We start from the raw sequence: 207,500 nt of genomic DNA, 5'->3' as shown, positions 1-207,500 counted from the left end.
GACAGAGAGAGAGAGGGAGGGAGGGAGGGAGAAATGGCATAAGGGAGGGTGGGGGAGAGAGAGAGAGAAAAAAATGATGAAGATAGCGACAGACCAAAAGACATGAAAGACAAATATTGAAACCCTTTTCTCCCAACAACAGGATTAATTCGCCTCGTCCAGACGGGCATCCACAATCCATCACTGGCTGCTTTGCTTTTGTTATCGACAACGACAGAATCAATCGATCCCACCCTCTCCTCGCTCACTTGCCCGCTCGCTCCCTCTTTCCCTCCCTCTCATTTTGGTCCCAACATGAGGGACGAGGCCTGGCGGGCGGATGGCCGGACACACACACACATATGTGTGTGTGTGTGACCTCACAGGGCTTAACGAGCTAATTATCAGCTGGAGGTGGACAGACGACCTGTCTTTGATGGCTCAATTATGGGTTGCTGGGCTGGACAGCGATTTGACATTTTAATGATGGAGGTGTTTAGCATGGAGACTCTCCAGGAGGCTGTGTCTTTCCTGGGGGTGGGGATGGGGAGTTAGAAGGGTGGGTGCGTGGGTGGGTGGGTGCGATGGGTGTGGAGTATGGAAGGAGGGGAGAAGTGGAGGGGAGGGGTGTGTGTTCGGGTGGAGACAGGGATCAATGGGGATAACAGTCCCTCCATCCGATTAGAGGCTAGATCAATGGGGTCCGTATCAGGACACCAATGCCGTGACTATACACACAAAACACAGCCAGCCACACACACACACACACACACACACACACACACACACAGTGCATGACACGGGCCTTCTCCCCAGAGATCAGTACATGTCACCACACCCAGTGCATACTGATATCACATTAGCAGGTTAATCCTACAGAAACTCATTTACCTTCACATTCAGCCTTCTATCATCAAACACACAATAATATTCAACAGATTAACAGAAAAACACACACAGGCCAGAACGCACAGCATACAAAAAATGTTATACACGCACGCACGCACGCAATTTTATGAAAACAAACACACATGTTGTCTCCTAATGAGCTTCTTCTCAGCAGAGGAGCCCAACCAGCATTTAGGGGCTTTGGGCTTTGCACTAGTGGCACACTAGGGTAACATCAGAGAGACAAACCTCTGCCTCTATCGCTGCACTTCATCCAGGATTTATAAAAATCAATGCCATTTCTTTAGTGGTCACAACGGAACTGTAAATGCGCTCGGAATCAATGCGGAGTAAGGCGAGTGAAGTCCCCAAAGCTGGTGTCCCAAATCTCCCTCTCTGACGATCTCTCTCTCTCACACACACAAAAATGCACAAACATGCAGATATGTTAGTACTTCGGGACACACACACACACACACACACACACACACACAAACACACAAACACACAAACACACACACCAAATGTATTCTTGCCCAATGTAAACAAACAAACATAAATAGATACAGTTACTGAAGTTTCCAGCAATTAATAACACACACTATTGATCAAACTCTTCCCTCTCAGTTTTTCATTTATAAATACAAAGCAATAATAAATGTTTTGCACATGTGTGGGATATTGATTATGGAAATCTGTCTGTGTGGTTTGCACAATATGTCGAAAAGGTAAAGGCAAGAGCCTGGTGAAAAAGGCAAACAATGTAGGAGACAGACAGACAGACAGACAGGTAGAAAGACAGAAAGTCAAGCAGAAAGAAAGAAAGAAAGAACCTGTGGAAGGTGTGCTCCCATGACAGTCTGTGCTCTTTAATGGTCAGAGATGGATGGTAATAAGAGGGATCTGGCTAAAGACTGGAGAGCAGCGAGAAACCCCAACCTTTGCCGAGCTGATATCGCTCCATCGCCCTCTCTCTTCCTCTCTCTCTCTCTCTCTCTCTCTCTCATTACCGTGGTTGGGGTGTGTTAGCGGATCATGTGGCCTGTGAGCCCGCTCTCTCCTCTCGCTCCTTTCTTTAATGAAAGGGTTCCAAATGTCAATGTAATTCCTGACTACCTTGAAAAGTTCAAAAAGACGACACTTCAGCCTCTTCTCCAGCTCACCCTCACACTTTTTTTTAAACGCAGGAGGGACAAGAGGAGCTGACCTTGAGGAAGAGCACGAGCACATGTTGGAGGGGGGGGGGGGGTGCTGAGGGAGAGGGGGAAAAAACGAAATGATACAAAACTCACTAATTCACATTCTGCACCGTTGTGTTGTGACTAAATGTGTAATCCACGACTCTCCGATACACACAAAGATAACATTTCGAACAACAAATACATTTTTTTTTTTTTCTTTGGTTCATCTATTCCGCTGAACTCCAAATTCAAGCAAAAAAAAACTCCTGCAGGTGATCGGCCATGGATGAACCTCAATCTCATTAAAACGCTTTGATCATCTCTGAAAATAGCACCTGACAGGATAGCAAACGCTATCGCACCCATAGATCGCCACCGAGATCCGATTAGGAGACTATTCCAGTAGAAAAACAAACAGAAATAGGGAAAAAAGAATATCAAGGCAAACTATTTAGACACCCAAACTGTCTCGTTGTGCATAGCTGAGAGAGATATGTGTTCCCAAAAGAACAAGGGTGGGTCATTGGTCATTATCTGTCAAGTAAGATAGAATCCAGAAAAATGGCTGCTGCATAGTCTCCGATTTGGCTCAAGGGTTTCCTACATAATGCTAAGGTCCCAAAACCTGTGAAATATTTTTGTTCAATTCCAATGTTTTCATATTTTCTTTGCCCTTGGATTTTTACACTCTATCTTGGGATCCATGTTTGGACATTAATATCATAAAAGCATTATTCATGCCTACCCAAACTTTGTAGGATGAAAGACAAACATATTCTCAGTATGACAGGACCATTATAAATATCTACTGAATGCTCGTTGATTTCATATAAGGCCCTAGGTTTGGAACAATATGCAAAAATGAGCAATGCTGAGGGTATTATAATTTCATTTTCTATACCCACATGGTATTATTTTGTCTTGAAATACAATATTTTGTTAATGGTGTGCCAATATTTGAAGCATCCACAATGGCCATAAATTGAGCTACTTCCACACAGATTTTCAAGTTCCTACGAACTACCTCACATATGATTTTAGTCTTTTAAAAATAAGCAAAATATGCAACCTTCCATTGTTTTATCCTTAATAACTCCATCCGGGGCAGCCGTGGCCTACTGGTTAGCGCTTCGGACTTGTAACCGGAGGGTTGCCTGTTCAAGCCCCGACCAGTAGGAACGGGCCCAGTGCCCTTTAGCAAGACACCTAACCCCTCACTGCTCCCCGAGCGCCGCTGTAGCAGGCAGCTCACTGTGATTCACCTCACTGTGTGCTGAGCGTGTTTCACTAATTCACGGATTGGGATAAATGCAGAGACCAAATTTCCCTCACAGGATCAAAAGAGTATATATACTATACTATACTTCTATCCATGCCCGTTATATGCTTAGAACTCAAATGTTCAAATATAAATAAACAAATATATTCACTCAAATATAAACATTAACAAAATGTTGCATTTAAAGAAAGAATAACTACTGATATCAAATGCAAAAATATCAGAAATGTTTATAATTCCCTCAATGTCACTCTTTTTACACATTTTTCCAACTTTAGGGCCTTGTACAAAATCAGTGAGTATGCCATGCACACTTTTAATGGTTCAGTCATACTGAGAATAAGTTTGTCTTCCATCCAAAGTCTAGGCTGTCTATGAACAATGCTGTTCAAGATGGCCAACCCTTCCTTCCCAGACAATGTGTTTGTCAAACAGAATATCAAGGGCTGAAAAAATATGAAGACGCAGAATTTGAACATACATGATATATTATAGACAATGATTGAACAAAATCTGAGACAGTGCAGCAACAGACTTATCTAATTTGGCATGAAATGACCCTGCTTTAAGCTGTGCACTGTCAGGATGTTATCAGGTAAAACTACTGCTTGAAGTTGTTCAAGTTGTTAAACTGCTTAGTCGCAGGTAACAACACTTGGAGGGCCTGCCTACTTAGAGTGTGTCTGCCCTCCTGTGGTCAAGATTGGAATAATAAGGAGCACAGAAAGAAGAAAATCGGTATTTCTCATGACAAAAAATGCCATGAGTCCTTTCAACTTCAATCTAACTTTTTTCTTTTAGCTCAGTGCATTAAGAGAGTTCTGTCACACAATGTTCAAATGCATTGTTTATCGGTCATGTTCCTCTAAGATCCCCTTTCTATTATCATGTCCTTTCAGCTCTCTCGAAAATATCTCTTGATAAGAAAAGATGTGTTTTCACCATGGAGGCCCATTTCTCCACCATATCAGCACAACATAAAAGCAACATCCAGTGTACAAACTAAATTACTTTATATATTATCAAAATTCAACTACAAGTTAGTACTGTGACTGTATAATGTCAATTAACTGCTTCAAAACACATAAATTACTTACTTGTTAGCTTGTTGTGACTTAGCACCAACTGAGTGATGTTGGACAGAGTAACTGGAAGACAAAATGCAAGCCAAATCAGGTGTGCAGGACAGGTATGAGTCCACATTCATAGACACTCATGTATTTACAACAATAACACTGACATTCCTTTCTCAGATAACATTCTGACATCTCAACATGAGCTGCACAAGTAGACTAGATCAAAACCATGTCCTAAACTGGTGATATACATTTTTCGGTAACACTTTACTTGACAGTATCGACATACTGTAACAGTGACATGACACTGTCATGACACATGAACCCTAACCCTAACTCTAACCCTAACCCTAAACCTAACCCTAACTTGTTATGACAAAAACCGAATGACACTTAATGACAGAAGCATTACGTCTTTATAATTATATTATTCATGACAGTGTCATGTCACTCTTATGTCGATACTGTCAAGTAAAGTGTAACCCATTTTTCAAGTATTCTCTTGATTTTAGAACCATCACAAAGTCACAAGTACACCAATTACATAGGCCTATTGAGCTTTTATACAGAAGTCACCACTGCTATTTGAAGGACCTCCTCATACACTTGTCTTTATATTACACGTCATGGGTTATGACATAAGACTGTCTAGTGTATTCTGACATGGAAAATGTTAGTCAATGGTAACTTTATGAATAAAGAAAAAAGTAACCTAAAGCAATGGAGTGAGTCACTTGCTCATTCCTTAGCCTTGGCTACTTGATTGAGTTACTAACTTCTTCCTTGGATTTACATTTCACAAGTGGTTACGGTGTTGGGTGTTCATGCAGTTTAATGTTCTAGGGCCTACACTAGTTCAGTTGTAGTTTGAAAATAGATTTAGATGTCGATTTGTGTATTCACTTACACAGTCCTGGGACGTCCAACATGTTTGATATTCCCCTGTCACACATATCCACCTCGGGCAGATTTTTTTCCCGACTCTCCTCCACGATCTTCTTCAAAGATTTGGACATTTTCTTGAATGAAGCAAACAAAACAACATGTAGTGCAACTGCGAGGAAACGCGTTAAGACATGCAACAGCTGTGTAAATATAATGCTATCCATAGTATACAATGTAACATGGTGGGGAAGTTAGCTTGGTGGCTATTTGGGAGAGGATATTTGGATGGACATGAGTGTAGTTCGAAACGAAACCCGTAGCTAATATTTACCTTGTCGATTGGAATGGATACAACAACACCTTGGGTTACAAAAAGGAAAAAGGAAAGGTCCCCCAAAACTATTTTCTCTATTTCCTAGACGGTCCTTTCGGCGAGACTCACACCCAACCGGAAGTTGATATGAGTGCATTAAAATTCTCCACATTCCATAAAAGGGCACTTCCTACATCCACAGAGCAAGAAGGCTCAGCATCCAATCATCTTGGCTAAATCCATGTCGTAACGCGCGTGGCGGGGTTAGTGTGATGGCCGTATCCAATCAGAAGGCGCGTTGTGCCATGCGAGCGCGTTGTTGTACTTCACTCGGCCAATGACAAGATTAAAAAGTTGTCACAGAAATATGCTCGGCGGTGAAACAATGTGGACAGGTTTATGTTTTATGTTTTTTATGTTAGACTTGGAAGTGGACACACTTAATTGTATGGGCGGTTGAAGCATGGCTTTATTGTGGCTGGAAAGTGTTATTGTGCAATGGTTCAAAGACGGATTTTTGTGGATTTTAGTATCTTGTCAACATGTAGTTCATAACATAGCCTACTCCTTCATAATCCCATTGCTTTGCCAAAGTAAAATATGTTACAAGAATATTCGGACATGAAATAGCCTATAGATTGACAGTTTCATAGCTTATTACACACAGAAAAAGAGTAAAGTCTTGTGTGAAAGTGAATTTCCCTACAGAAACAGGTGACATTAACTGTCAGGGAGATGAAATCATTCCCTCATTTTATAACAGATTTTGACAGAATCCTTGATAGTGCAGCCCTAAACAAAAGTCAGAAATAAATCCTCTGGACAAAAATGGAAAGAGCTCAGCTCACCATCAAATAACTGCATAGGTGTACCCCAGCAGTCGTTTAATCCCCCATCTGGTTAGCCTACAGGTACTCACCTTCCGTGGAAGACACATTCTTTGGCCTGAGTCCTGCCGTCTCCAAATCCAACCAAGGCAACCTGAGCCTCTTCCTCCTACTCCTCCTCTCCCTTGTCGTGCATAAAACTCGAGCGCGTAGTAGAGAGGCAAATCAACACGGCTCTCCCAGCAGAGTGAGGTCCCTCTGGGCTGGGTTGGGCTAGGCTGGGCTGTCTTGGTGCTGGATCCCTAGATTGTGTTTCCCTCCCACTCTCTGTCTTCTGCCTATTTTACAAAGTTGTTTCTCTCTCTCTCTCTCTCTCTCTCTCTCTCTCTCTCTCTCTCTCTCTCTCTCTGTCTCTCTATCTCTCTTCCTCTCACTCACCTATTCATGCTCTAAATAACACTTGCCCTGTCTCCCCACCCCCTCTCCCTCTCCTCTCTCTCTGTCTCTCTCTCTCTCTTTCTTTCTTTTCCCTTTGTACCCCTTGTTTATGATTCACTTGCGTTCTCTCACTCATGCAAGCACGATAGACAAACATGCTAACCATCCCTTTGTTCTTACAGGAGGGTCAGTTATTACTGTAAGAGCCCTGAAAAACAGAGGGTCCTATTTTTAGGAGTGATTATATTTGGTGAGCGGCAACAGATGCTCCCAGAACAGGTGAACTTTGCTTCAGTGAATTCAGGTCTGTGTTTTGTTTGCACTGTAAAATCGTTAACTAAGGCAAGACCCATTGCAGCTAATAAAGTTAAAGATGGAGCTCTATTTCATAGAGCACCTGTGTTTGTGTGCATCTGTGTCTTTGAATGAGTGTGTGTGTGTGTATGTGTGTGTGTATGCATGTGAGTAGTGTGTGCCTGCATGCTTTAAGCCTGCAGAGGATCGGAGGGTATTTGTGGGGATCACTGTGTAGTGACACTGACCGTGTCCCAAACTGTAAACGGTGTTCACTGGGATGCCACAAGCATTCATCCGTGCATGGTGTCTCCTCTGTTCTGATTTATGGGCTAGTTTCAGAGCTTGTGCCAGAAGAAGCCCACCATGAATAGATTCAACTGCTGCACATTGTGGGAAAAAAGTATTATCCTTATTGGTTATTTGGTAGTGGATTTCTCTCTCACGCACTCTTTAAAGTGTGTGAGTTTATGGGGTGTGGTTAGAACCATTGGCAATGTCACCCAGGAAATACAACACAATTTATCTTCTGTGTAAAAAAAGGGACAATAATTCTTCCACACCATGCTTGGAATGCACCTCACATTCCAAGTCTGAAATGCTTGTTAGTATGACAGTGAATGCCATGCCAAGCTTCTGTGCCACCACTGCGCCTCATGTCTCATCCAATGACAGTGGTCCAACTACATTGAAAAACATTTAAGAAATACCCAGAACCTAGCTTGTTTGTTTTGCTCTATTCCCAAGGTCATTAACCCGGCTTCTCCAGCAGACTGTTACAACAAGGGGGCTTCTCACGCCCTCTGACCCTGCTCAGTTAAAAGATAACACAACACCACTTTCTTCAGCTGCCTTCAGAAATCCTCGCCGCTTGCCCATTTGCCATCAACTTAGCAGCACAGCCTTCTACATAGTATTTGACCTCGCATTTAAAGGAGGGGAGAAGAATAGAATAGGGCAAGTCTACACACAAACCTGCTTTAAAATCCATCCTTTGCTCTCGATAAGATTTATCCTCCAGGGTGGGGTTGGGCAGGGCATTGATTGTTGGAAAGATTTAGACACGCTTTTGTCCCACTTGCTTTTTTCTCTGACCTGGTTTAGCAGCCATCTTGGACAGCTGCCATCCAGGGTAGATGAGTGTGAATGGGGAGTAAAAGTGGTCCGTGCGCTGGCATTCCTAGAGGGGGTGGGGGAGTGTGTAACTACTGTTAGGATCTTGATCTTCAGAAAGGGATATTCATATTCATAGATGGACTGTATACGTTTGATGACTTATGGTGATTAAAGGGAAACTTGGCAGGATTTCCCATTCCATTTTCACCGGAACAGGTCATTTAACCATCCAAATGATTTCTAAACGGGTTTATCAAGTTCCCCTTTAAGTGTTAATTGTTTCACTTGATTGACTTATCTCACACTCCTCATGATGGCTCTCCTTACCCTCTGCTTCCCTTCCTATGGTCTTTCTACACATGGTTAAATGAAGGAAGTGAGGCTATGTTTGATTTCATTATATTGGTCTCAATGTGTGGTAAAATGGTTTCTGTCCTACAGATAATCTCTATTGTTTGATCCCTATCAACACTCTGAATATTCTGTATTTTCAATGTTTGTGTGTATGTTTTTTACATCTTCTCTTGCTTGTAACTTTAGATAATTCATTTTACATTGATCTGTGTGTGTAACTTTGTCTGTGTAACATACACATTGCAGTTTGAATGTTACTCCTCATTTTGTAAGTAAGTTATTTTAGATAAAAGCGTCTGCTAAATGAACAAATGTAAATTAAGTTACGTGTAATTTGCATCTGACAAATACATTGTGATACTCTGTGTTGGAGCCATTATATGTTATAATTTATGGTAAAAAATATGAAATAGTAATTTGTTGTATAAATTTGCAGCACCTGGCCTTCATTAAGCAGGCGGTTTGCGTGCTTTCGAAAAAGTACGCAGGTATACAGCCACACGGTTTTTGACCGCGGCTCGCGATTGCATTTGACTACATTGGATTACATTTACATCTTCAATTTGGAATACAGCAAACAACCCCCTTCACGCATCTCCATACTGCACGGTATGAACAATCATATTGGAAGCAGCTTCATCATAGACTACAATAAAATACCAACAAGTATAAACTCTACATTAGCCTCTGCTGCAATTATAACTGGTTGTACTAGGTAATGGTGTTACAACAATTCCATTAGTTTGAATACCATAAAAAAGGCTTGAGGCTAATCACCTGGGGTGGGCAAGCTGCTGCATAACTGACACATTATATATACTGTAGTGGTGTTCATTTTATCAGCATCACCGCTGGACCAGATGGTCAAACTGAGCTTGCACAGTCTGAACCCCTGTTGTTCATGTTCCAGATATAGTCAAGGCGGTGAGCATAGCAGTCTGTGACAGTAATGTAGGCAAGGCAAGTTTATTTATATGCCACATTTCATACAGAGACAATTCAATGTGCTTTACATGAACAAAGGCAAACAATAGTAAATTATAAATAAAAGCATAAAACAACAATATAAATTGTTTGAAAAGACATCAAAAGTAAATAAAAAGTAAAGTCTATAAGTATTATACATGAACATATAGTGCAGCTGATTCAAATTATATGCATTTGATCAGTTAGCAGAAAGCATTTGAGAATAATTTGGTCTAGATTTGAAACTGGAAACAGTTGGGGCATTTTCGATGTCTGGAAGTTGGTTCCAAAACCTAACCGCATTGCAGCTTTTTGCTTCACCATGTTTAGTTCTGATAGTGTATGTTTCTCCTGTGATCTGAGAGGTCTGACAGGTGTGTATTTCTGAACCATATCTGATATACAGTTTGATCCTGTCTCATTTAGAGATTTATAAACAAGCAGGAGTGCTTACATGTAAAAGTCAATTCTGTTATTCACTGGATCCCAGTAGACTTGAGTATTGGAGTAATGTGGTCAGTTCTTTTCTTTTCTCGTAAGAACTTTAGTTGCTGCATTTTGTATGACTTGAAGCTATTTTATTTTCATTTTTTTATGAAGGCCTGTGAAAAGCCTATTGCAGTAATCAGCCCTACTGGAGATAATTCACTTATTTTTTTCTAATTCATGTTTTCACATAAGAGATCTTAGTTTGGCAATGTTGTTGAGGTGGTATAAAGGTTGAATAATAGCTGCCCCAAGATCGACTCCTGGGGGACACCAAAGGTCAAGGCTGTTGGTGTTGAGTTGCTGATGGCAACAAAGAAGCTTCTGTCTGTCAAGTATGATGATGAGCCATACTTGATGAATATATCTGGCAACCCAACCCAATGTTCTAATCTGTGTAAAGCCTGTGCCCATCTGGTAGAACCAGTACATGATGTTTCCGTGGAATACCCCTAATGGCTCATGCAAATACTGATGTGGACATTATAAAAAGTGAGCTCTCTTCTCTCTGAGCTCTCTTCAGCACCAACCAGGAGGGGGCAAGGGGGTTATAGCCATACATGATTATTTGTGATTTTGTTGTTATTTTGATCTCTGTAGCCCGTCAAGCCCAAATATACTTTTATGCATCCAAATACTTATAAACTTGACCTTTACCTACTCAAGCATGGAGAGGTAACATGAGCTAATTTAATGTTGATATATGTATAACACAGCAGGTTGCAGATGTCCCATATGCAGCAATGCTGAAGAACCATGAAAATACTGTATGACTTTGAAACGTGTAGGCTGTGGATCGTTCATACAAGCTTCCATGAGTTCCTGTTGATATCTGGTGCACAATGGGAAATAATTTAAAAGGATTCTAGTTACAGTCTTGTAAATAATGAGCCTGTAAGATTCCCAGTCTTTATAAAATCATAGTCTGTGACAGTCAAATTTGTGCATTGTCTTTAGATGTGATCAGGGTGCAGATTTTAGGGCATGGGCAGCATAAATCTAAACTTGCCATGGCAAAATCCAGAACCGACCTCCTAGAATAATTGGTTCTAAGGAGACAAGGACCAATTTCTTTGACAGGCTGTAGGTATCCAAACGAGATAACCACTCAGCGCTGTCCTATTGCGTGCAGAGGGAATTTGAAAGACAACCGATTATCCCGCCCCTCGGACTGAGCACTGCGAACGGTGATCATAGATTGCGATACATATCGCTATCGTTTTATCGCCCAGCCCTAGGTCAGAGGCACCTTAAACCACACAGAGCTGCACACACACACACACACACACAATCCTGCCACCTTTCAAACACCTGCCCACATCCCAAACACACACACACTGGACGTCACGGATACATTAGCAGCTTCTGTCTTGGCAACATTCTGCAGACGTCCGTTTTAGCGTCAATCTCACCTTTCAGTTTGATGGACCCCCACCCCCAACCCCCAAGCTCTCCCACCCACTTCACCCATTCCCCATCTCTTCCCTCCACATTCTCCTATCCTCCAGCCACACAGTGGTCTGATCAGGCTGTCTGTGAAGCAGTCAGAGCTGTCAGAATGCGCTCCGAGGCTGAGGTCTGGGAGAGCTGCTCAGACACAATGCCCAAATTATCCCTGCCAGCAACGCCAGGAATTAGCCATTCTGTCGAGAACCTCTCAAACGCGATGAGAATGCATGAAAGCCTCAGCAGGGTCAGGCACATATGCCAGGGTGCTAATTGGATAATTTTTCCCCCAATTGTGATTTAGTGAGTTATAATTAATGATATTCACAGTTCTAGACCAATTATGGCTTCTTGTTTGGAAAATATTTTAGATGTTTGAAACATTTCACAGATGATTTGTGCTATTTAGTGGCTTTTGGCTCAAAGGTTTTCGATGTACTGAGAACAGTTTGATGACTGTGAGAAGATCTGTGAAATGTTGAGTCCTTTCATTATGAGCTTTTTCTGTGTAAACAAGTTGGAGAGGCTCTGTCTTAATTCATTAGTTCAAAGAGCTTTTTTACTAATTAAAAAAATACTATGCAGACAATACTATGCACAATGCAGACCAAGCAACTTTTTCCAATTTTATTTTTAAAAACAAAAACATTTTACATGTGTATTTGCAATCATCATTATTTACACACAATTTTAGAGGCTATTTGGAGTATGATTTTGCTTATTATGGTATAGGTGAGTGAAAATTGTGGTCAGTGTATTCTGTATGGCTGGAATAACTGAATAACTGAATTCTCTGTACATTAAAAATATTCATTTGAATGTGTGTATGTGTCTGTGTGTATGTTTGTGTTTGTGTGTGTGTGGGTGGGGAGTGTCACTTACATATCTCTGTTAACAAATCACATAAAATACGATTTTTGTCATCAACAGCTAATGGATGTACAGTGTGTTACTGAGTGTGTGTGGGTGAGTGTATTGGATACAGTGTCCTCAGCTGCTCCATGTGAGCCTGAATCCAGACGGCAGTGTAGCGTACTCGGCGTGGAACTGGACATAGACATGATGTGAGGAGGCGGTGAACGGCGCAATGTTCGTCTCCTACAGAGGAAACACACACACACACACACACACACACGTAGACGGCCTGTTACTCTTTATGCAAAATTGCCCAACATACACCCCCCCCCCCCCCACACACACACATGCCCATTCAGGGCAGCAATTTCCTTTTAATTTCCAGGAAACGCTATTGATACTCTTACGCCGCACTGTTTAATCTGGAACTGCTTTTCTAAGACCTCAGAAAACAAAAAAAAGGAGCCAGAGGTTGTCTTCCTTAAGCGTCATTAACTCTACTGTGAGGTCCAGACGCATCTATTTTAGCTCTAAGAATATTCTATTTGCATAACAGGTTCTAAATAGGTAGCCATTTTATAGGAAGTGTGCTTTTAAAACATGACTTTGGCCTCATATGTAGTCATTTTCTTGTAAAGAGTCTCATTGGTTACGCACCGCTCCACAGTAAGGACCCACTGGAGGGCTGTTGGTATCCGGCCCGTCGTACAGCTTCAGATAGTTGCTCTCGCAGCTGCCTGGGTCGTCGATGCTGATCTGGGCAAAGGTGACGGTCACTACACGGCCGCTGGGTGCCTTGATGCCCCATTCACAGTGGGTGCCGTTGACATAGGTGCCAGGGAAGTTGGGACTGGTGAAGGCGCCGTGATCTCCATACAGTACACCACCGCAGCCTGATCAAAGGTTAGACATGCATCAATTTATCCAGAGACATGCTTGTACACACAGTTGTGTTGGAAGAGCACAACTGAATCAGGCATTTCCTTTTTAGGGTTACAGTTTTTGGTTTGAGGTGTTTGTCTTCCATTGATTCACACAAACACCAACAATCATAACTGGCGTAATTTATAAATAATTCACAAATTTACTCATGAATTATGACGCAAGTCATAAATCATTCACACATTTAACAGGATGACACTACCCAGTAGTTAGAGTATTCATTATAGGACAAAAATCTTGGGTGTACCCTGAGGGGAGGATGTCCAGGTGATCTCAAAACCATTGCGGGCTGAAGAAAAGTCACTCTTGAAGCGCAGGAAGAGCTGATTCGTCCCAGGGAAGACTGGATTAGGCAGCGTGGAGCCACAGTACTTGCCTAGCAGTGGGCCACTGGCTGTACTGCCATTACGCACCTGGCAAACAAGACAGACAGATGAGCAGAGAGCAGGGAGGATTGCCCGACCCCCAAAGATGAAGTGGGAAAGAGAGGTTAAGATTGGGAAAGAGATATGTACAAAAGCAGTCTGGAGACCAGACACATTTGAAAGCATTTTAAAGCGCATTTGAATTTGCTTTGGCAAATCCATGGATCAGAATGGTTTGGTGTCAGCCTGGCCAGGAGAAGAGTGAGCTCGTGGGCTAACCTCGAGGAAGTCAAAGTTGCAGGAGGTGTGAGGCTCCAGGTCGAAACTGCTGAAGAACAGAGAGATGGAATTGTTCTGTGGGGCCAGGAGGACGATGCTGCAGTCGAGGTTGTGTGGGTAGACAGCTGGCCAGCCGGGACTCTTCAGATAACCATATGACTGATTATATGTCCTACTGCATCCTGGAGAACACACACACACACACAGGGAAGAACCAGAGCAGGACAGTAGTAATTCAATCTACCACTCACCAAAGGGTTCTACTCTTAATGGTTCAGACTATACCAAAACGTTCATCTTTACCTGCCACCTGGTAGGTGAGACTGAAGCCATTCCCAGTCATGAAAGCATCTGATTTGAAGGTGACAAACATGGAACGTCCATAGCTATAGAAGTCTGGGACAGAATTGTCTGAACCACAGAACTTATGTGCCTGTCCATAATCTCCCTAAGGAAACAACAAAATTAAAACACATCACTTTGTAACTCTATAGGGAGGGAAAGTAATCTCATCGCCATCTAGTGGTTGCGTTCCTAGAGTTTAGCGGAGGGGATGGGATTTTTTTAAAGAAAAAATATATCTCGGTGCACATTGGGATCTTAATTTAATGCCTTCCATATGTTAGGCACTGGGGTCACCTCTATTGCTTCAAGTGGTCATACCTTATTTTTAGGATCAGTTGAATTGTTTTGAGTTTTTGTCGTAACATGGTGATCACAAACTACAGTTGCATGTGACGTCACAGGTTTGGGCGCTTAATCTCTAACTGATCAATACGGCAATTTGCTTAACTGGCTTACATATTTTTGTAATAACGGAAGGTGATGTAAACCGCGTGGTGATCACCTTTATGTCTGGATAACTGGTGTTATGCTTCTACTCACATGAAGAGCTGGCAGTAAGTGTTAAGTGGCAATGCTAACCAGGCTAATAAACATATTCCTCTATAACCACTCTATAACCACTAGATGGAGTACTCCCCTTTGTGACTTGAATGAATTGTAAAAACCCAAAGACAACAGTGGTGCATTGCAAGTATAGTTAACCACCATCTATGCTCTTTATTCCCTATTTCCCTTCTGTCACAGAGAGCTCAGATGATTCTGTTCCCAGGCCGACATTCCTCACCTGGGGCCAGTCCTTGAACTCCAGGTAGTTGCGGTCGCAGGTCTGGCTGGCCTGTAGGCGGAATTGCTGCACGATCAGTTTGATGGTCTCCATGGAGGGTGCGTCCAGTACCCAGCGACAGCTGGTGAAGGGCGGGTAGGCGTTGGGGTACATCGGGGACATGATTGTCTGTGGGGAGCTGGTGGCATTGAAGACCCCACCGCACAGGACTGGAGAGAAAAAAGAACACACTCAATTTTGGTCCTGGCCTAAACAGTGTGACTCACACAATCCACAACATCTGAGACAAATGTACATGATTGTATATAGATAAGGAAGGGATTATTTGCTGTGAGCACAGGTCTAAGATTAGGGGGAAGAACGTACGGTCCACAGCAGTGTAGGTGGCATTAAAGCCGCGTCTATTCACTGAGCCGTCCGACACAAAGTGAATGGTCAGGAAGTTCCCGGATGAGGCAAAGGAAGCTGGAATGATGTTTCCACAGAAGGTGCCCACAAGAGGGTAGCTCACACTGTCACCATCGTACACCTGGAGGGAAAGGCCAGTGTTGAATACTGGTACAATAGTAAGTAGCTAGCTAGCCAGGCAGAGATAAGCAAGTATAATTTTTCACAATCATCAGAAATTAGAGTAATCACATCGTATTCTGATTCAATTCCAATTCGATATTTATTTCAGACTCACAAAATGCAGCATAGGGAAAAAAATGATAAGATGAACTTGTAGAATTAAAAAAGTGAATCATACATAGGCTATATGATTGTGCATCAAGACCGATCATTCAAATCAATCAATCAATTCAACGGTATAGATAGACTCAAATATCTCATTTATGTATGTTTGTCTTTACAAACATACACATGCCTATTGACGTGTTGCCTGAACACCAACCGTATGGACCACAGAGCGGTAGCACAAAACCAATACGTCAAGGCGAAAACACAGAAAGGCTAGATTCAGCGCTAGCTATCAATCTGTCTAACCTAGAAAATCTGATTAGGCAAATTAGGAAAGAAACTGATCTGGGCCCAGTTTCCCGAAAGCATATTAAGCCTAAGAGCGTCGTAAAGTCCCTCTTACGAACGTCTTAAGATTTGCCGACTGTTTCCCGAAACCATCGTAGCTTAAGAACGTCGTGAAAACACTCGTAGATCTACGAGTGCTCCAGAGTTCTCGTTACCGGCTAAGAGCGTCTTAACAGTACTTCTCACTGAGGTCACCAATAGGACATACAGAGGAATTACAACTTAGAATACATAATCCAATTTATGTTCCCATTCTTTATTGTGTTTACCTGATGAATCAGATTTTAGCGTGCAAAATAGTATAGCCTACATTTAATGGTCATAATAATGTGATGAAAAGCGGACAAAAATGCAATCCAGTTATGAAACGAGACGTTGCCAGAATAGTTTGCCATTATCTTTGCTAAGTGAGGGATATATTTTATTAGGCCTATGAGGTAAAAGCAGAGAAAGGAACATGTGGTTTAGTCTGTAGGCCTAGTACTGCATCAAAATCTAAGCCTACATTTCCTCACTTTCTTACTCGACTTCTTTCTTATCTTCAAACATGTTCTTAAGTGACACAGCGAAAAATTATTGCATGGTGCAACAATCTAATCTTAAATAATTACAATTATTTATGTCTGTGTATGGTATATAATCTACTTGGGATGCTTACATGTAGATGTCAAAGTGTTTCTATTTTCATATTGATGTGAATTAATGTGTAGGCCTACTGTAGATCCGAAGTTTAAACGGTAGGCCTATAGCTGTGACGTGCAGTCACCTGACATCACCATCAAATCAGAGGATATTTCAGAACTATTAACGTGGACAGCTCCCCTTAAGAGCATCTTAAGAGCAGTGCACGCGCGTTCACGCTACGAGCATGTTCGGGAAACAGTCGGAAAAACCAAACGAACGATCATAAGATGAATCGTAGAAAACCCTCTTAAGAGCGTGTCTCCGTCGTTATCGGGAAACTGGGCCCAGGAATTGAATCGTAATGTTAAACCAGTGGCCTTGCAACCTACTCTTAAATTAAGTTCACCTGAAAGTGTGGAAGTGAATGAATGTGCTGTAACAGATGTTGAACAATGTGCTGGATTACTAAACCAGATTGCCCTGACCTCAGAAATACTTGATGATTATTGAATCTGAATAAAAGAATGGAAAATTAACCATAACTGCAAACAATGACCTCATAATAAAGAATATACAAGTACTTTAGTAGTCTGACATTGTAAAGTTTAGGGAATTATGTACGTAAGGAATTGTAGCCTATGTCTCAAAACTGTGAAATGGGTAAAGTGCCTTAAACTGTTTAAATGATTGTAGTCAGATTACATTGTGTGAAGAGTTAATGCAATAAATGTTTGTAACTTGTTAGAATGCAACCAATCTCTTTTGTGATGACTGTAAAAGTGTACATTGTTAAATGTAATGTGTCACATTGTTATAATTGTTGAATGTAAACTGTTTGTGAAACTATCTGTAAACCTACAGTGCTGAATGTAATAGCATCTCCGAAATGTAACCCGGAGAAGTAATGTGTGTCATTTTAAATTGTTGGGTAAGATCAGTGACTGCAACAGAGTAGACGGACATAAGATACAGTCTGAGGAGTTGCAGCTTTATTCAGTTACCCGCAGTTGAAACTAAACCTAAGTTTCCCTCACAAACTCTGATTTGGTCGCTATACTGTAGCTTATTCCGAGCTGAGCCGTTTATGAGCGTTTAGTCCTAAATGAAAACGATTCAAACTCTCTAGCCACTCACTCGCAATTCACTGACGTCAGGTTCACTTAAAGGAGCCACACATACTGTAGGGCTAGGCTACTGTTATGTTGTTGACTGCCGTACCTTTGAGGACCATTATGAGTTCTGTCCATCATTTGGTGGTAGGTAAAATTACTGCAATAAAATTATGCTTATTAAATGCTTTCCCCAAATCACTTTTCAAAAAAAAAAAAATTCAGGGCAAGAAGTAGCCTATAACCTGTGTCTCTAGATAATCTCTAGTGTCAAACATCTTTGCACGTTAGCCAACTGTCCGAGACCTAGGCGTAGCTACTCCTTATCTAATAACATCTCAATAAATCCACCACGGAAGCCTGATCAACTTCCAAGGGGTATATAAAATAGGAGTAATAGGTTATCTGCGCCGCAGAGGGAAGACGTGCAACTTTGCTCGACAGTAGGTCCCTGCAACCTGCAATAACCTCTTGGGGGTATCGTGGGTCTTAACTGCCTAGGCCTGGGGTTACGTCTGAGAAACGGCTGACGTTGACTAGGTTCTGGGGGTTACCTGCAGGGGGCAACACACTATACAAACATATACTCTGCTGCAATTGTGTTGTGTCTTTGGGTATACTACACTGATATAAAATGTTTAAATTATCTACTGTAATAGAACAGCACTGTCAACACTAATGAGACCATAGTTTTTTCAGATCCATTTATCCTTTATAAAGTAGAAGTTTTACCTTGACATAGTCATATCTGCAAGTGCTGTCTGACTCGAGTTCGAAAGTACTGAATGTCAGGTTGAGAACTTTATTGGTAGCTGCTGCAATGGTCCACACGCAGTTCAAATTATACTCGTACATTCCATCCATGTTGATGTCTGGAGAGCCAAACATGCCCTGAGCGGATGACAGGTACCCTCCACATCCCTGCTGAGGACCTGGGGGAGACACAGAGAAAGAGCAAAGAAAGAGAAAGACAGAGACATTGGGAGTGTCAAAGATGGTGTCACGCACAAAGGAAATTATGAGAGGATATGCTCCCCCTTCACATTAATGGGACATTAGCTTCTTCTCTCGAACACCAGATGGCACTAGAGACACATGTTTGCATCGATTTGTCTCTTTTAAAAATTATAGGGAGTTGACAAAGTACATTGTCACTACAGTACATACAGTACATATAACTCTTAGTTCATAGATTGCATCGTTACTGTAGTACATATAACTCTTTGCACGCACTACAGTCCATGCCATGACCATGAAAATTAGGAGAGGAAGGATATGCTCCCCCTTCACAATAATGGGACATCAGCTTCTATTTTTTAACACCAGGTGGCACTAGACTCATTTTATCATCGAATCGTCTCTCTCAAAAATGATAGGATGTTGACAAATTGCATCGGTACTACAGTACATATAACTCTTAGTTCATAGATCGCACGCACTACACATTACAAAATAGGTTTATACCTAACACAACGCATGAAACAAAATATGCACAAAACATAACCATGCAAACACTGAGGCTGCCCATGCCATGACCAAGCGGTCATTCAATACTACTGACATTTACTGTTGTAAATCTAACTTCCGAAGCCTATGTTATGCAATCCAGTCAGCTCACTGCTGTCAGAGGACAAGCCTCCTGAGGAAAGTGAATTCCTGATGCCTGGGAAAGGCAGGGGTGGAGTCCCATTGGGACCATGATGCAAACAAAATAAACATTCTTAATATAGCAACTCTTTAGTTAGAAAGAGTACTTAAAATAGTTCTTAATTCTGAAGCAAAAACAGTGCCATTTATAACAAAGGTCTCTAATGAGATCCTACTAAATATTATAAAAGTGCAAGAAAGTTTAGAGCTTTTTCAAACTAAAGTGTTACCACTTTACACTTTTTACACAGAAGTTGCTAAACCTACAGGGATGGCTAAAAGTGCTGCTGAAAGTGCTAAAATGTTAGGTGAAGGGGAGTTAAGCGGAGCGGAGATCTATGAGCACTGGCAACCACTCCCAGTCGGCCCTGGCCATCTCTCTGCCTGGCCTCTGACAAAGCCTGCCTGTGAGGGGGTTGGAGCCTTTGTGTCACCCTGCTGAAGCACCGGGGGCGCTGGCGGGGGCCTGTGAATGTGTGCCATTGTGCCCGCGGGGCAGGGCTCCTGTGAAGCAGCGTGCGAGAGTCGGGCGGGGGCCGTCTGTCTCCGGCTAACACAGATGAGTGCAAGAGCCCAGTGGCTGAGAGCAGAGGGCTCTGGGCACCACGCCGCTCCATCTGCTTCCGCTGATGTTATGACGCGCACACACACACACACACACACACACACACACACACACACACACACACACACACACACACATAGAGAGAGAGAGAAAGAGAAACAGAGAGAGGAAGGGAAGGAGAGAGGGAGTGAAGAAGAGAGAGAGAGAGAGAGAGAGAGAGAGAGAGAGAGAGAGAGAGAGAAAGCAGCTTCATGCATACAAAAGATGCTTCTGTTAGAGAGGGGGGAATAAGCTATGACAGCAATAGGCACACACATCCATGATCCAGACCTTGGGTCCCTCCCTAAAGAGTACAGAGGGAGAGGGGGGCAAATGCTGGGCACCAGCAAGTGTGACTAACTCTCCAAATATGCCCTCCTGCCCCTGATTTTACGGCCAGTACCCAACAGGAATGAGTAGACAAGTTGTCACACATTGGCACTGCATCAGCATGTGTGTGAAGGGGATCTGAGTGGACAAGGACTGAGAACAAGGGTCGCTCTCAGATAATAACCGTAATACGATTTGGACTGGGTGGCCTGGTAGTGCTTTGGCAGGCTGCTGGAAGTATGAGTAATTGCCCTGTAATATCTGTTCTTGACATTAGAGGGGTGAAGTAAAAGAGATCACAATGTAGGCTGTGACCTCATTTGTAATCCTACAAAAAAAATGGCATCAGATTGTGAGCTGTGAGTATAATGCTCAGTGAGAAGTCTTAACACATAAGCGGTTGGTAGTCCGTCATGAAAACCATGATTTAATTATTACTTTTTAAACACTTTTAAATTATTGCCCTTTTATGCTTGTATGTACTATCACCTTGTGTGTTTTATGTTTTCTTTTTCTTCTTCTTATTATTTTATTATTATTCTTTACTTTTTAAACTATTCTTTGACTATTGCCCTTCTATGCTTTTATCAGCTATTTCTGTTTGCTTTTGTTTATGTAAAGCACATTGAATGACCTCTGTGTATGGAATGCGCTATAAAAATAAAGTTGACTTGACTTGACTTGACATGAGAGATACTAACATAGCATTGATCATAAGAAAGTTAAAGACATTGATATTCTAGGTGTTGAGATAAAGATGGAGGGAATATAGGAGTGTGGCATCATGAATTGTACCTAATGTCTCGGCATAAGTTGCTCTCCAACCACGTCCTGAGACCGATACGTCAGTCCTGAAGACGATGAACATCTGATTGGAGGAGGAGCGGAGTCTGGGCGGAAGCACGCTCCCACAGAACTGCCCCAACAATGGAGCCAAGGTGTTCTCTCCATCATACACCGCCACATAGTCATAGCGACAGTTGGACGAGGCCTCCAGATGGAATGTGTTGAACCTTCAGAACAGGGAAGTGAAAGAACAGCACAGCATGTTAAAGGACAATAACACCAGATATGGTACCTAACTTGCGCAAACGTTCAACCTTCAACTTTAACAATGAAGCCCTCAATTTTTAGACTGATTACGGGAAATTGTTTAGAAATGTGGAGCTAAAGATAAATTGCCAGCTTCTGACAGGCATTGCAAACATGCCAACTACCATACATAGAGTTACACTATAAAAGGTATAATACAGATTGCACCAAAGAACTGTGTCTAAATATAACAGTGTTCCATCACAATATTATACAGTCTGAGTCATGCTGCAGGAGGGATTTGATTAGTAAGGTGAATAAGGCCATAGAGGAAGTGCTTCCTCTCTCCCACTGCTACAGACACAATGAACAATGGCCAAGCTGTATTTCCCTGGACTGCACAAAAATGTTCAATCTGCTGAGGAAAACAGCTGTTGTTGCCTGTTTGCTTATGGGAAGTGAAGTCAAAAACACAGGGGACAAAAACATATAATCTAATTGTATTAAAATGCCAAAGTAGCAGTTTAACAGCTTAGACTTCCGACTCTCCCAGAAGCTAAGTATGTTCAGTATATTCTTTTAAATATACTGTTTATTTAGGCTTTATAGCCCTTCAATGTAGGGTGTGACTAGATTCACTGATATGGTAGAACTAAAGGAAGTAAAATATGAAACAATTTGTTTTCTTTCATGCCCATCTCAGCATTGCTGTTTTTATTGCATGTCTCACTCACTTGAGGTCAATGATACGGTTGTTGCGGACCATGATGTGGTAGGTGCAGTTGATGTTGTGATGGTAGTCAGAGAGGGAGAGGGTGGGGCTCTGGACAGTCCCAGCAGTACCATTAAAGATCCCCCCACAAGCTGGAGCAAAAGAATGACATAGTCATCGACTGGTTTCATAATTTACAGACTAGATATGTCCCGTTTCATTATAAACCACACATTAATGTACCGTTTTGTACTGTTTAATAAAGGCATTCATTTTGAAGTGTTTGTGAAGCAAAAAATGGTCACCAACAGCAAACAATGACATTCAGACCCCTGGGTTTTTATATTGTGTATTTGATCCCAGTGCCTCAGAGACCCTGCTCCCCTATCTGGGGGGGGGGGGGGGGTCATCTTCAAACCCAGCCATGTTCGATGAGCTGCGCTTTCAGACGGCCATAATGGTTGCTTTGTTTGATGGCTGAAAGGGTGCTGATGGCGTTTTGAGAGGAATGTGGCCAACTCCATTAGTGTCACCACAATTAAAATGGTCAGAGTTCAAAAGTGGAAATGAAAGATGCAGAGTCCCAAATGTGAGATGAAATTGTCTTTGTGTAGGCTGTGTGTGGGGGTCTTTTTGCAAACCTTTCAAAAACTTGTGTTTGAAAATGCACAAATGTTTGTGTAAAGCTATGTGTATTTGGGTATATGTGTGTGTATTTGTGTTTGTGTGTGTGTGTGTGTGTGTGTCACACTGGCATTCCCCCACGTATCCACATATTCCCCATGTGCGGGGTCCTCTCTCTCAAATCCCCTCTGATTGTTCCAAAAGCGCAGCGTCTTCCCATTCCGCACATTCCCCCATTGCAGGGGCTCAGCACAGCCCGCCAGCATTCCTCCCCATCGTAAACACCCCCCCTCCTCATGCCCAAGCCCTGGTCTGCCACCAGTGCCACGGGCTGTGCCCAGAGAGCACCAGCAGCTAAAGCTCTGGTCAGTGCCACATTAGAGGTCCATCACCAGACCTGATAGCCTGACCCTCGAGTACCAAATAACTGCTGACACATCCGAGCTGGTCTCTAGGTCTCTGGTTAATGCACAACCCTTTTAGATCACTGAATGCAAGACTGACGAACCTCAGGACTCTTGCATAAGGTGTCAGTGGATGAGGTCACACCATGACAGCGCCTAAGGATACTGTGTCTCCATGTGTGGTCTCTAAAGAACACTAGTCTGTTCAACTGCATGCACAATACTAATGCTTCATACGTGTGCACCAATACATAAAACAGTTAAACACTAGAAACCTCTTTTGGTCTTTTGACAAAATACTTATCACCTCAACTAAACAGAAGGCCTGTCTTTTGTTTAATTTGGATGGGTGGTGTCAGGCAACACTCACGGATGGCTACGTATTCTGCAAGGAAACCTTTGTCCTGGACGATGGAATCCGAGTAGAAGTTGACTAGCATTGGGCCAAACGTGGAGAATTTTCCGGGGATGGTGTTGCCGCAAAGAGTGGCCATGGGGTTTCCAGACATGGAGACACCGTCAAAGATCTTCACTCCATCATACAGACATGTGGAGTGAGCTAGAAACATCAAACAGAACATTATAATGACAAGGAAACATAACAGTTTGTGAAGAAAATGCACTTCATTATCAAAATTCGATTAATATGACAGTGTTAGCCGAACTAAAGGACTCTCCTACATTCTATTTGGAAGGTCTGGAATGACAGCACAATGACGGTCTGCTCTCCAGCGTTAAGCAGGTAACTGCAGTTGGAACGGGAGGGGTAGTTCTCAGGGTAGTTAGGAGAAACAACACGACCCTGGGATGCAGAGAAGTTCGCTCCACAGCCTGAGAAAATGAGGTATAAAAGGGTTAAAGGGGCCCCATGGAGAATGGATGGACTAGTAAATACATAGTATTATGCTATTTGCGGCATACAGTAAAAGTTCATTTTACTAAGCCTATTATGTATACTGTTCAAACAACGAAGAACATTAACATCCATAGGTTAGAAGGTTTTACTATTCTCTTGTCACATTTTGCCACAATTCCTCTTCTGATTCTTCCTCTTTAGTCCAGTGATTGAGCTCTGAGAGAAAACGTGTGAAGCGGCACTCACGTGTGATGTAAGAGAAGCTGAAGCCCTTGCCAGCACTTTCTGAGGACTGGAAGCGAGCGGTGATGACATTGAAGGGAGCGATGATGCTAGGTGGTGCGGTGTTGCCACAACCAGTGGCCAAAAGCCCAGTGTTCGTCTCCTCATCACCAGACCATACCTAGAAATGGCAAAGAAATTAATTGGACGATATAAGAATTTGTATTTATTAATGCAAAATCTCTAATGTTTGAAAACATCTGTCATGTGTCAAGTGCCTTTCCATAGACAGTTTGAGTATTTCCAAACTTAATGGCATGATTTCTAACAATGCTAGCAATTTTCCCCTTTAAACAGCTGAATAACTCATAACTTTTTAGCCAATCTCATTTCTGTTACTATAGTTTACATTTTTAGTTTAGGGATAACACCAAGCTATGTTGCATTCTTACTTGAGACAATTCACCAAGAGCCAGTCTTAGTTTTAGTCATATAATATAGTCCTGTGCTATTACACTCTCTGGGAAGTGGCAAAGTGGTCTCCATTACCTACCTTAATAAAGCTATTCTGGCACTGTCCACTGGAGTCTGGGATCTGGAACTCGCTGTTGAAATTCATCTCCAAGTGGTTCCCTTCATGAGCGATGACAGTCCAGGAGCACTCAACATTGGTTGGGAAGTTCTGCGGGTAGTTGGGGGATTTGATGATGCCAGTGTCCGCATGAATAATGCCACCACAACCTACAGAGACCAAAAGAGTTCAGAGGACTTTCAAGATAACCTGCATATAAACTCCAGTTTGAGAAGCCCTGCAGTGAATGCTGAATCCTTTTGTACCTGAGGAGTCTGCAGACCAAGTGGCAATGAAGCCTCCACGGTTAACTATGCTGTCAGCCAGGAAGACTATGGCTAGCTTGTTGGACCCTGATCGGACTGTTCCAGGAGAGTTCTCTCCACAGTACTGTCCAATAATGGGTGAGCCTGGGGATCCTCCATTGAAAATGGTGACAGAGTCCCAGCGACATGTGCTATGCTCTTCCACATGGAAGTAGCTGAAAGTGAGCTGCACGGAAAAACATAAGTTTTAATGCTGTATGCATAAGGACAAAAATAACAGGTTCTGCACATACTGTACACATGGAAGAAAACACTGACAAATAATGAAGTCTTGGCCACTTGCAGATACAGTAGCTCAATTAAAACATAAATGATTCAGTTTCAGGACATTAATGAATGTTTTTGGGGGTAATGCTTTCAAAGTTCAGTGTGCCACTCACAGTGATGGTGTGGCCCTGAGGGGCCTCTAAGAGCCAGGCACAGCGGCTGGGCCCGGGGTAACTGTTTGGATAATCAGGACTGGTGATCGTTCCACCCTCTCCGGTTTGCAAACCACCACATTCTGGACGAGTGGAAAGAACAAACACATCAACCAATGGTCAAACTGTCGGTGCAGTTAGTCAGAACACAGTTGTGGGATATCTTACAATTTAGAAAAATAAGAAATTCCTGAGATACCCGCCTACCTGAGAAGTAATATGTTGCCTTAAAGCCCAAGTCTACTGTAGCACTGTCAGTGAGGAAGTGAACCCAAAGCTCCGGAGTGAAGACCACTATTGGCACAGCAGGAACTGATTGACCACAGAAGCGAGTCAAAAGCTCCCCATCTGAGTTTCCTAGAGGAACAAGTAAAAAAAAAAACATTTTAGTATCTTCATCTGTTGTCCCCTAATAATATCACAGTGCCCTCTTTGTCTTGGAGATGAAACTGCAATTTGACTTACCCAGGCGGAATTCGATATAGTCGTAATCACAAGTTTGATGATGTTCCAAGTGTAGGTCATTTATTATAACCACGATGGAGGAATTCACATGCTGGGGATTCTGAAGCAGCCACTCGCAGTTCAGCTTGTTGGTGTAGTTGCCCACGCCATAGTTTGGTGATGTGAAGTTTCCTCCATCTGGGCCTATGATCAGATCTCCACACACTATGGGAAAAATTAAACATGATGTGCAAACATGTGAGTACAACCCAGTAAGAGAAAATAAAGTGAAAAGTTAAAACCTGGTCCAAATTTCACATTCAAGAGCAAGCAACCCATACAAGCAGGACAATGCAAAGCCCCATTCATCTGTCACTACACTAAAATCACATGAAAATTTTAAAAGCCATATAAACACTCTGCATTATTCATGTTTCTGTTTTACATTGTGGTGCTCCAAAGAAAACGCTCCCCTCACCTGCTTCCTCCTCGGACGAGTAGTCAGCACTGAAGCCGCCATTGGAAACGGAGGAGTCCGTGCGGAACACAACAGTCATGGTGTTCCCGGTGGATTCGATCTGAAAACCAGCGGGAACGGTACCACACAGTCGCTCCAGGTGCGGGGCATTAGACACAACACCATTAAAGACCTTTAAAAAGCAGAGACCCACAGCATTACCATTACAGAATATTTTATTGCACTAGAGACCGGCTCTTCCTTAAACTTTTATGATTACATTACTGCAGCATCAGTGGTGCAACAAAAATCTGTCCAACATTCTGAAACACTGTTCCCTGACCAATACTAAATGAAATCTATCTCTCACCTGTCTATAGCACTGAGGTATGCTGTGTTCTTATATTGACTAATACAAGAAAAAGCCCTGCAATATCCTAAAATCTAAATCTATTTGTCCCCTCTTATGCTACCTGTAAAGATAAAGATCATTACTCACAGAATATTCCAGAACCCAGAAAACTGTGTAGAACCATAACCAAAAACCCTCATAGCATGCTTTTGTAGAGGTGCATGGACACGCAGGAAAAGGCCTTACATCCACATAGTCATAGTTGCAGGAGCTGGAGCCCTCGCCCTCGAGCCGGAGGTCGGTGATGGTGAGGGTGACCCTGCGGCCATGGGGTGCGGTGATCTCCCAGCGACAGGTGCGGCTGTGGGGGTACAGGTTGGGGTAGTTGGGCGAGGAGATGGTGCCCGAGGGGAGGTTGAGGTCCCCTCCACATTCTGTCCGTCAGAGAACAAGGAACAAAACTGCTTTTGCAAAAACTGACCACACTGAGACAGACAGAGAAAGAGAACAGAGGGGACTCTGTGCCACTGCACCTGCCAGTATGGATCTATGACATAGCTGGACAAACGTGTGAAATGAAAGGGGACACAGGGAACAGGAAGTGTGAGAAATAAGGGGGAGGAAGGAAGTAAGCAAGAAGAAAGAGTTTTTATTAGGAAGGCCACCCACCCTCCACGCTAGCCTCGAATGAGAGACTGAAGCCTGGTGCATTGCCACTGCTGTCGCTGACAAACTTCACATAAGCAAAGCTGTCGCCAGTGTCCACGGGAGTGGGCAGGCTGTTACCACAGTGCCTCCCCAACAGTCGGCCTGGAGAGAAACAATGGAGAAACGATCAGTAAGGAGCTAATATAAAGGACAAAAAAGGATTCAATGTAGATATGGAGCATAGCGTTAGATTCAATGCAGATATGGAGCACAGAGTCTTGCCACGGAGTCTTGCCAGTTCCCTGTCCGGCTCAGCTGATTACCAGCTGGCGGAGATCATTCAGAGCACCTTATTTAAGCTGCCTTAGTCTACCCTCTGCCTGCCGCTTCTCTACAAGCCTTTTGCAACCCACCTCCACCCCATCTCCTCCTCATACTTCTGACTTACAGTATCAATGTTGTCATTGATGTATGCTCTGTTCTGTACCCTATGGGAGGTTTATCTTTGCTGCTCTCCCTGCCTTAGGCTTTCTATGTTTGCACATGGAAGGAGCAGGGGGCTCCCAGAACAGAGCATACCGCTAAATGTAATATTATGCAAATGGTAAATAAAGCTATATCTTGACAAAGTGGGCCTGACTGAAATAATACTTTGTTACAAACACTACTATGTTGAAGGAACAATATGCATAATGTCATATTGCACATTATAGTGGTAATATAACATTCAAATATTATAGATTTGTTGATGAGGCAGGTGGTGTAGTAAATAAAAGATTGTGTGTGTTGTCTCTTCCTATCTCTGAGAGATGTTTGTTATTGTGCGCTCACCCGAGGCGTTGTACTCGCGGATCTCCACATAGTCACTGGAGCAATCCGAGGAGCTGGTCAGGTTGAAGGAAGTGTAGCTGAGGGTGAGGTAGTGGCCAGTAGGACCGTGCAGGTACCACTCACAGTTGGACCCGTCAGGGTAGTTGGCATTTGGAAAGCCTGGGCTTCGAACTGTCCCATGCTGGCCAATGTATGTGCCAGTACAGGTGGCTGGGAGTCAAAAGGGACAGTTATATCAACCAAGTTAAAACATCTTGAGTTTAATTTCATATATTCACATCTACTCTCTGTTGTATCAGGTGCAAATACAGCTCATAAAACTACCAGTATACAGGTATACAGATATATTAAGGAGGCCTTCAGGTACTATACTGTAAGTAAATGCCACTTGCAATTCACAAAATGTAACTTTGTATGTATGTCTGGTATGTCTACCCTATGTCTCTATCTGAGGTAGATTTCTTGAGCGCACACTCACCGATGGAGTACTTGACCTTGAAGCCCTTGTGCGTGATACTGGTGTCGGTGCGGAACCTCACATACATGGCAGCGCCTGTGGAATGCTGGGTAGATGGCCGTGTGTTTCCGCAAAGCCTGGCGATGAAGCCTGAATCAGAGCTAGGGCCGTCGCGGACCTCCAGGTAGTCATACCTACAGCTGTGAGAGATGATGGATCAGTCAGGTGGCGGAGCTACATCAAAAATTGGCACCAGAAACATCTCCACATTTGGCAGAAACATCTCTTTATCCTTCACAATGTCAATTAGTGTGTCTCCTTAGCGTCATACTCTGTATTAGGCTCAATGTAAAAGTCATCCTCAAAGTCCAGCTGCACCGCCTCCCCGTTGGGCACCGAGATGACCCAGATGCAGTCGATGTTCTGTGGGTAGTTGGAGGGGTAGTTGGGTGAGGTGATGTAGCCTGATGGATCTGAGTCTCCCAATGGGATGTGTCCTCCACAAGCTGTCAGAAACACAAATGGTCACTCACTTTACATATCTGAAGGAACAGTAGAAAATCGACCCTGGTGATAGTAGAAGTAGAACTAATCTGTTTATTGTAGGGGAGATTGCTAAACCAGACAGATTCATACAGTAAAAAACTGAACAAATTTCACCAATGAGTACCACTGGTCGAGTGGAAAAAGGTCACAAAGTGACAAAACCCTCACCCTGACTGTGCGCCTCAAAGGTCAGCTTGAAGCCTTGACCTTCATTTGAGCCGTCCGAGACGAAGCGCACATGGAGGTTGTTGTCAGTGGTCTGGACGAAGGACGGGGGATTGGCTCCACATAGACGGCCACCGAGAGGAGGAGCTGATGCGTCCGGCCCGTTCCTCAGCTGGGACACACACCAACGACTTGTAATGAGCCCAGTCACCCCACACTGTCTACACTTCATAATGTACAACCTCTACTATCGGCTTCATCTGGAATTATGTCAGTGTCACAGAGATATGCTTTATAAATACCCAACATTACACCTGACAATGTGAATCTCACACAGGCACACCGCTGGATGATACCCATATCACATAAATAGTCAATACAGCATGATGCTTGGCAGTACACAAGTGCACTGATTTGGCTTTCAGCACTCTCCATTGTAAAACATCCAGGAGTAACACTACTTCCTGATTAGGAGAACAACTTGTTGGCAGGCGACCATCCTATAATCATACCCAACTTACTTTCTTTTACTCTCATACATACTTTAAGATTTACTCACCTCCACATAGTCCCCAGAGGTGCAGCCGGTACTGAAGCCCTGCACCTGGAAGGGGCTCTGGAAGTTGACAAACACCCTGAAGCCAGGGGTGACCATCACGTGCCAGCTGCAGTCCTGGTTGGATGGGTAGTTCTCGGGGTAGCGAGGGGTGTTGATCACCCCACGATCTGTGTGGATTAGCCCACCACACCCTGTCCATAAAAATATAGGTAACGTAAACATAATGAACTGGATAAAGTGGAGTGCATAACTAATAACTGAGGCATGTCTCAGGGTTCCCACTCAATTTCATTGATACAAATGTCAAAACCTTGAATTTTCAGTGACTTTGAATAACATTTTCATGACTTTTCATGGCTTATAAGCGCAAAGTTGCTTTAAAATGTATACATTCTTTTGTTCACAGCTGAATATGGGAATTATATTCCAGTCAGGCAGGACATTTTGAACAAAAACAATGCATACGCCTACAGGTATGTACAGTATATCATTATGTAAAGCATTCATAGTGTGTGACATCTTTCTTGAATCTGGCATGGGCTGAACCATCACCTCTAGAGTAAGAGGCATTGAAGCCCTGCATCATGACACTGCTGTCAGTGGTGAAGCGGATAAACATGGCGTCCCCTGTGGAGTGGATTGATCCGGGCAGCTCTCGGCCACATAGGTTTGCCAACAGGGGTGACAGGTTGGTCTCACCTGAGAAAACACACAGTTGATCAATTTAACAAATGTGATGGGTCATTGTATTGTTATTATTACTGGATAAAAACAACAGATGACAATACAGCTAACTCTGGCTCATTTAAAGTCTATGTCTGTTGATCAATAAGCACTGTCCCAAAGACCACTGTCCCTATAGAAAGAAAAAAAGAAAGAAAGAAAGAAAGAAAGAAAGAAAGAAAGAAAGAAAGAAATATTCTGTCTATTCTGGCCTCATCTCTCTTACCATCTCTGATGGCCAGGCTATCGAAGCGACATGAGGTTGAAGACTCTATGTCCATAAACAGCAGGTTCAGCTCCACTATGGAGTCCGGCGAACGGATTACCCATGAGCACTCAAGGTTATTATCATAGGAGCTTGGCCAGTTGGGAGAGAATAAGAAACTGGGTGTGTCCTGTGGTATAAGGGCTCCACCACAAGCTCCTGGAAACACAAACAACCATAAGATGTAATCACTTAGATGTAGGTAGATGTAAGTAAGTACACACACACACACACACACACACACACACACACACACACACACACACAAACACAGAAACAGAGAGAAACAAACACATACACATACCTATCAAGCAGCACTACAGTCATTGGTAAGACACCACCTTCACTGTTGAAACATTGCCAGGTATGATTACCCTACCTGGAGCAATAGTTGGAATGGGCCCTGTGTTCTGGACAGCCGTCCACTCGATGAGGAATCCTCTGCCCCCGATAACGGTGTCCGACCTGAACTCCAGTGTCACTACGCTTCCGGAGCTCCTCACTGGATCAGGCAGGGACAGGCCACAGAACGTGCCCAGGGGTATGGCATGCACGTTGGGTCCATCAAATATCTGAGAGGTACACAGAGGCAGAAACATAAATTAGAATTTTTGCTATATGCCCATTTAAGGAAAACAACTCAGGACTGCTGGTTAGTGCAGAACAGCAGTTGAAGTGTAACTAACCATGATAACAGTCTTGAAAAGCTATATATTTTCTGGCCATGAAAGCTTTGTATTGACTAAGTAATGAAATACTCTCAGTTAATATTGGATTTTGCATAGGAATTTTATATGAGATCATGCAAGTCTTGGCCTATTGAGAAAGCACCTAAGCTTGGCAAAGAAAAACTCAGAAAAGTATACCCTGAGGTTGTCATAGTAGCAATCATAAAGATCCTCGATATCAATATCCAGGAAGCGGATGTTGATGTAGTAGTCAGAGTCCACAGAGATGGTCCAGCGGTAGTCTGCGTTGTTGGGATAATAGGCGTTCGGCCACAGCGGCGAGGCTATCTGACCCGTGGAGCCAGTGAGATCATTCCCGAACACTAGAAAAGACGATGTTATGGGAAGTTGAAAAGATAAATGCAGGTAAAGGACCAAGGTCCCCAAGATTTCCAGAAACTGAGAAGCCTAATTTGAATGATTGGCAAAGTGCATGTGCCAAGTCTAACAAAATGTAATTTAATAACTAGGCACAAATGTACAATGAGTAACACATTAAAAGTAAAGTATTGATAAGTCAGCTCAATGCTCCCACATGCAACATGATAGGCTGTTAAGAACTTTGCACTTTGCCTGCTGGTGGCCATGAATGATGATATGGTCCCTATTTTACAGAAGAGGTTTAAATGGTTAAGGGTTGATTCTTGTGTGGGGGTATAGGCATTGATCTGAAAGACCAAATTTGTTTTTTGTGTTTGTAAGCCTTAACCAAAGGCATTATGAAGTGTTAACAGAGTATAGAGAGTGTTTGTCACACAGTAGTATGTCCACTATAATCGCTGTGGTGGTGATTGTTTTTTCAGATGGATAAGGAAGTCCATCAGCCATTAAAACAAAAGATGCCAGTCTTATGCTCTCTAAGGGCTCCTACACACAGTTGCGTTCCGTCAACGCATGCCAGTGGGTGTTCCCGACGGTAGCTATGCAAATTACTTGAAGTATAACTGTAATTTGATTGGTTGGTGCCGTCCGTCGATTCGCTTGATTGGCCGGTGCCGTCTGTCGGTGCAGCCACAGCTGAACTTCTCAACGTGAGCGACGGAAGAAACGCAACGGACCCACAATTCAGTTCGGCAACGGATGACGTGAGCCCATGTAAAGTGAATGAGATGCGTCTCCAACACTGCAACGCACCCAACTGTGTGTAGGAGCCATAACTGAACAATAAATACAGTTTAGCACCAGCGTTAAACTATATTCGTAGACAACCATTTGAAGTCAAACCACATGAGCATGCCTTTAATAGAAGTACTCACAGAGAGAAAAGGTGGCTCTGAAGCCAGCTCCACTGACCGAGGCATCAGAAACAAACTTGACCCAGAGGATGTGGCCCATTAAAGAAGTGTAGTTGGAGGGGAGGGAGCTTCCACAGAAGCGGCCAATCAGAGGTCCGGTGGAGTTTCCCTCACGGATCTCCACATAGTCATTGTTGCAGTTGGAACTTGCCTGGAGCTGGAACATTCTATCAAAAAGAGACGAAAAAAGCAAGCTCTCATGTACAGCAGAATCACAATACGCAATGCAATTAGCCTAGAAATCTAGACGCACCCTAGCGGCAGCAAATGTAATTTGCAGCCAGGGTCGTCTAGCAACTCTCCGTTGGCTTGCGAGCTGGAAAAACCAAACTCTAGTCAGGCCAATCACATCGTGTAGACAGTTGGTGGGCGGGCTTAACATAATGATGGTAGAGTTGCTACAGTTCCACGTGAATTCCCTGCTACTTGAGAATAAAGAAGATGGATGCTGCTGCTGGCGAACAGCGCTCTTTGAATCGGCTTTGGCCGCGACTCGAGTTAAGCTTTTTTAAGTTGGCAAAAGTTTGATCTACCAACTAGCTCCGCTGGTGGGAAAACGCATGGGACTCATGGGTTGTAGGTAATTTGAAAGATAACCATTTATCAGGCCCCTTGGATGGAGCACTGCCAATAGTGAGTTCCCAGACCCTACATCTTGATGTGGGTCTGGCTCGTCAGGCAACAATGCAATTATATGATGAGAAGAATCAAGCAAGCTCACGTGAAAGACAGTTGCAGTCTGTTGCCAGGAGAGCTGATTATTTTCCACACACACTCGATGTTGGTAGGATAAGCGTCAGGGAAGTTGGGACTGTTGAAGGCACCAGACTCCATGTGGAAGTTTCCACCACAACCTGAGAGACAGATTGAGATAGAGAGAAGAGAAGAGAAGAGAAGAGAAGAGAAGAGAAGAGAAGAGAAGAGAAGAGAAGAGAAGAGAAGAGAAGAGAAGAGAAGAGAAGAGAAGAGAAAAGAAAAGAGAAGAGAAAAGAAAAGAGAAGAGAAGAAAAGAAGAGAAAAGAGCAAGGGAAGACAGGATATACCAAAAAATGATTCTAGCCTTGTCCAGGGTATGTTGAACTCAGATCACATTTCTAATTTTGGTTTGAAAAATGTTCTTGGTCTCCTACTTGAAGTAGAGCCAGAGTATGTGGCTCTGAATCCCCTCTTTGCGACAGAAGAGTCAGAGATGAAGTTGACGACCAGCGCATTGCTGAATGATGTGATTGGGTGAGGGACCTGTACTCCACAGAATGTTCCTGAGGGACAAATTCAAGATAGATTGAGTTCTGGTATCACAACAGGCTTCTACAAATTCAACTCGACCAATTCTGAACTGAACAATAACATTTGAAATAATACGAAAGCACAGTCTTGAATATTGTGGCCTCCTTGTTATGATGAGAAGTCTGAAAGTCTTTTTACCAACTGATGGTGCCTGGGCATTATCCCCATCCAAGACCTCCACAAAGTCATGGGAGCAGTTACCATTGATCATCTCCAACTCAAAGTCAGTGAATGACAAGGTCACATGGTTAACTACGTAGAGTCAAAGTTAAAAAGAACAGACACACATGAATATCAGAATCAGACTAAAACAGATAGAATGGATGTGAAAAGTGAAGTGCACCAATATCAGTGGCTACTTACATGGTTCTTGGGCTTTGATGATCCAACTGCACATCTGATTGGCTGGATAAGCGTATGGATAGCGAGGGGAAGCGATGGCTCCACCAACGTCATCAGTTGTAATAGTGGATCCACACACTGCAACAAAACACAGACATTCAGAATGTCCACACCAGTAACAGCAATGTAATGATGAGAGACCAACACTCAACATATATTGCATATATATCCAGCATATATAGTAGTTCTATCTGGTATCTGGCATCAGGTAACAGCATTTACCCACTGTAGCCAGATTAATTCTTTATACAAGTATGTAAATATGAAACTTAATTATCACATGGTCTTCTGTTTGAGTAAAAAAACAATGAGTTGCAGGAAATACTGTTATTTCCCCCCTTTACATTAGTAAACAAGAACATAGCATGTTTGTCTGCCCAGGGCAAGCGAAGAGAAAGCTCATTTGATTGAGCAGGCCTTCTCCTCCTCCTCACCCTCGGAGAACTGGGCACTGAAGCCGCGGTGGGTTCTACTGTTGTCGGATCGGAAGCGCACATGGATGACTCTTCCTGTGGAACGGATGGCAGCTGGAAGCACCGAGCCACAGACCACCGCCAAGAGAGGGAACTCAGCACTGGGGCCATCATGGATCTGTGTCACAGAGGAAAAACGTATGAAATGGAAGAGGAGAGGAGACAGGAACACAGAGGGGAGAGAGAAAGAAAGAAAGAAAGAAAGAAAGAAAGAAAGAAAGAAAGAAAGAAAGAAAGAAAGAAAGAAAATGCAGGGTCTGGTCATGATGCATGCCTTTTAAAACATTTAAAATTCAGTTCAAATGGTACAAGATGGACATGAATACCAATCCCTGTCTTTTTATTTTTCTCTAGATCAGACCTAGTCGTGCAGAGCCTCACTGCAGGGCCTTCCATGACACAGCGTTAATGAAACGCACCACTGACCACGCGGTCGACGACCGACTGGACTACTGTTCATACCAGACCACAGGATGTGACCCAGTGCACAGTAGAAGACAAAAAGCAGAGGAACAAGAGGACACTCAAGCAATGTGGATTGGTGGGGAACAATAAAATTAAAAGCATGCACTGTGTCATTGGATAAAAACTTTAAATCATCAAATAGAATTGAAAAATAAAGAGTCCAAATAAAATGGATGGTGTATAAAATTAACATGAAATGAGGTGACTCATTAGTTGGAGAAAAAAAAACATAGATAACCGGCCAGTGCTCAGACAGATGAGGAGACTGTGGTCAAAACTGATAAGTGGTGACAGACATCAACTACTATGCCAGTTGCTGTTCTGGAAGATGAGTACATTAGTGTTATCTAAGACTATGGCTGTGTGTGGTTAGAGTACGACTGCCAAAAAAATGCCAGGACCATGACCGTGCAAAATGCAGTGACGTGAGGCTATTAAAAATTGTAACCGCAATCAACAAGGACCCCTTTATCTGTTCAGTTCACATCATGCTTTTTCTGCTACTCACAGAGGGCCCTGTTTTGAAAGGACTAAAGGCCTATCTACACTTCCATCGTTAACTATAATGAGAAGTGTAGACGTTCATATAATTCTAGTTAAAGCTGTCTTTATAGTTAAAGACATACTATAGCTATATATATAGTTATACTTGAAGCAATATCTAGGGGTGATTCATATATTTATGTGGACATGAGAGACATAGCCACTCACTGCTACATAGTCCCAGGTGCAGTTGGATTGGTTCTCAATGTCCAGGTCTGAGAAGTTGAAAAGGACCCGGTGGCCTTCATCCACGGTGATGACCCAGGAGCAGTCCACGTTGTTGGGGTAGTTGTTGGGGTACGATGGGGAGTGGATCTCTCCACTGGGGGCGTTCACGGCACCACCACAGCCTGAGGAAGTCCACAGGGGTATATGTATGTGTTACTTTTTTGTAGTAAATCTGTGAGGACTACTTAAGTGGGCTGATCTAGCATCTGTTTTAGGTGTGTGTGTGTGTGTGTGTGTGTGTGTGTGTGTGTGTGTGTGTGTGTGTATGCATAGTGTGTATAATACATATGTTGCTAGAACTGAATACTGCCTGTGCTCTATTCCCAGTTGAAAAATAGCATGTATGTTTAAGCATGTGTCATTGAATGTGTGTGTAGTGAGCACCTCCATGGATTTCCTCATATTTTGCACTGAACCCACGACCGCTGACGTATGCATCACTCTTGAAGCGGACAGTCATTAGATTGCCTGTGCTGGACACCACTAAGGGGTTTCCAGGGGGACGTGTGGTGCAGAGTTGGGCCAGACGTGGGGCCGACTGGTCAGGTCCACCATATACCTAAGGGTCAAGGTTCAAAGGTCAGTAATTTTTTGGTGACATAATAGCTTACATACATAATAAACATATTTTCAAAAATACTAATATGGAGACTGATACAGCACAGCTATTAAATGTATGTAAAAAACTGCAAGAGCAATGCAGAATGCCTGTCTGTTACCAGAGTACAAAACTTTAAACTATTTTTTAAAATGGCCACTACAGAGACGGAGATGGAGGGGGATGGAGAACACTGCCTCAATTCCCCCAAAAACCAACACCCATATCTCTGAGGAAACAGGAAGTGGCTGGTTAGTCAGTGAAGGATTGTGGGTAGTTTCTGTGGAAGGTGGTGTGTCTGCAGGCCCGTGGTGTGGCTGTGGACTGAGCCACTGGTAAAGCAGGATCTCTAAGCTCCGCTTTCTGCCCCGCCAGCTTCATTCAGTGTTCCGGTGGCAGTCAGCATTCCACAGGGCTGAGCAGCACAGTAGCTCTCTCTCTCTCTCTCACACACACACACACACACACACACACACACACACACACACACACACACACACACACACACACACACACACACACACACACACACACACACACACACACACACACACAGACACAGACACAGACACAGACACAGACACAGACACAGTACCTGATCGGATATGATTACACATTCATAAACATTCTCACCCTCACACACAGGAGACAGTCAAACACAATGCAGCACACATATTATTTAATTTTTGTCTTAAAAATATTTTAAATACAAACTTATTAATATCTAGACTAAGAGAAACACAAAGGTGCACACACACACACACACACAAAGCTGTTGATGAATGGATTTTGTTTCTCCCTCTTCTCTCTCTCTCTCTATGTAATTTGATAATTAAATTCAACAGCAGCCAGTAAGGCTTTCATTTCAGATTACCTCTGATTACCAAAGTTCCTTTCAGAGGTTTCAGAGGCTTTTGCAAGCCACCTCTTACTTAGTCCTGATTATATTAGTGAATAATTATTGCACATAATGTACCCAAATATAAAGAGTTTGGTTCCAAAACGCTATAACCACCATTTTAATTTATTTTCATATGATTGTGTCACATTGATGACAGTTTGAAAAGTTGTCTTCTCTGATGCTAAATTCATATATTTCCATCAGACTGCATGTGTACATATTATCTTCATGTTATCACTTAGACTTAGCGTGTGTGTGTGTGTGTGTGTGTGTGTTACTTGGGTCCACAAGTACTAAATGACATTAGACAGAGGCCGGTAACTCCCTCGGCTTGGCCGTACCTCCAGCAGGTCGTAGGTGCAGTCAGGGTGGTACTCCACATCAAACTCATAGATGGTAAGGGTGATGCTGGTGCCAGAGGCGGTCTGGATGTACCAAAGGCACTCCCGGTTCTCTGGGTACTTGTCAGGGTATCCTGGACTGGTGAAGTTCCCATGTGGTCCAAGGAGGTCCCCACCACAACCTGCAGGGGGTAGGGTTGAGTCAATGACACAAGCAGGTATTACCCATTCCTCCACATTTTTATGCTAGAAGAATATTGACAAATATTTCATGCGAGTCACATTCTGTTTGCGTGGAAATTCAGATCAATAAATTCAGATCAATTCCCTGTCTGGCCAAATATAATCCCACATCATTGGTAATTCATTGGTGGTCCATTTCCCCAAGTGATCAAATCTTGTTGGAGAAAGTTTAATGCATCCAATAAAAGACACATTAAAATACGTAAATGTGTACATCATGATTCATTCAGAGTCTTGTATATGGGACTTATGAAAACAGATGGGAAAACATCCACACACGCACACGCACACGCACACGCACACGCACACACACACACACACACACACCACACCCCAGGGAGCAGTCTGGGCAGCTTGTTTTACAATGATCTAGGGAGGGCTACTGTATTCCTCCTTACTGCAGTCAGATGCACAATGACAAGCAATATCAACTCAGCTCTCCTCAGAAGGAATTCTTAGGAGCACAAAACCTGTCAAACTTGACACCACTCAGAAAACTGAAATTGTTGTTGTTTTTTCCAGTCAGCACCATCTCTGACAGTGAGTTCTTGTCACATTCCACTAGGAGCAAAACAAACCGTGGTGGCATGAATACCCTCCTCACGGCTCTCCCGTGAGTCTACGGAAAACATTTTCTCCTTTTTGCAACCTTTCCAATGCTACTCTTCACGGTTTGGGACAGTGGAAGGATAGTGTGAAATGTGCTATCATACTCCACCAACAACAAATCACAAACCTATTCAGGGGAAGATGTGTCTCTCGTACATTTACAAACTTTAGATACAAAGACACACACACACACACAGACACACACACACACACACACTAGACAGAACCCTTCTGTTAGTCAGGATGACCACTGTTCATTATAAATTAAGTTTCTTGCATATTATCCTCAAGACATTACTCTCACACATCTCAGTGGTCATATCGGGCCGGCTAGCAGTACTCTACAACAAGCCTTAAGTACAAACAACAGCCACCACACCCACATGAAGCACTGTGACTCAGTGTTTGGAGACCTTTACTCAATGCCAATCCTCAGTGCTCAAATAAACACACTAATGTTCACACTAATGTTCCTAAACACAAGTCTACACCATATTCCACACATATCTACGGGGCAGAAAGGGAAACAAAAAAGCCCCGCACCTGCATCGTGCACAAGTAACACTTTCAATCTGTCCACTGATTCATAATGCATTGTTTCATAGTGATTAATCTGTATATCATAAAATGGACAAATCAACAATAGCTGTTACAGGTCTGTGAGTTTTGTAAACTTAGACTACAATATCAGTTAAACACAGCACTCTACAGCACTCTAGCTTCAGTGAGGAGTTAATTTTCTTCTGATGGAGCCTTTGGTTTCAGATTTTCCACTGTCCATTTCTGGAAAACATGATCTGGGAGGGAAAGAGCCCACCTCCTCATAGGTCATACATTTCCTCCAAATTAGGGTTTCAAAGAAAGTCCAAACGCCACAAAAAAATACATCCTGAACAGGGACCAGCTGGCAGTGAATGACTACTGGAGGCCATGTGATTTTAGGTGTGCGTTATAGACAGAGAGTATGAAACTTGATGAGTGTGTGTGTGAGAGAGAGAAAGAGAGACAGAGAGAGAGAGAGAGAAAGAGGAGAAGAAGGCAGATGTAGTGGCCTATGTTTGTGTGACTGCTGGTTTTCCTGTATGACGTAACTGGTCACTGCTTTCTCTGCCTCCTCTGGGACATTAGTGGCCATATCCCCACATATCGTATGACATCATCATCCTAAGACGGAATGCTAGTCCTTGACCTCAGCCTCTGCCACCATCTGTTCCAGCACAGAAGGTGCATTGCCATTGGCAGTGTGGACCGCGCCTCTCTTTAGCAATCAGTGATTGGGTAACATTAAAGCAACACCAAAGAGTTATTTGTACCTTAAAATAATGTTTCCAAAATCGTTTCAGTGGTTCATCAACTTGTAACAGGGTGAACGGCACTTCTGCATTCGCTTCACAGCCCTTTATCAGCTATAACCGCACTATGTAAGTTTGCCAGATCGGGTAGCGGATCTGTAGTTCGATGGAATGAGACATAAGAAACTACAAATTTGACTTGCATCTGATGTCGCAATACATCATACTTTCATAAATTGTGCAACATATTCTACCTTGTCTATGGACATCGTTATTTGCAAAGCCGGTGCTGGATAAACAAATAGCATGCGTGCGACAGAGGGAAAGATCTTTGGTGTTGCTTTAAAAAGGGAAAACCCTCTGAATGTTATGGAAAAGGTTTGCATGTCTGGAACATTGAGGCTGCATTGGAATGTTTCAAAAGGGCAAAAAAAAACAAACAAATGGTGTTATAAAAAAAAGGAACAGCCCTTCAACGGAAACAAGATGATGACTAGGTGTACAGTAGTAAAGTATGTGGGCCATTCTATAAACCTCTATATCAACGATGAAAGCTGGATCCTGGTATAGAGGTTATGAGGGTCTTACCATTCTGGTACCAGAGCATCCGGAAGCCCGTGTAGGACACAGAGGAGTCGGACCGGAACACCACGTGCAGGCTTGTGCCAGTGGTCATACTGGCAGGAGGCGGGGTGTTACCGCAGTAGGTGCCAATCAGAGGAAACGTGGCATTGGGCCCATTGTAAAGCTGCAGAGACAGAGAGGAGGCAGGTCAGAGCTACATCAAGTTTACCTTGAGAAGAAGTCATGTGTATTAAAGGGTTAAGTTTGAAACCAGCCACAAACACGATTGTGAGATGTAAATGACAATGGCAATGACAGAGTTACATGCTTCCTGAATTCATCCTACTGATAAATTCTTGTGTTGAAAGAGGATATGAGCTAAGGTAAGACTGAAAGATGTAATCATTTTCAAAATGACTTTCAAAATGACCAAGATCAAACTAAACAAAATATGTTTGGTTACATCTCAGGCCAGATAAACAATAACTACTGTAGCTTATTTTAAGATTAATTAAAATGGCATAACTGTGTCCATGGTGTAGAGATGATAACAATGAGCCTCTTCATCTGGGTTTTCTACGGGGATCTTACATAACAGAGGTCAGTGTGAGGAGTGGAGAGGGGAGAGATGCTCTTTTACCTCTGACACTCACACGAGACAGATGAAATGGAGACAATATCTCATTCTGTGTGTGTGTATGTGTGTGTGTGTGTGTGTGAGAGAGAGTGTGTGACAGAGGGAGAGAGAGAGAGATGAAGACAGAGAGGAAGAGAGAGAGTTGAATAGACAGAGAAGGTAAGACAGAGTGTGCATTCATTCTTGTGTGGATACAGTAGTTGCAGGGGAAGACAGGCACACAAAAGAGGTGACAATTCCATCAACTCCATTTCACATCCGCTGACAGTTGTCAGCCCTGTACAACAAAGTGTGCCTGATAAGAGATGGCTATCTTTCCACAGTACAGAGTATGTCTGAGCTGTGAAGTCATGTTCTCCAGAAGAGAGTGCACAGACTCTTTACAGCCATGACACACTTCTTTCCACTCCAGACAAGTGACAGCACGAATATCAGGCATGACACTATGGGAAACAAAACCTCTGAGTGAGGGCAACGGTGCATAAACATAAACAACCTGTTCTTATCTTTTTAATTCATGCTTCATTTTACAATATTAAATACAAAGCATGACTGTTTTGCCATAACCGCAACATTTCTCTGTGCAATTTAAATACTTTAAAGCCCCCCAGAGGGCAGATTTAATAGAAGAGGGAGCAGAGAATTAAGTGAGAGGATATGAACACAAAATGATTACCATCTCTCTTTCGCCTCTGAGGTAAAATGAGCTATATTAGGAAAAAGCTTTGCAGAGCTCAGAGCTCCCAATGTCCCAAACCCCCATTAAGATGCAGGGCAGTACAGTGGGGGCTGGCTACTGAGGCAGATGCTCTCCTATCAGTGGGGTTATTAATCCCTTTGATTAATGCAGCCAAATGAGAGACTTGATGGCTGCCATGAACAGAGAACATCATATTTATCACAAGATAGGAAGGGGAAAGCTACATAAGGTCACTGCACATCGCTTCTATATATATGGGGCGTAAACCCTCTACTCTATTTGATATTTCATTTGTCTGACAGTGAATGTGAAATGGCCCTCACATGCTGATGAAGTCCAGAAGAAAAGCTAAAGCAGATAAGGAACATAATGAAATGACTTCTTGTGACCAAATAGGAAGAAGCTTTAGCATATCTTGTTGATAAAGCAGTGCAAGACGTGCAGAGGGTTTATTTTGCTACAGTTGTTTAGTATGACTGATGCAAGTAACTAGAGAACACATTCCAAGCACAGATAGTCATCCTGTTGCAACACACTGCATGACATCATCACAGGGGCGGGAAAGCGTGTGGGGTAGAGAGGCTACAGCTATAGCCAAAAGCTTTCAGTGTACTCTAGTACACACAGACACACACACACACACACACACACAGAGCACGGACATATACGCACACAAATAGAGAGAGAAAGGAAGTCTGCACATGTTTCCAAAACCGTGGTCTTCAGTTACCCTCATACAGGGGCCCTATGATGTCACTTGTGTTGGAGTAACCATGGAGACTGGCAAGACAAGGAACAACTCTCAGGCACTATTGTGGACTGAGTTTGTCTGTGCGGTGGGGGGGAACTAAAAGAGCCTTCCAAAGAGGGGATAAACTGTAATTCCATGAGTGCACAAAAAGAACAGTGGCGATGTGAGCGTCTCAGGGCCTTTCATTAGAGCAGTGGCCTAAGACAAGAGCTCTGCTCTGGAATCCCGACGGTATAAAAGAGAGAAAAGTCTATAAAAGCCTTGGGGAATGATTCAGTCCCTCATCACAATACAGGCCTCACAAAGGCCCCGGTGAGGGCCCACAAATGGTCCGCGAGAAAGTTACTCTTTATCCTTCAGGACTTTGTTTTCAATAAAGAATGCTGCTGCTGAGTTTTACTTTTCCCCTCCATAAACTTTGAAACTAAATTGTAGAATCTAACTTAAAATCTTGGGGTGGGTGGGTGGAATTTGGGAGCTTGGTCTGTAACACTAGCTCATGTTCACAGTTGAGGGTTGAATCTCACCTTCACATAATCATACAGACAGGTAGTGGTGGGCTCCAGGTCGAAGGCCATGAAGGTGTAGTTGATGGTGTTGCCCATGGTGGTCTGGACGGTCCAGTTGCAGAAGGAGTTGTGATCGTAATTGTTGGGGTAGTTCATAGACTCTATGTAGCCCTGGCTTCGGTTGGCTACGACAACACCCTGGCATCCTATGAAGAAAGAAAAATCAAACAGATAGTTATTGTCCAACCAAAAAATTGCAGGAAGAATATTATTTTCCCCACTGTAAAAATACTTCAAAAGAGATTCATGAAGTATCTTAATTAATGCAACAATATTCTCCAAAACTTATATTTTAACGTTTTAGCTGCTTAGTTTATCTATTGACTTTCACAGTTTTTAAAATGTCCCAAAAACACACACATACACTAAGTACCTTCTTTGGGCCAGTGCAGTGTGTTTGTTTGCTAAGTGGTATTGACCCTTCCGCAAACCCCCCTTAAGTGCTTTGATTTGAGAACAGCAAATGCCAGTGGAGTATGAAGCTGGAGCCAAGTTGGCAAAAGCACCTCTGGGGAACAAAGGAAGACGGACATTCCCGGACTGACCTTGTAGCCTCGGAGCCACTACTTCCAGAAAGTTCCATTTGAGAGGGCTCTAAGGAGCACAAAGGCTGCACACTGCCTACTGTTTGTAATTTTAAAGAGGGGTTCGCCTCACTGCCAGCTTCGACACCAAACAGGCCAGGGCCACACAGCTTTGCCTGAGCCTCTGGGAAGCCACGGTGCACTACAGAGGTGAAGCATGGAGCATTCTGTTCAGGGGAAACTTTCTGCTATCTTTGATAGAATGACTGAACTCATTTGTACTTCATTTGTATGTTGAGAAACCTATGTGTTAGGGCCGCTCCCAAGGCCACTACAGTACATTGGGGGCTCTACCTTTGTCCTCTTACACTGCTTTTCTCCCAGCCCTTCTGTCTCTCTCTCATGCACTCACCACACCATCTCATCAAAGAGTCTATAGGCTAAAGAGATGTATTAGTCGACCCTCAACACCTCAGCGACCAAGAGGAGCCAGTGGAGCAGCAGGATGCAGCATTCATGACGTGATGCAATGCTCTGCCTCGGTTTAATGAAACCAATCTATCTCACAGGCACTACACTGTCAGCTGGGTTCACCCTGTCATCGTAAATAACAGGCTCCTATTCACCAGGAAGGTGGGTGCAGAGTTAGTGAAGGCATGAAAGGAGTATAAGAAATGGTACCCAATACTAAATACACTGTTGAAATGTTGCTTACCTATGATTTCCATCTTTTAAATTTTACATCTAAAATGTGTGACAAAGCTCATGCGTAAATGCCCTGTACACAGCTTTATGTGTTTTCACTCATGTGTATTTCTCGCCAAAATCCTTTGAATAGACCCAACAGTGCATGAGCGACCATTGTTCTGCAGTAATGTGGCCAACAATAAATCAGGCGTTTAAATAAAGAGCTTTTAATCTGAATGAGAAGAAAACATCACAAGCTGTGGGAGAATGGCCGCTGGTGTCTGGGCCATTACAATGCATGCTCACATGCTGTCACAGTGTGTCTTTCAACTCAACAATGTGTGTGTGTGTGTGTGTGTGTGTGTGTGTGTGTGTGTGTGTGTGTGTGTGTGTGTGTGTGTGTATATGTGTGTGAGTGTGTGTGTGTGTGTGTGTGTGTGTGTGTGTGTGAGAGAGAGAGTGTGTGTGTGTGCTTACTGGTGGTGTATGAGGCGATGAAGCCCCCTGCATTGACGCTGCTGTCTGTCCGAAGCTTCACGTAGAGATACTCCTTGGTGGAGTTGACGGGAGCAGGCAGCTGAGTCCCACACAGCTGAGCCAGCTGAGGAGCATTAGTGCTGTTTCCATCATACACCTGGAGGAGGAAGAAAGGATAAAAGAATGAATGAATGAATGGATGGATGGATGGATGGGTGGATGGATGAATGAATTTATAGGAAGTGGGTAGACACATGCAGATAGAAAGAGTCAGTAAGAGGTAAGAAATAAGAGACTACAGAGCTCCCTAGACTGCCATCCTCCACCCCAGACCCAAAGCAGGTGCAGCTGCACTCACTGCCAGGTAGTCGTAAAGGCAGGAGGTGCTGCTCTCCAGGTGGAAGTCCACGAGATTGAGGGTGAGGCGGCTGCCGGCGCTGGTCTTGATGAGCCAGTAGCACTCAGCGTTGGGGTGGTAGGGCAGCGGGTAGTTGGGCGAGGAGAAGCCTCCGCTGCTGGTGGTCAGAGTGCCTCCACAGCCTGGGAGAGGATGCAGAGATGGACATAGAGAGATCAGGCACCACAGAGAGTGTCATGTTCACACACACACACACACACACACACACACACACACACACACACACACACACACACACACACACACACACACACACACACACACACACACACACACACACACACACACACACACACACACACACACACACACACACACACACACACAGGTTTCACATCACACACACACACACACACACACACACACACACACACACAGGTTTCACATCAGGCCTTTGTATAAAAACCTGTACACAAAAGTGGTATATGTTGACTTTGACAAACAAACACCCACACACACATGTTCCACATCAGACCTATGTATAAAGACCTGTATATAAATGTCTGCTTCCACAAACGCATACTGTACACACACTGTACACACTCACACACACTGAACACACTCACACACCTGTCTGTGTGCCATCCCAATGAGCACGGAACCCCATAAAGGTGCGGGAGGAGTCAGATCGAAACTTGATCCACAGCCGGTTGCTGTGAGAGAACATTAAGGGTGGCTTGCTGCTTGCACAGTATTTTCCAATCAGAGGGGATGTTTCATACCCTCCATCCCTGCAAAGAGCAGATCATTTTAGTGTGAAAGCCCCTGGACTATTTTATTCCATTCCATGTATCATACATGCTATGGTATACAGAACATATCTGCATTACATGGTGATCCCTATTAAGATAATAACTATTGTGTCCATGCTTCTATTAGTAAATGCAAATTTGTATGTGTAGGCATATTACTAAGCTATTTACAAAACTCTTCTATACTATCCATTATTCAATCACCTACCTGATCTCCACATAGTCAAAGAGGCAGTTTGGTGTAGAACCCTCAAGCAGAAAGTCTGTGAAGTTGAGCATGATCTGCATGTTGACCCCCACGATGATCTTGAACACACACTCCCGGTTCAGGGGGTAATTACTTGGGAAGTTGGGGGAGAACAGCTCCCCTGTGGGGCTGGTGAACACCTCACTACAGTCTACAGGGGGAGGCAATGGATGAAGATTAGGAGTGTAAAACTCTAGGCTACAAGGTTGTCCACTTACACTGATATGGGGGGTATGTTAATTCTGGATTTTACCAGAAATCATCAGTGGTTAAAATTATAACAAAAATAACGTCAGTGATTAGAATTTTAATAAAGAGGGGAACATTGTGTGCAAAGCTATGGCTTTTCCACTGCTAAGGCTAAATGACACCAACATCTGCCAGCTCCATTCATGGGGGTAAATCTTCTGGCACTCTGATACTGGGCAGCTGTGAAGTCGTGGTACCTGTGGTGGCGTTGATTGACACATAGCTGGCAGCGAAGCCTTCTACCGCCTGGCTTGAGTCTGAGACAAACAGGACAGTCAACATGTTGTCTGTGCTTGTCAGAGATGGAGGTACGGACCGGCCACAGTACCTGAGGGGGGAATCAAAAAAGGTCTTGAGTTGGCTGTTCTGCATAGGACAGCAGACAGAGAGGAAATGACCACTGATGGCTAAACTGGAACTTAGAGTATAAGAACCACACAGTAATCGAAAAGGAAGATGATGAAGATGATTTTGATCATCCAACAAACGTTGATTGACATGATGGCGGCGGCCTACCTCCCAAGCAACGTCCCGGTCTGCGCTGTACCGTTGTCGTACACCTCAACATAGTCGTATCTGCAGTCCGTGTTGTACTCCAGGTTGAAGGAGGAGAAGGACAGGCGGACGAGGTTGCCGGGGGTGACGGAGATGTACCAGGAGCAATTGGCTCCGTGTGGATAGCTGGTGGGGTGACCAGGACTGGTGAAGGAGCCACTGGGATCTGTTAATGTGTCTCCACAACCTGGCAGAGGTATTCGTATATAATTGCATGAGCAACAAATAATGGTGACACTTTATTTGAAGGGGCGTGCATAACACTGACATGCCACTGTCATAACCATGACATGACACCTGTCATAAAAACACTAATGACAAAAGTCATAAACATTTATAAAGACTTCATGTCATGACAGGTGTCATGTCATGGCTTTGACAGTGGAAATATCAGTGCCAGTCTTATGCACAGCACTTCAATTAAAGTGTTACCCAAATATCCTTTATCCCACACAACAACTGTAAGTGTCCTTACAGTGACCTACTCATCATGTGAAAGGGACTGTACAAGCCTAAAACATTTCTTCAGTGACCTGTACAGTGTATGTGAGAAATGCATCTTGTGAGAGGTGCGTACAGATATGTGGATGGGACCCAGCTCAGTACCTTCTATAATGGAGGTGTATGCAGCAGTAAAGCCATGGTTGGAAACGGACGAGTCTGTTTTGAAGCGGATATACATTGACCTCTGAGTGGACTGGAGCATTGGAGGCATCTGGTCTCCACAGTATTGGCCAATGAGCGGAGAGCTGGCTGAGGGCCCATCTCTGACCTGTGGGTAAAATGGGATTGTTATGTTATTGATTATTATAAATGTTGAGCAGATAGTAAGCAAGGAAGTTTTTATTTGAATGGCACATTTTACGACGCAATGGCCACACAGTGCGCTGCACACAGGCACAGCCAAAGAAAAAAAACACAAACACTTAATATTTAATTGCTATGTGACGAGACCATTTGCACTCCCTTTCTTTATTCCATATACTTTCATTCAACTTTGTAAGGGAAACAAAGCATCTTTTTGTTACACAGGACACAACCCATGAGTTTGGGCAATATCATTCATTTTACATGAAATCAAGTGACAGTAAGCAGTTGTTTTTATTAGTGATTAGTGATGCAATAACTCTTGCCTCATTAACCATCTGTTTGCAAGACCAGTAATAACAAGGACACATGAAGTGATGGGAATGGATTTCTACATTGGTCATACCTCAACAAAGTCGTACTGACAGCCGTCTCCCTCAACATCAAATGTGAGGAAACTAAGGGTGACGGCATAGCCCTGAGGCTGGTTGATGACCCACTCGCACTCCTTATTGTGGGGGTACGCGTCAGGGTGGAATGGGGTGCGGATCTGACCAGTGCCCGAGAGGGTGCCACCACAGGCTGAGGGAGGACGCATTATTAAAAAAAAAGTTACCATTTATGAGTGCATGTGAAACACAGACATAGACAATACAATAGAACTACTATCTAAATTCAAACACCACTTTAATAGCATTAGCAATGGTGACATTTGTTAGTCACTACCACGTCATGCCTGTGCGCTCATTTTTCCTTTTTTTCTGTTGCTCTCAATTCTTTCTCTCTCTCGGCCTCTCTCTCTCTTTCTCTCCCTGTTTTTTGCTTGGCTGCGTGATGAATATGGATGATTTCATGTATATGCATGCTGCTCTGAACTGCGCCCCTGTTAATCACACATGCAGGACCCCAGGCGTGTCAGCATGGGTGTCAGAAAAGGTGAGGTCTCGGCAGAGGAGGCATAAGGGGAGGTGGGGACAGAATGTGGGAGAGAGAGCCCGTGAGTGCAGTGTAGGGAGGAGGGAGAGAAGAGAGTGGAGTGTGGAGCTATGAGGCATGGGCCACTTGAGAGATGGATAGGGGGATTTAATGGTTGGGGGGATTTTAAGCAGACCAGCTCTGGTTGTCCTCTGTTGCTGAGGAACAGAGCAGAAGAGCAGAAGTGCTGGCCAAGCAGAAAAAGCCTCTATTAATTCAAGAGAGGTGGTTAATCTACCTTGCACTGGGAGTGGTAGCTTTATACACACACACACACACACACACACACACACACACACACACACACACACACACACACACACACACACACACACACACACACACACACACACACAAACATAGACTAGACTCACACAGGCAAACACACACAAAAAATGCAGACAGAGAGAAAAATTGAGGGGTTGGCTAGATTTTCCAGCTCTTTCCAAACGGATGTGGTAGACAGATCCATAATCTAAATCTCACACACTCCAAACACTTCAATATGAAGGGAAATGGCAAAGTGGTTACTCTCACATAGGCTACCCATCAGGGTATAGTTATTGTACTTTCAAGATGTTATTGCAATAAACATTTCTTATTCACTGAAATGGTATCTGTACATGTAATTGCAGATACTATTTTCCCAGTCAAATAGTTGATGAAACTGTGGTATCCGATATACATGAAAGAGAATTGCAATACTATTGAACATACATTTAACCAAGAACCAATGTTTTTTGCAATGCAGTCAGTTAGATGTTGATTCAGTCTGTCAGTCATTTCATAGCAAAAAGTAAAGTGACATCGATCTTACAGAGAGATTTCATTAAATATGCACTTCTTTATGCTGCACTATTTCTACATTGTTTGCATATGTGATTCACTTCAATGTAAAAAAATGTAAAACTATTGAACAATGTACTGTATCTATGGCACTAAATTATCCTTTGCAAAAATCTACTAAAATCTTATTTTCAGTGGATATTTTCTTTGAATTTCCTCTAGTCTTAGTCTAGGCTTAATCCATATTTGGGAAACGGGTCCCATAAGTGGGTTCGAGTTGCTCACCGACTTCATACATGGCCCTGAAGCCAGCCAGGGAGACGGACGCGTCAGACTTGAAGCGGATCCAAAGGCTGTTGGTGATGGAGGTGATGGGGGCAGGCAGGGTGGAGCCACAGTACTTTCCTATAAGGGGGTCTGTCTCCCCTGTACCATCACGGACCTAGAGGGCACACACGAATGTAAAGCAGCAACGTATCAACAAATATCTGTACCCTCTGAGATTACACAAGTCCCTCCATCTGTCTCTCTCAAGCAAACACCAATGAAGGATTAATAGCCTAGTACACACATACACAGACATATTGAAACACACTACCCAGCTATTCAATCAACTCAAACCACACACACACACACACACACACACACACACACACACACACCCTACCTCTACATAGTCAAAGGTGCAGGTGCTGTGGCTCTCCAGGTTCATGTGTGTGAAGTTGAGGGCCACAGTCTCGCTGGGGGGCATCCTGATGATGTAAATGCACTGGCGATTGTGGGCATAGTCGTTGGGCCAGTTGGGCGAGATGATGATGCCCTCACTGTCTGTGAATATGCCCCCGCATCCCGGGTCAGCTGAAATATTCATGCACACACAAACACACACAAATACAATGATGTTACTAACAAATAATTGATTTATTAAAAATCCATTGATTTGTATGGTCTCACGTGAACATTTAAGTACCCAAAAACACACACAAATACAATGAGAGACATATTTTGTATGCAAGCAGATGTTTAAATGTCCCACCATGTATCATAGACAATGGTGGGACACATCTCTTCAGATAACTACGTTTCCTGAGGATGACCTCAGTGTAATGTTCTTCATCATGAATACAATCTTGTCAGTCAAATACAAATTTGCAGAGGTAGAAAGTAACGAAATACATTTACTCACGTTACTGTATTGAGTATTTTTTCTGTGTATTTTGTATTTTTTAAGTAGTTTATAAAATCGGTATTTTACTTGTTTACATTTTGAGTGAAGTATTGTACTTCGCTACATAAAAAATCCCATCTGTTACTTGAGTAAAAAAAAAAAAAAGTTAAGACTAACGAAAACAGAAAGGGAGAGAAAAGAAATCGCGCCCTAAACCACTAGCCTATGATAATGATCAGCATGTAGCCTACAACAGGACATGAATCAAGCTGGCGCCATGCAGTCTTTCTGAAAGTGATGGTGGAGATGGAGCTGGATCATGAGATGCATCAGATTACTAACAGGGTTGCCAACTCTCACGCATCTGGCGTGACACTCACGCTTTCAGCACCAATCTCAGGCTCTCACGCACACTCAAGAAATGTCACGCCAAATCCATTCTTTTTTTTTTGCAATCCGTTCATTTTTTGTTGATGACTAGACTAGACCACAGCATTGTTTCTAAATGACAGGATACGAGTTTAAGGCATACATATGTGTAGACAAACAGCAGGTAGATCTAATATCAGCCTACAACGTTATCAGCGCAGTTTTCTCTGATTGTTGATTCGCTGACTTTAATCCGGTCCGCGACACCTTCACGGAACACGCTGCTATTTAGACATGAGGCAGACCGACATAAAGTGTGGCCGCCCATTCTTCTCTATGAACTACTCGCGAAGTAGCCTCACAGACATCACATGAAATAACTTTTTCTCATCTTTTATAAGGTATAGCCGCTATTTGCTGCGATAAACGGTTCGCGAGAAATGTAACTTTCAAGAAATAATCATATTAGGCTACTATAGCTCTGCGCTCATTTCAATTCATATAAGAGGGATATTTCACAAACTTTTCGTTTCACACAATGACAAACCGTAAACCAGAATAAACAGCAGACCTTACCGAACACAAAGGTGTACGCCGTTCCAGAGTAATCCGGTTTTGAAATGGTAGCACATTTCTATATGGTCTCCAATTTTGGGCTTTAAGTGTCTTAAAACTGAGCTGTGCTTAAATGCCTACTTATGTGTAAATATTAAAATCAGAGGATATACAGCTCATGGCTAAGAGTTTGTCGATTTAGCCATAATGATTTGTTTTCACAAAATGCTAAGCATGCATGTATTTAAGTGTCTTAAAAAAGTGTGCTTATATTGGTCAATGCATAATTTCATAACAGGCCAAATAGAAAATAAATGTTAAATGTTAAATATAGCCTAGACATAATATTAAAATCAGATGATGTAGGATAGTATAGAGTTATATAAAGTTGGATGGCTCCAGAACTCACACCAGTGGATTGGGTCTTAAAGGAGCCACACCACTTTTATGACACTATAGTCTGTTGACCTTTAGATTTGTTGCTACTGGGCATGAAGGGCAGGCCAATTATGAGTTCTGTCCAACATTGATGGTAGCTTTAGAAAAAATGTCAGCACATTTTAATCATATTGCAATAATACCAATAACCGTGATCATTTTGGTCATGATTTTTCATCAAATGTTCATATGTTCTGTATCTCTAGTGGCTGGTAGACTTTGGAATCCACCAGCCACAATGGTAGGTGGAAAAAAATATTTTCCATCCCTGATACATGTACAGTCATACACACATTCATAAGTCTCAATCTGTCCATTTCTTTCCACAAAACTCGCCAGAAGTCATCATTTTTATGTCTGTGCCCAGGGGCCCAGTGGCTCATAATCCTTCCATGCCACGGGGTTAAAACACTGGTCTTGTTTTCAAGTGCAATCAATAATTTAATTGTACATGTTTTTGCACTAATGATAGCGGAGATATTCAAGCAAACACCATGGGATTTCGTGTTTTGACGTTTGTGCTCACCTTTCTTTGGAAAGAAGTTTATTAGCAGTTGTTTCCCCTCATTTTGATGTCTCTCTTTTTAGTAACCTGACTTGGCTTTCTTGGAGAAAACATTGCACCAGCAGCACAACAATTAGCGGTCCACTACTCGCGATGCTCAACTAAATAAACAAAAGATAGACTACCTTATGAATCGTGCAGGCGGACTAAACCATTTAGCTCTTTAGCAAGGGAGAGTGAGAGTGACCTTAGACAGTTTTCACTATGTTTTGTATACAAAATCCAGTCAGTCAAACTTTAAATTTCGTCTGACATTCATTTTGACATTTAATTTGGAAGTTAAAATATTCAGGTAAAATAAATATATGGTGGACATATATATTCGAAATTTTCACCAAACATTATATTAACACACATATAAAAAAAGTTATGTGTATTAAAGTGGAATGACACAGGAAAAAAGTATTGAACGTGCTGACATTTCTTCAATACTTTGTGGAAAAGCCTTTGTAAAGACAGCTTCAAGACATTTCCTGTATGACAAAACGTATTAGTCACAGTATCAGGTGTGATTTTGGCCCATTGTTCTAAACAGATTCCAGGTGTCCCTCTTGTGAATCCTGATCTTTAGTTACTTCCAGAACTGTTTAATTGAATTTAATTGAATTGGCTGCCTTCAAGTCTTTCTGGAGCTTTCTCCGAGTGGTCTTTGGCTCTTGGAATTGACTATCCTTCTGACTCCCTGGTCAGAAATATTGCGAGGAGATCCTGCATGGCAGTGATGTTTCTTCCACTTGCAGATAATGGCTCCCATGCTGCTTACTGAAGATTCTGAAGTTTTGAAATGCATCTGTAACCAGTTTCATTGATATGTTTTGCAACAATAAAGTTGCAAAGGTCTTGGGAGAGCTTTTTGCTTTTATCCATCATGAAATGTTTCTTGTGTGACACCTTGGTAATGAAAAACCTTTTATAGCCCATCAATATACTAACCAAGCTTATATTAATTTGCACAGATAGAAAGGATAACTACTCTAACTACTTACAGATTCCAGCTCGTTCCTTCCCTTTCCTTGCCTTAGTGCTTTTTCTTAGCTTGTTCAATACTTTTTCCCTGTGTTATTCCACTTCATTACATATGACTCTACTTATGGAGTTGTTTGGATTTTTTATGTGTGGATTACCTGAGTTATTACTAATGCCTGGTGAAAATGTTGTACCCCCCGTATTCCACTTTTCAAGGGCCCTCTCCTCCATTGGGGCCCTATACTTCCCACTCTCCCCCGACGCCCTTTAATCTTCTGAACCTTCTGCTCATTTCCAAATATAAAAAAAAAACTCTCTGCAACTCAACATTGGCCTGCCTGCCTCAGCTGCCTGTGAGGGGCTTTTCAGTTGTGCTGGATTACTGTTCACTGCAAAGCGACGCAAGGATGAGTGCAACTAACTTTGAAAATCAACTACTGCTCAAACTCCATTTCTCAACGTCACCGAGTACTGTCGGTATGAACAAAACTGAATCAATCGGTTTTACCTAGCTCGAGGTGCTGCAGCTACAGCGCTACACACTGGGAGCATGAACATGGCTGCCTTAGCTGCTGGCTGCAGCAACTCGAGCTAGGACCAAAGTCCTTTTCAGGCAAGTACCTCCACTCGGCGGCCATATTGCAACACTTTTTGGGCACTTATCGTGCATCTATTTCGGCAGAAATGCGTGTGCGTAAGGCTTCACGACACCAATCTTGCTCCAGCAGCGAGATCACAACAGATGATTGGCATGATGTTTTCACAGCACACCACATGATTGGCTCAATGTATTTTACAACACACCACATGATTGGCTCAATGTATTCACATGTCAACGTTTTGCCGCGGTTGTGATATTTGTAGACAACTGACTAACCCCATGCATTACTATGGAGGATTTTTTGAGTGCTGTATCTCCTCATTAGAAAGTCTCTGGTAAAACTGGTTGTTCTGGTACCCCCCCCCCCCCAAAAAAAAAAAAAGTAACTAAGTAACTTTTTTAGTTACTTACATTTTAAATGAACTACTTTTTACTTTTACTTAAGTACATTTTCAGATCGGTATTTTAACTTGTACTTGAGTAATATTTCATCAAGGTATTGGTACTTTTACTTGAGTACAATATTTTCGTACTTTTTCCACCTCTGCAAATTTGTCCCTACACTAGCATCCACAGATGACCCATGGCTGTTCGTTGACCCATAACAGGTAGTAAACTGGAGACTAAACACTGCATTTATTTCAAAGCACACCTAAACATGCTTTCAAGTATTACTCAGTTGTACAGTTGTTCTGTTGTAAAATCACAGACAACATCTACAGTGTTCTTTTTTATTATCAGGCTAGGAAGGATCCTGCATCTCATCTGTATCCACTGGTGCGTGTGCCTAGTTCTGTGTTTAAAGTGTCACTCAGGTCACACTGCAATTATTGCAATACAAACAGACTTCTGTGAAAGATAAGACACCATCCTTCCACAAAAAAACAGCATAGTAAGACATCTTCTTTCTTCATTGTCAGGTTAGCTAGATAAGGACATTGACTGGTTGTTATGTTTATGGCTCTCAGCTGTAAACTAAAGCAAGACGTTACACAGCTCTGTTGGGAGAGTCACTACCGTGAGCAGACACTGAAAACTAGCATGGATGCCTATCCTAATACTGTTATGCCCTAAGGCTAAAATTTACTGCACATTAGCTGGACATGTGGTAGAATCCCCTGTAGACCCTAATATCATTCTGAAATGACTCCAATATTCGCAGGATGTGAAAGCAATACACCTTTCCATACATTACTGTAGCTTCACTCAAAGGAGAGTGACAAACTTCTTTAAACTTCATTTAACAGTTCATTGAGTGAAATAATCTTTTAAAATCTACATTTCATAGACAATTAACACCACCAATTAACATTCTGGGGTAACAAACAACACTCGGTTCAAACACTCAGTGATTTGATGAGGGCATCAATTAATCAAACAAAAAAAACCCCAACAAAAACAACAAATAAAGATGGTCAACAAGTAAACAATCACCAATGAATTAAACAAAAAATGATAGTCAAACTAGGGGAGTGATATTAGCAGGATATTCAGGACATACGCATCCGAGAGCTGCAGTACTCACATGGTGAGGTGGTGTAGGTGATGTGGAAGCCGCGGTCGCTGATGCTGAAGTCGGTGTGGAAGTGGATCCATGCTGCTGGGCCGGTGGTCCGCAGAGGGGGTGGAGAACCCGTGGTACAGTGCTTCCCCAGCACCGGATCATCAGGAAGCAGCCCGTCTCTTATCTAGTTCAGTCCACAGCATACACCAGCGAGGTGAGAATGTTTGGAAACAGAAAAAAAAGATACTCAGTTGATTGTATATTCAATACGTTTAGATACACCAAGATAATATTTTTTCTTTAAATTCTAATCAGACTAATTGCATTAGATTCTTTAATTAGCAGCAGCAAAGCTTTGTAGGCCCGCATTGTGTTTCTACCCTCACTTATTTTGCATCGCCTTTTCTAAGGGCCAAGCAGTGAACCCATTGTGATTCTTTCTTTTTGTATTATTCAATGAAACTTGTTGCTATAGCTTTGACACAATGGCATCAAGTTCCCATGGTAACTCTGGACTACTAGGTTTGGTCCCCTCATAAGATAATTGACCTATCGCAAGCCCCGCCCATCGAACGCGGATGAGCCAATGGCAGTCCAGTAGCTCCGCACATGTAGATAAAGTCCGACAGCTTCACCTTACGGCTCCATAAATGCATTGGAAGCCGTGATTTTTTCCCGGTTTTATGGGATTGTATAGTGATGTAAATGGAAAAGGGACGGCCAAACGACATGTGTGGGATTAACGCAACACCGATACACAGAATAATGGCTTTCAATCTTGATTATGCTTTTTTGTTATTATGTTAAATTAGATTAAATTATCTCCTCCCAGCTCTCCCCTATTTTAAGCAAAGGGTTAAGCTTAGTCCTTAGTAATTTTTTCTAGAAAGTGATTTCGAATATATAACCCTTTTAACTAAGGTTTTTTTTTTTTAGGTTTGTAGATGTCACATCCCAGCACACACTGATCTGGGAGCAGTAGATGTAGTAGAGTCTGCCACAAACTCATGCTGACTCTCACCTCCAAGAAGTCAAAATTGCAGTCAGGATGTTGCTCTATACTGAGCGTCCCGAAGGCAAATGTGATGAGAAGCCCTGGGTTCACATTCACTGTCCAATAGCAGTCTCTGTTGGGTGGATAGTTGCCAGGGTAACCAGGTGAATTGATGGAACCATAGGTTTCAGTCAGCTCCCCACCACAAACTGAGGAAGAAAGACACAACCAACGATTTAACGATTAAATTTCTGCATTAGTATAAAATGACATCCCTGTCTCATACCAATAATGTTACAAAAAAATGGTCCCTACCAGGTGTTTTAGACTCCCAGGAAACAGTGAAGCCTCCAGCATTAACGGAGCTGTCGGCACGGAACCAGAAGTAGAGGGAGTTGTGGGAGCTGAAGAGCTCTGCCGGAGCGGCGCTGCCACAGTATTTCCCGAGCATGTAGGCAGAGGCACTTTCACCATCATGGATCTGCAGGAAGTCAAACTGGCAGGTGGCGCTGTTCTCCAGACTGAAATAGGGGAATGTGATCCTAATAATCTGAGAATACAAACAAAAATGCACAATATCAATATACCGTAGCAATTAACAGCTTTTACCATGACATGAAAGTGACACTGTAAACCTTGAAGTGTGGGCGGGGTATGCAAACCTTGCTTGAGTCCACCCTGATGACCCAGGCACAGCTGACCTGGTGTGGGTACTGATCATGGCCAGGGTTTGTGGGGTAGCTAAAGGTCCCAGCAGGACCAGTGAGGACCCCACCACACGCTGCAACACAAAACAGTTCTAAGACTAAGAGGGCGTATATGGATACAGATCATTGTAAATGTGCAATTGCTGCATAATTACAGGCAACATAATATACTCAAACAAGGACATCAGAAAGCAGAATAAACAGAACATCACAGGTGAAAAGTAACGAAATACATTTACTCACGTTACTGTATTGAGTAGTTTTTCTGTGTATTTTGTATTTTTTAAGCAGTTTATAAAATCTGTATTTTAAATTTTACTTGATTACATTTTGAGTGAAATATTGTACTTCACTACATCAAAAATCCCATCCGTTACTTGAGTAAAAAAAAAAAAGTTAAGACTAATGAAAACAGAAAGGGAGAGAAAAAAAAATAGCGCCCTAAACCACTAGCCTAGTGATAATGATCAGCATGTAGGCTAGCCCAGTGGTTTTCAAAGTGGGGGCCAGGGCAGGTGCCAGGGGGGCCTCAGCAAGTTGGAAGGAAAAATAAAAGAAACAAATAAATACATTTGAAAAATGTAAAATATACCTTTTACTATGAGGGTTGTTATACAATGCCATTAGAATAATTTGTTGCATATCTGAACATTATATTTTTCATGATAATGACTGGGAATAATAGCAGAGCCGGACAGTAACGGAGTACATTTACTTGAGTACAGTACTTGAGTACAATTTTGAGGGATCTGTACTTTACATGAGTATCATTTTTGGGGAGTACTCATGACTTTACTCAAGTACATTTGAGAGGCAAAAATTCCTATAACCGTGAGTACCAATTTGTTGTTTCCTTCTTAAACGTGATTGGATTGTGCAGGCGCCACTGATTGGGACAACCAATCAACCAACAATCAATCACCTTCAGCTTTCCGCCAAAGTCAACTCCATGGTCAGATTTATAAGTATAAGTATATATACTCTTTTGATCCCGTGAGGGAAATTTAGTCTCTGCATTTAACCCAATCCGTGAATTAGTGAAACACACTCAGCACAAAGTGAACACACAGTGAGGTGAAGCACACACTAATCCCGGCGCGCAGTGAGCTGCCTGCAACAACAGCGGCGCTCGGGGAGCAGTGAGGGGTTAGGTGCCTTGCTCAAGGGCACTTCACATAGCTGCCAACTCTCACGCATTGGCCGTGAGACACACGCATTTGATTAGTTTCACACACTCACACGCCACACCCCCGATTTCTCACGCTGAAGTGTCAACCCGGTTGGTCAGATGACTGAAAAATGAGTTTAGCCTATCTATAGATCTACCTGTTGAGCCACGGTTATGCTTTCAGAGACGGTGAGAGGGTTCAAGAGCACCACCTGTCTGTGGAATTTTCTACATTTTCTCTCATTTGCGATGATACTTCAGAAGCCGTCCCAGGCGCATTCCCCCCGCATTTCCCCGGCCTTGAGTATTATTGAGTATTTTTCACGCTGAAGTGTCAACCTGGTAGGTCAAATACCTGGCAGATGAGGTTCAACTAAACTAAACCTATACATATGATATCACACATCAGGTGAACGTGCGGAATCTAAGCTTTCCAATGATGTTAGCGCCAAGTTGCTGTGATAAATGGTTCGCGAGAAAATTAACATTGAACCGACGTGCAATTTAGGCTAATCATAGTTGCATTTTGCACACAGTGCACACCCATTACTCTCAGTTTAATATTTCACTAACCCTTCACACAACACGTGGCAAACCCAATATCACAATAAACAGCAAACTGTACCGAATACGAGGATATAAAGCATGCCTCTGTGCAATAAGTGGTTCCTGAGTAATCCGGTTTTGAAATTGCAACACATTTCTACATAGCCTCATTGGGGCGAAATTATAATGTATTCTAATGTAAACTATTTGTCAGTAGGCCTACATACATTTTTGTAAATTGCTCAGCCATAGATTATCCCACTATCATGGTTCTTATATTGTCAGGTTCCAGCCAATCCCATTACAGATAAATTAATATATTTATATTGGCATGCTTCCTAGTAACATTAATGCAAAAATATGAAGAAAATCAAATAAGAGACACAAATATTGATATAAAGCCTGACATAAGCCATATGCAAACATTCACATCATGCAGATATGGGTACATCCTGAAAAAGGAATAGCATGTAGGCTATAGGCTATGGCCATTACAATGACCAATATATTATCTTAAATAAACTAGCTGAATAACACAGGTGACCACTTCTGCATAATTTCATGGAGTGCTGTAATGTACACACATTTTTGAACATTTCTGAACTGTGAAATGTAGCATATGTTTTTGTGGTTGTGAACTTATTGCAATATCACCATAACTATTCCAACTGTGTGTGCATGGTTATAATTCTGAAGTGCAAAATAGCTTAGGCTACAGCACAAATATTTCCATAAAAATAAGCAAGTCTGACCTCTGAATTTATTTTGAAAGTGCACCTGATTGATGCATTTAAAAGTTAAAATATACAAACATTTCTTAAATTCTTACAAAACACCCACCCACTTTTTAAAATTGTTAGTTTGGACCCCCCCCCCCCCCCCCCTACTTTTGCCGTGCGAAATACCAGTGCTGTTTTCAGCATCTGTTTAGTGCTTCATTGTCATTTGCATTGGATTCTCCCATTTGCGCGCAAATTGCTCATAAACATTTTTTTTTGTTACACGCATTCTCCCATTCCTCTTCTGTCACACACACAGTGACAAGCGCCAAATCCCCCGCAGTGTTGAAGAGATCAGTCATCCCCCTCACTTTTGATAAGGTAAAAAGCCTTATAGATATGCCAAATAAATAATAACCTATAGGTTTACGCTAGGCTATGTAAAACTCTCCATTAACAGCATCACATCACTAACCACAGCGACTGCACAGTGTCGTATTCACTCTGTTGGATATCTGAAGCCAGTTTGTCTACTTAGATACTGTAAGTGTAAATCCTCAAATTATGGCACCATAGAACAGCATAGAGCAATGCAAAAGAGCAAAAGAATAAAATGAGTTTTTGTGCTGAAAACTGCACCAATGGTTAGAGAATGTTAAATATGTTCAATATCCCTAACGGAATGCATGTCTTCGCCAAAAATGACAAAATACGATGTTATATTAATAATGCAAATGTACGGCAAACTTTGAAATATAGTCTGAAATGAGATGTTATTATCATTGAGACAACAGGGGTATACAAAAAAAATCCGATTGTAGCTTACAGCAGCCGACTATTTAGGTTAAGTTTATAACGTTGTGGACGGCCACCAAGCGTCTTCTGCCCCACGGTTGCGCGCGCATCTAGTTTTGTTGGTAAACGGGAAACCCGTGTATAGAACAGCATAGAGCAATGCAAAAGAGCAAAAGAATAAAATTAGTTTTTGTGCTGAAAACTGCACCAATTCGAAATCATGATGGTTAGAGAATGTTAAATATGTTCAATATCCCAAAGGGAATGCATGTCTTCGCCAAAAATGACAAAATACGATGTTATATTAATAATGCAAATGAACAGCAAACTTTGAAATATAGTCTGAAATGAGATGTTATTATCATTGAGACAACAGGGGTATACAATAAAATCCGATTGTAGCTTACAGCAGCCGACTATTTAGGTTAAGTTTATAACGTTGTGGACGGCCACCAAGCGACTTCTGCCTCACAGCTGCACGCATCTAGTTTTGTTGGTAAACGGGAAACCCGTGTATTAGTCGCAGTATCAGGTGTGATTTTGGCCCATTGTTCTGAACAGATTCCAGGGGTCCCTCTTGTGCATCCTGATCTTTAGTTACTTCCAGAACTGTTTAATTGAATTTAATTGAATTGCCTGCCTTCAAGTCTTTCTGGAGCTTTCTCTGAGTGGTCCTTGGCTCTTGGAATTGACTATCCTTCTGACTCCCTGGTCAGAAATATTGGGAGGAGATCCTGTGCATGGCCGTTTGATGATGCAGTGATGTTCCTTCCACTTGCAGATAATGGCTCCCATGCTGCTTACTGGAAGATTCTGAAGTTTTGAAATGCATCTGTAACCAGTTTCATTGATATGTTTTGCAACAATAAGGTTGCAAAGGTCTTGGGAGAGCTTTTTGCTTTTATCCATCATGAAATGTTTCTTGTGTGACACCTTGGTAATGAAAAACCTTTTTATAGCCCATCAATATGTAGGCTACTAACCAAGCTTATATTAATTTGTACAGATAGAAAGGATAACTACTCTCTAAATACTTACAGATTCCAGCTCGTTCCTTCCCTTTCCTTGCCTTAGTGCTTTTTCTTCTTTGTTCAATACTTTTTCCCTGTGTTATTCCACTTCATTACACATGACTCTACTTATGGAGTTGTTTGGATTTTTTATGTGTGGATTACCTGAGTTATTACTAATGCCTGGTGAAAATGTTGTGCCCCCCGTATTCCACTTTTCAAGGGCCCTCTCCTCCATTGGGGCCCTATACTTCCCACTTCCCCACCCAGTTCGACGCCCTTTAATCTCCTGAACCTTCTGCTCGTTTCCAAATATAAAAAAAACTCTCTGCAACTCAACATTGTCCTGCCTGCCTCAGCTGCCTGTGAGGGGCTTTTCAGTTGTGCTGGATTACTGTTCACTGCAAATTGACCAAGGATGAGTGCAACTAACTTTGAAAATCAACTACTGCTCAAACTTAAAGGATAACTCATTTTTTTCACATTTTTGACATTTCTCAACGTCACCGAGTACTGTCGGTATGAACAAAACTGAAACAATCGGTTTTACCTAGCTCGAGTTGCTGCAGCTACAGCGCTAAACACTGGGAGCATGAACATGGCTGCCTTAGCTGCTGGCTGCAGCAACTTGAGCTAGGACCAAAGTCCTTTTAGGCAAGTACCTTCACTCGGCGGCCATATTGCAACGCTTTTTGGGCACTGATCGGGCATCTATTTCGGCAGAAATGCGTGTGCGTAAGGCTTCACGACACCAATCTTGCTCCAGCGGCGAGATCACAACAGATGATTGGCACGATGTCTTCACAGCACACCACATGATTGGCTCAATGTATTCACAACACACCACATGATTGGCTCAATGTATTCACATGTCGACGTTTTGCCGCGGAAGGGTTGTGATATGTGTAGACAACTGCGTTATAAACTAACCCCATGCATTACTATGGAGGATTTTTTGAGTGCTGTATCTCCTCATTAGAAAGTCTCTGGTAAAACTGGTTGTTCTGGTACCCCCCCCCCCCCCCCAAAAAAAAGTAACTAAGTAACTTTTACTTAAAGTACATTTTAAATGAACTACTTTTTACTTGAGTACATTTTCAGATCGGTATTTTAACTTGTACTTGAGTAATATTTCATCAAAGTATTGGTACTTTTACTTGAGTACAATATTTTCATACTTTTTCCACCTCTGCAGAACATGTTGTGAATTCTGAACACACACACACACACACACACACACACACACACACACACACACACACCTTGTTGGGGTGTCTGGCACTGTGGCCCTGTCCACTGATTGGTGCAGGTGCAGGTGTAGCCGTTGATGCCATCTGTGCAGGTGCCCCCGTTCTGACACGGGTTGCTGGCACACTCATTCACATTCTGGTCACAGTTGGTGCCCGACCAGCCTGGGTCACAGTCACATCTGTATCCAGTGGTGGTGCTCTACAAACAAAGGAAAAGAATAAACATAGGAACATAGGAAGAATACACACACTGCACTGTAGAATTGTATGGTTTAACTAACAATTTGCAATTAACTAACAGTTAGTGAGTAGTGAAGCATTGCTTCTAAAACGTATCTGATATGCTAATTAAACGTCCCTTGTAATAAGGGTCAAAGGCCTGTGCGCTGATACTGTAAAAATTTAAGTGTAAAAAAAATAAAAAGATCAAAAAGCATATATAATTTGAATTTGTGATTGTGTGATCGTATGCCACACCAAGAATGCTGTGAGTGTGTTGGTGTGTGTGTGTGTGTTGGTGTGTGTGTGTGTGTTTGTGTGTGTGTGTGTCTATCTGTCTGCTTGTGTAAAGCACTGATCTGTAAGCATTCTTATAAGATCTATGGTGTAAGCATCCACACATTTGTGCTCACATATGATATCTGAGGAAGCAGCTGCTGCTGAGGCAGACACACACTCACCACACACTGTCCATTGACACATGGGTTGTTGGTCTGACAGATGTCACTGACTTGAGTGCATCCTGTGGGCCCATAGCCATTACCCTGGTACCCCGGGGGGCAGGTGCAGACAGGGGTGTTACTTCCTAGAGTAGGGGAGAGAGGACCGGGGTACTTTTAAAATTGGCCACTGAAACATGATACAGCCAGGGGAAAGAGCGACTTCTTTTTTGACAAGAAATTTAACTTAAGTAATTCACGTTTACTCTGTGTGTATTGTGTATGTGTGTTTATATGTGTGTGTGTGTGTGTGTGTGTGTGTGTGTGTGTGTGTGTGTGTGTGTGTGTGTGTGTGTGTGTGTGTGTGTGTGTGGCAACAACAGACAGTAAATAAGATGGAGGGTCAGTTAAGCTGTAAATGCCAGTGTTAGTGTCTTAATAGCTCTCCCTTATCCAGATTACCACCGGTCACGCACCCTCGTAAAAGAGAGAAACGCTACTGTAAGTGGTGCCAGTGTTTGTGCAAATGACTGAGGCTGTGTGTATGTGTGTGTGAGAGAGAGAGAGAGAGAGAGAGATAGAGAGAGAGCAAAAAGAAGAAAAACAGGACAGACATTAGACCTTATCACACCCATGCACAGTGTGTGTGTGTGTGTGTGTGTGTGTGTGTGTGTGTGTGTGTGTGTGTGTGTGTGTGTGTGTGTACTGTATACCTGGAACTGCAGTGCAGGTGGCCAAAGGATAGCAGCCTCCATTGTTGGTGGCACAGATGTTGGTCTGCGTGCAGGTCCTGCCATCTCCCTCATAGCCTGAGCACAAATCAATAACGTCAATGTGCAGTCAATCACAGCAGACAGTAGAGGATGCATATCAAAGCACTGGGATGGTGTCTGAACTCCCTAAGGGGGGTGGTTTTCGAGTAATGAGTGTAGTGGGTGGGACAGACAAAGAATGAAATGGAGAGAGAAAGACAGAGAGAGAAAGGAACAGAGAGAGGAGGGGAGTGTAGTTAGAGAAAGATGTAGCAAAGATTGAGACAAAGCACGGAAGAGAAATGAGATAAAAATAGATGAGATGGAGAGAGAGAGTGAAGGAGGAAGGGAGAGGATGGGTTCATGATTGGGTGAACTGGAGGCTGGACATCTGCTTGTCATTACATTCATATGGTGGGGATGAGTCAGCACTTTGCCCAGCGCCAACTGGCATTCGACCACACCAGGACAGAACAGCAGTTGTTTCTGCTTCAAACCTTTAATCCCTATAGCAGTATCACAAAGGAGAAAACTTCTGACTCCATCAGGGATAGTCAGGCTGATCCCAAGCAAAGGTAAATACACCCAAACGTGAATGATGACAAAAGACAAAAGCGATGGTCCTGGATAGAGGCCTCTACACATACAAAGAGTGAGAGACCAAGTGAGAGAGAAGAGAAGGATAGAGAAAAAGAGAACAGATTATGAGAGCGGGGCAGACAGGAGGAAAACGACAGAGGTGTGTTGATGATGGAAATGATGGAGAGAAAAGAGGGGAGTCAGGTAGAAGTAGCGCGAGACAGTACTGTACCTGGAGGACACTGGCCACAGTGAAAGGAGCCCATGGTGTTAAGACACTGCACCATGGGGGAGGTGGAGCAGCCGCCGTTGTTGGTGTCACACTCGTTAACGTCCTGGCAACTGTAGCCGTTGCCTTGCCACCCTGTTACACACACACACAATAAACTGTAACATGCCATGCCATACTAAGAAAGAGAAATAGCCTCAGTACAGACTTGATTATACACTAAATGTGTGTCCTAGAGACTTTACGGATGGCACAGATGGTGAAGCCCAGTCTTTCTAATTGTTCACTGAACATTACCATTGGCAAATCTAACACCTGGCCCTAACCTTATCCATACACTGTACCGTGATTTCCCAACTATTAGCCGCGGCTTTTACATTGATTTTGCTAAATTTCTTTGGCTATGAGGTTAATACACAGGGGCAGTTAATATGGTATTAATATGGTTTTGTTTCTTTTAACTTGCATAAAATACTGTCCTGCAGCTTATACACAATGCGTCTAATACACAGAAAATGATTGTAGTTGAAAGAGTTTCAGCAGATGCAGTAGTTTGTTTCTAATTAGAACGTCTGCAGTCTACAGGGGACCGTCGTATTACAATGTGTGTCCCCGATGCCTTGTGACAGTATTGAGATCTGAGGACAGGGTGAGTGTGTTGGGGAGAAAGCTCTGCTGCTGCTGTGGTGTGTGTGTGTGTGGATCAGGCAGTACCTGCTGGGCAGGCCCCGCAGTAGTACGAGCCCATAGTGTTGAAGCACTGCACTATAGGGTTGCTGGAGCAGGGCTTGTTGGGCAGGTTGCACTCATCCACGTCTGCTGTGCAGGCGGGGGTGCCCGGCGGAGACATCCACCCAGCATCGCAGATACACTTGTACTTGGGCTTAGGAAAAACACAGAGGTTTAGGAGAAACACAGAGGTATAAATGTAAGATACACTTGTACTTGGGCTTAGGAGAAACACAGAGGTATGAATGTAAGGCGTGTCAAGACTGACTTCCCTTTTCTTTCATCACACCTCTCTTTTCAGGCTCTATCATTATCTTATCTTTTTTTCCTCATTTCTCATTCAAATTAGAGATAACCTGGTTAAAACCAGACCGCTTCTCAAATTTCAAGTGAGATTGAAAGTGGGTATGGAAACGTCTAATTTCAATTCCAAAGAAAATAAACATCCATATCTGTTTAACCCTGTCGCGATCAGTGCAGCCATTGGGTGTGTTGAATGCATTGCTCTATCTGTTATCAAATAATCCCATGCCGGAAAAGCGATTGTGATTGGGTGTCAATAGCCTCCTTGCCAGACCTCCTTGCCAGACTGCAATTTTGCTTACAGGTTTATTTGGGTTCTCTCAGGCTAAATTAGAGAGACAGAATAACTCACTTTATTTCTATTGTTGGGTACATATACAGTGCAACTACTCACCATTACCCTATATATAATGCCACTGGATTAAACCATTAATCTGCATCACTTCAGTCATATAGCCATGCATAGCAATTGTAAAAGAATTCTGAATGATCTTATACTGGTCTATGGATAGGACCTTCACATATATTGCTAATCATTTAATTTAGAAATATGTGAGTAATAGGTTTGCCATTCATTAGGGCATTCCATCCATTTTGGTGTAATGGGAATGAGTCATCAATTACACACAGTGACATTCATTAGCTATTCCACATGTCACAGAGATTGCCAGAGTAGGTTAGGGGTGTTGCACCAGCAGTGCTCAGGGACCTTCAATTTATTGCATGAGAGCAGTTTTCTTTCCTTCAATTATGCATTTAGCTGCAGTAAAAGCAATATTATGTGTCTGCATGAATAAGTGCCTAAATCGTTAAGGTGCATATCTAGAGCCCAATTTAATATGGTGGCTGCACAAAGAGACCTCACGATTAGCTAAGCACTTAAAAGCCTCAGGCAACTGACCTTTGGCAATGACTTTCATCAAAGAGGTTTCGCAAATCCAAATTATTTTAATGCCAGTGGGCTCACAGGAGACCATTTCACTTCATGTTTTAAGTTGTTTGCTTTCCCAAAAGGAAAATCTAAAGTGTAAGCAGCTACAGGGATAATATGCCTTCATTAAATCAACAGAGAAATGGATTCAAAATATTTTCTTCTCAGGGGAGTCTAGTGCCCTAAAACATAATCAGTTGGTTTGCTCTGTTGGTTGTTCTACCTGGTTTGGTGTGACACGGTCAGAGTCGATGCACACCCCGTGCTCACATAAGTCCTGGCTTCCTCCTGCACAGTCATCATAGCGGGATGTGCAGTGTGGCCCGTACCATTCTGCAGGACAGGTGCAACTGCACAGAAAATAACAGTGAGACGGTAGCATACACCTCTTGATCTGCTCAGTAACAAGTGGAAAGAGTGGACGGAGGACTGAAGAGCTAGCCACTAAGAGCTCCCAAAAGAGAGTTTTTACTGAAACAGAAGGCACTCACATTGCACAAGCAGAACCCTGAATTGAATCTGTAGACCACTAAGAAGACAACTAGTAGAGTTAAATGTTATTCTATTGCTAAGTCGCTTTGGATAAATGTGTCTGCCAAATGAATAAATGTAAATGTAATGAAAATGTTGCATGAAGATGAACATACGTGTAAGATCCTGGTGTGTTGACACAAGTGGCGCCGTTCTGACACCCTTGCGTGGTTCCAACATAGATCTGACATTCATTCACATCAACATTACAGTTGGGACCCTGGATAAACATAAGTACACAAATGACATTATTTGTGTAATTAAAACAGTCATAAATTCACATCAAAGGGCCAACCTGTTTTTACCAAAGAAAAAAACATTGGGTGATTACTTTGATTATGGTCAATTCTGTCAGAGTACATTGCATGAGTCAGTCACTTACCTGCCAGTTCTCTGGACAAATGCAATAAAATGAGTCCAGCAGGTTTAGGCACGTGCCTGCATTCTGACATGGGTTACTAGTACAGGTCTTCCTCTGTACTGTCTGTTCAGTGATCAAAACAGAAAATGGCTCTTACTGTCATTCAACTTGGGTTTGAGGCCATCAACAATTTTGCTTGTCCAAATATCAAAATATCTAAAGTATTTACCTGTTCAATTGTCTGCACCTTAGTTTCAAGAGTTGTAACCTGGAATCACAACAAGCGTGGAAACAGCAGTGTTAATAATGGCGATGGCAAAGTGAATAGGGCAAACAATTAAAAATGGAGGTGGTGGCATCTTACCCTTTCTTTGACTTGATTTAGCTGGTTAGTTATATCCCCTCCGGGACCGTTGGTCTTTAAGTCATCTATGTCTTGTTTATTTGTTTTAACCTGGAATCAGCAGAGGAATTCTGCGATAAATGTTGCTGAGTCTATGGCACATTATACTAAAAAGAATGTGTGATATTGAACATACTACTGAATAATAAAAACTGAACATCGCTGTTGGAAAGATATGCGTAATCCCAAAACAAAATTACAAAGCAGTGTTATTTTTCTTGACACCACGCGGACAACAGCCCAGAGCTTCAAGTATTTTTTTTAAGTAGAAAATAGTGAACTGAGTATGTGCATATTCCACATGGTTGGCTTTTAGTGTGAAAAGGGGAAAGGTGAGGCAGGTCTTACCTGATTCAAGACCTGCGTCAGGTCCTCAGTCCCAACTTTGACACTTCCTGAGCCGCCTGTCTGGAAGCGGATGTCTTTATGATCTCCAGTGGAGAATATGAGATGGCCACTTTCTGACACCATACGCGGCCTACAGGACATGAAACCATTACAGAACACATTCCACACAACATAAACATACATGAAAGTAATAAAAACAGATTAAATCAAGACACAGGTCAAACAAGAGTTCATATGAAATATCTGATGTCCTGAGTGTTAATCAATCATTGCAGCTATCATGACTTACTATGCTTGCAATTGATGAAAACATAATGGGATTACAATACAGTATGATGCTATGCTATACCACTGGTATACCACAGTTATACCATTATAAATGCAGTTTGCCCCTTGCATGCAGTAAAATACTTGTGCAAGTCATGGGTTTATGGCTAAGGCATGATACCAATGTGATGATGCTGATTCTGATGTCGGCCCTCTAATTCAGTCACATACAGATAAAAAAAAAATCAGCAACAACCATTTCAAATTTTGGTTTTGCAAATTATTATTTTCTTCAATCACAAATTAATGAGAAAATAATTAATTCCAATGGTACAAAGTTCACCAGGTACTTCTAAAATGGTTCACCAAACAAAATGCTAAATCAGCATTCTTCCATAGTGGTATAGATTTTAACAGTTTCAGTTACTTACACATCCTGTTATTTAACTTAACTGGCTAAAAAAGAAGCTATAATTTTTCGTGGAATATGGCATGCCCCAATTTTAACATTGCTCTGCCAATTTATCCAATTTGAATTAGAACAATAAACACTTTGATAATAGAAACACAAACCTAAAAGCACCTAATAACACATGCTCTAAATCTCTAAAATCATATTAGAAAACTAAATTGATAATTTCCATCTCCTCATTGATTGATTGATTGATGAGTACTGGCAAACTGGTCACTTCACTCTGTTTCCAAACCTATAAAAAGAAACTGGAGGCTGACTGTAATGCTGCCAACTCACTGGTCACTGCTGATGTCCCTCTTGCTGCGGCTCCTTGTCTGTTCCCCCTGCTCACACTGGAGTCCAGTGAGGAAGAGCAGGGCAAAAAGAAGCCATGCTAGCCGGTGTGTCTGAGCCATGCTGAGAGAGCTGGTCCCAGGACGCTCATCAGACACTTCTGCAGACTGGTCCCCAAACCAGGATCTAATGCCCCTCACGCTGCACAATGCCCTTTGCCCCCTCAAACGCCCTTCTACCTGTCACAAACATCCCATAATAGTGAAATGGGAGGGGGTGAGAGGGCCCTTAGCACAATTGCAGAGCTGCTATTTTACTTTATTGGGTTACTGTCTGCAGTCCATCACATGATTTTAGAGATGAGTAACCAGCATGAAGGCCCGAGGCCTGTACCAGAGGGTGACACTGACACTAACTGGGAGAGGTTACTTACACATTTGTTTTCTGTTGTTGCTTGGTACTCTTCTCTTTCCATGTATAAAAATGAACTGATCACAATTTGAAAACATTTCATTAAAAACATTTTAATTAAATATTCGTCAGACCAGCCATATCTGTACAGTATACAAAAGATGCAATATATTGTAATAGACTCTGGACATACATTAGAAAATAAATGGAAAATAAAATGTCCTTTATGCTTTCCAACCACTGCCATAAAAAGAGTGTCCAAATCCATGATATTGTTGTTACTTCTACTGATCCCACAAGCGCAGTTCTGGTCAAGACAGCATCACTTTGATGAGTTGGGCCACCACATGGACATTCAGACTGTTCCCCAGCACCCGGTAACACTGTTTCACCGAGACATCCTCTGGAAAAGCTGACAAAACACACACACACACACACACACACACACACACACACACACACACACACACACACACACACACACACACACACACACACACACACAATAATGCAAAACCTGTTATCAAACAAGTAAACTGGGTTTGTGCTGTCTGATCTATAAAGACGATTTATTGATGGTCAATCATTTCAGGAACTAAGATGGATGGAGATAAAGAGGAGAGACGTGGATGCAGATGGGCAGCTCCCTCATAGATAATCAATGCAGCGGTCCTCAATGCACTGCTCAGATTCCTCTTCCCCTTCCTCCTCTGTAGAAGTATCTACACACAACAGCTTTTTGAACCCCTCCCCAGAGACTACAACCTGGCCTGGCTAAGAAAGAACTCAATATCCCCATTTACCACACCAGAGACAATGGGTTTTCCTGCGGTAACTCCAGATCCACTTCAACAATTAAATGTCTTTTCCTCACAATCTCGTCAATTCAACTGGGCCTAATTGTGGCCCAAAATAATATTATCCCATATTTGGATTGCTGGGTTTGTGGTGTCACAAAAGAAGAATTAGTAGGTTTGGGAGGAAAGGTGACAGTCTCTGCTACTATACCACATTATCAGACAGTCACACAGTCCACCCCCTAAGGGTATTTAAAGGCTAATGCACTGATTACCCAGTGAGAAAGGGGTCTCGGGAGTCTGAATGTGGTTTTCAATTCACCACTACATTTTAATGTCCATCAAAGCACCTTGAGTGGATGGAAATAGGGACGCCAGCCCTGTACCAAACTCCGACCATGGTAAACAAAATCAGGTATTGTAGGCAGTAAATGGTACCAGTAAGAGCCAAACCAGATTTTGTCCACATCTAAATTTTTCTCGCTACTGAAAAATGTAAGGTTCATCAAATATTATTTTGGAGTATAAAATTTTTTTTTTTTTTTCAAATTTTCCGACGAAAGGGGCGGTACTTCTATGATAGGTGTATAAGGATCTGTTTTCACCCATCATCTGACCTGCTATGCCTCTCTTGCAAATTCTGCAGAGGTCATATTACACCTGGTTACTCTTTAACTCACACAAAGTGAGAAAACTAGAAAAAAGGCATCAACACTGGCAACGCTACTCCACTATAACAACTAGCTGTCCTAACTCTTCAAACAACCGTATTAAAGCTAAAACATAGCCAGAACAGATGTGAAGGGGTCAGGCTACTGTGTGTGCACTCCATGCATGAGATGACCAGAATCAGTGAAGGCCAAACACCTCAGACCAACGAATTGACGAATTGACTTTGAAAAGGCAGTTGATTCAGTTGTGCTTTCCCAATATCTAAGGTTTCATTTTGATCATGGGCTTTCATCTCTGCACTAGGATTCTGTGTGTGTGTGTGTGTGTGTGTGTGTGTGTATGTGTGTGTGTGGTGAGACTCACTGAAGTCAGCGGGGAAGCCCATGAGATTAGCAATCTCTCTGGGAGTGAAGTAGCGCAGCTTCAGTCTCTTCAGCCGCCTCAGCTTCTCCTCATCTGGCTGCAGCTCCAGTGAGCGGAAAGCCTCCTCCATATCCTCCTCCACACAGGAATGCAGCACCGAGCCAGTGCCCTCAACATAGTGGCCATACCTGAGAGAGCCAAGAAAATCATATTGGCTAGAAATCCTCTGATTGGTTGGCCGTCTAATGCGATCATATAACCTTTTCACCGGTTACCAAGGAGATATTCAGATATTTGCACAAAATTGAGAAGATGAAATGTAATTGCTTCGCCCCTTTTCACCTTGAGGTTCACATGAAAATCCATGACTTTATGAAAATCAAAAAGAAGACCTGTGAGGCTCTAGGCAAGCTAGCATGGAAGGATCTGATTGTATTCACAATGGTCATTGAGGACACCTTCCTGATGCCCTTCAACTTCAACAAGTAATGCCTGTGTTTCCATCAGAGTCATAAGAATCATATATAGTGCATAATCCCAATCAAAAAGGCATAGCAGGGGTGGGCAAACTTTTTGGCTCAAGGGCCACATTGGGTTTTGAAAATTGGCCGGTGGGCCGCACGACAACACCCACCACCCCCCACCCACCCCCCACCCCACAACACACACATAAAAAAAATACATTTTTATAGCCTATAATTTAGTATGAAACGTATTTCTTTTAAAATATTAATTGCTTAAAAATACTGCTAATTTTATGCTGTTTAACAATAAATTGTGCACTGTCGCTTTAAGACAGTCGCTTTAATTCACATTTATTTCTCAATGATCTTCTGCCTGCTCCGCTATGGCTAGTGCTGTACCTATGGCTGGGCCTTCTCAGATTTCCTTTTAACAGTTTCTTATAAGAAGGAGATATCAATTATCAACAATGACAAGCCAGCTGGAAGCTGCAGCTCTCTCTCCCTCTCGTGAGTGCAGACGCGTTCCCAATTAAATGGATTGCATAATGTTCATGTTAGATCTGCTGCAAAGGAGATAACTAAGAGTTAACTTAATTTAACATGATGTTATCTCTATTTAACATGATGTTTTGACACTGACATTGTAAACGTTCTCCAAGGAGAGTGAAAAGCAGTTTGCAGTAAAGCTAACCAAAATCGTCTCTATCGCAGGAAAAAAAATAGCGAGCAGCCCGATAACCAAATGAAATGCTCGGCGGGCCGGATGAAAGTGCTTGGCGGGCCGGATCCGGCCCGCGGGCCGCAGTTTGCCCACCCCTGCTATATAGGGTAACCGTACCCTTTTGTGAAGCACACAGATCGTCTACATGTAGGCCGCACAATGTCCATGAGCAAGGCATAGCGCAGAAGGGTTTTAGGGGGGAGCAGATACTGCTCCATGTCTCCTCCATCTTCTTCCTGGACCTCCAGGAACTCCTGTATCCTCCTGACTGACTCATCACTGTTCTGACCCATCTTCCTATGGGCGTCCTGGGCTGTCTCCAGCTTGTACAAGATGGTCCCATCCTCTCCATTTGTACTGTCTAGACTCTCAGAGGGACAATCTGGCACCATGGTGGTCTCTGAAGAAGCATAATTACCAGAAGACGATGGAAAACTTTCCAAAATCTGCATGGGAAAACATGTCACTTTACTGAATGACCAAACATAGGGCTGCTTAAGTCATACTAAGCATATTTTTTATTATGATCACAAAATTGATCTATAAATGCTGAAATGTGTGAAATATTTGTCAATTATTATTCAAACATCATGATCGAAGACAATTAAACAGTACCTCTGAGCTTATCTGGAATGTGAAGGAATCTGGAGGTGCTTTTGCGATCAGGAAATAGCGCAGTCTTGAGTTTGGTATTCCAAGCTGTAAACCAGTCAAACATCAGCACTTGATGTACAGCCAAGTGACCTCAAACACACACAATTAATGTAATGAAACAACTTCAGATAAGTTTCATTAACAAAGTATGAAAAAAAGATTCCTTAAGTTATATTTTTGGGCTTTTTAGCCAGAGATGAGGTGTGGGTTCCGGAAATGACCTCAGGCCAGACTCAACCCTTGGTCCCCTTAGACCCGAATAGAAAAATGTGATTCTGTTAATTACCCTGATACATCACATGACTTGAAAGGAAATAGAACTGTGCTGCTTACACAAGTGGGTGTGAGCAGCAACTCCTGGAAGCTGTAGCCACAATCCCTGAGTGTCTTCAGCAGAGCATCTCTAAGAACAAGTTCACGAGGCAAATGATGAATTGAGCAATAAAACCAAAGTCACCAAAAACACCATCTCAGTATGGGGAAAAGGAGTCTGGCACATCAGAGACCAAAGAAAATGACTTCACTGACATTTTTATTAAATGTCTACCAAATGTGTAAATGAAGGGAAAGGGTACAGTATGCATTCTAATCATCCTAACTGTTCCATAAAGACTAACTGTAATAAAAGTTTCAAATTAATCTAATTCTAATGGTGAAATTGCACTTTTAATGAGTTGATTCAATTTAAGATATCCGGGAACAACCACATTTATTCACAAGTGCACAATGACAAAAGAATCTAAGAAGAGAACATCCTGTCCTAGGACCCCACTGGCTGACATCTGAGTTTCCATGGTAACCACATTCTCTCACCCTCCCCTTTCCCCTGCCTAAGTAAAGGAAGGAAGGAAACACCCCAGTCTCCCGTGGTTACCTTGCACTGGATGTCTCAAAGCCTTTCACGTTCTCCAGCAGAATGAAGCGTGGCAGTTTACTTAGCCTGTAAAGAGGCAGCCTGGTCAATTTTCCCCACCATTCTTTCAAGGTCAGATACATTCCTTTTAGTTTTAAGTTAAAAAAAAAGATATGTGCACAGTCTGTCATATAGATATATTCAAAAGACCCCATTTCCAATAAAGTTCGGATGCTGTGTAAACTGTAAAGCTATCATTTGTAGATCATACAAACCCTATATTCAATTGAAAAAAGACTACATATCAATTCTTGACATACATAAACTGTATTGCTTTTCTGAAAAACGTATGCTCATTTTGAATTTGATGTCAGCAACACCTCTCAAAAAAGTTTGGACAGGGACATGTTTATGACTGTGTTGCTTCACCTCATCACCTTCACACGTCTGCAAACTAAGGAGACCAGTTGCTAGAGTTTTGGCAATGAAATGCTGTCCTATTCTTGCCCAGTATAGGATTTCAGCAGCTCAACAGTTTGGGGTCTTTGTAATCGTTTTTATTTTTCTTTCCTTGATGCACACAGTGTAACAGGTCTGGACTGCAGGCAGGTCATTTTAGTAAATGTACTCTTCTAATATGAAGGCATACTGTTGTAATATGTGCAAAATACAGTTTGCCATTGTTTTCCTGTAATACTCAAGGTCGTCCCTGAAAAAGACGTTGTATTGGTGAGCATATGTTGCTCAATATCATTCAGCATTAATTGTGCTTTTCAAAATGTGCAAGCTGCCCATGCCATAGGCATTAGATAGATAGATAGATAGATAGATAGATAGATAGATAGATAGATAGATAAGATAGATAGATGCTGGCTTTTGAACTGTGTACATATAGCCAAACAAGGCCAGGATAACACAGACATAGTGTCCTTTTTGCAACTAAATATAGGTTTACAAGATTTGCGGATTATCACATTCTGTTTTCATTTACATTTTACACAGCATTCAATTTTTTTCCCAATATGGGATTGTAAATGTGGTTTACCATGCTGATGAGAAATAGCTAGGAGAGGAGCTACATATAAGCTTTATCTTTAGACTAGGTGGAAGTAAATACGAGGAGAGATTGATCTGGCTGACCTTGGCAGGAGGTCAAGGATGTACAGGAAGCTTTTAGCCCTTGGGTCAGATACATCACCTTGCAGTCCAATACTGTGGAATAAATAAATTAATAAACACAATCTAGTTTCTTTATCTTTTAGACCTGTTATGCTGGAGCATATGATTGATTACAGATTTGGGCTAGAAACCTTTCAGCCTTATCTTATAGCGCTTAGACCATAAATTATATAACCAGTATTATTACAAAAGCACTTGCATCACATATATGATATACATGTATCTACCTCTCTGTCACATAACCTACCGTGTGAAGGGTTGACATGGGGGACTCATCAAAATCATGTCAAATCCCAATTTGTCAAACTCGTTTATAGTGATTCCCTATTAACAACAACAGGAGACATGTCAGGCCTTCCACTGCCAGATCACCTTATTGATGATTAGCCTGTCTGCCAATTCTAGTCTAGGTGTACAATGTATTATACAAGTTGGGTGATAATGTCTGCTGTGTTCAGTGGCCTACATATCTGTAAAAGAATCCTGAGAAGGACCTTGTACAACTGTCACCTTAATGAACTCTGCAATTACGAGACTGTCATGAGATGCAGTCAAGTAGTTCAGTAAAAACGGTTAGCAAGCAAAGTCCATGAGACCTATGAATCACTTTCTACTATTTAAATGGATGGTATTTTCTCCTTCCCTCAATTTACAATACATTTACATATAGAGCTATAGAGCTACATGTGAGCAACGTTCTTCCTCTGTGTGGAAAAAGAGAGTGTGTGTGAGTGTGTGTGTGTGAGAGAGAGAGAGAGAGAGAGAGGTGTAATTATCCTTCAGCTGACCATGCAACAAGGAACCTTTACCCAACACTAAACATCCAAAGTTATTCTTTTACTCAAAACATCCAATTACAGTGTGTGTCATGGGATGTATTGGGATAGGTAAAACAGGAAAAGTTTATGTTTTGCAATATACCAGCAGTAAATCATCTTGTTAAACATACACCCACACAGAGAATTATATTTTTAAGGTCATATCACATCCACATCATATCTGACTGTCTTTCTAGGTAACATAATCCCATACTTAGCTAGACAGAGACATTTTCTCAGAGATATTTTTACAACTCACTGTTTTATTATTCTTTACATGACCACTCTAACTTCCATACGGAGTCCAGGATCAGAGAGGTCAAAATGAGGCCTAATACTCATTTTAGTACTGATGGAAACTGATGACTGACTCACCTCGATGGTCTTGGGCAATAAAGTGGTGTTGGGGAAATTGTGTTTGTAAATGTGATTGGCTGTTGTATTGACGTCCACAGCAGCCACCACTTCAGCCATCACTCCACTCTCTGAAAAGTTTGAGCAAACCAGAATAACCATAAGTGGAAGGGTCACTCAGTACTTTTAACATTTGATCAACACATTACATAAATGTATATAATGCATACATCTACCCAATGTAAAGTTAATTCATATTCCCAAGAGATCTAAAAGTATACTATCTGATGTGCCATATTGGGTGGAAGTAAGATGACAAATGTTGCTGTGGATTTTGTCCATAAACAAGTACTAAAACGAGCAAATGATTTCCATAAAATGCCAATGTCCTCTCGCTGAGTAACTTGCATTCTTCCTTAAAGGAAACAGTGACACCTGTTGTAACTCTACCCCAGGTGTGAAGTGACAGGTCAATATAGCCTAAAGTTACACAGTATGCTTTGCCTGCTTACGCAGCTGACTTTACTGAGACACTTTCCGACGACATTCCCATCGCGTGACATTGCACCAAACATGCATCGCTTTTCGATTCTACACTCAACACAGAGCCCTATTCCAATGTGGCCATGACCCACACGAAAAAGCTAATCATCAAGTCTTGTCAGGTTTGTTAGTTAGCTAGTTAGCTGGCTGGCTGGCTCGCTGGCTAGACTCGAAGTTCATGCTCAGATACGGCTTCTCCGCGTTTCTAACTTAAAGCTGTTGTATGTTTGATAGTGGTAAAAGAAACTTGCCTTTCAATGCGTAGTGCATTCCACCTATCCCACTGTATAATTCTAATACACGCAAACCATCCATTTCACAATCCAAACAGTCTGAAGCGCTAGGGTCCTCCTACAGCTCAAACTAGCCTACTTGTAAACAGTCACACGTGGGTACGCTTTAAGCTATACTTCCGTCTGGATACAAGAGCCACATGAAAGGTTCCGGATTGAATTACGCACCGCCAAATGCTTGCCCCTTAATTTGTTAGATACTTATTATAATATAAGGATATGTCGATCTTTATTATTAATATTAAGTGATAGGCCTAGAATGTATTAGTCTGATGATTTTTCAGGTTGAGGCTTTGCATAAGTCTTGTTTTGTGAGACGTCTGTCCTTCTAGGCTAATTTGGATGTGCCCCAAGCTTCCACAGTCATAAGTCTCCTCTCGAAGCAGGAAATGTAGACTGGTGTTTTTTTTGTGTGTTTTTTTCGTTTACCTTAATTAGATCATGCGAAAATCAGATTTCACACAGGAAACATAACGCCTCTAGGCAATGCAATTTAATGTGCTCAGAAAACTAAACAACATATAGGCCTTAGTTAAATCGCAAATCTGCTACATCACATTGTCATTTAATGACTTGAATGCCTATGCAAAATGTCAAATGCAAATGTCAACAACGAATGCGCAGTGAAAAATTAAATACTTTTTATTTATTAAAGATAGACTCCACCTGCCTTTGTCCCAATATGGGATCGAGAGTTTCATGCCCCACCCAAGCCTTCGTATCAGCTGTGGTTAACTTACGTAAAAGCAGTTGGCCATTTGTTGTGTGGAGCTTAACCACCGTGGTAAAGTTGGTTTTATATTGGACGTTGGATATTCGACACATTCGAAAAATCTATTTAGCACTGACTACGAGGGTCGAGTTTGTGTCAAACCAACTTTAATGTGTTTAAACAAGGCCTGCCTATATTACACAAAGCTTCTTTTGTCCAAAAACCCATGTTTTGATTTTATGAATTTTTTAGGCTGATAAAAGATTTCAATCTATTATGCGGCTTCACCTTTTGACTTACCCATACTAAAACACATCTCCTGAACTCGGCTTACTGCCCTTTCTAGTACACAAAGCTTCTTTTTCCCTAAAACCTACTCTTTGATTTTATACAATTTTTAATGTTAAATGTTTCAAATCTATTATGCGGCTTGCCCTTTTGACCTACCCATGTCAAAACACATCTGGTGAACTCGGATTACTGCTCTATATAGTACACAAAGCTTCTTTTTCCCAAAAATCCATTCTTTGATTTTATAAATAATTTTTAATGTAAAAAAAATGCTTTAAATGCTTTAAATCTATTATGCGGCTTGACCTTTTGACCTAACCATGTCAAAACACATCTGTTGCACTCAGCTAACTGCCCTACATAATACACAAAGCTTATTTTTTCCAAAAACTCACTCTTTGATTTTATATTAATTTTTTACTATTCAAAAATGCTATAAATCTATTATGCGAATTGACCTTTTGACCAACCCATGTCAAAACACATCTGCTGCACTCAGTTAACTGCCCTACATAGTACACAAAGCTTCTTTTTTTCAAAAACTTACTCTTTGATTTTATATACATTTTTTACTATTCAAAAATGCTATAAATCTATTATGCGGCTTGACCTTTTGACCTACCCATGTCAAAACACATCTGTTGCACTCAGCTAACTGGCCTTCATAGTACACAAAGCTTATTTTTTCCAAAAACTCACTCTTTGATTTTATATTAATTTTTTACTTTATAAAAATGCTATAAATCTATTATGCGAATCGACCTTTTGATCTACCCATGTCAAAACACATCTGCTGCACTCAGCTAACTGCCCTACATAATACACAAAGCTTATTTTGTCCAAAAACTTACTTTTTGATTTTATATAAATTTTTTATTATTCAAAAATGCTATAAATCTATTATGCGGCTTGACCATTTGACCTACCCATGTCAAAACACATCTGCTGCACTCGGCTAACTGCCCTACATAGTACACAAAGCTTCTTTTTTCCAAAAATGCACTCTTTGATTTTATATTATTTTTTTACTATTCAAAAATGCTATAAATCTATTATGTGCCTTCACCTTCTGACCTACCCATGTCAAAACACATCTGTTGCACTCGGCTAACTGCCCTACATAGTACACAAAGCTTCTTTTTTTCAAAAACGCACTCTTTGATTTTATATTATTTTTTTACTATTCAAAAATGCTATAAATCTATTATGTGCCTTCACCTTTTGACCTACCCATGTCAAAACACATCTGTTGCACTCAGCTAACTGCCCTACATAATACACAAAGCTTATTTTGTCCAAAAACGTACTCTTTGATTTTATATAATTTTTTTATTATTCAAAAATGCTATAAATCTATTATGCGACCTGACCTTTTGACCTACCCATGTCAAAACACATCTGCTGCACTCAGCTAACTGCCCTTCATAGTACACAAAGCTTATTTTTTTCCAAAGCCCACTCTTTGATTTTATAGATGTTTTATTATCAAAAAATGCTATAAATCTATATTATACATTTATTGAAAATTTAAAGAAATCCAGTTGATTTACACAGCCAAATGGAACTTTGGATGGAAAACAAAATATAGTTAACTTAAATATAAATGATGTATGTCTACCTACAAAGAGGTAGCTTGTTTTTTTGCATTTTTGAATAGTAATAAATTAATATAAAATCAAAGAGTGAGTTTTTGGAAAAAAGAAGCTTTGAGTACTACTGTATGTAGGACAGTTAGCTGAGTGCAGCAGATGTGTTTTGACATGGCTAGGTCAAAAGGTGAAGGCACATAATAGATGTATAGCATTTTTGAATAGTAAAAAAATAATATAAAATCAAAGAGTGCGTTTTTGAAAAAAAGAAGCTTTGTGTACTATGTAGGGCAGTTAGCCGAGTGCAACAGATGTGTTTTGACATGGGTAGGTCAAAAGGTGAAGGCACATAATAGATTTATAGCATTTTTGAATAGTAAAAAAATAATATAAAATCAAAGAGTGCATTTTTGGAAAAAAGAAGCTTTGTGTACTATGTAGGGCAGTTAGCCGAGTGCAACAGATGTGTTTTGACATGGGTAGGTCAAAAGGTGAAGGCACATAATAGATTTATAGCATTTTTGAATAGTAAAAAAATAATATAAAATCAAAGAGTGCATTTTTGGAAAAAAGAAGCTTTGTGTACTATGTAGGGCAGTTAGCCGAGTGCAACAGATGTGTTTTGACATGGGTAGGTCAAAAGGTGAAGGCACATAATAGATTTATAGCATTTTTGAATAGTAAAAAAATAATATAAAATCAAAGAGTGCATTTTTGGAAAAAAGAAGCTTTGTGTACTATGTAGGGCAGTTAGCCGAGTGCAGCAGATGTGTTTTGACATGGGTAGGTCAAAAGGTCAAGCCGCATAATAGATTTATAGCACTTTTGAATAATAAAAAATTTATATAAAATCAAAGAGTACGTTTTTGGACAAAATAAGCTTTGTGTATTATGTAGGGCAGTTAGCTGAGTGCAACAGATGTGTTTTGACATGGGTAGGTCAAAAGGTGAAGGCACATAATAGATTTATAGCATTTTTGAATAGTAAAAAAATAATATAAAATCAAAGAGTGCGTTTTTGAAAAAAAGAAGCTTTGTGTACTATGTAGGGCAGTTAGCCGAGTGCAACAGATGTGTTTTGACATGGGTAGGTCAGAAGGTGAAGGCACATAATAGATTTATAGCATTTTTGAATAGTAAAAAAATAATATAAAATCAAAGAGTGCATTTTTGGAAAAAAGAAGCTTTGTGTACTATGTAGGGCAGTTAGCCGAGTGCAGCAGATGTGTTTTGACATGGGTAGGTCAAATGGTCAAGCCGCATAATAGATTTATAGCATTTTTGAATAATAAAAAATTTATATAAAATCAAAAAGTAAGTTTTTGGACAAAATAAGCTTTGTGTATTATGTAGGGCAGTTAGCTGAGTGCAGCAGATGTGTTTTGACATGGGTAGATCAAAAGGTCGATTCGCATAATAGATTTATAGCATTTTTATAAAGTAAAAAATTAATATAAAATCAAAGAGTGAGTTTTTGGAAAAAATAAGCTTTGTGTACTATGAAGGCCAGTTAGCTGAGTGCAACAGATGTGTTTTGACATGGGTAGGTCAAAAGGTCAAGCCGCATAATAGATTTATAGCATTTTTGAATAGTAAAAAAATAATATAAAATCAAAGAGTGCATTTTTGGAAAAAAGAAGCTTTGTGTACTATGTAGGGCAGTTAGCCGAGTGCAGCAGATGTGTTTTGACATGGGTAGGTCAAATGGTCAAGCCGCATAATAGATTTATAGCATTTTTGAATAATAAAAAATTTATATAAAATCAAAAAGTAAGTTTTTGGACAAAATAAGCTTTGTGTATTATGTAGGGCAGTTAGCTGAGTGCAGCAGATGTGTTTTGACATGGGTAGATCGATCAAAAGGTCGATTCGCATAATAGATTTATAGCATTTTTATAAAGTAAAAAATTAATATAAAATCAAAGAGTGAGTTTTTGGAAAAAATAAGCTTTGTGTACTATGAAGGCCAGTTAGCTGAGTGCAACAGATGTGTTTTGACATGGGTAGGTCAAAAGGTCAAGCCGCATAATAGATTTATAGCATTTTTGAATAGTAAAAAATTTATATAAAATCAAAGAGTAAGTTTTTGGAAAAAAGAAGCTTTGTGTACTATGTAGGGCAGTTAGCCGAGTGCAACAGATGTGTTTTGACATGGGTAGGTCAAAAGGTGAAGGCACATAATAGATTTATAGCATTTTTGAATAGTAAAAAAATAATATAAAATCAAAGAGTGCATTTTTGGAAAAAAGAAGCTTTGTGTACTATGTAGGGCAGTTAGCCGAGTGCAGCAGATGTGTTTTGACATGGGTAGGTCAAATGGTCAAGCCGCATAATAGATTTATAGCATTTTTGAATAATAAAAAATTTATATAAAATCAAAAAGTAAGTTTTTGGACAAAATAAGCTTTGTGTATTATGTAGGGCAGTTAGCTGAGTGCAGCAGATGTGTTTTGACATGGGTAGATCAAAAGGTCGATTCGCATAATAGATTTATAGCATTTTTATAAAGTAAAAAATTAATATAAAATCAAAGAGTGAGTTTTTGGAAAAAATAAGCTTTGTGTACTATGAAGGCCAGTTAGCTGAGTGCAACAGATGTGTTTTGACATGGGTAGGTCAAAAGGTCAAGCCGCATAATAGATTTATAGCATTTTTGAATAGTAAAAAATGTATATAAAATCAAAGAGTAAGTTTTTGGAAAAAAGAAGCTTTGTGTACTATGTAGGGCAGTTAGCCGAGTGCAACAGATGTGTTTTGACATGGGTAGGTCAAAAGGTGAAGGCACATAATAGATTTATAGCATTTTTGAATAGTAAAAAAATAATATAAAATCAAAGAGTGCATTTTTGGAAAAAAGAAGCTTTGTGTACTATGTAGGGCAGTTAGCCGAGTGCAACAGATGTGTTTTGACATGGGTAGGTCAAAAGGTGAAGGCACATAATAGATTTATAGCATTTTTGAATAGTAAAAAAATAATATAAAATCAAAGAGTGCATTTTTGGAAAAAAGAAGCTTTGTGTACTATGTAGGGCAGTTAGCCGAGTGCAGCAGATGTGTTTTGACATGGGTAGGTCAAAAGGTCAAGCCGCATAATAGATTTATAGCACTTTTGAATAATAAAAAATGTATATAAAATCAAAGAGTACGTTTTTGGACAAAATAAGCTTTGTGTATTATGTAGGGCAGTTAGCTGAGTGCAACAGATGTGTTTTGACATGGGTAGGTCAAAAGGTGAAGGCACATAATAGATTTATAGCATTTTTGAATAGTAAAAAAATAATATAAAATCAAAGAGTGCGTTTTTGAAAAAAAGAAGCTTTGTGTACTATGTAGGGCAGTTAGCCGAGTGCAACAGATGTGTTTTGACATGGGTAGGTCAGAAGGTGAAGGCACATAATAGATTTATAGCATTTTTGAATAGTAAAAAAATAATATAAAATCAAAGAGTGCATTTTTGGAAAAAAGAAGCTTTGTGTACTATGTAGGGCAGTTAGCCGAGTGCAGCAGATGTGTTTTGACATGGGTAGGTCAAATGGTCAAGCCGCATAATAGATTTATAGCATTTTTGAATAATAAAAAATTTATATAAAATCAAAAAGTAAGTTTTTGGACAAAATAAGCTTTGTGTATTATGTAGGGCAGTTAGCTGAGTGCAGCAGATGTGTTTTGACATGGGTAGATCAAAAGGTCGATTCGCATAATAGATTTATAGCATTTTTATAAAGTAAAAAATTAATATAAAATCAAAGAGTGAGTTTTTGGAAAAAATAAGCTTTGTGTACTATGAAGGCCAGTTAGCTGAGTGCAACAGATGTGTTTTGACATGGGTAGGTCAAAAGGTCAAGCCGCATAATAGATTTATAGCATTTTTGAATAGTAAAAAATGTATATAAAATCAAAGAGTAAGTTTTTGAAAAAAAGAAGCTTTGTGTACTATGTAGGGCAGTTAACTGAGTGCAGCAGATGTGTTTTGACATGGGTTGGTCAAAAGGTCAATTCGCATAATAGATTTATAGCATTTTTGAATAGTAAAAAATTAATATAAAATCAAAGAGTGAGTTTTTGGAAAAAATAAGCTTTGTGTATTATGTAGGGCAGTTAGCTGAGTGCAACAGATGTGTTTTGACATGGTTAGGTCAAAAGGTCAAGCCGCATAATAGATTTAAAGCATTTAAAGCATTTTTTTTACATTAAAAAATATTTATAAAATCAAAGAATGGATTTTTGGGAAAAAGAAGCTTTGTGTACTATATAGAGCAGTAATCCGAGTTCACCAGATGTGTTTTGACATGGGTAGGTCAAAAGGGCAAGCCGCATAATAGATTTGAAACATTTAACATTAAAAATTGTATAAAATCAAAGAGTAGGTTTTAGGGAAAAAGAAGCTTTGTGTACTAGAAAGGGCAGTAAGCCGAGTTCAGGAGATGTGTTTTAGTATGGGTAAGTCAAAAGGTGAAGCCGCATAATAGATTGAAATCTTTTATCAGCCTAAAAAATTCATAAAATCAAAACATGGGTTTTTGGACAAAAGAAGCTTTGTGTAATATAGGCAGGCCTTGTTTAAACACATTAAAGTTGGTTTGACACAAACTCGACCCTCGTAGTCAGTGCTAAATAGATTTTTCGAATGTGTCGAATATCCAACGTCCAATATAAAACCAACTTTACCACGGTAGCTTAACCACAGGCTGCTGGTTCTGTCAGTCACTCTCTCTGCACCGTTATGTTATTTGCATAGGGACGGGAGTATAAATCCGCTCTCACACTCAGCATCAGTGTTGCTGGGGCAGTAGTTGATTTGTGCGCACGGAAAGCTGGTAGGAGGGAAGTATACGCGATAAAAAAGAGAAGTAACTCAAGCACTGAAGGATTACAAAATGTCAAGATCCACGGTCCAGTCCTCTTACAATAGGATGTTCGGTAGGACCGAGCAGCGGCCCTCCATGACTCGTTCTACTTACTCAAGTCGCCAGTACTCCAGTCCAGTACGCTCTTCCCGGACATCCTACAGCGTGTCGTCCGCTCCCCCTAGCATCTTTGCCAGCAAGACCACCAGGCTCCGCAGCAGTGCCATGATCAAACTCAGCAGCGATAATGTGGACTTTGCTCTCTCCGATGCCATCACAGCGGACTTCAAAGCGAACCGGACTAATGAAAAGGCAGAGATGCAGCACCTCAACGACAGGTTTGCCAGCTACATCGATAAAGTTCGGTTCTTGGAGCAGCAGAACAAAATTCTCATCGCAGAGTTGGATCAGCTTAGGGGCAAAGGTATGTCCCGCGTCGGGGACCTGTATGAGGAGGAGATGAGGGAGCTGCGCCGTCAGGTGGACCAGCTTACCAACGAGAAATCCAGAGTCGAGTTGGACCGGGACAACTTGGGAGATGACATCCAGAAGCTTCGTGAGAAGTATGCATGGTTCTATCTATAGGCCTAATATTTTAACACAACTAGGAAGCGTGAAAGTATGCGCACTGGAAAGTACATTTTGTCCTGTCGACAAAAGACTGTAGTGTAGTAACCTAATGTAATCTATTGGATGTCGTTGGTTATGTTCATCAAAATAATCGCTGCCTATGATGTAGTCCAGAATTCTGTATCTCAAAGGTATATGAAAGAAGAAAGTTTTTTTTTGTTTTAAATCACATACTGGAGCCTGGTATTTGAAAGTAGAAAGCAGGCTATTTTGTTTTAAATCACATACTGGAGCCAGGCTTGGTTTTGCTACCTGGTTCAAGTTCTGCTCTGATAGAGAAATTAGGATTGTGTGAATTAGCATTGAATGAAACCTTTACATTTTACCCCTAGTGCCCGAAGCTTTTACATTTATTGTATTTCGTTTCCATGAACTTCCTATAGAAACGTGGGTTATTTGTGTAGGTCCTTACCATAGGAATATAGGCTAGTCTGTTAAACACATGCAGTAGAAGTGGGTGTGGCTCATACAACAAACAGTTCTAACACTGTCAGATGTCATTTGCAGGCTGCAGGATGAGATGCTTCAGAGAGAAGATGCTGAAAACAACCTCCAAGGCTTCAGACAGGTGTGTTACAGTATGTGTTCACTCCAAAGCATGGTGGGGGGGATGTAAAATGATCTAGTTAGGTTGACAGCAAGGCACACCTTTGAATAGTTGCTGTTATTCTGCTGGCTTGAAGTCAGCTTAGTTCAAATTCCATCCATCTCAGTCACCGCTGTCAAGCCAGGCAGACACTGTGGCCCAATTTGAGCCCAGATCAGTCAGTTAATTACATTAAGTCATTAAATTCCCATAACTTTTGATTTAATTGGCTGAATTCCTATAACAACATTATTTTCCCTCAATGCATTTTTGAGAAAGCACAGAATGAAAGAAAATGTAAAAACCAAACCAAAGTTTAAGGGTACTGCTTGCCATATTTTTAAGTGTACTGAGCGTTGATGTAGATCCTGAAAGAATGTAAAAAGTGCAAACATCTGTTGGAGGCTGTTCAACTGAGGACGACGCCCAGCACCTAGGAAACTGGCAGGATCTGGTCAGGCTGCCACCCAGTGTTGGTTTGGCAAGCGCCATTTAAAAGGGCTGCTTTGTGGCAGCAGGAAAGCGGCTTCTCCGCCGGCATTGTTTCAGAGCTGATGAGGAGAGGGGGGTTGTGGGAAGATGACAAGGCAAGCTGTTGTTCTCTGTGTGTGTGTGTGTGTATGTGTGTGTTGTGTGTGTGTGTGTGTGTGTGTGTGTGTGTGCGTGTGTGTGTGTGTGTGCATTCGCCTGAATGTGTGTGTGTGTTTAGGGGTGGAGAGGTTGGGACTGAAGAGCAGAAACAGTGAACTAAAGGCCTCAACCATTGTCTGTCAAGAGGGCCTACTGTGTAGGGCAAGCTGCTGACTTTGTGAGGAGATGTACTGGCTTCTAGTTAACTAGGACTCCACATCAGCAAATAGCCAAGTTTTTATTTTGTTTCTACATACCAGTCACACTTAGCAGATTGTCATCCCCAGATCTGTGCTGTACTGTTGTACAAATGTGGCGCTTCCTGTGGCTGTGACTTCCTGTGAATAATAACAGAAAGAGGGCACCACACTGAATCGGTCAAGTCACAGAGATGGTGCTTAAACCTACCCTTATCTTGGCCATTCTTCTGTGAAATGGGGAAAAAATGCCCCATCCCTTTTGGTTTTCTCTACATGCAACATTACATATTACCTATCAATTTTTTTACGACCAACAGAGTTATTCAATTCAGGGTGGTAGTGGTTGATAACTTTAACTCTGGATGAAAGACTGTAAAGTTCAGCCTTAACCCTGGGTTTTGGACTATCTGTCTCACTTGTATATTCTGTTTGTGTTACACTTGTCTCTGTGTGTGTGGTGTGTGTGTGTGTGTGTGTGTTCGGTTGCAGGATGTGGATAATGCGGCCCTGGCCCGTCTTGACCTGGAGAGGAAGGTGGAGTCCCTGCAAGAGGAGATCATCTTCCTGAAGAAGCTTCATGACGAGGTGAGGAAGGACACAGAGCCGGCAGGCAGCCTCCCCCTGTGCCGCTCCAACCACCTGACCCAAACACCCTGTCTCTGTCTCTCCTGGTGCAGGCTGCCTTAGGTCAGCCAATGGCTGACAATCTCACCGGGAGTTGAGAGCATAATGAGATTGGCGGGTAGAGTGGGTGGGGCACCGCCATGGTGATTATACGCTCAACGGAAACGGCGGTATTATGTCAGAGGGATAAGGAAGGAAAGCAGCTGTCTTCCCTAGAGGAGACTGTTCATGTTTAAGCATCCTACCCAGGAAATGCACGGGATAGAAGACCAATTAATTTAATTTAATGGGCTAAAAAGCCATTGGACATTATGAGGACAGTCAGTCACCAAGTTACATTGTTTTGTCTTATTACTGTTGTTTGTAAATCCACAAGATAAAACCTTACTGAAAATCAAATCTCTGTAGAAAAACGTAGGACAAAATCAGGAAACATTTTCTTGAATATGCATGAGTGAACCAGGCATGTGACCTCTCATTCCCTGTCATAATACCCCACATACCCACAACCCAGACCATGTCTTAATAATCCATCTCTTTCTCTCTGTCTCTGCAGGAGATGTGTGACCTTCAGGCTCAAATCCAGCAGCAGCATGTTCAGATTGATATGGATGTGGCCAAACCCGACCTGACCGCTGCGCTGCGGGACGTCAGACTGCAGTACGAGTCACTGGCTACCAAGAACCTCCAGGAGTCCGAGGACTGGTACAAATCCAAAGTGAGTGTGTCAGCATACACATGTGTAAGACCGTGGGGATGATCTGTCTCTCTAGAGGCAGTGTGGATACATTCAAGTGGCCTTCTCTAGAGGATGTGTCCTTAAGTGCGGAGCAGATGGTGTGCTTGGGCCACTATCAGGCCCTGAAGGACATCTGGACACACACTCTGCGAGAACAAAAGGCGGTTCCAACCCCCATCCTTAAAAAGCATAGCCTAATTAGGTTATTGACCGGCTCCATTGATTTGCTATTTCAGTCATAGAGAGGTGAAAGTGTGACCTGGGAAGAGTCTGCTGCCGTGATCTTTTGTCTGCGAGGTGGTTCCAAGGAATTAAATGGTGGCATTTTTCCAAAGGAGATCAAACCCTTTTTAGCATGTGTAATCCAGGGAGCGTGTATCTCTCTCTCTCATTCTGTGTGTGTGTGTGTGTGTGTCTGTCTATTCTCTCATGATACTCTGTCCTTTAGTACTGTGCTCTGTCTTTCTACTTTGATATTGTGTGCAGAAGAAGAATAAGGAGCATGAATAGAATAAGTGTCATTTTACTGTAAAGACTAGATATTATTATGGACATACACTATGAAGTATTTTCTTCATCCACAGCTTTTTATATTGCCATAAGAAGATTCAGAAACACATACATTACGTTATTGCTTTTACGCTCTCTATCTCTCTCTGTCTCTCTTCTGACCTCTTTCTGTGCAGTTTGCGGACCTGTCTGAAGCAGCTGCTCGTAATACTGATGCCATCCGTCAGGCTAAGCAGGAAGCCAATGACTATCGCCGACAGGTGCAGGCTCTCACCTGTGAGGTCGATGCCCTGAAAGGCACGGTGAGTCAGCCACCACCACCATCAGCATCCTTTATCCTCACACATGACAACTAGTGCCACCACCATCAGCATCCTTTATCCTCACAAATGACAACTAGTGCCACCACCACCATCAGCATCCTTTATCCTCACAAATGACAACTAGTGCCACCACCACCATCAGCATCCTTTATCCTTACAAATGACAACTAGTGCCACCACCACCATCAGCATCCTTTATCCTCACAAATGACCACTAGTGCCACCACCACCATCAGCATCCTTTATACTCACACATGACAATTAGTGCCACCACCATCAGCATCCTTTATCCTCACTCATGACAACTAGTGCCACAATTGGAGCGGACAGAGGGCTCCCAAAAGAGATGTAAGTTTGGAGGTTGGGGGGGCTTGCTAAAATTGAACATGGTACAAGACTCTTATGCAACCGACATTTTGCTTTGTCACGGTCATGAACAACGTGAGTCGGATGAAGTTGAATAGTGCAGATCAGTTAAGAGCAAATAAGAAAGGAAATTCTATTAGTGCTACAAATATTGAAACAAATATTTATATAAAAAATAATGTTAGTTTGAACTGTACTTTCTTTCTTTACCTTCAGAATGAGTCACTGGAACGACAGATGAGGGAGACAGAGGACTGCTTCTCCAACGAGGCGGCTGGTTACCAGGACAACATTGTCCGCCTGGAGGAAGACATCCGCAACATGAAGGATGAGATGGCACGCCACCTGCGCGAGTACCAGGATCTGCTTAATGTCAAAATGGCGCTGGACATTGAGATCGCCACTTACAGAAAACTGCTGGAGGGTGAAGAGAGCAGGTGAGAATCTGCCACAGCGTCTCTCTGATCTGCATTACACCGTGACCGTATGAGATGCCACTTGAAACAAGTTTTAAGACTGTGAATTCAGTGAATTCAGGCATGTCCATATCCCTTTTGACTATTTGGCTATTTTTGACTATCCTATTTTGACACAATTATGATTCTCTCTTCCATGTTCTCACCTTTGCTCTTTTTTTCCTTTTCAGAATCACCACTCCATTGCCCAACTTCTCTTCTTTTAACTTGAGAGGTAGGTATTGTTATTGACACAATAGTGCATACATGACACAACACCTTATTCTTCCTCTCAGAGATCTTCACAGCCCTTATAGGGCAGTCTGCTCTACTGCATACCAGAATAGGTCAGACAGTTTTCAAGCCTCTGCTCTTAAAATCTCCTGAATTATAAATGAGTAACAGAAGTCTGCACCCAGAGTGATGTAACTCAGAAATGGACCAGTGATTGGGCCGCTTACTCTCTTACTTACAGCCTTTTTTATTATCATAGGTTCTACACAAAAAACATGTCATTCCTTTCATTTTTAGAATCCATGATGGAAGTCAGACCAATGATGGACACCATGCATAAGAAGGTGCTGATTAAGACTATTGAGACCAGAGATGGAGAAGTGAGTGTATACAGTACCCAGCACCAAGACAATAGCAGAGGACATGACATTCAAATCCATTACACTAGTATTTACTGTCCAAAATAATGTGTCTAGAGTCTAAGTAATGTTGACTGTTGCTTGAGTTTGGTGCATGTTCTGTGCCAGTGAGTTGAGTTTCAGGCTGCTATTTTCCTTCTTTTGTCTCTCTGTTGACGTTGATTTGTCCCTGCTAATCATCACACGTCTCTCTATGTCGGAATCCCTCAATCCCCACAGGTGATCAATGAGTCAACCCAGAACCACGATGACCTGGAATGAGCCGCATGTGTCACCTGTGATGAAGAGGAGGATGGAGAGTCTGAATAGGGTTGGGGAGGGGGGTGCATGAGGAGGCAGAAACTGAGGGAAAATAGAGGGATCAAGGAACGTCAATACATATGTTGTTCATGTGAAACTTTCACTTAAAAGTCAACAAAAAAAGACAAAAAAGAAGAAAAAAAAAGCTTTAAAAGTGCCTTTTTTGACACGCTAGAAAGATTGGACCAGTGTTTTGATAGGGTAGAGCAAAGTAGGCACTCTAGAGCAGCAAACCAAGCAGCTTTACTGAATGTTCTTGTTTACCACGCAGTCTCTAGTTTACCCTCCACGAGTTAAGGCCACAGCAATACTTTTGAGAAACAGTTTGTTTTTTTACTGTTACCATTTACCAAAATTCTAAATGAATGAAACAAATGTTTTGTGTGCACACCACGACTGTCTGTGCTTCTACCAGTCAATAAACTTTTGAAAAAAACTATGTTAAGAGAGCTTTCATTTGGACCGTAATACAGCATAAATGCAAGTTTTGCATGTTTTCTTTATTACTTCAGTATAATACCCTGAGTGCATCTGTAATAATTCATTATACATCTGTCTAATAATTCAGGAAGATGTGGTCTAGATGTTACACTGTTAACTATTCATTGTCTTTTGGTAGACAAGTCAAAGTTAATTTTTTCATGCTTCAAAGACAGAAAACATTTATGAGGCCGTGGGAGAGGTGATGATGCCTCTTCACAAGTGCATGCCATGCATCTACCAGGGGCACTGAAGAAAAACCTTTAAGTCGTTTTTCTTGACCAGCATCCAAACTGGCATTCCAGGTTTAAAATTGCTTTCTTTCAGCCAAAGCCTCTCAAAGGGAAACAAGTGAATGACCACACAGTTTCAGCATGCACCATTGTCATATGAAGGGGCTTAAAGTATTTTATTTCGCCCCCACAATAAAGGGATTAATGGCTGTTTTGGAGCAACAATTCATGACATAAAATGCAAAATGACCATCTTGAATACCCACAAAAACAAAGATGCACTGGCTAGGTAAAGGTGAATGCAACAGGAACGGTGAAGTGTGCAGCCATTGCAGTAGCTGCTCTGCCTGAGTCTCCATCTCCTCCAGCCTGGTCATATGTTATTATTCATGCAGTGCAGATATCTCACCTCCCAAGCGAGTGACAAAGCATCCTGAGCATTTGCTGATGTCACATGGTTCCAGAGGCTCTGTCCCATGACAGCTGGAGACCCCAACTCTGGAGAAATGTGCTATTCGCCTTATTCACCGGGTGGCCAGCACGAGGCTAAGGGGTACACTAGCCATTACACCTCAGTCCAGCAGATGGTGGTGGTAATGTACTCGGTTTGCAAACTGCTAAAAAAAAGCTCACCAAAAAAGAAGGTGGGGTTTACTGACCTGTTCTTCAGTGAGTTTTTTTGGCAGTTTGCAAACTGAGTGCATTACCACCACCATCTGCTGGACTTAGGTGTAGTGGCAAGTCTACCCTTTAGCCTCGTTCTGGCCGCCGGGTGAATAAGGCAAATAGCACTTAGACTCCCATGACATCCATGATGGAATTTAGGGAGACAGATATTAACCCTCAGAGAGAGGTGATGATGTGCTGTATGTACGCAATTAAAATTCATTATTCAGTATTATTAACCACACTACAAGTAAATAATTAAAATGTCCCTGAAGCCCTATTGTATTATAGGCTACATTATGGGGACACCCCATTGTGTCTTATTGACATCGGCAATGCAAGCATGGCAGTTGAAAATCAGTCAGCCTGCAAACCTGGTGATTTTGGTTGGAAACTCTGATGAATTCAGGGACTGAATCAACTGTGTTTACTTGCGTTTAGCCTCCACTACATCCATGCCCAAGATGTGCCGCCTGAAATGCACGGCTACATAAACAAGTCTTGCACACAGGAAGAAAGCTGTTAGGTCTTTTTTTACATTTTATTTTATTCTTGTGAATAAAATAAAATGTTCTTTGTATCATGTGAAGCAGACCTGTTGGTTACAACATCATAAACTATTTTAAATGTAAAGCGTCCAATGCATATTGGCCCCATGTGTCCGAACACGAGCATAATTTCTAAATTTTGTCCAAACCCGACCCGACCCATCGGGTCCCGTTGGGCTCGGGTCGGGTAGCCACACTCTAACACATACACAGATAAACCTCCTCCCCCAAACACTCATTTAGCCCTCCCACACATATACCCCCCATACGCAGACTCCCCTCCCCTACACACACCATTTTGCCCCCATCCCCCCCACCCCGTCACACATACCCTAACACCCCCAACACTCACACACACACAGATAAATCTCCCCCACACACCGCCACCCCATACACATACCTTGTTCGGTTTCGATACGTAAAAGCCTTGCTGAGATATGAGCTCATTCCCTAACTCTAGCGACCCCATAGTGGTTAAAAGTCAACATAATTGTTGACAACATATTGTTTTGTACATCCTCAGGATTTGGTCCCAAGTCCTCATTTGGTTTCGATAGGTGAAAGTGTGGCCAATTATAGTGCCCCTAGTGTCAAACTTGACCAAATTTATTGTATGTCCTCAGAATGTGTTCACGAGTAATTTTGCTAATTACTTGCCACCTATAGGTCAAAAGTCATCTAATTTATTGAGCCTCCTCCTAATTGGGTCCTGTTTCAGACCGGGTGTGTGAACGTCGCGTGTCTTTTGCATGTCAGTTACGTGGCGTTTTCAACTGTATTATATTCATTCATTACACACAGACTGATATATTTCAAATGTTTATTTCTTTACTTTTGATGATTATAACTGACAACTAATGAAAATCCCAAATTCAGTATCTCAGAAAATTTGAATATTACTTAAGACCAATACAAAAAAAGTTTTTTTTAGAAATGTTGGCCAACTGAAAAGTATGAACATGAAAAGTATGAGCATGTACAGCACTCAATACTTAGTTGGGGCTCCTTTTGCCTGAATTACTGCAGAAATACGGTGTGGCATGGAGTCGATCAATCTGTGCCATTGCTCAGGTGTTATGAGAGCCCAGGTTGCTCTGATAGTCCTTCAGCTCGTCTGCATTGGGTCTGGTGTATCGCATCTTCCTCTTCACAATACCGTAGATTTTCTATGGGGTTAAGGTCAGGCGAGTTTTCTGGCCAATTAAGATCAGGGATACCATGGTCCTTAAACCAGGTACTGGTAGTTTTGGCAATGTGTGCAGGTGCCAAGTCCTGTTGGAAAATGAAATCTACATCTCCATAAAGTTGGTCACCAGCAGCAAGCATGAAGTGTTCTAAAACTTCCTGGTAGACGGCTGCGTTGACCTTGGACCTCGGAAATCACAGTGGACCAACACCAGCAGATAACATGGCACCCCAAATCATCATTGACTGTGGAAACTTTACACTGGACTTCAAGCAACGTGGATTCTGTGCCTCTCCTCTCTTCCTCCAGACTCTGGGACCTTGATTTCCAAAGGAAATGCTAAATTTATTTTCATCAAGGAACCTAACTTTGGACCACTCAGTTGCAGTCCCGTCCTTTTTGTCTTTAGCACAGACGAGATGCTTCTGATGCTGTCTCTTGTTCAAGAGTGGCTTGACACAAGGAATGCGACAGCTGAAACCCATGTCTTGCATACGTCTGTGTGGTGGTTCTTGAAACACTGACTCCAGCTTTTCCTTCCTCTATCTTTTAATGTGCTTGGACACAGAGCTCTGTGAACAGCCAGCCTCTTTAGCAATGACCTTTTGTGTCTTGCCCTTCTTTGTGCAAGGTGTCAGCAGTCAATAGAATGTGCTACTTTTGCTACTGTGCCAATGCCACGCCCCCTCCCCCCTGAGAAACAAAGTCTCACTCCTTGCAAACTTCAAAACTTGAGAGCCCTGCTCCATATCATCTTCTTACTTGTGCACATCTTAAAAGCCATACTCATTGCTTCAAACGAACAGCAAATGCTTCATTACATCACTTGTTTGTTTACAGATGTCTGCTTTTTTTAACCTTTTTCATTGCAAATATCATGTTGGTCAAAATGCTCTACTGGTTCCAAGCTGCTGAATAGTCCTCTCCCATAAACAAATAAGTCTTCAAGGATTTCATCGCTTGAGTCATTTGATGCAAAATTGCTGAACTAGCTGACATAACTTGTCATGATCTGTCTAGCATTTACATATGTGACCCGATAGACAGGAATGTCAGGATGTATGGTAAGATTTACTTACAGTAAGCAGCAGCTCTGACCCAGGGGTGTTTTATGTGTAATTTTCCTTTGCACATTGTTGTAAAAGAATTTGCTTACTTTATACTGTCACAGTGTCTGTCAATGTGACAAATTTTGTAGCCTATGTTGTAGTAGCCTTGTCACTTGGCATCACAACATATAGGCCTACCTTTTAATTATATATTTCTGACCCCAACATAATGCAAAGACCATATATGGCTCTAAAACCACATGTATAATACAACATATTCATGTGCAAACAATCATACAAGTATACAAGGAAGGGGGAGGAGGTCATCCCTAGGCTGGGTGAACCCAGCCTGATCTGACGGCGATTTCTTTTTTGCCCTGCAGCTCAGGCTGGAAACCTGTGCATCTTTTTCTGCTGCTTCCGTAAAATTTTGCCGGGACCAATCACAAGCTGGCTTCCACTTGGCGCGCTATTGGCAGGTTTAAAACGATGACGATAGCGGGACAGCCTGGAGTTTTCACGTCGCTCTGCAAACGTCACCCGGTTTGTTGGTCAGATTGGTGAATGACTATCCCAATTGCGTACGGAGTCATTTGAACTGTCCTAACGTTCATGGGCTTCGGAAAAACCTTTTTCCGAGTGAAAACATCATCATTCCGCGTCATTCACGTCACGTAATTTGTGAGTCAGAGGTCGGAAACTGGGGCTAGATTTTGCTAACAAATGGTGCATTCAGAGCACCTCGGAATGACAAGGACCGCCCCCATGGCTACTTTGTTTTTCCGACAGCAAGTGTTCATGTGCTTTGCCATCGGAATGTGTGACAAACACGGATGCCACAACAAAGGTAAAAACATACACTCACTAATCCTAAACAAACAACTGTATTTGCTTAAAATATAGTGTAAGATGCTCGTGAAAGAAAGATATGCAGCTTTCAAGTGACAAAAACGGCAAATTCCCAAGTTTACATTAAAACTGTTGGACATGAAAGGCCACATGGACTACAAACGAACTACAACGTGACGACAAAAGTGATGACGAACCCCTAACTGGGCAACTCTGTTAGCAAAATCTAGCCCCAGTTTCCGACCTCTGACTCACACATTAAGTGACGTGAATGACGCGGAATGATGATGTTTTCACTCGGAGAACGTAAGTTACGCATGTAACTATGGATCTGTGAGACCTCACTCTGACCGTCACTACGGTCTAAAAAAGGAATGATCACCTTCGTTCTGCCTATCACCGAGACCATATGTCAACAAAGTCATGCCCATGACCTCCGGAAGCAGAACGACTCGAGCTTGTAAATAGCGGAGATTGCTCCCGCTTGGGAGCAGCTCCAGAACCTGGTTGATAGACTGCTGATTTAGAACCTTAGGCAGGAAGGCTGGATTAGGCCAAAGTGACACGCCAGTGCCCCCTGCCTGCCACCTTAGGCAGTCTTCGCTGACGGAGAGGGCGCACAGCTCCCCTACGCGATTGGCCGAACAAAGAGCCAGGAGAAAGCAAGTTTTAAGAGACAAAGATCGCAGATCTGCATCTAAAATGGGCTCATACGGGCCTTCAGTAAGTGACCTTAAAACAGTGGGCAAATCCCAGTTCGGTGCCCGCAAAGTGCGCACTGGACACAACCGGCGGGCCCCTAAAAACTGACCAATCAGTGGATGCCTACCCAAGGGTCTGTCATCCGCACCCTGGTGAAAGGCTGAAATGGCCGAGGCATAAACCTTCACAGTACTGACCGCCTTGCCTTGATCCAAATAGGACTGCAAGAAGCGCAACACTTGCGGCACAGGGCAACCGCTGGCTCAAGACCCAAGCTGGCACACCAATCCGAAAAGATCCTCCACCTGAGTGCATAGCAAGCTCTAGTAGAAGGAGCCCTGGCGTTGTTCAGAGTCTCCTGCACAGACTCAGCTAGCTGTTCAATGACGGACTCTGCAGGGGCCAAACCCACAGGCGCAGGGCACCTGGGTTCGGATGCCAGATCTGCCCGTCTGCTTGGGTCAGAAGATCCGCTCCCTGCAGGAGCCGGAGAAGGTCTGGGAACCAAGGCTTCGCCGGCCACCGTGGAGCAACCAGCAGAACTGTGTGTTGGCCCTCCCTGATCCTCCGCAGGACCTGAGGTACAAGAAGGGATGGAGGAAAAGCGTACAACAAGCCTGTCGGCCAGTCTTGTGACAGAGCATCCAGGCCCAAACTGTCTCCCTGTCCCACGAGAGAGTACCACTCTGGGCAGTGAGTTGTTTCCGCCAACGCAAACAGGTCCACTTGTGCAGTACCATACTGAGCCCAGACCTGGCTGACCACCTCTGGGTTCAATCTCCATTCCCCCGGGAGTGGCCCGGTCCTGGAGAGAATGTCGGCCGGCCTGTTCTCCACGCTTGGAACGTGTAATGCCCTCACTGAAGCCAGACGCGGCCATGCCCATGACAGCAACTCCTCCGCCACCTGGAGGCACCGCCGGGATCTCGAGCCGCCTTGGTGATTGACATGATACACCGCCGAGGTGCTGTCTGACCTCACCAGAACATGTTGGCTTCGCAACCCTGGCAGGAACCTCTGCAGGGCGAGATGGATGGCCTTCAGCTCGAGGACGTTGATGTGCTCTGACGTCCAGGAGGGAGGCCACACGCCCCTCGCTGACAGCCCTTCCCAGACAGCTCCCCAGCCTGTCAGAGAAGTGTCTGTCGAGATGACTTGCCTCTTGTGAGGAAGGCCCCCCAGTGGAACCCCCTGGAGTAAGAACCTCCTGTCCCTCCAAGGACGCAGGGCTCGGATGCAAGCAGGAGACACCCGCAACTTCACATGCCTGTCGTCCCTCGGGTGGAGCTGAAAGGCATTGAACCAACACTGCAGGGGGCGTGCCTTCAGCAGGCCCAATGGCAGTACCGCAGCTGCCGCGGACATTAAGCCCGACAGCCTCTGGACTTTGTGGGCGGTGACCAGTCTGCCCAGCCGAAAGCCTGTCAGAGCCTCGGTCAAGCTGTCTGCCCTCCGTGGTCATGCTGACCGAGTCGAGGAGGACACCAAAGAAATCCGCCTGCTGGCGGGGCTGCAAGTTGCTCTTTTTCCAGTTGACCGTGAAACCCAGGGCCTGGATATGGGTCAAAATTGCGTCGGTGTCGTGCACCACCTGCACCTGAGATGGGGCACAAATTAGCCAGTCGTCCAGGTACGGTAGGATCTTTAGGCCCCGGACCTGGAGGGGGGCTAGTGCAGCTACCACCATGCGAGTAAAAATTCTGGGGGCCAGCGAAAGGCCAAATGGGAGGACCTGAAACTGGAACACCCTGCCTTGGAAGGCGAAGCAGAGGAAGGACCTGTGTGCTGGGCAGATAGGAACGTGGAAGTACGCGTCTTTTAGATCCAGAGACGTAAACCACTCCCCTTCCTGGATGGAACGAATCACTATTCCAATGTGGACCATTTTGAATGGCAGCACCTTGAGGTACTGGTTCAAGGGCCTGAGGTCGAGGACCGGCCGGTAACCTCCGTCTTTTTTGGGCACAATAAAATATTTGGAATAAAACCCAGTGTGCCGTGCGTGCGGGGATACTTCTGAGATGGCCCCTTTCAGAAGCAACCCCTGGACCTCCTTGACAAGCACGGAATTTTAAAGGGGGTCTTTCACAGACGTCATCTTGACCCCTGAAAACGTAGGGGCCGCCGTCAAAACTGTAGGCGGTAACCGTGAGTCACCGTAGCCACAACCCAAGAATCTGGCACAATCCCTTCCCAGGAGGTCCTGGACAGCTGGGAAGGGCAATCGACGGGCAGCCCCGGATCCCTAGGCTGAACCGCCACCGCGGCCTGCACCTCTGCCTGCGCCCCGTCGAGGTCTTCGCTGTCCTCTGGGCCAGGGAGTTGGGGCTGAGCTCTGGTCTGGTGCACGAACGCGCTGGTCCCGCGGGGCAGCATAGTTGATACTTACCTGTGGTGTTAGGGTGGGCTGCCACCGCCCATACTTACCTGATGCTGCCCTGTGGGGAACCGGAGCCCGTCTGTGGCACACACGCTGACCAGTTTCTCTAGAAGCGCCAGCCTGTTCTACTCTGTCCAGCACCCCTTGGAAGTCTGGATGGAACACATGCCCAGGCACCACGGGGAGACCTAACAGGTCTGTCCTGATGGCATCAGGGAGAGAGGTTTGGGCAAGCCACACCTGTCTACGGCACAGCACCGCAGAGGCCATAGCACTCCCCACATCACGCGTCAGCTGGGAGTGGGCTGACAGTGCGGCATCCACCAGGGCCCTTGCATCATGGTCCTCCGGACTCATCGTTTTTCGCAGAGCCGCCAGAGTGATAGCCAGGGCGTTGCCCATATGGGATGCCCGTGCTAATGCGTCAAAGCAGTGACTGATGAGACGGTCCGTCTTGGCACACTCCTTACGCGGGCAGCGTGGATTGGGAGATGCATTGGCAGGCCCCAGGGAAGTCCAGGCGGCGATGGACTGCTCGACCGGTGGCATATCCCCCAGCCCTGAGTCGGCCGGATAGGCAGCCTTTGCCAGCTGACGGCAACCTGGATTGAATTGGGGGCGCTGTAGCGACTTACCCCATGCCGTCCGCAGCACCTTCGTGTAATCCTCTGCCACGGGTATACAGGGTGGTGGGCTGCTGTGCGAGACGCCTTCCCAGACGCCCCCAAGGGAAGCCATGTCTGGCATAGGGACCTGAAGACCCAGGATCTTGGAGGCACTCAACACCCGTGACATCAAGGAGCCGACGGGGACCTCCCCCGGCACCGTGGATTCATCAGTTGGTTCCACCATGTCTGAATGTAGCTCATCCAGGAGGCCGTCCCCACTTACGTCATCGATCGTAGAACGAGGGGCATGGAGCGACAGCACCCAGATCAACATCCGCACCATGGCTCTCAGGCCTGGACGAGGAGCCTTCCTGGCCAGGGGGCAGAGAAGAGGATGACGTACCCTGGAGACCCTCCAGCCAGTCCATCCTCCTAGCCAGAGCCTGGAGAGCTGAGAGAATCTGAAGCGACTCTGTGCCATCACCCTTGGTCACGGCAGCTGGAGCCGGGCGCTTAGCAGGTCCAGGGACCTCCACCTGGCCATGCCTGGAAGGGGACTCATGTTGCTGGTCCCGTTTACGCTTGTGCGTATGCTTACAGCCATGCCGATGAGAGTGGGACGGTCGGTCGGGTGAGCGCCGCCTGTCCCGTCTGCCCTCACGCACGTGGCCACATGCCTGGTCAGCCCGACGGAGCTGTTCCTCCCTAGGAAGGTCACAGGCTGCGCTGCAGGGGCTGTCGACATCCTCCAGGAGGTGGGCGGCCCCAAGGCAAGCGAGACACTCTCTATGCCCGTCATCGGGGGCCATCGCGGCCCTACAGACTCTGCAGTAGTGTGCCGCCATAGCCTACCACAGAAAAACACAATGCAATACAATACAATACAATACAACACACTAAGGCACTTACCTTGGCCGTTCAACACACCGTTTACACTGCAAGCAGCAGCCCGTAAAGAGATACAGCAGTGGTGTAATACAGTACACGGGTGGCCTGAAGCAGCGTGCGGACACGCTTAGCAGGCTCACACTGGCCCAGCTAGCTGTGGACAGCAGCGACGGGGTACACAACAGATATACAAAGAAGGCGGCCACCAGTGCGCGAACGCACGCGCCGACGTACACCAGTGGACAACTGGAGAAAAGACACACAGCAGCCCGCACCTCGTGCAAGACTGCACCTAGCAGACACAAACAGCTAAACTTACCTTTGCAAGTAGCCTAGCACACAACAACAAAGCTAACAAGAAGCACACAGTAACATTAGCGCCTAAGCGGCCGAGCACATATGCGCTGATCAGGCCCACACAGGTTCCGGCTGCCAGAGCAGTAAACAGAAATAATAACGGTGGCCCACGCCGGTGTGCGAACGCACCCAGCAGGCTCACACCAAGCCCAACTAGCCGCGAACAGCCAGATAAGGTACACAGCAGTTAACAAAAAACAACCCGGAAACCTGGCACACACAAAAGGAAAATAACACTGAAACGGCGGCCCGCAGCAGTGAGCGAACGCAGGCAGCAGGCTCACACTAGCCCCTCCGCCGTGCGGTATGGGAACTCAGGAAAGACATCAACAAGTTAAACAAAGTTAAACAAAGTTAAACGAAGTTTCCCGAAAAAAACACAGGTTACAGCCACATGCAGACTAACAAACACAGTCAAGCAAGAAAGCAGTAAAAGTACGTACTCACGTCTCACAGGTCTCAGATGAGGCGATCAAGGTGAGAGACTGAACCGGGAGCAATCTCCGCTATTTACAAGCTCGAGTCGTTCTGCTTCCGGAGGTCATGGGCATGACTTTGTTGACATATGGTCTCGGTGATAGGCAGAACGAAGGTGATCATTCCTTTTTTAGACCGTAGTGACGGTCAGAGTGAGGTCAAAACAGATAAGTTTTTCCGAAGCCCATGAACGCTAGGAGAGTTTAGTCCATGAGCCACAGGCCCAAAAAGGGGCGTGTCACTACCACTTGGGGGGGCAAATTCTCACTATATTTTTCTGAAAGCTACATATCTCTGGAGTATAAAATGGTATCATAGCAAGTTGTAGCTTTGTGGCTGTACAGGCCTTCAAAGTTGACCTCTGATTTGAAAATAATCCAAACCTCATTATTACTGATGCATATGTGGTGTTTGATGTTGGCATACATATTTTAAATCATTATGTGATTTTTCCCTTCATTTTGGTTGATAAAATTCAAGATTTATGTGTAATAATGAGCAAATCTACGTTTTCAGAGACACAACGTGTTGCAGCACTAATTGAAATGCCCACTACCTCATTAATCAATGTATTTATACCTTCCTACCTCCCAGCAGAGTCTTGAAATACAAATGATTGCATAGGTCTGCATTGCTATGCTATTTAAATGTACTATTCGGAAACACCCCAAAATTCAGTAAATTAATAAAAAAATATTTTATTGAAACTACCCATAAGAGATATTCCAAGAGATCAAAACATCATGATTACCAATCACATATTACCTTTACATTCAAGGAATACCATATGAAAATTGTTCACATCACCACATGTATCCAGCTTAACATGAATATTATAATTTTATAATGTCCAGGGAACATGAAATACATACAGTATTTTCCTGTGTATTAGCTGTATTGTGTATAAGCCACAGGACAGTGTTTTATGCAAGTTAAAAGAAACAAAACCATATACCATATTAACTGCCCCCGTGTATTAACCTCATAGCTGAAGAAATTGTGCAAAATCAATGTATAGTTGGGAAATTATGGTAATTGCATCACAGGTGCTAAAATGATCTACATTATACATTTCAGTTGTACTTTTGACTAGTAAGAATGTGGGAATGAGATGTAGATAAACTGGTTGGTGAAAATATTCATACTTTACACATTGTTATCATTATGTACAATTATTATTATTATTATTATTATTATTATTATTATTATTATTATTATTAACTTAAAATTGTCTTTCATCTGATGTTAAAATCATTTCCATTGAAAAGAAATAATAACTATTTTCCAAGACTTGATCTACAAGTACATACATTTACAACAGTTTTAAAAATTCTACACAGTTAGATCTGATGAGACATAAACTGAAATTGGATCAATCCATTTTCAGAGGAACATGAGTTAATTTGCATATCTACAGCAGGCAAAGCAACACAAGAGGTTAGGGATGATCGGATTCAGGCTCATACTCCAGGCAAAGATCATGACATAGAGGCTGGAGTCAGATACACCTAAGCACAAATTCCATGATACATTGACAAAGCAAAAATTAAAGACATTTACGAGTCAAAAAAGAAAACACAGGCACATGGCAAGACCATCATGTTAAAGACTGGACATGAGAGAAGTCTTTTGTCACCCTCTTGGACCTTAACCATGGTCATTGGCGACACCTGAGGGGACCCCAAGGAAAACCTCTAAAGCAGCACTTGCAAAGTATTTGCAGAAACTTGCATCACTATCAGATAATTTTCCAGATGAATATAATACAGCAACAATCATTGATGGAATGTTTTTGGTCTAGAAGGTCAATAACAATGTCTCAACTTATGCAGACATTGCTGCTGCTATTCATAGCATGATCCGTAAAGAGACAAAGCAGAGGCAGATAATTTTTTAGATTAAATTAGATTAGATTTAACTTTATTGTCATTGTGCAGAGAACAAGTACAGAGACAACGAAATGCAGTTTGCGTCTAACCAGAAGTGCAAAAAAGCAGAAAAGTGCAATGTGATATACACAGTATAGGCAGGTGGTGCATAGACAGGACAAGAAATATACTGCAATGTAGACAGTAGTATACAGTTGTTTTTCAGAAGGTGGTTTAGAGTAGCATAAATTAAATATAAATATGTGCAGTGTATTAGCAGTTACTTTATAAGAGCAGAATAAATATGGCTATGTACTGTAATATGAACAATGTATGAACAACATATACAGGTATGTGCAATGTAGTGGCGGTACCATTATAGTAGTAGTAAGAACAATATAGATATATGCAGTGTATTAACAGAATATATTACAGAAAAAACTGAATAAATATGGATATTTAGTATGAACCATATAGACAGATATGTACAGTATGTACAACTATGTGCAGTGTGGAAACAGTACCATTGTAGTGCAGAAACAGTACCATTACAATAGTATTAATAATAAGTGTATGTGCAGTATAAAAAGCAGTAGAATATGGCTATGTACAGTATAAGTGTAATTACAGTATGTACATTTGTAAATAAATAGATGGATGGGATAGATGGGTGGGATAGGGTAGTGCAGTTGTGGGGGGGGGGGGGGGGGGGCTAGGGGATGTCCACCTCCTTGTTGTCCCTGTCAAGGTTGCCATGGTCGTGGACACCTCAACAGGCACAGGCAAGGAGGCATCAGGTGGGGGCGGGGCAGGGGGTAATGGGGGCTTAGTTTGTTGGATGTCACCGGGATGCAGAGCTAGAGTTCAGTAGGGTGACAGCCGCAGGAAAGAAGCTTCCTCTGAACCTGCTGGTACCTGAACCTGTAACGCCTCCCGGAGGGGAGTGGGGTGAACAGTCTGTGGTTGGGGTGAGAACAGTCTTTGATGATGCGCGCCTTACGACGAGAGCGCGGAGGGCTGGATTTCATTGCACTAAGTATAGAACTGGTCTACCTTGTCTGTACTGCTGCAAGTTTCATCACCTGGTAAGAAACCCACAATTGCAGTGTCATGAGCAATTGTCTACAATGAGCAGCTTCAAAGAACGTATAGTGATTTCTAGCTCGTAGTGTGAAAAAAAGTATTTATTTGAATATCTCACGAAAAAAGTAAAATGAACTGAACTTTGAACTAGTTCAGAATTAAAATTGTGAACTTTGAACGTGAACTGTTCACTTTGAGCATGTATGAACTGAACTTGAACTAGTTCAGAAAAGCTGTGAACTGGCACAACACTGCATAGAGATGGCATCCTCTGTGCTCCTGTTCTGACGATGATGAATTCAATGAATAGATTAAAGATCCTTTGTACTCGTTTCAGCTACAATTTAAAAAACATTTGTACTGCAGACCTATGTATGTCATCATTTAACATTAATTTCAATTCGCAATTGAAAGTAAGGAAGGTAGAATAGTAATGATCAATAAGGTCTGCATTCAGGTATTGCCCTAACATGTTGCTTTGAAAACTCAAATTAGCTTTTTTTTTGCACATAAATCTTGAATTTTATCAACCAAAATGAAGAGCAAAATCACATAATGAGTCAAAATATGTATGCCAACATCAAACACCACATATGCATCAGTAATAATAAGATTTGGATTATTTTCTGGGCTCTTATGAGTGTTTTAACAAAAAAAGCCAATAGGCGGAATTTCCTTTTTTTTCAAATCAGAGGTCAACTTTGAAGGCCTGTACAGCCACAAAGCTATAAGATCCAACTTGCTATCATACCATTTTATACTCCAGAGATATGTAGCTTTCAGAAAAATATAGTGAGAATTTGCCCCCCCAAGTGGTAGTGACGACCCCCTGTGGCTCATGGACTAGTTGCCCAGTTAGGGGCTCGTCATCACTTTTGTCGTTTTAATGTGAACTTGGGAATTTGCCGTTTTTGTCACTTGAAAGCTGCATATCTTTTATTCACAAGCGTCTTACACTATATTTTAAGCAAATACAGTTGTTTGTTTAGGATTAGTGAGTGTATTTTTTAACCTTTGTTGTGGCATCCGTGTTTGTCACACATTCCAACGGCAAAGCACATGAACACTTGCTGTCGGAAAAACAAAGTAGCCATGGGGGCGGTCCTTGTCATTCCGAAGTGCCCTGAATGCACCATATGCCCATTGATCACGCCTCTTGTGCAGTAGAAAATAGATAGCGGACTCCCCAAAAAAAGAAAAAATCTTAAAAGATTGAGCTTGGTCAGGTGAAAGCCAAACTAGGTCATCCCTATGTTCCCCGCTAGGGGTTAGGGTTAGGGTCCTATGTTCCCCGGTCCCATACAAAGCGGGAAACATAGGACCCGGGGAACATAGGTACACCCCGAAGGGAGACACACACACACACACATTTTAATGCTATTATTTATTTTGCAAATTCACAGATCCAAACATTGATGGAAGTATGTTACACACTTAGGCAGGTCTGAGAAACAAACATAGCCAAAGGTGCCCCCCCAAGATTTGCAATGGCCTCATCTGGCCACCCCTGTTAATTTTTTTTTATTTCTGGTGTCACAACTGTCCAGCTCATCTCTTAACCCTGACAGATCAAGTTAGCATAAAACTTTGTGGTCTTGCATACATAGTATAAAAGCTCTTACAGCTGACTGAAAGTAAAGACAAGCAGAAAGGGACAGGGAGAGAAAGAGAGAAAGAAAGAAGGAGGAAAAGCATAGCAGATGTAAACTTACCCAGTTTCTACTTCTGTAACTACATGTAATCATAGCACATTAGTTAAGAAAGCATTACTTTTCCAATATACTGAATAATGAATTTTAATTGCGTAGGCTATAATCAGTACATCATCACATCTCTCTGGGGGTTAATTAGCCTAGAAATCTAGACGCACCCTAGCGGCGGCAAATTAATTTGCTCAGCCTGTACGTCTAGTAGGAAACCATAGGGATTTCTATTGGCTGACGCCGTGGACGTCATTCAATCACAGCGCTCTATTTTGTTAGAGAGTCTTAAGGCGGGCTTAACAGGATGACGACAGTCCTGCGACGGTGAACAACAAGGAAGGTGGCTATGGCGAACGAAGAGCGGTTGATTGAATCGGCGTTGGCGTCAACTTTGGAGGAGTTGGACTTGTGCTTTTCTTTGAAAGTTGAGCAACACAATGCACTTAAGTCATTCCTTTCGAAGAAGGATGTATTTGCCGTTTTGGCGACCGGATACGCCAAAACTGTACTGTGCCTACTGTACTTTTCTGAACAAAACACTGGTCCACTCTTTCTAGCGTGTCACAGGTTTTGTTCCGTTTTTTGTCTGGTTTCCTCCTTCAGGGCCTAGAGGCTTGTTCTTCAGTGGGGGCTGAGGGATTCCAACAGATAGAGAGATGTGTGATGATTAGCAGGGACAAAGCAATGTCAAAGGAGAGACAAAAGAAAGGAATTAGCAGCCTGAAACTCAACTCAACAAACATGTACTAAACACAAGAACCACTTAGAATCTAGACACATTATTGTGGACAGTGCATGCTGGTATAATTAATTTGAGTGTTCATGTTCTCTGCTATTGTCTTGGTGCTCCTTGGTGTGGTCAGCCGTGGGAGGTGGGGGTGCTCCAGGACGGTGAACAACAAGGAAGGGGGCTATGGCGAACGAAGAGCGGTTGTTTGAATCGGCGTTGGCGTCAACTTTGGAGGAGTTGGACTCTTTTCTTTGAAAGTTGAGCAACACAATGTACTTAAGTCATTCCTTTCGAAGAGGGATGTATTTGCCGTTTTGGCGACCGGATACGTCCTCCTGCTCTTTGTTCTGATTGGTCGTAGCGCTGGCCTATTACATGCCTAGGCAGTTTGAAAGACAATTTTCTGCCCGCCCCTTGGATTAAGCGAGGTGAATGGGTCGATTCCAGACTATACATTTCAATGATATAGGATGGCCCGCCAGGCTAGGGGTTAATATCTGTCTCCCTAAATTCAGTCATGGATGTCAGGGGAGTCTGAGTGCCATAACACATTTCTCCAGTGTTGGGGTCTCCAGCTGTCAGTGGGACGGAGTCTTTGGGCCTCTGAGTCATCAGCAAAGGCTCAGGATGCTTTGTCACTTGCTTGGGAGGTGAGATATCTGCACTGGAGACTCACTGCATGAATAATAACATATGACCAGGCTGGAGGAGATGGAGACTCAGGGAGAGCAGCTACTGCAATGGCTGCACACTTCACCGTTCCTGTTGCATTCACCTTTACCTAGCCAGTGCATCTTTGTTTTTGTGGGTATTCAAGATGGTCATTATGCATAATAAAAAGGATAAAGTTCCTATGCACAGCCTTCCAGGTGCTGGTGAGGTGCAGTCGTCAATAAATTAAAAGGAAAGTGAAGGATCACCGCAAACTGGTGGATTTTCTTTGCTGGTTTATTTTTTAGTGAGAGAGTGAACCTGATGAAGCATTGGCGAAACGCGTCGTTCACTAAAAAATAAACCAGCAAAGAAAATCCACCAGTGTGCGGTGATCCTTCACTTTCCTTTTAATGGTCATTATGCATTTTATGGTATAATTGTTGCTCCAAGCAGCCATGATTCCCTTTATTTTTGGGGTGAAATACTTTAAGCCCCATCATATGACAATGGTGGATACTGAAATTGTGTGGTCATTCACTTGTCTCCCTTTGAGAGGCGTTGGCTGGAAAAAAGCTATTTTAAACCTGAAATGTCAGTTTCAAGAAAAATTACTTAAAGGCTTTTCTTTAGTGTCTCTTTCCTGATACTGGTAGATGTATGGCATGCACTTGTGAAGAGGCATCATCACCTCTCCCATGGCCTCAAAAATGTTTTCTGTCTTCTAAGCATGAAAACAATGACTTTGTTAAAGTTACTTTTTCTACCAAAATACAACGAATAGTTGAACAGTATGACATCTGTGTGAGGGCATACAGTAGACCACATCTTCCTGAATTATTGGTATGATGTATAATAATCAATAGATACACTCAGTGTATAACACTGAAATAAAAAATACATGCAAAACTTTCATTTATGCTGTATTATGGTCCAAATGAAAGCTCTCTTAACAAAGATTTTTTCAAAAGTTTATTGATCGATAGAAACACTGACAGTCATGGTGTGCACACAAAACATTTGTTTCATTCTTTTAGAATTTTGGTAAATGGTAACAGTAAAAAAACAAACTGTTTCTCAAAAGTATTGCTGTGGCCCTAACTCGTGGAGGGTAAACTAGAGACTGCGTGGTAAACAAGAACATTCAGTAAAGCTGCTTGGTTTGTTGCTCTACAGTAGAGTGCCTACTGTACTTTTCTGAACAAAACACTGGTCCACTCTTTCTAGCGTGTCACAGGTTTTGTTCCGTTTTTTGTCTGGTTTCCTCCTTCAGGGCCTAGAGGCTTGTTCTTCAGTGGGGGCTGAGGGATTCCAACAGATAGAGAGATGTGTGATGATTAGCAGGGACAAAGCAATGTCAAAGGAGAGACAAAAGAAAGGAATTAGCAGCCTGAAACTCAACTCAACAAACATGTACTAAACACAAGAACCACTTAGAATCTAGACACATTATTGTGGACAGTGCATGCTGGTATAATTAATTTGAGTGTTCATGTTCTCTGCTATTGTCTTGGTGCTGGGTACTGTATATACTCACACTTTTACCCTCCTTGGTGTAGTCAGCCGTGGGAGGTGGGGGTGCTCCAGGACCCTCTGGTAGAAAAGCAGAAATCACAGCACCCCACATCAAAAAATAAAAATAAAATACATGTATTAAAACATTACTACATTATTAAAACAAACAAGTTATTTATAGGAGTTGAATGTTTGAAGTTTTTGTGAATTAGGGGTTTGCACGGATGTCACATTCTGGGCGGTAACCTAGCTGCGCGGCCATGTTGGTGGTACTCGAAGTAAATTAGTGAATGAAGTGCAATATACTATTATGCGCGGTGGGTACTTTAAGTGGGTAGCCCTGTCAAAACGAAAGAAAATCTCCTCAAAAGGCATCCAAGATGCTAAGGCATATAGGGAAGGACTTGGACCACAAGAAAAGGCGTGATATTTCGAGAAATTACGGTTTTTAATAACTTTTGAAAGTCGATACCTACTCCAGATGTTTTTCTCAGTCTGACCTATTGGTACAACCTAAAACACGGCAATAATTAACTATTTTCCTTGACAATGTTAGGGATTTACTTCAGTGCCTAATGCTTTCTAAAGAGGCGAGTATCTCCAATATGGGGACGTCCAGATCTGATGACATGCCGTGCAAACCCCTAATAACAAACAATTCTGCATAAATCTTCTAACAGTGACTTGGAGACGTGAGTTTTACGAGGCTGTTGACTCTTGACTAGTTTCAGTGGAGCTGCAGACATGGTTCAACCAAGAGACTATGACACTACCAGTGAATTGAGAGAGGGCAGTTATAGTGGCTGCAAGAGGAACAGTCTATTTGGACCCCCTTGAGCTAGACACCGGCCGCCTTGATCTCCAGCTAAAATTGCTGGTCACAAGGGAGTCTCGAATCAGCACGGTAAAAGATGTTGCTGTCTAAGTTCCATACAACGTCTAGCTTTAGCCTGATGTAGCCATACTGCATGTAGTGATACTGCATACTGCATGTAGTGATACTGCATGACTGGGATGTGATTATGGGATGTGTTACAGCCGATATAAGGGGGGGGACAATGTTTCTGCCTCTCAATTGGATAAACCTAACCAATCAGAGCAACAAAATAGCCTACCGTGAATCCTGTAGGGAGAACAGCCAACATCTTTCTTCTCGACAAATGCCTTAATGTAGCCTGGCTAACGTCAGACCTCATCTCATTGAGATGGGGTCTGGGAACTACAAGTTAATTTTCTCGTATTTGAAACGTGGTTTACGAATAGTGTTGCCAAAGTTACCTTGAAAAAGTAATCTGATTACTGATTACTCCTTTAAAAAGTAACTTAGTTACTTTACTGATTACTTGATTTTAAAAGTAAATAAGTTAGATTACAAGTTACTTTATTAGTTACTTTCAGCAGCTGCTGACAACACCCCCACCGCCTCAACATAAAAATGATAACCTTTTGCCAATACTCACTATACTGGAAGTACATTTTAACAGTAATGTCAACAATGTATAGCAGACATCCCAACCTAACCTACTTAGATACTGAAATTCAGATGTTTGTTCAATAATGTCTAGTCAGTACACCAAATAAGGAAGGCCTATTGATAGAAATTGTGATAGTAAAATATGTAGATTTTGGTAGTTTGGCCTTTTCATGTAGCCTTGGCAACTAGCCATCTAGTATAGGCCTGAGTAATATGCAAATTAAATTACACTTGTTAAACTCACCTCAACAAGTCTTTTGCAATCATTTAACCCGCCGTGAGCAATGCTAAAGTCACTGTTACAAACAGTGCAGTGTGCAAGACTATCATTATGTTTTACTCTTATGAGACAATTGGGTACACTTTTGTGTAGTCTGATGTGAAATGGGTCTTAAATGTTCCTTTTTGAGGGGCACTGATTGCCATGACGCTTCTGTTCCTAGATACACTGTCACTGACTGAACTGATTTTTTAAGTTCGGGAGAAAAGAGATATAAGCCTAACCTGGCCCTAGCCAGATGAATGTCGATCCGCTTAGCTCCGCCTAGCTTCACTCACATCCATCTGGAACCTCTTCCATTGAGAGTGATTTCTCCAACCAACTTTATGGTTTAGCGAATCAGGACGCAGGGCGGGAGTTTCATAGATGTGACATAGCGTAGAAGCGACTGTGAGACTGTTATCAGCGTCACGGGTTGGCTTCGATGAGAGTGGTTGAAGTAGCACGTCAATAGATGACGGACAAGTGGCTTATTCAATCATATGCAAGCATTTTTTGATTAGGTCCAGCCTTCTGAAGCAACATTTCAATGGATCGGTTCCAGATGGATGAGTGGAGCTAGGCGGAGCGAAATTCATCTGGCTAGGGTCAGGTTAATATAAGCCCACCTACACTGAAAACTGATTGGTTGATTTAGCACAACAGACCAGGATGCTCTCTGTCTTGGATGCGCTTCAGGCACACACGCACCACTCCTCTCTCTCCCTCTCCGTCAGTAGGAGTTAAGTCTTATAGAGACGAATGACCCATTAGACCAGCCTCAGACAAGTCCAGGAAGTGACGTCAATTCCAGAAATAAGTACATAATTTACTTTACTCTTTATGGAGAATACAGTGGGGAAAAACGTGTTTTCTTTTACAGTTCATGGAAAAAATAGTCACATTATGTAGAATCTTTTTATTATTATTCGTAATTCACATGTATTTATTAAATAATCGATCGCGACTGACTGTCCACGTGATCTGCCAGTCAGCTGGGAGGAGCTCGTGACTAGAGCCCTGCACTCCCGCGGGAGTCCCGCGGGACTCGCGGGACCCAACGCAAAGCAGTGCGACGCGGGACAAATATTGAAAGCTCCTTGCGGGAGCGGGCGGGAGGGAGAGCGCACAGCGCGGGTGCGGGCGGGAGCAGTGATAAGCGGCAGTCCCGCGAATTAAAAAAGTGTTTTAAAATGTAAAATAAAATCATAAATTACCTATTGGTCAATGTATATCATATATATAACACAATGTGCTGGATATTATATTTGGTAGCCTATCTATTAATAAACATTTTTGAATGTAGATTTGCAGATGTAATAATGCAGATGTAATAATAATTAAGATTATGTTATATTTTCAATATTCTGGATTCAGAAAAGGTAGGCTAATATTTTCTCCATTTCACTTGTTTGCATTTAAGCCTAAATCAATTGTAATGTGAGCTGGCTATGCTCAAATGCTCGAGGGGGCAGGGCATTATGCGGTGTTTAAAATTATAACATCACTTCTTATATTTTTATTTCTTATGTAAACGTAATGAAGCATATAAAGAATGTATTATTCTTAATATCACTGTAGATTAAATTGGTAGGTTTGCTGGGTATTGCTGTGAAACCTAAGCAGCTGGTGCCACCGAAGGCGCTTCATGCACTTTGGAGAAGGATCCGTCAGTGATGCGCTCAGCTTAGCGCAGCGTGTTTAATTCCTCAAACCAATGTCAATAACTGTCTTGAGCAGTAGGTGAACGTCGGAATCATGCGGGAATTGCGGGCGGGAGCGGGACAATGTATTACAGTTGCGGGCGGGAGCGGGACTGAAAATCATAATTCTTTGCGGGAGCGGGCGGGAGCGGGACTGAACACTGCGGGAGCGGGCGGGCGCGGGACTGGAAAATCTGTCCCGCGCAGGCCTCTACTCGTGACTCACGCATAGGGACTCACGGCAGATATTGCGCGAAATGTTGGTTTATTTAAATGTTGGTATTGTTATAGATGTCCTTCCTATTCATTAACATGAACATGATGACTGACTAAATAAATGACTACGATGTTTAATAAACCATTGTAGGCATACAAGTTATCATTATATCACATCAATTAGTTTTCTGTAGGCTAGTCTAGTGTGACATGCTTTACACTAGGCTACAGCATAAAAATAGGCTCAACAATAGGCTATCAACACGTTTGCAGTATCACTGTTGCAGAAATCACATACAAGAAAGCATCCTCTTGATTGTTTGTACATTTTTGCATATTCCAACATAAGGAAGCAGCATGAGGAAACTTGTCGTTTTTCTGCCTTATTTTCTAACTACTTTTACGAGTCTGCAGTATCACCGAGTAGCTGTTACAAGAGGGTCTGGCGTCCCTTTGTTATGACGCAACTTCCTGCGACGGTCATTCGTCGGAAAATGACTTAACTCCCTCTCCTCTCCGTTGTGTGGCGTTAAACTCAGATGCACACGCGATTTGAAGTCCGGTCTGGCTTGCGTGCTCTTGTTCGCTCTAGGTGAAAATAGACTCAATAGACTAACGGGTTACTAAGTAACGCGTTACTGGCATCACTGTTTACGAATACCCAGAGCCATTTATTGGGCGCTACGAATGTCTATCAAATGCAAGGGCGCGGGAAGGTGGGTGCTGAGGGTGCTGCAGCACCCCTTGCTTTTTGTCAACAGGCTTACAAATTCGCAGTTTGTCATTATATTTGTTGTCAAATAGGCAAATAGCAATAAAGGTTATGGATATTTGAATATAGCTATCCATAGTCAAGATTAAACGTTATAGTCTAGCTATAGAAGTGAAAGTGACGTGACTCGCTGAGGAGAGACGTTGCAAGAAGGCTAGTTGACTTCGAGAAAAGAATATTAGGCTACAGAAAAGAATACAGCATTTTTTTCTCTCCCGGCAGTAAAGACAGTAGATTCAGTGTTTAAAATGTAAACGCAAACTAAAGGTAGGCTAACTATCAGAACATCCAGAGGCTGATCTGTCAAAAATGAAACCATGGCGATCGTGGGTTATATCTTGCCTGCTTATTAGGCCATGCACCTGTCAGAACTCCGTGTAGCATGCATAGCCTACTGCCAGTTTCTATACCATCACCAACTAGTTCGCACTTTGGATATATCGTTAAATTGTGAAAAGCCCAATTTCGAATACCAAACGACAACAGATGAGGTAGGATGCATCTTTTGCAATTAGTCTTTGGCAAGCCCACGACCTCACGTACGGCTCAGTTTCTGTTAGTGTCAGGCAATGTGGCTGATCTAGCCCAAATCCACGAATTTCGTGTTGGTGAGACCTGTTGCCTATCAGTAGACATGTCATCTCGAGTTCCACGACAGCTTAGCTAGTGCCACCGAAATATGACACTGAAATCCTTTCACTATTGAAGTCGCTCAGATAGAAACCGCTGTAATTGGTGGTTAGGACACTTTTGCTGTGGAGTGGAGACGCCATAAGTTAGGCTACTCAGAAATTGTTTGCCATTGTAGGTCATTGCAGCCTAATTATATTTCCAAGCCAAACATCTCTGGTGTGGTTTTGACAATCAGAAAAGCAATATACTGAAATAGTTTAATGATGTAAAGTCAAGTGCGCTTCTATGGGTCTGGTGTGTGTGCGCGTAGTTTTTATTGATGAGTCGGAGTGGCAAGTGCTGCGCATAGTTGCAGTGGAAGTGACTGTTCTCGCTCTTAGGTCTACCAGAGGTCAGAGGTCTACTCATACACGGCGCTGAAATGGCGTATTTAGCTGTCTAAATTCGAATCATATCATGCTAGGGGAGAAATCGTCGGACATCCATTATTTTGTTATTCAGCACCCCTGGTCAAAAATATGTTCCCGCGCGCCTGATCAAATGCGTCTGTAAGTAGCTCATAACCGCTTTGGTGTGTCGTCACTGTCTTGCTGTCCCTCCTCCGTTCTGTGATTGGTTCCTTCGTTGAGGTGAAAACGAAGTCCATGGAAAAAGCGTGAATAAAATCGCACGCAAGGCAGCATGGGAAAACCCAGGCTATAGCCTTAATGCTGTTTTCTGATCATTTTCAAAGTTACTGCTCCATCAATATCTTGTAACTTACAACAAATGCGGTAGCGAAATCTACCACGTAAACTTCTTGCTTCTCTAGCGGCAGGCAACAAAATCAACTGACTCAGGTGACATGATAGACTAGGCACCGTTGTTAATATGTCCATCACAGTATAAAGCCTGTCCAGACAATCTGATTGGTGCAGTTGGTTCGAATTGTTCTGGTTCAGGTATAGAGCTGCACAGTCCCGCCCACAGCCAAAACGCGGTTAGGTGCCGGATGTAAGCTTCCCATTCATTTGTCCCATTGACGTTTGGAAAAATCCGTATCTAAAGAGTTTTACAGCATGTCTTAGGCTAACCAGCTACGGCATAACTCATAAGCATACAACATATCATTTCGAGTGAAAAAACGAAGAGAAAATCCAAAAAAAGTCAAAGGTACAAGACTGTGTACATATTTTAATTTCCGAGCGAAGGAACTACTCATCCCATAAACCACCGGGCCTCACTGAAAAATATATAAGCAGCACGAACCAGCGCGAAATATTTCATTTCCAACCGGCGACAGCAGTGAACCCTTTCCTCCAAACAGTGATATTTATATAGTGATTGTGCAGTTAATAGCAGTTATTTCAGGAGTAATCGTGTAAATAATAGTGTTTTGATATTGAATTGTATATTTATCATCGTGTATTTTATATCGTGTGTGTGAAAGCGGTTAACGTTAACGGCAGTGCTTCATAACGTTACCTGACTCATCCTATGCTGTCATCACTGCTCAGTCGGGCTGATGCATGGTCTGCTCTTGGACCACCATATTCAGTTTATTAATTTGCCGTGAATTATTACACAAAATGTTCATTAAATGCACGAAGTATTCCTAGGTTAATGATTAATATGAATCATACAGTATGAAGGCTACAGTAGCCTAGCTAATGTTAACTAGCACTGCTAGCAGCATTAACATTACAACCTCCCTGCTTAGCTAACTCACCACAACTTTGTAGGTCTTGTCCCTCATGCTGCTGACCCTTACAAAACCCACAAACTGACTCCCGGACACACAACAGTCAATAATGTGACCCGATTTAAAGTGGCTTTCACCCCTTTGGACACTCACTAAAACATAATATTCATACCTGTGTTGCAGCATGTAGGCTAATGTTAGCTGCATTATGTAATGACATACAATGTCGGAAATGCTAAAGGTTAGCCTGTCGGCTAGTGCTAGCCTACCTGAAAAGTTTGACTGTTTAAACTAACATTTACAGTGGTCTATTTGATAGTGTATTGGCCCTGACTAAGTTCGTGTGATGTATAAACCCCAATCCTTGTTGATACAAGTACCAATATTTGTCAAGAAAGTTTTTGACACATTAAGATTTTCGCCATAGGCAGTAAAAAACTCCTCCATCTTTGTCAATATTTTTCCGCTGAGAAAGTTTCAAACTATGACCATAACGGCCTTTCCACCAATCAGAGGCATTACTGTGGGATTGTGGGATTGTTCAGGATTGTGGGTAATGAAGTACTTATCCAAGAGATCACGAATAAAAGGCATTTATCTCAAAATAAGGTTAGTGCCCCACGAACTCTTGGTGTCTATAGGAGCATATACAATCGCTTAGTACAACCGTAGCTGGTTTTAAGTCTACCACGTGCAGTTAAGTTTTTATGGCTTACACCGCAATTGTCAATGGAGAAATTGCATTGACTTTTTACATCCGGCATCGGCTGTGGGCGGGACTGTGCAGCTCTATAGCTGCGCCTCAAGCGCCAAATGGAACAAGTTTTATGGGCGGGGTTAAATTTGCGCTGGCTTCCAGGCTAGTCTGTCTAAGCTCCATCCACAAATAAGAGCTCTGTTTACAGAGGCTGAAAAACTCATACAGCTGTGACGAGCGATCGTTCTCCCAACTGAGGACATCATTAAAAACATGGTTAACCCTTAAAGGAGTACGGGAATGTTGAGAAATGAACGTTCTAAAGAATATCTGGGTTCATTGAATTCAACATAGAATTTTAGAACCTTCAATTGTTGCAGAACTTAGAATGTTCAAAAATCTACACCTTTAAGGGTTAAGGTCCAGTATGACAAGAGATTCACATACCTGTCCCCGAAGAATGTTCATACAGACATTTCCAATGCTTTAGACATGAACATCATGAACATTTTTATCTCCATACCCCAGGGGCGTCACTAGACCTTATTCACTGGGGCACGTACCTTAGTAAAAGTCTCCAGTGCCCCAGTAAAATCCTAACGCTGCTCTCCCTGGAAACGACATTCATGAGTGAGCGCATCTCCGTGCCTGCTTTAGTCATGACTCAAGCCTGTCACTTACCAGCCAATAGAAAAAAAAGGAAATAGAAAAGGGCCATAATAGCCAATCAGGAAATAGCACCTCTGTAGCTGGGTAAGATTGAACGCAACAACCAATGAAAATCGTTCACAAGATTCTTCCAAGTATTTCGTCCGCTGGAGCTCGTCATATCACTTTGAGCACAGAGTAAGTCGTCCCCTGTTTTAATGTTTCAACAAATTCACAACTTGTTTGACAGAAAAAATGACAAGTTGATCGCTGTTAGAGAATGTTGCCCACATAATTAGCATCTGTTTTTCAATGCTTAGCGTCATAGCCTAAATTTAGCAACAGTTTATCAGCTTGTGCTCTCTCCCTCACACACACACACTCACACCATGTGTAGGCTGCATGCACACATGCGGACAATTAATAATGATTTATACGTATACTGGAGAGAGAGTTCTGTAAAAGTAGCCTATACTGTTTGTGAAGCTGTCCTACTGTAAAACTAAACATAGCCTTCTGATAAACTATTCAGAGATGGACATCGGACAATTCTTCCTGAACAGAGGCAGAGGGAAAGGAACAGTGAGGAGAGATGAGGAGGACGAGGGAGGTATGATAATTGCCCACATTAAAGGTAACATTTATGCTGGTAATAGCCAATTCTGTGATTTGATCAATGGTTTAATGGCAAACTTAAATAATTAAAACATTTGTAAATGTAGCCTATAATAATCTACACAGAATCAGACTCACATAATCAGATTAGGCTACATTTGCAAATTATCACCAAAAGTCAGTATGAAGGCTTTAGTAGGCTATTTAAACTACAAAGAACTGCAGTATTGCCAGGATGACTACAGGACCCTTGCCTGGGAGGGAAGTATATCTCAATTTTGACTAAAAATAAGCTTCCCTTGTGTAGGAAAGCCTATTAAATTCATGCAGTGAGTATACAGTAGGCCTACTTATGCCTATGTGTTTGGATGTTGCTGCAGTGGCTGCTACAACAATTGAGGGAGAGAGTGCTGGAGGAGAAGGAGGAGGAGAAGAAGGTCGAAAAGAAGGAGAAGAGAGGGGACAAAGAGCACAGGCTGGGCAGTCCAGTATACCAGGCAGGAGGAGGAGGAGGAGAGAGACAGGCAAGAAATGGATGAGGACATGATGGGGGCTAGACGAAAAAGCCATTTATTTCATATTGCGTGCACATTTAAATGTTTTTTTTTTTTTTATGTATTGGGAGTTGGGGGCCTGTGCCCCAGCAAAGCTCTAGGTCTAGAATCGCCCCTGCCATACCCCCTAAGCGTCAGTCTATGTTTGGAGTAAGGCATAACTGCAGTTCATAACTGCAGTTGGTTTTACTAAATAGCAGTAAAACGTGTGAATGTGAAATGCAGTCTGATGATATCCAAGTTCAGGAGGCTGAAATCTTAATGTAAAAATAATATGTTTTTTTTGTGTAGAACATATGATGATTAAAAAAACTTTGCTGTAGAGAGTAAGCTGCTGTTCCGTTTCTGAGTAACATCACTCTGGGTGCAGAGTGGGTGCAGGCTTGAAAACTGCGTCTGACCTATTCTGGTCTGCAGCAGAGCAGACTGCCCTGTAAGGGCTGTGAAGATATCTGAGAGACAGAATAAGGTGTTGTGTCATGCACTGTTGTATCAACAGCAATACGTACCTCTTGGTTTACCTTTTTGGGGGGTGTTTAGCAATGGACTCTTAATTCTGAAAAAGAAAAAAAGCAGAGGTGAGAACATGGAAGAGAGAATCATAATTGCCTCAGTCAAAAATAGAAATACAGAACTAAAACCTGTTTTAAGTGGCAAAGATATCTCATACGCTGTAGTGAAGATCAGTGAGACGGTACAGCAGATTCTCACCTTTTTTCTTCAGCCTCCAGCAGTTTTCTGTAATAGGCAATCTCTGTGTCCAGTGCCAGTTTCTCTGTAACCAGAGCATCATGCATGCCTTTGCTCTTTTCCATCTCACGCTTCATTTCGCTGATGCTTTCCTTAAGCAGATTAATTTGGTCTAGGTAACCAGCCTTTGCGGTGGAGAACTCCTTTTGCATCACCACCATCTTATGTTCCAGTGACTCTTTCTAAAGGTAAGAAAAAGAAAGTACAGTCTACTCAAAGCCATTCATTTGTATGTAAATACTGTACTGTATGTGTTCCAATATTTGTTGCACTAATTTCCTTTCTTTATTTCCTTTCTTCATTGGTCTTAACTGTTCTTTGAATCAATCATGAATCAACTTCCTCAGACTCCTGTTGTTCATAACCGTGACAAAGCAAAATGTCTGTTGCTTAACGCCCCATTGAAACGGATGCGTGGTGAGTGCATGGCAGCTGTGTTACCTGTCCGTTTTCATTTTGGCACCCATGTTATCAGGTTAGAGCTTGCACACTGCTTGTGTGACACACAGGCAAGCGTGTAAGAAGCGTTTTCAGCCAAAAGAGACAGTGAAGAGATGTTTTAATAGTCAGACTGGCCGCAGCAGCACTGTACCAGACTCATTTCTGGTATGAATGCTCAAATGAAACGCAGTAGTCACGGAACAGACATTCAAGGCACACGCCACGGTGGCGATCTCAATTGACCATAAGATTCAAATTGTACCATGTTCAAATTTAGCAAGCTCCCCCCATCCTCCGAACTTATAACATTTCATATGGGAGCCCTCATTCTGCTCCAGTGGTGGCATTAGTTGTGATGTGTGTGGATGTTGGATAATGGTACTGGTGGCTGGCTCACCGTGGTTTTTAGGTCACTAACCTCTGTGGTGATAATCAGCAACTTTTGGTTAAATTGCATGACTTCCTCCTTCTGCTTACGGATGGTTTCACTAGAAGCTGCTTCCTCTGACTGCACAGAAAAAGGTGAGGAGAGAGATAGAGAGAGAATAAAAGCAATAATGGAATTGTAATTGTTTCAGTATCTTTCTATGGCAATGTGAATCTCACACATGTGTATGCTGACATACTCACTTTGTACAGGCCCTCCTGGAGGTTCTTTTTAGCCAGCTCCTCGTAGTGCTTTCTGGCTTCTTCTAGCGCAGCAGTAAGGTTGGGTCTGGCCACCTTATCAAACTGAACATGCTGGTTCTGAGCCTGAATCTCACTTATCTCCTACAAAGACAAAGAGACAGAGATGGAGAATTAAGACATGTTCTGGGCTGTGACAGGGAAGGAGAGGTCAAATCATGCCTGGACCACTTCTGTACAGATTTTCAAAGAATATTCAAGAAAAAAAATCCTGATTTTCAACAATATCTAATTTATTTCTGCATTTATTTATTTATCCTGTCATCTTTGGTCCTCCATATTCCATTCAGTATAGCGTACAGCTGCAGCTCTCATTTGGAGTTTCCATGTGGTTACAGTCATTTATATTAATACATGGTTACACTTTACTTGAAGGTAAGAGTGACATGACACTGTCATGAAGGTTTCATCCACATTATAAACTACAAAATACTGGGCTGAACATGCAGTGGTGCCATGTAAGGACCCTGTTCATGTTGCACAGCACTTGTCATGACATTTTGAGTCTGTTAGGAGGCACAAACGCACAGTTTAGTACATGCCATAACTTGTAGGCACTTTAGCCGCTAGCCTTAAGTTTAGTTGACATGTAAAGCTAAGCTTGCCAAACCTAGTTAAACAGACAGGTCAACTGTGGCTTTGTTCATGACACTCCTGTTGGTAAACTGAAAATAGCTAAAAATAGATATAGATATGTAATGTTCACTCTTACCCCAACCTTATTTTGGGCCTTTCATTCACGTTTGCTCAAAGATTATAAGCCCTTTTTGCTCCCCACATCAATGTAGCCATAGACATTAGAAACCTAGATACTGCATTCTTGAGTTCTATTAGGTGGTATAGCCTAGGTAAATGCATCCACCATATTGGTGGGGGCAACACCTTAGGCCTACTAGCTGAGTTTCCATTACAGCGTTGCACAAAATAAAAACTATATTGCCGAAATTCGACAAAGCACAAATGCAAATTGTCAATGTCTCCATTAAGTAATGCAATGCGATAAAATATGCATGTTATCTTCTAGTGATAGTCATATTAGATGCATGTGACAACGGATCTCCTCAAATCTGACAAGTTTTGACAGTTTATCTTCAATTGCATCCAGAAAAACCTGTGAGTTACTGTACACTGAGGGCGTCAGAATGTAAAGGGAGGAAAATAGCGAAAGCAAAATCTAAACTTAACAGTTTGGGGTGGCATAGCCTACATTTAACATTATACATGCTTGCATTTTGTTGCTTAGAGTAGATTTGCCTGACCTCGAACCAACTCATTAGAGTTGGCACAAAACACGGCACCTTTTTGAATGCGTTTAGTGTCATGTGCCTCACCTTAATGCGAAAAAGGTGTTTTCATTGCACTTTTGGTTTTAGTGCTATTTCGATATGTATAAAAAAAAAAACCCTCATGCGAGCGTAAACGTTTTTTAATTGCGATATTTGGCGATATTTGCATGTTAGGCCTACTCATTTCTCTTCTCGCATTTTGGATTTGCTCATTTTCTGGGTTAATAGTAGCCTGAGTGCCAGCCGAACTTAGTCCCGCCCACAACATTTGAGGTCGTGAAGTTCGGTCTGGCATTGCTCCATTGTGCAGCAACTACAGTATGCTCGCCCCAGAGCTGGCGGACCAATCAAATCGGGCTTTACAATGATGGCCGGTGAGCAACAGCATCTCGTCTATCACGTCATCTGAGCACGCTTAGGTTGATTATGTTTGCAACAAAAACGCTGTGGTTAGAAGGAGACAGATGGCTTCTAAGACCCCATATGGAAAATGCATATTATTTCAATGAGGTTTTATCACTGAAAACGATTATTTCTGAAAACTTTGGGCAAAGTTGAGATGTGGGAAAATTCATGGTTTCACTTTCATAAAGGGAAAACAGCGTGTTGCATTGTGACATGATGTTCTCCCGTTCGTTTGAAATCTCTGATTGACCACCTGTTCAAGGGATTTGTGACAGCCTTTCCCAGCTGTTTATAACATGTTTGTAGCATATCACTGTTCAACGGAATTATTTTTAAAAACGGAGGGGATAGGCTATCAGTTTTTTCCTAATAGCCTACCCTACTACGTATCTCTTAAATTTCGCGTATGAGTGTTGTAGGAGATATTGACGGCACAATAACTTTTACGAAAGACCAGAAAACAATGTTAAGGCATTTGTGGAGAAGAAGATGGTTCGTGTGTCTTCCTACATGTCACGGTAGCCTAAGCAATTTCGTTGCTCTGATTGGTTAGGTCTATCCAATTGAGTGCAGAGGCATTCCCCCCCTGTATCGGTTGAAACACGCCCCATAATTACGTCCCAATGGAGCAGTATCAGACTCATATTCTGACTAGAATTTGAGTATGGCAACGTCAGGCTAGGTTAATAGACCTCTGAAGTTCGCCTACAAAAAAGCTACCATATTTGCCCATATAAGGAGATACAGTATCTTGAGATTTTTCCTATGGGAAAATAACATAGGGATTTGGAATTATCACACCTAACCTAAACTCTCGCAGGGACGAAGAAATCGGAAATGCAAACGTTTTGCTCTACACACTTTTGTCCTCTGTCTTCGAGTGGACCCCAGAGCTAATATGCGATGCAACTTAGCATTAAAGGAGAATTCCGGTGTGATATTGACCTAAAGTGTGTTGAAACATGATACCGAGTGTGAGCGTATGTCTCATAGCTCATCTCGGCTTGTCCCCTGCACTCCGAAATCTGGCGCTAGTTAGCCGATGCTACTAACAGGTTTTCAAAGGGGGTGCCTCGGGCATCGGCCCAGCCATGCAAATAAATCACTGTTTTACACCATTTACGAGGCTCAAAGTAGCTCCACACTTCATTGGTAGACTTCCGAGGGCCCTGTTATTTAAAACGAGACATTGAGAACTGGTAGTAGTCTGGTAGTAGCACTGGTAGTAGTCCAGTAGCAGCAACTGGAATCCATGCATTTCCACGGAATTATTTTTGGAATCTGATCCCTTATCATACCTGTTCATTCGTACTTGTCGCTCGACTTATCGTGACTAAATTCAAGATGGCGGCGAACAGTAAACTTCCTGAAGGTACTGTCTGTATAAATCGTCTTGTAAATAAACTACCAGTGCTTTTTCAATGTTCTCAATGTCTCGTTTGTCCCCTTTGAAAACCTGTTAGTAGCATCGGCTAACTAGCGCCAGATTTCGGAGTGCAGGGGACAAGCCGAGATGAGCTATGAGACATACGTACACACTCGGTATCATGTTTTAACACACTTTAATCACACCGGAATTCTCCTTTAAATTAGTCAGCAAGTTAGGTCTGGGGTAGCAAAAATCAAAGTGTGCCGCCTTCACGTAGGTAGTTAGCTTCAATTAACAACCGGAACTCCTTATATGGGCAAAGATGGCCGTTTTGGTTCTTTTTTGTAGGCGAACTTCAGAGGTCTATTGGTGGGGGCAACAATCACGGGAGGCCAATGGAAGAGCATGTGACTCTGACTGGAAATCAGACAGGTGTCTCTGATTGCCGGTAAGTGTTGCCCATAGACAGGTGTTTGCCCCCAGCAATATGGCGGCCACGTTTACGATGGCACCTAATAGAACTCGACGGACAATGCGGTATCTAGCTTTCTAATATCTGTTTTCTCAAACGTCTATTTTCATACGGCTTCACTCCTCGGTCCTCCAGCTCGTGCCCTGGAAATCTTTCAAAGCCCGACGTCATTGAGGACATTTCATACATCTAATTGCAACCAGAGAAGGCAAGACCGAGGAGGGAGGTGGAAGGCTTGATATGCGAGGAAACACAAGAGTACCCTACTGCCAGTTTTGTTCATGCATTGTATTCATTCATGTCCCGAGAACTATCAAACAGTGCCTCATTATCAGGGTCAATACGTGGGAAGAGTCCATGTTCATATGTCATTTTTAGGCTTTGGTATAAGCTCATATTATCTGCAATTTGCGTGTCTTCTAGCCTAAGAGGTGATGCGCTTCATCATCAGTAATTGACGTCTCTTGTAAGTGATACGTGAGTGAGCAGGACATCTCAACTCTCACATCGGTCTCTCCTTCATTCCTCCATCCTCCTTCCATGTCCTTCACAAAATTAATTAGAAGGATGGGCTAAGACCGAAGGGAGGAAGGAAGGATAGACAAAAAGACAGATGAGAAAACCCCTCTGGCAGGCCAGCAAACCCTTCTTCTGTTTCTGTGATTTTTATTTTTGCCAGTTTGCAAACGGAGTGCATTAACACCATCTGCTGGAATGAGGTGTAATGGCAAGTGTACCCTGTAGCCTCGTTCTGGCCGCCGGGTGAATAAGGCGAATTGAGATATGTTCTGGAGCCCAATGCGGTATCTAGGTTTCTAGCAGCCCCATAGGTTTCCATTCAATCCAAGCGATCTGCTTTCCCTGAAAAGGGGGACGGGGATGTTTAGCAAATTCAAAGTTCCCGGATATGCTGGTGTAACATAATACCGGCGTTTCTGTTGACCGTATCATCACCATGGCGGTGCCCCACCCACTCTACCCACCAATCTCAGTGGCCCAATCCCAAAGTCCGGACTCACAGGCTCACAGACTTTGCTACGTATTCTCGCAAAATTCGTAATGGCTTAGGGCTGTCCCAATGTCGCATTTCAAAGGGCGTGAGGGTTTGAGTACACACTTACCTAGCCCTTTCCGACCCTGTTTACACGTACATGGTTATTTTGAAAAATTGAGACATTTCCCTTTGTCTGTGCCCTTCGCCCCAAACTGACAGGTGTGCATAATGTTATTTTTGAAATCGCATCAGTGTAGACTTCACCAAAGGGAATTACCCACAGTTCAAAGAGTTGTGACGTTTACCGCGGAAACCATAGGGAAATCCGGAAATTACAAAAGTAAACAACAGCATGACACATGCATGGTGCAAGTTAAACGTCGCCAAGGTAACATGTGATCTTGTGAAGTGCTGTCCCAATCCCATTTATACCTATCCCCATGTGGCCTCACACACTCACTCACTTATAACCTGAGATCAATTAAGTCTGTGAGTCTTTAGTCCTTAGTCCTCAGGGCTCACTTTGGGATTGGGCCATTATGCTATCAGCTTTTGGTGAGTGTGACTCACACCAGCAAGAGAAGCAGAGAAAGAGTGTTTGCATCAGGTGGTTGTAGCGACGCAGGGGGAGGGTGCCTGTCGGCTCCGTGTCCTTCCTCACCTCATTGTGAATCTTCTGTAGGTATGTAATCTGCCTCTCCAGGGATGTCACCTTCTTCTTCATGTAGGCCAGTGAGGCCTTATCCTGTACAACAAACAGAATGTGCAAGTGAGACAGACTACAGAGTTACAGTTTTCAACCACTGCCATCCTCACTGGTGCCAACTTCAGGTCAATATTGGAGGGTCACAATATAAGAAAACTCTTTTAAAGAGCAACTTGCAGGTTGGAAACCCTTATCGGAACTCCCCCTATTACCGTCGGTCCCGTATTTCCGCCGTCTTGTGTGTATGTGTCATTTAATATCCATTTCTATACAAACCAAGACGGTGGATTTCTACAGTAAAGAAACGCAAGGACCCATACCATAGGTGTATCTAAATTAGCTATGTACCAAAAATGAAATTTTGCCGTGACTCGAAGAGCTGTAAACAGTGTTGTAAGGCTGTGTGTACACGTCCGCTTGGAGCTCCAGTGGAATTTTAATTTCATGACGAGAATTCTCGATCTAACCGTTCATGTGCCATTGAAACGGCGTAAATAGGCGACCCATCAGGCCAGCACTATAACTCCGAGCGTGGTAAACAAAATCGGATATTTCAGGTAGTAAATGCTCCCGTTAAGAACCAAACCAGATTTTGTTCAAATCTACACACCTATGGCTACTGAAAAATGTAAGGTTCATTTAGCAAATGTTATCTTGAAGTGTTAAAAAACATTGTTGTTTTAGAATTTCCGAACAAAAGTGGTGATAATTGGGGGTGTTACGATATAAAGCATAGCGATCATAAATGATGAAGGAACTAGTTTCTCAGAAAGAAAAAATTGTAACTACGCCTGAAACAACATGTATTTATAACAGAGGGCAAACAAGTCAAGTTCAATGAATGGTGTAATGGATCCTGACAGAGTCAGAGGTTATTATAAACAATGAAAACGCCTGTGAAGGGCCACAGCCCTATGAGCCACCTAGGCGAGATAGGGGCCAGGGAGAGAACAGGGGAAGATGGCATGATCATGGTGAGTGGAGTCTATTCTGGACAGGGCATGTATAAAACTGTTCATGGTTGAAAACAAGATATTGATTAATTGTTGTTTTAAAATGGTGTTATGCTTACAAATAATATATTAATGATGGGCTCAATGTTTTAAAGTTATTTATGAGCGGAGCTATATGTAGGCCTAGCCTGGAAGCCAGCAGAACTTACGGTGCATTCATGGGCATCGAAAAAAAAACCTTTCTCCCAGTGAAAATGTCATCATTCACATCACTTCATGTGGGAATCAGAGGTGGGAAACTGATGCTAGATTTTGTTACACGAGTTGCCCAGTTAGAGGTTCATCATCACTTTTGCCGTCACGTTGTAGTTTGTTTGTAGTCCATGTGGCCTTTCATGTCCAACAGTTTTAATGTGAACTTGGGAATTTGCGTTTTTGTCACTTGAAAGCTGCATATCTTTCTTTCAGAAGCATCTTACACCATATTTTAGATAGATAGATAGATAGATAGATAGATAGATAGATAGATAGATAGATAGATAGGGGGATATTCAGGAACTACAGTTTAATTAAGCAACTACAGTTGTTTATTTAATATTAATGAGCGTATGTTTTAACCTTTGTTGTGGCATCCATGTTTTTCAGTTGAATTTGATATTGTTCTGTTGAGGAGCAACTATGCCCAAACCAGAGCTGTTCCAAGTTCGGTCCTATCAAATTGTCTGGGTGGGCTTTGTACAACAGTACAACAAGTCAAGTCAAGTCAAGTTTATTTATATAGCGCATTTCATACACAGAGGTCATTCAATGTGCTTTACATAAACAAAACCAAACAATAATAACAAATAAAAAGCATAGAAAGGCAATATAGTCAAAGAATAGTTAAAAGGTAAAGATCATAATAAAAAGAAAACATAAAACACAAGGTAAAATAATTTTAAAATAAATGATAATTAGTAAGCAAAAAACAAAGGCAAAAGTAGTAAAAAAAAGTAATAAAAGATAAAGTAGAATAATTATCAAGGCAGATTCAGAATTTGTAACTCGGCACAGTTAGCAGAAAGCATCTGAGAACAGTTTGGTCTTAAGTCTAGATTTAAAACTGGCTACAGTTGGGGCCTTTTTGATGTCATCCGAAAGTTGATTCCACAGCTGAGCCGCATAGCAGCTAAAAGCTGCTTCACCATGTTTAGTTCTAACAGTAGGTTTTACTAGCAGGTTTTTCACCTGGGACCTGAGAGGAGGCGAAGGTGTGTACTGCTGAAGCATGTCTGACAGGTATTTAGGTCCTGCTCCATTTACTGATTTATAAACAAGCAATAGAGCTTTAAAGTCAATTCTGTGACTTACTGGAAACCAGTGCAAGGACTTAAGAATTGGAGTAATGTGGTCAGTTCTTTTAGTTTTTGTTAGAATCCTAGCTGCTGCATTTTGTATCATCTGAAGCTGTTTAATAGTCTTTTTAGGAAGGCCTGTGAACAGTCCATTGCAGTAATCAACCCTGCTGGAGATAAATGCATGAATGAGTTTTTCTAAGTCATATTTTGACATCAGCCCTCTGAGTCTGGCAATATTTTTGAGGTGGTAAAAAGCTGATTTAGTTGTCGCTTTCATGTGGCTGTTGAAATTTAGATCGATCACTGTCAATTAATACACCAAGATTTTTAACTGTATCCTTTGCCTTCAACCCTTTTGTGTCAAGGAGACTGGCAACCCTAAGTCTTTCCTCCTTTTTACCAAATATAATTACTTCAGTTTTTTCTTTGTTCAGCTGAAGAAAATTTTGAGACATCCAGGTGTTGATTTGTTCTATACACTGACACATAGATTCAAGAGGACCATAGTCGTTTGGTGACAGAGCTAAGTAAATTTGTGTGTCATCTGCATAGCTATGATATGAAATCAAGTTATTTTGGATGATTTGTCCAAGTGGGAGCATATAGAGGTTGAATAATAGTGGCCCTAAGATCGACCCCTGGGGAACACCACAGGTCAAGGACGTTGGTGTTGAGGTACAGTTTCCAATGGCAACAAAGAAGCTCCTTTCTTGTAGATATGATTTTAGCCAGCTGATAACTATGCCTGTAAATCCAACCCAGTTTTCTAGTCTGTGTAGTAAAATATTGTGATCAACAGTGTCAAATGCTGCACTAAGGTCCAGTAGCAATAGGACTGATGTTTTATCTGAATCTGTGTTTAGGCGTATGTCATTGGAAACTTTAATGAGAGCTGTTTCAGTGTTGTGATTTGCCCGAAAAGCAGACTGAAAGTAATCAAAATACCCATTTGATGTTAGGAAGGTGGTTAATTGATTAAAGACTACTTTTTCAATAATTTTGCCAATAAAAGGTAGATTGGATATGGGCCTGTAATTGTTTAGCATGGAGGCATCCAGGTTATTCTTCTTGAGAAGAGGCTTTACAACAGCTGTTTTCAGTGACTTAGGAAAAGTGCCAGACAGCAGTGATACATTTACAATTTGAAGGACATCCGCCGCTATGAGATGAAAAACAGTTTTGAAGAAATTGGTAGGCAGAGTGTCTAAGACACATGTGGAAGAGCTGAGATTCTGTACCGTTTTTTTAAGTGTTTCGTAGTCTATCAAGCTGAACTCTGACATTAAGTTTAGTTTCCCTCTGTTGCTGGAAGTTCAGGTTGTTGAATTTGTAATTGAGCAGATATGTTGAGTCTGATTTTGTCAATTTTACCTTTAAAAAAAGATGAAAACTCATTGAATTTATTAGTTGAGAGAAGTTCAGGTGCTAATTGTGAGGGGGGATTTGTTAATTTATCAACAGTTGAAAATAGAATACGAGTGTTATTTGAACTTCTATTGATAATGTTAGAAAAAAAGGACTGTCTTGCTTTGCATATTTCAGAGTTATATGTGCGGAGCATCTCTTTATGGATTTCATAGTGGATCTGAAGTTTGTATTTACGCCATTTTCTTTCAGTCTTCCTACACTCTCTTTTTAGAAGTTTAACTGCTGGATTTTGCCTCCATGGTGCTTTCTGTTTGTCCTTAACTTTCTTGAATTGTAATGGAGCAATGTCATCCATAATGTTTGCCATTTTTGCATTAAAGTGATCAAATAAGTCTTCTTATCAACAGTACCTTGTCTATCACGTCATCTGAGCAAGCTTCGGTTGATTTTGTTTGCAACTAAAATGCTGTTGCTAGAAGCTTAACAGATGGCTTCTAAGACACCGTTTACACAAAGAAAAAATATATTTCCATGCGGTTCGGCCTTTCATTTACATGAAAATGGAGGTTTTATCACTGAAAACAATTATTTCTGAAAACTCCGACCAAAGTGGAGATGTGGAAAAACTCAGGGGAAAATGGCGTTTTTGCATTGTGATGTTTTCCCTTGTTTGTTTGAAATATCTGATTGGCCACCTGATTGCTCGAGGGGGTTGCGACACCCTTCCCCAGCTGTTTTTAGTATTGGTGTGAACAGAATTATTTTTAAAAACAAAGCAGGGGAAATCCGTATTCCCTAATAGCCTACTGGTAGTAAAAATATACTATCAGTCTAAGAAGAACTAGAACATGGAGAACCGAGAGAGAGAGAGAGGTTGATCCACAGAGGCCATGGCCTGTGCCATGGCCTACAGAGACCATAGACCATTTTCTTACCCTCTCTGCTTGTAACAGAATAAAGCCTGGATCCTGATCTTCCATCGTCCTGATTGAGTCTTAAGAGAAATATGGTAGTAAAAATATACTATCAGTTATGGAGGTTCCACCGAGATTAACATTTTGGATTTAATTGGATTAAAATTTTGCTAAGATCTTCATCATCCTGGTTGACAGCACTCTTAAGGTGAGCATTTGTGTTTTCTGGTGGTGAGATTCTGGTAGTAAGTCCCATAGTCATCCTGATGAGGATTGACAGTTGACCTCTTGGAGGATATTGGGCTCCCACTCTGGAAGCCATATTGGGCGTTAGAGCATTCCTGCTCTGTAAATGGCCATACGTACTGACGAGTGGTCTCTGTGAGATCTAGTTGGGCTTCCCTGAAGCCATATTTTGGGCGTTAGAGCATTTTTGCTCTGTAAATGGCCATAATACTGACAAGTATACAAGTGGTCTCAGTGAGATCTAGTTGGGCTTCTCTGAAGCCATATTTTGGGTAGTTGGAGAAAAGGGCCTCCTGTAAATGCTACTATATTGGGGACTGCTTGCCTGGGGTCTCTCACCTGAAACAATAGGATAAGAATGTGTTGCTGGTCATAATGGATGTATGAAAAGGATCTTTAGATTACAAATTTATATTTGGATAAATTACAGCTAGTTTGAAATTGGATTGATAATGCAACTATTTAAATTATGGAGACTTATGATGGATGATCAGGATTCAAGTAATATTTGCCCCATCTGGAGTTTTCTGTATCATTTCTATCCTTTCTTTGATTTGATTTGAGACTTTGAATTTTATTTTTGTTATTCTGTTGCACCTTTATTTCTTTATATTACGGTTTATTTCATTTGATTTCATTCTCAGTTTGTCCTGACTAGGAATACTTGTTGCTCAGTTGATATGGTTACAGATTTCCCAATTCCATTATAGGTGCTAAGATAACAGGAGGATCATTTTTATATAATCCCCATTTGAGCCTTTCCTGGCTTTGTTGTTATTTTAATTATTTTTCTTTTTTTTTTTCTCCCTTGTTCTCATTAGTTTAATTTCTGATGGTCTGTTTGCTTGCTTTAACTGCTGATATATTTTAATTGCATTAGAAAGCGGTTTGAAGTTTTTTTTTTTTTTATGTTGTTTGTTTTTTTGTTGCTTTGTAATGATTTATTTCATACATTTACAAGCTTTGCTCCTAGCCACCCATCACCGGATGATATTTGATGTCTACAAGCAGAACCTTACCATACAATGACGTCTTCCTGTAGTTTGTTTTTGTTATCAGTTTCGGAGACGGATCTGATGGACAAGGGTGTGCCACCGATCCGAAGGGGGATGGTTGATGGTTTTTAACAATGGTGATGGTGATGTGTGTAAATAGCCTGTTACATTATAGGTTGAGGACTTGGACTCCTCAAGAAACTTTACTTCTCAAGAACACTGTTTGATAGATTTAGATGAGATGTTTTGTTACCACTGTCATAAGAAATGTTTACATTATTACTAGAAATTCTGTTCTGAGGCATCACAAGCCTCAAAGTTCATGTACTGTATTGTTTGGAGGTAAATAGCCCTGAAGATTGACCAGGTGCTGCTATGTTAGAAGACCCATAGGTGTGACTGTCACCAATTGAGAAACTGAAAACATTAGCATACTTTTGTTGACTTGTGAAACTGCTTCACAAGACACTGCTTGACTCTATTTACACTCACGCTAATGTCTCTCCAAGTTGTTGTGAAACCACTCTCCAGTATCTCCAGAACTCTTTCATGCCAGAAGGGACAAAGGGAGGTGTGACATGCCTGTGTCTTCAACTACCACTAAGCAAACATCTCAGAAGATCCTTTCAAAACCACCCCTGGAGACCCCAGCAGACTTCACAGTGTTCTTGGGAGAGCAGCATTTGGAAGTCTTGTGTACCATCCCACAAAAGGACCTTGGTCAGAACATCACAAGAAAGATTGGATCAATTTAGAATAGTGGACCTGCTGTGGGCAGAATAACCTCCAAAAACAGCAAGGATCCGAAGGTTCCAGGTAGTCGACCCTGACCTTCAGACTAGAGAATTTTTATTTTGTTGGTATACTTTAACTGGAGAAGGAAATATTGAAGAAAAAGAAGAGGAACACAGGGTGTGGTGGAACGCCCCCTATTAATAGAGCCAAGCGCTGCCCTAAGCACATTTTGCACACACATACACATCCTAAACATTGTGCACCACAAGAAGAATGGAAACTGGCTTTGGTTGCAGTTTCTTAGCTGTTTCTATGGTAGAAGATGTCAGTCTTTCTACTGTTGTTATTTTTATTCTCCCATGATCTGTAACCTCCTTCCACACCCTAAAAGTCCTCTGTTGTTAATAAGCTGATTCATAATTTATGTTAGCAAGTTCAGATGTTCAAGTCTTTAAAGGACTTGAAAAGGGGGAATTGATGAAAATAATTTTAGTAGGTGTTTCAAGACTAGTTTTAGCCATGTGGCCCCTTTTGGCTTTAAAACAAAGACACCCTCCCCTCCCCCAATGAAATGCTAATGTACTGGTTCTAAGGGCTATCAGATCCACACGACAAAGGATGTTACCTTCATATAATGAATCCATTTGTCATGAAATGTAAATATATTCATGTTTGGTATCATTGTAGTCTCAGTACAAGGATTGTAATGATTTGATTGTGAGAATGTTTGGAACATTCTATAAGTGATATTTCTGATATATAAGATATCTCTCCTCATGTTCTTCAGATAGGTGTGAGTGTGTCTGATGCCAAGTGGAGAACCAACCAATTGGGCTTGTTTTGCCTCCAAATCTTCCTTTGTTTAACCCATACAAAAGTAACTAAACTGCAATGTTTGTCAGACTAAGAAGAACTAGAACATGGAGAACTGAGAGAGAGAGAGAGGTTGATCCACAGAGGCCATGGGCTGTGCCATGGCCTACAGAGACCATAGACCATTTTCTTACCCTCTCTGCTTGTAACAGAATAAAGCCTGGATCCTGATCTTTCATCGTCCTGATTGAGTCTTAAGAGAAATATGGTAGTAAAAATATACTATCACTACCTATAAACGTGGTCTTAGGTTTCGCTGTCAGTTGTTGTACAAGATATTGACAGTGCAATAACTTTAAAAAACGACCAGAAGAAGGATGGTTTCGTGTTCTTCCTACAGCTCACGGTAAGGTATTTCGTTGCTCTGATTGGTTAGGTCTATTCAATTGAGTGCAGAGGCTCAATTGAAACCTGCCCCATAATCACATCCCAATGGAGCAGTATCAGCCCTCAGTTGCAAAATCATGTCGGCTTATCCTTTACATTAGGAAGATCAGACCTTATTTGACACATGGGTCAATTGCAGGCGGGTTCGGTCGGATCGCGGGTCGGGTATAATTTTGTCTTAATTAAAATTTGCGGTCCGTGTTGCGGTCAGTTTGATTTAAATATCCGGCGAGCTCGGGCCGCTTGTGACCAGACCCGCGGCTCTTCATAATGCTGCAGAATGCTCCATTCACTTGAATGGGCCTTCCCAACGTTCGGTGGTCTGCTAATTCTCAATAACAGACCGTTGCTAAGTATAACAGACCGCTGTCAAGGAAAATGGGCTTTGTGCTTCTATTTTACATCTTTCATATCACTACGCAAGGACTGGAACTTCATTCAAAAGTGAAAGTGGACGGTTGATCAGCTGTGTTCTAAAGAATGTTTGATTCAAGTTCAGCGTGCTGTTGCGAACTATTTGTTTCTCAGCAAAAGCCACGATGAAACGGTAACAAATAGGCTATAGCCTAGGCTATGTAGGCTAAAGAGTCATATCGTGGGGAGTTTATTGTTTCGGTTTGGCAAGTAGCCGTGTAATAAGCGGGATAATGTGTAAAACGCTGGTCATTATTGGGAAAATAAGTCCCTTCAGGGCGGAACAAGACCCCTCCGCTGCACGTCGTGGTCTGGTTCGGGACCTATTTTCCCAATAATGACCGGCGTTCTATACATTATCCCTTACTTATTACATGATCAGGTTTTTTTACATGTTCTTTGGAGTTATGAGGGGATTTTTATTACATTATTGGGAAATCATTACATTATCAGGTTCTACAGGCCCTCACCAGTCCCAACCTCTCCACCCCCTAAACACACAAACACATTCAGACACCGCAAATTGGGTCATAAAAAAAGAACAGTGTCTGTCTGACTTCACAGTGGTGACTGAGTTGGAATTTAAGCTAAGCAGACATCAAACCATCAAATAGCAACATCTATTCAAATGTGTGCCCCACTGTCTACTTTACATTCCCCCACCATGATTTTGAGTGAAGACATAACAAACCTGTGTGTGGAGTAGTTCAGTTTCTTCTCTCTGTTGATTCTCAACCTTCCACCTGCAAAAGCCATTTGACAGCATTAGAACTGGTGTTCCATGAGTCACACCGACTTGTTCTGCATGATATGAGACGTATATCCGATATGGGACTTACACAAAGAACCCACATTTCTAAGGCAGCTTATAGAAACTAAATACAATAACTGCGAAAAGTTTGGGCACGAGAGGTGAAATGTAAAAGTTTCATTCAATGCTAATTCACATTAGTTGTGTTAACATATCATAGGCCAATGCATACTTTTTCTGGAGGTCCTTGTTCTGACATTCAAGTCTGGCATATTCTTTGTTAAGGTGGTCCACCTGTTCCTCCAGCTCCTTAATCCTCGTCTCATGCAGGTCCTTGATGCCATTATTGCCTTTTAGCTGATTCAACTCTGCCATGCAGGCATTGTTCATCTGCTCCAGGAGCTGAACTTTCTCGATGTAACTGGCCAACCCATTGTTGAGCTCTTGCATCTCTTCCTTTTCATTATTTCGGTTCTGCCCCATCTTATTGTAATAGGACTCAAACGTTTTTATTGCAGACTTCCCTCGTACCTGCTTTCTGTGCGCACAAATCAACTACTGCCCCAGTAACACAAATTTATACTCCTCCCTATGCAAATGACATGGTGTGACTGGGTGACATGGGGTGACTGACAGAACCAGCAGCCTGTTGTGAAGCTCCACATAACAAATGGCCAATTGCTTTTACATAAGTTTACCATTGCTGATATAAAGGCTTGCTTGGGTAGGAAATGAAAGTCCCTCTGGATCCCATATTTGGACATAATGGATTTGTGACGGTGGTAGCATAGTGGTTAAGGAGCTGGGCTAGCATGTCGTAGCTTGAAGAAGTTGTGGCTTCAATTAGCAGCTTCCACTGTTGTGCCCTTGAGCAAGGCACTTAACTCCAAGTTGGATTGGAAAAAATACTGAGGATCACTGCTCTAAATTCATATGGTCTCTTTAATTTCACACAATCTTTAGGACGTCAGTTATTTTGTGTTTTGTACAATATCTGTGCTTGCATTCCTAATTCAAGTCCAGTGCATAGCTGAACAAGAGAATCATAAGGCTACTGTATGTATCTTTACGTTCCTGTATGTGACAACTCTCAAGTATGCCACTAATGAGGAAATATAATTGTTATTTAGATGAGGTGAACTTTCCCCCACTGTGGAATGTAGAAGGGGATTCTACAAGGAAGGGAATTCAAACACACCCGACACCTATTTTGTGTGTCCACACTCCACCCACATCTACATTACAATAGTAGGCTATGAGTATTATGGTGGGAGTAGGATATTCAGCAAACTGAAAACGGTTTGATATTCTGTTATTTTATGCAGTGGGGTAGCCCGATGGTAGCCTACAGAAAACACTGTTTTAACAAGAAACTATCAGAATGCTAAAAAAAAATTAAGCAAACACATTGCAACATTGATAGTTTTTATGAGAAGAAAATGATTTATAGAACACTAGCAGCAGCATTATGCTAGACCTCAGTGTTATTTGATATGGTCCCCCACTCTAGCTACGAACCAAGGACATCAATGCTTAGCTTTTGACTTGTGTGGATGGCCATGTCAACCCATCCACTCATTTGATGTATAGTGCCACCTAGTTACAAATGAAAAAGCAAAAACAAGGCATTGTAATCACAGGCTGACAGGTTCAAAACTGCATGGAATTTGAAGTGTAGGATCATTATGACACCCTCTGAATGCATGCCAAGTGTACATTGTGTACATTTAGTGACTACACTACGCAAGCACACACACACACTCATGAACACGTGCAAACACACACATAAAAATACATGCACACATAGGAACACACACACACTCACATAAACACACACACAGGTATGCATACACTCACACACATGCACACACACACATAAACGCACACACACACAGGTATGCACACACTCACACACATGCACACACACGTCTGTTCACCTATTACATTTTTAACAGTCATTCCATTATTGAAAAATGTATTAAATGTCTATGTTAACATGTTCTATTAAAGAAAAGATCAATGAAATGAAATCAGAATCTAAATTGGTATTGGCAGGTCAAACTCTTTGAGAAATCATAAATCGGAATCCAAAAATTGAAATCGGTGTTTCTCTTACTTAAAGTTGATTTTCTCTTGACCAATATGTTTGTCCTGACTGAAAATGACACTGCCACATACCAAAAGGTTGTAAGACAATGTGCAGAAAGGTTTTCATCTTTTTAAACATTTTTATGAAACATGGCATGTCCGAAAGTATTCATACCCTTTTTAAATAAGAAATAGAAGCATATTTATTTGTATTCACAGCTCTCAAAATTGTTCTTATAATACCTACAGTACCAAGCTTCTGCATGTCTCCACAATCATTCTAGACTGCACCTTTTTCGCAGCAATCCAGGTTTTGAGGCAGGAATGATTCTTTACCATCACTCTTGCCTTGTGCTCACTTTTTTATGGATTGAAGTCTGGACTCTAAAATTGAGGAGGGGCCGGGGGGACATATCCACTTTCTTGTACCAATACAGCGTGTCATGAGTTTGGCCCCCCTTAGACCTAGGTTTGAGGCCACATTTGGTGATTGTTCTCTCCCTTCACTCCACAGTTGGTGCCTTTACAGTCTTCTCTGAGTGTGGGACTGGGGGTGAGTTTGTCAGGGCATGAATGTCATGAATGTGAGAAATATTCCAAATCGTTTTTGTGACACCTGATTCCCAATATCACACTGTCACAGTTAATGCTTTGTAAGTGTGTATTTCACATGGAAAAAAATACAGAGGGTCACTGCTCTAAATTCATATGGGCTCTTCAATTTCACATAGTGTTAAGTAAGGAAGTCATTTATGTTGTGTTTTGGACAATATGTGTGCGTGCGGTTCCTAATTCAAGTCCAGTGCAGATCTGAACAAGAGAACCATAAGGCTATCTTGACGTTGCTGTGTGTGACAAACTTGATGTGCCTCAAATTCAAGTATGCTGCTAATGAGGAAATATAATTGCTATGTAGACAAGATGAACTTTCCCCCACAGTGGAATGTAAAAGGGAATGCTACAAGGAAGGGACACACACACACACAAACACACCCTCTGTCCCCCTTGGATGTGAGCGGCTTCCTGCATGTCACATTATACTTTATGAACTCCACTGTTAGTGAATTCATACTTGTATTCTGTATAACTTGTAATATTAGTTAGGCCTGATAAGTTTAGTCATCCTTTTGTGGCCCTGCTGAAGTGAGCCAACAGCAGGGAAAAAAATCCTAATTACTTCTTGTCGCCTCTGTCTTCACAGCGAGTACAAATGCCAATTCAGATTAAGACTAGGTGATTTCCTAGGCAGATATTGACTTGGGACTATATTGGGGCAAAGCACTGCTACTTGGGCGCAGAGATTGTCCATGCTGTGGCGAGTCAGATAGTCCCCAAGTCAATACCTGCCTAGGAAATCGCCACGTCTTAATCTGCATTGCCATTTGTACTCATTGTGAAGACGGAGGCCACAAGAAGTAATTAGGAATCATTTTTTTTGTTCGCTTACTTTTACTGATGACATGCTATCCAGCAACAAAGGATTCCATTCACTATGCTAAGCTAACCTAGCGGGGACACTGCCAGACTACGACAGTGCATGCACGGAGACAAAAATGTTTTTGCCCACTTATCTAACTCTAGGGGAGACGGTGAATAACCCAACTTTACAAAACGGTGGCGTGTTCATTTAAATTATCACATACCTTTTACATAAGATTTTTGCTTATATAACCCAAAACTCCCCTATAAGATGCATGTGTTCCTTTTAGTATGAAGGTGGGCATAAAGTCTGATATTGTATTGATATATGTGTTGGTCTTACTGTATGTACTACTGAGCAGCAGAAGAGGGTGGGTATTGAGGCTGTCCTATATGATTCCCAGAATATGGTGTGGAAATCTGGTGTGAATGTTGGTATGTATGTTACAAAACACCTCAATGAGTAAGAATATTAGTATTTTAGCCTAAAATGAATGTATACAGAGGGCAAAGGACAAAATTGTATTTTCTGCAGAGAAGGTTCATCTGAACACAAGAAATGTTTGCGGTCAGATAAACATTTGTCTGTCCGCCAGCTCTTTATTTTCCATTACTCAGGTTTTTCTGTTTGTTTCGCTGACTATTTATAACCACAGTATGCCATCTGAAAAATATGGCAGTTCACAGGTATATTATATCTGAGGATACAATAAGACTTCTTGTGTTTGCAGGTGCAAGGAATTTTTTCCCCTCTTCCTGTAATTGTCTCATGACCTCTCCTCAACCTCATGGCATTCATTCTCATGTCATCTTACAACCGCATTATCATGTCTCAAAGGCATACGTGGCATGATATCTGGTGAGATGTCTAACGGTCAATGTGAGATCCCTGCACTGATAGACCACAGGAGTTTAGTTATCAGATTTTGTGTTGCATGAAATAGATAATCCATAAATAATGATTACTCTGTAGATCAGTACAGTAGATAATTCATGACACCCACGACCATACCTGTCAACATTTAGCTTTCCAAAACCGGGAGATTTGTTTTTCAAGGGCGGGGGGCAGATTTGGTGACTGCTCTCCCCCTTCACTCCACAGTTTGTGCCTTTACAGTCTTCTCTGAGTGTGGGACTGGGAGTGAGTTTGTCAGGGCATGAATGTCATGAATGTGAGCAATATTCCAAATCGTTTTTGTGACACCTGATTCCCAATATCACACCGTCACAGTGTGTATTTCACATAAAAAAATAGAGGGTCACTGTTCTAAATTCATATAGTCTTTGTTAAGTAAGGAAGTCATTTATGTTGTGTTTTGGACAATATGCGTGCTTGCGGTTCCTAATTCAAGTCCAGTGCAGATCTGAACAAGAGAACCATAAGGCTATCTTGACGTTGCTGTGTGTGACAAACTTGATGTGCCTCAAATTCAAGTATGCTGCTAATGAGGAAATATAATTGTTATTGAGACAAGATGAACTTACATCACAGTGGAATGTAAAAGGGAATGCTACAAGGAAGGGACACACCCTTGGATGTGAGCGGCTTCCATAATGTATAATGGGGGCGGGGATGTTCGTACTGGATCAGTGTATATTTGCATATGCATATTTAACATGTTTCATACACGTGTTTCAACTACTTCCAGAACTCCTGCTTGCCTACTTCCAAAACTCCAAAGCTGCTTGCTCTCAGATTTGGTTTCGAGGACACAAGTTGCCTATTGTGTACTCACAATACACTCAATAACTGTTTATGTTATGTGTTAATCAATTAAATTCCCAACAATTTGACAACAGCTAGTTCTGGAGTAGGCCTAGGCTATTCAACACTAGCCTGCTTGCTTACGAGACTCAGCCTGCACAGTCGGTACCCGCTTCCTTATTTGGGTTTTGAGTTGCCAGATTTTAGCACGGTTGAAATTGAAAGTAAGTGATCGACCATGTATGTGTAGGGTGTATTTCATACACAAGCTGGCAACCTGGGAGATGTCAGACTAACATAAAAAATGAATGGATCAATGATTTTAAAATGAAGTTTGATGGCCATGCAAATTACGGGAGTTTTCCGGGCGAAATAACAAAACGGGAGGGTGGCGGGAGATGACCTTGAAATACGGGAGAAACCCAGGAAAAACGGGAGTGTTGACAGGTATGCCCATGACAACTCTGCCGAATGTGAGGACTTGCTCGGTGCCCTCCCTCGCCAAGACCCCACACACCCCCCCTTCACAGAGGAGGATGTCCCACAGCAGCTGACCAGGTGCAAACCTGGAAAGGCAACAGGGCCAGATGGCATCCCTGCACGATCCATCTTTAGTGTTTTTATCTGTATGTTTTAAAATAAGCAATTATATCTAGTCCGAAAAGTGATTTTCACATTTTCTTCTAATTTTTTGACAATTAATTCCACTTTTTGCACACAAAACCCGCAGATAATGTAGAAAGGTTGTTGGTTCTAAAACAATATCCATAGTGTCACAAACACCTTGGCTCAAAAGGGAATGGACATAGGGAGACTGACACCGTCGGATAACGTTTAAATCATAATCTTAATTTATTTACAAATATGTACATAAGTCAGTAAATGAGGAGCAACAAAAGATAACATAAAGTGTCATGCGCATCAGCAATGTGTAGGCTATGTGTAGTGCATAAAGAAAAGGCAATCTGAACAGCCGCAGCCAGCTCTCAGCAGCGTCAAGCCTGAACAGGACAGAGAGGCCGAATGAGGCCACAGGACACAGGCTTTATTCCAGAGTCCATTGACACGGAGCCACGCCCCCCGTTAACAAGAGACCACTGGAACCCTCCAGCTCCTCCTGCAGGTCGAAAGAGACATGACAAACAGGAACAATATGCCTAGTGCTCAGAGGTACCATAAAGGCAAAGGGAGGAAAAGGCGTAACACCTCATGGCACGGCAAAGCCGGGGCGTCACATCACATCCCCCCAAAAGACAGGAGCCCATATCATGGGATTCTGGAAAAAACTTCTCTAAACCCCATCACCACAATCTATTCTATAGCTAACAAACACAAACCAAAAATAACAAACTGTGCACACTCATAGGCCTAAGTGAACACCCACACAGGCTGTACATTCACACTGAACCAACAGCCAACCCGTCCACAGTGTCGCTCATGACCTCAATAGTCCCCACCCTCCCATATATCCGGCGCCTGGACACACAGGAGACCTGAAACAGAATAAGACATGAGACAGACAGACATACAGACAGATATACACATTCATTCCAACCCCTCCGGGGCTCGAGAAAGGGCGTCAGCCATTACATTTTCCCAGCCACGGATGTGCCGAATGACAAGTCTGTACGGCTGTAGAAAGAGTGCCCAGCGCATTAAGCGCTGGTTTGGATTTTGGAGAGAATGGAGGAATGTGAGGGGATTGTGGTCCGTAAACACCACAACAGGATGTAAGCCTCCCCCCACATAAACATCGAAATGCTGGAGAGCCCATATTAATGCTAAAGCCTCCTTCTCGATTGTCGAATAATTCCATTGATGCTTATTAAACTTGCGTGAAAAAAAACACACTGGCCTGTCAACACCAGTGTCGTCCTTTTGCAGCAAAACTGCACCTGCACCAACCTGACTGGCATCAACCTGTAACAAAAAAGGTTGTTCCAGTCTTGGCGCAGCCAAAACCGGAGCAGAGGTCAATACCAATTTTGCATTATCAAATTCTTTCTGACACTCGGAAGACCACTCATACTTGACAGAGCTCTTCAACAAATTGGTTAACGGGGCAACAACTGTCGAAAAGTTTGAGCAAAAATTCCTGTAATACCCAGCCATGCCCAGGAAACGCATCAGCTCTTTCTTCGTAGCGGGAGGGGGGAATCTGTCAATGGCCAATACCTTTGCCCTCACAGGCCGCACCACACCCTGCCCTACCACCTTACCCAAGTAAACCACAGTGGCCTGTGCGAATTCACATTTTGCAAGGTTTACTGTTAGGTTGGCTGCCAGAAACCGCTCAAACAACGCTCGAATGCGGCCCAGATGTGTATTCCAGGTATCTGCATAACAAACAGCATCATCCAAGTACACTGCACACCCCTCCAACCCCTCAACGACCCGGTTCATGAGTCGCTGGAAGGTTGAAGGAGCGTTGCGCAGTCCAAAACTCATCCTAGTATAGGAGTTAAGTCCAGAAGGTGTTATAAAAGCGGAAATTTCTTGGGCCCTGGGAGTCAATGGCACTTGGTAGTAACCCTTTAATAGGTCAAATTTGCTCACAAACCGAGCACTACCCACCTGGTCCACGCAATCTTCCATGCGGGGTAGCGGAAACGAGTCAACTTTACACCCCCACCCTTACGTGGCCCTTTAGGGGCGAACAAAGACCCACCACTGACCCCACATCCTAATAAATAACAGGAACACCTTTTAAAATGTACCCAACCAGTGGGATTTATTACATGGAAGATAAACCATAACAGAACACTACATAGACATGACACAAAGTCCAAATCAAAAGACAAGACACAATCCCAGGCTGAGAGGCAGCAAGACAGCCAGCAGTCCCCACACCAAAAGCCTGAACAGGACAGAGAGGCCGAATGAGGCCACAGGACACAGGCTTTATTCCAGAGTCCATTGACACGGAGCCACGCCCCCCGTTAACAAGAGACCACTGGAACCCTCCAGCTCCTCCTGCAGGTCGAAAGAGACATGACAAACAGGAACAATATGCCTAGTGCTCAGAGGTACCATAAAGGCAAAGGGAGGAAAAGGCGTAACACCTCACGGCACGGCAAAGCCGGGGCGTCACATCAGTTTTCAAACTCTGAGTGTCTGAAAAGTGTAAAAACACCTCCTCTCTTGTTGCCTATGTCAAAAACTATTTCTTAAAGGGGTGGTTCAGGATTTTGGACATAAGACCTCATTTCCAAGTAAGCAAGTGTGATATTTATCAGTGGAGACCGTTTTCAACACGTTTCATCCAGTCCTTCTAATTGCAGAGTTCGCAGGTGCTAGGCTAGCGCAAGTCAACGGTATGTGCTAGCCTGCCACTAAAGACAGTCTTACCCACTCCAAAGTACACCTGAGGCAAATTCCAGACAAAGATGTAAATGTCTGTGTTGATAGAATAGTGTAAGAAATACAACTACCCTTGCATCGCGTTGCAATAGTTATACTTTGGTCCCTGAAGTTGTTAGTAGTCATTTTGCAACTCAGCGGCGGGCTGATATTACCAAGGCTACTACTAGGTATCCCCATTGGAGTGCGCTTTACTGTTTACTTTCCGGAGCAAGTACTGTATAATTCCGCCGCTGCTAAGAAACTAGTCCCTCAAAATGTTATGCGATCGTTGAAATGCAAGGATAGAATAACGTTAGAAATAACACTATCAATACAGACATTTACATCGATAGTCTGGCGTTATAATTTATTTGCCTCGGGTGTACTTTGGAGTGGGTAAGACTGTTTTTAGTGGCAGGCTAGCACATACCGTTGACTTGCGCTAGCCTAGCACCTGCGAACTCTGCAATTAGAAGGACTGGATGAAACGTGTTGAAAACGGTCTCCACTGATAAATATCACACTTGCTTAGTTGGAAATGAGGTCCTATGTCCAAAATCCTGAACCACCCCTTTAATCTTTGATTTTCTTGATGCTTTCCTTGACCTGCCATGTCATTCTATTGTCTACCTTAAAGGAGAATTCCGGTGTGATTTTGACCTAAAGTGTTTTGAAACATGATACCGAGTGTGAACGTATGTCTCATAGCCCATCTCGGCTTGTCCCCTGCCCCTGCAGTCACGATAAGTCGAGCGATGAGTAAGAATGAACAGGTATGATAAGGGATCAGATTCCAAAAATAATTCTGTGGAAATGCATGGATTCCAGTTTCTTCCAGTAGCAGCAACTGGAATCCATGCATTTCCACGGAATTATTTTTGGAATCTGATCCCTTATCATACCTGTTCATTCTTACTCATCGCTCGACTTATCGTGACTAAATTCAAGATGGCTGCAAACGCTAAACTTCGAGAAGATACTGTCTGTATAAATCATCTTGTAAGTAAACTACCAGTGCTTTTTCAAAGTTCTCAATGTCTCGTTTTAAATGTCAGGGCCCTTGGAAGTCTACCAATGAAGTGTGGAGATACATTGAGCCTCGTAAATGGTGTAAAACAGTGATTTATTTGCATGGCTATGCCGATGCTGAGGCACCACCATTGACCGCCTTGTTGGTAGCATCGGCTAACTAGCGACAAATTTCGGAGTGCAGGGGACAAGCCGAGATGGGCTATGAGACATACGTTCACACTCGGTATCATGTTTCAAAACACTTTAGGTCAAAATCACACTGGAATTCTCCTTTAAGAGAAATTTGTCTTGGAAATAATCTATAATAGTACAGGCAATACAGTACACCACTAGGTGTCAGGCATGGGTAGTTAAGTAGCAGTATAGGCAAAATTAACAAACAAAAGAATATTAGGTACAAACAAACAGACAAACCACGGATATAAGTTACAAACAGACGGATGGCCCTCTCACAGCCTGAACTAATACAAAAAACAAATAACTCAAGGGAAAACATTGGTCAGACACTAAACCATGTGCATTTGCTCTCTTTAATCTGGTGCGCCCTCCAAATGAGCCTGGGACAGTTGGTCAAGGCTAAAGTTAACACCATCTTGGTCACTGTGATGCTAAGCACTAGTCCTGGTGTGGACTATGGCTACCCTCAACGGGTCTCCAACTGCAGGTTTACCGAGGCCTGGCTCCCTCCTGATACCCCCATGAGGCTGTGGAGCAGCCAGTGCTGATGGGCTGGATGAATCTTGACTGGTGGGAACAGGTTTAAGCTCGGAGCGATGCATGGTCTTAAGGGGGCCCTCCTCCCCATATTGTCTGATCTTATAGTGTGTGCCAATTCCATCCAGACACTCCACAATTTCATACTTGGTGGACACCCATGTATCCTGGATTTTGTGGCGACCATGAAAATGGTTCTTGCAAAAGAGTGTACATGTACATTACATTTAGCAGACACTTCTTGACCAAAGTCACTTACATACTATGTCAGCTATATTACAAGGGATCACATTGTCCCCGGAGCAACTTGGGGTTAAGTGCCTTGCTCAAGGGCATAACAGTGGAAGCCGGGAAATGAACCGACAACTTTCAGGCTACTGCATGCTAGCCCAGCTCCTTAACCAGTACACTACCACCGCCCACTAGAAAAAGACTAGAGTGCAAGGTGGTAATATGGGTACGGTGTCAGGACCACCATGCCTACGATATGCCGCAGCCTCTTCTAAGTGTGTCCTAGCACTAGCATAGACAGAAGTCAGGTACTCTTGATGTTGCACCACCCAATCAGTCGGTGGATTGTCCCTGTGATCACCTCCAGTATTTCCAAGTAGGTGGTTGACTGGTAACTGGCTTCTGACCGAACTTCAGCTCGTATGGGGAGTGCTGTGTGGACTGGTACATGGTGGTATTATAGGCGAACAGGAGCAGAGGGAGCAACTGGGGCCATTTACGCTTCTTTTCAGGGGGTAAGGTCCTGAGCAAGTCATGAAGTGTCCTGTTGAAATGTTCACATTGACCGTTCCCCTCTGGATGATAAGTGGTGGTTCTACTCTTTGTTATGCTGTAGATGTCACACAGGTGCTTCAACAGCTCCCCCTCAAAGCTGCGCCCCTGATCAGAGTGGATTCTCCTTGGCACGCCATACACATAAAACCATCTCTCAGTTAGAATCTTAGCTATGGTGGAAGCTCTCTGATCAGGGGTGGGAAAGGCCTGGGTCAACTTTGAGAAAACATTTGTGACTTCCAGAACATTCTCTTGTCCTGTGCTAGCCCAATCCAAGAGAGTAAAGTCAATGGAGATTATCCACAAAGGTTTAGTGGCTAACAGATTTCCCAAGAAGGTTGTGGCTTGGTTTGTCTTGCTTTAGCAACCACACAGTGCTCACACTCAGAACACCACTTTTGCACCTCATGCCACATCTGGGGCTAGTAGCACCTCTGGCATATCAAATCTGTGGTCCTGTCCACCCCCAGATGGCCATGGTTGTTGTGTAGGCTAGTGAGCACTTCGACTCACAACACCTTGGCCAGTAAAAGCTGCAGCACTGGATCCCTGGAAGGAGCAGCCTGGATCGCTCGGGACAAGGTCCCATCCACTTCCTGTATCTGGGGCCACTGCTTTATCAGCTGCTGGACTTCCCTTGGTTCACTCCACTTGTCTTAACGGGTAGGTGGTCGTCCCTGTCGCAAAAACCACAGGTATCTGGAAATACAGGGATCAGTCCCTTGCAGGACTTTCAGGTCTCTTTTGGTTCGACCAGGGATGGTTTCCACCATACAAGATTCTTTCATCCAAGAGTCTTGGATAGGTGCAGTTGAGGCTTACATGTTGGCTATGGCAACGTCCTGGCCGTATGGGGACGTCCAGGCCGTGTGACACAGATCGCAAAGTGTTAGTGGGGTTGGGAAGCCTAGAAAGGGCATTGGCATTGCAATTAGCTGTGCCAGGACGATATTTGATGTTGCAATCAAAGAGGGCAAGCTGAGAAACCCAGCACTGTTCCAGAGCACCCAGTTTCGCTGACTGCAGGTATTGGAGGGGATTGTTGTCAGTGTACACGGTGAACTTGTTGCCCAGGAGATACTTGCATTTTTTTTCTGTGATTGCCCAGTTGACTGCAAGGAGTTTGAGTTTCATGGCACTATAATTTGACATGTTCCTCTCACTTGGCCGCAAGCCCCGGCTAGCAAAGGCTATTGGTCACCGTAACCCATCCTCCTCCTGTCACAGAACTGCCCCCTGCATGGCTTCCGTCTCTAAGATAAAGGGACGACTGAAATCGGCATAACCTACGACTGGCGCTTGAACAAGCCGTCCTTTTAAGGCTCTGAATCCAGAAAAAGTTCTGAAGGCAAACCTGAACCTGACTACATTCAATGTTAACTATGCAATATTCAGATGTCTCTTTTTTTTGTAATTGAAATGTATGCATAAATGTATAAATTAGTGCATAATGAATGAGATATTGTTAAATAACATCCATAAACATATATTTTCAGAAAACTTGTAATGCAAAAAAATATTGTCTCTACATAAACTAGATGTACCGCAGAGCGGTACAAAATATGACCGCCGCCCAGTCCAGCACATTTTTTCCACAAAAAGAAATCACGCTGAAAGGCCTATATGATTCTAACTGTCTCACTAAATTGCATTATCCACACTCAATTCTTGGTATCTGCTAGACAACAAGTACCAAAACATGATTAGTTCATAGATTTCACATGTAAAATTTATTTTATACAACCCCACCTCCATTTTGCCTGTTCATAATTCTGAGAAATTCTTGATTGTTTGTGTTATGTTTATGTTATGTGTGTGGGTGTGTGTGTGTGTGAGTGTGTGTGTGTGTGTGGGTGTGTGTGTGTGTGTGTGCGTGCTTGTGTGTGTGCCTGCGTATGTGCCTGTGCATGCAAGCGTACATATGTCTACTGTGTGAGTATGTGTCATACGTATGATTACTGTGAATGTATGTGTGTGTGTGTGTATCTGTTTGTGCACATGTGTGTACATGAAATGGGTTAACATGACCCCTGGAGGCAAACATACGGAAAAAAATGGTCATCCTAGTCCCTACAGTTCTCAAGATATTCACAGAGAACTGTGTCTGCCCTACCCTCCATTCGGGGGTCCAGTCCAGCGGGGGGGGGGGGGGCTACAGATCAAAACGAAAAACGATGGTTCCATGCTATCCATGTGGGGTTACATGCCCACCAAGTTTCGTGTACCCCGGTCTTTCAGTGTCCCGGGAATCATTGACGGAAATTTGGGCATGCGAAAAAAAAAAAAAAAAAAAAAATCTGACTAAACCTGCTGCGCGGCGGTCATAATTATGCATTATATAAATGATGATGTCATCTAAGGGTGAAAATGGATTGTGAAAATTTGATGACAAATAAAATCTTGTTCCTTAGACTCTATACTAGCAAAATATGCAAAAAAATCTAATTTTACAAGAAAATCCAGCAGGATTACACAAGACACCATACTAATATACTGTAGCCCATAGCCTATATACCTGTACTCTGCTAAATGACAATAAAGTTTAATCTAATCTATATCTATCTATCTATCTATCTATCTATTTATCTATCTATAGGACAACTGAAACAACATAAACTGTTGCTGGAAATATTTTATTCCTGTTGGCTATACCTTCCTATATTGCTGGTACATTTTAGAACAGTAGAGCTATATTAGCCTACTCATTCCCTTTAGTGTCTTTAAGTAGCCTATAGTTATACATTAGTTGCCTTGTGCATGAATATGATTAGACGTTTTGTGCCTATTTGATTTGTAAACAGACAGGCTAGATGCAAAATAGGCATAGAAGATGGAAATAGAATGCAGAATAATATCAGGAACTGTATTTTAGTAATGGCTTTAAAATAAGGATAATTATTGTGTGTTTAGGAAGAGAACGAGCATGGATTAGCCTACTTCACTTTTCTGAAGTTGTGAATGATGTAAATAGGGCTTATGCCTACGTCAAGTAAACAGAAATCTGCTGCAACCCCCAACTTCAAACATGCATCAGTAACCCCCGCTAGTCTAAAATATTTATTATCGTAGGTCATGGGTGCAATGTGCCGGATCCTAGATCCTGAATGAAACACACAGGCGATGTTACTGACAAGATGCCACTCAATAATGAATAGCCAGTGTTTCCGGCGTTTCCCTGCACTTTTAACCGGTCTAGCCCCTATCAGACGCGTGCCAGTTTGCATCAGACTCCACTCCAGGGGGATATACTGGGTTAACTAGGTGGAAAAGTGAAACAAGTGAATCCGCTTACAGTGATGACGCTCTCTACGTCAAATGGCATTTTCCACATAAATCATAAAAATCAGAATGAAGAGGAAGTGATTTTTCAAAGGACACGGTAAAATGTTTGGATTTGTACCACCACCGCTGGTCATATGCTTTAGGCTAGTTTCAACCAGCATCTAGGCTACACTAAGATAGATTGCAGTTATTCAGAGCAATTAACCCAACTTTTATAGTGTCAATAACGATGGGTTCAGTAACATCAGCCTTGAACCAAACCGGGAACAATATTGTCGAGATTGACATAAATCCGGACCATGAAAGGAGTAACCACCTCAGGCGGGAACATCGCCCAGGAGCACATCAAAATGCTGGCATCACGAGACCGTCGCTCTCCGAGGTTCTGAATATACCGAGATGCGGGAGAGTCGCGCGAACTCTTAAGACGGCATCGGTGGCCCAGGAAACTGTGGGCAATGGTGAGTGAGTCTATCCACAACACACAGTATACGTCTAATATTATATCAAAAGTTATTGATATGCATGTCTATGGCGATCTCAATTTTCAAGCTGCGCACGTGCAGCCACGACTTCGAGCAAAGATCCTTATCTTTCGCCAGGTTAGCAAGAAGTTGTGAGTTGTGTTAGGTAGGCCTATGATTTCTATGTTTTTCAAGGGAAAAGCTTGGTGGTCCTAACTTAATTTTAGTTATTCTTTCGTACAAAGCTATAGGCCTACCTTGAAACACTGAATCCTTAAAAGTTGTTCAACATCGCCATGAGTGAGTGTGCTAGCCATTCACGCCAGCTGTGCTTTAGCCTAAAGTTGATAGGGTGTAAAATGGCCATTCACTGAGTTTAGCATGCAACATATCTGAACCATTGTATTTAAACACACACACACACAAACACATGTACACAAAGTTAATGTATATCATTCAAATAACAAATTGATTTACTTCACACTTGCTTAAAACTCACTTAGCAAACAATTTAAACAACGTGAGGAGGCTACTCTCTTTGCATGATTGCACTCTTTAAGTAGTTCCATAGCATAGTAGTGTGTAGCATTACCACACTCACTCACTCAGTTCGAGAAGAGAGTTTGGTTACTCTACATTTGGAAATGTTTCCAACCCTAGCATCCTATGGACTACTGATGTGCACAGACTTTTTGAAGGGCAGGGGAGAAAAAACAAAAAGGGCACCTACTGGATGTCACGACATGGGGCTCCAACCTCACACAAAAAGCTATGATGTGTCAAGCATGAGCCACTGTGCCCCATGAAGAATATAGAGGGCCCACCTCAGAATGTTGGTAACTCAACTAAGCTAGGAGGGTCTAGGGGCATTGCCCCCCGGCCCCGGAGAAAAAAAAATGAAAAATAACCCCTTAAATTATGACTTCTGGCGGGTTTTGTGGAAAGAAATGGACAGATTGAGATTTACAAATATCATAACCATCAACATATTTAAGGCATCTTGCTGTGAAAAAAGATGGCAATTACAAAGCATGATTATCACACATGATCATGATGTAAAAGTCCGGCTTCAGAAAGGACTGTCACATTTTGGTTCCAACCCTTCACTTTATCAGCTGAATCTAATTAGCACAATTCTTAAGCCAGCTAGATCAGCTAATTCGTGCAGTGTTTTTCAACCTTTTTTGTGCCACGGCACACTTTTGACATTTAAAATGTCCCACGGCACACTAACATCCTGTGTGAAGAAAAAATAAACATACCATAGCCTAAAATTTCAAATAACACAGATATGGCCTTATTATGGCTTCTATGCAAGACCTGCTCAATAAAACAAGCGACCTCTGTTTCATTTGTAGGTGACTATATCTAATTTAATTGTTGTTATGAACTGGATATGTGATGATTCTGTAAATACTGGATATGCGGCCCCCGTTGTACAATGCCTGCATACCACAAATAGTGCAATCATACAATCAATGAGAGCATGTGGTTATAAATTCTTTGATGCAACAGTTGCTTTTCTGGACCAGTGAGTGACATTTGGGTAATTTTCTGCGGCACACCTGATGATCTCTCACGGCACACTAGTGTGCCCCAGCACAGTGGTTGAAAAACACTGAATTAGTGCATTAGTGTAATTAAGTGTAATTAAGCATACAGGTAGAACCAATACATAGCAAGACGTTTACTTTCTGAAGCTGGACATTTACATCTCATGATTATCACATCACTGCATGACCTCTGTTATTTTACTGATGGGCCTTATTTAGATATCAGGGGTAAATACTATGGTATATACCCATGGTATATAAAAAATAATGTGTTAAGTACTGTAGACACTCTCAGGTATACTTACCAAAAAAAAAGAAACATGTTTTTGTGTGGTGAAAGAATATAATAGAATAGAATAGAGTAGAATAGAGATTTATTGTCATTGTCATTTATTGGCACAGTACTGGACTTTCAGAGCATTGCATGAGGTATTGATGTCATTGATTAATTTTGACAGATATCAGTGGGTTTGTTTTCAGGTCAGAGTTGAGTATGGTGATAGCTTTGGGATAGAAACTGTTCATGAATCTTGTGGTGTGTGTTCTGATGGACCTGTAACATTTCCCGGAGGGCAACAGTTCGAACATATAATTAGCAGGGTGGAATGAGTCTTTCAGAATGTTGTGTGTCTTCTGCAAGCATTAGGAGTTGAAGATGGTGTCCATGATAGGTAGCTGTTGGTTGATGATGTTTTAGGCAGATTTTATAGTCCTCTGCAGTGACTTCCTGTCTGCAGCAGAACTGCTGCCATACCAGACAGGATGCACTAGGTGAGCACACTCTCAATGGAGCAGCGATAGAAGGACCTCAGGTGCTGTTGTGAGAGATTGGCTTTCCAGAGGGTGCGGAGAAAATATAGCCACTGCTGTGCTTTCTTTACTATTACTATTGCAAACAAATACAGTCGAAAAATGTAAATTTTGCGCAGCCATTAAGACTTTTTTACTGTAAAAACAGTTTTCCAACTTAAAAAAAAATGCATTCTGTCTATTTTTAAAGATTATTTTGAAAACACATTTTTAAAAGCCTTATTTGACAATGACCTATGTGTGTGTGTTGTGTGTGTGTGTGTGTGTGTGTGTGTGTCTGTGTGTGTGTGTGTGTGTGTGTCTGTCTGTGCGTGTGTGTTTATGTGTGTGTGTGTATGTGTATGTGAATGTGTGCGTGTGTGTGCATGTGCGTGTGTGTTTATATGTGTGTGTGTTTATTGTTCAATGTACTCTGAACTACATTGTGATCTAGGCAAAGCACCACTACTTAGGCGCGTCAGGGTCCTGTTCGCCCTGTCGGGACTTATTTTTCGATAATGACCGGCATTCTATACATTATCCGCTTATTACAAAGCTACTTGCCAAAACGAAAAAATAAACTCCACACGATATGACTCTTTACATTTATTTGTTACCGTTTCAGCGTGGCTTTTGCAGAAACAAATAGTTCAAACACACGCTGAACTTAAATCACACCATTCTTTAGAAAACAGAAGCTGTCTGCTTTGACTTTTGAATGAAGTTCCATTGCAAGAAGTGACTGGACTAATTGCGGAGTGATATGAAAGACGTGAATTAGAAGCACAAAACCCATTTTCCTTGACAGCGGTCTGTTATACTTAGCAATGGTCTGTTATCGAGACATATCAGACCACAAAACGTTGGGAAGGCCCATTCAAGTGAATAGAGCATTCTGCAGCATTGTGAAGAGCCGTGTAATAACACGTAATGATTGTGCCCTGGTTTTGTGCCTCAGCATACTTTTGAGGCCACCAACTATTTCATTCCTTTGTGTTTTCATTGCCCCTAATGACGCAAACATGCAAATTGTCGGTTGGACCGATCAATTAGAATACAAATTATTTCTTTAAAAAACAGCAGGACATTACAGGATGCATTTGACACCTGAGTGCCCCCTGTTCCCCATGGCAGAGACATGCAAGCAGCAGGCATCCACATCTGAAGGCTCTCCTCAGTGGTCCATCTACTTCAAGTGCCACACTCATCCATAAATATGAGTCTTCATTTTGGCACTTTCCATCCATCCCCTACTCTTGTCCCAGCTCTGAACCATTTCTTTCCAGGTCCATTTCTTTAAATGCCAGTCTAATTAGCCCTTAGTTTTAGGAGTGTATGCCTTCATTATGTCTCCATAGTTACTGCTCTGTGTTCAACATTGTTTTGTTTCATCAGTGTTCCATAAGTGCTTGTTGTAGGTAGCTGGTGATGATGATGATGAGGTATTGCTATTTTTAAGTATAGATCATAAGCACCATCTTGTGGTTAAATGCGGGACTGCAAGAACAGATTGTTGAATTAGCAGGGTCTGGCAGTGCCTAACAGTATGATAAATGCATCAAAAGTGGCTGCAGAAAAAGGCTCTAGGATTTTTTTAAGCAGTGGGGGCAGGCCTGTCCGAACCACCCACCGCCCCCCGTCCCACGGAACTGACAACTGACACTTCGCTGCAACACAAACAATGTATTCATCTCTATTCACACACAATGAGGCATTATTTTCAGTTGTGATTGAGCTGTATATTTGGAGAATCTACAACAGGTCTGCACAATGAATTTTGAAAGGCAACTGCGACTATTGTACGTCTGCCCAATTTCTGATACCGTGGGGGAAGAAAATTAAACCGTGGTGGGCCGCCACTACCAAATCAACATAGATGAAACACTGGGCTGTGTGTAAAAATATGTTGCATTGGATTACCCTTTTGACAATTTGAAAGCCAGGATGGTGTTTAACAGTTATCACTTTCTTTTGTTCCATTCCAATATATTGTGAGTGAGATTTATTAACTGACATTTGTTTTAGACACAATGCAAATAAGTGGGTTGCATATGCCTTTTCAGACTGTAATCTAATTAACCCGAGCTAAACTATTTTCTAAACTTAATTGAACAAGTCAAAGTGGCAGTCAAAGTGACAATAATATTTTGGGAAGACACAACTGCAACCTTACTACTCTAGTGGCTTTGTTACATTATACCTGTCAGGATCCTCACCTGGACTTTAGTTTTTGTCTCCCCTTCCTGTCAATGTGATGACAGTTCTTTGTTTTGTTTGTTTTGTTGATCTAGCCATGTGCTGTCATGTGCCCAGTGCCACGCCCATAACCTTATTTGGGCAACTTCCTGTCCTTGTTCTTTTCCCTCCATTTGGTCTGTTCACCTGTCCCTTATTGTGTCAATCAGTTTGGGTATTTAAACCCTGCCTTGTTCAGTTTAGTTTGTTGGATTGTCACAGTTTATGTTGTTTGTTGCCTGGCTTACTTTGTGAGTAAAAAAAAGCCTAACTTTTCTCCAGTTCTGGACCCTGCCTGTTTTGACCAAGCCTTCTGCCTGTCGTTTTGGATTGTTTGCCTGTACCTGACTGCCTGTCTGCCTATGAACTCTGCCTGTTCCTGGACTGTGTTTTTGCCTGTCGGTTGATTTAGTGATTTGTTCTCTGCCAGTTAGTGATGGCGAACTGAAGCTTTCTGTGGGGTATACTACGAAGCACGTTAGACATATCGAGGCTTGACAAAGCCTTGACTCAGGGGTATACATTAAGTCAGCGGTTCCTAAACTTTTTTCCCCGCGGACCACCTTCTACATCCTGACTCGGCTCGCGTACCCCCACCATCCAACACATAAAAAAGTAACACATTCTATTGACGCATTCCAGGCATCGTTGTTTAATTAGCCGCCCTACATAATAACAATCAAAATGTACAACTGGTCTATGAGCTCTCACGTTAAAAAAAAAAAACAGTGTGGAGAACCACATTAGAATGGTTAGGTAGCATCTCACTGCAGACCACGCACTGTGGCTTTGGGCAGTCTGTCTCCCAATCCACGTGAGGCCTAGGACTATACTGTATGCCTCATCATACTTTTGTTTTCTTCGCGCAGTCTTTTCTGTCTCGTTCTTTCTTTTATCCCCCTGCGCTCCATCTCCACCTTCATTAGTCTGCCCCCATCCCATCGTTACCTGTGTCCTGCTCTGTTTCTCTCGCTTCTCCTCTTCGATCGCTTTAATTGAACTTTTGGACAGTGTCCCTGTTTTTAGCCACTTTTCCATGTTTGCGCAGCGTTCTACCTAGCCTATACTTCAACGAAACTAACGTGCCAGATATTCTGGCTGCCCGCATGAAAATCACGTGTATTGTGTGTAGCTTATTTTTTTAATGAAAACATAGCCTATTGTTTACAAATGATTTCCTTTAATTTCACGTTTCCATATCATTATAACCCGATTTGAAATGATCTATTATTTATTCATTAATTAGAGTATTAATTAATTAATCATTTTAACTCCTTTCCGCCATTGCCCTTTTCATCTCGCGTACCACCAGGGGTACGCGTACCACAGTTTGGGAATCCCTGCGTTAAGTGATACTACGATTGCAGTTATGTGATCTATTTGTCAAACTAGGCTTTCAGCTCAGATCTGTGCGCGTTCTTGGTGTTGGGATGACTTTGGCCAATCGTGTAACGTGGAGACGCACAAGACCGCCTCCATTTAAAAACAATTACTTCCGCATTAACGAGCGATAGCTTAATCTACACTGCGGTCATTTTTTGTGTCTAACCTTTAACATCAAATAAATCAATTGTCATCAGTTGTTGTATGGTACTATGCACGTCCATAGTGGGATATTTGCACGCACAGCACTATTAAAGCGCATTCGACATCCAAAATGTTAGTAGAGGCAGAGCTCCACCTGTAAGATATATGACAGAATCCTACACGTGAGAACTTCGTTTTTAAGACAATTGATTGGTCAGTGTGCGGTAGATTGAGCTATAATTTAGCACATAACCTCCTCCCGACCAGGTTTGGTTGACAGCATAAGATACCATGTTGATATAGCGACACTAAAACAGATCCACTTTCGTGTCACAGCATAGCCTGGCTTTGAGCGCAACATACCTCGCTAACCCACTAATCGAGATTCGTAGTACACCCCACTGAACCAGTGAAGCTTTCAATCCAATTGTATCGAAAAAAGGTTCAGTACTCGAAGCTTCAGAACTCTGAGGACCTCTGCTGGTGAAAGTTAAGGATAGCATTGTGTCACAAAGTGTTTCAGACATTAGCCATGAATGTCTTTGAGTCGAAGATGAATAAATGTTGAGCATGAATTAATGGATAAATAAATGTCATAAATAGGCCTAACTAAGCCTACTTTGTACCCTGCATAAATACAAATGTAATTGCCTTCTCTACAAAAACAATAAAGGTAGTATTTTGGCTGTGAACATTTCTTGTATTCGTAAACAATACATAAATTTAGAAGGGAGATGAATAAAGAATGGACATGCACATACATTTCTGTGATTATATTGAGTACGTAGCCTAGACCAATTGTAATCTGGGTTGTGTTGACTGCGATTCAGTCCTGCACACGCCTGGACTCGACCCGCGAAACAGACGCACCTTAGAACGAGAATCGAGGGTGCTGATAATTGAGCTAAAAGCCCGGGCTATAAGCTTTCGTGTCAGCAGCACTATTGAGTCTGTTGGCTCTCCTTCTTCAACAACCCACAACGGCGCCCCCCGTGTTGCGCAACTTTAATGCTTTGAATTCAATTTCGAAGCAGTCACATGGGTGTGTGTGAAACGAAGCTTCGGACGTCACTGATCACGTCATTATCACAAAACAAATCAAGCTCCGATACAAAGCTTCACTCCAAATTGGTTCATGTCTTCGATACACGCTTCGAAGCAGGGGGTTCACGGGTAACATCACTACTGCCAGTTTGACTGGATCTGCTCTTGATTCCCAATCTGTGTTCTGACAATACCATTACTTGCTGTAGGACTATATATATTAAAAAAATATATTATATTATATGATTTATGTATAAGATACTAACAGGTACTTGTTCATAATGGAACTATATTTATAAGGAGATTCAGGATGTATTGTTGTGGGTTTACCATAGTCAACTTGAATATTGTGTCCCTTTGTGAGTGGGCAGATGGCGAATGCCTGAGCAATGTGATAGTTGCTTCTCTGTGCCTGGTCTTTAGCCTGCGTGATCTCTTGTGTGGGATGGTAAAACCTATGGCAGGAGAGAGGATGTTCCGCAGGGCTTTACATCCATCCATACTGAGGGCCAGTGGCAATCAGGCCAAGGCTGCCTTTGGAGACGGCCTAGTGTGCTCGGCCCTGATTGACATACACCCACAGACCTCTGTGCAGATCACTTGAGTATGGCAGCAGCTTGCGTCCTGGTGTATTGAATTCATTTCCCATTACCCAGGTCAAAGGTCAAAGCTAATGGGTCTGGCTCCTGCCACAGGCCTGCTCTGCACAGTGCTATGCAAATTCTCTGGTGTCTATCTTGTCAGCTAAAGAATATATCACCACTTTTGTTGAGGGAAACATTATTTATGAAACAGGCATTCCTTGGTATAACTAACAGTAACATAAGATTCTGCAAATTATGCAGTTATTGCAAAATATGTGTTCAATACATGTAGCCTACCTGTACTTACATTTGTGCAGTAGTATTACATACATTATCTGATGTGCTTTGGCAAGTATGTTTTATTAAAAAAATAAAAAAAATAATAGTGAATAAAATTGTGGAGCAGCTACCCTACACTATGTGAAGGGTTTTCCTAGATCGCATCACATACTGTATGACAAAGGAAAATGGCTGAAAAATCATTCAATAATAAGGCTCTATTGACCCTTACTCTACTGAGTTCTAAAGAATGAAAGAAAGACAAAAAGGAAAGAAAATCCCTCTGGCTTCAGAATGAGATGCTCTCCCATCACATTAAATTAAGTCACGGTTAATGTTTCAGATGGAGTAGAACAATAATAAAGCAACAGAGAAAAAGAAAGGTAGAAAGAAAGAACTATTGTCTTAATGGTTTCCCCGGAGGCACATGCATGCATGAAGACGACACTGCAGAAAGGCTCAATCAGGTTTCCGTTAGCCTTTGTATGTCAAGGCTTGGTGAGACTGCATCTCTTTCTTTCTTTTATATAAGTAAGTCAGTACAAAAATAACATGTACATGAATATATCCAATCTCTGTGCATATGTGAACTCTCTCTCTCTCTCTCTCTCTCTCTCTCTCTCTCTCACACACACACACATGCACACACACTCACAGAGACACAGTGGGGGAGTTGTGGGAAGATGACAAAGCAAGCTGTTATTTTGTGTTTGTGTGTGTGCTTGTGTTTATTATGTATTTAGTGTAAGGACTGACACTGTGATGAAGCTTTAATTGACAACCCTTCTTTTTTGGGAAAATCCTTTGTTTATCTGCTGATAGGAATAATGGCAATGCAAGCATGACAAAGCCAGTTCATTACTGCCATATTGTTAGCAGTGTTGTGACGACCTTATTAAGCCACACCACTCTGACACTTAATAGCGGTGTTTATGAAAATGTAAGCTCTTTGTCGGATCTATAGTACGACCACAGACTTGCTACTCAGCTTTAAATATTTGTTTCAAACTCACATACGTCATTGGAATCAGTCATCTGGTCCATGATGTGATGTATTATGGATGGGTGCATTTGTTGACATGATTTGTTACTTTGTTGACTTAGTTGACTTTGTTGGCAAGGCCAAGGTCTCTGTTAAATAAGTATGCAGCCAGTTAGATGTTGTACATGGGGTTGTTAGAAATTACTCCAAATGAGGTTATTGTACATTGATTAATGCTAAGAACTTGTATTTGTTTTATCTAAAACACAAATAGACTTGGCATTGTGGAGTACAAATAGACTTGGCATTGTGGAGTATGCTCTTGCTGTCCCTTTTCACCTCCTTTCACGTTAAGGGGGGGTTCACATTACCCGCGCAAACGGCAGTGTTGTGCTATGAAACAAAATATTTTCAATGGCTTGTGCATGCAAGAACTGGTCTGCTGTTGTACTGAGCAAAGTGCAGTGCAAGTGGCCGCGGCAAGTGACCGCGGCACACTGTAAATCATAGGTAATATGCGCTGAGCCCAGCGGCAAGCACAACAAAAAACCTTTGTACATTATCTCAAACAATGGCAACCTAGTGGCGAGCAAAGTGCATGCCGCGTGCAATGTGAAGTACTTAGAGGGAATTGCCCTGTCAACTGATACACTTTGCACCAGGCTGAGTAAGTATGTTAAGACAGTCACTAACCTGGCCTTTGTTACAGTAAAGGTTTGAAACACCCCTGGCTTCTGCCAGCTTGAAAAGAGGTAAGGGAACACCAAACATTGTTAAGGGCTGTACATTCTCAGGTGTCTCAGGTGCATCAGGGCTTGTGGACTTGGTGTCTGAGGTGTGGTTGTGTGGAGCTGTGAAATGGCATTGGTCTCTGTGCTCAAGCTCAAATGGGTTTCCAGTTTGGTAAGGGATTGTGCAGAGTGCAGACAGGCATACAGTTTTGAAAGCCAAGCTTGGGAGTCTCAGTTATTCAGAGTCTCAGAGAGGCTTGTTATTCTGATTGTATAACAATGAAGGGAACTTTACTGATTCCAGTTGTACTGCTCAAGGTTTTCCCCTTTTCTTTTTTTCTTTCTTTCTTTCTTTCTTACTTTTTTGTTTGACATAATGGGGGTGTTTATATATCCTTTACATTAAACTATACCCTGGTTGTAGTTTTGAAAGCACTAGTGACAGACACAGCACAACAACACTTGTGTTGTTGTTATGTTTACTAATGGCCTCTTATTCACTCTAAGTCACTCTGTTACCTCAAAACCATTTAATACTGATGTGAGCTTTTTTAAAGTGTAGTGTCCATTACCTAGATGAATAGCATTTACTCATCTGTGCAGATCACTTCCCGAAATGAGAAGCAAATCACTCTAAAGTGATCTAATGCTTTACACTTTGGGTTTTTGAAAGACACTCTCACTACCTGTGCGCCGTGCGCCCCCGTTGCTATGGTAACCCGTGGCGATAAGAGCGCAGGAGGGAGTTTGAAGGGCCAAGGCCCTTTTGAATCGACACGCTGCCGAGGAGATATTGGTGCTAACTGGCAGATGGGAGTCTTTGGAGTGCACACACTCCCACTCACGGACGGTGAGCAGGAGAGGGAGAGGGAGGGAAGCTAACCGAGTTGAACTCGGCATTGTGTGCATTTGAATGGCGTGTGGGCAAAGGTGCATCCGCAGCTCTCCACGCAGTTCGCTAGCTACCACGTGGTGCAGTCGCGCGCTGAAGCACTCGCTTGTTATTTTTGCTCACATAGAGCTGCTTTTGCTGTAGGTTTACAGTTGAGAGCAGTACTCACAGGCACACACAGTACCCACAACGTACACACTGAATCATATGTGGAGAATGACAACACTGGAGTACTTGCTGTTGAGGTTATTGGGTATTTGTACAGTTTTTAACAAATTAGCACAGCATGATTATGATGCTAACCAGATTAAAGCACAATTACAACCTGGAAAAACATTGTGTGGTGGTCAATGTTGATATTGTGGTGGGCCGCCACAAACAAGTCAATGTATGGGAACACTGTTGTACATGAAATAGAAAGATGACGAACAAGCATTGATGATAAAATATAGCCTACTTCAGACACACAAAATGCAAACTGATCTAGTCACAATGTTTTAATAGAAAGACTTAGCCCCTTGCTTTTTTTCATCTCACTGACATTCACCTTTTAATGAAAGAATCCTCTTGCCATTCTCATGAGTCAACTGAGTGATCGGCCTCTTAACAGCCTGTTCACCCTGTAGGTTTGTGTAAAGTGATGTGAACAAGATGTTTCAGATGTCAAGTCTAAGTTGGGCGTGTGGGTCGTGGTCATTTCACCACCGCAGGTCATTCACCTCTATAAACATCTACTATAAAACCTTTTTGTGGTCATATTGACCACTTTCCTCATAAGTGTTCCCTCTCCCCCTTTGCCTTTCTCTTAAAATATGGCCTGACCAAAGGTGAGTTTGCCTATCTCTGTGACAGATAGGATGAGACAGGTTTGTATAAGGTTATGTGTAAATAAGGTGTGTGTTTTAACAAACTGTTCATTAGTGAGAGCATGACTCACTGTCTCTGACAGTAGCAAATAGACAGAATATTAATTCTGAAGTTATTGCTGTTATGCATGCTAAGCTATTATACATATTATACATGCAAGGTGTTTTGTCATTAAAATGTTAGCTTTACTGAATAAAATGCTTATACCTGAGCGATACTGTTTTCTTGTTATACTTGAGAGATACTGTGAGATGGCATGAGGCACACTACATTTACTGTATTTATTTAGGCTAAACCTTAAACTCCTCCTGTTAAATCGACTCTTGCCATCTGTTAACCAAAGGCCCTAATGATTAGTTTCTTACTGTAAACAAATCAGACAGCCATAAATAGGACATCCATGGTTCAGTTGGCCCCCACTCCTGACCTCAGGCTCCTTCCCTGTACAGTTTAGGTGTTATCGGTGTGGTCACTAAGTGACACAGGAGTGGAGAGCCTTGCCTTGAGGTGCCTTTGGGCCAGGTGATTCCGCTCAGCCTGAAACGGTGGACAATACGGCTTTAGAGAATCTGTTTACCCTGGTCATGTAGCCTGTGGTGCATGCTGTTCCCATGGGATAAAGGAAAAGCAAATAGAATATTATGATTATGTTTTAATGAGTACAGCGATCATGCTTCATTTGTTCTGTGTTTTTGTGTGTCTCATAGTTTATTATTACCACAGTTGCACAATTCCCCCCCCCCCCAACAATTTGTATTCATTTCGTTAGACTTTACCATTCCACACAAAACGTTGGGGTAGATTCACCTAGTTTGATTTATTAGTGATCTTCGTAGTTATGAAAGAGAGTTGGATTGGTGTACTTTGTTGCAGTTGACATTAAGATATGTCATGCAGATATTTGTCCCAGATTACATGTATTACATGTAGGGCTGTGCGATATGGGAAAAAATGAATATCCCGATACATTTTCTCAATTTCACGATATACAATTCATATCTCGATATTTTGAAATCTCCTTTAAAGGACCCCATGAAATCACACTTTTACCCTTTACTGTTTTCACTACAATCCCTGCAGATTATATACCATTCTTGCTTAACTTCACAGGTAGTATCCATCCAAAACATTTTATATTTGCATAGTGATTAACCACAATTGAGTTGAAATAAGACTATTTTTTTATTCAAACAAAGCATAAACAAAATTACAACAAATATAAAATAGAACTGAACAGAATTCAAAGTGCAATAAACTAAAGTGCAATAAAGTGCAAACGTTTTCATTTTTCAAGACTTTTAAGACCTTTTCAAGACATCTAAATAGAAAAATGAAGACTATACCACAGCAAAAAGATACATACAACAACTTAAAACTGTGTTATGCAATAGTTTTTTTTTCTACTAATTTTAACCCACCCCATTTTGGATGTCTAGGGAAGTTACCAAATATATTTTGGCAAAAGAAAAAGAATTGTGTGTGAATTACCTTTACAGCTAGCTATAAATGCCCAATTTTAGGGTCTGGGATGCTTGCTTTTGAAGCTGGCTGCAGTGTTCGAATTATACCGTGAGCTTCGGGGGGATACAGCTATATACAGAACTACAGGTTGCGCGGGATTGGTTTGTGAGTGACAAACCCCCCGCGCTGGGCCCCCGAAACCCAAAAAATGCAGTTTTTCCTAAATAACTACCTGAACCGTGGCACCGAGGATGAAGACATTTTTATGGTATTGTATGTTGGTCTCAAGGGCCCACATCAACCTAGCCCATAATCACTCATTTGTGATTTGCACCCCCCCCCCCCCCCCCCCCGGTAAAAAATGAAAATGCAATATCATTCTGCTTTAATCGCCCCTCTCTTCAGTTAAGATGTTCAGAACCAGACCTTTTGGGCTTACTTCCTGGGTTAATAATCTCAATTTTAAATCTCATTATTACGACTTTAAATCTCATAATTACGACTTTAAATCTCAAAATTTCGACTTTATATCTCATAATTATGACTTTAAATCTCATAAATACGACTTTAAATCTCATAATTATGACTTTAAATCTCATCATTTTGACTTAGTATCTGGCAGGTTTTTTTTTTCAAGTGGCGGAAACGGGCTTCGATAGAAGAGCATGGCTCAAAGTAAAGTAACTAGGACTGAAACTACATAAATTCGTCAAAGTGAATAATGTGTGTCAACTCGCCGCAATGTAGATTTATTAATGCACCCGTGATCTACATCTCCATTTAAACCAAATGTTTTAGAGCACACGTTCAGAGATGTATCCAGGGCAGGGCTGTAGCTACACATATTTGTTGCACGTGCTACAAAAATCATTCTTTGCGATGATTTAGTACCAACGTTACACCGGTCCAATACAGTTTTGCCTATGGCTATACCGTGAGACTGAGACGTTTTTTGTTTGTTCGAAGTTCGTGTTTAGGGTGTGAGAGGGGAGTCGATGTGCTTTGATTCCAGCTTGGTAGTAGTAGTCTATGCGATTAAAAAACACGTGTGTGTGAAGTATCCAAACAATGATAACGCTTTCATTATGGCTGCTTTAGCCACAGACCTTGAGCTACTGTACAGTGGGTTGGGTTCCATTTAGAAGTGTCGCTTTCCGTGATTCAAACAGCTGCGTGAAATGTATTACTACTGATATGCAAAACTATTAACTTTTCGCCAAGAGGTGGCAGCTTGATACTGTAAGTACGACGGAGTATTAGGGCCACACATGAAGAAAAAAATATTTTTGCCATGGCGAGATTAAACTCGACATGTTGACTTTAAAGTCGCCATGTCGACATTAAACTAGACATTTCGAGAATAAAGTTGAGATGTCATGTCGACTTTAATCTCGACGTGTCGACTTTAAAGACGCCATGTCGACATTAAACTCGACATTTCAAGAATAAAGTTGAAATATCATATCTACTTTAATCTCGACGTGTCGACTTTAAAGTCGACATGCTGACATTAAACTCGCAATACAGTTTAACATAGCATACACAGTTTAAGCTAGCCTACACTAACACACAATATGTTACATGAATAATGGGCTTCAAATCAAATAGGTGTTTCAGATAGATTGCTAGATTGCAGATATTCAGATAGATTGCGTCTTGTCTGTTAACTAGGCTACTCATTGCCGTCATCGTGAAGTGCTGTATCTCGCGGTTGGAAATACGCATAAGCCGCATAAGCATGAAGTTGAACCTTTAGATGAAAAACAGTCTTTAATAGTAGGCCTACAATAAATAAATAAACCGCTAATGACGTTTAGGCTACTTTTGACCATCGCATTTATCGCCTGTAACTCCGTGATAAGGACCTACAGGAAAGTATTTGGCTGAGCAACGGAGGTTAATGTTTTATGTTTTGTTCACATGATATAGGCCTATGTCTAATCATTGTTGCAGTCGAAGAAAACTGGAATGTTTAATTCGTCCTCCCTTTCAATCGTCCCGAGCGGTCGTTCTCTCTCCAAACTAACTTTATTCTCAAAATGTTGAGTTTGTTTATTCTCAAAATGTTGAGTAATGTCGACACGTCGAGATTAAAGTCAACATGATTTTTCAACTTTATTCTCGAAATGTCGAGTTTAATGTCGACATGGCGACTTTAAAGTCGATACATTGAGATTAAAGTCGACATTACATTTCAACTTTATTCTCGAAATGTCGAGTTTAATGTCGACATGGCGAGTTTAATCTTGTCACGGCAAAAATATTTTTTCCTTCATGTGTGGCCCTAATACTCCGTCGTATGTAAGCCATTGGTTCCCAAAGGAGATTTTATTTGGGTCGCCAGCATAGCCTAGTGACAATTTATGTTGTGTAATAGGCCTAGCATAGGGCCTACCTTATAGCTTATAGTTTGTTAACAGTCACGGTTTTGTCATAACTCCCTCTATGCATTTTTGCATTTAGAATAGCTCTGAAACCGGGGGCGAACACGTCGCAGGGGGGCCGCCAGTGCGTGGATATCTCAATCGCAAAATTAAACAATATTTCTATCGGGCACCTACCATGGACTAGGCTGGGTGAACTCAACCTGATCTGCAGGCGATTCCTTTTCGATTTCTTAAAAGATTGAGCTTGGTCTGGCGAAAGCTAGACTAACCATGGACCTCATAGTTGCAAAATGCAAGGGAACATGAATCAGCATATTATTTGCACAAACCATAACGGATAGTAGCTCTTCAACTTGGCCCGTTAAAATGTGTATGAACAGTCTAGCAATGCATTTCATGAAGGCCCTTTTGGACATGTCAGTTATTTGCACCACTGGGTAAAACGGCATTTTGTTTTAGACTACTGGTATTTAATTTGTGCATTGACAATAAAGCTGAATATCATATGAACTAGATGACTAAACTTATGCATATGTAGAAGAAGAAACATTCACAAAAATCCATGACATGACCTCTCTTCTTGATAGCTGTTGAAAACTACATGGAACTGACAGGGATTGTTTTGTTTAATAATAAATAAATAAATACATTATGCTGCTACCTTCTGCTTTTCCCAAATACAATGTAGCCTACAGGTGTACCTTTCATCAGTCCAGTTGCAATGGATGGGCTGTGATGAACTCCCCTACTTGTGATTGTTTAGATATTTTAAGGTTTTATAACAATGCTACAAAATGTTTTGGCAAGTGCTACAAATCTATTCACCTTTGCAGCGCCAGTAGGCTACTTTGTGTGGGGCCCGCAAACACACATTCCAAACAAGCATACACAAAAGTTTCAAGAGTGGGGGATGGAGTAGAAGATGGAGACGAATTCATTAATATGATTTATTTTCGCGGAATGGATGTACAGGACTGAGCGGCGGTCATATTTTGTACCGCTATGCGGTACATCTAGTTTTATATATCTCACAAATCTATTTCTGAGATATATCGAGTATATTCGATATATCGCACAGCCCTAATTACATGTACCCTAATTACAGTATTTTTTTCCTTTTTACAGTCATGTGCCAAGACTACAGGCAACCCCATCATTAGTGAAAGCCAGTCTGTGCTTTTTGAGTCATATTCACACCATTTCACTTCCAAGTCTAAGCGATATAATGCTCCTCTGTCACTGAGAGAAGCCCAACACCCTCCTCTTCAGAAATAATTGGTAAGAGAGAAAATAAAAGACCTATGTCCTCTTATGCCCAAAGAAAAGACCAAAAACTGCTTCAGCTGCTTAGGTCTTTTTACATTTTTGATAAGAACGCAATGCTTTGATGGGATTTTTTTTCCTAGAATTGTATATGGGGCTCAACCATTGTTGTTTTTGTTGTTGTTGTTGTTGTTGTTGTTGTTATTTTGTGTTTTATCAGATAATTTGAGAGAGGCTGGTGTGGAAATATAATCTAAATAGTTGAAATATCTTAATAGTCCAGATATCTATTCAAAGCAAATCACTATATTATGTCACTAGACTGCTAGATGTGACTTGACCCTGCAAATCACTGTCCTACTTGAAGAATTGAGCTTTTTCTTCAGTTTAATCCATCAAATCACTGAGAGTTACTGTACTTATGTAACCTGGAACACAGACAAGCAGTCATAAAAGACAAAAGGCAACCACACAACACAGTTCACTGTGTTCACTCCATTTCTGTTTAAGCATTAGGAGTGGGTAAGGCATTAGAACACATTTCCCATTAAAATGTTATATTTTAATTTTATGCCAATAAGTCCGTTCTTATGATTCAGATATTTAATGATTCATAATGACATCTGGGCTATTTTAAACCCAGTCTTAAAATATAAGTGTTATTCTGCAGGGACCCTGTGGTTAGTGGCGTGGTGCGGTTAGCAGTTAATCAGCATATGGACGTGTTAATTAATGGTGGCCTGCGTCTCAGGTGAGAGAGATAAGGCTGTGCGGTTTCTGTGACGTCCCGTAAGGCAACACCCGTGACGAGCAGCCATATCCATGATTGCCATGGCGATGTGGTTAGCCATTAGCCATATACTGTACCTATCCCGCTCTTCAGCTTTAGTGCCCCAGCACCTAGAGTGTACAAACTGCCATAAAAACAATTTGTTATGAGGGTTTTCCAACATCATGTGTTTATATGTGTGTGTGGGTGTGTGTTTGTGTGTGGGTGCGTGTTTGTGGGTGTGCGTGGGCGCACACACTCTCGTCAACACTCTCAGGTCATCCATTTAATGCTTAAGGGGCGCTCAGTGGAGTACAATATTTTGGTTAGGCTGTCGTCTGGAGACCGACGCTGTTGCTGTGTCGCTCGTAGTAAACAGAGCAGAGCACACAGACGCACCGACAAACTCACAAAGTAGTCTGTCAACAACCCTCAACACTTTTGCACTCAAACATTTGCAAACTGTCCCACAGGCATGTAAACAAAGTGGGAAAAAACATGTATTTACAAACAGACCACAACACATTCTTGGAAAAAAAGATAGTATTCTACAGGAGCAACACACACTTGTACACACACAGACCCAAAGCCAGATGCTGTGTGATGAGTGCTTTCTGCTCCGATACTGAATGAGTAAGCACGTGAGAGGTGGAGAGGGAGGGAGGTGGTCGGCAGTGAGAGTGAGCAACAGGGTGAGAGAGCGAGAGAGGCAGTGTGATCAACTGCTGTAAGAGCTACAGCACTTGAAGACTAACATTCAACAAGAGGCAAAGAAAGGAGAGAAGAAGAGAGCGGAGGAGAGCGGTCTGCTTCGTCTGGGTGTTTCAAGTCTGGACATGGGCATGGAGTTTGGCCTGGGATACGACTAAAGAGAGGACCCAGGATGGACCACTGAGAAAGATAAACAGACACACACAAACACACACACGCAGGCTCTGGGGGAAGCCGTCTTCTTCCTTCGAGGGGCACCTCCCCTGAGTACAAAATCAAACAGCAAGGTTGCTCCTCTTTGCACACACGCGCACACACAAACACACACACACACACACAAAGACCACCTTGCATCCACACACAGCGGAACTCTGCGCCCCGCACTCCTTAGTGAAGTAGGGCTAGCGTGAGCTGGAGGAGATAAATGGAGCACAGTGGCCGTGTGCCTGGAGGAAAGATGACAGAGCCCAGCTCCAAGAAGCAAGGATTTAAAAAGTGCCGGAGCGCCACGTTCAGCATTGACGGCTTCAGCTTCACTATTGGTGAGCAGAAGGATGTGTGTCTTGAGTGTGTGTGTGTGTATTTCTTAAGAGGCAGATAGGTGTGTATGTGTCTGTGTGTGTGTGTGTGTTGTTTACATGTGTTTGGGATGGTGTGCTTGCACTGAGTACACATGGGAGTTTGTGTTTGTGTAATTAGTTTAATTTTTAAGATTTTTACTTTGCTAGACATAACAAATGGATATTCTGTCACACAATAACTTTGCATATAGTTTAAGTGTAGTTGATGCTTTTGTGGTGGTGGCTTGTGTGTGTGTGTGTTGGGGGGTGCTGTGTTGAGCTACTGGGGAAATAAACATGCGTTCTTATTTCACACCTTGTTGCCAGTAGTGATTTCTTTATCTGCCAAACCTGCGTGGGCTGGGTAATTCAATGCAACACTGGGCATTTATTCTCAGTGCAGTGTGTCATGTGTCTGTATAGTGATGTGAGTCTACATTAGTGGAGATGAATGCCAAAAACAACATTTCAAGAACATGTGTAATGTGTACAGTATGCCTTTTTTATCCATTTCAGGTGTCAATTGTTCAAATGTGCACTCTGCTCGTCAAACCTCTGCTTGTCTTCCATATTTTATCTGATAATGCAATGATGACAGAAAAGCACTCATCTGAACACGGTGTCGATTAGCCGCCTCTTCTCAGTGTTGGATTTTTAGAGGTCGTCTGAACAGAATATGATTACATAAGTGCCTCATTTCATTCTCTTTTTGTTCCTACAAAAAATGACTCACAACCACTTCTGACTTCCCTTTCTGGCTAAATTATCACAACCCCTTACACACTCACACACTTTTTCAACTGATGAAACAGACAAACTGAAAATGCACTTGTGGTGTTTTGTGAACACGCGCTTTGAAAAGAAGTGAAGACAATGGCGACTAAGTGGAAGAAGAAAGCCATGACTTGTTGTCAAAGACTATGGAACGGCAGTAATTACATCCTTTCCAAAGGTCAAGTGGAGTGGGTTATGTAACAGCGCAATCACCCTGTACAGAGGAAAGGGCTGGGGTGAAGAGAGGGAGAGAAAGAGAGAGAGAGGATGAGAGTAGGACACTGATAATGAGAATGTGAACCTTGGTGTTAATCAAATCATGCTGATGAACAGCAGTGCTGTTTGCCTTCTGTCATCCTTGTCACTGTCCATACAGTGCACATAGAAGATCATGTTTGTGACAGGCAATTCTGCTCACACCAAAGCCCAATCTCCTCTCTGTCTGAGCCTCTTGAAGAACAAGAGCAGATAATGATGTTGTCCTGTTGCCCCAGGGCTATAAAGAGACAAGGTGTAAGTCATCTCTCTCTCTCTCTCTCTCTCTCTCTCTCTTTCATGTCTGTAGGGCTTCTCTTACTTAAGCCTGTTGACTTTGCGATGTCTTTCTGCATCTCCTTGACAACTCATCACGAGAATCTGATGTCACTTCTCTGGGATTCCGGGTTCAGTGTGAATATGTGTGTTTGTGTGTGTGTATGTGTATGTGTGGGGATGACTGTGTGTGTTTGTTTGTGTGAGTATTTGTGTATGCGTGTGTGTGAGGGCAAACAAATCAAATCGGTTGTATTTGTCTTTGTGAAGACACATTAGTGAGAGGGTTAGATGATCATGCCTCTTAGCTAGTCGCGGGTCCTGAGAGTGCTAGGGTTGCTGGGAAGCGAGTGCTAACGCGATTCCCTTGGCAGTGGAGGCGATGGAGAGGGGTTGAGTGGGTGGAGGTGGGGGGTTGCTGGGTGCTGGAGAGAGCAGGACAGAGGTGTTGCCTGAGCCCGGCTCCCCAGGCGCCTAAATGTCGTCACAGCATTAGAGGAGACATCCATGGGGAGTCATTATCGCTAATGAAATGTGCTCCGTCATCCTCGCCCTGTCTTTTGCGCCGCACCTGCTCCTCGTGGCAGCCAGGCAGTTGTAGCGCGGCCACACTTCTCCTGGAGACCTCCTATTTCCCCTCATTAACCACCACCCCCCACTGGCTGGCAAAGTCCCACTTAACAACCTGCTATCATGCTCCCTCTCTCTCTCTCTCTCTCTCTCTCTCTCTGCTTTTATCCCCCTCTCTTTCACCTGTGCTTTTTCCACTCTTCTTCCACTCTCTGTCTCAATATACTCAAATATCTTGTTTTTTTTTCTTTGATATCACTTTCTGTTTTTCCTCTCCTCTGTGATATGAAACCATCATTCACTCACTCACCTCCTTAATCTACTGTGGAATAAACTTAGTAGGAGAGCAATTGTGCCAAAACAAGGAGCTCTGGAGCCCAGACAGTAACACCCCTCCCTCCCATGCAATTCAAACTCTCTTGAACGTGCATCTCGTCAGTGAATGTTTGTTATGGTCCAGGCTGCACCGGACTGTTTTTTTTTGTTGTTGCTGTTTTTAGAGTCTGGGCTGTCTACAAAGACTGTGTTTTTTTACAGTGTATTCAGGGGACAGACAGCTACGGACGGAGATGTGTGAGGAGATGTTTGCTGTATGTGTGTAATGTTTTAGCTTAGAAACCACATAACATCGCTTAGAGCACCTTTAAACAGAAATTATTTAGGCATTATGTTGGTAGACATAAACTCCTTACAGTATTGTGGAAAGGAAAAGAATACAAAAGTAAAACATACAAAACACACTTTGCTGTGCACCAATGTAAGAGATTTACTATATAGGTAAATCTTTCTATATATCCTGGCCCTGTATATTTCCTTGTTGTCATTCCATTTCTGTGTCAGAAATGGTAACATTAAATTCTTTTACATTTAGGTGTATGTATTACACTTTGTCTATTTGAGTGTTAATGTTTCAGTTATGTTTCAGTTCAGTTTCAGTTATGTTTCATAAATCTCCTTCCAGGGACATACTAGTCTGCCTTTTGATCAAACGTGTTTTTGTGCTTTATGTGGAAATTTGCTAATTATTTGTTGGGTTCTTAGGCATTCAGTAGGTTTTAAAGAAGCTTCATCTAAAATATGGTGCTTTTATCCACAAGACTAATAAGCCAAGTTAAAGGTTTGAGTTAACCAAGGGATTGTTTGAAAGCTTGTTGTCCACTGTGTCTGTAGATGTGTTTATTTAATTTCAAGCGGTAACTATCGCGGATAATTGCAGTCTCCATTTTCAAAAAACTCCTGAAGACCCAGCTTTTTAGAGAACATTTCCTCTCATAGCACCATTTACAACAAGTCTTGCTGATCCTAGCACTTACCGCCTGTCTTGAACTGACACTCAACTGTTTAAAAACAGCACTCACTGATGCACTTATTCTTACTGTACTCTACCGTTTTTAAATTGTCCTAAATTTGTTGAGAGAATTGCTTTACAACTTAAACTGTTTATCATGTTGTTAGTCGCTTTGGTTAAAAATGTGTCAGCCAAATGTAATGTAAATTAGAATTATGGCATTTGATTGGGATAGAATGTTCCATAAAATTATTAGCAATAGTTTTTAAGTATTTTTTTACAATTCTTTGTTTACTTGCATAACCAAGGCGTCATTTGAAAGCTTGCTTTCTTCTGTGTCTGTAGATCTGTTTATTTAAGTTCTTGCACAAACTATTGCGGAGATATGCAGTCAGATTAGAATGATGGCATTTGATCGTGACTGCGTAATCAGTTTAAAAGGGCTATTTTTGCATTGTTTGAACATAACCTGTGGGTTTCCAGTAGCTTGTTGACCAGATTGAGCACCCAGGTTGTGAGCCTTGGACATCTTAGATTTAATTTTTGTACAAAAACCTTTTACACCATCCCATGTCTGACTTCATCTGTGTTCTACATGTGCAATTAAAAAAGAGACTCTGAAGCACCAGCCACCAGCAGAGGTTGCCAGAGTGGGCTATTGCCTTCTAACCTGACTCTCGCCAGATGAATTTCGTTCCGCCTAGCTCCACTCATCCATCTGGGATCAATCCATTGAAGTGTTGCTTCAGAAGGCTGGGCCTAATCAAAAAATGCTTGGATATGATTGGATAAGCCACTTGTCCGTCATCTATTGACATGCTACTTCAACCACTCACATCGAAGCCAACCTGTGACGCTGATAACAGTCTCACAGTCGCTTCTACGCTATGTCACATCTATGAAACTCCCGCCCTGCGTCCTGATTGGCTCTACCATAAAATCTGGTGCAGAAATCACCCTCAAGGGAAGAGGTCCCAGATGGATGTGAGTGAAGCTAGGCGGAGCTAAGCGGAATGAAATTCATCTGGCGAGAGTCTGGTTAAGCCCTCCTTACACTGACAGACTTTGGAAAGATTTGCAAAGATTTGGAAAATATTTTTTAAAGACTACAGTCTCAGACCCTCTCACATCTAAAGACAAGTGGTAGAGTTTTAAGTCACAGACTATGATTGTGCAATGACTAGGGATCTTGCAGGGTCACTATTTACAAGACTGCAACTAGATTCCTTTAAATTATTACCATTCGTGCAAAACATAAACAGGAACTGAAATTGGGACATTCATTGCCGACCCCCCCCCCAAAAAAAAAAATAAAAATAAAATAAAAATAAATAAAAAATGTGGGATTAATTATACTAGGCCTATTACTGGTTTTAAATAATAATGTATTAACAAATGCTGCAAATGTTCAAATGGTGCATTCATTGTCACTTTAAGGTTGCTGAGTCTAAACGGTTCTTATAATGCCCTTTCACCAGCTCTTTTAAGATGTAAGGCTAATCCATGAAACATTAACAATACTATGCATAATATTAATTTGTTACACACTCCGAAAAGTTACCCATTTTCACCCTGTCGGCGTTGTGTACTGTGTATCTCTTTTTCTTCACTGCTGGCCCTGACTTTGATTGTAGGCTTATATCCTCCTCCGTCTCGCGCCCCATTTTATCAAACCAAATCGAACCGAAATTTCTTTTTTTTTACTAGGCTACCCTCTCCCAGGGATGGATTACTGCACGGGCCTACCGGGCCCAGGCCCAGGGGCCCAAGGGGTCAGCGGGCCCTGAAGCCCAAGCCTTTGCATGTAATCATTGCCTCAATATCAACAAATCAGGATGTAGGCTATGAATCTGATTGAATTTAGTATTGGCCATCCCCAAAATGCACCAGAATACAGGAAATCGCATCAAACAAATAAAAAAAATTCTGGGGGAGGACCCCCAAACCCCCCCTCCCACATATACGACAATAAGTGGGGGGCCCTTAATACATCTGGGCCCAGGGGCCCGAAAGTTCATAATCCGCCCATGCCCTCTCCAATCTGTTGCCTACCCGCACGCAATCACTCTGTTTTGGACATGCTTGGTGCGCGCGGCCAGTAGTTGTTACAGTAGGTGATGCTGATGGTTAGGTAAACTTTCGTTTCGCAGGCACAGTGGTTGAAAAACACTGGCCTAGGCTACTAAACTCAAAGTCATATTTTCGTGTTTCTGCAGCATTGTTTCATGCGTGACATCCCTTTAACCGATATAGAGTTTTTCTGTCACGTGGAAGAGCCGACTAAATATGTATAAGAAATGACAAATATTATAAGAATAACAAATAATCATATAAGTTACAGCTGTCGCCTACTTTGCCCCTTCCTGTTTGGTGTTGGAGAGAGGTCACTATTGGTTTTTATAGTTCACGTCAATATTTGCATGAGCCACGACTCAAAAACTGTATATTGTCGTAACGGCAAAACTAGAAAAGGACTGACTTAAAACCGCTAAGATTGGCACCTTACACTTAACGATCTAGTTGACGGGAGCGCACCGCGATTCCAGTACAACTCCCATGATTTTTGTCCAACTTTGGAAATGTAGTCGCCGACTGTGAAAACAGACCAAAATCGTACAATGTAAGGCCGCTATTAATTGCCTTCAGCCAAAGAGAAACAAAGCAGACTAGAGTTTCCACAAGGGGAAAGTGGCATTGTTGGATAGTTAGACTTTTTTGGGAAGATCACACAATCAGTCCAAAATGTATTATGTGTTATGTGAACAAAAGCTTCAGAAAAACATTTTAGCAATGGTGTTCAAAACCTATTAATACTTTTGTGGATTCAAACAATTTCGCTGTGAATTGTGCATCAACGTAATTAGATGCTATAAATGCACTTTAATAAGTCATTAGAAAGCTCAGAAAGTTTAGTTTTTTGTAGCTTGTTGCCTGGCAATAATTCTTGCTTTCTGTTTCTAAACAAGAGGTGGAGATTGCCTCTGTCTCTGTCCTCTCTCTCTCTCTCTCTCTCTCTCTCTCTCTCTCTCTGTATGTGTGTCTCACCTTTCTCTATTTATATCTGACTGTCATTCAAACTCTCATTTGACTCTTTATTTCAAACAGATGACAACACATAATCATCCATTTGCTGTACTCCCTGATGAGAACTTCAGATCCACGTTGAAAAATGTCATGTTCAATACAATACAAAATAGTTTCTTGTAACCTCATTGGATTCCTCCCTCCTTGTAACTATGAATCCATTGTTTTTTTTTATGTAACATAACCTGCTATTAACATCACCCAATACAATAACTGGTGAAGACAATTAGTGAGAAAAGTAGGATTACCTAGGCAGGCACCTGACAATTAATGAAAGAAGTTATCCTGATCAGCTAAATTGTTCTTCTTTGTCTAAGGCCATCTGTTTCCATTACTGGTATGATAACAATATTTCATACATTCATATTTACTAATGCAGGGCCCATGCAAAATGTGCCCCTACCACTAAAAAGTGTGCCTGCAGGTACACTGGGTCCAGTGTTGGTTGGCATATTTTTGAGGTCAAGAGCCACAAAGTGTTGTTCTGATGATATCACATCCAAACAACTTTACACTTGACGCTGCACTCACTTGGGTGCCACCAAGTGTGCAGTCGGTTAGATGAACAGTTTGAGAGATATGCGGCTAACACCTAGATACACGTAGACAGAGCTCGCTTGCTTTTGAAATGGACATTTTCAATTATAGCTATATAAAATGAGCTACAGTAGTAAAAAGAAAGCGTTATCAATCGATACTGTACATCCAGATCCATCAACATAAAAGCTATACATTAAATAAACTCCCCAGGTTTTTAGCACCTATTTTGTTTGTTATTCAAAAATTATACTATTCCATCAGCCAACTTGAATGTGTGAAGAACCAAAACACATCCAGTAGTATTCAGCTGATGGTTAAGCTCTTTTGCAACACTCTTCCTCATGCCTTTCATATCGTGAGCTTCACAAAAGGCTAGATGTGGGCTTTTGTTGTAGGGCTGCCTGAAGACGGTGACCTTGGCTGGCAGCGCGGCGCATGCCTGCCATTCAGAGCCGCCAGAACAGAGTGTGAAAGCACATCTCTGCCTGAGCCGCGGCCTTCTCCACTTCAACACCTATACACACACACCTCCGTCCGCACAGGCTGACCTTCAGACACTGTTCCAGCCTTTTACACAAATATCAGTGCTGTCGCCTTCTCCTTCCCACTCAGGGGAAAGGAGGGAGCAAGAGAAAGGAGGAATGGAGAGAGTGACAGAAAGAGAGAGAGGGAGAGAGATGCATGGAGTAGCTCGTAATTGCCTTCTTGGTGCTTCCTTCTTTTCTTTGTTGTAATTCTGGTTCTCACTGCATCTTTAATAAGGGCACTTTTCCTGTTCAAGGCTCACATGGAGAAGCATGGCCTTTGTGTCATGCTTTAATAATACAGTATAATATTGTGGCAAACATATTATATCATGTGAAGGGGAATATCAAGCCTAGTCTTTCCTTGGGGTTGGTACGCACGTCTGGCTGATTTATCAGTGCTGATGAGGCTCATGGTCATGCACGCTCAAATAAATAGTGTCTCTATTATTTATATATAATATTTATCAAATGCTAAGTTCCTTATGCACTTCAGGGTCAATGTGAAAGGGCCTTACTTAAACGTATGATAGCTTCCAGAGCCTGGTTTAAGCAGAGCTGTGCACATTATTTCACCAGAAGTTGGTTGATCAGTGAAAAAAGTCACCCTATCAGGCCAACAACATTTAACACAAGTTAACTCAAAAGCATTCCCGTTTCTGACCTATATTACTGCATACTGTCATGCTGATTTTAAATAAATAAATTAAACAAAATCATTAGGAATTATAGATGCATTTGATCATATTATCTAATGGTCTAGGTGCATTATAAGGCTCTAGTTTTCATGCAAACATGTTGACAGATTTAAAGTAAAGTTTACTGTTCCATAAGGAAATCGAGTCAGACTTCTAAATTGAGATGATACTCACTCACACTCACACACACATTTTTAATTTGCATTAAAGTGGATAATATTAATGAACAAAATATGAATGTACTGTAGCATTTCATGTTGCACTGCTGGGGCTGATGCCTGCACAGGTGCTAGCCTAGTGATTTTCGAAATTAGATTTCAGTCTTTTTTACATGTTACATTTCTACAGTGAAGTGAAGATGCAGTTACAATTTGTTGGTGACATTGTGTGAACATCCCATTGTATCAATCAATATATCATATCTTTCTCTGATTAAATATTTTGGCAGTCTGGAAATATCCAGTTACATTAAACCAATAATAAGCTTCAAATATCTCGACAAGCTTCCTGAATGCCCCAACATAGACCCCCATACAGTAGTATTTCATATAGTGTCTGTTTAAAATGATAGTTAATAGGATCATACAGGTCATGGCATACATTACTGAGTTTTCCAGATCTCTCGCATTGTTTACCATTTCAACTAAAGCCTTAGGCTGCCTAACTAAGAAACATCCTACTTAATGAATCGTGTTGAACTGTTTGAACGAGGATACTCGTTCCCTTCATACATTAAGGTAAACCTGTGACAGATCTCCAGCATTCAGGAACACGTTGAGATGTAAAAGAAGGTAGAACTATTCATTTTGGTATCCTAAAAAAGTTCAAGCCCAAAATGCCTCAACTCAATCCACTGAGTCCGACATTTCTCAAGCGCCAGCCGCTTTCGTTATGCGTTTAGGTCCTTGAGCTATAGTGTTTTAAATGTGTTCCCAGATGGACATAAGCAAATGCTATGACCCCAGGGCACATTAGGTCTGACTCACCCCTCAACTCCCCGCTTCTCTCCCTTTCTCTCTGCCTGTGTTTCTGTCCACAGTGGCCAATGAGGCTGGACAGAGCAGCAGCCCACGGCCCCGGAGCCGATTTGCACGTAAGTACCCTCAATACAAATTTGTGGATTTACAAGAAAAAGATCTCTTAGACTATGTACAGTAGGGCTGAGAGTTCTGAACATGAAATCGGAAATACATTTCTGTGGTGAACAAATAGTGAATGAGAATAGCTGGAAGCTGCTAGGTAGCTACTGTAGGAGGAAACTAAATAATTGTCCCTGTTCATAAAATGCCTTATTGACCATTGTGCAATAAAGCAAATCATATTAAGATTGTTATAAACCTGGAAATGAAGTTTTTTTTAAACCAGTTATGACTGATTCATCACCCTATGAACCTGATCTACTGTAGTTTTCATGGCAGTGTTATCCAGAATGATGACTAGATGGCAGCATCACACAGTGCACAAATGTAAATGTGTATGGCCTTGTATGTGATTTAATTCATGTGCATTTGTGCATGCATCCGTGTATGAAAGAGAAAAAAATAAAATATTGTGTGTGTGAGTGTGTGTGTGTTCACATGCCTGTGCACTGATGTGTACACAAATCTGTACATGTGTTACTGTATGAACAGATCCACTCTCCCCCTGCAGAGATAAATATGGTCCATGGCCCTCCTGCTGGGCCTTAACTCTGTCCTCATTTAACACATGATCCTGGATCACATCTCTGCTCCCACAAACCAGAGACTGCCCCAACCTCATAGAAGTATATCAGCCTAATGCATGTGTCTGTTATTGCAGGCCAGTAGGCAGTAACACTGGCCTCAGATAGACTATGAGGCCCAGTCACATCTCACTGTCCCCCCAGACCAGAGGGATAATCAGGCTTGGCCTCGCAATCTGCTCTGTGTCATGGTCTGCCACGCTCCACTGTGTAGATCCAACAGCAGGGGGGGACAGAGACACACACATCAATCCCCCTGATAGCCATAAGCCTACGCACGGTTTCACACAGCGAATCTCTAGAAATGTGGGTGTTTTGTTTTATGGGACAGGTTGAAGTGCCTCCAACGTGTTTCCCTGATGACTTAAATGCTTGAAGCAATAACACATAATATTGTAATTTATTTCCAATACTTGTGAGTTCTGAATGGAATGAAGTTATGCATTTGTGAAATGAACGAGAAAATGCTAGACATTTATGAACTTGGAGTCGGTTGTGCACTGTGATTTGGACATGTAATTGTATGGCTTTCTCAAGTACTCCTGATCACTGTCAATGAGTGTTTGAGCGTTTGTTTATTATGTATCAGGCTCAAAGTCCCAGAATGCATTGTGGAATGCCATTACGGCTGGCATCGGCATCAAGGACAAAGACAAGAGGGGCATCCTCATCGACCCTCGCAGTCCTGAGGAGATCCTGGCTGACGAACTGCCCACTGTGGATTCACCGGACGCCATGGAAAAGACCGCCATCAGGTCGGGTTTAAGAACACTCAACTCTATTAAGACTCTATAATTCAGTTTATTTCCTCTGTAGGTTTATGGTTGAGGTATTTCAGCTAAATGTCTTAAAAACTATGAGGACAGGTTTCTCTTAAAGTACCAGAGTTTTGACAAAGTGTTTACCGAGTGTAGACTCGGTAGACTTTGGTGTCCGGTTTACCTTCAAGACTTGATGCCACCATGTGGTGATCAAGGATGTGTCCTGGAATAGTGTGCAGGTACTAACATATGGAGAAAGAGTTAGACCCACAGGTAAGTTTTGTACCAGTTAATACTACCAGTTTAACTAATCAGTTCAGTATTACAGATGTTATGATGTAGCTCATGATTTGCTGTGATTCTGAATGAGAAACATTACATTTTTGGAGACAATGCTTTCTATTACTCACTCTATTACTCAATTGATTTCGACTCTTCACGTCTAACTCTACAGAGGGTTTTTCTGGAACTTAAGATGGGGTTCTTAAAATTGTTGGGGAGCTGGGATGTTTCTGTGGAGAAGATCTTAACACAGAACTGTAACTGTATCAGTAGGGAAATGCTAGATGCTAAATATTAGTTTTCAGAATAGCTTATATGCCATAATATAGCCTGAAAGGCTTTGGTTAGGCTTACATTCAGGTTAATAGTTTGTGAATGTTTTTAATGATATGAAAAGTATATTGCATGAAACCCCTTGATTACGTAATGAACAACACAAGAGAAGCAGAAGGCTTCTTAACATAAAATGGCACTGACATGGCAACTACAGAAACTACAAAATCTCCTTCTCTCCCACCACACCACATATGCTATGAGTTTCTTCTTGTTGTAATGGACCTTGGCTCGGTTTCCTGCCAGTGCAGAGTCTGTGAACTGCCGCTGATTTGCTCTTCCTGTGGACTGCTGTCAAACAAGGCAAATGTTGGCTTAATGGACAACCTGTCTCAATACACATCACTGGGCAATAGATTGGAGAGGATTATAGCACTTCAGTTGTGTTCTCAGTTATGTGTGTGTGTGTGTGTGTGTGTGTGTGTGTGTGTGTGTGTGTGTGTGTGTGTGTGTGTGTGTATGTGTGTGTGTGTATGTTTGATCACCTGCATGTTGGGATCTTAGAAACACAGGTGGTACCACCTGATTGGAGCGTATTGATCAGTAGGATTGTCGGTGGATTGATGTGTTCAAAGCTCAGCCAGGGCTGACGTGTTGCAGAGCCCAGACACCACACCAGAAAGAACTCTTTTATCTGATATAGATCTCTGTCCTCCTGTGCCCTTTGCTTGCATGCTTAACAAAGGAAAACAAATGCTTCGTTTTCAAAGAAAGAGGTGAACTTAAAATGAATAATGTTTTCTGAGAAAGCAAAATTGATAGTGTAATTATATTTATTTGTTCCCAAACCGTATGGTTTATTGAAAGTCTTTGTACTTAGTTTTATGATGTTGTTTGAGGTTGATGTTTTTATTCATTTTATTCATTGCCTCCCACTTCACCAGAATATTTTCATTTGATTGTGTTATTTTATTTGTGCTTCTGTACACCATCACCTCTACAGAGAACTGTCAAAAACTACAATGGAGAGTCTGTCCTTTTGCTCAGACGATATCATCAGTTGATACTGTATTATGCTGATGTTTGATTCATGTAGTTGTTTTTCTGACCTGTTTAAGAACCCCAGGTGTCTTGACGGAGGTCAAGAGCAGAAGTGTTGAGTTATTGATTCCACTTGAAATGTAATAACTGGAGAAAGATCTCTATAAAATACAGCGTGAAGCCCTTGTAACACCTTGCGAATATATCAATATGTTGGAATCCTCCTTATATTATTGCAGTGTACTGCAGTCTCCTAGTAATTTTGTGAGAAGAGAGTGAGAATAGGATAGAGGGGGGTGAAATTCAGTTACTGTAACGTCAAAACTTTCTAGGGCACCAAACACAACTGTATGTCAATTTGATGTCCACATCTCACAGGCTCATGGTAGGCCTCTCTGTGAGGTCATTTCTAATGGGCATAATTCATATGGGAACATGGCTGGGGGAGCCATCCCACTATGTTCCAACCATAGACTGTAAAAAATATCCCGCTTGGAGTCCCCAACTATTTCCCACTATGACTGTCCAGTCAAAACCCCCTATTGTCTATGACTACTCATTGTGTGTGTGTATATATGTGTGTGTGTGTGTGTGTGTGTGTGTGTGTGTGTGTGTGTGTGTGTGTGTGAGAGAGAGAGAGAGAGAGAGAGAGAGAGAGAGAGAGAGAGAGAGAGAGGTCCTCCCCTGAAGTTTGGCAGGGGTGTGCAGTGACTATGGCAGTGTGGGAGATGGGATTTTGATCATGTGAGATGGAGTGAAAGATAGTGTGTGAGGGATGAGATGTTTCTGCGGTGGGTGTGTGATGTTAAATCACTGCTAGGAGAATGATTGTGTATGTGTCAGAAAGCACATGCATGTGATATGTTTGTGACTGTATGTGTGCAATATAATTCCATTGCAAGCAGGACTGACTTCACGCTATGTATTCAGAATTGTGTGTAAACTAATGGGTCCTACACATAGCACCACACACAACTGTGTGGAATTACAGGTGTGTGTGGTGCTACTGTATGTGTAGGACCCATTAGTGATTGTGATGGCAGATCACATGAATGTGCAGGGTGTGTGTATGTGTGTGACTGTCACTGGGTAAAAGATACTGACTCCTGTCACTGGCCAGACGGTTTAAATGCTAAATAATTTCATATGACCTTTCAAGCATTTTCAGAGATTAGAGGAGACTATCATGCTGGAAAATATAATGTACTGTGTGTGTGTGTGTGTGTGTGTGTGTGTGTGTGTGTGTGTGTGTGTTTGTGTGTGTGTGTGTGTGTGTGTTTGTGGGCTCGTTCATTTGAGTGTGTATCCTTTTAGAATTCTATAGCATGGTATCTGCAAAATGCCGATTCGTATATAGCTGACCTTGTATAGTGTGTGCCTGTCCATAATCGAAATCGTGGTAAAAGCCAGCTCAAACAACACCTCAATCAAAAGAACACCTCTCTGGGTTGGTAATGCCACCACAATCACGAATATAGTGCAGTAGAGCTTTCAAACACACAATCACACTCAAACTCTCACACACTCTATCACACACACACACACACACACACACACACACACACACACACACACACACACACACACACCACCCACGCACACAAACAAACACAATCAAAAACATCTGGAGAGCTTTAGTATTGCACCATCAAACAAACAGATTGTAGTTGTTTACGTGTTCATGTCCAGCTTTTTCGGTGTATGAACGCAGTCCATGAAGCCTCAGTGGACTAGGCCTGGCCTTAAGGAGCCAGGGGTTATACCCTAAACCTCCAGAGGGGGGCCCTAATAGTAGAAATGAATCTGAACTGCTAGAACATACCACAGGGATACACTGTCACAATACCGTTTGCTCTGTCCCCTTCTTTCTCTCTCTCTCTCTCATGCATCACTTGACAGGCAGGGGACATTAGGACAAGTCATAATCCATAACAATTACTCTGTGGCTAAAGTGATCCGTCGATTTGGAATGGCAGACCGGCTCGTATAATTCCCGCCATTAAAGTCCTTGTGAAAAGGGACAAGAGACTCCTATTGTCTGGAGAGGTAATTGTGTGTTTTTTGAGCAGCAATTTAATTCTCCTCTTTGTAGATTTCTGCCTTTGCTTTTAGCCAGGAGCTATGGAGTGCAGTGTGTGTGTGCACAGTGAGCCAGAGAAAGAGTACCTCACACACACACACACACACACACACACACACACACACACACACACATATATTCAAACATATGAAATAATACAAACATATGCACAAACCAATGCATAGATGGACGCACATTGATACACACATACATAAACACACTTGCACACATACACACACACACACACACACACACACAGACACACACACACAGACACACACACACACACACACACACTGTTCCATGTCCACACACAGGTCCACAAATATACAGTACTGTAGGTATGCATTGCATGCTTTGCTTGCTCACTTGCACAGTCTAAACACACACACGCACGCACACACAGCATTGTCTATTCATCCTCCTGTGTAAATGACTGGGCAGCGGGTGAATGAAGAGCCTCTGACTGGATTGGGTCTGGATGAAGGATGCGGGGCCCAGTCTGTGACGTCACGCGTGTGCTATAAATAGCCCTGCCTGTAAACAGCGCTCTGCCGAGCTCCCTAATGCTCTATTAACGTTCTTTTCTCTCTGTGTGTGTGTGTGTGTGTGTGTGTGTGTGTGTGTGTGTGTGTGTGTGTGTGTGTGTGTGTGTGTGTGTGTGTGTGTGTGTGTGTGCAATTATGGCATTCACAATGTGACTTATTGATGGGTTTTGTGTGTGTATGTGGGGGTTGGGGGTGGATGTTTCTGTATTTGTGTGTGTGTGTGTGTGGGGGGGGGGGGGGGGGGGGGGGGCGGGGTGTTGTGTGTGTGTTGTGTGTGTGTGAATTTGACCAATGTTTGTGTAGTGTGGTAAGTGGTGTAAGGTGACATTCCTCTTTCCACCTACTGTATGAGGCAGTTCCTCTGTGTATGTGTGTGTGTCTGTGTGTGTCTGTGTCTGTGTGTCTGTGTCTGTCTGGGTCTTTCAGAAGCCAGAGATCATCTTCACTGTGGGAAGGTAAGCTGTCCTACTGAACTGCATGAAGAGGGATTTTCTGATTGTGATTTTATCGGTCAGCAGACCACCAGTAAGGTTGAGCTGGAGAGAAGTTACAGAGTCTCTGTAAACATACCCCTGTACATGTAAAGTAGGTTCTGCCCTTTTCTTTAAGAGTCCAAAATAGGCCTGTCCTAGATTTTTACATCTCCCACTTATCCTTTATCTACAATATCATAAGGGTTTAAACTTCAGAGTTTCCGCTAGAAAAAAATGGTGCCGGTTTCGTTTTCCGGACATTTTGATCATATGCCGGTCAAATATCCTATTATCCCTTCTTAATTAGTCAAATTGAGGAAAACTGGAGACAGGCTATGTAGCTTAAAGAATGACATAATCAGGCTGTATAGAATGCAACATGTTCATTAGCCTAACTTAAACATGCCTAACAAGATCTAGCCAGTATCTTTTCATGGACAGCAAGAGTCCGCTTCATTCGTTGTTTTAAAAAGGCTACGTTGTTTGTTGCTGCTACCCACGTTATCTCCAGTGGTGACTGTTTAACTTACACAGATCCGCACACACAAGAATGAGCGCTCACACCACTACCCCCTAATGCTATGCCTCTTTATTTGATAACAATAAATTAAGAAATGTTTCCTATTCTGGGAAATGTTTAGATTCTTTTTCTTTCGCCCACGGTTCAATGATACCGTTTAATTGTGCCAGAAAATATCCGTGGACCAGTAATCGCCTCGTCGAGGAGGCCCTAACCCTGCAGATCATAGACAGAGAACGCAAAGGCCTACTGTATGCTTTGGGTAAAGCACACTTTGCATGTCCAGTGTACACGGAGAATGACAGTGTCTTGGAGCGGCCGCACCCGCCGCAACTCCACTTCCAATGTCACTGATTCCGACAGATACGCCCGACACTTCTGCTTTTTATCTGGTGGTTGTGGAGTTGACCGGACATCTGAGGCTTCAGACGTTACCAATTTATCATCATCCATTGCGTCTGGCCTCTGAAGAAACTTTTAAGGCTAGTCTGCCTGGGCCTGGCCATTTTTGAACCGCCTCACTCATTTGTTCGTTGTTTAACATGGACGTTTTAAGCGTGCGCTTCCTATTTGAAATGCAGCATAGGCTATGAGTGTTGTTTAATAGCTTACTTTTCAAACGGTAGAGCCTGTTCATTTAAAAACATAGCCAGAGGACGTATAATATAGGCTTACATATTAAGGCTTTATTTTTTATTTTTTCTAATCCCACCTCCACCCCCCTTATTGGGGGACTTTTCCTTTCTTTCCATTTTTTTTTATTTATTTATTTGTTTATTTATTTATTTTATTTTTTTTAAATGTGTTTTTTGGTGTCTGTTTTAGTTATCTGTTGAAGCTTGAAACGGATACGGCCACATCCTCCCGACCGCCCTCAACCCGACCTCCAAATCCCCCCCCCCCACCACACACGCACACAAACACACACGCACACACACGCACACACACACACACACCCTACTCCCAACCTCCAAGGGACAACAAATTCCTGAATCATACAGCAACATGTTGGAATAGTCATTCTTTTCTACCTGCTCCATCCTTCCACTTCCTTTATTTTACTCCATCTTTCTGCATAATGCACTTCCTTGGATTCATAGATCATACATTCAGTTTCACAATAAACTTTAACGTGGTTTTTAAGTCTCCCTATACTCAATTCATGTATGTCGGTTGTTTTGAAGATTTAGATTTTCAATCTAGACAAAATAATGATATTCTGAAGAGCGTGAGCTTCTGCTGAAAGATCACCCAGAAGCACTGTGAGAAGATCCAATCGCAATATTACATCATAACCCAATAACCACCTTTCCACTTCAATCCAAAACAAAGCAACTGGTGAGCAATACCAGAATAAATGATCTGTTGTCTCCTCCTCCTCCTTACAGAATCGACAACTTGGTGTTAACTCCTTCCCCCAAATCCATAACATTTTTTTCGTAGCTAAATACTTATAGATTAATTTATATTGAAAATATCTTGCTCTTGTATCTATTGTTGTTCCATACAAAGTTGTGAAGACTTGCTTCCATGATATTGGTATGTTTAGCAATCTTTCCCAACTGTCAAAAATGTTATAGGGTATTGCCACCAGATTTTTAGCTTGTAGATAAAAATTATACAGTTCTTTATTAACCTTTGCTTTTTTAGCCACCTAGTCTTTTTTATATCTGGTCTACAAACTGAGTATTAACCTGCAATCGCGTTAACTTTTCTTTTCCATTGTTGTGGTAAGGCTCCAATTAATTTATTATATTGTTGCAAAGTACATATTCGCCCATTTACTTGTGTTATTTGTGAGTATGACATAAATCCCCCTTCTTCCTTTATAATATCTTTTACAAACATTATACCTTTTTCAAACATTTTCTTCAAGAACATTGTGGCACCTCCACTCAGTATATTAGAGTTAATCCATAGCATCTGTTGTAAAATTAAGGCTTATTCTCAAATTCAGATTGCGTTAGGGGACGGGATTATTAGCTAATTTCAATTGGACAATTTGACCGGAGAGATTTAATTTTGTCGGACATTTCATTTTTTTTCCGTCCAATGTCCGGTAATTACCGGACAACAGAAACCCTGGTTTTAACAAATGTCAAATATTGATGCTGAAATTAATGTTTATTTGTTTTAACCAATGAATATAGTAATATCAGTTATGATAATGCTTATGTAATGATTATGGGATGGGAGAAGTACGGCTGGTGGATGCAGTATGAACTGTTCAAGATGCTGGTCAGAATTAGAATGCATTGTGCAGTGTGGATGGTGGTTTTCATGATACCAACAAAAGGTTGTGTTTGGATAGTAACACCTGTCTGGCTTTAACAGTAAAGCAGAGAATGCCTTCCCCTACAGCAGTGTCACACACACACACACACACACACACACACACACACACACACACACACAAATGTTCACATCCAAATGCACTCACACAGGGGAGCAGCAACTGTGAGAAAGCCCAACACAAATGTCATGTCAGCAGGGACATCACATCACTCGCCTGTGGTGCAGTGTGAAAAGGTGTGTGAGGGACTGGAGAGGAAGACAGAAGGAACGAGAGTGGGACAGAGATGGAGAGAGAGTGAAGAAGCAAATTGAAAGACTGGGCTGAGAAAAACACTCTCAGAGAGAGCCAAAAAGCCAGACAACCTTTTCAGCAAGGGTCCACCTGGACTGGGTAGAAGTTGTAAGGCTGGGCCAACGGTCAGCCTCTTGACAGCTCGAGGCCTTGTGTTGCTCTCTCTTCGGGAATCTTCTGGGGGAAAGCCTGTGGAGGCTCCCAGCTGGGATTGTGCTATCAACATGATGACACAAGGCATATATCTGTATGTTATCAAAAGAGGTGTCTTCTCTCTACTGAGAGAGGGAGGAAGCTGTGAATGTGTTTTCAGAGGGGGCGAGTTGGAATAACCTCTGTGTGAGTGTGTCAGATGTTCAGGGACTGAGATGACAACATGGTAAATGTAAATATGTGTTGCCGCTGGTAAATATAGTCTTGCCTGTCTCCTAAGGGTGTAAGGGCAAAATCACTCAAACTGAACCATTCAGCATTGGTTTCAGGCAAGCTGGGGATGTTATGTTGTGTCAAAAATAAATTCATACAGTCTGTACAATCCAATTATATTATCCAAATGCATCAAGTTGCAAGCTAGCTAACTTATACTAGCTGTATCTTGAAGCCAGAGCTCTTGAGTTTTAGCACGTTGTCTTGCTAGGTTTTTTTTTTTTTTAAATAAAAAAACAAAAATGGATTTATTTTATAGACACATGATGGAATCACAGAATGAATCACTGCACTCATGTCACCTTAATGTGATCATTGCAGTTTCCTCACATATCATTTAGTCTGTCAGTTAAACTTTTGTATGTTTTTTGAATCCAGACAGAACATTTTGACAAAATTTCATAACCATATGTAGTTGAGCACCTAACCATTAAAAGCACAATGACGGGAACTTAAACGAAGCCACTGTTAGAAGCTGAAAGCGTTGGTTAATGACCTACCTACAGACGCGAAATCCTCGATCAGGGAGGACAAATTGGAATCCAGAGCAAATCAAGACCTCAGACACATTTTATTACGTTTCTGTCACCTACTCATGTTGATTGACAGGGCTTCCCCCACACATAATCTTATCGGGAAAAGCCATGACTAATGGGAAGGAATTGAGACTGTGTGGGCTCGCTCTGATTGGTCTGTCCATCATACTTAATGTCTCAAATTACTAAAGGTGGCTTTTGCCTCAGAGGCAGGGAATCTCAAAGACTCAAAAACATGAGCTAAAATGTGTCATGTAAAAAAGGGATTGTTCTGCAGCCAGTGTGGTGGGAGGTGCTAAATATCCTTTGAAGTTCTGGAGATCATTTTTGAAGTATAGTATATCAGGCAGAAATGTATGAACACAACTGATATATTCATATATATAGGTTTCCATATGTGCAGCTGTTGCACATGAGAGAGGTCTCTCAAAATTATCCACAAAGGGAGCCTGACAACTTCAGGACATTATCCATTACAGAAGCCTGATAACTTCACACAGTTTCTCAGTTGAAATGCAGAAGATCACAGCAGATTTGTATTTCAGTCCTTGTCCTAGTGTATGTGCAGCATATGCATGTGTATGTGTGAGGGTATAGGTACGTATGTGTGTGTCCACAGCACCTGCTGGATTGTGGGGCAGAGGTGATGGGGGTTGTGACGTGTGATTCGCTTGTCTCCCTCCCTTCCAAGGCAAGCAGAAAGCCATCTCCTCCGAGCCATCTTATTGCCTCTTGCTTGAGGGAGAAAGAAGCGCAGCAGGACCCCCCCTCCCCCAACACACACACACACACACACACACACACACACACACGCCTCATACCCCACCCGACAGTCCCGCACTCCATGCTCCAAATGAAGCCATTATGTCTCGGATCTCGCTCCTGCAGGTGGCTTCTCCAACTTATAGATGCGTTGACCTTTTCATTCTCACCTGACATGCCCATCTGTCTGTCTCTGTTTTTCTCTTTCGCTCTTCATCTTTTCCTTTCTCCCCCTTTTCTCCCTCCAGTGGTTTGAAAGCCACTGTAGGAGGAGCATGTGCAGATGTGTTTATGTTGATGCTTATCTCAAACCTGTCAGACACATAGACCTGTGTGGAGTCATTGATTACATCCCTCCCTCCCTCTCTCTCTCTCTCTCTCCTTCTCTCTCTCTCACACATACACACACACACACATACACACACCTTCTCTCTCTCTCTGATAGGGCCTGTGATCACCAAGCTTATTTTAGTGAAGAAACCTAATTTTCCAGTCGACTGGTGCCACGCACGGAAAATGAGCTCAGAAGCAGGGCAGCGCTCAGAGAGTTGCGCTGAGATGGAGATAGACATAGAATGATAGAAAAGAGGAAGATAGATACAGATGGAGATAGCTGTAGAATAATATAAAAGAAAAAGACAGAGTCCATATAGACAGACATAGACAGAGGTGATGGGAGAGACCACCAAAATGGAGACAGATAGAAATATAGAATGAGAGAAAGGAATGATTATTATTGAGAATAGAAATATGGAATGAGAGAGAGGAAGGATTCTTATTGAGGATAGAACTATAGAAATATGGAATGCAAATATAGAACTATAGAATATTTATTATAGAAATATGGTATGCGAGAAAGGAAGGATTTTTGTTGACAAACAGAGTGAGTGCAGCCAGTTGAGGTCACTCTGGCAGTCAGGCGGTGCATTGGACAAGGTTAAAATGGGTCCTGAAAATCAAAGTTGGGTTAAGGACACGGGGCAAAGTCCCATTACATGGGGATTTGGATACAGCCTGTTGTTATAGACTTAAGAGCACAGGCTTAAGACTGCACTCAAAGTGTGTGTCTGTGTGTGTGTGTGTCTGTGTGTGTGTGTGTGTGTGTGCATGCATGTATGTGTGTGTGTTTGTGTGTGTGTGTGCATCAGTGAAGCAAAGAAACCTCATTCTGTTTTGCCAAAATGTCATTTTGGAAGACTGAGAGGTCAGAAAACTCACTTTATTCTAGTAAAGCAAAAAAGTAATTTGCTCATTAGTGGCTACATCCTGCCAATAAAGATGTCTCCACTGATTATTTAAAAAGGGTATGAATAATTTTGGACATGCCATTTTTCATAAAAATGTTAAAAAACACTTTTTATTCCATGTTTCTACCACATTGTCTTACAACCTTTAGCTTATACAAAATCAACATTAAATCAATATTTGCAAGGGTTTTGAATAATTTTGTTCCTAATTGTACATGCCTTTAATTAAAATAAAAACAAGCAATATAGAGTTACAAATAAGGAAGACATAATGGATATATGAAAATATTAACTGTTTTTTAATATTAACTGTTAATATTAAGTTTTTCACTAGTATACTTTTTTTGCTGATGACACTGTATGTCCTGAGGGACAATACACAGCTGTCCACAGCAGTCATCTAGGCCATATACAGCATACGTGTAGCTCCTGATAACACCCCAAGTCCCAAGCCATATGTGTTTCATATAATTTTTATGGCGATCAAAGAGGATTCCTTTGTGGTTTGCTTCTATTTTTCCTGTGTGTCAAGAAATTCTATAAAGTGAAAGTTTTGCACGTGCAACATTTATGAAGCAAATGTTTACTTTGCTCCAATTAATGCTGCACGTTTCTTTTTCATCCAAGAGCAGACTGCAAAGGTTCACAAAAAGGTCATGGGTTAGGGTGTAGGTTATTAGACTTCAAAAACACAGAGACAACTGCTGATTGGATAAAAATGAGAGAGCTTACTAGGGAGCTTATTGACTTCTCTCTCGATTTTCCTCGACACCATCACCCCAGTCTTTTAGTCCTGTGTTAATGACTACCACATATACCAATCAGACTCTGGTTCCACTGATAACACAGTTGCTGGTCTCACTAATAAAGCTGTGTTGTATTGATGTCTTACTCCTTCAATTTAAATCTGAGGGTGTTACTGGTAAACACTTTCTAAAAATAATATTGCATTTTGAACAAAGAATGTGTTGCCTCCTGCTGTCCCTCTATAACTGGGGTAAAGTGCTTTATGTTGATATTAACCTTTACGAACACCAGCTACATATGATATTATGGCTGTTTTAATGAACTGTAATACAGGTGACATACTAGCCGACACTGTGAGCTGATATGTCATTAATGTCACTTGGATGTATTAAGCTGCTAAATTAAGCATTTCCTTCAGACGTTAAGTGTGCCTGACAGCAGCTGAAATATCCCCACTGATAGCTGATGAAGTGGAGCTATTTTCATTGCAACAAACTTTCCAGAAAATAACACCTTGTCACCTGCAGTCATATCGGTGGTGACAGTGTTGTGTGGGTGCTCTGACAAGTACCCATTAAAGACTGTGGCTTACCGTAAGGCGCTAGCCCACACTGCTAGCCCCTCCAACCACAAGCTCAGCCTAGAGGCTGCAGCTGGGCATTTCTGACTTGGCTGCAGGACACAGTGTGAGTACCGGGGAGCGTGCTCAGTAGGCTAGCGCTGTATGCTGTGATGGATGGAACTGTGCTGGTTGTTGTCTGGGAGAATGACAGGAAGCAGCTTTACGATGGCGGAGAGCTCGGCCTGAGAGCGTCGTGCTGCACCGTCGAAGATAAGCTGTGCAGATTCCCATCAGCGAGCAGATCCCCACGCCATTAACTCTGTTGACCTCAATCAGAGGTCACTTCCTGTTTGTGTATGTGTGTGTCAGCGTACTTGTGTGTGTGTGTGTGTGTGTGTGTGTGTGTGTGTGTGTGTGTGTGTATGTGTGTGTTGTTGTTAAGTGTGCTTAAGGATTTTAGGCAATGTTGGCGTGGCAGAACAGATTTTTCTCTTCATTTTTCTCTTCTCTTCATGATAGTATTTTCACTCTTCCCCCACTCTTCTCTCACTTTGTTTCTCTGTCTGTTTTGCTCTCTCTCCCCTGCTGTATCTCTCTCCCTTGCTGTATCTCCCTTGCTGTATCTCTCTCCCTTGCTGTATCTCTCTCCCTTGCTGTATCTCTCTCCCCTGCTGTATCTCTCTCCCCTGCTGTATCTCTCTCTCTTGCTGCTGCTGTATCTCTCTCTCTTGCTGTATCTCTCTCCCCTGCTGTATCTCTCTCTCTTGCTGTATCTCTCTCCCCTGCTGTATCTCTCTCCCCTGCTGTATCTCTCTCTCTTGCTGTATCTCTCTCCCCTGCTGTATCTCTCTCTCTTGCTGTATCTCTCTCCCCTGCTGTATCTCTCTCTCTTGCTGTATCTCTCTCCCCTGCTGTATCCCTCTCCCCTGCTGTATCTCTCTCCCCTGCTGTATCTCTCTCCCTTGCTGTATCTCTCTCCCCTGCTGTATCTCTCTCCCTTGCTGTATCTCTCTCCCCTGCTGTATCCCTCTCCCCTGCTGTATCTCTCTCCCCTGCTGTATCTCTCTCTCTTGCTGTATCTCTCTCCCCTGCTGTATCCCTCTCTCTTTCTTTATTTCCTTCTCTCATTAGCTACCCCCTTTGGCTCTGCTCTTCATTATTACAGAGGATGTGGCAGTGGATACCCCATGAAAAACAAAATAGACAAATTGTTAATTGCTGACCTTCAAAAGGCATGGATAATTCACAGTGAACATGCAAATGAGTGTATTTGCATCTACTGGAGCCATAGTTACCCGTGATTCTGGGCTAATTCAAAATAAATGGAGGCTTGTGATCACCCATGGTTACAAGTCAAACAAAAATATTTTAATTATTGTAACACCCATTCAGCGTGCGAAGCCCCCTCTGTTCCGTTGGCTGCATCTCCAGTCCTGCTCCACTTCACCGGAGTTCTAACCAGAGGATGCAACATGGGCTTCTTGCCACAGTTGGTCAGGCTGCGTAAATGGAGATGCACGGTGCAGGAAAAGTTAGCCTCATTATTTAATTCAGAGCTAATGGCAGTCAGTCATAACTTGACTCTCGCCAGATGAATTTCGTTCTGCCTATCTCCACTCATCCATCTGGGATCGCTCCATTGGTGAGGTGTTTCAGAAGGCTGGGCCTTATCAAAAATCCTTGCATATGATTGGATAAGCCACTTGTCCGTCATCTTTATTGACGTGCTACTTCAACCACTCACATCGAAGCCAACCCGTGACGCTGATGGCGCTTGCTTCCTCGATGCAAGCCGCAAAACAGTCTCACAGTCGCTTCTCCGCTACGTCACATCTATTTAAATAAGACTTGCCTGATTATCTGCTACTATACCGCTGCATCGACGTTTCTTCCGTGATTTGGGAAAAGCCTGTAAAAGTCCTGGCAGGAAGCATGCATAAGGATGTAGATCGATCCAGGAATGCACTAATATTTTGTTCGTAGTCCAGTTTGCAACAATTATTAGTTATTACTAAGTTGTAAACACTTCGGAAAAAAAATATTTAAAACTGGATATACCAAAAAACGTTGATGTAATCGCTTCCTGCAAGGACTTTTACAGGCTTTTCCCAAATCACGGAAGAAACGTTGACGCAGCGGTATAATAGCAGATAATCAGGCAAGTCTTATTTAAATAAACTCCTGGTGCACTTACAAACTTTCTAATGCCTCGTTATTGGACTAAATGTCGTAGTTGTACTACTGCAGAAGTTTCGTACCATTCAGGGCATTATTAGTGGGGTAATTTACGAGATAAAAGTTGGTTCCATCATGACTGCAGAACGTCATTCGTTTCTGACGGCGCTACTCGACCAGGGCTCGACCAAGGGAAAAAAGGTTCTGGGAGGGTGTTTGGCTCGGGGTCATGGTGCAAAGAACCCTAGGGTAAAATTACTCCGAACCATCGCTTTAAACAAAGGCGCTGCTTTGCACTTTAGCAATTCTGCAACACATTTGCACATTTCTGCAACACACTTGCTCCTGCACACTACACACTATTTCATACATTTTTCATACAAGACACTTTGTTCATAAATGAAATCTCATGGTCTCTATTCAAAATACAAAACACATTGGGTGATTGAAAACACTTTGACACACATCTGAAAATACTTACTTACAAAACTGAACACCAATCAGCCAGCCACAAATAGGCCTCAGGCCTGTTGTTGCTAATTTCGGGATTCTGATTGGCTAACATGGGATTGAGCTTCTCCTTACACTGCCACCGACAGGTTTGGCATGCTCTTGATGGCATTTATACACGGGGAAACTTCTCTGAAAACTGAGGTATGCACAATGTTATTTTTGAAAACGGAGGGTGAAATGTCCGTTTATGCAAATAGCCGGCCATGTATAAACGTAGCCTCAGTTGAGCCATTCTGAGAACCTTGCAAGCATAGAGGCAGGGAGAGCAAGAGGTAGAGGAAGACAAAGAGAGAAAGGAGTAGGAGGTGGTCGAAGAGGCAATGCACAGAACAGTATTTCAGATGATATTAGAGAAACTTTGGTTGATCATGTGATAAGTCATGGCCTGACAATGAGGGAAGCTGGGCAGAGAGTCCACCACATCTAAGCCTGTTTTACAGTATTTTGTTTTTATTTTTGTTTAGTATAGTACTGTGATGCACAGTATTGAGTTGTCATTTGTAACCTTTCAGTACTTTAATTTTTTTTTTGTCAAAACCTTTGTTGGGAAAAAACATCACAAGTGTTACATTAAGCTTCACAGAATCCTAACTGATACACTGAATAAAAGCAGTAAAAATGAAAGACTGCAGTGCTTTAAATAAAGTACACTAGTGTGTTGGTGAACCAGATGTGAATGGTTTATTTCCCAGTGTGTCTTGTGTGCTTCTGTGTAAAGTTTTGACACAATGAGCCGAGTTTTGCAAAAAGTGTTCAAGCAATGGGCAAAAACTCTAATAGCTTGTTTTCATATGTCACAAAGGGGTGTGCTTTAGCCAGATGGAAGACAGGTGGCTATATCAATAGCTTTATGCTATGGTTACGCTTATAATGCCATTGAACCCTGTTTATTTCCTGTCATGATTTCAACAATATTTCAATATTAATCGTGGAAGCCTAGGCAAAATGATAGCATCAGAGTTCAACGTTGATTTAGAAGTTATGCCAGTGGAACATTGATTGAGCATGTTTTTTAGCAGTACAGCAGTAATTCAACATGTTGTTTTAATGACTGTTTGCTATCTGGGCTGTTTTGTGCAGGTTCATTCTGTATACTGTGTAGATTTGTCATGCTTCCTGCCCTCCATTTGAATTTTGCATGTCAGAATTATGATGTAAGTGAAAAGAAGCTGTATGCAAAAAAGCGGGCTGGGTTGCAGGTAGGGCATTATTTTATCTTTAATAATACTTCGGTCAGGTTAAAATATAGCATCAGGCAAGTTTGGATCGGCTGTGAATATACCCGTGCATCACTAGTAGTTACTCTGTGTATGTGTGTTTGTGTGTTTGATTGACACTTTAAACTATTTCCTACTGTGTGTGTGTGTGTGCGTGTGTGTCTGTGTGCGTCTGTGTGCATGTGTGTGTCTGTGTGTGTGAGAGAGAGCGAGAGAGAGAGAGAGAGAGAGATAAGAAACTGAGATTGTAGACCTGCACTGGTAAAAGCGCATACCTCTGCCAGCACATACCTCTGAAGGGCCAATTGCATTTTCAACAAATTGATATGGTACCTCTTGATGCAGGCTTAGCAGACAGCCTTGTGAATTGATGCAATCTCTTCCTCCCTTTTCCATACAACTCCCCAACTCCTCTTCTCAACCCCTCTATGTTCCTTCCTTCCCTCTCCCCAGCCCTCTCTTACTCAACCCTCCGATCACCATTCCCAGTCCTGCTATGGGCGATGGCGGAATATAAATGGGGGAGTGATGACTGCAGTCTGTGGCAGCTCAGTTCTGATGTGTTTGTGTTGGATGAGCTCAGGCTTCCCTCCCTCCGGTGCGTCACGGAGACCAGAGTTCAGACAGAGTGCAGGGAGGGTCCTACCCCAGCCACACACTCATAACACTCTCACTCTGTCTCTCTCTCTTTCTATCTCTCTCTCTACTGATGGGACCTTGGCATTTATGTAGTGATATGTGGGTATGCCATGGTGACAAGGGGGTGGGGGATGGGCTACATTGTAGTGTTTTAAGGTGTTTTTGATCCATGCAATGGTTCAATAAAGGGGTTTTAAAAATCAAAGTCTCTCTCTCCTCTCTCTCTCTCTCTCTCTCTGTGTCTCTGTCTTTCTTTCTCTCTCTCTGCATCTCTGTCTTTCTATCTCTCTTTCTCTCTCTCTCTCACTCACACACACACACACACACACACACACACATTCACTCATATTCAACACGTACACTCACACACATACATTATATATATATGGACTCATACATACATACATACATACAGTACATACATGTACAGACACACTCACGTACTGTATACCAGCAGATATGCGCACTTACAGCTCCTACACACAGCTGCGTTCTGTCAACGCATGCCAGTGGGTGTTCCCGACGGTAGCTATGCAAATGACTTGAAGTAAAAACGTAATGTGATTGGTTGGTGCCGTCCGTAGATTGGTTTGATTGGCCGGTGCCGTCTGTCGGTGCAGCAACAGCTGAACTTCTCAACGTGAGTGGCGGGAGAAACGCGATGCAACAAACCCACAATTCAGTTCGGCAACGGATGACGTGAGCCCATGTAAAGTGAATGGGATGCATCTCCAGCAACGCAACGCACGCAGCTGTGTGTAGGAGCCGTTACTCTCTCTCAAACACAAGCCATGTCTCATCTTGGGCTACCTGAGAGCAGGGTCTCCATCATTATCCACAAAGCCGAATGATGATGCAATCAGCACTGCTCCAGACAACACTGGGCCTCTCCTCCCCTCTTCTGCCTATGTGTAGCCTTGAGCTCAGACCAGTAGCATTACACGGAGGGTCTATGTTCGTGAATGAAAACATGAGCTCCAGTTCGATTTTGATGCAGTCACAAATCAAATTTGACATTGAGTAAAATGTTCAACTACTATTCAAACTATTCATGAAGTACAAGACCTGATGATGTTAAAAAATATTTACAAGTTTTATGAATAGAGAGAGTACTGTGGTTGTTTATGTGCATGTGTCAGTGGCTGTATTGTGGGTTAAGGCATGACACGGTGGATATGAGAGATTTCAGCTGTTTTTCAAAGCAGAGCAGAGAGTGAATTCATGGATAAGGGGAATATATTCATACAGAGGGCGTGTGAGTGTTACTTGCTGTTGAGCATCCCTGCTTAGAATTCATGGGAACAGACCGGACTGTATTTTTCCTTAAGGATTTATGCATGAGAGCTTGTGTGTGTGTGTGTGTGTGTATATGTGTGTGTGTGTGTGTGTGTATATATATGTGTGTGTGTGTGTGTGTATGTGTGTGTGTGTGCATGTGTGTGTTTAATTGTGGATGTGCATCTGTGTGTGTGTGTGTGTGTGTGTGTGTGTGTGTGTGTGTGTGTGTGTGTTTAATTGTGGGTGTGCATCTGTGTGTGTACAAACAGCAGTGTTCTAAACCACAGGAATGAAATATCTACATATTCAAAATCTATTACTTGTTCTCCATTCAGAGGGCTGAGGGTCCACCACAACAGCTCTTATATTGTCAGTACTGTTATTATTCTGTGGACAAATGACAGTGTCAACACCACACCACAATCATACTTCATCGCTGTGAAGAAGATAACAGGTGCCCAATTCTGGCAATGATCCACAATACCACACGCAGGGGGTGGGGGGGTAAAGCAGGTGTCACACTGCGCACTTCCCCGTCGCTCCTGATGTCATCGTACCTGTCATCAGGTGTTATTTGAAGATGTTCCTGAAGATGTTCCTGTGGCATGCAGCGGTGCAGCCGCGCCACACAGGCACGCTTGTGCATAGCCAGCTCTGCGTGTCACTCATGTCATACTACGAGATGGTGACACGTGTCACACAAAGTCAGCGGCTGCGGCTGACGTTCGCACCTCACAGTGAGGGGAAACTTGTGTATTTTTGTTGCCACTCGGCTGACGCTGCTCGTCGAAATGAGACGAAACAAAACAAAAAGCGCAGCAGCAAAATATCTGCTCCGAATCTCTGCAGTGGCCGACAAAAACAGACCAGTCAGACCAGTGTGGGCAAAAACTTTCCTTTTTTCGTCCTGCTCGGTTGACATTCACGAGAGGCTTTACCTGTGGGACCCTGCATAATGAGACAGGGCATTTGAAAAGGGGAGGAGGGCCCCTGGGGGCGAGCGGGTCACTCGTTATGCGTCGGCCTCCTTTGATAAACTAGGACCAATTAATCACTTGTAAGGGATATCACGGTGCTTTCATTTCAGGCCGCCTTTTGTTCAGCCGCCCCCCATTGTCCATGTGAAGGAGGCCTGGGGAGTATTCGCTTTCCCCAAACACACAAACACACACACACACAACAGGTTAGTGCAAACACAGAATACATACACACACACTCACACTTGCATTATTCTTGCTCTGTCTTTCATGCTTTCATTCTCTAACACAATCACAAACACACACACATACACACCCACACACGAGAAAAATGTCCTGATGTATTTCTTGCTTTGGGGTGAGATCACCTCACCATCTAAGCCCCCTCTGGGATATCCGAAACAGCAGGGTCCTGCCTGACCACCTCCATTAGGGTAGAATGAAGCCCTCCATAATGCATGAACTGGGTGGACACTAATTAGCCCGTCTGCGGCACCTTTTCCCTGCTACTTGGCACTGCCACAGGGGATGCCCCTCGCGCCCCTCGCGCACGCCCCATGTGGACCCGTCTTCTTCTCTGTCTGAGCCTGGAGCGGAGACGGTTATCCAGGATTTTGCAGATTATCCTGATTGTAGTTTCCCTTTGAAAAGCTGCTGAAATAGTTTCTAAATCGTTTTTTGGAGGCCATACGGATGCTAGCCCGGGTCACAGACTATTTTGTTTTCACTGCACTCGTATGACATATAATCACTCAATCCATCCTAAACATTGCATAGTCCACACCATATTGTACACCACACTGATGCAACATTGTTTTGCATTGCCCCAGTTTTGCATCACGCTCACTTTCCACTTTCCCAGTTTCCTGCATCACTCTTGTCTCTTAGTCTTTCCGAAGGGCTTTCGGTTTTTGTACTCCAGATTCCTGTGCGCGCGGCACTCCATAAATACCATTTATTACGCCTGAGGTTCTTTGTAAATATAGGAAAGAATTTCACACGCGGGGGCTCAAATTGAAATATATAGGTGCTCAGGGCATTCCGCCACTTTGATGCATGGACACACGCACTGGGAGACGTCGGCGTCGCTCATCACGGCAGCGGTGCCGTTGGTGTAATGGATTTGGTTTTGTCGAGGCAATGCTCAGGATTTGGTTTCAGTGGCTGAACAGCATGGATGATTTTTTAATGAACAGACAATGTTCCAGAGGGTCATCAATCTGCTGTGGGGGACTGCTGCAGCGGTCGCTAGATTAGATATGCCAGCCGATGTTGATGAATAATATAGAGTTACTCTTTCTTTGTCCTGCACATCCTTTACTTTTTTCTTTTCTTTGCTTTTCTTTCTTTTTTTCTGTACTGTTTTCCTTCCTTCCCCTTTGTCTCATCCATGCATAATTGTCTTGTAAATTTAGCTCTGACAGTATTTCACTTATTACTCCTGTGTGTGCTAGTAATGCTAGAGTGCGGGAGTATTGTGTGGATAAAGATATGATTTCAGTAAACCCAGATGCAGGGTGTATCCTGCAGGATGCAGGATGTGTGCTTAGAGAGGCCGGTGTGACATGAAAACTAACCGCCAATAGACATACAGTTTGTATAATAACCCTGATAGACAAGTTTATGTACAGGCACACACACACACACACAAACACACACACACGCGCGCACACACACATGCACACACTTTATACCTCAGGCATAGCTACTGTAACACAAAGGCAAAACTATTGTGGGACCCCTGTGGCCCGACAACAGACAATCTCACAACACTGTGCACACACAGGCATTCTTTTTTATAAACTGAGCTGAGCGGTGCGAATATCCCGCTCCTCGCTCAGGTGGCTGGTTACTCGGCCGCTCCTCCGCTCAAATTCACGTCAGGCCACTCCGCTCAATTTCGCTCTCCGCTCCACTTCAAAATCCTCCCGCTCCACTGAATTCGCTCCACGCTCGCTCCAATTTAAAGGAGGGAGAAATAATCTACAAGCCGAATTGTCACCTTAGAAAACTTAAATCCCAAAGAACTAAGAGCAACGGCAATGTCAATCATACAACATGTATTATAAAAGATAGCCTAATGCAACACCGACAGTGCAACAACAAACAAGCTTGCCAACGTCAATACACATAAGCCTAAAACTAAAGGGATACGTGGGATTAATTGCCTAAATAATACAGGTTTAGCATTTGAGTTTTACTTCAGCCTTACTTAAAGCATAGGCTATTCAAATTGCTTACGTTTTTCTTTGCTCTAAATGTACATGTTCGTAGCACAACATGTTTCCACGAAATGTGTCTTCTTAAATTCCAAAATAAATCTCACTGGAACAGTGTCACCAGTTGTCACATAAAGTAGTTGTTCTTGCTCTACATTGTTAGTATCTAGTTGTTTTGTAGGAATAGTAATCTTGTAAGCCCTATGACTTTAAGTTTCCTTTCTAAAATATTTAGCGACTTCATCCCCAATGAACTTACTGTAACGTCGGCATGCTGGACTAGTCCTATGTGCTACGGACTCTGGGACAATGCATTCTCGTGGCGTGAGCGGTATCAGATCGAAAATGGAGCGGGACAGAGCGGCCGCTCCGGTCTCTGAATAAAAAAGCGCTCCCCGCTCCAACAAAATTCCATCCGCTCCGCTCCTCGCTCGCTCCGCTCACTAGCTCTGGTTCATATCAATGAATATATGTTTTTTTGCGTGTGTAGTTTTACGTTTTACTCTTTACTCTTGACAAAAGCTGAATAGTGGATGGACACCTCTATGGGCACTTCTGTCTGAATGTGTCTCTTCAAAGATTTCCATATTCATTGTTTTTTTTTACTGTTAATTATTTATATTTCATGTTGTGGCTATTTGCCTTGTACCTGTGTATTTGTTTTACTAAGGTCAGATCTGAATAATTCAACATGGCCACACCGTCTGCATCTGCATACGCTAAGCAAAATCTGCCTTGCATGTGAGGCAGAACTCATGTCTTTCATGGATAACACACACACACACACACACACACACACACACACACACACACACACACAGTCACAGTCCCACACAGATAAGCTAGCTGTGTTGTCTAATTGTCACACTGATTTACAAAACCCCAGTCTCCCGGGAATTCATAGTGAGAAGTGTGAGCACCTCTTACAGTTGTTTCCTACTTTATCACCACTCCCAACTTCATATGCAGTGAAAATACTCATTCTCTTATCATTCTCATTTTCATTCATTCTCAACACTCACACTGATTGTCTTACCTCACCAGTAAACCTGCTGAAAGAAAAATTTAATTCAAACCCAAATGCCAATTCAACATGGCCACACCTGTAACCTACTGGTTAGGGGTTCGGGCTTGTAACCGAAGGGTTGCCGGTTCGATCCCCGACCCAGTAGGAAAAATGTGGGCGGGGGAAGTGGTTGAGCACTGCTCTCCCATGCCCACATCCACGGCTGAAGTGCCCTTGAGCAAGGCACCTAACCCCTCATTGCTCCCCGAACGCCACTGTACCAAGGCAGCTCACTGCTCCGGGTTAGTGTGTGCTTCACCTCACTGTGTGTTCACCTCACTGTGTTGTTCACTGTGTGCTCTGTGCACTAATTCACGGATGGGATAAATGAAGAGACCAAATTCCTTGTATACGCAAGTATACTTGGCCTAGAAACCTGATTTACATTTACGATTTACATTTACATTCAGAAAGGAATCATTCTAGTGTTTCGGTGAAAAGGGACATGGAATGATGCTTTAGTCTTCATCAGACTTAATCATATTTCTTCCCAATGGAAATTATCTCTCCTATGTAGTTTTTTTTGTGTCATTGTCTTTATTCCTGTCAGATCTTCTTGTTGATGTCAGCTTGGTCTGCCCAGTGGAAGGCATGATTTTAAGGAACAGAGTTCAGTATGGTAAACTGCCAAGACTGGTGCTGTTATGTTGCAGCTGGTAGATTTGGAGCAGTATTGGGAGGATGACAGTGCACTATGTTAGCACAATCACCTGTCAGATCAGCCACAGTGAAGTACCAACAACACCGTGTGGTCCTAGGCCGACTAGATAATGAGAAACATAGAAGACAGATATTAACATGAGGAAAAAGGAACATTTGTGGGGAGTTATTCTCTGCTCTTTCCTACCATTCACAGATACTTTGAAATATAAGACATCCTTTGGTTTTGCTTTGAGTGAAGCAAAGAGAGAACAAAGAGTGGAATGAAAGACAGAGCGCTGAGGAAAAAAAATTAAAATAATTCACATCAGCACAATGGCGCTCTTGATGTTAATGACTTAGCAGCTATGTTCGGTCTGTGTTATGGCAGAAATGTGTGTGACTCATGGAAACGACTGTGGTTGGAGATTCTTACAATATGCTTTTCTAATGAATTGACGTGAATTGTTTTAATTACCACAGAATGAGTTATTTCTTTTGACTCCTTATTAAAATGGTAACTTCAATCAATTTCCTTTCAAGATTTCCCATTATTTGGCTGTGTCAGCACCAATAAGACTGGAGGATCCCTGAGACCTGGCTCGGTTCAGTGCTTGCTCCACAAAACTACACACTCTCACTTCATTAGTTGAACTTTGGAAGGAATTAGTATACATTTGCAAACATAACCACACATATCCTCTTCTGTACAGTAATAAAGTCTCATAGTAAATTTTAGATGTGAATAAAATTATGTTAATTGTTTAAATACTGGACTTTGGTAGACTTTGACAGGGGATTCAAAATGCTCAAGCTGTGAACATAGTGAACAAGTAAGAGTGGACATCAGAGGCGCTTTTATCTTTAGATGAACAGGAAGTGGATTTCGGCCATAGCTGCCGTGGCAACTTGAGCAGCTGGAAGGGATGGGTAGCGAGTGACCCGCCAACTGCCTCCGGTTCTGCTGCGGGCTGTGTTTGTGTGTGTGTGTGTGTGTGTGTGTGTGTGTGTGTGTGTGTGTGTGTGTGTGTGTGTGTGTGTGTGTGTGTGTGTGTATGTGTTTGTGTTTGCGTGTCTGTGCTAGAGACTGGACGCTGTCGGGAATAGTTTGTAGTATTTGTGCTGGTGGCACAATGCTCATGTGCACAATGTCATGTAATTGAATTGCTCACACGGCCTCTCAGTTCTAATTCTTATTTACATTGATTTGCTCAACACCCACTGCCCCCATCCCACCATGACTTACTAACTAAATACACACTCAGGCACAAAGGCATATACACAAACACACATACAATTTCTACAGAACCACTTATCAAAAACGCTGTATTTGCATAGCCAGAGCTAAGTACACAGTGTTTCAAAGACTCAACATTCACAACCCCCATTAACATTTCCATTGAACATACATACTTATAGACACAGACATATTCAAGTTTTGTCCATATTAGGTCTTTTACTAGCCGTATAGTTGTCACTGTTATTTTTATCTCCAGCAAAATGAGGTCACCCCTCACAAAAGAGGAGTCTAGAAACCCTAGACTAGAGCTTAGGACTGCAGTGATTAATCTCATTGCACATACACCTTCACACTCGTTGTCAAACAGGGGGAGTCACTATCAGTAGTGGTCCACAAAATGGAAAAAAAGACAAATTGGAAAATCCCTCTCTTTCATCAGGTTCAGTAGAGCAGCTCACCTTCCAACAGTGAGGACGATCCCTGGCTTCAGACAGACAGACACACACACACACACACACACAAAACAGAAATACCTACTTCAGAGAAGAAGAGAGGGATGCCAGAGAGATGAGAACATGCAAGAGAAAGAGAGAAAGAGGGAAGGGGAGACAGAATATGTGTCTACATGAAACAAAAGAGAAAAGACTTCAATTGCAATAACAAGAGAGAGTATGAACATAAAGGAGAGGGAGGTTTATCTCTCTTAGTGGATGGCTTTATCTCAGCCTTTTTACACATGAAGGAGTTTGAGAGGTCAGGCTTAGCCACCTGAAGATTATGGGGAGAAAATACAGATCGAAAAATGAAAAGCGGCAGATAAAAGCTGAAAGAGTGAAGATGGCTCAGTTCACATCACCAGCAGCAAGAGGAAATTCCACAGAGTCGAATTGAAGACAAACCCAGGTGGGGATGGTTAAAAGAGCCCTCGCAGGGAACTACAGGCCAGCTGTTGCGGTTGCTACCAGGTGTAATAGTGTGGCAGTGTGTCGGCTGATGGAGTAGAAAAAAACTCGTCAACTCATTGAAATGGCGCTGATGAGCAGCACGCTCACTGTGAGAAAATGTGAGCCACTCGTGCTCAGTTTATCTCGCACTCTAACATGGCTGCTCACTCAGCTTTTTGCTCCCTTACCTCCCCACTCACTCGTTTATGCACTTGTTCACACACACTCCATCACTCAGTCACTGTCTGCATCATTTACTCACATACTCTCCACCCCCCCTCTCTCTCTGTCACTCACTCATTCAATCACTCACTGCCACTTAAGCACATGCACTTGCATATAATAGCTAAGCAGCTGACTTACTCAATCATCATTATGGTAAAAGCATCTTTAAAATGCAATAAAACACTGGGAGAAAATTAGCAAAGGCCATATTGATCATGTATTCTGAAAGAATATTTTGTCTCCATATCTTATGTCAGGCTGGATCAAATAGGAGAGGCTGAAGCTTGTGTAAATCACCAGCACAGAACCTCTTGATTGGTCAGTGAGAAAGGGCCCATCTCCTTTTGTCATGGAAAACAAAACAGTGTCTGTGATGTCCCTGGCCTAACAGAGCTGAACGTAATGTGTTTTGGTCTTCGCCATTATGATAAGAGCATCCAATTTCCTGTCAGGGCCATCATAACCAATCACAATGGAGCGCTTGTGGAAATGGCACCACGCCACGAGAGCTAATGTTGTTTAACTGGTCATTTTTATTCCCTTGAAGTCAACAGGTGGACCATGTGATCAATATATTTCCTTAGGGAGGAAACCTCTCTTTTTTTCTTTGTGTGGTTTTTAGAAGTAACTAGTTCACTGTTGTTGAATTATGTTGCAGTGCTTATTTATGACCGCCGCGCAGCGAAGCGGCGGTCATATAGGTTTAGTCAGAATTTTTTTTTTTTTTTTTCTTTTTCGCATGCCCAAATTTCCATCAATGAGTCCCGGGACACTGAAAGACCGGGGTACACGAAACTTGGTGGGTTTTCTGTGAATATCTGGAGAACCGTAGGGCCTAGGAGGTCCACCTTTTTTATGTATGTTGGTCTTAAGGGGGCATGTCAACCCATCCCATTACCACTTATTTCATGTATAGCGCCACCTAGTTAAAAATTTAAAAGCAAAAAAGTAGGTGTTTTCATCACAATATCTCTGGCTGACAAGGTCAAAACTGCACGAAATTAAAAGTGTAGGATCATTATGACACCCTCCGAATGCATGCCAAGTTTTGTGTACTTTCGTTCATGGGGGGCCTTACAATAAAATAATTTATGTGTACATTTAGTGACGTACACCAACAAGGATTCCCGGGACACTGAAAGACCGGGGTACACAAAACTTGGTGGGCATGTACCCCCACATGGATAGCATGGAACCGTCATTTTTCGTTTTGATCTGTAGCCCCCCCGCTGGACTGGACCCCCCGAAAGGAGGGTAGGGCAGACACAGTTCTCTGTGAATATCTTGAGAACTGTAGGGCCTAGGATGACCATTTTTTTCCGTATGTTTGCCTCCAGGGGTCATGTTAACCCATTTCATGTGCACACATGTGCACAAACAGATACACACACACACACACATACATTCACAGTAATCATACGTATGACACATACTCACACAGTAGACATATGTACGCTTGCATGCACAGGCACACAGCAGGCACACACACAAGCACGCACACACACACACACACACACACTCACACACACACACACCCACACACATAACATAAACATAACACAAACAATCAAGAATTTCTCAGAATTATGAACAGGCAAGATGGAGGTGGGGTTGTATAAAATTAATTTTACATGTGAAATCTATGAACTAATCATTTTTTGGTACTTGTTGTCTAGCAGATACCAGTGAGAATTGAGTGTGGATAATGCAATTTAGTGAGACAGTTAGAATCATATAGGCCTTTCAGCGTGATTTCTTTTTGTGGAAAAAATGTGCTGGACTGGGCGGCGGTCATATTTTGTACCGCTCTGCGGTACATCTAGTTGATTTCATCTTGTGTGTATTCATAATACATTTTCTGGATGACGTATGGAAGACGTCTGATATATCAGTTCCTTACTAAGGCCTATTTCCATCAGGCGCTTCGCACATTTATTATGACCGCAGCGCAGCGAAGCGGCGGTCATACAGTATAGGTTTAGTCAGATTTTTTTTTTTTTTTTTTTTTTTTTCTTTTTCGCATGCCCAAATTTCCGTCAATGATTCCCGGGACACTGAAAGACCGGGGTACACGAAACTTGGTGGGCATGTAACCCCACATGGATAGCATGGAACCATCGTTTTTCGTTTTGATCTGTAGCCCCCCCGCTGGACTGGACCCCCTGAAAGGAGGGTAGGGCAGACACAGTTTTCTGTGAATATCTCGAAAACCGTAGGGTTTAGGAGGACCATTTTTTTTTGTATGTTGATCTCAAGGGGCCATGTCAACCCATTCCATAACCACTCATTTCATGTGTAGCGCCACCTAGTTAAAGACAAAAAAGTAAAAATGAGGTGTTGTAATTGAAGGTATCTGTGACCTAACATTGTCAAAACTGCACGAAATTGGAAGTGTAGGATCATTATGACACCCTCTGTATGCACGCCAAGTTTTGTGGAATTCCGTTCATGGGGGGCCACACAATAAATTAATTTATGTTATTATACATCAACTGGCCTGTAGGTGGCCGGAGACAGTTTTTTCTGTGAATATCTCGAGAACCGTAGGGCCTAGGAGGTCCACCTTTTTTATGTATGTTGGTCTTAAGGGGGCATGTCAACCTATCCCATTACCACTTATTTCATGTATAGCGCCACCTAGTTAAAAATTAAAAAGCAAAAAAATGAGGTGTTTTCATCACAATATCTCTGGCTGACAAGGTCAAAACTGCACGAAATTAAAAGTGTAGGATCATTATGACACCCTCCGAATGCATGCCAAGTTTTGTGTACTTTTGATCATGGGGGGCCTTACAATAAAATCATTTCTGTGTACATTTAGTGACGTACACCAACAAGGATTCCCAGGACACTGAAAGACCGGGGTACACAAAACTTGGTGGGCATGTACCCCCACATGGATAGCATGGAACCGTCATTTTTCGTTTTGATCTGTAGCCCCCCCGCTGGACTGGACCCCCGAAAGGAGGGTAGGGCAGACACAGTTCTCTGTGAATATCTTGAGAACTGTAGGGCCTATGATGACCATTTTTTCCGTATGTTTGCCTCCAGGGGTCATGTTAACCCATTTCATGTGCACACATGTGCACAA

The 207,500-nt window shown here is 42.3% G+C and overlaps 6 protein-coding genes across 9 annotated transcripts in view; 2 read left to right on the top strand and 4 right to left on the bottom strand.

Moving 5' to 3' along the window:
* Positions 1–5,758, bottom strand: part of rsu1 (Ras suppressor protein 1) — a 38,288-nt gene extending 32,530 nt beyond the window's left edge. Inside the window, exons 1-3 of the mRNA XM_076290745.1 lie at positions 5,620–5,758; positions 5,311–5,422; positions 4,425–4,475 (exon numbers count right to left, since the gene is read on the bottom strand). Coding sequence (XP_076146860.1) covers positions 4,425–4,475; positions 5,311–5,419 — 160 coding nt within the window. The 5' untranslated portion in view covers positions 5,420–5,422; positions 5,620–5,758. The remainder of the gene's footprint in view (positions 1–4,424; positions 4,476–5,310; positions 5,423–5,619) is intronic.
* A 6,428-nt stretch (positions 5,759–12,186) lies between these two features.
* cubn (cubilin (intrinsic factor-cobalamin receptor)) lies at positions 12,187–70,471 on the bottom strand. The gene is made up of 67 exons (XM_076290744.1): positions 70,353–70,471; positions 69,335–69,464; positions 68,948–69,037; positions 68,813–68,851; positions 68,605–68,706; positions 68,339–68,442; positions 67,915–68,041; positions 66,443–66,611; positions 65,732–65,863; positions 64,882–64,977; positions 64,190–64,314; positions 63,522–63,708; positions 57,977–58,095; positions 57,630–57,864; positions 57,342–57,523; positions 56,342–56,504; positions 50,822–51,012; positions 50,440–50,596; positions 48,800–48,975; positions 48,193–48,358; positions 47,548–47,773; positions 47,229–47,359; positions 46,744–46,933; positions 46,354–46,514; positions 45,724–45,905; positions 45,366–45,522; positions 43,636–43,823; positions 41,045–41,204; positions 38,313–38,494; positions 36,857–37,031; positions 36,413–36,594; positions 35,198–35,354; positions 34,725–34,841; positions 34,500–34,613; positions 34,205–34,333; positions 33,796–33,928; positions 33,036–33,241; positions 31,918–32,102; positions 31,431–31,623; positions 31,013–31,210; positions 30,616–30,762; positions 30,064–30,254; positions 29,508–29,676; positions 29,125–29,299; positions 28,815–28,993; positions 28,337–28,546; positions 27,527–27,667; positions 27,104–27,291; positions 26,527–26,698; positions 26,070–26,273; positions 25,812–25,961; positions 25,566–25,687; positions 25,126–25,351; positions 24,842–25,029; positions 24,313–24,469; positions 23,892–24,041; positions 23,581–23,769; positions 22,205–22,334; positions 21,234–21,451; positions 18,590–18,789; positions 15,465–15,627; positions 15,099–15,307; positions 14,273–14,417; positions 13,970–14,151; positions 13,573–13,738; positions 13,041–13,276; positions 12,187–12,626 (listed from the first exon to the last, which is right to left on the bottom strand). Exons 1-67 carry the CDS (start codon positions 70,469–70,471, stop codon positions 12,519–12,521), a joined length of 10,890 nt encoding a protein of 3,629 aa, XP_076146859.1. The 3' UTR covers positions 12,187–12,518.
* A 382-nt stretch (positions 70,472–70,853) lies between these two features.
* Positions 70,854–78,553, bottom strand: trdmt1 (tRNA aspartic acid methyltransferase 1). Of its 2 annotated transcripts, XM_076290743.1 has the most exons (10): positions 78,430–78,553; positions 77,657–77,766; positions 76,711–76,787; positions 76,425–76,496; positions 75,306–75,371; positions 74,765–74,834; positions 74,393–74,476; positions 73,895–74,223; positions 72,593–72,780; positions 70,854–71,172 (listed from the first exon to the last, which is right to left on the bottom strand). In XM_076290743.1, exons 1-10 carry the CDS (start codon positions 78,491–78,493, stop codon positions 71,072–71,074), a joined length of 1,161 nt encoding a protein of 386 aa, XP_076146858.1. In that variant the 5' UTR covers positions 78,494–78,553; the 3' UTR covers positions 70,854–71,071. The 2 variants fall into 2 exon arrangements, with proteins under 2 accessions (XP_076146858.1, XP_076146857.1); XM_076290742.1 differs by lacking the exon at positions 78,430–78,553 and having other exon boundaries at positions 77,657–77,762.
* A 7,210-nt stretch (positions 78,554–85,763) lies between these two features.
* Positions 85,764–92,363, top strand: LOC143131244 (vimentin-like). Its single transcript, XM_076290741.1, has 9 exons — positions 85,764–86,473; positions 87,048–87,108; positions 88,446–88,541; positions 89,137–89,298; positions 90,006–90,131; positions 90,735–90,955; positions 91,165–91,208; positions 91,505–91,587; positions 91,846–92,363. Exons 1-9 carry the CDS (start codon positions 85,941–85,943, stop codon positions 91,885–91,887), a joined length of 1,368 nt encoding a protein of 455 aa, XP_076146856.1. The 5' UTR covers positions 85,764–85,940; the 3' UTR covers positions 91,888–92,363.
* Positions 92,364–109,349: 16,986 nt separating this feature from the next.
* Positions 109,350–135,781, bottom strand: LOC143131243 (vimentin-like). 3 transcript variants are annotated; one of them, XM_076290738.1, is made up of 9 exons: positions 135,467–135,781; positions 135,175–135,226; positions 126,217–126,300; positions 120,973–121,113; positions 120,761–120,850; positions 119,863–120,083; positions 119,661–119,707; positions 109,922–109,977; positions 109,350–109,685 (listed from the first exon to the last, which is right to left on the bottom strand). In XM_076290738.1, the coding sequence occupies exons 1-9, from the start codon at positions 135,715–135,717 to the stop codon at positions 109,608–109,610; spliced, it is 1,020 nt and encodes a 339-aa protein (XP_076146853.1). In that variant the 5' UTR covers positions 135,718–135,781; the 3' UTR covers positions 109,350–109,607. The 3 variants fall into 3 exon arrangements, with proteins under 3 accessions (XP_076146853.1, XP_076146854.1, XP_076146855.1); XM_076290739.1 differs by having other exon boundaries at positions 119,673–119,707; XM_076290740.1 differs by lacking the exon at positions 109,350–109,685 and having other exon boundaries at positions 109,939–109,977; positions 119,661–119,709; positions 119,864–120,083.
* Positions 135,782–168,594: 32,813 nt separating this feature from the next.
* The window catches only part of LOC143131505 (dual specificity calcium/calmodulin-dependent 3',5'-cyclic nucleotide phosphodiesterase 1C-like), a 39,894-nt gene continuing 988 nt past the window's right edge, over positions 168,595–207,500 (top strand). The window contains exons 1-3 of the mRNA XM_076291156.1: positions 168,595–168,682; positions 177,749–177,802; positions 179,022–179,187. Coding sequence (XP_076147271.1) covers positions 168,598–168,682; positions 177,749–177,802; positions 179,022–179,187 — 305 coding nt within the window. The 5' untranslated portion in view covers positions 168,595–168,597. The remainder of the gene's footprint in view (positions 168,683–177,748; positions 177,803–179,021; positions 179,188–207,500) is intronic.

The sequence above is a fragment of the Alosa pseudoharengus genome, unplaced genomic scaffold, assembly GCF_046254945.1.
Source record: "Alosa pseudoharengus isolate Yale_2024_CS ecotype anadromous, Long Island Sound unplaced genomic scaffold, YU_APseudo_1.1 YU_APseudo_1.1_scf_18, whole genome shotgun sequence".
In the NCBI taxonomy this organism is placed as follows: Eukaryota; Metazoa; Chordata; class Actinopteri; order Clupeiformes; family Clupeidae; genus Alosa; species Alosa pseudoharengus.
Note: the sequence above shows the minus strand (reverse complement) of the source record. Positions and strands in the feature narration are given on the sequence as shown.

What these genes read in the sequence shown, in the direction of transcription:
- cubn (XM_076290744.1), bottom strand. Translation starts at nt 70,471, where the DNA reads ATGGCTCAGACACACCGGCTAGCATGGCTTCTTTTTGCCCTGCTCTTC. An exon ending in CAATGCCTCTTACTCTAGAG is followed by an intron (nt 30,255 to 30,615) that starts GTGATGGTTCAG and finishes TTTTATGGACAG; the next exon opens with GGTGTGGTGGGCTAATCCAC. An exon ending in GCAACTATGACTATGTGGAT is followed by an intron (nt 26,699 to 27,103) that starts GTAAGGCCTTTT and finishes TGCTTTTTAAAG; the next exon opens with GTCTTTAATGGTGTTGTGTC.
- LOC143131243 (XM_076290738.1), bottom strand. Translation starts at nt 135,717, where the DNA reads ATGGGGCAGAACCGAAATAATGAAAAGGAAGAGATGCAAGAGCTCAAC. An exon ending in CTGGAGGCTGAAGAAAAAAG is followed by an intron (nt 119,708 to 119,862) that starts GTGAGAATCTGC and finishes TTTCTTTTTCAG; the next exon opens with AATTAAGAGTCCATTGCTAA. An exon ending in ACACCAAGGAGGGTAAAAGT is followed by an intron (nt 109,686 to 109,921) that starts GTGAGTATATAC and finishes GGAATCCCTCAG; the next exon opens with CCCCCACTGAAGAACAAGCC.
- trdmt1 (XM_076290743.1), bottom strand. Translation starts at nt 78,493, where the DNA reads ATGGATGGTTTGCGTGTATTAGAATTATACAGTGGGATAGGTGGAATG. An exon ending in TTTGAGACATCCAGTGCAAG is followed by an intron (nt 74,835 to 75,305) that starts GTAACCACGGGA and finishes ACTTGTTCTTAG; the next exon opens with AGATGCTCTGCTGAAGACAC. An exon ending in CATTCCAGATAAGCTCAGAG is followed by an intron (nt 74,224 to 74,392) that starts GTACTGTTTAAT and finishes TTTCCCATGCAG; the next exon opens with ATTTTGGAAAGTTTTCCATC.
- LOC143131244 (XM_076290741.1), top strand. Translation starts at nt 85,941, where the DNA reads ATGTCAAGATCCACGGTCCAGTCCTCTTACAATAGGATGTTCGGTAGG. An exon ending in TCGATGCCCTGAAAGGCACG is followed by an intron (nt 90,132 to 90,734) that starts GTGAGTCAGCCA and finishes CTTTACCTTCAG; the next exon opens with AATGAGTCACTGGAACGACA. An exon ending in TTGAGACCAGAGATGGAGAA is followed by an intron (nt 91,588 to 91,845) that starts GTGAGTGTATAC and finishes CAATCCCCACAG; the next exon opens with GTGATCAATGAGTCAACCCA.